The sequence below is a fragment of the Hypanus sabinus genome, chromosome 11, assembly GCF_030144855.1.
Source record: "Hypanus sabinus isolate sHypSab1 chromosome 11, sHypSab1.hap1, whole genome shotgun sequence".
Lineage (NCBI taxonomy): Eukaryota > Metazoa > Chordata > Chondrichthyes > Myliobatiformes > Dasyatidae > Hypanus > Hypanus sabinus.
This window is the reverse complement of record NC_082716.1, coordinates 112,943,834-113,193,040: the sequence shown is the minus strand read 5'-3', so window position 1 is coordinate 113,193,040 and position 249,207 is coordinate 112,943,834. Positions and strand designations below refer to the sequence as shown.

The window sequence follows — 249,207 nt, the reverse complement described above, 5'->3', positions numbered from 1 at the left end:
CATTTCTAATGCCGCCACAATCTCTAACGCTACCTCTTTCAGAACCCTAGGGTGCAGTTCATCTGGTCTTGGTGATTCATGTACCTTGAGGTCTTTCAGCTTTTTGAGCACCTTCTCCCTTGTAATAGTAACTGCACTCACTTCTTTTCCCTCACACCCCTCAACATCTGGCACACTGCTAGTGTCTTCCACAGTGAAGACTGATGCAAGATATTCATTTAATTCACCTGCCATCTCCTTGTCCCTCGTTATTATTTCTCCGGCCTCATTTTCTAGCGGTCCTGTATCCACTCTTATCTTTCTTTTATTTTTTACATACTTGAAAAAGCTTTTTCTATCCACCTTGATATTGTTTGCTAGCTTGCTTTCATATTTCATCTTTTCCTTTCTAACGATTCTTTTAGTTGCTCTCTGTAAGTTATTGATAACTTCCCAATCCTCTAACTTCCCACTAATTTTTGCATTGTTGTATGCCCTCTCTTGTTTTTCCATTAACTTTCACTTCCATTGTCAGCCACAGTTGTACTATTGGATTTTGCCATTTAAATATTTCTTTGCTTTGGGATATATCAATCTTGCACCTTCCTCATTTTTCCCAGAAATTCACACCATTGCTGCTCTGCCAGCAGCTCCTTCCAATGTACTTTGCTAACTCCTCTCTCATACCACTGTAACTTCCTTTACTCCACAGAAACACTGCTGTAGCAGACTTTACTTTCTCCCTATCAAATTTCAAGTTGAACTCAATCATATTCTGATCACTGTCTCCTAAGGGTTCCTTTGCCTTAAGCTCCCCAGTCAGCTCCGGTTCATCACATAACACCCAATCCAGTGTAGCTGATCCCCTAGTAGCCTCAACAACAAACTGCTCTAAAAAGCCATCTCGTAGGCATTCAACAAACTCACTCTCCTGAGATTCATTACCAACCTGATTTTTCCAATCAACCTGCATGTTAAAATCTCCCATGACTATTATAACATTGTCCTTTTGACACACCTTTTCTATTTCCTGTTGTAGTCTGTGGTCCACCTTCCAGCCACTGTTTGGAGACCTGTATATAACTGCCATCAGGGTCCTTTTACCCTTGCAGTTTCTTAAATCAACCCACAAGAATTCAACATCTTCCGATCCTATGTCACATCTTTCTACTGACTTGATGCCTTTCTTCACCAGCAAAGCCATCCCCCCCGCCTACCTTCCTATCCCTCCAATACAATGTGTAACCCTGGACATTCAGCTCCCAACTACAACCATTCTTCACCCACAATTCAGTGATGGTCACAACATCATACCTGACAATCTGTAATAGTGCAACAAGATCATCCACCTTATTTCTTATACTCTGTGCATTGGGATATAACACCGGGTACTGTATTTGCTATCCTTTTTGATTTTGCATCCCTAATGCACTGAGACTCCTCATGCTGGCGGCAATTATGCCCTATTATCTACCTGCCCTTCCTGACAGTCTGACTGCATGCTATCTTTGCTTTTTTTTAACCATCTATCCTATCCTGAGTCCCTTTACTCCGATTCCCACCACACCTACCAAATTAGTTTAAACTCTCCCCATCAAATCTGCCCGCGAAAATATTGGTCCCCCTCGGGTTCAGGTGCAACCTGTCCCTTTTGTACAGTTCATACCTTCCCCAGAAGAGATCCCAATGATCCAAGAACCTGAAGCGCTGCCCCCTGCACCAGCTTCTCAGCACACATCAATCTACCAAACCATCTCTGTTCCTACTCTCACTAGAATGTGACATAGGTAGCAATCTAGAAATTACTACCCAGGAGGTCCTGCTTTTCAGCTTTCTGCCTAGCTCTCTAAACTCTCTTTTCAGGACCTCTTTGCTTTTCCTTCCTATGTCATTGGTACCAATACGTGCCAAGAATTCTGGCTGCTCCCCCTCACCCTCCAAAATGAACCACCTCACACTTATCTGGGTTGAACTCCATCTGCCACTTCTCAGCCCAGTTTTGCATCCTATCAATGTCCCGCTGTAACCTCTGACAGCCCTCCACACTATCCATAACACCCCCAACCTTTGTATCATCAGCAAAGTTACCAACCCATTCCTCCACTTCCTCATCCAGGTCATTTATAAAAATCACGAAGAGTAAGGGTCCCAGAACAGATCCCTGAGGCACTCCACTGGTCACCGATGTCCATGCAGAATATGACCCGTCTACAACCACTCTTTGCTTTCTGTGGGCAAGCCAGTTCTCGATCCAAAAAGCAATGTTCCCTTGGATCCCATGCCTTCTTACTTTCTCAATAAGCCTTGCATGGGGTACCTTGTCAAATGCCTTACTGAAATCCATATACACTACATCTACTGCTCTACCTTCATCAATGTGTTTAGTCACATCCTCAGAAAATTCATTCAAGATCATAAAGCTCGACCTGCCTTTGACAAATCCATGCTGACTATTCCTAATCATATTATGCCTCTCCAAATGTTCATAAATCCTGCCTCTCAGGATCTTCTCCATCAACTCACCAACCACTGAAGTAAGACTCACTAGCCTATAATTACCTGGGCTATTTCTACTCCCTTTCTTGAATAAGGGAACAATATCTGCAACCCTCCAATCCTCCGGAACCTCTCCCATCCCCATTGATGATGCAAAGATCATCCCCAGAGGCTCAGCAATCTTCTCCCTCACCTCCCACAGTAGCCTGGGGTACATCTCATCCGGTCCCGGTGATTTATCCAACTTGATGCTTTCCAAAAGCTCCAGCACATCCTCTTTTTTAATGTCCATCTGCTCAAGCTTTTCAATCCACTGCAAGTCATCCCTACAATCACCAAGATCCTTTTCCATAGTGAATACTGAAGCAAAGTATTCATTAATTACCTCCGCTATCTCCTCTGGTTCCATACACACTTTCCCACTGTCACACTTGATTGGTCCTATTCTTTCACATCTTATCGTCTTGCTCTTCACATACTTGTAGAATGCCTTGGGGTCTCCTTAATCCTGCCCGCCAAGGCCTTCTCATGGCCCCTTCTGGCTCTCCTAATTTCATTCTTAAGCTCCTTCCTGCTAGCCTTATCATCTTCTAGACCTCCTTCATTACCTAGTTTTTTTGAACCTTTCGTAAGCTCTTCTTTTCTTCTTGACTAGATTTTCAACAGCCTTTGTACACCATGGTTCCTGTACCCTATCATCCTTTCCCTGTTTCATTGGAACGTACCTATGCAGAACGCCACACAAATATCCCCTGAGCATTTGCCACATTTCTGCCGTACATTTCCCTGAGAACATCTGTTCCCAATTTATGCTTCCAAGTTCCTGCCTGATAACTTCATTTGCCCCTTACTCCAATTAAACGTTTTCCTAACTTGCCTGTTCCTATCCCTCTCATTCAGCTCCATCATGGGCACTAAACTCCCCAGCATCCTGGACACCTCCAAAAGGCGGTACCTCAAAAAGGATCCATCATTAAGGACCTCAAACTCAGGATTTGCCCTCGTCTCATTGCTACCATGCAGTGGGTACAGGAGCCTTAAGACACACAGTCAGCGATTCAAGAACAGCTTCTTCCCTCTGCCATCCGATTTCTGAACGGACATTCATCCCATGAACACTACCTCACTACGTTTTTGCACTACTCATTTTAATTTAACTTTTATATATCCTTCCTTCTGTGATTTATTATTGTGTATTGCATTTTACTGCTGCCACAAAGACAACAAATTTCACGACATATTCCGGTGACATTAAATCTGGTTCTGATTCTGGACCTGGCTGGTTGAAAGAGGCGGCTCAAGTGGAATTAATGCGCCACCCGGTGTTTGCATATGGTAATGCAACCGATATCAGAAACAAAATCGAGTTCATTATCGTTCAGGTGTACAATCTGACCTCAGTTGCTTTACGCCAGCGGTACCATATGACGGATTAAAATTATAGTAAATTTCAAAATAAATAAACAGCACAAAAAAGATTACCAGTAAGTATTCATGGGTCCATAGACTGTTAAGAAGTCTGATGTGGGGGGAAAGAAAAAGGGTTTAATATCACTGATAATATGTCATGAAATATGTTTTGGGGCAGCAGTACAACTTAATACATAAAAATAGAAACTATATATTACAATAAATATCTACTATTGTTGTCTAATGCCCTTCCCTTGGACAACATTGGTGGCGTGGAGAGGGGAGACTTGCAGCTTGGGCAACTGCCGGTCTTCCATACAAAAAACCCTGCCCAGGCCTGCACCCTGGAAACTTTCCAAGGTGCAAATCCATGGTATATCGAGACTAACAGAGGCCTACACACAATAGAGTAGTGCAAAAGGAGAGGGAAAAGTAGTGAGGTAGTGTTCATGGATTCATTCAACACACACAAAATGCTGGTGGAACGCAGCAGGCCAGGCAGCATCTGTAGGAAGAAGTAGTCGAAGTTTCGAGCCGAGACCTTTCCTCAGGATTAACTGAAAGAAGAGATAGTAAGAGATTTGAAAATAGGAGGGGGAGGGGGAAATGTGAAATGATAGGAGAAGACCGGAGCTAAGAGCTGGAAAGGTGACTGGCAAAAGGGATACAGAGCTGGAGAAGGGAAAGGAACATGGGATGGGAGGCTTAGGGAGAAAGAAAGGGGGAGGGGAGCACCAGAGGGAGATGGAGAGCAGGCAAGGAGTGGTTGTAAGAGGGGCAGAGAGAGAAAAGAGAAAAAAGAAAAAAAAGGGAGAAAAATAATTAATAGATAGATAGAAAAGGGATGGGGTAAGAAGAGGAGGGGGCATTAATGTAAGTTAGAGAAACCAATCAAGCGAAACGGTCTCCCAGTCTGCGTCGGGTCTCACCAATATATAAAAGGCCACACCGGGAGCACCAGACGCAGTTTACCACACCAGCCGACTCACAGGTGGAGTGTTGCCTCACCTGGAAGGACTGTCTGGGGCTCTGAATGGTGGTGAGGGAGGAAGTGTAAGGGCAGGTGTAGCACTTGTTCCGCTTACAATGGTAAGTGCCAGGAGGGAGATCGGTGGGAAGGGATGGTGGGGGACAAATGGATAAGGGAGTCACTTAGAAAGAGATCCCTGCGGAAAGCAGAAAGAGGGGGGAGGGAAAGATGTGCTTGGTGGTGTGATCCCGTTGGAGGTGGCGTAAGTTACGGAGAATTATACGTTGGACCTAGACGCTGGTGGGGTGGTAGGTGAGGACAAGGGGAACCCTATCCCGAGTGGAGTGGCGGGCGGATGGGGTGAGGGCAGATGTGCGAGAAATGGGAGAGATGCATTTGAGAGCAGAGTTGATGGTGGAAGAAGGGAAGCCCCTTTGTTTAAAAAAGGAAGACATCTCCTTTGTCCTGGAATGAAAAGCCTCATCCTGAGAGCAGATGCAGTGGAGACGGAGGAATTGTGAGAAGGGGATGGCATTTTGCAAGAGACAGGGTGGGAAAAGGAATAGTCCAGGTAGCTGTGAGAGTCCATAGGCTTATAGTAGACATCAGTAGATAAGCTGTCTCCAGAGATGGAGACAGAAAGATCAAGAAAGGGGAGGGAGGTGTCAGAAATGGACCAGGTAAATTAGAGGGCAGGGTGAAAGTTGGAGGCAAAGTTAATGAAGTCAACGAGCTCAGCATGCGTGCAGGAGGCAGCACCAATGCAGTCATTGATGTAGCGAAGGAAAAGAGGGGGACGGATACCTGTATAGATTTGGAACATGGACTGTTCCACAAAGCCAACAAAAAGGCAGGCATAACTGGGACCCATACGGGTGCCCATGGCTACATCTTTAGTTTGGAGGAAGTGGGAGGAGCGAAGGGAGAAATTATTAAGAGTAAGGACTAATTCCACTAGATGGAGGAGAGTGGTGTTAGAGGAGAACTAGTTAGGTCTGGAATCCAAAAAGAAGCGGAGAGCTTTGAGAGCTTTCTGGTGGGGAATGGAGGTATATAGGGACTGGATGTCCATGGTGAAAATAAGGCAGTAGAGGCCAGGGAACTTAAAAATCATTGAAAAATACAGAACGTGAGAAGTGTCACGAACATAGGTGGGAACGATTTGAACAAGGGGGGGATAAAACAGTGTCAAAGTATGCAGAAATGAGTTCAGTGAGGCAGGAGCAAGCTGAGACAATGGGTCTACCTGGACAGGCAGGTTTATGGATCTTGGGTAGGAGGTAAAAATCAGAAGTGTGGGCTGTGGGAACTATGAGGTTGGTGGCAGTGGATGGGAGATCCCCAGAGCTGATAAGGTCGGCCATGGTATAGGAGACAGTGGCCTGGTGCTCCTTAGTGGGGTAATGATCAAGGGGTAAATAAGAGGAGGTATCAGAGAGTTGTTGCTTTGCCTTGGCCAGGTAGAGGTCAGTACACCAGACTACAACAGCTCTCCCCTTATCAGCAGGTTTTATAGTGAGGTTGGGATTGGTGCGGAGGGAGCGGAGAGCACAGTGTTTGGAAGAGGTGAGGTTGGAATTGGAACAGGGTGTGGTGAGGTCGAGATGGTTAATGACCCATCAGCAGTTAGCAATAAAGAGATCCAGAAGACTAGAGCGGGGTATCCATGAAGAGGAGGAGGTTTGAAGATGGGAGAAGGGGTCATCGGTGGGGGTGGGAGAGCCCTTGTGAAGAATTAGGCTCGAAGACAGAGCCAGCGGAAGAGTTCGGTGTCATGGCGCACGTAGAACTCGCGGAGGTGTTGGCTCCGGGGGACAAAGGTGAAGCCTTTACTGAGGACAGAGCGCTCTGCCTCAGAGAGTTTAAGGTCTGAGGGAATGGTAAAGACCTGGCACAGATGAGAGATAGGATCAGTGGGGGGAGAGAGGCTGGTAGTGTCAGTGTGTAGTAAACTTCTTTCGATCTACCCGATGCAAAGACACCATGTACTACAGTGAAAGTAACTTTAACTCTTTATTAGCAAGTTACTCGAGCGAACCCTCCTTAAGCACTCTCTCTTGGAGGCTGCTTCGAGGGTCTCTGCCTCCTGAAGCAAATACAGCTCTTTCTATATACATGCAGTCACGTACACAGATACATGTGGGTTCACCCCCTTAGTTTCTGTACAGATGAGTATTGTTAACTTTATCAGTCATAAATTGTTCATATAACAGTTTTAATTGCTACTATGTCTGGATGCAGACAGGCACAGGCTTACCATCCAAAGCCTCCTGCCCTTGGAAACAGCCACTCTTTTTTATGCTCATCTTGCAGGTGCCATAGGAATACAAGGCAAAATAGGTTTCTCACAGCAACGAATCAAGCAATGATACAAGTTACTCTAAGCAAAACCAAAGTCAAGCGCAGATCGCATACCAAGGATGATGTCATCTGCTCATCTTACCTGATAGCATTTGGGATTCTATAGTTTTTTTTCTCAAGCTCTTAGCTGCTATGACCCTTACAAAAAATAGCCAGGGTTACAAGCGGCCTATGAGATGCTAACTTCTTAATATTACATTCCCTCCTTTTATCATTCTATGATATGATTTGGAACAAGAAGGCAGTGGGAGAGCACCTAAGGATTTCCAGCTGGAAGACATTTTGAGTTCTTGGGTGAAGAGAGAGGCCAGACTGCGCAGGCGCGTTACGTCAGCCAGTTGAGTGCAGTTTAAAAAGAAGGCAGCCATATCCAGTGGGCAGCAGTGAAAGGGCTTTGGCTCCATGGGCTTCAACAGTAACGGGATGAGGTGAGGTAGTTGTTGATTGAAAAAGGAGGTAGTATGTGTGTGAGGCCAGTTTTCTGTGGTTGGTGTCAGATGTGGGAAGTCCTGGAGTCTCCCAGCATCCCAGACGGCCACATCTCCACCCGGTGCATCGAGATGCAACTCCTAAGGGACCATGTTAGGGAACTGGAGCTGCAGCTCAATGACCTTCGTCTGGTCAGGGAGAGTGAGGAGGTGATAGAGAGGAGTTTCGGACAGGTGTTCACTCTGGGGCCACAGGAGACAGAGAAATGGGTCACAGTCAGGAGAGGGAAGGGGAAGAATCAGGTACTAGAGAGTACCCCTGTGGTTGTACCCCTTGACAATAAGTACTCCTGTTTGAGTACTGTTGGGGGGGACAGCCTACCTGGGGGAAGCAACAGTGGCCGTGCCTCTGGCACAGAGTCTGGCCCTGTGGCTCAGAAGGGTAGGGAAGGAAGAGGAAGGCAGTAGTGATAGGGGACTCTATAGTCAGGAGTTCAGACAGGCGATTCTGTGGATGCAGGAGAGAAACTCGGATGGTAGTTTGTCTCCCGGTTGCCAGGGTCTGGGATGTTTTCTGATCGTGTCCAAGATATCCTGCGGTGGGAGGGAGAACAGTCAGAGGTCATGGTACATATTGGTACCAATGACATAGGTAGGAAAAGGGAAGAGGTCCTGAAAGAAGACTACAGGGAGTTAGGAAGGAAGTTGAAAAGCAGGACCTCAAAGGTAGTAATCTCAGGATTACTGCCTGTGCCACGCGACAGTGAGAGTAGGAATGGAATGAGGTGGAGGATAAATGCGTGGCTGAGGGATTGGAGCAGGGGTCAGATTTCTGGATCATTGGGACCTATTTTGGGGCGGATGTGACCTGTACAAAAAGGACAGGTTGCACTTGAATCCCAGGGGGACCAATATCCTGGCGGGCAGGTTTGATAGAGCTGTTGGGGAGGGTATAAACTAGTTTGGCAGGGGGGTGGGAATCAGAATGTGAGTGCAGGGATTAAGGTAGAAGGACAAGGGCATGATGCTAAGAGTTCTGAGTTGATGAGGAAGGACAGGCAGGGGACAGAACATAATTGCAGCCAGTTAAAGGGGTTGAAATGTGTCTATTTCAATGCTAGGAGTATCAGGAACAAGGAGGATGAACTTAGAGCATGGATTAGTACGTGGAACTACGATGTTGTGGCCGTTACTGAAACTTGGTTGGAGGAAGGGCAGGATTGGATGATGCAGGTCCCGGGGTTCAGGTGTTTTAAAAGGAACAGGATGGGAGGTAGAAAAGGGGGGGAGTGGCATTGCTGGTCAGGAATAGTATCACAGCTATAGAAAGGGAGGACGCTGCAGAAGGAGTGTCTACGGAGTCAGTCTGGGTGGAAGTCAGAAATAGGAAGGGATCAATCACTGTGCTGAGAGTAGTCTATAGGCCTCCAAATAGCCCTCGGGACACCGAGGAGCAGATAAGCAGGCAGATTTTAGAATGGTGCAGGAAATACAGGGTTGTAGTTATGGGTGATTTTAACTTCCCTCATATTGACTGGCACCTCCTGAGTGCAAGGGGGATAGATGGGGCTGAATTTGTCAGGTGTGTTCAAGAAGGATTCCTGACACAGTATGTGGACCGGCCGATGAGAGGAGAGGCTATACTGGATCTAGTTCTGGGTAATGAACCTGGTCAGGTGACAGACCTCTTGGTGGGGGAGCATTTTGGTGAGAGTGACCACAACTCCCTTAGCTTCAGCATAGCTATGGAAAGGGATAAAGTCAGATGAAATGGTAAAGTGCTTAACTGGGGAAAGGCTAATTTTGAAGGGATGAGGCAGGAACTAGCGAGAGTAAATTGAAAACAGATGTTCAAAGGGGAAAGTACAGAAGTAATGTGGGAGCAGTTTAGGGACCACTGGAGCTGGGTTCAGGATAGGTTTGTCCCACTGAGGCAAGGAAAAAATGGTAGGAAAAGGAACCGTAGCTGACGAAACATGTGAGGCAACTCGTCAAGAGGAAAAAGGAAGCATATGTTAGATATAAGCAGGAAGTAGGAGGCACTTATGGGAAATATAGGGTAGCCAGGAAGGAGCTAAAGAAAGGACTTAGGAGAGCTCAAAGGGGGCAAGAGAAGGCCTTGGCATGTAGCATTAAGGAGAACCCCAAGGCATTCTATGCGTATGTGAAGAATAGGAGGATGACGAGAACGAAGGTGGGACCGCTAAAGGATAAAGAGGGCAACATGTGCCTGGAGGCAGAGGAGGTTCGGGAGGTCCTAAATGAATACTTTGCTTCAGTATTCACAAGTGAAAAGGATCTTGATCAGGATGAGGTCGAAGAAGAGTGGGCCTATGTACTGGACAATGTGGAGATTAAGGAAGAAGTAGTGCTGGATCTTCTTAAAAACATTAAGATTGATAAATCCCCAGGGCCGGATATGATACACCCCAGGTTGTCGTGGAAATTGAGAGAAGAGATTGCAGGAGCATTAGCTACGATCTTTGAATCCTCTTTGGCTGCAGGGGAAGTGCCGGAGGACTGGAGAATGACAAATGTAGTTCCCTTGTTTAAAAAAGGTAATAGAAAGAAACCTGGAAACTATAGACCGATGAGTCTTATGTCGGTGGTATGCAAACAACTGGAAAGGATTCTTAAGGATAGGATTTTCAAGCATTTGGAGAAGTACAGTCTACTCATGGATAGTCAACATGGCTTTGTGAAGGGAAGCTCGTGCCTCACGAGCCTGATTGAGTTTTTTGAAGAAGTAACAAAATAAATTGATCAGGGTAGGGCAGTGGATGTGGTCTACATGGACCTTAGCAAGGCAGTTGACAAGGTCCCTCATAAGAGACTCATCCTGAAAGTCATGAGGCATGAGATCAATGGAACCATAGCTTTTGGATAAAAAAATTGGCTTAAAGGAAGAAAGCAGAGGGTAGCTGTGGAATGAAAGTATTCTGCCTGGAGGTCAGTGACTAGTGGAGTGCCGCAGGGATCTGTACTGGGACCCCTGCTATTTGTGATTTTTATAAATGACCTGGATGTAGAGGCAGGAGGATGGGTGAGTAAGTTTGCGGATGACATGAAGATTGGAGGAGTTATGGATGGAGCTGTAGGTGGTCAAAGATTACAAGAGGATATAGACAGGCTGCAGAGTTGGGCAGAAAAATGGCAGATGGAGTTCAATCCGGACAAGTGTGAGGTGATGCATTTTGGAAGGACAAACCAGAAGACTGAGTACAGGATTAATGGTCAGTTACTTAAGAGTGTGGATGAACAAAGGGACCTTGAGGTTTAAATCCATACATCCCTCAAGGTCGCTGCACAGGTTGATAGGGTGGTTAAGAAGGCTTATGGGATGCTAGGCTTCATTAACAGGGGGATTGAGTTCAAGAGTAGACAGGTCATGCTGCAACTCTACAAATCTCTGGTGAGACCCCACTTAGAGTATTGTGTTCAGTTCTGGTCACCTCATTATAGGAAGCATGTGGAAGCTATGGAGAGGGTGCAGTGGAGACTTACCAGGACATTGCCTGGTTTGGAGAACAAGTCATGTGAAGCAAGGTTAGCAGAGCTGGGACTTTTCTCTTTGGAGTGTAGAAGGATGAGAGGGGACTTGATAGAGGTCTACAAGATTATGAGAGGCATAGCTAGGGTGGATAGTCAGCTCCTGTTTCCCAGGGCACCAATAGCAAACACCAGAGGGCATATATACAAAATTAAGGGAGGGAAGTTTAGGGGAGACATCAAAGGTAAGTCGAATGGGGAGTGATCCTTATGTGGTACAGTGCCAATGGGAGAAACTTTAGCCAATTGAGGCCAGTTTCAGACATCAGTTTGGCCAATTTGTTTTTCAAGCTCCAGTTAGGGCAAAAAGTTCCACTTTTTGGGCTGATACAGGGGGCTGCAAGGATGCAGACTCAAGCACAGCTGAGTCATTTACAACCGCATAGCCGCCGAGGCAGCTGCCCTGCTCAGAGACAGAGGAACTACCGTTGACGTAAAGGATTAAATCTGCAGACGGGAAAGCTTTATCTCAGAGGGGCCAGTCAGAAAGTGGTTCCTCATTAAACAGTCGTGGGGTTGGTTCCGTGAGGTCCTCAGGTGGGCTTTCTGAAAAGGTGGCGGGGTTGATGGTAGTACAGTAGGCAAAGGTGAAAAGTGGGTAATTAAAGAGTGCTACCCCGTATCTGTTCAATCTAGTCTGGGTGAGGTGCTGGGTTTGATGGGAGGTCAAAAGTGCAGTTACAGTGTGTGAGGAATAAACAACTACAGGCTGCTGCAGAGTTATGTTGGAGGCTGCTGTTACAAGAGAGTAAGTGGCTGGGGGCATCTGTGAACATGGTGGGAGACCCCTTGCCACTGGGTCTAAGCGGGTGGAGAAATATGCCACCGGTCTTTTCCTATCTCCATGGGTCTGAGTGAGGACTGCTGTAGCGCAGTCTTCCAGGACTTTAACGAATAACTTGAAGGGGTGGTCATAGAGTGGCCGGAGCATAGGCCAGCGGCTGTTTGAGTTGGTCAAAAGTAACCCTTTGTTCTTGTGAAAGTTTGAAAGGGCCTGCCATCTGGATGGACACCAGGGGTGAGAGGTGCCCAGTTGGGAGGGCAATGTTGGGTAACCACTGTCTGCAAAAGTTCACTAGACCCAACAAACAGACAGACAGACATACTTTATTGATCCCGAGGGAAATTGGGTTTTGTTACAGTCGCACCAACCAAGAATAGTGAAGAAATATAGCAATATAAAATCATAAATAATTAAATAAGAAGTAAATTTATACCAAGTGGAAATATGTCCAGGACCAGCCTATTGGCTCAGGGTGTCTGACACTCCGAGGGAGGAGTTATAAAGTTTGATGGCCACAGGCAGGAATGACTTCCTATGACGCTCAGTGTTGCATCTCGGTGGAATGAGTCTCTGGCTGAACATACTCCTGTGCCTAACCAGTACATTATGGAGTGGATGGGAGACATTGTCCAAGATGGCATGCAACTTGGACAGCATCCTCTTTTCAGACACCACCTTCAGAGAGTCCAGTTCCACCCCCACATCATCACTGGCCTTACGAATGAGTTTGTTGATTGTTGGTGTCTGCTACCCTCAGCCTGCTGCCCCAGCACACAACAGCAAACATGATAGCACTGGCCACCACAGACTCGTAGAACATCCTCAGCATCGTCCGGCAGATGTTAAAGGACCTCAGTCTTCTCGGGAAGTAGAGACGGCTCTGCCCCTTCTTGTAGACAGCCTCAGTGTTCTTTGACCAGTCCAGTTTATTGTCCATTCGTATCCCCAGGTACTTGTAATCCTCCACCATGTTCACACTGACCCCTTGGATGGAAACAGGGGTCACCGGTGCCTTAGCCCTCCTCAGGTCCACCACCAGCTCCTTAATCTTTTTCACATTAAGCTGCAGATGATTCTGCTCACACCATGTGACAAAGTTACCCACCGTAGCCCTGTACTCAGCCTCATCTCCCTTGCTGATGCATCCAACTATGGCAGAGTCATCAGAAAATTTCTGAAGATGGCAAGACTCTCTGCAGTAGTTGAAGTCCGTGGTGTAGATGGTGGAGAAAGGGAGACAGGACCGTCTCCCCTGTCCAAGAAGGCCCTCATACTCTTCAGTGTGGTTGGTGGTGGGGTAGAAATGATGGGTGTTACTCATTAAGGGGTGAGCTTTCTCTCATATGCACTCAATAGGGTGCCCAGGAATTTCACCTAACGTTCACCACGTTTTACCTTATGAGGGGGTCTTACATATCCCCAGGAGTGGAGGGCATTAAGGAGCCTGTTAGTGTTTTGTTCATTGGCGGGTTCAGAGGGGCTGGTTAGCAACAGGTCATCTATGTATTGGATAATGGATGACCTCCCTGGGAGCTACAAGTCCTTAAGTTGGTTATGTCGGATTTGAGAGAAAGTGGTCGGGGAGTGGACAAATCCTTGTGGAAGGCGTGTCCAAGTGTATTGATGGCCTTGGAAAATAAAGGCAAACAAATACAGGGATCCTGGGATCAGGGGAATTGCAAAAAACACATGCTGCAGGTTAATGATAGTGAAAATACATGAGTACATGAGACAGGATGTAAAGGTTCAACTATTTCATTTATCTTTCATAAATCTTTTTATTTATTTATTACATTTTAAGAGGATTATGCAGAATTAATGGAATATAGAATAGTAAAAAAAATTAATATTGACCTTCCCCCCTCCCCTTAACCCTCCCCCCCTTAACCCGTATCTAAAAAAAAGCAAGGAAAGAAAGAAAGATTGCCTGAATATCGGAGGTTCCCCACATGCTCCATGGAGTTCAAAATAATTTTAATTTTTATTTTTATTTTCTCCATTACTTTGTAATTTTATCTTCAAAGGACCTGTGTATTTAATCCTTTCTTTTGTAGATATGGGTGCCAAATTTTCAAAAATATATCATATTCATTTCTTAGATTATAAGTAATTTTTTCAAGTGGAATGCAGCTATATCTTTCATTATTCCAACGATCCATAGTTAAATATAAGTCTGATTTTCAAGTAACTGCAATAACTTTTTTGGCTACTGCCAATGCAATTTTTATAAATTTTTTCTGATACTTATTCAATTCAATTTAAGTTTCGGTATTGTCTCCTAATAAAAATAATATTGGGCTATGTGGGAGTTGTACTCCAGTAATTTGTTCCAATAAAAGTCTTAAATTTATCCAAAATGGTTGAATTTTAAAACAAGACCAAGTAGAATGTAAAAAAGTACCAATTTCTTGATTACATCGAAAACATTGGTCAGATAGATTTGAATTTAATCTATTTATTTTCTGTGGTGTTATATATAATTGATGTAAAAAATTATATTGTACTAATCTAAGTCGGACATTTATTCTATTGATCATACTATCAAAACATAATCTTGGCCAATTTTTTTCCATCAATTTTAATATTCAAATCAGATTCCAATTTTTGTCTTGATTTATGAATTCCTGGTTTAATTGCCTGTTTTTGAATCAAATTATAAATACAAGATGTAAATTTTTTTAATTTTTCCTTTTTGAATTAATATTTCTATTTCATTAGATTTTGGCATTAACATTGTTTGACCGTTTATCTCGTAAATAGGCCTTTAATTGAAAATAACAGAAAAGGGAGTTATTTGATATTTGATATTTATTTTTTAATTGATCAAATGACATCAAAACACCTCCTTCAAAACAGTCACCTATATAGTTAATCCTCTTTTGAAACCAGTTATGTAAAAGTTTATTATCCATTGTAAAAGGAATAAGCCTATTTTGAATTAAGGTTCTTCTTGCTAATAAAGATTTCTTTATCTCGTTGTCCATATTTACCGTATTCCATAAATCAATCAAATGTCTTAATATAAGAGATTCTTTCTTTACCTGTATCCATTTGGATTCCCATTTATATTGTTACAACTGTGCCCCAACTCTGAGGGGCCGAAGGGTACAAAGTAACCCCCTCCTTTTTGAGAATCGTAAGATTGCTATTAATTCAGGTCTGAGACCCAGGAAATGAGAGAGAGACATGCAGAATCCACAAGGGGTTTGGAATGTCCTGGCCCCTCAGCGATACAAAGCCACGGAAAACGGCCATTGTCTCTTGGAGATGGAATTGTGTATTGAGTACTGTACTATTTATTTGAAGCCCTCAGGGAATGACCAAAGTGAGCTGGTTGAGGGATGGCACCATCCCAACCTGATTGACATCTGAGACCCTGTGAGTCAGGATAAAAGAGGGTCTGGGGAACAACCCCTTTAGACACACCAGGAGAAACGCTAGAAATCCCGTGACGGCGTTTAATAGCGACAGCCGGTGGAAGGCCCACGTGTGTCCTTTCCCGTTGCCCCGGGATTGAGGCCTTACCACGGAAGACGGCTTAGCTAAAGAAGAGATCACCACTGATGACATTTCGGAGGATCGACATCATAAAAAGGAAAACGGGCAAGTTCTAAAAATCTGTCTCTCTCTCCAACCAAAAGCTGCAGCCTGAATGAACTGAAGTGACTTTTATATTTCCATTGGACAATACATTATCCCCTAGACAATGATAGAGCTATTTCTTATTGATTATTATTATACCCACACTTTTAGATTTAGTATTGACGACGCATATTATCTGTATATTTGCATTGATATTATTTTTGTGTATTTTTATCAATAAATACTGTTAAAAATAGTACCATCAGACTTCATCGGACCTCTCTATCTTTGCTGGTAAGTGACCCAGTTACGGGGTACGTAACAATATATAAAGTCTTCTGGTATATTTTCTCCTATCTTATCGAGTTCTATTCTAACCCATGCCGGTTTTTCTTCATCAAAAAAAGATGCAATAAATCTAAGTTGATTTGCTTTATAATAATTCTTAAAATTTGGAAGTTGTAACCCTCCTAAATCAAATTTACATGTCAATTTTTCCAATGATATTCTTGATATCTTTCCTTTCCAAAGAAACTTCCTCACATATGTATTCAATACTTGAAAAAAATTCTGCAGCAGTTGTATTGGTAAAGTTTGGAATAAATATTGCAATCTAGGAAATATATTCATCTTTACAGCGTTAACTTTACCTATTAATGTTATTGGTAACATCATCCATTTATCAACATCTTCTTTTATTTTTTTAAATAATGGCAAATAGTTTTGTTTATATAAATTCTTTACATCATTATCGACTCTTACACCTAAATGTTTTATCCCATTTATTGGCCATCGAAATTGAGTTACTAATTGACATTGACTATAATCTCCTTTGGTAAGGGGTAAGATTTCTCTTTTATCCCAGTTTACTTTATACCCCGATATTTTCCCATTTTCTTCCAATCTGAAAGATAGTTTTTGCAGCGACTGCAATGGGTTTGTTAAATAAATCAGAACATCATCAGCAAATAAATTAATCTTATATTCTTCTTGGTTAACTCTAAAACCCATAATATCTGAATCTGTTCTAATTATTTCAGCTAATGGTTCTATCGCCAATACAAATAGGGCAGGTGATAATGGGCAACCTTGTCTAGTTGACCATCTTTCATAAATCTTGTACCAGGCGCCACTCTGTCTGTCCAGGTTTGGGGACGGGTAGAATAGGGGTGTTACATGGTGATTGGCAAGGGACCAAGATGCCGTGTTTGCAAAAGGAGTCCACCAGGGAAGTGACACTGTCAACAGCATCCTTCCAAAGGGGGTATTGTGGAATGGAGGGCAGCTGTACCCCGTTTCACCCGAATTTGCACTGGGGTCACAAAGGTTAGTCCTACCTCAACCTTTGATGCAGCCCATAAGTCAGGGGTTGGCTCATCTGAGACGAGGCGGTGAGACTGGTGACAATGGACACAGCCTGTTGCCGAAAAAGGGGTAAGGTAATAAGTCAAAATTCCGTCTGGTAACATCTGGGAAGTTCCGAGGAGGCTCGGGTCTGCCTGTTCCCACAGTCGGCAGACTAGAAACCGTAAACTCCTTTGGCTTGTGTCCCGCAGCCACTGACTAGGTGATGTGGGGGGACACAAGACCCAACTGGCTCCATAGCTCAGTCGGCACCTGAACTAATAATGCTGCTCCCTCCTTACCCTTTACGTCTCCCAGAACAGTAATGCTGACCATGCTGCCCTCAAAGCGGGCATACTGGGTTTCTAATTCCAGTGAGACCCCTGAGGGGTCATATGCCAGTGTTACATGTAGGTCGGGCACCTGCAGGGGTGGGTCGAAATCTCCGGGCCGAAGGTCTGCAGCCCACCACTGAGGATTGTACACCCAAAAATTCCTTTTGGAGTCGGGACCACTAATAGTAATTCCAGCATCAAGACATTTTATTTTAAGCCGGAGGGAGCACAGCAGGTCTCTCCCTGCTAGTTTAACTCTGAGGTCCGGGGTTTGGGCAAACTGGATTGTTCTCTTATGGTCCCCAAATTGGACTTGCAGGGGTTTAGTCAGTGGGTAGGATTTTTCTTGTCCCATTAAACCACTCTGAGTCACTGAGGTGTCTGACATTCTGAAACCACGTTGATTGATTCAAGTGTTGACGTAGTTGCTCCAGTATCGAGCATAAAGGGGACACTGTTGCCTTCCACTAATAGGTTAATGGGCTCTTCTTCAGGGTTATCAGTGAGGACAGGAAACATCAAGTCAATATCCACTGGTCAGGCAGAAAACGGGTTATGGGTGGTGAATGGTTGCCGCCGATCCGGGGGCCTGGACTGTCATTGGCGATTGGGACAGTCCCTTTGCCAATGATCAGAGGTTACATCCTGTAACCCTAGCGCTTGCTAAGGGTGGTTGTTGGGGCCCAGATGGCAGAAGTCCATAGTTAGGGTTACCCTTAGGCATAGGTTGGCCGTGGTGCATACGGGGATCCATATGTTGGGGCTCTGGGACCGTTGGGATGCGTGAGGTACCGGGATTGATCAACCCATCCGGGGACACAAAACTGAGGTTCCGTCTGATACCCGTGGGTGCGGGCAGCAGAGTGGGAGTAAGGCGAGCTCGTGATCGACACACGACTGGAGACCCTCAGACCTACCTGGAGAGTACCTGAGGAGGAAGGTAAAGCTGCGCAAGCGCGGGTGACGTCAACGGCGAGCGTGGGCTTTAAAAAGCGACCCACTTTCAGGAGTGGGCAGCGGAGTGCTGGGCTTTGGCGCAAGAAGCCTGCTTGTCATTTATTCTGACTAATCTGGGATCAGGTGATGGGGGAGACAGTCAGAGCAGTGGGGTGCTCCGTATGCAGTATGTGGGAGGTCAGGGTCAACACAGTTGTTCCTGATGACCACACCTGCAAAAGGTGCGTCCAGCTGCAGCTCCTATCAGACCGAGTTAGGGAGTTGGAGCAGGAGCTGGATGAACTACGGATCATTCGGGAGGCAGAGGCAGAGATAGATAGGAGTTATCGGGAGGCAGTCACACCGAAAAGACAGGAGATAGGTAAATGGGTGACAGTCAAGAGAGGCAGGGGGAGCAGACAGAGAGAGCAGAGCACCCCTGTGGCCGTTCCCATCAAAAATAAGTGTACCGTTTTGGATACTGTTGGTGGGGATGACCTACCAGGAACAAGCTACAGTGGTCCTGTCTCTGGCACTGAGGTTGGACCCTTGACTAGAAAGGGGAGGAGGGAAGAGAAGAGAGCGGTATTGATAGGGGATTCTATAGTCAGGGGAGTGGATAGGAGATTTTGTGGGGAAGATCGGGAGTCTCGGATGGTATGTTGCTTCCCTGGTGCCGGGGTCCAAGACATCTCAGATCGGGTGCAGGTTATTCTCGAGAGGGAGGGCAAGAATCCAGATGTGGTGGTCCATGTAGGGACCAATGACGTGGGTAGGATGAGTGAGGGGGTCCTGCGTAGGGAGTTCAGGGAGTTAGGTGCGAAGCTGAAGAGCAGGACCTCCAGGGTAACAATCTCAGGATTGCTACCTGTGCCACGTGTGAGTGAGGCAGGGAACAGAAGGATTATACAGATTAATACGTGGCTGAGAGGATGGTGCAGGAGGGAGGGCTTCAGGTTTGTAGATAATTGGGCTTTGTTCCAGGGAAGGTGGGATCTGTTCCGAAGGGACGGTTTACACCTGAACTGAAGCGGTACTAGCATTCTTGCAGGGAAGTTTGCTAGTGCTTCTTGGGTGGGGGGGGAGGGGTTTAAACTAAATTTGCAGGGGGGCGGGGATCCAGAATGTGAAGGTGGATAGCAAGAGGAAGAATAAAGGACAGGTGGGGACTACACGGTTCCGGAATATTAAGTGTGTAGTAGAGGAAGGTGGGGCGGAACAAGTGATAAGGAGGACTCATGTACAGAGGAATGGTCTGATAGAACATGGAGTTAAATGTGTTGAAAGAATAAGTAAATTTAGGAAGGACAACAAAATTCTAGGGGCGTATAGCCCGATGGGAGTTCGGGCAGCTGGGTTAAGCACAATAGGCAGCGATTCAAACAGAGAGAGGAGAAATGGGCTAAAAATTCTATATCTGAATGCACTAAGTGTCAGAAATAAGGTGGATGAGCTTGAAGCCCAGGTGCGAATGGGTAACTATGATGTTGGGATAACGGAGACATGGCTGCAGGGAGATCAGACCTGGAAAATGAATGTCCAAGGGTATACGTGCTATTGTAGGGACAGAAATGTGGGCAGAGGAGGTGGGGTGGCCCTGTTGGCGAGGAATGAGATTCAGTCCTTTGCAAGGGGGGACATAGGGTCAGGAGAAGTAGAGTCTGTGTGGATAGAACTGAGGAACAGTAAGGGCAAAAGGACCCTAATGGGTGTTGTCTACAGGCCACCAAACAGAAGCATGGATATTGGGTGCAAGTTGAATAGGGAGTTTACATTGGCATGTGGCAAAAGTAATGTCGCAGTAGTTATGGGGGATTTCAACATGCAGGTGAACTGGGAGAATCAGGTTGGTGCTGGACCACAGGATAGGGAGTTTGTAGAGTGCCTACGGGATGCATTCTTGGAACAGCTTGTACGAGAGACGACCAGGGACAAGACTATTCTGGATTTAGTGTTATGTGATGAACAGGATTTGATAAGTGATCTCGCAGTAAAGGAGATAGAAAGCAAAGGGTAGCGGTGAATGGGTGTTTCTCGGACTGGCAGGTGGTGACTAATGGGGTGCCACAGGGCTCGGTACTGGGACCACAGCTGTTTACCATTTACGTTAACAATTTGGATGAAGGCATAAAAAAATAACATCAGCAAATTTGCTGATGATACTAAGCTGGGTGGCAGTGTGACATGTGATGAGGATGTTAGGAGAATTCAGGGTGACTTGGATAGGCTGGGTGAGTGGGCAGATACTTGGCAGATGGCGTTTAATGTGAATAAGTGTGAGGTTATCCACTTTGGGAGTAAGAACAGGAAGGCAGATTATTATCTGAACGGTGTAGAGTTGGGTAAGGGAGAAATACAAAGAGATCTCGGAGTCCTTGTTCATCAGTCACTGAAGATGAATGAGCAAGTGCAGCAGGCAGTGAAGAAGGCTAATGGAATGTTGGCCTTTATTACAAAGGGAATTGAGTACAAGAGCAAGGAAATCCTCTTGCATTTGTACAGAGCCCTGGTGAGACCACATCTGGAGTATTGTGTACAGTTTTGGTCTCCAGGGTTAAGGAAGGACATCCTGGCAGTACAGGGAGTGCAGCGTAGATTCACGAGGTTAACTCCTGGGATGTCTGGACTGTCTTACACAGAGAGGTTAGAGAGACTGGGCTTGTACATGCTGGAATTAAGGAGATTAAGAGGGGATCTGATTGAAACATATAAGATTATTAAGGGATTGGACAAGATAGAGGCAGGAAATATGTTCCAGATGCTGGGAGAGTCCAGTACCAGAGGGCATGGTTTGAGAATAAGGGGTAGGTTATTTAGGACAGAGTTAAGGAAAAACTTCTTCTCCCAGAGAGTTGTGGGGGTCTGGAATGCATTGCCTCGGAAGGCAGTGGAGGCCAATTCTTTGGATGCTTTCAAGAAGGAGCTGGGTAGGTATCTTATGGATAGGGGAATCAAGGGATATGGGGACAAGGCAGGAACCGGGTATTGATAGTAGATGATCAGCCATGAGCTCAAAATGGTGGTGCAGGCTCGAAGGGCCGAATGGTCTACTTCTGCACCTATTGTTTATTATAAGGACAGGGACGTTGGGGCTGGGAAGGCCTCTGGACTATCTCCTGTTTTACTTTGGTAGACTTTGATTCCTTAATGGCATTCCAATAATAAGTGAGTGCCCTTTTCATCTGGGGACGAGTGTTATCAGGCCAATGCATATTGTTTGTTCTAATGGCTGTAGCAACACCTACAGGGACACATTGCAAAAGGAGAGCATTAAACAGGGGCGAGGAGCTTCCAGCGTTATAGGTGGCATCTCCTGCATATGTAGCGTAAGTAGAACAGAAGTGGTCCCAGAAATCAGGGCCGTCCTCCTTCTCCTTCGGTCTGCACTCTAACACTTTGGCCACATCTACCGGCTGCTGTAGAGTTCCTAAGAGCCTGCTTGATTTGGTCAATCTGATCAGCTGACTCTGGGACTGCTGCTGCAAAGTCCTGCCAGTTAGAGTGCCGCATGTGCTCTCTCCACCTATTCTGCTCATCTTGGGTAAGGGCCATACAGCAAAGGCTAAAAAGGTCTGGGGGGGGGGGGTGGCCTGATATATCTGAATAGTTCTGATTATGTATTCTATAAAACCTTCGGGATTAGTCTTGCGTTTAGGCACCCGGTTCATAATTAGACACATCTCCTGAGGTTTCCAAGGAGTATACACCTGAATGGTAGATCTAGCATCCTGCCCTTGTCCTGCATTGGGGTTGGGAACTGTTCTGCTGGGAAATTGTCTCCGTACCCCATTTGCTTGGGGACCTATCTCTGGGTCATCAACATCAGTGTCCATATTGGGGTCAACCAAGGGTCCATCACCCACCAAGAAGTTCTGTCGCTTGCTCAAACTCTTGGTAGTTTGTTTATGGGGAGGCTTTTTCTGTTTCGATTGACTCCTGGTCCGTGTTGCAACAGGGTCCTTTTGAGAGGTACGTGGGATCGGGGGGTATATGGGAGCAGTGGGGCGAATCATCCAATCCTCCTCAGTTTCATCCGTATCATCATTTTGAAACAACAGGGGCAAACCAGACATGTCAGGAGGTACCTCTGCTTTACCTTTGTGATCACCATTTTTATTTCCCCACTTCTCTTTCCTTTCATGTCTTTCTCCCTTTCTCTCTCCCCTACTCTGGTCAACATCGTAATCCTCACATTGATACTTCAAAACCTCCCAACAGTTAGGATTACCCTGCTTGTCGCATACACTAATCCCTCTTCTATGTGCATTATGTTCCCAACTGCTCTGTCTAGACTTGGTGTTTAATTCCTTGGCTGTCTTTCTCCATGTCGACATTAGTATTTTCCACCTTTCTGCAGACCCCTGTTTCCGCAGCACCTCCTCTGCTTTGACACATTTATCCAAATCCCAGCTGCCACCTAGTGGCCATCTCTCATTCCCTAGTGTTTTATTTAATGACGCCGACAGTCTGCGGAAATCATTTTCATCCCCCGGGTTGTCTTTGGAAATTTTAAATAAAGGCGTATTAGGTCCCGATTTATCAAGGATCTGATCCATTTCAGAATTCAAATTATTCACCCTTTTTAACCTAGTGCCGCGTCTCTCTGCACCCACTTCAATGTCCTGAACTTCACGTGGGGGATTTCCCCTCTTAACAACCAGTCTAAGGCAGGGTGTCCAAGACAGGCACTTTCAAACAATATTATCCACTATACTTCAAAGTCTTGAGGACTCTAACCCTAGATACCTTAATCTTGAGGACTCTAATGCCTTAAGTTTGAGTACTCGAACCTCACCCTCATAGTACTCGGGCAGTTTAACTGTGGTTCTTCAGGAGCCCGTCAGAGGGTCACCTGTCAGACAAAAGGGTCACCAGAGTGGTCAACTAATGAGGGATCGAGGTAAATCGTACCTCGTGGGCCCATCCTCCTCAGGTCGTTGCCACAGAGTCAACCACTGACACCGTCTTTACGGAGATACCTCGTCTTGAGCTCCTGGCTGGCTTGCCAAATTGTTGTAAACTTCTTTCAACCTACCCGATGCAAAGACACCACGTACTACGGTGAAAATAACTTTTAACTCTTCATTAGCAAGTTACTCGAGAGAACCCTCCTTAAGAACTCTCTCTCTCGGAGGCTGCTCCCTCCTGAAGCAAATACAGTTCTTTCTATATACATGCAGTCACATACACAGATACAAGTGGGTTCACCCCCTTAGTTTCTGTACAGATGAGTATTGTTAACTTTATCAGTCATAAATTGTTCATATAACAGTTTTAATTGCTACTATGTCTGGATGCAGACAGGCACAGGCTTACCATCCAAAGCCTCCTGCCCTTGGAAAGAGCCACTCTTTTTTATGCTCATCTTGCAGGTGCCATAGGAATACAAGGATACAAGTTACTCTAAGCAAAACCGAAGTTAAGCACAGATCGCATACCAAGGATGATGTCACCCGCTCAGCTTATCTTATAGAACATAGAATAGTATAGCACATTACAGGCCCTTCGGCCCACAATGTTGTGCCAACCCTCAAACCCTGTCTCCCATGTAACACCCCACCTTAAATTCCTCCATATACCTGGAGGTATATGAGAAAGCAATTGTGCATCTATACTCTTTTTCTCAAGCTCAGCCTATCTTATGAGAAAGCATTTGGGCTTCTATAGCTTTTTTTCTCAAGCTCTTAGCTGCAGAAAATAGCCAGGGTCACAAGCGGCCTACGAGGTGCTAAGTTCTTAATATTACAAAGCCAGATTGAGTGGTCCACCGATCCTCCAGGTTTGGGGGTTCAGCTCAGGACCAACAACCCTGACTGGTCAAACAGAAACAGCAATGAAGAATCCTTTTACATCTGAATGTGACAGTATACTTGAGTCTCCACCCGGGACTTGCATGGCTGACAGAAGTGAAACCTGGGAGGAAGCTACTGGCATGTTGAAGGAAGCACTGTGGCCAAGGACAGACAGAGATGGGTGACCTTCATTGCTGCCCTAAACACCAGCAGCGTAATGGGCAGCGAGTAGATAGCCACGTGAATGAGAGAGGCGGAAGGTTCTGTGGGATGGAAAGGTTAGATTGATTTTAGAGCAGGTTGAAAGTTTGACTAACACCATGGGCTGAAGGGCCTGTACTGTACTATATTCTATGCTCCTATAATTGAGGACAGGTACAAACGTCGACCTCAGCAGTAATGACAGAGCCTGGAAAAAAATAGCAAATAAAAATACAACCAATGGAAAGAGGATAGTGTCCAAAACATTTAATTCTGGTGTTTATGCTGCCGGCATTTATTGTATATTAATTATGATCTCCCTCGAAAAAGAGGGGCATTGCTCAGTCGCCTTGATCAACCGTAACGGTTCCTTCCTGCGGAGATGTTTTGCAATGCAAAGAGATCAGAGGCCATGGAAACAGCAGACTGTCAGAAACATTCTAGTCCGATGTCGGCACCAGAGATATCCACTAGCACTAAAAATCCAAGAAAATCCCATTCAGGACAATGGCAAGTTTTTCTTTTGTGCCTGAGTGCTGGAGGGCTGGAGGAGGGGAAAGAAGACAAATAGTGTGGCAGCATCCTCTGAGGTTGGACAAAGATTCCCAAAGGCATGTGGTTCTCCTGGTGGCAAATCGAGCTCTGCTCATCTGGGTTCAGTGGGCTTCCGTGGAACACCAGCCGCTGGAGCACCTGCCTCCGACCTCTTAATAGTAGCTCAGCTGAGAAACGTTTCAAAACAAGCACAACAATTAGACTAGACACGATCAGTGAAATGTTACGCGACCCCAAAGCACACGTGATGACACACCACTCTCCCCACCTGCAAATGCAGAGGCAAGAAATATTTAGGTACAGGGCGCAGGCACACATGTACAAGCGGGACTTTGTCAAGGTGTGGACAGGCATTTAAAAGGTAAATCACAACTTTGGGGCAGCAATTTCTCAGAATCCTTCACCATAACTTACACGTGTCACTTGGCTTTAACCCATGAGGCAGTTCTCCCTCTGTGCCCATCAATGGGTTGTTTCCTCTTGAGTCCAAAGATCATTTTGTGGGCTTGGCAGGAAGTGACAAAACAAGCCGATTGGTTTCGCGAATGCGTGTGTCCAGTTCCTCAACTGTCAATGCGAGGTGCGCCACCTGCTGCTCTAAGCCCCTCAGGGTGCACTGTAGTTCCTGCTCCTTCTTGGCGCTGTTGGACGACTGCCTCATGTACTCAGCCAAGATGCAAGCACCTCCGATGAAAAAGACTATGGCCTCTCCCAGGAGCTCTGAACCCAGTTCTGCCGCTGTGTCCTCGTTCAAGCGCTGCACTTGGGCACCTTTAAACCCCATCATCCTCATCTTCATCTTCATCTCGAACCAGTGATAGGCTGAAATAGAACAACCAATGGGTGAGGCCACAGGCTGACATGGAAATCATCAGGCGCAACACTGGAGGCTATTTGGCCCATCATGGCTGTGCACATTCTTCAAAACTCACTGAAACTTATCTACGGGGAGAAGGCAGGAGATTGCGGCTGAGAGGAAATTCGGATCAGCCATGATGAAATGGCGGAGCAGGCTCGATGGGCCAAATGGCTTAATTATGAGGGTCCAGTGGTTCACAAGAATGATCCTGGCAATGAAAGGGTTAACATACGAGGAGCATTTGATAGCTCTGAGCCTGTTCTCACTGGAGTTTAGATGGGCGGGGGGGGGGGGGGGGGGGAGGTTGGGGGGAGATCTCATTAAAACCTAACAAATATAAAAGGCCCAGAGAGAGGTGACTGGAGAGTCTGGGACTGGAGGGCACAGCCTCAGAATAGAGGGACAGAGATGAAGAGGAATTTCTTTAATCAGGAGAGTGGTGGACTGAAGCTGTGGTCTGCAACTAGTGGAGTTCTGGGTCAGCTGCAGTGATGCCTGGCATTGTGAACTTCCATTCTGAATGCCGATTGCTTGTTCATTGTTTGCAGGCTTTGTATTTTTTCCTCACTCTGCACACTGGGGTTTGACGTTTTGTTTTTAAACGGGTTTTTAAGAGCTCTCCCATATATACCAGTTCCTCCAATTCTTTTCTCATGGTTACAAGTAAATGAAAACACATCATTTTGCGTTAATGAACACCACAATCCTGGGTAAGGCCACAAGTGTCGCCACACATCGCTGCCAATGTAGTAGACCCACAACTCAACTCTAACCTGCATGTCTGTGGAAACCCACAGGGTCCCAGTGAGAACATACAGACTTCGTAAAGACGGTGGCAGGAATTGAACCCCAATCGGTGATCAGTGGTGGTATAAAACAACTAAACTACTACGCCGTTCATTCTGATCTCAATGGATTTCATGTGGTTCTCCTCATCTCTCACTGGCTCTTTTCACAATGGGGGGGGGGGGGAGATGAGGAGAAGACACGAATGGAGAGTGGGTAGACCGCTGAACAGAGTGGACTTGGAGCAAGGGTCCGAAGGTCAGCGACCATCAGTGGAGGTCAATGGTGGACAAACGGCCTTGTCAGTGAGCTCCAACATTTGTGCATCAGACTGTTTCATAAGAATGGACCTTTTTTTGTTTCTTTACCTAGCCATATAGTCAAATTAAGAGTTATAAAACTCAATCATTTAATCACATATTGTGTACTGTTTGTTATTTCCGGGTACTAATTTGTAACAGGGGACACATCGCACAGTATCCACCCAAATGAGATTTCTTAAGTTTGGCCGGGGGGGGGGGGGGGTGGGCACTATCATCCACTAGATTAAGCCACTAGCTGAACTGAGAGTAACATACAAAAGCAAGGATTTAATGTTGAGACTTTATAAAGTGCCAATAATACCTCATTTGGAGTATTGTAAGCAGTTTTGGGCCCCTTATCTCTGAAAGAACATGCTGAAACTGTAGATGATTCAAAAGAGGTTCAGGAAAATGATCCCAGGATTGAACAGCTTGTCATATGAAGTGTGTTTGGCTGGCTGCCAGTTACCAGTGGAGTTCCACAGGGGTCAGTGTTGGGACCGTTGCATTTTTACTATGTATGTCAATGATTTGGACTTTGGGATTAATGAATTTGTGGCTAAATTTGCCAATGATACAAAGATAGGCGGAGCAACGAGTAGTGTTGAGAAAACAGAGTCTGCAAAGAGACTTAGATAGTTTAGGGGAATAGGCAAAAAAGTGGTAAATGAAACACAAAGTTGGAAAGTGTATGGTCACATGCTTTGGAGGAAGAAATAAATGGGCAGAATATTATTTAGATGGGGAGAGAATTCAAAATGCAGAGATGCAAAGGGACTTGGGAGTCCTTGTGCAGGACATCCTAAAGGATACCCTCCAGGTTGAGTCGGTGGTGAAAAGTTTAATAGAATGTTGGCATTCATTTCCAGAGGAATAGAATATAAGAGCAGGGATGTGATGTTGAGGCTCTATAAGGCACTCGTGAGACCACACAGAGAATTGTGTGCAGTTTTGGGCTCCTTATTTTATAAGGGATATACTGACATTGGAGAGGATTCAGAGAAGATTCACAAGAATGATTCCAGGAATGAGAGGGTTACCGTATCAAGAATGTCTGGCAGCTCTTGGGCTGTATTCCCTGGAGTTCAGGAGAATGGGGGGGGGGAGATCTCATAGAAACATTCCGAATGTTAAACGGCCTGAACAGATTAGATATGGTAAAGTTAATTTCCCATGGTAGGGGAGTCTAGGACAAGAGGGTACGTCTTCAGGATTGAAGGACGTCCATTTAGAACAGAGATGCAGAGAAATTACTTTAGTCAAAAGGTGGTAAATCTGTGGAATTTGTTGCCACGTACGACTGTGGAGGCCAAGTCATTGGGCATTTAAGGCAGAGATAGCTGGGTTCTTGATTACCATCAAAGGGTATGGGGAGAAGGCAGGGGAATGGGGGTGACTGGAAGAATTGGATCAGCCCATGATTGAGTGGTGGGGCAGACTCGATGGGCTGAACGGTTCCAATATCTTATGGAATGTCTGATGGCTCTGAGCCCATATTCCCCGGAATTCAGAAGAATGAAGGATGACCTATCAGATAGTGAAAGGCCTTGATACAGAGGATAGGGAGAGGAGGTTTCCTATGATGGGAGAGTCTAAGACCAGCAGACACAGCCTCAGAATACAGGGACATCCTTTTACAAAATTAATGAGAAGGAATTTCTTTAGCCAAAGAGTGCTGTATCTGTGGAATTCTTTGCCACAGGCATTTGTGGAGTCTAAGTCTTTATGTGCATTTGATAGATTCTTGATTAATCAGAGCATGAAGGGACAAGGGGAGAGGCAGGAGACTGGGGCTGAGAGGGAAAATTGGATCAGCCATGATGAAACGGCAGAGAAGCCTTGATGGGTCAAATGGACTAATTCTGCTCCTACATTTCATGGTCTTGACTGGATGCCCTCAGTACATACTGTACAACACACCGTAGCATAGCATCAGATTCCCACTGCCATCTGCAAAGAAGTTGTACATTCTCCCTGTGATCACATGGGTTTCCTCTGGGTGCTTCGATTTCCTGCCACATTTCAAAGACCTATGGGTTAGGGTTAGTGAGTTGTGGGCATGCTACGTAGGCGCCAGAAACACGGCGACTCTTCTGGGCTGCCCTCATCACCTGCTCATCCTCAAACAGTTGATCATTAACACAACGACACATTTCACTGTATGTTTTGATGCACATATGGTTCCTTAAGGTTGTTATAGCTGGGGATGGTAATGGAAATAAGCTACCACTACCTGATTAAATGCTCCCAATGGTGGTCATCTCAAATAGCCCCTGACAACCAAGTCCAGTTCCTGGCCTTCACGTGTGGCTTAGCCACTAAGCCTGGCGGAATCGTTTCTACTGACAGGAGAAGAGGCAAAGGTGAGTTAATGGCACCTTAAAAACAGACACTTTGGGCAGAAAGGGCTTGTCTGCCATGTTTGGCAGCTCAACTAAGAGAAAGAAAGATCTGATCTCAAACCTCTGCTGCCTTGCGGCTAAACCCACTCATGGGGAAGGCTTCAAGAGTAAACCACCCAGGGAAATATCTGCAGCTGGAGTCCCTAAGGTAGTCTGATATTCTCTTATCCCAGATTTGATTGGGAGGAGTGTGCAGACGCAGTAGCTCATCATCGAACAAGGCTGCTGAGAAGATTTAAAGAGCCAGGAGTGTCCTCCTTACATTTGATTTACATTTACGATACAGTTGTGTACTGTGGGTTGGGGGGGGGGGGGTGAAAAATGACCTACCTGGGGGAAACAACAGTGGCCATGCCTCTGGCACCGAGTCTGGCCCTGGGGCTCGGAAGGGTAGGGAACTGAAGAGGATTGCAGCAGTTATAGCAGACTATATATTCAGTGGGACAGATATGCAATTCTGTGGGCGCAAAAAGGAAGCACAAATAGTAGTTTGCCGCCCAGGTGCCAGGGTTCCTGATGTTTCTGAACACATCCACAATATCTTGAAATGGAAGGGAGGGCAGCCGGAGGTTGATGGACAAATTGGTACCAACAGTATGAGTAGAAAAAGGGAGGAGGTGCTGAAAGCAGACGACAGAGACCGGAAGCTGAGAAGCAGGACCTCAAGGGCAGTAATCTCAAGATTGCTGTATGTACCACGTGGGAGTCAGGATAGGAACAGAATGAAGTGGGAGAAAAATAAGTGGCTGAAAGATTGGAACAGAGGGCAGGGATTCAGATTTCTAGATCATTGGGACCACTTCTGGGGCAGGCATGACCCGTACAATAAGGATGGGTTGCACTTGAATCAAAAGGGTCTAATATCCTGACAGGGAGGTTTGCTGAGGCTGTTGGGGAGGGTTTAATCTAGATTTGCAACCTGAAGTGAAGAGGCAGAGGATGTGGGGGTTGGCGGATAAGTGGGGACAGCTTGTAGGGAGTTTGTGCAAAAGGATAAGAGTTGATATAGCAAAGATGCACTCAGCCTGATGGTTTGAGTATCATAAACAAGGCGGATGAACTTAGAGCGTGGATCAATACGTCGAACTATGATGTTATGGCCATTATGAAGACTTGCATGTCTCAGGGGCAGGAATGGCTACTGTGTGTTCCAGGCTTTAGAGGTTTCAAACAGATAGGGAAGGAGGCAAAAGAGGTGGGGGTGTGGCATTGCTAATCAGGGATAGTGTCGTGGCTGCAGAAAAGGAGGAAGTCATGGACGGATTATCTATTGAGTCATTGTGGGTGGAAGTCAGAAAAAAGAAGGGGCCAATAACTCTACTGGGTGTTTTTTATAGTCTCCCAAAAGTAACAGGGACCAAGGAGCAGAGGGGGAGGCAGGTTCTGGAACAGTGTAATAATAATAGGGTTGTTGGGATAGTTGATTTTAATTTTCCTAATATTGACTGGCATCTCCTTGGAGCAAGGGGTTTAGATGGGGTGGAGTTTATTAGGTGTGTTCAGGAAGGCTTCCTAACACAGTATGTAGATAAGCCTAAAAGAGGAGAGGCTGTTCTTGATCTGGTATTGGAAAATAAACTTGGACAGGTGTCAGATCTCTCTCAGTGGGAGAGCACTTTGGGGGTAGTGATCTGAGCTCCTTTACTTCCGCGCTGGAGAGGGATAGTGATGAAGGGAAAGGTAAACTGAGGTAGAGGGATAGATAGATGGGGGAATGGATTAAAGGGTATGATTACCTTATGATCAATTGTCTTATAGATACCCTATGTTACTGAGCAGTCAGAAAGAAACTCTACCTGGCAACAGGTGATGCAATAGGCATTGTTCTCTAAAAGTGCTAAGCATAACTAAATATGGGTATAGAATGATTGAAGGGGCAGCTCAAGGTGTAACTAAATTTGGGACAGAACGCTCGAGAGAAGGGGGAAGTGTCGGGGGCAGGTGCCAATATGAGGAAGTTAAGTTGTATCCAGGCTAGTCTTGGCAGAAGTAATTATAACTAACCAATAATGATTTTACATCTAATTGTATCTTAGCATGTGATTGAAACTATTCTAAAACTGTATTAACTCACGTAATTATAATATTTCCTGTAATGATCAATGTAATAAATTGTGTGGAATTGTGTTTGGGGGGGTGGGCAGTGTCCGGACTGTCTCTTTAGGAGATCAGTCTGTAATTCCCCCATAGCACGCTATGAATAAAAGTGAAGTTTGACAAAGTATCGCTTGTTTTATGGTTTTATTGAATTTGCGGTACCCTGCATTAATGCATCGAGTCGATCCGCCTTTGATAATTTGGCGAGCCAGCCAGGAGTACAAGACGAGGTATTCCCAAGAGACGGTGTTAGTGATTGTCTTGGTGGCCATGACTTGAGATAGATGGGCCACAAGGTAAGATTTACCTTGATCTGTCTCATTAACTGTACACCTTGATGACCCACTCGTCTGCCAGGTAACACTCTAACGGACTCCTTCCAAAACCTGAGTTGAGGATCGCCAGAGTACCACAGGTCAATAGGGTAACAGAGGACCCGACGAGGTATTGTGAGTATTAAAGTTCATGAGGTATTGTGAGTTTTAAAGTTTATGAGGTATCGGGGTATCAGAGGACCCAATGAGGTATTGTGAGTATTAAAGTTTATGATGTATCGGGGTAACAGAGGACCCGACGAGGTATTGTGAGTATTAAAGTTTATGAGGTATCGGGGTATCAGAGGACCCAATGAGGTATTGTGAGTATTAAAGTTTATGATGTATCGGGGTAACAGAGGACCCGACGAGGTATTGTGAGTATTAAAGTTTGAGGTATCGGGGTATCAGAGGACCCGACGAGGTATTGTGAGTATTAAAGTTTATGAGATATCGGGGTAACAGAGGACCCGACGAGGTATTGTATTAAAGTTTATGAGGTATTGGGGTAACAGAGGACCCGACGAGGTATTGTATTAAAGTTTATGAGGTATTGGGGTAACAGAGGACCCGACGAGGTATTGTATTAAAGTTTATGAGGTATTGGGGTAACAGAGGACCCGACGAGGTATTGTATTAAAGTTTATGAGGTATTGGGGTAACAGAGGACCCGACGAGGTATTGTGAGTATTAAAGTTTATGAGGTATCGGGGTAACAGAGGACCCGATGAGGTATTGTGAGTATTAAAGTTTATGAGGTATCGGGGTAACAGAGGACCCGATGAGGTATTGTGAGTATTAAAGTTTATGAGGTATTGGGGTAACAGAGGACCCGACGAGGTATTGTGAGTATTAAAGTTTATGAGGTATTGGGGTAACAGAGGACCCGATGAGGTATTGTGAGTATTAAAGTTTATGAGGTATTGGGGTAACAGAGGACCCGATGAGGTATTGTGAGTATTAAAGTTTATGAGGTATTGGGGTAACAGAGGACCCGACGAGGTATTGTGAGTATTAAAGTTTATGAGGTATTGGGGTAACAGAGGACCCGACGAGGTATTGTATTAAAGTTTATGAGGTATTGGGGTAACAGAGGACCCGATGAGGTATTGTGAGTATTAAAGTTTATGAGGTATTGGGGTAACAGAGGACCCGACGAGGTATTGTGAGTATTAAAGTTTATGAGGTATCGGGGTAACAGAGGACCCGACGAGGTATTGTGAGTATTAAAGTTTATGAGGTATCGGGGTAACAGAGGACCCGACGAGGTATTGTGAGTATTAAAGTTTATGAGGTATCGGGGTATCAGAGGACCCGACGAGGTATTGTATTAAAGTTTATGAGGTATTGGGGTAACAGAGGACCCGACGAGGTATTGTGAGTATTAAAGTTTATGAGGTATTGGGGTAACAGAGGACCCGACGAGGTATTGTGAGTATTAAAGTTTATGAGGTATTGGGGTAACAGAGGACCCGACGAGGTATTGTATTAAAGTTTATGAGGTATCGAGGTAACAGAGGACCCGATGAGGTATTGTGAGTATTAAAGTTTATGAGGTATTGGGGTAACAGAGGACCCGACGAGGTATTGTGAGTATTAAAGTTTATGAGGTATTGGGGTAACAGAGGACCCGATGAGGTATTGTGAGTATTAAAGTTTATGAGGTATTGGGGTAACAGAGGACCCGACGAGGTATTGTGAGTATTAAAGTTTATGAGGTATTGGGGTAACAGAGGACCCGACAAGGTATTGTGAGTATTAAAGTTTATGAGGTATTGGGGTAACAGAGGACCCGATGAGGTATTGTGAGTATTAAAGTTTATGAGGTATTGGGGTAACAGAGGACCCGACGAGGTATTGTGAGTATTAAAGTTTATGAGGTATCGGGGTAACAGAGGACCCGATGAGGTATTGTGAGTATTAAAGTTTATGAGGTATTGGGGTAACAGAGGACCCGACGAGGTATTGTGAGTATTAAAGTTTATGAGGTATTGGGGTAACAGAGGACCCGACGAGGTATTGTGAGTATTAAAGTTTATGAGGTATTGGGGTAACAGAGGACCCGACGAGGTATTGTGAGTATTAAAGTTTATGAGGTATTGGGGTAACAGAGGACCCGACGAGGTATTGTATTAAAGTTTATGAGGTATTGGGGTAACAGAGGACCCGACGAGGTATTGTGAGTATTAAAGTTTATGAGGTATCGGGGTAACAGAGGACCCGACGAGGTATTGTGAGTATTAAAGTTTATGAGGTATTGGGGTAACAGAGGACCCGACGAGGTATTGTATTAAAGTTTATGAGGTATTGGGGTAACAGAGGACCCGATGAGGTATTGTGAGTATTAAAGTTTATGAGGTATTGGGGTAACAGAGGACCCGACGAGGTATTGTGAGTATTAAAGTTTATGAGGTATTGGGGTAACAGAGGACCCGACGAGGTATTGTGAGTATTAAAGTTTATGAGGTATTGGGGTAACAGAGGACCCGACGAGGTATTGTGAGTATTAAAGTTTATGAGGTATTGGGGTAACAGAGGACCCGACGAGGTATTGTGAGTATTAAAGTTTATGAGGTATCGGGGTAACAGAGGACCCGATGAGGTATTGTGAGTATTAAAGTTTATGAGGTATCGGGGTAACAGAGGACCCGACGAGGTATTGTGAGTATTAAAGTTTATGAGGTATTGGGGTAACAGAGGACCCGATGAGGTATTGTGAGTATTAAAGTTTATGAGGTATCGGGGTAACAGAGGACCCGACGAGGTATTGTGAGTATTAAAGTTTATGAGGTATTGGGGTAACAGAGGACCCGATGAGGTATTGTGAGTATTAAAGTTTATGAGGTATCGGGGTAACAGAGGACCCGACGAGGTATTGTATTAAAGTTTATGCGATATCGAGGTAACAGAGGACCCGACGAGGTATTGTATTAAAGTTTATGAGGTATCGGGGTAACAGAGGACCCGACGAGGTATTGTGAGTATTAATGAGGTATCGGGGTATCAGAGGACCCGACGAGGTATTGTGAGTATTAAAGTTTATGAGCTATTGTGAGAATTAAAGCTTGTGCATGCTGAAGAATTGGGCAGCGGATCATTAAGTGATCTATTACATTCTTCTTTGGGTGCGTCATGTGAATTGGGCAGTGGGTTAGTGGCAGTAACCTATTACATTTGTAGCTGGCAAGCACCTTAATTGGCGGGGGGGGCGGGGTGCGTAGCGCGGTAAACTGACTAGCATGGGACAGAACGAAAGCTTGGCAAAACACAGGGGAAATGGCTCTCTCCTGCAGTCTATCCGGATGTTGTAAATACGCTTATGATAATTTGCCTGTCTCAGCATCCTGCTTAGACTGGTTGTTAAGAGGGGAAATCCTCCACGTGAAGGTCAGGACCCTGAAGTCGATATTCTAATGGGATTCATGTGTCAGCTGGTTCAGGGACTTTTGAATACCCCTCCCTATATCCCGAGGAGTACTTATGGTATGATACAATAGTACTTCATAAGAATTCTTGCTATCGGACCAAACACAGATACGTGTTCCTGTTTAACGGCACCTGTCCTACAGCCACCACCAATATGCCTACCCTCTTTGCGGTAGGAACCATTGAACCACTCTCTGTTACCTGCCCCCAGAAAGCTCACATCTGGCGACAACTGATAGCTCAAGCCGTGAGTAAGGAATTCTGTGCTGACTGGAGGAATCCTGTTACTCTTCTTTGGGCTATGGGTTCCTGAGCACTCTCTCTCTAGGGGTTCAGCAGGAACCATAGCTGCAAAGAACCTCATTTGTGGGCTAGCGACATTGGGAAACAGTAGGTGGAAGGCCTGGAGGCTGTTAACAGGGAATCAGTGGAGTTACGACTCTGCGCACAGCAAACCAGGTATGCTGTGGATTATCAGCTGGCCCAGCAGGGAGGGGATAGTCAGAGACAAATGCATCACCCGTGTTACTGATGAGTCCTACAATGTAACCCACGCTATTAGGAAACAACTGGATGACTTCAGGCAAGGTTCCAAGGAAGGAGAGGGCTGGATAGGGTGGCTGCTGGGAGGATCTTGGGGGGCTTATTTACTGCACGGGCTGATTGTTCTCATTGTAATAACTATTCTGTGTTGTGTGATAATGACCTGCCTAAATACTGGCTGTAGAATTGTCACGGAGTGGCTGATGATGATGTCCTTTTCAACCCCCGTGTAGTTGGTTATCTTGGTAGATAAAAGGGGGGGGGGGGGGGGGGAATGATGAAGGGAAAGGTAAACTGAGGTAGAGGGATAGGTAGATGGGGAATGGATTAAAGGGTATGATTAGCTTATGATCAATTGACTTACAGGTACCTTATGTTATTGAACAGTCAGAAAGAAACTCTACACGGCAACAGGTGATGCAATAGGCATTGTTCTCTAAAGTGTTAAGCATAACTAAAACACACACAAAATGCTGGTAGAACACAGCAGGCCAGGCTGCATCTATAGGGAGAAGCGCTGTCGACGTTTCGGGCCAAGACCCTTTGTCAGGACTAACCGAAAGGAAAGATAATAAGCATAACTAAATATGGATATAGAATGATTGAAGGGGCAGCTCAAGGTGTAACTAAATTTGGGACAGAACGTTCGAGAGAAGGGGGAAGTGTCAAGGGCAGGTGCCAATATGAGGAAGTTAAGTTGTATCCAGGCTAGTCTTGGCAGAAGTAATTATAACTAACCAATAATGATTTTACATCTAATTGTATCTTAGCATGTGATCGAAACAATTCTAAAACTGTATTTAACTCACATAATTATAATATTTCCTGTAATGATTGCTGTTATAAATTGTGTGGAATTGTGTTCGGGAGTGGGCAGTGTCCGGACTGTCTCTTTGGGAGATCAGTCTGTAATTCCCCCATAGCATGCTATGAATAAAAGTGAAGTTTGACAAAGTATTGCTTGTTTTATGGCTTTATTGAATTCGTGGTACCTTGTGTTATTGCATCGGGTCGATCCGCCTTTGACAATAGTAGCAGACAATTTGGTAATATGACGCTATTAGGCAGCAACTTGGGAGCATAAGTTGGAAGATATTCTCAGGAAAATGCATGACAGAAATGTGGCAAATGCTCAGGGTACATTTGCATGTGTATGATAGCCAGTTGGAAGCTTTTCCCCATTTCAACTGTCCAAACTCAGGACAGGAAGACCAAAGAACTGATTGTGCACTTCAGAAAGAGCAAGGCAAGGATTCAGAAGTTAAAAGGGACAGCAACTTAAAGTTCCTGGGTGACAATCTATCCTGGGCCCAACATATCAATGCAGCTACAAAAAAGGCACCACAGCAGCTATTATTTCATTAGGAATTTGAGGAGATTTGCCATCTCAGAAAAGACGTGCAAATTTCTACAGATGTATGGCGGAGAGCATTCTAACTGGCTACATCACCGTCTGGCATTGGGGGGAGGGCACTGCACAGGATCAGAGAAAGCTGGAGAGAGTTGTAAACTCAGTCAGCTTCATCATGGGCACAAGCCTCTGTAGTATCCAGGACATCCTAAAGGAGCGATGCTTAGAAAGGTGAGGAAATGAGTATATAAAAAAATCATTTTGAACCTATGAAATCTCTGGCTAAAAGAATAATTGGGACTAAATAGGAATTTTTGAACTGAAGTCAATTCTGTCTACAGCGGTTGCTAAGACAGGCTCATCACCAGTTCTCCTCAGCTTGCACAGAGACATTGAGAGTTTGATAACATTGTACATTGTACCCTCATTTGACTAGGGGAGGAGGACTAGCACAGGAATGAACATCTATCTGTAATTAAGTCAGGGCCCAGCAAAGGGAATAACTGATAAGGACCGGAAAGCACATCCATCTGTAATTAGCCTTGATCTAGCAGACTCTCTTATCTGTAACTAAGTTTTGCACCAACAGACTTGGTGGGTGTACCAGTTCAAATAACACCTTGCAGCAGTAACGTACGGAGTTAACTATGTATAAATATACGGCTGTAACCGGAGAGAGGGGGCCCACTTGTCGGATGGTGGCAGTACTTACGTGTCTTCCCTCTGACAACTGGGTCTCAAACTCCTGCAGGAGGGTGCACAACAAACTCTTGTAACTATAAGAAGCTGGTCTCCCGAGTTTTATTTTATTTAACAAAGGTGGTGTCCATCATTAAAGACCCCTATCACCTAGGCATGCCTTGTTCTCATTGCTGCCATCAGGGAGGTGGCACAGATGTCTGAAAGCACACACTCAATGATTCAGAAATAGCTTCTTCCTCTCTGCCATCTGATTTTCAAATGGATATTGAACCCATGAACTCTGCCTCACTAGATTTTTGCACAATTTATTGAATTTAATATATAGTTACAATAATTCACAGTTTTTAATATGTAATAGTAAATTATGTATTGCATTGTACTACTGTTACACAGCAACAAATTTCACAACATACACCGGTGATGTCAAACCTGATTCTGATGTACATTTAAAACAGAGCAAACCCAAGAAAGATTTTTCTTTCACTTAAACGGCGGCTGGAATTTGAAATACTTTTTTTGGACACAACTGTGTACCATTCTGGTCACCTGCCTATAGGAATCACAAGATCATAGTTATAGGAACAGAATTAGGCCACGACGTGGAATGACATGTGTGTGGAACGGGCTGCCGGTGGAGGCAGAAACCATAGGGTCTTTCAAGAGACTCCTGGATGGTTACATGGAGCTTAAGAAAATAGAGGGCTATGGGCAAAGCCTAGGTATTTCTAAGGTAGGGGCATGTTCGGCACAGCTTTGTGGGCCGAAGGGCCTGTATTGCGTTGTAGGTTTTTTATGTTTCTACGACCCATCGAGTCTGCTCCGTCAGGGATGATCCATTTGCCCTCTCAGCTCCAACCTCCCTGTAATTCCTTCATACCCTGACTAATCAGGAATCTTATCAACTTCTGCCATGAAATATACTCAATGACTTGGCCTTCTCAACCCCTCTGGCAATGAATCCTACAGATTCACCCCCCTCCGGCTAAAAAAATTCCTCCCCACCTCAGTTCTAAATGAATAGTCCTCTATTCTGAGGCTGTGTTCTCTGGTCTTAAGACTCCCCAGCCATAGGAAGTATCCTTTCCACATCCCCTCTTTCAAGGCCTTTCAACATTTGATAGGGCTATTCCACAGGGGGTAAGGTGAGACTGGAATTAGAGGTCATCATAGGTTAAGGGCAAAAGGTGAAATGTTTAAGGGGAAGATGGGAGGAGGGAAGAATTTCTTCACTCAGACAGCACACTGAGCTGCCAGCAGAAGTCGTGAACGTGGGTTTGATTTCAACAGTTAAGAGAAATTTGGATAGGTACATGGATGGGAGGGGTATGGTCAGGAAACACGTTGATGGGACTGGGCAGATTAATAGTTTAGCATGGACTAGCTGAGCCAAAAGGCTTATTTCTTGCAGGACTGTTCTGTGACTGCCCAATTTGGTGAAGATAGCAGAGAGTTTCAGAACTTTTAAATATCTACACACATTTCAATAGCCAAGCTAAACAAGTTTGAGTGTAGGAAATGGGAAAAGGTTAGTGTGATCTAATGTTAATTTGAGCTGTTGTTTTCCAGCACAAGCCAGTTGGACCAGAATCTCAGTGATCACTACTCGGTGAAAACAGTCAATATTGGTATTTGAGTCAAAACAGAAAGTAGGATTTTAGTTCATATCCCTCTCTGTTATTCGCCAGCCCCTTATTCGTGTAACCCACCAGCAATTATGGTGCAGACAGAGCACAGTTCAAACATTTACGGATGTCCGAACCCTTCCCCAACCTCCCTACCCCACCTCCTTCCTCCCACTGCACTCCCCCCTTACCCTCCACCCCTCACCTCGCCTCTTGCCTGCCCTCACAACGCCCCAACCCCCCCAACATTTCTAACCCAATGTCACTTTCTGCCTCTCAAACAAACTCTACCGACACCCGCCCCCTTACAACTGCCGTCTCCTCATTGGATATTAATTCTCCGCCCTTCTACTCCCATTGCTTAAGGTGTCCGTCAATCAAGCCCAGCCCAGCGGGTTAGGTTGCGGCTGCCGGCCTGGGACAAGGGGCCTGGGCCTCGCGTACTCACCCTGTGCCGGCGGCTGGCAGATGTAAGTCTTGAAGAACTGGCTTCGGCGGGCGTTGGCCTTGATGCTGTTGGCCAGCGGCCGACTAATCTGCCGCACGCCCAACATCACTAACTTCGCAATGGGAAAGGCACCGATCACCATGCCGCTGCTCTGATGTCACTTCCCGTGCCAAGGTGCCGCCCACCCAGTGACGTCACAGGAAGTATTTGGGGCCCGCCCGGGTGTCAGGGAGTCTTTCCGGTGCAACATGGCGGCGGAGTGGCTCTGTCAGCTCTTTGTAAGCGGCCTCAGCTTTGAAACGGTGTGAGGGGACCTCAGAACCCATTTCGGGCAATGGGGCCGGATAACCGACGGCGTCGTGGATTGATTACATCTACTATTATTTCTCTTATCATTTCGCATTTCCCCTCCTCTTCCCACTACTTTCAAATCTCTTACTATCTTTCCTTTCGGTTAGTCCTGACAAAGGGTCTCGGCCCGAAACGTCAACAGCGCTTCTCCTTACAGATGCTGCCTGGCCTGCTGTGTTCCACCAGCATTTTGTGTGTGTTGTGATGTGATTACCAGGCGCACCCGAGGCTTCGGCTTTGTTACCTATTCTCCGCTGAGCGAGGCGGATGCCGCAACGGCCGCCAGGCCTCATCCGTTACATGGTCGATGTCAGACGATTCGTGCCGAAGGAAGACTCGAACAAGCCGGGCTTCAACATCAAAGTGAAGAAGCTCTTCATGGTCGGCATCAGAGAATACCTCAACGAAGGCGATTTACGGAGTTACTTCTCCGATTATGGGTTGATTGAAAATGTGGATGTGGCCTGTGACCACAACACTGTCAAGAAAAGAGGCTTTGCCTCTGTGCACTTCCAGGGCTATGATTCTGTGGATAAAGCTGTTATCCAGAGGCACCACACGATTAAAGCTTCAAAACTTCCACAATCATCCCTGTAACAAAGAAATCAGTTGTAGCCTGTCTGAATGATTACCGTCCCGTTGCCCTGACCCCCATAGTGATGAAATGTTTTGAACGGATTGTCAAGCCTCATATCACAGCCAGCCTCCCCTCATTGCTGGATCCTCTACAGTTTGCTTATCGTCCAAATCGCTCTACGGAGGATACAATATCCACCACACTGCACACAGTTCTCTCTCACTTGGACAACAAAGACACATGCCAGAATCCTGTACATTGATTTCAGTTCAGCGTTCAATACCATCATCCTGCAGAGACTAGTGGAGAAACTGTCGCTGCTTGGCCTTAACACTGCCATGTGTCGCTAGATTCTGGATTTCTTGACAGAGAGACCACAGTCAGTCCATGTTGGCAGGAACATCTCTGACTCCATCACACTGAGCACTGGATCCCCACAAGGCTGTGTGCTCAGCCCACTGCTGTTTACACTGCTAACACATGACTGCGGCCAGATTCAAGGAGAGCCTGATCATTAAATTTGCTGATGATACCACAGTGGTGGGGCTCATCAGCAAAAATGATGAAACAATGTACAAGGAGGAGGTCAAACACCTAGAGAGCTGGTGCAGTGACAACAACTTGATGCTTAATGTCACCAAGACCAAGGAGATGATCGTCGATGTCAGACGGTCTCAGCCTGAGCACACACCCCTCAGCATCAGCGGCTCCACAGAAGAGAGTGGAAAACATCAAGTTCCTTGGGGTGCAGATCTTGGACAATCTCACCTGGTTCAGAAACACCACTGGGATTGTGAATCGAGCCCAGCAGAGATTGCACTTCTTGAGGAAGCTTAAACAAGCATCGATCCCCACTAACATCTTAACTAAATTCTACAGAGGAGGGGTTGAGAGTGTGCTGACCTTTTGCATCACAACCTGGTACTCCAGCTGCAGTGCTGCTGACAAAAAAGCCTTGCAGAGGGTGGTTAGGGGAGCAGAGAAGGTTATTGGGGTCTCCCTACCTTTTGTCCAAGACCTCTTTCAGAGTCGATGCCTCCAGAAGACACGGTACATTATTAAAGACCCCTCACACCCTCTCCATGAACTATTTGTTCTGCCATCAGGTAAACGTTACAGAGCATCAAAACTAAAACCACAAGACTATTAAACAGCTTCCTCCCACAGGCAATCAGACTGCTAAATAGCTGCTCTACCTGACTCTGCTTTGGACACTTTTAACTTGCACTGGACACTCATAACTTGTTTTTAACTGACATGTGGCTGTTGTGTTTTACTATTTATTATTATGTTTATTATTTAGTGTTGCATTTGTTATGTTATGATTGCACTGCTCCTGGGAAACGCTGTCTCATTCTGCCCTACAGAGCTGATGTACGGTTAGAATGACAATAAAAGTTTTTGAATCTTGAATCTTAGAGGCTACCGGTGTGAAGTCAAGAAGAGGCTGTCGAACGAAGAGAGGCAGAGCGGAAGTACATCTCACGGTCGAACTGGCAGCTTTCCCCAAAGAGATGGTTGGAGTGATGGCAGTTTTGGGAATTCTGCCGGGTACACTAATACAAGGTGGCGGCTGTGGCTACGGTGATTGAGGAGGCTGCTTTGGTAGCTATGGCAATGTTGGCCATCCCCGACGTGATTGTTCCTTCTCTGGAGGATGTTGTTGTCCTCACATTGGGAGCAATAGAGGCGGTGGTGGATGCGATCATGGTAATTTCCCATTTAGCCATGATAACTTCGGAAGCTATTCCCCTGAGCCGTCCCATGAGAGGTAGGGGCGGTATGGACCCTACAGAGGAGATTAATGTGTCTGTTGAAGCAGTACAGAGATTATGGTGGCTATGCCCTTCATTTTGTTTGTGAGGGGTGGCTGGGGGGAGGAAAACTCTGTTCAAGAAAACTGCACAAATTTTAGTCAACTTATGTTCACAATTAACTGCATTGAATAAAAAAAGGTTTAAAGGAGTCAGATCAAAGACAAAGACCAGTTTGTTGTCAATGTAGCAATCTATATATGTACAAAAACTCACTTGAAGCAGCATCAAAGCAGAACAAAAGAGCTGGCCATTGGCCTCGGATGGATGTGGGGCACATTGTTGTCAGTGGTGCTGAGAATCAGATTTGGGGTTAACAGCACTGTCATATGTCGTGAAATTTGTTAACTTTGCGGCAGCAGTGCATTGAAACACAATAATAAAGATAATAAACGTGAATTAATGTATGAGAATATATATGTAAATTAAACAGTACAAAGATAGAAATAAAAAGTAGTGCAGTCGTGTTCATGGGTTAAATATCCATTCAGTAATTGCATGGCAGAGGAAACAAGCTGTTCCTGAATCATTGAGTGCGTGCCTTCAGTTTTCTGTACCTGCTTCCTGATGGTAACAATGAGAAGAGGGCATGTCCTAGGTGGTGGGGATTCTTATTGATGGATGCCACATGTTTGAGGCATCACACCTTGAAGATGTCCTGTGTACTATGGAGTCTGGTGCCCATGATGGAGCTTGCAGAGTTTTCAATTCTGCAGCTTATTTCAATCCTGTGCAGTAGCCACCCCCCACATTCCACCATACCTGACAGTGATGTAGCCTGTTAGAAATCTCTTCATGGTAGAACTGTATAAATTTGTGAGTATGCTGGGTGACATGCCAATTCTCAAACTCCTAAAGAAATATAGCCACTGTTGTGCCACCTTTGTAGCTTTATAGAAAGATAGAAAACCTGCAGCACAATACAGGCCCTTTGGCCCACAAAATTGAGCCGAACATGTCCCTACCTTAGAAATTATTAGGCATACCTATAGCCCTCTATTTTACTAAGCTCCATGTACCTTTCGAAAAGCCTGTTAAAAGACCCTGTCGTATCTGTCTCCACCACAGTTGCTGGCAGCCCATTCCACGCACTCACCACTCTCTGAGTAAAAAACTTGCCCCTGACATCTCCTGTGTACCTGCTCCCCAGCACCTTACACCCGTGTCCTGAGTGGCAACCATTTCAGCCCTGGGAAAAAGCCTCCGACTATCCACACGATCCAATGCTTTTCATCATCTTGTACACCTCTATCAGGTCACCTCTCATCCTCCATCACTCCAAGGAGAAAAGGCCAAGTTCACTCAACCTATTCTCATAAGGCATGCTCTCCAATCCAGGCAACATCCTTGTAAATCTCCTCTACACCCTTTCTATGACTTCCACATCCTTCCTGTAGTGAGGCGACCAGAACTGAGCACTACTCCAAATGGGGTCCTATATAGCTGCAACGTTACCTCTCGGCTCCTAAATTAAATTCCATGATTGATGAAGGCCAGTACACCATACACCTTAACCACAGAATATAGCAGGCCTACAGCAGATGCCATCTTGTTGGCTCTTCATACAACCCTGGAAAATCCAGACAGCAAAGATGCATACATCAGGAAACTCTATTGATTATAGCTCAGAATTTAACCATCATTCCTTCAAAACTAATCAGTAAACTCCAAGTCCTGAGCCTCAATACCCCCTGTGTAATTGGATCCTGGATTTTCTCACTTGTTGACTCCAGTCAGTTCAGATTGGCAAAAACATCTCCACAACCTCCATGAGCACAGGAGCACGACGGGGATGTGTACTTAGCCCCCTGTTCTACGCACAGTCACACCTATGACTGTGTGGCTTAGTAAAGCACCAACACCACGTGTTAATGGCACTACTGTTGTGGGCTGTATCAAAGGGGGTGATGAATCAGCATACAGAAGGAAGACTGAAAGTTTAGTAAACACAAAGTACACTGCAGATGCTGTGCTCAAATCAAGGGGTACAAAAAAGCAGTTCGGTTGGAGGAACAACATCTCATATACTGTCTGGGTAGTCTCCAGCCCCTTGGTATGAACATTGAATTCTCCAACTCCTGGTAATTCCCTCCCTCTCCCTTACCCCACCCCACCTTCACTCTGTCTCCTCTTCTAGCTGCCTATCACCACTCATGACTCTGCCTTCTTCTACCCATACTGCTTTCCCCTTAGATTCCTTCTTCACCTCTCCTGCCTATCCTCTCCCCCACCCCTTGATCTTTCCTCTGATTGGTTTTCCACCCTCACCCCACCTTCTTTATAGGGCCCCTGCCCCCTCCTCCTTTAGTCCTGACGAAGGGTCTCGACCCGAAACGTTGACTGCTTCCTTCAACAGATGCTGCCCGACCTGCTGAGTTCATCCAGCTTTTTTGTACGACTTGAGATTGAAAGTTTGGCTGAGTGATGTAATAACAACACCCTCTCACTCAATGTCAATGAGACCAAGGAATTACTTGGCTACAGGCTACAGAAGGATTTAGACAGATTAGGAGAATGGGCAAAGAAATGGCAGATGGAATACAATGTTGGGAAGTGTATGGTCATGCACTTGGGCAGAATAAATGAAAGGGTTGACTATTTACAAAATGGAGAGAAAATACAAAAATCGGAGGTACAAAGGAACTTGGGAGTCCTTATGCAGAATTCTCCAAAGGTTAATTTGCAGGTTGAGTCTGTGGTGAGGAAGGCAAATTTATTTAGAGAATACTGGAGTATAAAAGCAAGGGTGTAATGTTGAGACCTATTGTGGGCAGTTTTGGGCCCCTTAGAAAGGATGTGATGAAACTGGAGAGGGATAAAGGAGGTTCACAAAAATGATTCCAGACCTGAACGGTTTCTCATATGAAGTGCGTTTGATGGCTCTGGGCCTGTATTCACTAGAATCCTGAAGAATGAGGGCTGAGCACATTGAAACCTATTGAAAGGTGAAAGGGCTTCATAGAGTGGACATGGAGAGGATGGTTCCTGTGGTGGGAATGTCTAAGACCCAACGACACAGACTCAGAATATAGAGGTGTCCTGTCAGAACGGAGATAAGAAGGTATTTCTTTAGCCAGAGGATGGCGAATCTGTGGAATTCTTTGCTACAGACAGCGTGGAGACCAAGCCTTTGTATTTAAGACAGAGACTGATAAATTCTTGATTGGTCAGGGCATAAAGAGATACAAGGAGAAGGCAGGGGATTGGGGCTGAAAGGAAAATTGTATCAGCCATGATGAAATGGCAGGTCAGACTCGATGGGCCAAATGGCCTAATTCTGTTCTTATTACCCATTCCTCTGGAAGCAGACAGATGTTTGAAAGATCAGGGTTTAAGGGATCAATAGGGATCTGACACTAAGGAGATGTTGCCTGGGGCAGGTCAGCCATGATGATAATAGAGGAGCAGGCTTGACTGACCTCCTCCAGACCCTATTTTCTTGTATTTCTTGCATGCATTGTGAACGTGAGCATGGATATTGTACGGTCAAGTCTCAGGAGAGGGATCTAGCCCACCTGAGGGCTCTGAGCAACCTGCGGTCCATTTCTGCATTGACTCTTGCAACCACAATCTCTCGTGCAGCTTGAGGAAAATCCACAGGAAAATGAACGGCCTGGCCAGCAACGAGCGAGGACGCACAAAGTCCCGGAACTGCTCGCGGGATGGCAGCACCAGCAGGATGCGAGTGGGTAGTGGAGTCCACACTCGTAGCTCCTCAGGTATGGAAGACCTCATGAAGTGAATGGGTGGGGAAGCAGAGGTCTGAATTGCACTGGGAAGAACATCTGGGTAGTTGCACTATGCCAGCTGGGAAGAACTTATCCCCAATGAGAACAATTAGAGATGGTTGGTATGACGTTGTGGCCGTCACTGAGTCATGGCTGAAAGAAGGCCGTAGTTGGGAGCTTAACATCAAAGGATATACTTTGTATTGAAAGGACATGCAGGAAGGCATAGGCAGTGGTGTGGCTCTGTTGGTAAGAGATGGAATTACGTCTTCAGAAAGAGGTGACGGTCAGAGAATGCTGAATCTTTGTAGGTGGAGTTTAGAAACTGTAAGGGTTAAAACACCATTATGGGAATCATATAAAGGCCTCCAAACAGCAGCCAAGATGTGGGGTTGAGATTGCAAAGGGAGCTGGAAAAGTACAAAGTAAGTTCAGGACTGCATAAAAGCCAAGGAAAGGGCATATAAAATCGCAAATGTGAGTGGGTTGTTGGATGATTGGGAAGCTTTTAAAATTTAACATAAGGCTATAAGAAGGGAAAAGATAAAATATGAGGGTAGACCAGCTAATAATATAAAGCACGATATCAAGTTTTTTCAGTTACGTAAAGAGTAAAATGGAGGTGAGAGCTGATATTGGACCACTGGAAAATGATGCTGTTGAAAGTTTCCTAATAGGCCAGGGCATCAAAGGATATGGCGGGAAGGCAGGTGTATGGGGTTGAGTGGGATCCCAGATCAGCCATGATGGAATGGCATAGCAGACTCGATGGTCTAATTCTGATCTTATGTCTTATGATCTCGTGGTCTTCAAGTGCAGTGGGTGGGGGGGGGGGGGAGGTACAGGGCGAGAAGAGTCTTTTTTTTCTTAGGTGTGTTCAGGAAGGTTTCTTGACACAATATGTAGATAAGCCTACAAGAGGAGAGGCTGTACTTGATCTGGTATTGGGAAATGAACCTGGTCAGGTGTCAGGTCTCTCACTGGGAGAGCATTTTGGAGATAGTGATCACAATTCCATCTCCTTTACTACAGCATTGGAGAGGGACAGGATCAGACAAGTTAGGGAAACGTTTAATTGGAGTAAGGGGAAATATGAGACTATCAGGCAGGAACTTGGAAGCATAAATTGGAAACAGATGTTCTCAGGGAAAAGTACAGAAGAAATGTGGCAGGTGTTCAGGGGATTTTTGTGTGGCTTTCTTAGCAGGTACGTTCCAATGAGACATAGAAAGGATGGTAGGGTACAAGATCCACGGTGTAGAAAGGCTGTTGTAAATGTAGTCGAGAAGAAAAGAGCTTATGAAAGGTTCAAAAAGCGAGGTAGTGATAGGAATCTATAAGGCTAGAAGGAAGGAGCTTAATAATGAAATTAGGAGAGCCAGAAGGTGCCGGATGGATTGCTGTATTACTCATGTTGTTCCATTGTTTAAAAAGGGTTCTAAGAGTAAACCTAACAATGATAGGCCTGTAAGTTTGACATCAGTGGTGGGTAAATTAATGGAAAGTATTCTTAGAGATGGTATACATAATTATTTAGATAGACAGGGTCTTATTAGGAACAGTTAACATGGATTTGTGCATGGAAGGTCATGTTTGACAAATCTTAGTGAATTTTTTGAAGAGGTTACTAGGAAAGTTGACAAGGGTAAAGCAGTGGATGTTGTCTATATGGACTTCAGTAAGACCTTTGACAAGGTTCCACACGGGAGGTTAGTTAGGAAGGTTCAATCGTTAGGTATTAATATTGAAGTAGTAAAATGGATTCAACAGTGGCTGGATGGGAGATGCCAGAGAGTAGTGGTGGATAACTGTTTGTCAGGTTGAAGGCTAGTGGTGTGCATCAGGGATCTGTACTGGGTCCAATGTTGTTTGCCATATACATTAAAGATCTGGATGATGGGGTGGTAAATTGGATTAGTAAGTATGCAGATGATACTAAGTTAGGTGGCGTTGTGGATAATGAAGTAGGTTTTCAAAGCTTGCAGAGAGATTTAGGCCAGTTAGAAGAGTGGACTGAAACATGGCAGATGGAGTTTAATGCTGATAAGTGTGAGGTGCTACATTTTGGTAGGACTAATCAAAATAGGACATACATGGTAAATGGGAGGGCATTGAAGAATGCAGTAGAACAGAGTGATCTAGGAATAATGGTGCATAATTCCCTGAGGGTGGAATCTCATGTGGATAGGGTGGTGAAGAAAGCTTTTGGTATGCTGGCCTTTATAAATCATAGCATTGAGTATAGGAGTTGGGATGTAATGTTAAAATTGTACAAGGCATTGGTAAGGCCAAATTTGGAGTATTGTGTACAGTTTTGGTCACCAAATTATAGAAAAGATGTCAACAAAATAGAGAGAGTACAGAGAAGATTTACTAGACTGTTACCTGGGTTTCAGCACCTAAGTTACAGGGAAAAGTTGAACAAGTTAGGTCTTTATTCTTTGGAGCGTAGAAGGTTGTGAGGGGACTTGATAGTGATATTTAAAATTACGAGGGGGATAGATAGAGTTGACGTGGATAGACTTTTTCCATTGAGAGCAGGGGAGATTCAAACAAGAGGACATGAGTTGAGAGTTGGAGGGCAAAAGTTTAAGGGTAACACGAGGGGGAACTTATTTACTCAGGGAGTGGCAGCTCTGTGGAACGAGCTTTCAATAGAAGTGGTAGAGGCGGGTTTGATATTGTCATTTAAAGTAAAATTGTATAGGTATATGGACAGGAAAGGAATGGAGGGTTATGGGCTGAGTGCGGGTCAGTGGGACTAGGTGAGAGTAAGCGTTCGGCACAGACTAGAAGGGCTGAGATGGCCTGTTTCCGTGCTGTAATGGTTATATGGTTATAAGGGACCATGAGAAGGCCTTGACGGACAGGATTAAGGTAAACCCCAAGGCATTCCACAAGTATGTGAAGAGCAAGAGGATAAGATGTGAGAGAATAGGACCAATCAAGTGTGACAGTGGAAAAGTGTATATGGAACCAGAGGAAATAGCGGAGGTACTTAATGAATACTTTGCTTCAGTATTCATTACAGAAAAGGATCTTGGTATTTGTAGGGATGACTTGCAGTGGACTGAAAAGCTTGAGCATATAGACATTAAGAAAGAGGATGTGGTAGTGCTTTTGGAAAGCATCAAGTTGTATAAGTCACCGGGGCCAGATGGGATGTACCCCAGGCTACTGTGGGAAGTGAGGGAGGAGATTGCTGAGCCTCTGGCAATGATCTTTGCATCATCAGTGAGGACGGGAGAGGTTCTGGAGGATTGGAGGGTTGCGGATGTTGTTCCCTTATTCATAAAAGGGAGTAGGGATAGCCCAGGAAATTATAGGCCAGTGAGTCTTACTTCAGTGGTTGTTAAGTTGATGGAGAAAACCCTGAAAGGCAGGATTTATGAAAATTTGGAGAGGCATAATATGATTAGGAATAATCAGCATGATTTTTGTCAAAGGGAGATTGATTTTTTTGAGGTTGTGACTAAACACATTGATGAAGGTAGAGCCGTAGATATAGTGTGTATGGATTTTAGCAAGGCATTTGATAAGGTACCCCATGCAAAGCTTATTGAGAAAGTAAGGAGGCATGGGATCCAAGGGGTCCTTGTTTTGTGGATCCAGAACCGGCTTGCCAGCAAAAGGCAAAGAGTGGTTGTAGATTGGTCATATTCTGCATGGAGGCCGATGACCTGTGGTGTGCCTCGGGGATCTGTTCTGGGACCCCTGCTCTTTGTGATTTTTATAAGTGACCTGAAAGAGGAAGTGGAGGGATCGGTTAGTAAATTTGCTGATTACACAAAGGTTGGGGGTGTTGTGGATAGTGTGGAGGGCTGTCAGAGGTTACAGCGGGACATTGAAAGGATGCAAAACTGGGCTGAGAAGTGGCAGGTGGAATTCAACCCAGATACGTGTGAGGTGGTTCATCTTGGTAGGTCAAATATGATGGCAGAATATAGCATTAATGTTAAGACTCTTGGAAGTGTGGAGGATCAGAGGGATCTTGGGTTCCAAGTCCATAGGACACTCAAAGCTGCTGTGCAGCTTGACTCTGTGGTTAAGAAGGCATATGGTGCATTGGCCTTCATCAGTTGTGGGATTGAGTTTAAGAGCTGAGAGGTAATGTTGCAGCTATATAGGACTCTGGTCAGACCCTACCTGGAGTACTGTGTTCATTTCTGGTTGCCTCACTATAGGAAGGACGTGGAAACCTTAGAAAGGGTGCAGAGGAGATTTACAAAGATGTTGCCTGATTGGGGAGCATGCCTTATGAGAATAGGTTGAGTGAACTTGGCCTTTTCTCCTTGGAGTGACGGGGGATGAGAGATGACCTGCTATACAAGATAATGAGAGGCATTGATCGTATAGAAAGTCAGAGGCTTTTCCCCAGGGCTGAAATGGCTAACATGAGAGGGCACAGTTTTAAGGTGCTTGGAAGTAGGTACAGAGATGTCGGGTAAGTTTTTTACGCAGGGAGTGGTGAGTACGTGGAATGGGCTGCCTGCTGCGGTGGTGGAGGTGGATACGATAGGGTCTTTTAAGAGACTCCTGGATGGCTACATGCAGCTTAGAAAACTAGAGGATCTATGCGTAACCCTAGGTAGTTCTAAGGTAGGGACATGTTTGGCACAGCTTTGTGTGCCAAAGGGCCTGTATTGTGCTGCAGTTGTCTGTTTTCCTATCTCCAGTTGTGGTCGCACCCAAACTCAGTGGAAAAAGACTTCTTGCATTTACCATATCCAAACCCCTCATAATTTTGTATACCTCTATCAAATCTCCTCTTAGTCTTCTACATTCTAAGTCCTAACCTTTCCAATCTTTCCTTTTAACTCAGGTCCTCCGGACTTTACAACATCCTTGCACATTTTCTCTGCACTCTTTCAACCTTATTTACAGCTTTCCTGTAGGTTGGTGACCAAAACTGCACACAACACTCCAAGTTAGGCCACACCAATGTCTTGTACAGCTTCAACATAACATCCCATCTCCTCTACTCAGTACTTTGACTTATGAAGGCCAAAAGCTTTCATTACAATCCTAACTACCTGTGACACCAACGTCAATGAATTATGGACCTGTAATCCCAGATCCCTTTGTTCTACAGCACTCCTCAGTGCCCGACCTTTCACTGTGTAAAATCTAATGAGTGAAATTCTGAGAATGAAAAGGTTAATGTATGAGAGTGATGGCTCTGGGCCATCATTTACTCCCTGTATACCCATGACTGTGTCGCCACCCACAGCTTTAATCAGCTCATTGGATTTACCCAAGACACTACATTGATTGGCCTAATCTCAAACAATAACAGCATTCAGCTGCATATAGCCATCAGCAATCTGATAGTTGTAGCAATAGGTGTTTATCTAATCTGTGGAGAATGGTGTCATGGACCCTGTGCAATACACACTTGAAGATTGTAGTGCCTGCAGGGTCGGGACTATGGAAAGTTACCCTTCAGTGGGATCTTGCTCACATTGTTGTATCTCTTGCAGCAGAAAATGTTCGAAGCAGATTCTCCTCAGCGAGCTCAGTCAGTAACTTCGAGGACAACGGGTCAGCAGGCAATTCCAGGTATGGTGGTGACTGAGGTGGGCAGAGCTCCCACTGAGTTGTGACTCCAGTGTTGTGAGGGTAGGGAAAGCTTCTGTGCCTTAAAGTTCTCATATGTGATATTCCTTTATTCATCTGAAATTGTGCTCAGTAGTAATAACGGGTTATCAAGCAATCCCTTAGTCTATTGAAATTCAATGTTAAGAGGGCTTACAGTGGTGCTAGAAAGTTTGTGAACCCTGTGGAATTTTTTCTATTTCTGCATAAATATCACCTAAAATATGATCAGGTCTTGTACAAAGTTAACATTTCAGTTCAAAGTTTTAGAATCAGAATTGAAAAAATGAGGACTTAAGTTAGTTTCAAACTGAAAAGATGGTGGTAGATATTTTACAGAGTGTGGTGTTTGAGGGAAAAACTGGAGGGCTATGAGGGAGAGAATCTGGGTTCCTAACCTGGGGTCCATGGATCCCTCGCTTAATGGTGTTGGTCCATGGCATAATAAAGGTTGGGAACCCGTGGACTGATCTTGGAGTGGGGTTTAAAGGTTGGCATAACGTTACGGGCCAAAGGGCCTGTACTGTTCTATGTTTTAGTTTATAGTTCCTTTAAAGAGTATGATTGTGCCCCTGTGCCCAAATAACCTCCTCAGCTGTAGGTGCCTTGTATTAAGCTTTGTCCGATTCACTTGGCGGCTTAGGCCCAAGGTGCCCGCTGTGTCACTTCCTTACTGATTCAGAAACTTGCTGAGAAATGATGATGAGGGTCTGGGCCCAAAACATTGACTCTTTATTCCACGCCATAGGTGCTGCCTGACCTGCTGAGTTCCTCCAGCATGTTTGTGTGTTATTGTGGATTTCCAGCATCTGCAGAATCTCTTGTGTTTCTGAGTAATGATGCTGATTGCTGGTAATTCTGATTTAGCCTGTATTACAGCTTCTTCCTTTCCCTCTCTTCCAACAGATTGCAAAGAGTCAGAAAACCATTGGCATCAGCTTCCTGGACCAGTCCCAACTTGGTAAGTCCCTGGAAAAAATAAGCTTCACCACTAATGTTCTTTGTGCCAAGTTCTACTGTACTCATATCAGTGATACCTGCATCCCAAATATATTTATTACAAGCTCCTAATTGTCTCTGTGACAGTGGTAGTGATGATAAGTTGCCTCCCTTAAGTGCTGATGCCCTTGTAAAGATGCTCCCACATTGTCTGGGAATGGGACCCTGCAACAATGAGAGAATGGCAACACATTTCCAATGGTTTGTGGAATACGAGGCAAACCGGTTAATATTCGGAGGTCCTTCCTTCGAGGCTGTGAGCTTGGGAAGGGTTGTTGGCTGGTCTGCTGTAGTGTACTTGACTTTGAAGACACAGCAGCCCAGGTAGAATGAGAGTGGAAGGAGTCAGTGTTCAGACACTTCAAATGGGCAAGTTACCATTTGCCACCAAGCAAGGCTTCCTGATGCTCAAAGATTTCAATTTCAATTCCAATTCCCATTCCTATTGTTCCCACATGTTGGTCCATGACCTCCTCTTGTGCCAAGGTGAAGCCACCTTAAATTCCCCTGGGTCTGCTCCATGAATATTAATTTCTCCTTCTGGTAAACTAGTTCCCGCCCCCCTCTATTCCCCACTTTGACCTTTTACCTCTTCTCAACTACCTATCATTTACCCCTGGTTCCTGTTCTCCTCCTATTGTCCACTCTCTTCTCCAGCCTTTGACCTTTCCTACCCAACTAGCTTCACTTCTCACCTTCTTGCTAGCCTCCTCCCCCTCCCCCCACCTTTTTACTCTGGTGTCTTCCCCATTCCTTTCCAGTCCTGAAGAAGTGTCTCAGCTCAAACTGTCGACTGTTTATTCATTTCCATAGATGCTACCTGACCTGCTGAGCTCCTCCAGCATTTTGTGTGTGTTGTTTTAGTCAAGCCAAATGATTTGTCCTGGATGGTGCTGAGCAGCTGGAGTTCTTGCAGAGCCTCCGTCTGTGCAATAAACAGGAATCTCATCACACTGTTGGCCTCGATTGGTTTAAGCCTTGTCCTCTGATGATAGTGTTGATCTCTCTCTCAATACTCCTTCTCAACATGGGATTAGTTTGGGTTGGCTTCGTGGTCAGTGCAAGCATGGTTGGGCGGGCCAAAAGGTCTGTCGTCTGTTGTTCTATGTAGTGTGAGCATTGAGGAATTTCTGCATGATGGAAAGCTCCTCCAAACAATGTATACTTTAGTAAGTATTTTAAGTTGTTAAAGTAAATTTATTATCGTACATATGTGTCACCATGAGATTAATTTTCTTGCAGGCATACTCAATGTCCATAATAGAATAATAACCATATTAGACCATATCAACCAGTGTGCAAAAGACAATGAACTGTACAAATACAAAATGAAAGAGACAATAATAAATACATAGCAATAGATATTAAGAACATGAAATGAAGAGATCTTGAAAGTGACTTCATGGGTTGTGGGAACATTTAAATGATGGGGCAAATGAAATGGAGTTAAGTCCCCTCTGGTTCAAGAGCTTGATAGTTCAGGGGTAATCCCTGTTGCTGTGAGTCCTGCACTCCTATGCGTTCGTCCCAATGGCAGCAGTGAGAAGAGAGCATGCCCTGGGTGGTGGGCATTCCTTATGATGTATGCTGCTATGTGTGACTATGTTTCATGTAGGTGTGTTCAATGGTAGGGAGGGCTTTACCCATGATGGATACAACAACTTTTCCCTCAGGTCCTCAATTTTGTTCTCCATCGACTGCACATATGCTAACAAAATGCTGGGTAGAGGAGGTCTCATTCCTACCCCTCTGCCTTGCTTGCAGCCATGGCGATTAATCTTCATCCACTTAAAGATACCTGCTTGCTTGAAAGTTAAGTCTGCTGAGTCCTCAGAAGATTGTGAAATCTGAGGGATATTTAAAAATACATTGCTTAAATTAAATGCTGCAGATTGCAGTTAGAGTAATTCAACAGTAGTATACTTAAAAGTATTGCACGCAGCCTGCAGAACATTGCCATGGTTCTAGCCATCATTTTGTGCATTTAAAAAACAGAAGAGAGACTTGCATTTTTAAGACCTTTCATGACATCCTGATTTCCCAAAATGACCAATGCTTGTATGACATGTGACAACCCATTTATGCTTCCAACAGCAGCAATGTGATGCTTCATTTTGTGATGTCGATTGAGGCTTAGTCTTGGAGTAGGTTTATGGGGAGCATGATTACTAATTTCATCTTATCTTAAATTACAAGTTCGAAAGTGCTTGGCAATGTATGGTACGGCAGATTTGACTGCAGCGTTTCATGGGAGATTTGGACAGTCTTATAAGGACATTTGTCATACTCTTGAGGAAAGGGCAGGATGTGGAATTAGCTGAAGGGCTTGTCTAAAGAGCTAGCAAAGATAGGATGGGCTGAATGGATTCATTTGCTGCAGCTTTCCAAGAAATAAGAGCAGCTTCATATTCTGTTTTCTCAGCCTCGGAGGAAGCCCAAACAGAAGCGTTTGGCCAGCACCCCCACAAAATCAAACAAGATGTCTGACAAAGGTAAGAAGGTGCTATAGACTGGACACTGCTCACACCTGTCCAGTCTAGATGAAGACAGACTGGATGAAGTCTAGATGAAGCGTACTTTGTAAAAAAAGTTGTTATTAACTGCTGTATAATCAGCAGTCCTGCTGAAGGGGCACTGTACAAACTGTTGGCTGTTTGTTCCCCTCCATAGATGCTGAGTTCCTTATTCCCTGTCCGCGGTGTCCTATGGGTTATTCCAATGGGAACTGTTGGAATACAGACCATACAAAATTTGTAAAACTGCCCAAGTGTTACTGGGGAAGATTATTCCTGATGGGTGGAAAGTAGTTCAGGCAATGGTACAATGGGGTCTGTAACTGGAAGATGATGACAAGGGAAATGTTTCAGAGTCAGGTTTATTTTCACTGATACGTGATGAAAGTTGTTTTGAGGCAGCAGTATACATAATATATACCATAAATTACAATAAGATACGTATTATATATAGAGTGCCTATAAGTAGTATTCACCCCCTCCCCCTGTACATATTTTACACAAAGTTTTCATATTTTATTGTTTTACAACATTGAATCACAGTGGATTGAACTAATCAACAGAAAAAGACACTGGTGTCAAAGTAAAAACAGATCTCTACCAAGGGATCTAAATTAATTACAAATATAAAACACACCAAATCATTATTGGTGCAGCCAGTTGGTTTCAGAAGTCATATAATTAGTTAATGGAGATCTGTTTTTGGAGACCTGTCTGCAGTCAAGGTGTTTCAATTGATTGTAGTAAAAATATACCTGTATCTGGTGGGGTAATATGCTGTCAACAATTACACCATGAAGACAAAAAAACACACCAAGTGACTTTGCAAAAAGGTTATTGAAAAGCTTAAGTCAGGAGGAGTTACAAGCTTCAGGGTGAGATGGGAGAGACTGCACATCTGTAGCCCTCTGCTAAGCCTCAGGCTCCCTCAGCTCGCTTCCATTTAGGGGGAGCAGCCTTCGACCCCACCAAACTGGGTAATCAGATTGTGTAGGTGCTGTGTGATGTCCCCACCATGCCAAATAACATACAGTATACCATAAACAATTAAATGATTACACACCATAGATCTTACTGAACTATGTACTTAATAGAGATACAATATAAAAGGAAAAAGTAAAAGGCGCCAAACTTATCAAAGTTCAACCACTGGCGGTGGGGGGGGAGAAAGTCTTGGTTCTCACAGACATTTCTTTGCAGAAAACTACCTGGACTCCTGCGACCTTTCTGAAATCGATGCCAGGCTGAACGCTCTGCAGGAGTACATGAAGAAACTGGGAGCGCGGACTGAGTGAGGTGGGTCCCAGACCCTTTGGACGATCACGAATATGAGAAACGTACCAAGGGCAGGGGTGCTGCGTGAGACTGGGGGTGGGAAATGGGACAACAACCTTCACACAGCATCTGCCTGATCCAGGACGTGTCGTGAAGCAACAAGAACTTCATTGTCCAGAACTGTATGTCTGTTGGTTTATTGTAAATAGGAATGTATAAAAATGGGGAAAAGAGTACGCGTTGGAAATCAATTGAGTGCTTTGTGTCGTTTCTGAGTATTTTTATTTTGTCTATTGAACAAATGATTACCCAACAATTATTGGCTACAATGCCACCTGGATAGCACAGTCACTAACTAGAGCAAGAATAGAGTGTCAGACACCTTAATGACTCGTAGCTTGAGAAGTTGAATCCACAGGGCGATTGTGTTTGTTTCAAAGTTATCTAGCGTCTCCCCAAATTTGCATCGATTGCTCATTCCTTTTCTGCTGTGTCTACGTGTTATTCCAATAGGAATTGTCAGAATACAGACCATATTAAATAAGCAAAGGTGTTCAAGCCTTACTGGGGAAGAAGGGAGTACTCCTGTTGGGGGAAGAGTGAACCCCAAGGTAGATGTACAATCTCAATTCGGTGTTTCTGGTTAAAGTACCAGTATCTACCATTCCACACTATTCCAGCTAAGTTTGCTCCTGATTAACTCCAAGAACCTTTTGACAAACTTAGATTTAAGAAGCCTTTCAAGCTTGTGTGGTGTCTAGCCTGATTTCAATGAGCTCAGTAGGCTTTAACTGGTTTATTTTGAGGTAATATTACTCTTGTCTAGATTGGTGAGCACATAATATTGTAAAATACTTCGGACACCTACATTGGAACATAGTACACAGGGCAAAGAATAAATAATTCCAATGTGCCTTTCAGTGATACCCAACCTTTTTATGCCATTATACATGTTGGGAAACCCTTTTACATCATCTGCCTGTTCCCATGCAATCTATCAGGAAGTTCAATCCATCATTCTCCCATTCTGAAGATCCCCTCATTCTCCAATCTGAAATCTGCACTCATTCCACCCTGTTTCCCCACTCCAACAACTCTGGCTTACTTATTACCCATTCCATTTTAACTTTCCTATCATCAACTGCAACCTTGTTTTACTGGTCAGGAACATATCTCCTGGCGCTGGCTTCAAATCTGGATGAATTATGCCAAAGGCCATCTTTCACTGTCTTTCTTAAATATTCCTTGAATGAATTTTGTGATGAACGTGATGATGGCTGATCAGTACCAACTCATGGGATGACCTGTAAAGTTTAATTCTGCCCTGCCTGAGTTTAACCTAAAGTGGCCAGGCCAGATGTGAGTGAACCCCAGGGGTCCAATGAAGTCATAAGGTGTAAGATTTCCACTCAGTGTTTCTGCTGAATGTACATTCACCAATCTAACATTCCACATGAGCCTAGCTGTTTGCTCCTGATTAACTCAAAGAACCTTTTGCCAAACTTAGATCTTAAGAAACCATCCAAGCTTGTGTGCTGTCTAGCTTTCAAATGAGCTCATCTTGCAGAAACTGGTTGGTCGAGCTAATATCCAGATTGCTGAACATCTAATGCTGTGAACTACCTGCGGCTCTCCTGTCTGAATAGTACCACATAGTACTTCAGAAGAGTTGAACACCAAAGGTTTCCATTTTGGAAAGGGTACATTTATCTCATCGGGATTTGTGGATCCAGTAATCTGAATCCTGAGGCTCTCTAACCTTCATGTTGTGACTCTCAACACTCAGATTTAATAGCATCAATTTTCCTGATGTCTCAGATACCAAGGTTGTTGTGACTGGCCACTGAGAGCAGAGTTATTTATTTGCAGTTAGACTTGCTTACTGAATAGTGTCCATTTTCCTTGTCAAATCCTTGATTGCACCTTTAAGTATAACAAGGAAACCCCAAGTGGAGTGAGTCTACTACAAAGATATGTGAAGTATATACTGCGTGATATAATTGTGCAGTCTATCTGAGGTAAGAGTTCTTCCAGTATTGGACTCAGCCACTGTTCAAGGGAGTATTCTTATATCTATACTGATTCCACCATCGGGAGTGCATGTGGATGATTGAGAACAGTAATCTGCCCCAACGACTGGGGTCATGCCATGGACCCAAGGGATCTGTGGGGCCCCAGGTAGGGAACACCTGCCCTGCTATAATAGCCCAGACTATAGTGTGTTGTATTTGGGTGGGGAAGGGAGACAGTACACATCCATACTTGATGGAATTTATTTGTACTGATTTTTCTACAATTTTTGTAAATAAATCTTTTATTCTAATGAAATGTGTGTTGGTCATTTGGCAAAAACCACATCCCAGATACAACAGGTCTATCTCTACACTCACATCTCCCACTGCCTTGTATCACCCCACAGGGGTATATATGGGGTAGATGGGCCAGGCTAACCAATTCAATTCAAGGTTAATTGTCATTCAGCCATACATGAATACAGCCAAACTCAACAGCGTTACTCCAGGGTGAAGGTAGAAGCCTTCTGACGGAACACACCACCATCTTACCAGAAAACAAATTTCACTGCATGCAGAAAAGATTTTCTTTTAATCAGAACAGACACTACAACGCCATGACACATCTGACCTACAGGGTTTTTGTTTTTGTTGGGAAATCTCAGCAACAGTGGAAATCTTTGCAGCAATATATTTATCCTACATATATTCTACATCTGCAAACGTTACAACAGTGGAGTGCAGAACAACACCTTGGAAGCCTAGCCTAGCTGTTAGCACAATGCTTTACAGTACCAGCGACCCAGGTTCAATTCCCACTACTGCCGGCAAGTTTCTACGTTCTCCCACTGGGTGTTCGGTTGGTAGGTTAATTGGTCGTTGTAACTTATCCCAGAATTATGCTGGGATTAAATCAGCTTGAAGGGCCTACTCCACACTGCATTATACATACATATGTACATAAATAAATAAAAGGAAAGCATGAAGTTGCTGCAGCAGATCACAGCTGGTTCCATTCCTGTACCTAATAAAGTCACCACTGACTGTAGGAGGATAAGCTTGCAAGAAGGAAAGAGAAGAGTGTTCCCGAGCTCCAAGCACAAACAAGATGGACGTAAGGGAGCCTGAAGATCCACACCCAAGTTTTCAGGAACAGCTTCTTCCCCTCTGCCATCAGGGAGGAGGTACAGGAGCCTGAAGATCCACACTCAACGAATCAGGAACAGCTTCTTCCCCTCTGCCATCAGGGAGGAGGTACAGGAGCCTGAAGATCCACACCCAAGTTTTCAGGAACAGCTTCTTCCCCTCTGCCATCAGGGAGGAGGTACAGGAGCCTGAAGACCCAAACTCAGCGATTCAGGAACAGCTTCTTCCCCTCTGCCATCAGGGAGGAGATACAGGAGCCTGAAGACCCACACTCAACGAATCAGGAACAGCTTCTTCCCCTCTGCCATCAGGGAGGAGGTACAGGAGCCTGAAGATCCACATCCAAGTTTTCAGGAACAGCTTCTTCCCCTCTGCCATCAGGGAGGAGGTACAGGAGCCTGAAGATCCACACCCAAGTTTTCAGGAACAGCTTCTTCCCCTCTGCCATCAGGGAGGAGGTACAGGAGCCTGAAGACCCAAACTCAGCGATTCAGGAACAGCTTCTTCCCCTCTGCCATCAGGGAGGAGGTACAGGAGCCTGAAGACCCACGCTCAACGAATCAGGAACAGCTTCTTCCCCTCTGCCATCAGGGAGGAGGTACAGGAGCCTGAAGATCCACACCCAAGTTTTCAGGAACAGCTTCTTCCCCTCTGCCATCAGATTTCTAAGTGGACAATGAACCCCTTTTTTATTTCTAAAATAAAGTTAAATAAGTAGTGCAAGAAGAAAAAAAAGTACACACATATAGTATATAATAAAGTACAGTGCCTATAGAAAGTATTCACCCCTCCATGGAAGTTTTCCTGTTGTATTGTTTTACAACATAAAATCAGTGTTTATTTTTTATTTTGACACTGATCAACAGGAAAAGACTCTTTCATGACAAAGTGAAAACATCTGTACAAAGTGATCTAAATTAATTACAAATACAAAATTTGACTGCATAAGTGTTCACCCCCTTAAAGTCGGTACTGTATTCAGTAGATGCACCCTTGGCAGCAATTACAGCCTTGAATCTGTGTGGATGGGTCTCTATCAGCTTTGCACATCTGGACCTTACGATGTTTCCCCTTCTTTAGAAAACTGCTCAAGCTCTGTCAGATTGTATGGGATCATGAGTGAACAGCCCTTTCCAAGTCCAGCCACATATTCCCAAATGAGATGTGTTCTGGACTTTGCCACTCCAGGGCATTAACTTGGTTGTTTTTAAGCTATTCTTGTGAAGTTCTGGCTTTATTCTTGGGGTCACTGTCCTGCTGGGAAACAAGTCGCAGTTCTCTTGCAGATTGCATCACAGTTTCCTCCAGGATTTCCCAGTATTTTGCCCTCGACCTTCACAAGCCTTCCAAGTCCCACTGCAGCACCACCAGGCTTCACGGTAGGGATGGTGTGTTTTCGATGATGAGCGATGTTACAGTTTAGTTTAATGGGCAAAAAAGCTCAATTTTGGTTTCATCAGATGTTAGAACCTTCTTCCCGCTGACTACAGAGTCTCCCACATGCCTTCTGGCAAACTCCAGCCAAGATTTCAGATGAGGAGTTTTTTCAACAGTGGCTTTCTCTTTGCCATTCTCCCATAAAGCTGTGACTGGTGAAGCACCCGGGCAACAGTTGTTATGTTAACTTATCTCTCTCTCGCAGCTTGTTTGGGTTATAATTATGGATTATATTTGAGTTATATTACTGATTATTATAATTACTGATAATGAGAATTGTATTCATTTGCTAACCAATTAGGATAGATGTTATTCTTTCTTGTGTGTCTGTAAGCTATTGTTACGCGGGCTTTGGGGAGAAGGCGCGGTGGGGACAGAGAGAGGAGATGCGATACTGTAAGCTGGGCGACGGGTCGGACCCCGAGCGGGAGTCTGAGACCCAGGGTCTTCGGCGAGGAGAGGAGACAAGGATAGATTCATGTGGAGCGTCTGGTGAACCACCATGGTTTGTCTCAGGCAGTGGGTCGAGGAGGTCGGAGGGGATCGAATGGTGGAAAGAAGACTCTGTTAATTGAGCTCCAACTGTTGTGCACGAAGAGGTTGAACTTTGATAAGTTTGGTGCCTTTTACTTTTTCCTTTTATATTGTATCTCATTAAGTACATAGTTCCAGTAAGATCTATGGAGTGTAATCATTTAATCGCTTATGGTGTACTGTCTGTTATTTGGTCTGGTGGGGATCTACAGCATCTACACAAACTGATTACCCAGACTGGCGGGGCGGAAGGCTGCTCCCCTGAGACGGAAGCGAGCTGAGGGTTACCGGGGGGTTACTCGTCCGGCATTTGATTTTTGTAGGAAGATGTGTGACTGCCCTCTGTGAATTATGCATGCTGCGGGGATGGAAAGCTGGTGTGCCTCTGTGGGATGTCTGGTTATTACTGCATGTGTGTTGATACCGCATGTGGCTCTTGGTACTCCAGAGGTCGTTGTTCGAGTTCAGACTAGCGCTGACGAAATGGTGGTGGGACTGCCAGTGTCTATTGGTGCCCCAGGTGAGGCGGGACCATGGGCTGTCCATACTGTTATGAGAGAGAGGAAAGACTGGTCGGAATGTTCCAGCTATGGCAGGCTCCTGCCAGTTGTTGGAATAATGTCCAGCCCTAAAGGGACGGAGGGATAGGTGAAGCGGACCTCTCAGCTGTTAGGTGACTGGCAGTGCTCGGCTGAGGGAATGCGTCAGGGATTGGTTGAAAGTTTGAGTAGGCGGGCTGGGGACATTATCAGAACTGTCTGGTTCAGTTACCTCGAAGTGACAGCTGCCAGTTATCCGAAAGCGGGGGAAAATGCGTCTGATTCGACTGGAAGTAAAATGCAGCAGCTGGGGGGCTTTCCATATCTGTAGCAGGAGATTGGTGGGAAGTTTTCAGAGTATCTTCTCTGGCTAGGGAGCAGATAAATTACTTGCGGTACCAGGGGGATCAGTTAAGGGGAGCAGCCCGTCCCTCAGTTGTTCAGCTGATCCGAGAGGTGTGGGGAATCTTAGTGGAGGCCCAGTGGGGGAAGGGCTTGGGGTCTCTGGGGGAGCACGTTCCCAGCAACGTACCAAGGAATTCCCAAAAGGAACAAACCCTATTCCGGAAGTCTTAGAGGGACCACGCACTCGGGCGTCGTTACAGATAGTAGGAAGTTATGTTGAAGTCATCCTCGACACCGGGGCACAAGTCATGTTGCTGTACAGTTTGTTTTACAACCGGTGTTTGAAGCTTGACAACATTAAGGGCACTGGAGATTTGGGGTACCAGTGCCGGTGACTATCCAGACGATGGTTATTGGTCAGTGAAGCTGGAGTTCTTGGAGGCCAATGTGGGGGTGAGTGAGGTTGGTGAATTGTTAGTGCTGATGTGTCCGGAACCGTTTCGGTTCTGGAGGGGACCAACACCCTGCTGGTGAGGAAGAGCATGGGGGCCTGTCAGGAGGAGGCGGGTGAGAGCTGTTTGGGGGCATTGTCTGTGCACCCAGTGTTTCAAGCTGCTTGTGAGGACATGTGTAGCAGCATTGGGTCGGTACCGAATTTGCTGCAGGGTCTTGCGATCTGAGATGGTGCAATTTCTGAACCAGGCAGTGATGCAGCTGCTCAGGATGCTCTCAGTATAACCCCTGTAGAATGTGATGAGGATGGGGGGTGGGAGATGGACTTTCCTCAGCCTTTGCAGAAAGTAGAGATGCTGCTGGGCTTCCTTTGCTATGGAGCTGGTGCTGAGGGACCAGGTGAGATTCTCCACCAGGTGAACACCAAGAAATTTGGTGCTCTTAACGATCTCTACCGAGGAGCCATCAATGTTCAGCGGGGAGTGATCGCTCCGTGCCCTCCTGAAGTCAACAACCATCTCTTGTTTTGTTCACATTCTGAGACAGGTTGTTGACTCTGCACCAGTCCGTTAGTCGCTGCACCTCCTCTCTGTAAGCTGACTCGTCATTCTTGCTGATGAGACCCACCATGGTCATGTCATCAGCGAACTTGATGATGTGGTTCGAGCTGTGTGTTGCAGCACAGTCATGGGTCAGCAGAGTGAACAGCAGTGGACTGAGCACACAGCCCTGGGGAGCCCCCGTGCTCAGTGTGATGGAGTTGGAGATGCTGCTCCCGATCCGGACTGACTGAGGTCTCCCAGTCTGGAAGTCTAGGATCCATTTGCAGAGGGAGGTGTTCAGGCCCAGTAGGCTCAGCTTTCCAATCAGTTTCTGAGGGATGATTGTGTTGAATGCTGAACTGACGTCTATGAACAGCATCCGAACGTTTGTGTCTTTTTTGTCCAGGTGGGTTAGGGCCAGGTGGAGGATGATGGCAATGGTGTCGTCTGTTGAGCGGTTGGGACAGTACACAAACTGCAGGGGGTCCAGTGAGGGGGGCAGCAGGGTCTTGATATGCCTCATGACGAGCCTCTTGAAACACTTCATGATGATGGATGTAAGTGCAATGGGACGGTAGTCATTGAGGCAGGACACTGAAGACTTCTTCGGCACGGGGACGATGGTGGTGGCCTTGAAGCACGTTGGAATGGTGGCGCTGCTCAGGGAGATGTTGAAGATGTCAGTGAGAACATCTGCTAGCTGGTCTGCCCATCCTCTGAGCACTCTACCAGGGATGTTGTCTGGTCCAGCAGCCTTCCATGGGTTGACCCTGCACAGGGTTCTTCTCACGTCGGCCACGGAGAGACACAGCACCTGGTCATTTGTAGGAGGGGTGGACTTCCTCGCCACCACGTTATTTTCTGCCTCAAACTGGGCGTAGAAGTTATTCAGTGCATCTGGGAGGGAGGCATCACCCGCACAGTCAGGTGATGTTGTCCTGTAGTTGGTGATGTCCTGGATGCCCTTCCACATGTGCCGCGTGTCACCGCTGTCCTGGAAGTGGCTGTGGATTCGTTGGGCGTTTGCACGCTTTGCCCCTCTGATGGCTCGGGACAGTTTGGCCCTCGCTGTTGTTAGGGCTGCCTTGTCGTCTGCTCTGCCATAGTTGGATGCATCAGCAAGGGAGATGAGGCGGAGTACAGGGCTATGGTGGGAAACTTTGTCACATGGTGTAAGCAGAATCATCTGCAGCTTAACGTGAAGAAGACTAAGGAGCTGGTGGTGGACCTGAGGAGGGCTAAGGCACCGGACACCCCTGTTACCATCCAAGGGGTCAGTGTGGACATGGTGGAGGATTACAAATACTGGGGATACGAATTGACAATAAACTGGACTGGTCAAAGAACACTGAGGCTGTCTACAAGAAGGGTCAGAGCCATCTCTACTTCCTGAGGAGACTGAAGTCCTTTAACATCTGTCAGACGATGCTGAGGATGTTCTACGAGTCTGTGGTGGCCAGTGCTATCATGCTTGCTGTTGTGTGCTGGGGCAGCAGGCTGAGGGTAGCAGACACCAACAGAATCAATAAACTCATTTGTAAGGCCAGTGATGTTTTTGGGTGGAACTGGACTCTCTGGCGGTGGTGTATGAAAAGAGGATGCTGTCCAAGTTGCATGCCATCTTGGACAATGTCTCCCATCCACTCCATAATGTACTGGTTAGGCACAGGAGTACATTCAGCCAGAGACTCATTCCACCGAGATGCAACACTGAGCGTCATAGGAAGTCATTCCTGCCTGTGGCCATCAAACTTTACAACCCCTCCCTCGGAGTGTCAGACACCCTGAGCCAATAGGCTGGTCCTGGACTTATTTCCACTTGGCATGATTAACTTATTATTTAATTATTTAAGGTTTAATATTGCTGTATTTCTTCACTATTCTTGGTTGGTGCGACTGTAACAAAACCCAGTTTCCCTCGGGATCAATAAAGTATGTCTGTCTGTCACCTGCTCTGAAGGTGGAGTCACGGGTCCTCAGCAGCGCACGCACCTCTGTGGTCATCCATGGCTTCTGGTGAGCGCGTGTAGTGATGGTCTTGGACAGAGTAACATCATCAATGCACTTGCTGATGTAGCTGGTCACTGATGCCATGTACTCCTCTAAGCTGGTAGAGTCACCATCGGTTGCAGCCTCCCTGGACATGTGCCAGTCAGTGTGCTGTTACGATTCAGCAACAACGAGTACAGAATTACGACAGGTTTTTTTTAAAACAAATAAAACTTTTATTCAACACTGCTCAAAAAAACCAAAAGTAAACAAACGTCTAACTTAACCGGAAGTTAACTGCTCTACGGAGCTCGAACTGTCCTTAAACGAGAAATGCGAACACAGTTCTTAAAAGTAGTAAATGCAAAAGTCCTAATGATTTACACAGTCAATTATGAGAGATTTTCCTAGAAGTAACGAATTCCTCGACATCACGACGTTACTGCTGATTCCAGCTGAAATATGCCTTGCCTAAAGGATTTACGATGAAGGAAATAAAACAGCTTAAAGGCGCTGACCTTTCCCTGGTGAAACCCTGCTCCAGTCCTTTCTGCTCTTTCAGCAGGGACCATCTCGGATGCAGATGACTAATTCCTTCCGAATGAGAATCAGATAAGGTCGAACCTGTTTCACTGCCGACAACACCAACTTTTCTTGACCCTTCAGCTTCCTGAACTTCAATAATCCTTCACTCTCCAACTGGATTTTAACTGGCAGCGATTTTCAGAAATGCCGGCACAATGATTCTTACAGTAGAAATTAAAACTCCACTTTAAAACAAAACTGCGTCATGAAGTCAAAAACGCAGCAGAATGGAGTCACTAATGAATTACACAGCGTCACAGCTCCTTTTATTCCTGTTGAAACAGGCCATCTCATGACCTCTCACTGGGTGGGAACACTACGTCACTCCACCATCAGAAGACCATTACATGATGGTCATGTGACAGTCACAAGATACCTACAGGGTATGTAACAGTGCTCAAAGCAGTCTTGAAGAGCAGAGATGGCTCCTGCTGGCCAGGTTTTCACCTGCTTCTGAACTGGTCTGGAGCGCCTGATATGCTGGGATTAGCATAACAGAGATGCGGTCTGAGTAACTGAGCTGGGGGCAGGGCTCTGCTTGATGCGCACCAGGAATGCCACCTAAAGGGCATAGCCACCATAATTGTTTCTGCTTTGACAGACACAATAATCTCCCCTGTAGGGTCCATACCGCCCCTACCTCTCATGGGGCCACAGTGGGACGGCTCAGGGGAATAGCTTCCAAAGTTATCATGGCTATCCGGGAAATTACCACAATCGTATCCACCACCGCCTCTATTGCTCCCAATTTGAGGACAACAACATCCTCCCTAAAAGGAATGATCACGTCAGGGATGGGCTGTTGCAAGGACGTGGCGGTGGAACAAACCCAAGTGCAGAACGCGGGCATGAAGGCAGAGTCGGGAGGTGTTATTAACATAGCGAGCGTGGAGCTGGGATCCAGGAGCGATGCTTGACCTAGAACTGGTAGTCCTAAGAACCATGAAACAAGATTACTCACACCGGAGTCGACCAACGGACTGGCAACTCCTTGTTGTGGTCACAGGGTTTTTATCCGGCATTGGCTGATGGAAAGCAGGTGTTTGTAGTTAGTGGAACCTGGGAAAGATTGGAAACTAAACGAGGTGATTCAGGCCCAATTCCTGAGGTAAATAGCCAGGTGGGCGATTTCCAGAAGGAACCATGACAGTTGCCTTTGACCTGACTCCTTTAAATAATTTTTTTTAATTCAATGCAGTTTAGTATGAAAAAAGGCTAACAAAAGTATGCAGGTTTCTTAGTGTGCAGTTTTCTTGAAAACAGTTTTCCTCCCCCCCCCCCCCAGCCACCCCTCAGAAACAAATTAAAGGGCATAGCCACCATAAACTCTGTTTCTGCTTCGACAGACACAATAATCTCTCCTGTAGGGTCCAGCAGCAGAATTCTCCATACCGCCCCTACCTCTCATGGGGCCATAGTGGGACGGCTCAGGGGAATAGCTTCCAAAGTTATCATGGCTATCCGGGAAATTACCACGATCGTATCTATAGCTCCCAATTTGATGACAGCAACATCCTCCAGAAAAGGAACGATCACGTCGGGGGTGGCCAACATCACCATAGCTACCAAAGCGGCCTCCTCGATCACCGTAGCAGCCGCCGCCGCCTTGCGGCCCGTGCCCAGCAGAATTCCCAAATCTGCCATCACTCCGACCTTCTCTATTAGGGACCGCAAGATGTACTTTTGCTCGGCCTCTCTTCCTTCAATAGCCCCCTCCAGACTCCACACCGGTAGCAGTTAATGGTGTGGTACCTCTGGATAACACCTTTATCCACAGAATCATAGTCCCGGAAGTGTACAGAGGCAAAGCCTCTTTTCTTGCCAGTGCAGTCAGAGGCCACATCCACCTTTTCAATCGGAGAAATCAGAGAAATAACATCCGCAAATCATCTTCGTTGAGGTTTTCTCTGATGCCGACCACGAAGAGCTTCTTTACCTTGATGTTGAAGCCCGGCTTGTTCGAGTCTTCCCTCGGCACGGTCCGTTTGACATCGACCGTGTGGCCATCTAACGCATGAGGCTTGGCGGCCACTGCAGCATCCACCTCGCTCAGCGGAGAATAACTAACAAACCTGAAGCCTCGGGAGCACCTGGTGATCGCATCCCAAACCACGACGCCGTCGGTTATCCGGCCCCATTGCCTGAAATGGGTTCTGAGATCCCCTCACACCGTTTCAAACCTGAGGCTGCCAACAAAGAGCTGACAGAGTTGTTCCGTCGACACGTAGTACAGCAGGAGAAACTGACTGACTGACTCCCTGACATCCAGGGGCTGAAAATAGTCCCCAGTGATGTCTCAGTAGGGGAAGTGATGTCAGAGCAACAGCATGGTGGTAGGGGCCTTTCCCATTGCGACATTGAGTCATTGAGTTATTGAGTTGTGGGTCTGCTACATTGGCAGTGGACGTGTGGTGATACTTGTGGCCTTACCCAGGATTGTGGTGTTCATTAACACAAAATGATGTGTTTTCATTTACTTGTAACCATGAGAAAAGAATTGGAGGAACTGGTATATATGGGAGAGCTCTTCTGGACTGTAAGATTATAACACATCGGAGCAGAATTAGACAATTCCAATCAAGTGTCCTCTCAGCCCCATTCCCCTGCCCGCTCACTGTAACTTTCGACACCCTGACTAATCAAGAACCGATCAACCTTCCTTTTTCAATGACTTTGTTGCAAGGACATGGCGGTGGAACGAACCCAAGTGTAGAACACAGGCGCGAAGGCAAAGTCGGGAGGCATTACGGTCATAGTGAGCGTGGAATGGGTGCCAAGGGAGTCTTTACCTGGAGTCTTGGTTCTAGTAGAGAATTCAGGAACAATGCTAGACTTAGAACTGATAGTCCTAAGAACCATGGAACAAGATTACTTGTACACGAGTCAAGCAATGAACTGGCACCTCCTAGTTGTGGTCACAGGGTTTTTATACGGCATTGGCTGGTGGAAAGCAGGTGTTTGTAGTTAGTGGAACCTGGGGATAACTGGGAACTAAATGAGGTGATTGAGGCCCAATTCCTGAGGAAGATAGCCAAGTGTCAGAAGGGACCATGACAGACTTGGCCTTCACAGCCGCCTGCAGCAATAAATTCCACAGATTCACCAAAGTCCAACGTATCCTGGATCTTGGAGATGGTGGCGCGACGCAGCTTGCAGCGGCCACTCCGGAGCTGATTATCTGTTACTTGTGAAGCGGGGTGCCGTGCGCAAACATAATCAATTGAAAACGGATGTGGGAGCACGGAGGAACATCAGGAAATCTCCAGGAAGGCCTTCTTCATTGCTGCTGCTGCTGTGAGGTCCGGGACTCTGCTGGGAAGAACAGACTCCCAGTCCTCGGGGTCGCGTTGCCAATGGCCGTTGGCGGGGCGTCTTAATACGCTCGGCAGAGGATGGTGCTCAGAGAAGCTGTGCTGGAGGGAATGGTCGGAGGCTCGGAGGTTTGACGGACTCGGAGTCCGCTGCGGTCAGGTCGCTTTCATTGTGTGCTGCGTCTGTGAGGCTGAGTCGGGCGGCGTAGAAGTCCATAACAGGGGTGTTTCCTTCTGCTGCCTGCATGGGATGATGAGTCTGTCGGGACCCTGAGGACTTGTGGAAACTGTGTGGTAATTTCTTTTGAACTTATAATCCTTTAACATCTTTGGACTATTTTTACTGTGCCCATGGTCTGTTTTTTTTTATCAATTATGTTATTGTTTACACTGTTGTAACTATATGTTGTAACTATGTGGTTTTGTGCAGGTCTTGGAGCTTTAGTTTTTGGTCTTGTTTTGTCTGGTGGATTTGGAGCTCCTTTCTGGGGAACGCGCTAAGACGGTAGCGTGATATTAATACGCAGCAGCCTCTCCAGTCTCTGGATTTGGGGATTGCCAAAGGTTATGCAGATTTTCTGGTGTAGTCTGTTTTGTCGTGTGCTTTTGTGATATCATTCTGGGGAACGTTGTCTCATTTTTAAACTGCATTGCATTTGTGGTTTCTAAATGACCATAAACTGAATCTGAATCTGTATGTACACTTTATACAACCTCAAGTCAAGTCAAGTCACTTTTATTGTCATTTCGACCACAACTGCTGGTACCGTACACAGCAAAAATGAGACAACGTTTGTCAGGACCATGGTGTTACATGACACAGTACAAAACCTAGACTGAACTACGTAAAAAACAACACAGAGAAAAAACTACACTAGACTACAGTCCTATCCAGGACTGCATAAAGTGCACAAAACAGTGCAGACATTACAGTAAATAGTAAACAAGACAGTAGGGCAGTAAGGTGTCAGTCCAGGCTCTGGGTATTGAGGAGTCTGATAGCTTGGGGGAAGAAACTGTTACATAGTCTGGTCGTGAGAGCCCGAATGCTTCGGTGCCTTTTCCCAGATGGCAGGAGGGAGAAGAGTTTGTAAGAGGGGTGCGTGGGGCCCTTCATAATGCTGTTTGCTTTGCGGATGCAGTGTAAATGTAAATGAGATCCTTGAGATTCATTTCCTTACAGACAGCCGCAAAACAAAGTAACCCAATAGAACCCGTTAAAAACAAAATGTCAAACCCCAGTGTGCAGAGTGAGGAAAAAATACAAAGCCTGTAAACAATGAACAAGCAATCGGCATTCAGAACGGCTTCTTTCTTCTGTCATGCGATTACTGAATGGACACTTAACCCATGAACACTACCTCACTACTTTCTATTTCTATGTTTGCACTGTTTAATTAATATATATATATTATATGATGTATTAATATATATACTTATATACAGTAATTCACATTTATTATCTTTATTATTATGTACACAATGCACTGCTGCTGCAAAGTTAACAAATTTCACAACATACGACGATGCTTTTAACCCCGAATCTGATTCTCAGCACCACTGACAACAATTTGCCCCACGTCCATCCCTGAGGCCAATGGCCAGATCTTTTGTTCTGCTTTGTGCCAGTGATGCTGCTTCAAGTGAGTTTCTGTACATACATAGATTTATACGTTGACAATAAAATGGTCTTTGCCTTTGACCTGACTCCTTTAAACCATTTTTTATTCAATGCACTTAATTACGAAAATAAGTTAACAAAAATTTGTGCAGTTTTCTTGAATACAGTTTTCCTCCGCCCCCCCCCCCAGCCACCCCTCAGAAACAAATTAAAGGGCATAGCCACCATAATCTCTGTTTCTGCTTCGACAGACACAATAATCTCTCCTGTAGGGTCCAGCAGCAGAATTCTCCATACCGCCCCTACCTCTCATGGGGCCATAGTGGGACGGCTCAGGGGAATAGCTTCCGAAGTTATCATGGCTATCCGGGAAATTACCACGATCGTATCTATAGCTCCCAATTTGATGACAACAACATCCTCCAGAGAAGGAACAATCACGTCGGGGATGGCCAACATCGCCATAGCTACCAAAGCGGCCTCCTCGATCACCGTAGCAGCCGCCGCCGCCTTGCGGCCCGTGCCCAGCAGAATTCCCAAATCTGCCATCACTCCGATCTGTTGTAGCCCGGGGAAAAGGTACACACTCAGGACAACAACTACTTTTTCAGGTTTTAATTCTTTTATCTGTTTTAGATGTTTAAGAGCCAGAAGAGGGTCTTAAAACAAAACGAATAACTTTACAATCAGTTCCTGCCATTAATCTCCATTTAACCTTTCGATCCACACACTGGTGTCTCAACCAATTGCATATGCAGAATAAAAAATATAAAGAAAATCGCACAAAACTGATATAGTACTAATATGGAACTGATACAGTACTAATACAGTACTAACACGGTATCAATATGGAACTGATACAGTACTAATACAGTACTAACATGGTACTAACACGGTACTGATACAGTACTAATACAGTACTAACATGGTACTAACACGGTACTGATACAGTACTAATACGGTAGTGGCGATTCTACTTGGCCAGTGAGGAACTTTGCAAGGCACGTTGTCCAGTGTTGAGTTCTTTACTCGTGAAAATCTTTCCTCACCATGCCTAGCATCCCTGGGGGACCTTGATTCCAAAGCCCCAACAGCTCCTGCAGCAGAAAACAAAATGGTCTCCCCATTATCCCGTGCATGCGTAATGATGTCGCCATCTCCACTTAAAGGCACAGACAACTGTTCTAGCATTACCCGGATGGATGCTTGAGTACACTTTTAACGATACTGAATAGTATTCAGTGGTCACCCGGTTACGTTCTCCCCTGCATTCAAGAAATCGTCCTCGATTACTCGCCCACTACCAGGGTACTTTTAAGTTCCCTAAGTGCTTCTTTAAAGAGAACTGTACTGAGACTAGCCAGTATCTCAGACAGTGCTGCCGGACTTATGGAGGCCTCAGCAAGGACTAACCTTAGTTCGCGATGTGGGGTAAGGTGCTGTCTGGCACTTATTCATTTACTCCTGCGGGGTGCTGCCCCAGGAGGGCTATCGACCTCTGCCCCTGGGTTAGCAGTCGTCGACTCCCCAGTCTCAGTCCCAGAAGGTCTCACGTTTTCAGAAGATATGCTGTTTAGACTAGGGTCAAGGCTCTGTACACCCTGTTCTGACATATCTTCTACCACTATCACACTATCCTCCGAATCTGATCCCTACCCCAGGGGTAAGCTGACCTGAGTTACTGCAGTCTCCTTTGGGAGGTGGATTGGGATGGTTCTCACAGGGCCTGATGTCTAGGCCCACCCTCCCACGGTTCCACAGCGTGTGTGTGGCCCAGTACCTCTACCACCCTGTAGACAGTTGGGTTCCAAGCATCCTGGATCTTATTACGGCCTAATGGTCTGTTCCTCAGGTAAACCAGTGCATTCACATCAACTTTGGGACAGTAAACTTCGTCCTCCTGCCAGGCAGTGCATACTGCTGGCTTCTGTTCAGAGTATTCTTTTGCTTTGGCATGCGCATCCATCAGTCAGCTCTGGGGTACAGCTAGCGATACAGTTCCCTTGCATTAGACTACTTACATCACTAGTACCAGCTTCCCACGCTCAAATCTGCTTAACCCTACAGCCGTTGAGACCAGTGGTATCCAGTGGCGGGTCAAGAGCAGTGCCGCGACTGATCAAACGACAGATCGCTACAGACCCATCAAACTCCGTACCCTCTGAGACAGGCTCAGGCTTCTCTGCAAATGGCTGCCTAGCCGGTGCATCAGCCGCAGTATTGCTCCGACCTTCCGCCTCTCTCTCATTCATGTGGCTATCTACTCGCTGCCCATTACGCTGCTGGTGTTTAGGGCAGCAATGAAGGTCACCCATCTCTGTCTGTCCTTGGCCACAGTGCTTCCTTCAACATGCCAGTAGCTTCCTCCCAGGTTTCACTTCTGTCAGCCATGCAAGTCCTGGGTGGAGACTCAAGTATACCGTCACATTCAGATGTAAAAGGATTCTTCATTGCTGTTTCTGTTTGACCAGTCAGGGTTGTTGGTCCTGAGCTGAACCCCCAAACCCAGAGGACCGGTGGACCACTCAGTTTGGCTTCTACCCCTTGACCTGGGTGACCCTCCCGAGAGTCAAAGCATAAAGCCCTCACTCCAGCAGCATGGCTCTCTGAGTTATTACGGCTCAAACCATGACAAGGACATGGTCCTTTTGGAGGCTCTGCCTATCTAAGAGACTCTTAAATGTCCCTAATGTATCTGACTCTACCAGCATGCTGGCAGCACGAACCACCCACCCACTGCTCTGTGTGTAAATTGTCCTGGGATTTATTTAGGATTAAACTGGGGGATTGCTGGACAGCATGGTTCGAAGGGCTGGAAGATCCTATTGTGCACTGTCGCTCAATAAAATAAAATAATCTCTGATATGCCTCTATACCTTGCTCCAACAACCTTAAAAGTATGTGCCCTCATTAGCTATTTCCCTGCCCTGGCTGTCTATGACACCACTATCAGTCACTTCATCTTCCTTTGCTCCAAAGAAGAAACTCCCTAGCTCAATCAGCCTACCCTAAGACATGCTCTCCAATCCAGGTGGCACCCTAGTAAATCTCTGCTCCCTCTCTAAAAGTTTCCACATTAAGTAGAGAGTGTGACTTGGATGTGGGAATCTCTGATAACGGATACTGCTTTCCTACAACAGCATTTATACCTAAATGTAAAAAGCTTATTCCTCTCCATAGATGCTGCCTGACCTGCTGAGTTCCTCCAGTATTTTGGTTGTTTTATTCTGGATTTCCAGCATCTGCACAATCTTTTGTGTTTGTAATCTGAAGGGAAGCAGGACAAACTACCAGTGTGCAAGGGTAGTTTTCAGGTGTTGATCCAGTCAAAGTGGATGTTTCTGGAGACATTTGCAAGTTTCCTATTTGTCTTTGACTGAAATTCAGTAAATTGCTTGTTCACCTTGATATCGTTTCATGTTGGCGAGGGAAGGCCTTCGATGGATTTGTTCAGTGAAGTGTACCACATAGTATTCTGCAGAGTGACTTGATGCAAGTTTGTTGTTTGCAGTTAAGTACATACTTGTATAACTGTGAAGGACTGAACTAGTATATGAACACAGAAGATTCTGGAAATCCAGAGTAACACGAACAAAATGCGGGGTAATTCAGCAGGTCAGGCAGCGTTTATGGAAAGGAGTGACAAGTCGATGTTTCGGGTCAAGACCCTTCATCAGTGAATGTTTGAAAACTACTTGGCAAGAGGTCCAAAGCACTAATATCTACTCAGCTCTACACCCGGGAAAGATAAGTTGAACTCTCATAAGTGATTCAAAGAATGTGCCAAGATTAGTGTTTTATGCTTGGCAAATACAAATAAACACACACATAATGGCTTCGTCTCCAATTAAATGACCAAAAACAAATCCAAGGATACCAACCTGAGTTAGCAACCTTCTAAAACAGGGTTCCTGACCTGGGGTCCATGGAATTAAAAAAAAGATGGGAACTTCTGTTCTAAACTGAAATAGGTGGACAAAGAGGTGGAGTTTTACATTCATAAACTTCAAATAAAAGGTAAGGAATTTGAACTTGGATCTGAAATGATTTTATATTTATATAGTCATAGAGAAGTACAACACAAACAGGCTCTTCAGCCCATCTAGTAAGTGTTGAGCCATCTAAACTGCCTGCTCCCTGATATTCTGTTTGCGTGTGTTGAGGTTAGAGGAACAACACCTTTGTATTCCATTTGGATAGACTCCGACCTGATGGCATGAACATCGATTTCTCAAACTTCTGGTAATATCCCCGCCCCCTTCACCATTTCCCATCCCCCTTATTTCTTTGCCTGCCATCGCCTCTTTCTGGTGCTTCTTCAACCTTTACTTGCTTCCTTGGCCTTCTGTTTCTTTCACCAATCAACTTCCCAGCTCTTTACTTCATCCGTCCCCCTCCAGGTTTCACCTGGTGTTTCTCTCTCCAGTCCTGCTGAAGAGTTTTGGCCCAAAACATCGACTGTACTCTTTCCCAGAGACGATGCCTGGCCTGCTGAGTTCCTCTAGCATTTTGTGTGTGTTACTCTGTCCATAGACACTGTCTGACCTGCTGAGTTCTTCCAGCATTTTGTGTGTGTTACTCTGTCCATAGACACTGTCTGACCTGCTGAGTTCCTCCAGCATTTTGTGTGTTACTCTGTCCATAGACACTGTATGACCTGCTGAGTTCCTCTAGCATTTTGTGTGTGTTACTCTGACCATAGACACTGTCTGACCTGCTGAGTTCCTCCAGCATTGTGTGTGTGTTACTCTGTCCACAGACACTGTCTGACCTGCTGAGTTCCTCCAGAATTTTGTGTGTGTTACTCTGTCCATAGACACTGTCTGACCTGCTGAGTTCCTCCAGCATTTTGTGTGTGTTACTCTGTCCATAGACACTGTCTGACCTGCTGAGTTCCTCCAGCATTTTGTGTGTGTTGCTCAGATTTCCAGCAGCTGCAGATTGTTTGTTTGTGCTTGGAGCTCGGGAACACTCTTCTCTTTCCTTCTTGCAAGCTTATCCTCCTACAGTCAGTGGCGACTTTATTAGGTACAAGAATGGAACCAGCTGTGATCTGCTGCAGCAACTTCATGCTTTCCTTTTATTTATTTATGTACATATGTATGTATAATGCAGTGTGGAGTAGGCCCTTCAAGCTGATTTAATCCCAGCATAATTCTGGGATAAGTTACAACGACCAATTAACCTACCAACCGAACACCCAGTGGGAGAACGTAGAAACTTGCCGGCAGTAGTGGGAATTGAACCTGGGTCGCTGGTACTGTAAAGCATTGTGCTAACAGCTAGGCTAGGCTTCCAAGGTGTTGTTCTGCACTCCACTGTTGTAACGTTTGCAGATGTAGAATATATGTAGGATAAATATATTGCTGCAAAGATTTCCACTGTTGCTGAGATTTCCCAACAAAAACAAAAACCCTGTAGGTCAGATGTGTCATGGCGTTGTAGTGTCTGTTCTGATTAAAAGAAAATCTTTTCTGCATGCAGTGAAATTTGTTTTCTGGTAAGATGGTGGTGTGTTCCGTCAGAAGGCTTCTACCTTCACCCTGGAGTAACGCTGTTGAGTTTGGCTGTATTCATGTATGGCTGAATGACAATTAACCTTGAATTGAATTGGTTAGCCTGGCCCATCTACCCCATATATACCCCTGTGGGGTGATACAAGGCAGTGGGAGATGTGAGTGTAGAGATAGACCTGTTGTATCTGGGATGTGGTTTTTGCCAAATGACCAACACACATTTCATTAGAATAAAAGATTTATTTACAAAAATTGTAGAAAAATCAGTACAAATAAATTCCATCAAGTATGGATGTGTACTGTCTCCCTTCCCCACCCAAATACAACACACTATAGTCTGGGCTATTATAGCAGGGCAGGTGTTCCCTACCTGGGGCCCCACAGATCCCTTGGGTCCATGGCATGACCCCAGTCGTTGGGGCAGATTACTGTTCTCAATCATCCACATGCACTCCCGATGGTGGAATCAGTATAGATATAAGAATACTCCCTTGAACAGTGGCTGAGTCCAATACTGGAAGAACTCTTACCTCAGATAGACTGCACAATTATATCACACAGTATATACTTCACATATCTTTGTAGTAGACTCACTCCACTTGGGGTTTCCTTGTTATACTTAAAGGTGCAATCAAGGGTTTGACAAGGAAAATGGACACTATTCAGTAGGCAAGTCTAACTGCAAACAAATAACTCTGCTCTCAGTGGCCAGTCACAACAACCTTGGTATCTGAGACATCAGGAAAATTGATGCTATTAAATCTGAGTGTTGAGAGTCACAACATGAAGGTTAGAGAGCCTCAGGATTCAGATTACTGGATCCACAAATCCCGATGAGATAAATGTACCCTTTCCAAAATGGAAACCTTTGGTGTTCAACTCTTCTGAAGTACTATGTGGTACTATTCAGACAGGAGAGCCGCAGGTAGTTCACAGCATTAGATGTTCAGCAATCTGGATATTAGCTCGACCAACCAGTTTCTGCAAGATGAGCTCATTTGAAAGCTAGACAGCACACAAGCTTGGATGGTTTCTTAAGATCTAAGTTTGGCAAAAGGTTCTTTGAGTTAATCAGGAGCAAACAGCTAGGCTCATGTGGAATGTTAGATTGGTGAATGTACATTCAGCAGAAACACTGAGTGGAAATCTTACACCTTATGACTTCATTGGACCCCTGGGGTTCACTCACATCTGGCCTGGCCACTTTAGGTTAAACTCAGGCAGGGCAGAATTAAACTTTACAGGTCATCCCATGAGTTGGTACTGATCAGCCATCATCACGTTCATCACAAAATTCATTCAAGGAATATTTAAGAAAGACAGTGAAAGATGGCCTTTGGCATAATTCATCCAGATTTGAAGCCAGCGCCAGGAGATATGTTCCTGACCAGTAAAACAAGGTTGCAGTTGATGATAGGAAAGTTAAAATGGAATGGGTAATAAGTAAGCCAGAGTTGTTGGAGTGGGGAAACAGGGTGGAATGAGTGCAGATTTCAGATTGGAGAATGAGGGGATCTTCAGAATGGGAGAATGATGGATTGAACTTCCTGATAGATTGCATGGGAACAGGCAGATGATGTAAAAGGGTTTCCCAACATGGACCCCTTGTATAATGGCATAAAAAGGTTGGGTATCACTGAAAGGCACATTGGAATTATTTATTCTTTGCCCTGTGTACTATGTTCCAATGTAGGTGTCCGAAGTATTTTACAATATTATGTGCTCACCAATCTAGACAAGAGTAATATTACCTCAAAATAAACCAGTTAAAGCCTACTGAGCTCATTGAAATCAGGCTAGACACCACACAAGCTTGAAAGGCTTCTTAAATCTAAGTTTGTCAAAAGGTTCTTGGAGTTAATCAGGAGCAAACTTAGCTGGAATAGTGTGGAATGGTAGATACTGGTACTTTAACCAGAAACACCGAATTGAGATTGTACATCTACCTTGGGGTTCACTCTTCCCCCAACAGGAGTACTCCCTTCTTCCCCAGTAAGGCTTGAACACCTTTGCTTATTTAATATGGTCTGTATTCTGACAATTCCTATTGGAATAACACGTAGACACAGCAGAAAGGGAATGAGCAATCGATGCAAATTTGGGGAGACGCTAGATAACTTTGAAACAAACACAATCGCCCTGTGGATTCAACTTCTCAAGCTACGAGTCATTAAGGTGTCTGACACTCTATTCTTGCTCTAGTTAGTGACTGTGCTATCCAGGTGGCATTGTAGCCAATAATTGTTGGGTAATCATTTGTTCAATAGACAAAATAAAAATACTCAGAAACGACACAAAGCACTCAATTGATTTCCAACGCGTACTCTTTTCCCCATTTTTATACATTCCTATTTACAATAAACCAACAGACATACAGTTCTAGACAATGAAGTTCTTGTTGCTTCACGACATGTCCTGGATCAGGCAGATGCTGTGTGAAGGTTGTTGTCCCATTTCCCACCCCCAGTCTCACGCAGCACCCCTGCCCTTGGTACGTTTCTCATATTCGTGATCGTCCAAAGGGTCTGGGACCCACCTCACTCAGTCCGCGCTCCCAGTTTCTTCATGTACTCCTGCAGAGCGTTCAGCCTGGCATCGATTTCAGAAAGGTCGCAGGAGTCCAGGTAGTTTTCTGCAAAGAAATGTCTGTGAGAACCAGGACTTTCTCCCCCCCACCGCCGGTGGTTGAACTTTGATAAGTTTGGCGCCTTTTACTTTTTCCTTTTATATTGTATCTCTATTAAGTACATAGTTCAGTAAGATCTATGGAGTGTAATCATTTAATCGTTTATGGTATACTGTATGTTATTTGGCGTGGTGGGGTCATCACACAGCACCTACACAATCTGATTACCCAGTTTGGTGGGGTCGAAGGCTGCTCCCCCTAAATGGAAGCGAGCTGAGGGAGCCTGAGGCTTAGCAGAGGGCTACAGATGTGCAGTCTCTCCCATCTCACCCTGAAGCTTGTAACTCCTCCTGACTTAAGCTTTTCAATAACCTTTTTGCAAAGTCACGTGGTGTGTTTTTTTGTCTTCATGGTGTAATTGTTGACAGCATATTACCCCACCAGATACAGGTGTATTTTTACTACAATCAATTGAAACACCTTGACTGCAGACAGGTCTCCAAAAACAGATCTCCATTAACTAATTATATGACTTCTGAAACCAACTGGCTGCACCAATGATGATTTGGTGTGTTTTATATTTGTAATTAATTTAGATCCCTTGGTAGAGATCTGTTTTTACTTTGACACCAGTGTCTTTTTCTGTTGATTAGTTCAATCCACTGTGATTCAATGTTGTAAAACAATAAAATATGAAAACTTTATGTAAAATATGTACAGGGGGAGGGGGTGAATACTACTTATAGGCGCTCTATATATAATACGTATCTTATTGTAATTTATGGTATATATTATGTATACTGCTGCCTCAAAACAACTTTCATCACGTATCAGTGAAAATAAACCTGACTCTGAAACATTTCCCTTGTCATCATCTTCCAGTTACAGACCCCATTGTACCATTGCCTGAACTACTTTCCACCCATCAGGAATAATCTTCCCCAGTAATACTTGGGCAGTTTTACAAATTTTGTATGGTCTGTATTCCAACAGTTCCCATTGGAATAACCCATAGGACACCGTGGACAGGGAATAAGGAACTCAGCATCTATGGAGGGGAACAAACAGCCAACAGTTTGTACCGTGCCCCTTCAGCAGGACTGCTGATTATACAACAGTTAATAACAACTTTTTTTACAAAGTACGCTTCATCTAGACTTCATCCAGTCTGTCTTCATCTAGACTGGACAGGTGTGAGCAGTGTCCAGTCTATAGCACCTTCTTACCTTTGTCAGACATCTTGTTTGATTTTGTGGGGGTGCTGGCCAAACGCTTCTGTTTGGGCTTCCTCCGAGGCTGAGAAAACAGAATATAAAGCTGCTCTTATTTCTTGGAAAGCTGCAGCAAATGAATCCATTCAGTCCATCCTATCTTTGCTAGCTCTTTATTCAAGCCCTTCAGCTAATTCCACATCCTGCCCTTTCCTCAAGAGTATGACAAATGTCCTTATAAGACTGTCCAAATCTCCCATGAAACGCTGCAGTCAAATCTGCCGTAGCATACATTGCCAAGCACTTTCGAACTTGTAATTTAAGATAAGATGAAATTAGTAATCATGCTCCCCATAAACCTACTCCAAGACTAAGCCTCAATCGACATCACAAAATGAAGCATCACATTGCTGCTGTTGGAAGCATAAATGGGTTGTCACATGTCATACAAGCATTGGTCATTTTGGGAAATCAGGATGTCATGAAAGGTCTTAAAAATGCAAGTCTCTCTTCTGTTTTTTAAATGCACAAAATGATGGCTAGAACCATGGCAATGTTCTGCAGGCTGCGTGCAATACTTTTAAGTATACTACTGTTGAATTACTCTAACTGCAATCTGCAGCATTTAATTTAAGCAATGTATTTTTAAATATCCCTCAGATTTCACAATCTTCTGAGGACTCAGCAGACTTAACTTTCAAGCAAGCAGGTATCTTTAAGTGGATGAAGATTAATCGCCATGGCTGCAAGCAAGGCAGAGGGGTAGGAATGAGACCTCCTCTACCCAGCATTTTGTTAGCATATGTGCAGTCGATGGAGAACAAAATTGAGGACCTGAGGGAAAAGTTGTTGTATCCATCATGGGTAAAGCCCTCCCTACCATTGAACACACCTACATGAAACACAGTCACACATAGCAGCATACATCATAAGGAATGCCCACCACCCAGGGCATGCTCTCTTCTCACTGCTGCCATTGGGACGAACGCATAGGAGTGCAGGACTCACAGCAACAGGGATTACCCCTGAACTATCAAGCTCTTGAACCAGAGGGGACTTAACTCCATTTCATTTGCCCCATCATTTAAATGTTCCCACAACCCATGAACTCACTTTCAAGATCTCTTCATTTCATGTTCTTAATTATCTATTGCTATGTATTTATTATTGTCTCTTTCATTTTGTATTTGCACAGTTCATTGTCTTTTGCACACTGGTTGATATGGTCTAATATGGTTATTATTCTATTATGGACTTACTGAGTATGCCTGCAAGAAAATTAATCTTTAACAACTTAAAATACTTACTAAAGTATACATTGTTTGGAGGAGCTTTCCATCATGCAGAAATTCCTCAATGCTCACACTACATAGAACAACAGACGAGACCTTTCGGCCCGCCCAACCATGCTTGCACTGACCACGAAGCCAACCCAAACTAATCCCATGTTGAGAAGGAGTATTGAGAGAGAGATCAACACTATCATCAGAGGACAAGGCTTAAACCAATCGAGGCCAACAGTGTGATGAGATTCCTGTTTATTGCACAGACGGAGGCTCTGCAAGAACTCCAGCTGCTCAGCACCATCCAGGACAAATCATTTGGCTTGACTAAAACAACACACACAAAATGCTGGAGGAGCTCAGCAGGTCAGGTAGCATCTATGGAAATGAATAAACAGTCGACAGTTTGAGCTGAGACACTTCTTCAGGACTGGAAAGGAATGGGGAAGACACCAGAATAAAAAGGTGGGGGGAGGGGGAGGAGGCTAGCAAGAAGGTGAGAAGTGAAGCTAGTTGGGTAGGAAAGGTCAAAGGCTGGAGAAGAGAGTGGACAATAGGAGGAGAACAGGAACCAGGGGTAAATGATAGGTAGTTGAGAAGAGGTAAAAGGTCAAAGTGGGGAATAGAGGGGGGCGGGAACTAGTTTACCAGAAGGAGAAATTAATATTCATGGAGCAGACCCAGGGGAATTTAAGGTGGCTTCATCTTGGCACAAGAGGAGGTCATGGACCAACATGTGGGAACAATAGGAATGGGAATTGGAATTGAAATTGAAATCTTTGAGCATCAGGAAGCCTTGCTTGGTGGCAAATGGTAACTTGCCCATTTGAAGTGTCTGAACACTGACTCCTTCCACTCTCATTCTACCTAGGCTGCTGTGTCTTCAAAGTCAAGTACACTACAGCAGACCAGCCAACAACCCTTCCCAAGCTCACAGCCTCGAAGGAAGGACCTCCGAATATTAACCGGTTTGCCTCGTATTCCACAAACCATTGGAAATGTGTTGCCATTCTCTCATCGTTGCAGGGTCCCATTCCCAGACAATGTGGGAGCATCTTTACAAGGGCTTCAGCACTTAAGGGAGGCAACTTATCATCACTACCACTGTCACAGAGACAATTAGGAGCTTGTAATAAATATATTTGGGATTCAGGTATCACTGATATGAGTACAGTAGAACTTGGCACAAAGAACATTAGTGGTGAAGCTTATTTTTTCCAGGGACTTACCAAGTTGGGACTGGTCCAGGAAGCTGATGCCAATGGTTTTCTGACTCTTTGCAATCTGTTGGAAGAGAGGGAAAGGAAGAAGCTGTAATACAGGCTAAATCAGAATTACCAGCAATCAGCATCATTACTCAGAAACACAAGAGATTCTGCAGATGCTGGAAATCCACAATAACACACAAACATGCTGGAGGAACTCAGCAGGTCAGGCAGCACCTATGGCGTGGAATAAAGAGTCAATGTTTTGGGCCCAGACCCTCATCATCATTTCTCAGCAAGTTTCTGAATCAGTAAGGAAGTGACACAGCGGGCACCTTGGGCCTAAGCCGCCAAGTGAATCGGACAAAGCTTAATACAAGGCACCTACAGCTGAGGAGGTTATTTGGGCACAGGGGCACAATCATACTCTTTAAAGGAACTATAAACTAAAACATAGAACAGTACAGGCCCTTTGGCCCGTAACGTTATGCCAACCTTTAAACCCCACTCCAAGATCAGTCCACGGGTTCCCAACCTTTATTATGCCATGGACCAATACCATTAAGCGAGGGATCCATGGACCCCAGGTTAGGAACCCAGATTCTCTCCCTCATAGCCCTCCAGTTTTTCCCTCAAACACCACACTCTGTAAAATATCTACCACCATCTTTTCAGTTTGAAACTAACTTAAGTCCTCATTTTTTCAATTCTGATTCTAAAACTTTGAACTGAAATGTTAACTTTGTACAAGACCTGATCATATTTTAGGTGATATTTATGCAGAAATAGAAAAAATTCCACAGGGTTCACAAACTTTCTAGCACCACTGTAAGCCCTCTTAACATTGAATTTCAATAGACTAAGGGATTGCTTGATAACCCGTTATTACTACTGAGCACAATTTCAGATGAATAAAGGAATATCACATATGAGAACTTTAAGGCACAGAGGCTTTCCCTACCCTCACAACACTGGAGTCACAACTCAGTGGGAGCTCTGCCCACCTCAGTCACCACCATACCTGGAATTGCCTGCTGACCCGTTGTCCTCGAAGTCACTGACTGAGCTCGCTGAGGAGAATCTGCTTCGAACATTTTCTGCTGCAAGAGATACAACAATGTGAGCAAGATCCCACTGAAGGGTAACTTTCCATAGTCCCGACCCTGCAGGCACTACAATCTTCAAGTGTGTATTGCACAGGGTCCGTGACACCATTCTCCACAGATTAGATAAACACCTTTTGCTACAACTATCAGATTGCTGATGGTTATATGCAGCTGTATGTTGCATTCCAGACTTGTCAAATATTTTCTCAGCTTCAATCAATTCCCTTCAATGCCCTTCTCTCACAAGTGTTAACACTGAACTTCCCTAGCTCTGCCACTCTGCTTGGTGGTGTATATCGGAAATTTTGACTGGTTGAATTGGTTTAAGGCAATAAGAACTGAACTTTCAGGCCATTTGGCCCATCAATTCTGTTCTGTCACTCAATCGTAGCTGATTTATGTTTCAACTCCATTTATTTGACTTCCTGTAAACTTTGATGCCCTTACTAATTAAGATCCTATCAAACTCTGAATGGAATTGAATTGACTTTCTTTCTTACATCCTTCACACATGAGTAAAAATCTTTATGTTACGTCTCTGTCTAAATGCGCAATGTGCAATCATAGTAATTTATCGTAAGTTAATGTAACATAGAAATACGCTCAAATCAGCATGAGTTAATCAGTCTGATGGCCTGATGGAAGAAGCTGTCCCAGAGCCTGTTGGTCCTGGCTTTTATGCTGCAGTATCATTTCCCAGTTGGTAGTAACTGGAACTAATGTGTGGTTGGGATGACTCAAGTCCCTAATGATCCTTCGGGCCCTTTTTACACACCTGTCTTTGTAATTGTCCTGAATCATGGGAAGTTCACAACTACAGAGGTGCTGGGCTGTCCACACCACTCTCTGCAGAGTCCTGCGACTGAGGGAAGTACAGTTCCCATATCAGGCAGTGATGCAGCCAGTCAGGATGCTCTCAATTGTGCCCCTGGAGAAAGTTCTTAGGATTTGGGGGCCCATACCAAACTTCCTCAACCGTCTGAGATGAAATAGTCAACAACATAATAGTTGTTATGCCTTTTTAACTACACAGCTGGTGTGTATAGCCCACATGAGGTCCTCGGTGATGTGGATACCAAGGAACTTAAAGTTGTTTATCCTCTCAATCCCAGATCCATTGATGTCAATAGGGGTTAGTCCGTCTCCATTCCTCCTGTAATGCACAACCAGCTCATTTGTTTTTGCGACATTGAGGGAGAGTTTCTTTTCTTGACACCACTGTGTCAGAGAGATGATTTCTTTCCTGTAGGCCACATTGTTATTGTTTGAGATTAGGCCAATCAATGTAGTGTCTTTGGTAAATTTAATTAGCAGATTAGAGCTGTGGGTGGCGACACAGTTGTGGGTATACAGGGAGTAAAGGATGGCCCAGAGCCATCAAACACTGTCATACATTAACCTTTTCATTCCCAGAATTTCATTCAGAAATTGTGTTTCCAAGTATGAAGTTCCTGCATGGAGCAAGCTCTAAGTGAGAAGGTGACTAGTGGAGTGCCACAGGGATCAGTGCTGGCTCTGTGGTTGGTTGTCATCTATGTCAATGTTCTGGATGATAATGTGATCAGCAAATTTGCAGATGACATCAAGATCGGGGAGCAGTGGACAGCAATGAAGGTTGTCATGGCTTGGAACGGGATCTAGACCAGCTGCAAAAATGGGCTGAAAAATGGCAGATGGAATTTAATGCAGACAAGGGCGAGGTTTTGCACTTAGGTAGGACCAACCACGGTAGATTTTACACAGTGAACGGTCGGGCACTGAGAAGTGCTGTAGAACAAAGGGATCTGGGATTACAGGTCCATAATTCATTGACGTTGGTGTCACAGGTAGTTAGGATTGTAATGAAAGCTTTTGGCCTTCATAAGTCAAAGTACTGAGTAGAGGAGATGGGATGTTATGTTGAAGCTGTACAAGACATTGGTGTGGCCTAACTTGGAGTGTTGTGTGCAGTTTTGGTCACCTACCTACAGGAAAGCTGTAAATAAGGTTGAAAGAGTACAGAAAAAATGTGCAAGGATGTTGTAAAGTCCGGAGGACCTGAGTTAAAAGGAAAGATTGGAAAGGTTAGGACTTAGAATGTAGAAGACTAAGAGGAGATTTGATAGAGGTATACAAAATTATGAGGGGTTTGGATATGGTAAATGCAAGAAGTCTTTTTCCACTGAGTTTGGGTGCAACCACAACTGGAGATAGAAAAACAGACAACTGCAGCACAATACAGGCCCTTTGGCACACAAAGCTGTGCCAAACATGTCCCTACCTTAGAACTACCTAGGGTTACGCACAGATCCTCTAGTTTTCTAAGCTGCATGTAGCCATCCAGGAGTCTCTTAAAAGACCCTATCGTATCCGCCTCCACCACCGCAGCAGGCAGCCCATTCCACGTACTCACCACTCTCTGCGTAAAAAACTTACCCGACATCTCTGTACCTACTTCCAAGCACCTTAAAACTGTGCCCTCTCATGTTAGCCATTTCAGCCCTGGGGAATAGCCTCTGACTATCCAAACGATCAATGCCTCTCATTATCTTGTACACCTCTATCAGGTCACCTTTCATCCTCCGTTGCTCCAAGGAGAAAAAGTTCACTCAACCTATTCTCATAAGGCATGCTTCCCAGTCCAGGCAACATCCTTGTAAATCTCCTCTGCACCTTTTCTATGGTTTCCATGTCCTTCCTGTAATGAGGCGACCAGAAGTGAGCACAGTACTCCAAGTGGGATCTGACCAGGGCCGTATATAACTGCAACATTATCTCTCGGCTCTTAAACTCAGTCCAATGATTGAAGGCCAATGCACCGTATGCCTTCTTAACCACAGAATCAAACTGCATAGCAGCTTTGAGTATTCTATGGACTCAGAACCCAAGATCCCTCTGACCCTCCACACTGTCAAGAGTCTTACCATTAATACTATATTCTGCCATCATATTTGACCTACCAAAATGAACCACCTCACACTTATCTGGGTAGAACTCCATCTGCCACTTCTCAGCCCATTTTTGCATCCTATCAATGTCCCGCTGTAACCTCTGACAACCCTCCACAGTATCCACAACATGCCCAACCTTTGTGTCATCAGAAAATTTACTAACCCATCCCTCCACTTCCTCATCCAGGTCATTTATAAAAATCACAGAGTAGGGGTCCCAAAACAGATCCCTGAGGCACACCACTGGTCACCGGCCTCCAAGCAGAATATGACCCATCTACAACCACTGTTTGCCTTCTGTGGGCAAGCCAGTTCTGGATCCACAAAGCAATGTCCCCTTGGATCCATGCCTCCTTACTTTCTCAATAAGCCTTTCATGGGGTACCTTATCAAATGCCTTGCTAAAATTCATATACACTATATCTACGGCCCTACCTTCATCAATGTGTTTAGTCACATCCTCAAAAAAATCAATCTGCCTTTGACAAAATCATGCTGACTATTCCTAATCATATTATGCCTCTCCAAATGTTTATAAATCCTGTCTTTCAGGATTTTCTCCATCAACCTACCAACCACTGAGGTAAGACTCACTGGTCTATAATTTCCTGGGCTATCTCTACTCCCTTTCATGAATAAGGGAACAACATCCACAACCCTCCAATCCTCCAGAACCTCTCGTCCTCATTGGTGATGCAAAGATCATCGCCATAGGCTCAGCAATCTCCTCCCTCGCTTCGCACAGTAGCCTGGGGTACATCCCGTCCCATCCTGGTGACTTATCCAACTTGATGCTTTCCAAAAGTTCCAGCACATCCTCTTTCTAAATATCTATATGCTCAAGCTTTTCAGTCCACTGCAAGTCATCCCTACAATCACCAAGATCCTTTTCTGTAATGAATACTGAAGCAAAGTATTCATTAAGTACCTCCGCTATTTCCTCTGGTTCCATACACACTTTTCTACTGTCACACTTGATTGGTCCTATTCTCTCACGTCTTTATCCTCTTGCTCTTCACATACTTGTGGAATGCCTTGGGGTTTACCTCAATCCTGTCCACCAAGGCCGTCTCATTGTCCCTTATAGCCATATAACAATTACAGCACAGAAACAGGCCATCTTGGCCCTTCAGTCCTTGCCAAACGCTTACTCTCACCTAGTCCCACCGATTTGCACTCAGCCCATAACCCTCCATTCCTTTCCTGTCCATATACCTATCCAATTTTACTTTAAATGACAATATCGAACCTGCCTCTACCACTTCTACTGGAAGCTCGTTCCACACAGCTACCACTCTCCGAGTAAAGAAATTCCCCCTCGTGTTACCCTTAAACTTTTGCTCCCTAACTCTCAACTCATGTCCTCTTGTTTGAATCTCCCCTACTCTCAATGGAAAAAGCCTATCCACGTCAACTCTATCTATCCCCCTCATAATTTTAAATACTTCTATCAAGTTCCCCCTCAACCTTCTACGCTCCAAAGAATAAAGACCTAACTTGTTCAACCTTTCTCTGTAACTTGGGTGCTGAAATCCTGTTAACAGTCTAGTAAATCTCCTCTGTACTCGCTCTATTTTGTTGACATTTTTCCTATAATTTGGTGACCAGAACTGTACACAATACTCCAAATTTGGCCTCACCAATGCCTTGTACAATTTTAACATTACATCCCAACTCCTGTACTCAATGCTCTGATTTATAAAGGCCAGCATACCAAAAGCTTTCTTTACCACCTTATCCACATGAGATTCCACGTTCAGGGAACTATGCACCATTATTCCTAGATCACTCTGTTCTACTACATTCTTCAATGCCCTACCATTTACCATGTATGTCCTATTTTGATTAGTCCTACCAAAATGTAGCACCTCACACTTATCAGCCATCTTTCAGTTCACTCTTCTAACTGGCCTAAATCTCTCTGCAAGCTTTGAAAAGCTACTTCATTATCTACAACACCACCTACCTTAGTATCATCTACATACTTACTAATCCAATTTACCACCCCATCATCCAGATCACTAATGTATATGTCAAACATTGGACCCAGTACAGATCCCTGAGGCACAGCACTAGTCACCGGCCTCCAACCTGACAACCAGTTATCCACCACTACTCTCTGGCATCTCCCATCCAGCCACTGTTGAATCCATTTTACTACTTCAATATTAATACCAAATGATTGAACCTTCCTAACTAACCTTCCGTGTGGAACCTTGTCAAAGGCCTTACTGAAGTCCATATAGACAACATCCACTGCTTTACCCTTATCAACTTTCCTAGTAACCTCTTCAAAAAATTCAATAAGATTTGTCAAACATGACCTTCCACGCACAAATCCATGTTGACTGTTCCTAATCAGACCATCTATCCAGATAATTAATTATATATACCATCTCTAAGAATACTTTCCATTAATTTATCCACCACTGATGTCAAACTTACAGGCCTATCATTGTTAGGTTTACTCTTAGAACCCTTTTTAAACAATGGAACAACATGAGTAATACAGCAATCCATCCGGCACCTTCTGGCTCTCCTAATTTCATTATTAAGCTCCTTCCTTCTAGCCTTATAGATTCCTAGATTCCTATCACTACCTCGCTTTTTGAACCTTTCATAAGCTCTTTTCTTCTTGACTACATTTTCAACAGCCTTTGTACACCATGGATCTTGTACTCTACCATCCTTTTTATGTCTCATTGGAACATACCTACTCAGAACCCCACGCAAAAATCCCCTGAACATTTGCCACATTTCTTCAGTACATTTCCCTGAGAACATCTGTTTCCAATTTATGCTTCCAAAGTTCCTGACTGACAGCCTCATATTTCCCCTTACTCTGATTAAATGTTTTCCTAACTTGTCTGTTCCTATCCCTCTCCAATGCTATGGTAAAGGAGAGATGGAATTGTGATCACAATCTCCAAGATGCTCTCCCACTGAGAGACCTGACACCTGACCAGGTTCATTTTCCAATACTAGATCAAGTACAGCCTCTCTCCTCTTGTAGGCTTATCTACATATTGTGTCAAGAAAGCTTTCTGAACACACCTAAGAAAGTCTACCTCATCTAAACCCCTCACTCTAGAGAGATGCCAATCAATAATTGGGAAATTAAAATCTCCCACCACGACAACCCTGTTATTATTACTCCTTTCCAGAATCTGTCTTCCTACCTGGCCCCTGATGTCCCTGTTACTATTGGGTGGTCTATAAAAAAATACCCAGTAGAGTTATTGACCCCTTCCTATTCCTAACTTCCACCCACAGAGACTCCACAGACAATCCCTCCATGACATCCTCCTTTTCTGCAGCCATGACACTATCTCTGATCAATAGTGGTCATGGGTCAAGCGTGAAAGATGAAAATTTTAAGGGAAACATGAGGGGAAACATTTCCACTTAGAGGATGGTGAGTGTGTGGATCGAGCTACCAGCACAAGTGGTGCATGTGAGCTCAATTTCAATGCTTAAGGCAAGTTTGGATAGGTACATTGATAGTAGGGATATGGAGGGCTATGGTCCCGGTGCAGATTAATGGGAGCAGGCAGATTAAATGGTATTGGCATCGACTGGATTGGCTGTTTCTGTGCTGTACTTTTCTGTGAGTCTAAGGTTTCTCAGGAGAGATGTGTTTAACATCCGTTTGCACCTTAAATCTGCAGTAGCAAATTCCTGTACTCCAAATGTACCTTCTTGCCCTTGCATTAGGTGTTTAACATTTTATTCTCATTCTCCTCTTGATTAATTTGAGGCCATCTGTTCACATATTAAAACTAAGACCCAAGGACTGCATCAGAGGTGAGTTGGGCAAAAAAGACTCCTCCCGACCTGTACCCCACCCCCCCTCAACTGCACTTGAAGACCATGAGATCATAAGACACAGGGGCAGAATTAAGACCATTCAGCCCATCGAGTCTGCTATGCCATTCCATCATGGCTGATCTGGGATCCCACTCAACCCCATACACCTGCCTTCCCGCCATATCCTTTGATGCCCTGGCCTATTAGGAAACTTTCAACAGCATCATTTTCCAGTGGTCCAATATCAGCTCTCACCTCCATTTTACTCTTTACGTAACTGAAAAAACTTGATATTGTGCTTTATATTATTAGCTAGTCTACCCTCATATTTTATCTTTTCCCTTCTTATAGCCTTACGTTAAATTTTAAAAGCTTCCCAATCATCCAACAACCCACTCACATTTGCGATTTTATATGCCCTTTCCTTGGCTTTTATGCAGTCCTGAACTTACTTTGTACTTTTCCAGCTCCCTTTGCAATCTCAACCCCACATCTTGGCTGCTGTTTGGAGGCCTTTATATGATTCCCATAATGGTGTTTTAACCCTTACAGTTTCTAAACTCCACCTACAAAGATTCAGCATTCTCTGACCATCACCTCTTTCTGAAGACGTAATTCCATCTCTTACCAACAGAGCCACACCACCGCCTATGCCTTCCTGCCTGTCCTTTCAATACAAAGTATATCCTTTGATGTTAAGCTCCCAACTACGGCCTTCTTTCAGCCATGACTCAGTGACGGCCACAACGTCATACCAACCATCTCTAATTGTTCTCATCGGGGATAAGTTCTCCCCAGCTGGCATAGTGCAACTACCCAGATGTTCTTCCCAGTGCAATTCAGACCTCTGCTTCCCCACCCATTCACTTCATGAGGTCTTCCATACCTGAGGAGCTACGAGTGCGGACTCCACTACCCACTCGCATCCTGCTGGTGCTGCCATCCCGCGAGCAGTTCCGGGACTTTGTGCGTCCTCGCTCGTTGCTGGCCAGGCCGTTCATGTTCCTGTGGATTTTCCTCAAGCTGCACGAGAGATTGTGGTTGCAAGAGTCAATGCAGAAATGGACCGCAGGTTGCTCAGAGCCCTCAGGTGGGCTAGATCCCTCTCCTGAGACTTGACCGTACAATATCCATGCTCACGTTCACAATGCATGCAAGAAATACAAGAAAGTAGGGTCTGGAGGAGGTCAGTCAAGCCTGCTCCTCTATTACCATCATGGCTGACCTGCCCCAGGCAACATCTCCTTAGTGTCAGATCCCTATTGATCCCTTAAACCCTGATCTTTCAAACATCTGTCTGCTTTCAGAGGAATGGGTAATAAGAACAGAATTAGGCCATTTGGCCCATCGAGTCTGACCTGCCATTTCATCATGGCTGATACAATTTTCCTTTCAGCCCCAATCCCCTGCCTTCTCCTTGTATCTCTTTATGCCCTGACCAATCAAGAATTTATCAGTCTCTGTCTTAAATATAAAGGCTTGGTCTCCACGCTGTCTGTAGCAAAGAATTCCACAGATTCGCCATCCTCTGGCTAAAGAAATACCTTCTTATCTCCGTTCTGACAGGACACCTCTATATTCTGAGTCTGTGTCATCGGGTCTTAGACATTCCCACCACAGGAACCATCCTCTCCATGTCCGCTCTATGAAGCCCTTTCACCATTCAATAGGTTTCAATGTGATCAGCCGTCATTCTTCAGGATTCTAGTGAATACAGGCCCAGAGCCATCAAACGCACTTCATATGAGAAACCGTTCAGGTCTGGAATCATTTTTGTGAACCTCCTTTATCCCTCTCCAGTTTCATCACATCCTTTCTAAGATAAGGGGCCCAAAACTGCCCACAATAGGTCTCAACATTACACCCTTGCTTTTATACTCCAGTATTCTCTAAATAAATTTGCCTTCCTCACCACAGACTCAACCTGCAAATTAACCTTTGGAGAATTCTGGATAAGGACTCCCAAGTTCCTTTGTACCTCAGATTTTTGTATTTTCTCTGCATTTTGTAAATAGTCAACCCTTTCATTTATTCTGCCCAAGTGCATGACCATACACTTCCCAACATTGTATTCCATCTGCCATTTCTTTGCCCATCCTCCTAATCTGTCTAAATCCTTCTGTAGCCTCTCTGCTTCATCAAAATTACCTGCCGCTCCACCCATCTTCATATCATCTGCAAACTTTGCAACAAAGCCATCAGTTCCATCAATCCAAATCATTAACATATAACAAAACGATTGGTCCCGACAGACCCCTGTGGAACACCACTAGTCACTGGCAGCCAACCAGAAAAGGTTCCCTCTTTGCCTTCTGCCAATCAGCCTCTGCTTTATCCATGCTAGAATCTTTCCTGTAATACCACGGGCTCATAGCTTGTTAAGTAGCCTCGTGTGGCACTTTGTCAAAGGCTCTCTGAAAATCGAAGTACACAACATCAACCAATTCTCCTTTGTCCAGCTTGCTTGCTTCAAAGAATTCCAACAGATTTATCAGGCAAGATCTTCCCTTGAGGAAACCTTGCTGACTACGGCCTATTTTATCATGTGCCCTGAGACCTCATCCTTAATAATTGACTCCAACATCTTCCCAACCACTGAGCTCAGACTAACTGGCCTGGAGTTTCCTTTTTCTGCCTGTCTCTCTGTAAAGTTCAAAGTAAAATATATTATCAGAGTACATGCATGTCACTACACACAACCTTGAGTTTCTTTTTCTGCAGGCATACTTAGCAAATCCGTAGAACAGTAACTCTAAACTAAATATCAGGAACTGTAAACTAAACAAACTGTGCAAATGCAGATATAAATAAATAGCAATAAATAATGAACATGAAATAACAGTTCTTAAATGAGTATGGCTAACCCCCCTTTTCAAGAGCCTAATGGTTGAGGGGTAGTAACTGCTCTCAAAGCTGGTGGAGTGAGTCTGGGGCTCTTGTACCTTCTACCTGATGGCAGCAGAGAGAAAAGAGCATGGCCTGAATGGTGAGGATCTTTGACGATGGATGCTGCTTTTCTACAGCAACATTTCATGTAGACGTGCTGAATGGTCAGGAAGGTTTTATCTGTGTTGTATTGGGCCCCGACCAACTACCAGTTGTAGGATTTTCTGCTCAAAGGCATTGCTGTTCCCAGTCAAGTCTAATGCAGCCAGTCAGCACACTTTCTATCACACATTAATAGAAATTTGCCAAGGTTCTTGACGACATGCTGAATCTCTACAGACTCCTTAGAAAGGAGTGATGTGCTTTCTTTGCAATTATATTTATATAATGAGTCCAGGACAGATCCTCTGAGATCGTGACACCCAGGATTTTAAAGTTACTGACCCTCTGATGATTACTGGCTCACAGACCTCTTGTTTCCCTCTCCTGAAGTCTACAATCAATTCCTTGGTCTCATTGACATTGAGTGAGAGGGTGTTGTTATTACAACACTCAGCCAAACTTTCAATCTTCCTTCTGTGTGCTGATTCATCACCCCCTATGATACAGCCCACAACAGTAGTGCCATTAACACGTGGTGTTGGTGCTTTACTAAGCCACACAGTCATAGGTGTGACTGTGCGTAGAGCAGGGGGCTAAGTACACATCCCTGTCGTGCTCCTGTGTTCATGGAGGTTGTGGAGATGTTTTTGCCAATCTGAACTGACTGGAGTCAACAAGTGAGAAAATCCAGGATCCAATTACACAGGGGGTATTGAGGCTCAGGACTTGGAGTTTACTGATTAGTTTTGAAGGAATGATGGTTAAATTCTGAGCTATAATCAATAAAGAGCATCTTGATGTATGCATCTTTGCTCTCCGGATGTTCCAGGGATGTGTGAAGAGTCAACAAGATAGCATCTGCTATAGCTCTGCTATTTCAGTATCGAATTGAAGTGGATGCAAGTCACCAGACAGGAGTGGATGTGCATCAACACCAGCTTTTCAAAACACTTCATCACTGTGGATGTCAGTGCCACTGGGCAGCAGTCATTTAGACAGGGTACCATGCTCTTCTTGGGCACTGATACGATCGAAGCTTGCTTGAAGCAGGTGGGTACCATACACTGCTAGAGCAAGAAGTTGAAGATATCTGTGAATATACCAGCCTGTTGATCGGCACAGGGCTCCAGTACTCGGCCACATACTCCACCCAGATCAGATGCTTTCCTCGGATTCACTCTCTTAAAGGCAGCCCATATGTCATCTTCCAATACTGAGACCGAAGGATCATTGGGAGACGTGGGGATGTGCAATGGTTTCTTCCTGCTCTGGTGTTCAAAACGAGCATAGAAGGCACTGAGCTCATCTGGAAGTGAAGCTCCGCTGTCCCCTATGTCACAAGATTTAGTTAGTAGGAGGTTATAGCATTCAAACCCTGCCTCAGCTGGGAAGCATCCCTCATTGATTCCGGTCTAGTCCGGAATCTCCACTTGGCCTAGAGGTGGCTTTCCAGAGATCATACTGCACCTCTCGTAGCATTCTTGATCTTCAGACTTGAATGCCTCCGATCTGGTTCTCATTATTCATCCACGGCTTCTGATTGCGGAAAACCCTGAATGATTTTGTGGGGACACACTCATCCACGGCTGTTTTAATACAGTCTGTAACAACCTTGGTGTAGTCATTCAGGTCCTCAGATGAGTTCTTGAACATGGCCCAATTTGCCGACTCAAGGAAATCCCATAACCATTCCTCTGCCTCCTGTGACCACCTCTTGGTTGTCCTGATCTCTGGAGCCTTGCTCTCTAGGCTCTCTATGTATACAGCTAGCAGGAGTACAGCCTAATGATCCGACTTGTCAAAATGCAGTCTCGGGAAGGAATGCTAGGTATTCCCTATCGTAGTGTAGCAGTGGTCTAGTGTGATCTCTGTTGCAACAGGTTAAAGTCTGGTGATAATTGCGTAGGGTTTTCTTCAAACAGGCTTTGTTAATGTTGTCAACTATAATTTGAAATGTGTCAGGATGGGCTGTTTCTTTTTTACAGACAGCATCATGCAGTTTTGCAAGTGCTTGCTTATAGTCAGCCGCTAGTAGTATGTATACTGTGGTTAGGATCACGGGTCAGAACTCCGAGGCAAGTAGAAGGATCTGCATTTAATCATTAGTGGTTCTAATGATTAACTATTGCTACTGGGCAGAGGCCTGGTCCCTTCCCCCTTCCCCCCTCCCCCCCCCCCCCCCCCCCATGGCCTGGTACAACTTACTTCCTCTGGTCTGCCTCCTTGCGTTTGCATTCCTTGTTGTGCACATACGCAGTGGGGTCGAAGCGTGGCTGTCGGCCCCCTGAGGAAAGTAAAAACAAGTGAGAGCTTTGACAAGTTGCATTTCATGCCCTGTTGCACACAAATATAGAGCACATCATACATCAACATCTAGTGAGGAGTTCTACAAGATTCCTATTGGCTGTCCATGTATCTATCCAAAGTTCTCTTTGAAATTGAAATTGAGCTCACATGGACCACTCATGCTGGCAGCTCAGTCCACACTTTCACGACCCCCCATGTGAATAAGTTTTCCCTCGTGTTTCCCTTAAACTTCACACCTTTCACCCTTAAAGTCGTGACCTCTGGTTGTAGTTGCACCCACCCACAGTGGGAAAAGCCTGCTTGCATTTACCTATCTAGACCCCTCATAATTTTGTACACCTCTATCAAATCTCCTCTCAGCCTTCTACATTCCAGGTCCTAACCTACTCAACCTTTACTTATAATTCAGGTCCTCCAGACCCAGCAACGTCCTTGTAAACTTTCACTGCACTCTTTCAACATTATTTACATTTTCCCTGTAGATAAGTAACCAAAACTGCACACAGTGCTCCAAATTAAGCCTCACCAACATCTTATACATAAACATAATATCCCATCTTCTGTACTAAGTACATTGATTTATGAAGGTCAATGCGCCAGAAGCTTTCCTTATGATCCTATCTATCTGTGACACCACTGTAAATGAGTTACAGACCTGAATTCCCAGATCCCTTTGTTCTACCACACTTCTCAGTGCCCTACCGTTCACTGTTAAGACCTATCTTGGTTGGTCCTAGCTAAGTGCAAAACCTCACACTTGTCTGTATTAAAGTCTATCTGCCATTTTTCAGCTCATTTTTCCATCTGATGCAAATCCCTCTGCAAGTCATGATTTTCTTCTTCACTGTCCACTACACCCTCAATCTTGGTGTCATCCACAAATCTGTTGATCCAGTATACTACATTATCATCCAGATCATTGATACAGACGACAAACAACACCGATCCCTGTGGCACTGGACTAGTCACAGGCCTCCAGTCAGTGAGGCAACCCTCTACAACCGCTCTCTGGCTTCTCCCACAAAGCCCATATCTAATCCAGTTTACTACCTCATCTTGAATGACGAGTGACTGAACCTTCTAGACCAGTATCCCATGTGCGACCCTGTCAAATGCCTTACTAAAATCCATGTAGACAACATCCATACCTTGCTTTCATCTAGTTTCCTGGTAACTTCCTTGAAAAACTGTTTTTGTCAATGTAAAGTATATAAGCTAATCTTATATATTTATTTTAATTTTGTGTTTTTGTTGGTTCCTTAAGGTTGTCATAGCCGGGGGTAGTACTGGGGATAAGTTCCCAATATCTATCAAATGGTCCCAGTGGCCTGTGACTCATATAGCCTCTGTCAACCAATTCTAGCTCAATAGAACAATAGACAATAGGTGCAGGAGTAGGCCATTCGGTCCTTCAAGCCAGCACCACCATTCAATGTGATCATGGCTGATCATCCACAATCAGTACCCCATTCCTGCCTTCTCCCTTGACTCTGCTATCTTTAAGAACTCTATCTACCTCTTTCTTGAAAGCATCCAGAGAATTGGCCTCCACTGCCTTCTGAGGCAGAGCATTCCATAGATCCACAACTCTCTGGTGAAAAAGTTTTTCCTGAACTCCATTCTAAATGGCCTACCCCTTATTCTTAAACTGTGGCCTCTGGTCCTGGACTCCCCCAACATCGGGAACATGTTTCCTGCCTCTAGCGTGTCCAATTCCTTAATAATCTTATATGTTTCAATCAGATCCCTTCTCATCCTTCTAAATCCCAGTGTATACAAGCCCAGTCGCTCCAATCTTTCAACATATGACAGTCGCGCCATCCCGGGAATTAACCTCGTGAACCTACGCTGCACTCCCTCAATAGCAAGAATGTCCTTCCTCAAAGTTGGAGACCAAAATTGAACACAATACTCCAGGTGTGGTCTCACCAGGACCCTGTACAACTGCAGAAGGGCCTCTTTGCTCCTATACTCAACTCCACTTGTTATGAATGCCAACATAACATTAGCTTTCTTCACTGCCTGCTATACCTGCATGCTTACTTTCAGTGACTGATGTACAAGAACACCTAGATCTCATTGTACTTCCCCTTTTCCTAACTTGACACCATTCAGATAGTAATCTGCCTTCCTGTTCCTGCCACCAAAGTGGATAGCCTCACATTTATCCACATTAAACTGCATCTGCCCACTCGCCCAACCTGTCCAAGTCACCCTGCATTCTACTAACATCCTCCTCATAGTTCACACTGCCACCCAGCTTTGTGTCATCTACAAATTTGCTAATGTTACTTTTAATCCCTTCATCTAAGATGTTAATGTATATTGTAAATAGCTGTGGTCCCAGCACCGAGCCTTGCGGTACCCCACTAGTCACTGCCTGCCATTCTGAAAAGGACCCGTTAATCCCTACTCTTTGTTTCCTGTCTGCCAACCAATTTTCTATCCATGTTAGTACCCCACCCCCAATACCATGTGCTCTAATTTTGCCCACTAATCTCATATGTGGGACTTTATCAAAGACTTTCTGAAAGTCCAGGTACACTACATCCACTGGCTCTCCCTTGTCCATTTTCATAGTTACATCCTCAAAAAATTCCAGAAGATTAGTCAAGCATGATTTCTTCTTCGTAAATCCATGCTACTTGGACCAATCCTCTTACTGTTATCCATTACTGATTACTGTTACTTCCTGAGGAGACTGAGGTCCTTTAACATCTGCCAGATGATGCTGAGGATGTTCTACGAGTCTGTGGTGGTCAGTGCTATCATGTTTGCTGTTGTGTGCTGGGGCAGCAGGCTGAGGGTAGCAGATACCAACAGAATCACCAAACTCAATCGTAAGGCCAGTGATGTCTTGGGGGTGGAACTGAACTCTCTGTCGGTGGTGTTGGAAAAGAGGTTGCTGTCCAAGTTGCATGCCATCTTGGACAACGTCTTCCATCCACTCCATAATGTACTGGTTCGGCACAGGAGTACATTCAGCCAGAGAGTTATTCCACCAAGATGCAACACTGAGCGTCATAGGAAGTCATTCTTGCCTGTGGCCATCAAACTTTACAACTCCTCCCTCAGAGTGTCAGACACTCTGAGCCAATAGGCTGGTCCTGGACTTATTTCCACTTGTCATAATTTACTTATTATCATTTTAATCATTATTTAATTATTTATGCTTTTATATTGCTATATCTCCATACTATTCTTGGTTGGTGCGACTGTAACAAAACCCAGTTTCCCTTGGGATCAATAAAGTATTTGTCTGTCAAATGTGCCGCTATTTCATCTTTCATAATTGACTCCAGCATCTTCTCCACCACTGATGTCAGGCTAACTGGTCTATAATTTCCTGTTTTCTCTCTCCCTCCTTTCTTAAAAAGTGGGATAACATTAGCTACCCTCCAATCCTCAGGAACTGATCCTGAATCTATAGAACATTGGAAAATGATTACCAATGCATCCACGATTTCTAGAGCCACCTCCTTAAGTACCCTGGGATGCAGACCATCAGGCCCTGGGGATTTATCAGCCTTCAGTCCCATCAGTCCACCCAACACCATTTTCTGCCTAATGTGAATCTCCTTCAGTTCCTCCGTTACCCTAAGTCCTCTGGCCACTATTACATCTGGGAGATTGCCTGTGTCTTCCCTAGCGAAGACAGATCCAAAGTACCTGTTCAATTCATCTGCCATTTCCTTGTTCCCCATAATAAATTCACCCGTTTCTGCCTTCAAGGGCCCAACTTTGGTCTCAACTAATTTCTTCCTCTTCACATACCTAAAGAAGCTTTTACTATCTTCCTTTATAATCTTGTCTAGCCTACCTTCCTACCTCATCTTTTCTCCTCGTATTGCCTTTTTAGTTATCTTCCATTGCTCTTTAAAAGTTTCCCAACCCTCTGGCTTCCCGCTCATCTTTGCTATGTTATACTTCTCTTTTATTTTTATACTGCCCTTGTTAGCCAAGGAGCCCCCTACTCCCCTTAGGATCTTTCTTCCTCTTTGGAATGAACTATTCCTGCACCTTCTGTATTATTCCCAGAAATACCTGCCTTTGTTTTACCACTGTCATCCCTGCTAGGGTATCCTTCCAGTCAACTTTGGCTAGTTCCTCCGTCATGGCTCCATAGTCCCCTTTGTTCAACTGTAATACTGATTTTCCCTACTCCCTCTCAAATTGTAGATTAAAACATCATATTATGGTCACTACCTCCTAATGGCTCTTTTACCTCGAGTTCCCTTATCAAATCCAGTTCATTACACAACACTAGATCCAGAATTGCCTTCTCCCTGGTAGGCTCCAGTACAAGCTGCTCTAAGAATCCATCTCAGAGGCACTCCACAAACTCCCTTTCTTTGGGATCCAGTACCAACCTGATTTTCCCAGTCTACCTGCATGTTGAAATCCCCCATTACAACCGTAGCATTACCTTTGCAACATGCTAATTTTAGCTCTTGATTCACTTGCTCCCTATATCCAGGCTACTATTTGGGGGCCTGTAGATAACTCCCATTAGGGTCTTTTTGCCCTTACAATTTTTCAGTTCTGTTCATACTGACTCTACATCTCCTGATTCTATGTCACCCCTCGTAAGGGACTGAATTTCATTCCTCACCAGTAGAGCCACCCCACCCCCTCTGCCCACCTGTCTGTCCTTTTGATAGAATGTATACCCTTGAATATTCATTTCCCAGCCCTGGTCCTCTTGCAGTCATGATGTTGCAGCTCCTGATCTTCACAAATTGCCTATCTACTAGGTCCGTCGGAACCATTTCTACTGACAGGAGAAGGGGCAAAGGCAGGTTACTGGTGCCTTAAAAGCCAGTTTTTTCGAGCAGGTGGGGTGAGCAGCTCATCTAAGAGAAGGAAAACTGTGATCTCAAACCTCTGCTGCCTTGTGGCTATACCCATTCACAGAGAAAGCTACAGGAGTAAACCTTGAGGGCAAAATCCAGAGCTGGTGTCCCTAAGGCAGTCCTACTTTGAGTTCAATGCTGACTGGCAACTCCTGGTGCCAAACTGCATCAGTCTTTGCTGTTGGATTCATCAGATGTGTGGAGAAGGGGAGTTTGCTACGTGGGCAACAGCTTGCTCTCCATGTTCTACTGCCCTGGCTTGTGTATCTAAACAGCTGGGATGCAACATCTGTGGTTGACCCAGACCAATGAAGACCTTTCTTGTGTTCTTTATGCTGCATCTGATCCGAAGTAACAATCATTTCACCCTCCTTTACGCTTGTATACTGAAAAATTAGAGCAATCTTGAATTGTGAAACAAGAGTCAGGGGTTTAGAGCACGAAGACAAGAAAATCTACAAATGTTGGAAATCCAAGCAACTCACACAAAAAGCTGGAAGAACTCAGCAGGCCAGGCAACATCAATGAAAACGAATAAACAAGTCGACATTTCAGGATGAGACCCTTCTTCAGGATTGAGAAGGAAGGGGGAAGACGCCTAAATTAAAAGGTTGGGGGAGAAAAAGGAGGCTAGCTGAAAGTGATAGGTGAAACCAGGAGGGTAAGAAAGGTCATAGGTTGGAGAAGAAAGAATCTGATAGGAAAGTAGACAATAGACCAGATGGAGCTGGTACACAATTCGGTCCTGGGTGCAAGCTCAAATTACAAAAAAGTTAGCATGGGATGGTGCAGGTTGAATTACTAGACCAGAGACCTAGAGGCCAGAGTTCAAATCCCACTCCTGTAGCAGTGGAAATTAAATTTAGATTAATAATCTTGAAGTTGGAGGAGAAAGTCTAGAATTAGTAATAATACACACACAATGCTGGAGGAACTCAGCAGGCTAGGCAGTATCTATGGAAAAAAGTACATTTGATGTTTCAATCCCAAACCCTTCGACAGTCCTTCAAAATTCACCCAGGAACAAGAAGATAGTGTTATTAACAAAACATTTAACACAATGGTTCCAGGAGCAAAAGAAATGAGTAATGTAGCTAGACTGCGAAATCTGGCATTCTTCTTACATTAAGAAGACGAAGAGACTTGAGTTTAGAAGAATTGGAGGAAAGGGATAGTGGAAATCTTATTGAAACCTATCAAATATTGAAAGGCCTAGATAGCGTGGAGTGTTTCCTACAGTTAGGGAGTCTAGGACCAGAGAGCACAGCCTTAGAATGCAAGGACATCCCTTTAGAACGTAATAAGGAAGAATTTATTCAGCTAGAGGGTGGTTAATCTGTTGCACTCATTGCTACAGAAGGTTGAAGGCCAAGTCATTGGGTGTATTTAAACTGGAGGTTGATAGGTTATTCAATAGTGAGGACATCAAAGGTAACAGGACAAAGGCAGGAGAATGGGGTTGAATGGCAGAGCAGACTCGATGGGCTGAATGGCTTAATTCTGCTCCTTTGTCTTACTGTCTTATAGATATCATATTCACAATTATGAAGGGCTTTTCTGAAATAAAGAGAAATCATTTCCAATAACCACAGGGCCCAGTATTCTGTGAGGATTTAATTAAATTGGCAAAACAGAGCTCAAAGATGAAGTGTGATGAATACTCTCATTTACTGCTACAGTATACTGTTAAGAGTCATGGAAAACTACAGCTACAGAAAAAGGCCCTTTGGCCCATCTAGTACATTCCAAACCATTTTAACTGCCTATTCCCATTGATCTGCACTGGGACCATAGCCCTCCATCTCCCTACCACCCATGCATCTATCCAAACTTCTCTTAAACATTGAAATCAAGTTTGCATGCACTACTTGTGCTGGCAGCTCATTTTACACTCTCACCAACTTCTGAGTGAAGAAGTTCCCCTTCATGTTCCCCTTAAACTTCTCACCTTTCACCCTTAACCCATGACCTCTGATTGTAGTCCCACCCAACCTCAGTGGAAAAAGCTTGCTTGCATTTGCCCTACAAGTTACCCTTCATAATTTTGTATTCCTCTATCAAATCTCCTCTCAATCTTCTACGTTCCAAGGAGTAAAGTCCTAACCTATTCAACCTTTCCTTATAACTCAGGTCCTCCCGACCCAGCAACATCCTTGTATAATTTCTCTGTCTTCTTTACACCTTAATTACATCTTTCTTGTAGACAGATAACCAAAACTGCACACAATACTCCAAATTAGGCCTCACCAACACCTTACACAACTTCACTATGACATCCCATCTCCTGTACTCAATACTTTGATTTATGAAGGTCAATGTGCCAAAAGTCTTTTTTACACCCTATGTCACTTGCAATGATTTATGGACCTGTATCCCAGATCCCTTTGTTCTACTGCACTCCTCAGTGCCCTGCAGTTCACTGTGTAATACCTATCCTGGCTGGTCCTACCGAAGTACAAAACCTTGCATTAGTTTGCATTAAATTCCATCTGCCATTTTTCAACCCATTTTTCCAGCTGGTCCAAATTTTAACTTAGATTTATAGATTTGCTGTGTGTAGGTCATGCTTTGACACATCCTGTACCTGTTGGAGAGGGAGTCACCTTGTGCACGTGGCATCGATTTCCTCTCTGACTCTCCCGGGAAGATGATCGCTCCCTACCACGAAAGGATGGCTGCCCGCCGCTCCTCTCTCTGGATGTGGATCCTGACCACTGCCTGCTCCGGTCCCTTGAGGCAGAACGGCTGTCCTCTCGAAGCCTGTGGGCTGAGTTCGTCCTGTTCTGAGAGTGCCGTTCAGAACTTGGGCTAAGATTCGACCGGCTCTGGGGGGAGGGTCCTGCTGGAGTGAGTCGACTGGAAGGGCAGAGGATGAAGGGAAAGGGTAGAGGAGGAAAAGGGTGAGAAAAAAATTCAAAACCTGCATGCAAATATCAGTGGGACTCAGTGGACTGAGTTTCTTAGTTTACCACAATATAGATGATGACCAAACGAACCCCATTACGTCCAGAGGAATGGCCTTTTTGATTCCTGTGGTCCTAAGACTTCAGTGGCTATCAACAGGAAAGGTCACCAGTAGGAAATCCTATAAGCCAGTTGTGGGGGCAGAGGAGCACAAAAAGGATTGAGAGAAAGATATAGAGCGATGCTGGAGGTGTTTTAAATTATGAATGAATGGTGTGGAGTAAACATTAAAAGTGATTGTCTACCTGCTGTACACTTTCTCTGTAACCGTTACATTATATACTGCATTCAGTTTTTCTTTTTATACTACCTTGACATATGGAACAATCAGTCTGGATCGTTAGCCATGAAGGAATTAATATAGAAAACAACATTGAACTCAAATGGATCAAGGACAGTGGAAGTAGACAGACCAATTGTCTTGGTTCTTGCCATGAGGGCAAAGGAATGGAGGTTGTCATTTTGTGAGCTGTTTGAAACTGTCCTTTCAGCTCCACATTTTGTGAACTCTGAACTGATTCATGCCCTGAGATAATCTAATCAGAGCAATTGTACGCGGACACAAGGAGTTTCTGCCATTGATCTGCTAAACCTGAGATCATTCTCAGATAAGCTGTGTATTGTGTACAAACATTTTAATTTCAATTCCCATTCCTGTTCTGACATGTCAATCCATGACCTCCTTTCATGCAAAGGTAAGGCCACTCTCAGGGTAGAGGAGCAACACCTTATATTCAGTGTGGGTACCCTTCAACCTGATAGCTTGAATATTGATTCCTCTTTCTGGTGAACAAACTCCCCCCTTCCCCACTCTTGATCTTTTACTTCTTCTCACCTAGCTATTACATCACCCTGGTTCCCCTCCTCCTTCTCTTTCACCCGTGGTCCACTCTCCTCCCCTATCAGATTGCTCACTCTCCAGCTATTGGCTTTTTCCACCCACCTATCACCTTCCAGCAAGCTTCTTTCCCCTCTCCCCCACCTTTTTATTCTGGTATCTTCCCCCGTCCTTATCAGTCCGTAAGAAAGTTCTCAGCTTGAAATGTTGACTGTTTCCTCTCTTCCATAGCTGCTGCCTGGCCTGCTGAGTCTCTCCAGTGTTTTCTATGTGTTGCTACTGTGTACAGTGGCAGGTTTGCAGAAGTAATCTCATTGTTTCCCAGTGTCCGGGTGACTCAGTTTTGTCTGGTTTGAACCAGAATCAAAGAGAACAAAAGAAGTCACTAAGACATGTAGTTGTGTAGACTTTGGACTACATCCAATGGGAACCTTTATAGGTCAGTCAGGTGACCTAGAGCCAACAAGATTGAAGTGTAATATTTGAACTGATGAGGAAGACTGTAAGAATCAGAAGTTTCAAATTCCAAGGGGTGAGAACTTTGGAGACTAACTAGCACAAGGAAGAACCCCTATGCCAGAAGCTGGGAGAAGATAGGATTGATTTTCTGATCCACTACATCAGTGTTATAAATTGGAGAAGTAGTCTGAGTGAGTATTGGTACTGAGGAAATAGTAGAATTCATGTTTTAAGTTGTTGGCCTGGGGTTAACATATTTATGTTGTTGCCTATGCAGAGACAATAAAGCTCGAGCTTTGATTAGTTAAGAGTTGCATAATGAATTGCCCAACCTAGATCAGTTGACGAACAGTCAACAAGGTGGCATGTATCAGTAGGAAAGCAGCATTCATCAGCAGAGAGCCCCACCACCCAGGCCATCGCTCCTGCCTTCAGGAAGAGCTCAGGACTCGCACCACCAGGTTCAAGAATAGTTAGTACCCCCTCAATCATCGAGCACTTGATTAAAAGGGGATAACTGCACTTACTTGCTCAATCGCTGAAATGTTCCTACAACCTATAATCCCATTTTAAGGACTCTTTATTTCATTATCTCATATTCTTATAATGTATTGATATTTGCATTTGCACAGTTTGTCATCTTCTGCACTCTGGTTGATCTTTCATTGATCCTATTATAGCTACTATTCTATTGATTTGTTGAGTATGCCTGCAGGAAAATGAATCTCAGAGTTGTATGTATATGGTGAAATATACTGTATGTACTTTGGTAATAAAGTTTACTTTGAACTTTAATAAATCAATTAAGAAGCATTTCTTTCTGTCAAAAACTAGGGACTAAGATATACAAGTCATCACCTCATAAAACAATAGAGAGCTTTATTAGAATGTGGAAAATGCTATGGCAAGAAGTTGAGGCAGGTGACTGACATACTTTCAAAGGGAAAGCAAACAAGAACAGGAATGGAAGTAGAGAGGTGAACGAAAGGAGATTTGTGTGATATAAAATTGCCGGGAGGGCTATTTAGCTAAACGAACGTTTCTGTTTCTAGTATTCCTTGTGGGGGAAACGCTCATGAATGCTTGATTCATCTGTGCATGTTATCCAAGTGACCACTCCTCATATAGGACTAGTCTCAGGCATAGGCTGCCCATATGCAAGCATCAACCTCTCACTCAATTTCCATTTCCATTGTGTGGTTTGGTGAACTGTTGTCTAATAAGCCCTCTGTGTAGCTGGAGGTTATACTACCCTAAAGGAGCTATATAATTCCAAGAATTTTTTTAATATACAATGGATTTCAGTTAAATAGGACACACCAGGAACAGTACATTTTGGCCCAATTTAACAGCTGCCTTAATTAGCCAAAGTTTCATGGAAACAGTTAAAAGGTATAGTATAAAAATAAGTATTAAACTTTTAGCTGAAATTAAATTATGTATTTAAATGAACTTTTAATGAATTATGTATGTAAATGAAATACAAAACAAATTACAACACTATCAACACTACAACAATACTATAAAACTGTACTAGATCCTAATAGTTATCAACAGAGGAATTGTGAGCTGACCGAGTTGTGAACTCAGTCAGCATCAGGGTACTACCCTCCCCAGCATCCAGGACATCTTCAAGGTGCAATGCCTCAAAAAGGTGGCATCCATCATTAAGGACCCCATTACCAAGATCATGCCCTCCTCGTTGCTGCCATTAGGGAGGACGTATAGGAGCCTGAAGGGACCCACTCAATGATTTTGAAACATCTTCCTCCCTGCCATCAGATTTCTGAACCCATGAACACTACCTCATGACACAGATTTAGATATAGACACAGACACAGTTGCAAGAAAACATTTGTGAACCCTTTGCAATTACCTGGTTTTCTGCACTAATTCCTCAAAAAATGTGGTCTGATCTTCATCTAAGTCACAATAATAGACAAACACAATCTACCTAATCTAACAACACACAAACAATTGTATTTTTCATGTCTTTATTGAACACATTGTTAGACCATTCACAGTCCAGGCTGGAAAAAGTATGTGAATTCTTGTACTTAATAAATGGTAGAACCTCCTTTAGCATCAATAACCTCCACGAAACGTTTCCTGTAGCTGTTGATCAGACTTGCACAACGGTGAGGAGAAATTTTAGACCATTCCTCCATATAAAACTGTTTCAGTTCATCAGTATTTTTAGGATACCTTGCATGAACAGCCCTCTTCTGGTCATGCAATGGGTTAAGGTCCACACTCTGACTAAACCATTCCAAAATACTAATTTTCTTCTTTTTTAAAATTATTGTTGTTGATTTACTTGTGTTTCAGGTCATTGTCTTGTTGCATTATCCAACTTCTATTAAGCTTCAGGTTACAGACCGCGACCCTGATGTTCTCCTGTAAAATGTCTTGAAAAAATTTTTAATTCATTGTTTCTTCACCTATTACAAGCTGGCCAGGCCCTGAGGCAGCAAAGCAGCCCAAATCTTCCCCCATACTTAAGAGCTGGGACGAGATTTTGGTTTTGGTGTACAATGCTCTTTTCCCTGCAAACACAGCGGTGTGCATTTCTGCAAAAACTTCAGCTTCTATCTCAGCTGTCCACAAAACATCATCCCAGAAGTGTTTTCGAACATCCAGATGGTCTTTTGCAAACTTGAGACATACAACAATATTTATTTTTGGAGTGCAGTAGCTTCCTCCGTGGTGTCCTTTTATGAACACCATTCCTGTTCAGTGTTTTTCTTATAGGGAACACATGAACAGAGACAGAAGCAAGTTCTATAGATTTCTGCAAGTCTTTTGCTATTACCCTTGCTTTCTTTTTCATCTCCTTCAGCATTGCACATTGTGCTCTAGTTGTGATCTTTGCAGGATGTCCTCTTCTAGGCAGAGTAGGAACAGTACTGAATTTCCTCCATTTGTAGATAATTTCTCTTACTGTGGACTAATGTGGTCTTTAAAAATGTTTTCTTAGCCTTTTCCAGAGGTCCTCTGAAAGTTGTTTTGATCGAGGCACAGTGCATATTGTTGAGTTCTGTTTATTTGGACTAGTTAAGTATTTAGTAGGCATGCACACTTTTCCTGTGAACATTTTAGATAAAGACATTACTGAAAATTAGTGTGAGAATGAAGTACTAACTGTCACACAAAACATGACATGGATGAGAAATGCAAAGAGTTGCTGAAACTTCACAAGCAGTTTGGACACACTTCAACTGATAAGACTTAAAAAACTGCTCAGGAGTTCAGGAAGCAAAGATGCAGATTATTTTTCCATTCTACAGCAGATAAATGACAGATGTGAGACGTGCCAAAAGTTTGGAAAGCCCAAGCCTGTGGTTGGTCTGCCACTAGCATCTGAATATGTTGAATATATTGAAACTCATAGCACTGTAAATACAAAGAGACCCCTAGAGAAAGTAAAAACTTTCATCCATTTCTGGCCCACCTTGGAAAGAATTCAGTGATAATGGTGGTGAATTTAATAATGATGAATTCAGAGATATGGCAGAGAACTTTAACATTGAAACAGAGACAACAGCTGCATATAGTCCTTGGAGTAAGGTACTTACTGAAATAATGTTGAAGGTAAAGGAAAGCAATGGCTGTGATTGGAATGCAGCCCTGGACTGGCCCCTTACGGCAAAGAATAGCATGCACAATGTACATGGCTATAGCATGTATGAATTGGTGTTCAGTCAGAATCCAAACCTCCCCTCTGTACTGGTTGACAGACCACCTGCTCTGGTGGGCACGGCAAGCAGTGAATGGCTTGGGAAACATATTTTAGCACTGCGTGCATCAAGCAAGGCTGTCTCTCTGAACAGAGCGTTCAGAGAGAATTCAAAGACCACAGAGGGCACAGGTCCATCCTACAAATGACAAATACGACATGGGACAATATTATAAAAGAGCAGACTGGACAGAATAGAAAGATTCTGGAGTTGTCATATGGTCAGGATGGAATTGTAGTATTTGTGAGAGAGATGTGAGAGTGCATCATTCCAGACTACGTAAAGCACAAACTGAAGACCATCAGAACTCCTTGGAGAATGACACAAAAAATGAAAAGCACTAACCTGGTACACCGTCGCATAGCACAGACGGGGATGAGGAGAGGGCAGCTAAGGACCCAACAGAGTTGCTCGACAGTGGCACAGACAATGCAGATGGGGACTCAACAGACTTCCTTGAACAGAAATGATCACAAGTGCAAAGACAACGTGGAAGCATCTATCACAGGGCAAACTGTGAGATTTGTAGACCAAGACACTGGTATCTCATACAAAGCTGAAGGATGAGCCGGCAAAGCCACCTGGAGAAGCGACAGTTGGTACAACTTAAAATACCTCGAACCAGTCACAGTCGCAGGCACCACAAGGTCAGTAGACATGTCATGTGTAGATAGACTTCATAGCGAATCAAGCATAGATCAGGCTAGACTATCTGAGAATGGCAAGATGAAGATGTTCTAGCAGCTAAAGAGATGTCATTTGAATCTGAAAATCAGGATGAAATTAGAAGCTGGAGCCAGAGACTTTGGCCAAAAGACAGTGCTTACAAAATGGGTGTGCACTCTGAAAGAAACCCCGACAGGAATTATACCAAAAGCATGTCTAATGGCTGTTCAGTTTTGAGGAACTGAACATAAAAGAACTCCAAAAAGACTCACCAATATGTGCATCAGAGTCTCTCTGACTACTTCTCTCAGTGATACGTCAAAAGCATTGGCAACCCCATTCCATGGACATAAAATCCACATTCTTACAGGGAGTGGAGTTGGCATGTGACACTTACATTAAACCCTCCCCCCCCAAAGCCAGAATTGAAGGACCACTGTGAAAACGCAAAAAGTGTGTGTATGGTCTAGCAGATACATCAGTTTACTGGCATAAAATGGTCAAGGAAATAATGTTGAAAACAGGTGGAAAGGTGTCATGTGGATCCAGTTGTTTTTACTGGTAAGATTCAGGATATCATTAGATTGGAGTATTTGCCTGTCAGGTAGATCACTTCATATCAGGTAGCTCACAAAACTTTGCCACAACAGTTATCTCTCAGCCAAAGTCAACCTTTCAGGTTGGACAGGTAGAACATGACAGATTCTCTGTAGGGATAGACATCCTTGCTGTTGACAGAACATACAACTATACCAAAAAAGTTATATCAGGGATCTTCAGACAATGCCACATAATGGGGTGCAGGCCATAGTGAAGCTAAAGCTGAGCAACGTCGGTCAAAGGTAGGTCAGATTCAACTGGTGCCAAGGCACCCTGTCATCATGTTTGATGCCTGCAACTTGGCAGACAGTCAAAAAAAGCCATAATACAAACTTTACATGAGGCAAATAAGATAGTGAGCAGGATTCAATCTGAAAAAAGTAGTCTTTAAGTTTCAACAGCTGGAAAAGATAGCTCAGAGGCTTGTTGTCTTCAGTGATGCCTCACTTGGAAATCTTCCTGATAGAGGTACTCAAAGGGGGCATTTTATTTTACTGATGGGAGACGAGGGAAGATTTTCACCTCTCTACTGGCAATCAAAAAGGATGCAAAGAGTTGTACAGAGTACAATGGCAGGAGAAAACTTTGCATTGTCTGAAGGTAGTGACAATGCTGTTTTTCTGACCACACCTTGAGCTTTTCCCAAGGTGACATAAAGAAGAACAGTCTATAAATAACTTGCATCGCAGACATCTACTCTTTGGTTGATGCCATCAAATCCACCAAGTCAGTTGCAGAGCAGAGGCTTTGTCTAGAGACGAGCAACATCAAAGAACTTGTCCAAGCCCAGAAAACTCACCACACGCTATGGTCACTACAAAGGAACAACTAGCTGATTGTCTCACAGGAAGGGAGCACCAGCTCTTGTGCTGTTAAAGGCACTTAGTGAAGGCACTTGGTACCTTAAGAATTGTATTAAACATCAAGGGTTAGAACTAATTGTCATATCCGAATGGACATATGAATTTTCTTAATTTTTTAAATTTATTGTTTTAATATATACATGAAATGGGAGATTATTGAATTCAGTTCATTCAAACTAAGTAACGTTTTAGTAGGCATGCACACTTTCCCTGTTATATCCGAGTGCACTGGAGGAAAAGGGGGATTTCTGGGATGATAAAGTGGCGGCCCTCATGCATTGAACTGAGAGGTGTTTAAAGTAAATTTGTTTAAACAAAAGTAAAATGAGACTGTTGTTTGAGCATTAACACACATAAACAAATCTTTCTTGAGGAGAACAACAGGCTCTGTCAGTAACGTGACTTTTTATAGGGCAGGGCACCTGAACAACCCACACCTCCAATCTCATCTTATTGATTGGAGTACCTGACTCCAAATAGCTTTTGTAGAAGGCATTACCCCAGAGGTTCCCATACTCTTTTGAACCTAGACCGTCTTTAAATGGTGGACTCAGTATTGACGAGAAGTACAATTGTTTGTATGTTATTTGTTTAGACAGATTGTGTTTGCCTATTATGTGACTTAGATGAAGATCAGACGACATTTTTAGTAATTAATGCAGAAAAGTAGGTAATTGCAAAGGGTTCACAAACTTTCTTGAAAGAGAATGTGTGCGTGTGTGTGTGTGTGTGTGTGAGAGAGAGAGAGAGAGAGAGAGAGAGAGAGAGAGAGAGAGAGAGAGAGAGAGAGAGAGAGAGAGAGAGAGAGAGAGAGAGAGAGAGAGAGAGTGAGAGAGAGAGCACGAGAGAGAGACTGACTGAGACTCCACTTGCCTAAGAACAACGTAAACTGCCTTAGTGACTATTGCCCGGTAGCCCTCAGATCTAAAGTGATGAAATGCTTTGAGAGGCTGGTCACGACTAGACTGACCTTCTGCCTCAGCAATTTGCCTATTGCCACAATAAGTCAGTGGCAGATACAATCTCAAAGGCTCTTCTCACAGCTTTAGACCACCTGGACAACACAAACACCCATGTCAGGATGCTGTTCATCAACTATAGCTCAGCATTTAATACCATTCCCACAATCCTAATTGAGAGGTTACAGAACCTGGGCCTTTGTACTTCCCACTGCAATTGAATCCTCAACTTCCTAACTGGAAGATCACAATCTGTGCAGATTGGTGATAACATTTCCTCCTTGCTGACGATTAACACTGGTGTACCTCAGGGGTGTGTGCTTAGCCCACTGCTCTATTCTCTCTATACCCATCACTGTGTGGCTAGACATAGCTCAAATACCATCTATAAATCTGCTGATGACACAACTATTGTTGGTAGAATCTCAGATGGTGACGAGAGGGCGTACAGGAGTGAGATATGCCAACTTGTGGAATGGTGCCGCAGCAACAACCTGGCAATCAATGTCATTAAGACGAAAGAGCTGATTGTGGACTTCAGGAAGAGTAAGACAAAAGAAAACACACCAATCCTCATAGAGTGATCAGTAGTGAGCAGTTTCAAGTTCCTGGGTGCCAAGATCTTTGAGGACCTAACCCGGTCCCAACATACCAATGCAGTCTTAAAGGCGACAAGAGACCAATGGAACTTCGTTAGGAGTTTGAAGACATTTGGTATGTCAACAAATACACTCAAAAACTTCTACAGATGTACCATGGAGAGCATTCTGACAGGCTGCATCACTGTCTGGTATGGTGGAGGGAGGGGGCTATTGCACAGAACTGAAAGAAGCTGCAGAGGGTTTGTAAATCTAGTCAGTTTCATCTTGGGTACTAGCCTACAGAGTACCCAGGACATCTTCAAGGAGCAGTGTCTCAGAACAGCAGCGTCTATTATTAAGGACCTCCAGCACCCAGGGCATGCCCTTTTCTCACTGTTACCATCAGGTAGGAGATACAGAAGCCTGAAGACACACACACTCAGCGATTCAGGAACAGCTTCTTCCCCTCTGCCATCGATTCCTGAATGGACATTGAACCTGTGAACACTACCTCACTTTTAAAAATTTTTTTTTGCACGATTTTTAATCTATTCAAAATATGTATACTGTAATTGATTTATTTATTATTATTTTATGTTTTTCTTCCTCTTCTTCTGTATTATGTATTGCATTGAACTGTTGCTGCTAAGTTAACAAATTTCACGACATATGCCAGTGATAACAAACCTGATTCTGATTCTAAAACACATGCCAACATTGGATTTGCCTTCATTACCACAGACTCAACCTGTAGATTAACCTTCTGGGAGTCTTGCGAGGACTCCTAAGTCCCTCTGCACCTCTGATGTTTGAACTTTTTCCCTATTTAGATTATAGTCCACACTATTGTTCCTTTTACCAAAAGGCATTCTGTACATTTCCCCACACTGTATTCCATCTGCCACTTTTTGCCCATTATTCCAATTTGTCTAAGTCCTGCTGCAATCACATTGCTTTTTCAGCACTACCTACCCCTCCACCTATCTTCACATCATCTACAAACTTTGCCACAAAGCCGCGATGATCCAAATCACTGACAAAGAATGTGAAAAGTAGCGGTTCCAATACTGACCCTGACCACTATCACCAGCAGCCAACCAGAAAATGCCCCTTTTATTCCCACACTACCTCACTTTTTAAATATATATTATTTCTGTTTTTGCACAATTTTAATCTATTCAATATACATATACTGTAATTGATTGATTTATTTATTATTTTATTTTGTTCTTCTGTATTATGTATTGCAATGTACTGTTGCCAAATAACAACACTTCACGCCAGTGATATTAAAGCGGATATTGATTCATCCAGTGTACATTGCCATGCTCTTTTGATTGACTGTACATGAACAAAATAAGCACAGACACACAGTACAGATAATGGGCTATCTCCATACAATGCTATTAATGATTGCATCCATCAAATCTTCATTTTCATTATAACATTCAAGATGCCTGTAGATACCTTCACTCTTCATAGCTCCTAACCTGAAGAAGAGAAATCCTTTTATTTTCACCCCCTGCCATTTCTGATATATCCAAGTCTGAATACTTGAAACCGCAGTGAGCAAAACAGTTCTGAATTGTCTTACTGCTTATTTCTTAGAAACCATCAGTGACAAAAATCACTGCTTTTTGAACACAAACTCATGCAACTGACTCTGTTTAAAAACTATTATTTAAATTGCTATTTAAAAAAATGTTCGTTCTGAGTACAGTGTAGTGTCTAACAGCCACAAAAGTGCATATGATTCACGCTAGCCAGACAGGATGGTTTGAGTACCTCAGAAGCTGCTGATTTCCTGGGATGTTCATGCACAACAGTCTCTCAGAGTTTACAGGAATGGTGCGAAAACACTTTGTTAATGAGAGAGCTCAGAGAATGGCCAGACTGGTTCAAGCTAACAGGGAGGCGACAGTAACTCAAATAAGACCATAAAATCATAAGACAAAGGAGCAGAAATAGGCCATTTGGCCCATCAAGTCTGCTCATCCATTTCATCATGGCTGATCCATTTCCCTTTCAGCCCCAATCTCCTGCCTTCTCCCCACATCTCTTCAAGCCCTGTTGATCAAGAATCTAACTGCCTTAAAAATACCCAATGACTTGGTCTCCGTGACTGCCCATGGCATCATAAAGGACCAGGCATTACAACAGTGATGTGCACAAAAGCAACTCTGACCATACAACACATCGAACGCTGAAGATCACACCAGGTTCCACTCCTGGCCACTGAGTGCTTACGGTGAATAAAGCTGATCTGTGATGAAGAACAAACAATGCTGGAAACTCAGCTGTTGAGCAACATCAGTGGAAAGAAGCAGTCTTGGACTTGAAACCAACTCTTATTTCTCTTTCCACAGATACTGACTGTCCTGCTGAGGATTTCTAGAATTTTCTGTTTTCATTTCAGATTTCCAGCATCCACAGTTTTTGAACTTTATACTTTGTTGCTTGACAACCAGATGAGTTCCAACCAACCTCCCACCCCCAGCTCCCGAGATCAAGGGCAGAAAGGGTAATCATAACCATACAGACAGAAGTCAGCTCACTCAGCACAGATTGTGCAGCCACTGTGAATAAAGCTTTGGTGCTCATACAATTCCGGTCACAAACTCACCCCCTCTTGTATAAACCCAGCTCAACAGTTAAGTTCTTCACTCGTAGCTTCAACTTCCGCTCTGAGGCCTTTACCTCTTCAAGCTAAGGGCAGAAACAGAAAGAAAACGAACATTAATTCTACAATGTCAACAAAGGTGCTACTGTTCTTTTTAAACATTTTTATAATCACAAGATCCTGCCAGACATTAAGAACCTGAAGTACTGCAGGCCTACCCCCATCAGTGAGTTGCTCTTTGGCAGAGAAGCTTCAGGAACTGGACTTGGTGTGGAATGTGCTGTGTCAGAGAGGAGTCGGTATATGAAGGAGATGTGAGGAGGAGTGACTGACTTAGTCACTTTCCTTGTGATCGCAAGACCCTTTTTGACATTGTTAACGTGGAATTCACTGATCTATTGGCGGACAGCAGGGGTGGATGGCAAGGGAGCAGCGTAGCCTCGGTCACAGCAAGAACTATGCTTCTAGCCGTGGTCACCTGTTTACAAGCGCCAGGAGAGAGGAATTGCAGCCAGTGTGCTTGACTAGGGGCAGAGTGGCGTGGCGTCCAAGCTGGAGTTGGTGCTGCCCCTCCACCCCCATCCCAGTACTCACTCGGCAGAAGACAACTATATTGTGGTCAACTGCAGATTTCTGCTGGATTCATGGACTCATGGTCTGGACTACTTGTTTTTGCGTGGTTGCATTTTACTGGTATGCTACATGTGCTTGCTATCTTATGTGTGCATTGTGTGTTGGTACTGTGTTCTGCATCTTGACCCTGGAGTTACACTGTCTTGTATTCATAAGTTTTCATGTATGGTTGAATGACAATTAAACTTGAATTGAATTGAATTTTGTGCTGAGAACCTGGGCTCTTTGAGCAGAGTAGATTTGACAGCGGTGTTCAAAATCATGGCCAGTTTGGAATAAATAAGACAACTGTTTCCAGTGGCAGAAGGGATAGAGACCAGAGGACATGGGTTTAAGAGGATGGGCAAAAGAAAACGTCATTACATTGATATATTTTAAAAGTCTGTCGCGATTTTCTTCAGATTTCTAGCCTCCAAACTATTTCCGTTGGCATGATCCTAATTGTGATCCAGAATGAACTGTATCAAACAGATCAGATAAATAAAGTAGGAGACATGAGACCACAGTGGCTGGAATACTGGATTGATGGCAGCCTCATATTCTGTCTGGTTAGACTCCATCCCGACAGCAAGAATATCAATTTCTCTAACCTTGTAATTCCTCCCCCCTCCTCTCTTTTCCTACTCCCCATTCTGTCTCCCCTCTTGCCATTCACCTTTCTCCAATTGTATGTGGCCTATCAGCGGTGTCAACGGAGCTTTACCAGGAGATTTCTCACAGGTTGGCAGCAGTTTTTTAAAAAGGGAGCTTTGAGAGTGTTTGTCCATTGTATGTGGCCTATCAGCAGCATCAAACGAAATAAAAGTACAGAAGGGATAAGCAGAGCGGCCATTGTATGGGAGTAGGCCAGTGGCGAGAGTAGAAGTGACAGGCTTCGGCTCAGAAGAGGTGTCGGCTCTGTGTAAAGCGTCTGTTAAGGTTTCCTTTCTGTGTTTTTTTCCCCTCTCTTACTATACCATTTAAATGGCTCTGGTGTGCTCTTTGTGCCAGATGTTGGAGAACTGGGTGACCCAGAATCTCCTGGGGAACTACATCTGCGTGAAGTGCACCCAGCCACAGCTCTTTGAAGACTGTGTTAGGGATCCAGAGCAGCAACTGGATGACCATCAGCTTGTATGGGAGAGTGAGGAGATGGCTGATCCTGTCAGGAGAAATGGAAATAGGCAGTTAGAGCAGAGCACCCCATGGCCATTCTCCTCAAAAACAAGTAAACAGCTTTGGATACTTTTGTTGGGGGATGTCTTCCCAGGAGAATGCCACGGTAACCGAGCATGGGTCCGTGGTGCCAAAGGGAAAGAAAGAGAAGAAGGGTGTGGTAGTGATAAGGGACTCAGTAGTGAGGGGAACAGGCCCAAGAGATGTCTCAAATTGTGTCCAAAACATTTTGGAGAAGGAGGGAGACCAGCCAGATTTGTTAGTACATATTGGTACCAATGACATAGGAAGGAAAAGCAAAGAGGTCCTGAAAGGAGAATTTAGAGAGCTAGGTAGAAAGATGAGGAGCAGGACCTCCCGGGTAGTAATTTCAGTATTGCTACCCATGCCACACGCCAGTGAGGGTAGAAACAGGATGATTTGGCAAATAATTGTGTGTCTGAGAAGTTGGTGTGGGAGGCAGGGCTTCAGGTTCTTGGATCATTGGGATCTCTTCTGGGGAAGGTATGACTTGTTCAAAAGTGACAGGTTGCACCTGAAACGAAGGGGAACCAATATTGTCGTGGGCAGGTTTGTTAAGAGCTGTTGGGGAGGGTTTAAACTAAATTGGCAGGGGGGTGGGAACAGGAGTGAAGGGACAATACCTGTGGAGGAGGGGGAACTGCGCAGGCGCGAGTGACGTCAGCGTCGAGCGCGCACTTTAAAAGGCAGGACTTCTTTTCAGAGCGGGCAGCGGAGTCCGTGGAAGCAGAGTCCTGGGCTTTGGCTAAGTGGGCTTCGGTAAGCTTGTGTGATTGCTCGCTGAGGGGAAGAAGGTAAGGTCGCTAGGTGCTTTTTAGACATTCTATTAATCCAGTTCAGGTATGGGGGAGACAGTCAGAGCAGTGGTGTGCTCCATATGCAGTATGTGGGAGGTCAGGGTCAACACAGTTGTTCCTGATGACCACACCTGCAAAAGGTGCGTCCAGCTGCAGCTCCTATCAGACCGAGTTAGGGAGTTGGAGCAGGAGCTGGATGAACTACGGATCATTCGGGAGGTGGAGGCAGAGATAGATAGGAGTTATCAGGAGGTAGTCACACCAAAAAACCAAGAAGTAGGCAGATGGGTGACGGTCCAGAGAGGCAGGGGGAGCAGGCAGAGAGAGCAGAGCACCCCTGCGGCCATTCCCATTAACAATAAGTATACCGTACTGGATACTGTTGATGGGGATGACCTACCAGGAATGAGTTGTAGTGGTCCTGCCTCTGGCACAGAGGTTGAACCCTCAACTAGAAAGGGGAGGAGGGAAGAGAAGAGAGCGATAGTTTTAGGGGACTCTATAGTTAGGGGGGCAGATAGGAGATTTTGTGGGGCAGATCGGGAGTCTCAGATGGTATGTTGCCTCCCTGGTGCCAGGGTCTGGGACATCTCAGATCGGGTGCAGGCTATTCTTGAGAGTGAGGGCATGAACCCAGATGTAGTGGTCCATGTAGGGACCAATGATGTAGGTAAGGTGAGTGAGGGGGTCCTGCTTAGAGAGTTCAGGGAGTTAGGAGTGAAGCTGAAAGGCAGGACCTCAAGGGTGACAATCTCGGGATTGCTACCTGTGCCACGTGCGAGTGAGGCGAAGAATAGAATGATTATGCACATTAATACGAGGCTGAGAGCATGGTGCAGGAAGGAAGGGTTCAGGTTTTTGGATAATTGGTCTTTGTTCCAGGGACATTGGGATCTGTTTCGAAGGGATGGTCTACATCTGAACCGGAGGGGTACTAACATTCTCGCAGGAGTGTTTGCCAGTGCTGCTCGGGGGGGTTTAAACTAGATGTGCAGGGGGCAGGGATCCAGATCCAGAGGGTTGGTCAGAAGGTGCATGGGGTTAAATGTGTACAAGGTTTGGGTGATCTTGAGAAGGTCATCAAAATTCAGGGTGCAATTTGCCCGATGGAAGTTCAAGGAGCTGGGTTAGGTATAGTAGACAGTGTTTTAAGCAAAGAGAGGAGGAATGGGCTAAGAATTCTATACTTGAATGCACGTAGTGTCAGAAATAAGACAGATGAGCTTGAAGCTCAGATGAAAATGGGGAACTACGATATTGTTGGGATAACGGAGACATGGCTGCAAGGGGATCAGGCCTGGGAATTGAGTGTACCAGGGTATACGTGCTATCATAGAGACAGAAATATGGGAAGAGGGGGTGGGGTGGCCCTGTTGGTGAGGAATGAGATTCAGTCCTTAGCAAGAGGTGACTTGGGAACAGGGGAAGTAGAGTCTGTGTGGATTGAGCTGAGGAACAGTAAGGGTAAAAAGACCCTAATGGGTGTTGTGTACAGGTCCCCAAACAGTAGCGTGGATATTGGGTACAAGTTGATTAGGGAGTTAACATTGGCATGTGCTAAAGGTAATGCAGTCGTTATGGGAGATTTCAACATGCAGGTGGACTGGGAGAATCAGGTAGGTGCTGGACCCCAGGATAGGGAGTTTGTGGAGTGTCTAAGGGATGTATTTTTGGAACAGCTTGTGCTTGAGCCAACCAGGAACGAGGCTATTTTGGACTTGGTGATGTGTAATGAACAGGAATTGATAAGTGATCTTGAAGTAAAGGAGCCATTAGGAAGTAGTGATCATAACATGATAAGTTTTTATCTACAATTTGAGAGGGATAGGGGCAGATCAGAGGTGTCAGTGTTGCAATTAAATAAAGGAGACTACGGAGCCATGAGGGATGAGCTGGCCAAAGTTAAATGGGCGGATGCCCTGTCAGGAAAGACAGTGGATCAGCAGTGGCAGATATTCTTGGGCATAATACAAAAGATGCAAATGCAGTTCATTCCAATGAGAAGGAAGGATTCAAAGAGGGGGAAGGGGCCACAGTGGTTGACAAAGGAAGTCAGAGATTGTATAGCATTAAAGAAAAAGAAGTATGACAGGGCTAAGATGAGTGGGAATACAGATGATTGGGAAAGTTTTAAGGAACAGCAGATCTTAACTAAAAAAGCAATACGGAGAGAAAAAATCAGGTATGAGCTCAGTCTAGCCAGGAATATAAAAGGGGATAGCAAAAGCTTTTTTAGCTATGTGAAGAGAAAGAAGATAGTTAAGAACAATGTTGGCCCCTTGAAGAATGAATTGGGAGAAATTGTTATGGGAAACAGGGAAATGGCAACAGAATTTAATGAATACTTTAGATCTGTCTTCACCAGGGAGGACACAAGCAATCTCCCAGATGTATGGATGGGCCAGGGTCATAAGATATCAGAGGAATTGAGACAGATTGACATTAGGAAAGAAACTGTGATGAGTAGACTGGTAGGACTGAAGGCTAATAAATCCCCGGGTCCAGATGGTCTGCATCCGAGGGTTCTAAAAGAGGTGGCTCAGGAAATTGTGGATGCATTGGTAATCATTTTCCAATGTTCCTTAGATTCAGGATCAGTTCCTGAAGATTGGAGAGTGGCTAATGTTGTCCCACTTTTCAAGAAGGGAGGGAAGGAGAAAATGGAGAACTATCGCCCTGTTAGCCTAACGTCAGTCGTGGGGAAGATGCTTGAGTCCATTATTAAGGACGAAATAGTGGCATATCTAGATGGCAGAAATAGGATTAGGCTGAGCCAGCATGGATTTACCAAGGGCAAAACATGCTTGACTAATCTGTTGGAGTTTTTTGAGGGTGTAACAAGGATGTTAGATGAGGGTAAGCCAGTGGATGTTGTGTACCTAGATTTTCAGAAGGCATTCGATAAGGTGCCACATAGGAGATTGGTGAGTAAAATCAGAGCTCATGGCATTGGGGGCAGGGTTTCAACATGGATAGAAAACTGGTTGGCAGATAGAAAGCAAAGGGTAGCAGTGAATGGGTGTTTCTCAGACTGGCTGGAGGTGACTAGTGGGGTACCACAGGGCTCTGTATTGGGACCACAGCTCTTTACGATTTATGTCAATGATTTAGATGAGGGCATTGAAAACTATATCAGCAAGTTTGCTGACGATACTAAACTGGGTGGCAGTGTGACATGCGAAGAGGACGTTAGGAGAATACAGGGAGACTTGGATAGGCTGAGTGAGTGGGCAGATACTTGGCAGATGTCATTCAACGTGAATAAATGTGAAGTTATCCACTTTGGAAGCAGGAACAAGAGGGCAGAGTATTGTCTGAACGGTGTCGAGTTAGGTAAGGGAGAAATGCAAAGAGATCTAGGAGTCCTAGTTCACCAGTCAATGAAGGTGAATGAGCAAGTGCAACAGGCAGTGAAGAGGGCAAATGGAATGTTAGCCTTTGTTACAAGGGGAATTGAATACAAGAGCAAGGATGTTCTTTTGCATTTGTACAGGGCCCTGGTGAGACCACACCTGGAATATTGTGTACAGTTTTGGTCTCCAGGTTTAAGGAAGGACATTCTGGCAGTTGAGGAAGTGCAGCGTAGATTCACTAGGTTGATTCCTGGGATGGCAGGGCTGTCTTACGCAGAGAGATTGGAGAGATTGGGCTTGTACACGCTGGAATTGAGGAGATTGAGAGGGGATCTGATTGAAACGTTTAAGATAATTAAAGGATTTGATAGGATTGAGGCAGGAAATATGTTCCAGATGTTGGGAGAGTCCAGTACCAGAGGGCATGGATTGAGAATAAGAGGTCAGTTATTAAAACAGAGTTGAGGAAGAGCTTCTTCTCCCAGCGAGCTGTGCAGGTGTGGAATGCACTACCTCGGAAGACGGTGGAGGCCAATTTTCTGGATGCTTTCAAGAAGGAGCTGGATAGATATCTGATGGATAGGGGAATCAAGGGATATGGGGACAAGGCAGGGACTGGGTATTGATAGTGAATGATCAGCCATGATCTCAGAATGGCGGTGCAGACTCGAGGGGCCAAATGGTCTACTTCTGCATCTATTGTCTATTGTCTATTGACTCAGGAAAGGACAGATGATAAAAAAGTAGATCGTCTGCAGACAGATTGTCAGGGAGGACGGGCAGGTGATGGGACTTAGTTGCAGCCAACAGGCTGAGTATCAAATCATTAGGGATGCAGAATCAGAAAGGACAGCAAATACGGCACTCAAGGTGTTGTATCTAAATGCATGTACTATAAGAAATAAGGTGGATGATCTTGTTGCAATATTACAGATTGTCAGGTATGATGTTGTGGCCATCACTAAATCGTGGCTGAAGGATGGTTGTAGCTGGGAGCTGAATATCCAAGGTTACATGTTATATCAGAGGGATAGGAAGGTAGTGTGGCTCTGCTGGTAAGGAATGGCATCAAATCAGTAGAAAGATGTGACATGGAATCCTTGTGGGTTGAGTTGAGAAACTGCAAGGGTAAAAGGACGTTGATGGCAGTTATATACAGGCCTCCCAACAGTGGCTGGGATGTGGACCACAGATTACAACAGGAAATAGAAAAGGCATGTCAGAAGGGAAATGTTATGGTAGTCATGGGAGATTTTAACATGCAGGTCAATTGGGAAAATCAGGTTGGTAATGGATCTCAAGAGGGTGAGTTTGTTCAATGCCTAAGAGATAGCTTTTTAGAGCAGTTTGTCGTTGAGCCTACTAGGGGATCAGCTATACTGGATTGGGTGTTGTGTAATGAACCAGAGGTGACTAGGGAGCTTAAGGTACAAGAACCGTTAGGAACCAGTGATGACAATTTGATAGAGCGACAGTAAAGTCTGATATAGCAGATTGGGAAGTTTTTAAAAACCTACAGAGAGCAACTAAAAAAAATCACTAGAAGGGAAATGAAATATGAAAGCAAGCTGGCAAATAACATCTAAGTGGACAGTACAAGTTTTTTGAAGTATGTTAAAAATAAGAGAGAGTGGATATAGGACTGCTAGAAAATGAGACAGGAGAAATAATAACGGGGCCAAGGAGATGGCGGCTGAGTTAAATTAGTATTTTGTGTCAGTCTTCACTGTGGAAGACACTAACAGTAAGCCTGATGTTGTAGTGTGTGAAGGGAGAGAAGTAGATGCAGTCTCTGTTACAAGAGAGGAGGTGCTCAAAAAGTTGAAAGACCTAAAGTTAGATAAGACACCCAGACCAGAGGAACTGCACCCTAGGGTTCTGAAAGACGTTGCATTAGAAATGATCTTTCAAAACTCATTGGACTCTGGCAGCAGAAAGGAAATTATAGACCAGTTAGCCTGACCTCAGTGTTTAGGAAGATGGTCCAGTCAACTGTTAATGAGGTGATGGAGTACTTGGTGACACAAGACAAAATAGTGCAAAGTCAGCATGGTTTCCTTCAGGGAAAATCCTGCCTGAAGAACCTAATAGAAATCTTTGAGGAGATTACGAGTAGGATAGGGATGCAGTGGAAGTTGTGTATTTGGACTTGCAGAAGCCTTTGACAAGGTGCCACACGAGGCTGCTTACCAAGTTAAGAGCCCAAGGAATTACAGGAGATTTAATAACATGATTACAGCATTGGCTGATTGGTAGAAGGCAGAGAGTGGGAATAAAAGGATCCTTTTCTGGTTGGCTGCCAGTGACTAGTAGCGTTCCGCAGGGGTTGGTGTTGGGACCACTTCCTTTTATGCTGTATATAAATTATTTAGATGATGGAATAGATGGCTTTGTTGCCAAGTTTGCAGATGATACAAAGATCAGTGGAGGGGCAGGTAGTGTTGAGGAAAGAGGTCGGATGCAGAAGGACTTGGACAGATTAAAAGAATGGGCAAAAAAGTGGTAAATCAAACACAATGTTGGAAAATGCATGGTTATGTACTTTGGTAGTAGAAATAAATGTGTGGACTATTTTCTAAATGAGGAGAAAATACAGGAATCAGAGATGCAAAGGGACTTGGGAGTCCTTGTGCAGAACACCCTGAAGGTTAACTTGCAGGCTGAGTCGGTGGTGAGGAAGGCAAATGATAAGTTAACATTCATTTCAAGAAGTTTAGAATTCAAGAGCAAGGAGGTGATGCTGAGGCTTTATAAGAAACTGATGAGGCCTCACCTTGAGTATTGTGAACAATTTGGGCCCCTCATCTTAGAAAAGATGTGCTGGCATTGGAGAGGGTCCAGAAGTTCACAAGGATGATTCCAGGAATGAAAGGGTTATCATACGAGGAACATTTGATGGCTCTGGGTCTGTACAGAAGGATGGAGGAGGGGAATCTCATTGAAACCTTTCAAATGTTAAAAGGCTTAGACAGAGTAGGTCTGGAAAGGATGTTTCCCATGGTGAGGGTGTCTAGGACAAGAGGGTACAGCCTCAGGATAGAGGGACATCCATTCAAAACAGAGATGCAGAGAAATTTCTTTAGCCAAAGGGTGGTGAATATGTGGAATTTGTTGCCACATACAGGTGTGGAGGCCAGGTCATTAGGTGTATTTAAGGCAGAGATTGATAGGTTCTTGATTGGACATGGCACCAAAGGTTACGGAGAAAAAGCTGGGAACTGTGGTTGAGGAGGAGATAGAAAAAAGGATCAGTCGTGATGGAATGGGCCAGATGGCCTAATTCTGCTCCTATGTCTTATGATTCTCCACCTCATTCCCTTTCTTAATTGGTTCACTCTCTTCTCTGATCAGATTCCTTCTTGTTCAGCTCTTTGCCTCTTCCAACTATCACCTGCCAGCTTTATCCATCTCCCCCAGCTTTTCCCTTTACCTATCACCTCCAGCTTGTACACCTTTCCATTCCTCGTTCCCCACCTCTCACCACCTTCTTATTCTAGCTTCTTCCCTCTTCTTTACAATCCCGATGAAAGTTCTCGGCCTGAACGTTGACTGCATTTTCCTTTCCATTGATGTTGCCTGCCCAGCTGAGTTCCTCCAGCATTTTGTGATAACGAAGTAGTTTGCAAGTTCAAGATGGTGCCGAGCTGAGAACTCCGTTCCCAGGGAATTAATTTAAGGGAAAAACTGTAAATAGATCTTCTATCTTTTATTCCCAGAACAGTGAACAATGGTGAGTGGCATCACAAACATAATAGCTTTAGGGTTAGATAAAGTAGAGCAGGGGTTCCCAAACTGGGGTGCACAGACCCCTTGCTTAATGGTATTGGACCATGGGGTTAAAAAGGTTGGGAATCCCTAAAACAGTGGGAGAAAAGGCTTAAGAGAAACTTTCATGCAGCATATGGCCTTTCTATTTTTTGCAAGATGTGAGACTGTGAAAAAATCTGTTGACCAGGTAACAACCAAAGGGGAAAATTGAGGAGTGTTTAATGGCTCTGGGCTCGTACTCGCTGTAATGCAGAACAGTAGGGGAGGTGGTTTCATTGAAACCTATCAAATATTGAAAGGCCATGATAAAGTGGACATTGAGGATGTTTCCAATATTGGGACAATTTAGCACTAGAGGAATCAGCCTATGAATACAAGGATGTCCCTTTAGAAATGCGATGAGGAGGAATTTCTTTAGCTGGGGATGGTGAATTTGTGAAATTCCTTGCCACAGACACCTGTGGAGGCCAAATTATTGGGTGTACTTAAAGCAGACATTCTTGATTAGTCAGGGTGCCAAAGCTTACAAGGATAAGGCGGGAGAATGGGGTTGAGAGGGAAAATAAATCAGCCATGATGTAATGGCACAGCAGACTCAATGGGCCAAATAGACTCAGTTCTTCTTCTTTGTTTTTTGGTCTAAATAGGATACAGTGCAGAGGCCAAAAAGGGTGGATAGAGTAGGGAAGAGAGGGTCATTTCCTTTCCAGTGCAGTGGATTCCGGTTAACTGGGCCATCAGTTAACTGGAGCCGCTGCTTATTTGGAACAACTCCTAAAGAACAAAAACTAACCGAGAAAATAGCTGGGACTCCCTTTGCTTATTTGGGACATTATGCCGCTTAATTGGGGCAGGAGACTGTTTCTAACTAGCATCAAACAAGTGAAATCTGTGGTAGTTAGACACTACACCATGCTTAGAGCAAACACTTTTTAAATAGTGTTAGTTGTGTGTGCTTCTGCTTAAAAAAAAATCAGTGATTTTTGTCAATGATAGTTGGCGAGAAATAAGCAGTAAAACAATTCAGAACCGTTTTGCTCCCAACAGTTTCAAGCATTCTGGCTTGCAGATGCCAGAAACGGCTCCGAGTGAAAATGAAACAACTTCACTACTTCAATAAGTTAGAAGCTATGAAGAATTAAGATATCGACAATTATCTTGAATGTTACAATGTAAATGAAAATTTGGAGGATGCAATCACTGAAAATTGTAGGCTGATAGTCCATTATCTACACTAGGTGCCTGCGCCAATTTTGTTCATTTAGTCAATCAAAAGAACACAGCAGTGTACACTCAGCTCTCACCTGTGATTCCAAGGAGTTGTTTGCATGCAACAGCAGGCACACCCCCATACACTGCTTCAACAGGTGAGCTAAAGCAGGCAAGGGTAGCTGGCGGGCTTCATACCCTGGTGGGGTAGGGACATGCCTGCCCTAGCATGCGGTCAGCTCCAGCCATCAGGTGGGTGAGATCCAATGGCCAGGAAAGTGATTCTGCAGTGTTACATGGAGAGTGAAGGACATAACAAGGCACAGAAGTAGTCATGGTCATCCACAGCAACCAGTGAAGAACCTTGTGACGTTTACTCATACCACTGGACCTGGACTTCCAAGGTCGAGAGAGTGGAACTGCCCCAGTGTAACAGCTTTTCTACTTGCAAAACTTTCCCACACAGGTTTCCTGTCATCATCGGACACAATGGACAACCACAAGTAGTACTGGTGTTCTAGTTTGTTCTGTATTTCACTTAAATAATTTGTTACTCAGTTAAATGGTAGTTTATCTTTTTTATTCTTTAAATATTTCCATGAAACTTCAGCTAATTGAGGTAGCTGCTTAGTTGGGCCAAAATGTACTGGTGGTCCTGATGTGTCCCATTTAACCGCATATGATACTTAACTTTAAGTAAACAAAATTCACAGGTAGAAGACGCACTAGACAATTGTGATTATTTCACAGACTCAAGATGACAGTACGTAAACACTGCTGTATTTGCACAGTTATTCCATGACTCACCTCATCAAGGACCTGGTTGTACTCCTGGTTTCTCTTGCTTGCCGCTCTCTGGTTTTTTGTCCGCTCCTTCATCAACTCCTGTTCCAGGCCTTGGATGACTTTCTTCAGGATTTTAATGTCCTTGGCGACAGTTGCTGTGCTCGAAAGCTTCACCTGCTCCTGGAGCTGCAGTATCATCACCTCCAGCTCCTGCTTCTCCTGCAATAGCTTGTCAAACCTGAGGAGCACACAGAGAAAGAAAGACAGTTAATCCTACCCTGCTTGGATCCTTCCCAGTCAAGGACAGTGTGGGAGTCTAATAAAAGATTAAAGATCTTAGTTTAGTTGCTCAAATTTAATTGTCATTCATCCATGCAGTTCTGGTCACCCCACTATAGGAAGGACGTTGAGGATTTGGAGAGGGTGCAGAAGAGGTTTACCAAGATGCTGCCTAGTTTAGAGGCTTGGCAAACTTGGGTTTTCTCTGGAGCAGTGGAAGCTGAGGGGATATCTCATAGAAGTTCATAAGATTATGAGAGGCATAGATAGAGTGGACAGAGAGTATCTGTTTCCCAGAGTAGGAATGTGTAACATCAGACGGTATGCATTGAAGGAGAGATGGAGTAGTTTCAAGGGGGATGTGAGGGGTAAGTTTTTTACTCAGAGAGTGGTGGATGCCTGGAATGCGCTGCCTGGTACGATGGTAGAGGCAAATACATTAGAGGCTTTTAAGAGATGTTTAGATAGGCATATGGATGTGAGGAAGGTGGAGAGATATGGACCTTGTGTAGGTAGGAGGGATTAGAGTTGTTTTTTTGTTAATTTACTTTTTAGCTGGTTTGGCACAACATTGTGGGCCGAATTCGGGCCACAATGTACCCCTGAATACAGCCAAATGAAACAGCATTATTTCAGGACCAAGGTGCAACACACATTACCAACAGTCATACACAGCACAAAACACTTACAGGATATCAGTAAATTCATCATCATTATGTGCCATGTTGTATGACGTGGGCAATCATGGTCCCCATGACCATGATCATTCTTGGCAAAGTTTTCTACAGCAGTAGATTTCCATTTCTTCTTCTGGGCAGTGTCTTTACAAGATGGGTGACCCTAGTCATTATTAATACTCTTCAGAGATGTCTGCCTGGTGTCAGTGGTCGCATAACCAGGACTTGTGATATGCACCAGCTGCTCAAACGACCATCCACCACCTGCTCCCCTGGCTTCATGTGACCCTGATCGGTGGGGGGGGGGGGGGTAGGGGAGGGGGCTAAGCAGGTACTACACCTTGCTCAAGGGTGACCTGCAGGCTAGCGGAGAGAAGGAGCACCTACACCTCCTTTGGTAGGGACGCATCTCCATCCCGCCACTATATCAGTAAAATACAGTCACAAAAAATATTTAGTCCAAGACCCTGAGTCCATGAACGAATAAGAACAGTGTGAAAGCCACTGGTAGCTCTTTTGGAAAATGCATAATGTTTTACAGCACAGGAGGCCATTCATTCCTCCACCTCTACGCTTCCATAAAGAGAGAATGTTTGTCTTATACTAGAAATATCCCAACTGAGACGGTTGATGAAGAAATTCAATTGTGACAACTGACTGTTGTGCCATCTATTACATCCCACAGGGACAGACATGGACAGGGTCCTCCTCAGATGCCCATAAAGCTGCTCCGTTAATTACAGTGCAGACCCCATCCACTTAGATATGCTGTCAACACCAAGTGCGAAGTAGAACATCTGCCATTATGTGCAAAGATTTTTGACCTCAAAATAGCTTTTGAACCCAACAATCAAGAATATTATCATAATTGGCTGCCAACTGAAATTGGCATATTCCGTCTTCTCCACAATGGTATCAAGCTTTGATCTCTACCATAATCTCAGACAAAGTTGCATCATCGTCCTAACGTTTTCCCCATTCTTTCTCTACCTAACTGCAGTGCCTTACCCCCAGACTGCTTCCCACTGATGTGGTGGGGATCTACAAGAAAAATGGGAAACTGTTCCACCTATGTCACCCTTCCTTCCCCCCACCACCCCATTCTAAGTCCAAGGTCTTCCCAATATCAGTTACCGAGCTGCAGTTTGCAGATGACACTTACATACGTGCTTACTTGCTAGCCGAGCTCCAAGTTCACTGTCTACAGTTAATTGGGCAGGAAAGCAAAGGTCTTTTAACAACCTATAACCTCACCCGGTAAAGATGCGATTCCCTTCATTTGTGTGGGATACTCTGTCACTTAATTGGGACAGGAGACTGTTGATGAACAGTTTCTAACTAGTATTAGACATGTGAATTCTATTACACTACATAGCGCTTTGAGTGAACAGTTTTTAAACAGCATGGGTTGCGTGTGCTTCTGTTCAAAAAGCTGTGACTTATGTCACTGATGGTTGGCAAAAATTAAGCAGTAAGACAACATATCTAAGGCAAAATGCTGGGAAACATAGATCGGTTGCTCACCGTCTGGTATGGAGGGGCTAGTGCACAGGATCAGGAAAAAGGTTAAAGAGGGTTATAAACTTAGATAGCTCCAACATGGGCACTAGCCTCTCCATAGGACATCTTTGAAAGCTGATGCCTCAAAAAGGCAGCATCCATTATTAAGAATCCTCACCACCCAGGACATGCCCTATTTTCATTGCTACCAGAGAGGAAGTACAAAAGCCTGAAGACACACACTTAATGTTTTAGGAACATCATCTTCCCCTTCACCATCAGATTTCTGAATGGTCCATGAACACTAACTCACTATTTTGTTCTCTTTTAGCTCTATTTATTTATTTTTATATTTCTCATTGTAACTTACTATATAACTCTTTCTTGTGTATTGTGTACTGCCGAAAAACACCAAATTTCACAATATATGACAATAATAATAAACCAGATAATAGACATCATTCCTTATCTCAGAAGCCATGATAGAATCAAGGAAAATCAGAATCAGTTTTAATATCGTGAAATGTGTTGTTTTGTGGCAGCAGTACATTGCAATACACAATATTTAAAAATATATAAATTCTAATAAGAAATACTTATTTAAAAACTTTAGCGCAAAAAGAGAGCAAAAAAGTGAAAAGATAGTGAGGAAGGATACATGGATTCATTGTCTATTCAGAAATCTGATGGCAGAGGGGAAGAAGCTGAGTGTGTGCCTTCAGATAGCATGGAGAAGAAGGCAAGTAATGGGTGACACTTGCAATCTTGAAGAAAGAGGAATAACGCATCAGTATCTTGGGCTGAGACTATTCCTCTCCATAGATGCTGCCCAACCTGTGAGTTCCTCTAGCATTTTGTGTGTATTCACTTAAGTTCACCAGTCCTGCAGTCTCTGTCCATTTAAGGATAAGCGTGCTTGAAGATCAAGACCTTAAACATTCCACATTTTATTACACAGTAGCAGTAATCAGATACACCTCCAAGACATTGCATATCGGATCAGCTTCTAGAGTGGTTAAGGCAGGTACAGTACTGTGTAGCTATGCAAAAGTTTTAGGCACATATATAGAGCTGAGGTACCTCAGGCATTTGTACTATAGTATTGCACTATTTCGCTACTGCAAAAAATATCATGACATATGTGACTGACGATAAGCCTGATTCTGATATGGGTCTCTATTGTGGACTGAGAGTGGGAATTGGACCGGAAGAAAGGAATCATGGTTCGGGAATAGGGGAAGGGAGAAGGAAGCACCAGAGAGACTTCTGTAATGATCAATAAACCAATTGTTTGTAATCACTAACCTTGCCTGGTGCCTCATAGCTGGGTGTGTCTGCACCTCTGCCACCTGCCCCACACCCTACCCACGGCACTCCGCCTTCACCATTCACAATACCCACCAGATTTACAAATTTGCTCTCTGCTCCACGTTGACAAATACAGTACTGTGCAAAAGTCTTAAGACACTCTGATGTGCCTAAGACTTTTGCACAGCACTATCCAACATTTAAATGGAAATGGACGAGTACATGGATAGGAAAGGTGAGAGAGATATGGGCCAAACAGGCAAATGGGACCAGCTTGGATGGGAATCTTGATTGGCAAGGACCAGTTGGATCGATGGGCCTTCAGTTGTACTGTATGGCGCTATGATTTAAAAGTTTGATCAGAGAGTGCTGTAGAAAATCCCACAATATGGTAGAAAAAGGAAGTCAAGGTCAGTGGCTCATAGGCTGACATCCCAGCCATCAGTTCCTTTACTGGGAAGGTCACACTGTTGACATGCCTAGCACCAGACTCCTAAACAGCACTGCTTCATAGCAAGAGATTACCAGTTGAAAAGAAGTACAAACGGTTCAAGGATGTTCTCAAAGCTTCTTTGGAAAAGTGCAACACCCACCAAACTGTGTGAGAATTCTTGGCCCATGACCACTTAAAAACAGACGATTATACGTTCATGCTTATTTGGTTGTACACCTCAAGGAAATAGTAGAAGCTCATCATTCATCAATTACCCTCTATCCCTGCTCGGTAACATATGCAGGTCTTTTACTGGGCCTATCAGCCAGCTGTTTGAAATCACTGTTCGTTTAAATACTTTTTATAAGATGAATAAATGTTAGACTGAAGTTGTAGATTAAGAATTTGTACCTTCTAACAAACTCATACATCTTTCATAGTACGTGGCTGCTCATCCCCACCACTGGCAGAAAGCAGTATAGCTGTTAAATTAATGGCTTGTCACCTTTCTCCTCTTTCATTGGTATTAGCACATAGCCCACGTGATGTAATTCTGCAACCACTGATTAGTTTATTCTTATCTAAGGAATTTCGGTTATCTACATTACAAAAGGTGATGAATTTTTCAGAGGTGCCACCTTCATCTTTATTCCCTTGCATTCTTTGTTGTTCATTCACCTCTTAGCTTCTTTACTCAGCTCTTTACTTAGTTTGCTTAGTATTTGTATGTTTGTACTTTAAAATAAACTATTAGAATCAAGACTGCTCGTCATTCCTGACTCCCGGAAAAACCCTAATGATCAGAAGATAAACACAGATTCCAACACTGCTGAAGTTAGGTTTCACCCTGCACCACCAGGTTCAGGAACAATTACTAGCTACAACCATCAGGAACCTGAACGAGTGTGGATGACTTCACTCACTTCAACTCTGATCTGTTCTCTGCCATTCTGACATCTGATTTCTAAATGGACATTGAACCCATGAACACTACACACAATTTTTAAAATTTCTATTTCTGTTTTTGCATTACTTATCTTACACACATACACATATATACTTAGTGATTCAGTTTTTAAAAATATTTATCATGTATTGCATTGTATTACTGCCACAAAGTTAACACATTTCACAGCATATGCCAGTGATATTAAACCTGATTCTGAGTCTACAAACTACATAGAGACCCTTCAGCACAATACAGGCCCTTCAGCCTATAAAGCTGTGCCGAATATGTCCTTACCTTAGAACTACCTAAGCTTACCCATAGCCCTCTATTTTTCTGGGCTTCATGTATCCATCTAGGAGTCTCTTAAAAGACCATATCGTTTCTGGCTCCACCTCTGCTGCTGACAGCCCGTTCCACACACTCACCACTCTCTGTATATAAAAAAAACTTACCCCTGAGATCTCCTCTGTACCTACTTCCAAGAACCTATCAACGTCTACTTTGACTATATGTAAAGAACTGGCCTCCACAGCCACCTGTAGCAACGAATTCCACAGATTCATCCCTCTGCCTAAAGAAATTCCTCCTCAACTCTGTTCAAAATGGACATCCCTCTATTCTGAGGCTGTGTCCTCCGCTCTTAGATTTTTCCACCTTCAATCCTGGAATCATTTCTGTGAACCTCCTTTGAACCCTCTCTAATGTCAGCACATACTTTCTTAGATAAGGGACCCAAAACTGCTCTTAATACTCCATGAGGCCTCACCAGTGCTTTATAAGGTCTCAATATTACATCAATGTAACAGACCAATGGTGACCCCCACCAATTGTTATCCTTGTATAACGCACCCTCTGATCAATTCAACAACAATGTTCCAAAAGTTGAAGAAATATATTCGATCCTTTATTATCAACTAGCAAAACAAACAATCGTGAAGCAATGGGACTTATGAAACTAAGACTAGCGATATGAAACATTCTTAGACGGACTTAATCAAAGTTAACTAGAGTTAAGCGATTTCAAATGTAATTAAACAAAGTTAAGCAGAAATTAAGCAGTCAACAAAAGATACGACATTCATCAGTGCCCAGTATTAAACTAAAACTGTTGAGAACATAGCACAAATATGTAAGTGAATGTAACACTTCTACCAAACCCACACCCACATGACTAACCACCATAATAAACAAAACAGGGGGAGACGGGCTAAGGGGAAAATGGATCAGCCATGATGAGATGGCAGAGCAGACTCATTGGCCTAATCCTGTACCTATATTTAATGGTCTTATGATATTCTTGTCAAGACCATCATCAGCATTAACTGTCCAATTCCATCAATAGATAGCCTGGTGTCTACATTGAAGAGAGTGGGAGTTTGAGTAGAATTTGCTGAGACTTACTCTGCTCTCAAACGCCTGAGCTCTGAGTCCCGGTAATTCATGCCCTGCTTTGATCTCATCACGGCCAGCTCCTCCTTCAAACCCCGGATTACTTTCTGGAGAACTACTGGATCAGGCTTCCCAGTATATGGTAGTGGCAATGGGTAGTGTATCCTGCAGACATTAAAAAAAAATGACAATCAACCTTTATTTTGAGAAAATTCTGAGGTAGTTATTTTTTTCCCAAGGGAATGGAAAGAGGTTCCAGTTATATATTTTGAGATGCTGTTAAGATGACCTATTCAAGAACTTTTCATTCTGACTGTTGCATAGTTATATCTAAATTACCGCACACAAGTCATGCTCCAATGATCCAAGTTCAATCATGATCTCTGATGGTTACAGGGAGCAGAATGGGGACAGATGTGAATACTCTAAAAGCCAGCTTAGACTCTGAGGGTGTAACAGCTTCCTACTTTATTGTGAGAAAATATAACACATCCTCTACCTCTGTCAGGCCCTGAACTTGAAAACATTAAAGCAAGAAATGGACATCTTTCTGATGAAATAGATGTAACTTCTGTACCTATTACAAAAGTGCTCTGAATGGTCCTTTAGAGGTCATAAAGCTTTCATTCCCTTTGACATCACTGACAAGTCCAGTTAATTTCACTATCTACTCTTTTTACATTACGCTGCTGGCGTTTAGGGCAGTAACCAGAAGTTCCAGAAGAAAGCTTGCATCAGTGACGAGCTGCTAACCAATTGCTGCACATTAAAAGGTCTTTGAAGAAGACCTGTAGGACACCAAGGTTGGCATCCTGATAATTAATTCCCAATATAGTGCTGGATCTAATCAAATTAATTCAGAGCTGCTCCTGAACTAGAGGTCAGAAAAAGAATCTCATGGCATACATACTTTGATAATGAATGTACTTTGAACTTTGAATAAGTTGAAGGTGAAAGGTAAAATATTTAAGGTGAATCTAAGGTGGAACATGTTCACTTACAGCGGGTAGTGAGAGTATGGAATGAGCTGCCAGCAGAAGAGGTGGATGCAGTTTAACTGCAACATTCAAGAGAAGTTTGTATAAGTACTAATCTGTTGGAGTTTTTTGAGGGTGTAACAAGGATGTTAGACGAGGGTAAGCCAGTGGATGTTGTATACCTAGATTTTCAGAAGGCATTCGATAAGGTGCCACATAGGAGATTGGTGAGTAAATTCAGAGCTCATGGCATTGGGGGCAGGGTTTCAACATGGATAGAAAACTGGTTGGCAGATAGAAAGCAAAGGGTAGCAGTGAATGGGTGTTTCTCGGACTGGCTGGAGGTGACTAGTGGGGTACCACAGGGCTCTGTATTGGGACCACAGCTCTTTACGATTTATGTCAATGATTTAGATGAGGGCATTGAAAACTATATCAGCAAGTTTGCTGACGATACTAAACTGGGTGGCAGTGTGACATGCGAAGAGGAAGTTAGGAGAATACAGGGAGACTTGGATAGGCTGGGTGAGTGGGCAGATACTTGGCAGATGTCATTCAATGTGAATAAATGTGAAGTTATCCACTTTGGAAGCAGGAACAAGAGGGCAGAGTATTGTCTGAACGGTGTAGAGTTAGGTAAGGGAGAAATGCAAAGGGACCTAGGAGTCCTAGTTCACCAGTCAATGAAGGTGAATGAGCAAGTGCAACAGGCAGTGAAGAGGGCAAATGGAATGTTGGCCTTTGTTACAAGGGGAATTGAATACAACAGCAAGAATGTCCTTTTGCATTTGTACAGGGCCCTGGTGAGACCACACCTGGAATATTGTGTACAGTTTTGGTCTCCAGGTTTAAGGAAGGACATTCTGGCAGTTGAGGAAGTGCAGCGTAGATTCACTAGGTTGATTCCTGGGATGGCAGGGCTGTCTTACGCAGAGAGATTGGAGAGATTGGGCTTGTACACGCTGGAATTGAGGAGATTGAGAGGTGATCTGATTGAAACGTTTAAGATAATTAAAGGATTTGATAGGATTGAGGCAGGAAATATGTTCCAGATGTTGGGAGAGTCCAGTACCAGAGGGCATGGATTGAGAATAAGAGGTCAGTTATTAAAACAGAGTTGAGGAAGAGCTTCTTCTCCCAGCGAGTTGTTTAGGTGTGGAATGCACTACCTCGGAAGACGGTGGAGGCCAATTCTCTGGATGCTTTCAAGAAGGAGCTAGATAGATATCTGATGGATAGGGGAATCAAGGGATATGGGGACAAGGCAGGGACTGGGTATTGATAGTGAATGATCAGCCATGATCTCAGAATGGCGGTGCAGACTCGAGGGGCCGAATGGTCTACTTCTGCACCTATTGTCTATTGTCTATTGTCTACATTGATGAGAGGGGGTGGAGGGCTATGGTCCAGATGCTGGGTCAATGAGAATAGGCAGAGTAACAGTTCAATGCTTAATGGTATTGTTAGGAACCCCTGTTATGAAGTATCAGATACTTTTACAACTGCTTTTGACAAATAATTTAACTGTGACTTGACGTAATTAAGGATATATTGATATGGCAAACATAGTGGTTAGCGTCGCCAATTACTGATGAGGGCTCGATAGTTGCCACTGTCTATAAGGAGTTTCTACTTCCCCCCATCACCACATGGGTTTCCTCCGGGTGCTCCAGTTTCCTCCCACATTCTAAAAATGTACTGTTAGGATTAGGATCGTGACTTATGGGCGTGCTACTTTGGTGCCAGAAGCATGGTGATACTTGCGGACTGCCCCCTACACATCCTCGGACTGTGTTGGTCGTTGATGCAAAACAACACAGTTTACTGTATGTTTTGATGTGTACGTGACAAATAAAGCTAATCTTTAATCTTTACGCAACACATACAAAATCCAGGTCATGTTGCATTTTTCAAGTCTGTTAACTTGTGCACACATAATAATTGCCTTCAAGTTCAGCCCTACATCCCAATTGGGAGAGGTGGAAACGGGCAGGCCAGCCAAGAGGGCTCAAGTGAAGCTGTGTAGGCCAATCCCCTGTACAGTGGATACAATGGCTTACGGAAACATTGATGAACTCCAACCATCCCATCGAGTTCAGAAGACGATGGAGACCGGAGGTCATCAATGGCCTATGCTCCACTGGATGCCAAGGGCCAAAGAAGATGACAAAGACACATAATATGCCTGCAACACACAAAGTGCTGCAGGAACTCAAATTAGGCAGCATCTATGGAGAAGAATAAACAGTCAACATCTCGGCCAAGGCCCTTTATCAGGGCAGGAAAGAGAGAAGAAGCAGAATAAGATGGTGAGGGAGGGGAAGGAGGATAGCTGGAAGGTGATATATGAGATCAGGTGAGGGGGAAGGTTTAGTCTGGAGTGATTTTGGAGATTTTCACAGGTCTCCCCATAACCTGTGAACATATTTTAATCAGTTGGTTTCAGTCAACTGAAGGCGGCATGCAACTTGAATGTAAAGTTCTTCTGAGGTTCTTCTAACCTACCTGTCAAACTCCACGGAGTAGATGAGGATAAGGTAGCGTTTACAGCTGAGTGTCCCCGATTTTGGTGGTGGCACTTGCCTCATTCCAACTCCTGTTTTGCGGTTTCTTAGCAGCTCCAGGTCAGAGTAAGTCAACAGATCGAGGGTCACTGATTCACTGCTCTGAAGGAAGATAAAGCCCAAAATCAGTGTGAATAGCATCCCAACCTGCAGCAGGCACCAGAAATCAGATTTGACAAATTACTCACCGATGCAGCACCAGAGGCCTGGGTTTGATCCTGACCTCTGCTGCTTTCTCTGTGGAGTCTGCACGTTCTCCATATGGTTGTGCGTGTTTCCTTCCACTGTCCAAAGATATGCGGGTCGATGGGTTAACTGCCTAACTTAGACTTCCCCTGGCCAGTTAACCCAACAACCCGCATGTCTTTGGGCAGTGGGAGGAAACACACACAGCCATACCCCTAGTGTATGGGTACATGGTAGATTGCGGTGGGAGCTGACAGAACATCGGGAGGATGTAGGATCTGTGTCATTGGTTGGTAAAGGGCCCTTCTCTGTGCAGTATTTCTACAATGCTGTTTCCCATTTTAAAAAGGAATGGAAATCTTCAAAGTCACAAAGATGTTCAAAGCCATGACTTCTAATAAATGTGCTACATTTTTAACCATGCTGTTTGTCTTTAATAAGAACAAACATAACAAGGTACTCAGTGGCACGTCATAAAGTAGGCTGTAGTCAGCATAAGGGAAATTATTGCCTGACAAACATGTTGGAATTCTTTGAAGAAATAACAAGCAAGATAGATAAAAAGTCAATGGATGTTGTTTACTTGGACTTTAAAAAAGCCTTTGACAAGCTGCCAACGAGGCTGTTAAACAAGAGCCCACAGTATTATAGGAAAGATTCTAGCTTGGATAGGGCAGTGGCTGATTGGCAGGAGATAAAGACTGGGAATAAAGGGAACTTTTTCCGGTTGGCTGCCGGTGACCAGTGGTGCTCCACTGGGGTCTGTGTTGGGACCCCATTCTTTTTATGTTATTTGTCAATGATTTGGATGACACAATTGATGGCTTTGTGGCCAAGTTTGAAAACAACACAAAAATAGGTGGAGGGGCAGATAGTGTTGAGGAAGCAGAGACTACAGAAGGACTTAGACAGATTAGGAGAATGGGTAAAGAGAAGGCAGACGGTATGCAGATGGACAAAATTCAAAAATCAGAGGTGCAAAAAGGGACTTGGATTCCCTAAAGGTTAATTTGGGTGGACTTAAGGCAGAGGTTGATAGGTCCTTGATTAGTCAGGGCATGAAAGAATATAGGGAGAAGGCAGGAGAATGGGGTTGAGTGGAAACGGATTAGCCATGATGAAATGGTGGAAAAGACTCGATGGGCTGAATGACCTTATTCTGTTTCTATGTCTTATGATTAAAGATTAACTTTCTTTGTCACACGTACATCAAAGCAAACATTGAACTGCCTTGTTTTGTGTCAACGACCGAGGATTGTGCTGGGGGCAGGCCCACAAGTGTGGGCATGCATCTGGTGCTAACATGCTTTCTGCAACTCACTAATCTTAACTGTACGTCTTTGGAAAGTGGGAGGGAACCGGAGCCCCTAGGGCGGGGGTCGGCAACCTGCAGCTCCCGAGCCATTTGTGGCTCTTTCACCTCTGTGCTGCGGCTCCCTGTGGCTTTGGGAAATAATTGGTCAGTATTTAATTAAAATGTATTTTATGTTAGTTTGTTAGCTTTTGAAATGTAATTCTAAATTTGAAGATTATGGTGATCTTGTACAATGTAAGTGTGGCGACACATTTCCTGACACATCCGAAACGGCTCTCAATTAGCCAGCATTCCGGCTAAGGGAGATTGCCTACGGGGGTTTGTGAGTACGTGTCTTTTGCAGCATCTGCGTCCATGGGGGCTGGGTTGAGGGAGGCTTAAAAGCAAGGCTGTTTAGTTCGAATAAAGTTATTCGACTGCAGTTTACTGACTGCGTGAGCACACCGCTGCAACGTGTTTTTATCGCTATTAATATACGTCACCACTGCCAATACCTGACACCCGCCAGTGCGCGATTTCTTTAATTTTTCGATCCAAGGTAAGCCAACTATGGAGAATTCTAAAAAAAGAAAAGTGACTGAAGAAAACAGAACGTTTAATGATACGTGGACAGATTCATTTGCTTTCACTGTTGACGAGACTGGTTTACCGGTATGCTTAATATGCAATGAGAAACTAGCAAACAACAAAAAGTCAAATGTCGCAAGGCATTTCCAGAGTAAACACGCAGCCTTTGCTCAAAAATATCCGGATGGAGATGAGAGAAAAAAAGCCGTTTCGGAACTGATGCGGAAGGTTGATCTGAGCAAAAATCATTTCCAGAAATGGATGAAGTCTGGAAAATCAACGACATACGCCAGTTATATTGCCGCTCAGGAAATAGTCAGGCACGGGAAGCAGTTTACAGATGGTGAATATATAAAAGAATCTTTCATTAAGATTTCAGAACATCTATTCACGGACTTTAAAAACAAGAGTGAAATTGTGCAGAAAATCAGGGATATGCCCCTCTCTGCAAAGACTGTCAAAGACAGAACCATAAAAATGGCAGAAGACATCACAAGACAGCAAATTAAAGACATCAATTCAGCTGTGGCCTACTCGATTGCCTGTGACGAGTCTAAAGACAAAGGTGATATTGAACAAATAGCGTTGTTCTGCCGGTATGTAAACTCTGCCGGGCCACAGGAAGAACTGATTGAGTTGATACCTCTAAAAGACCAAACACGGGGGGAGGACATCTGTGAGGCTGTCTTGAATTGTTTAAGAGCCAAAGGAATAAAGACCACCCATCTGGTGTCAGTAGCTACTGATGGGGCTCCGAATATGACGGGAACGCACAAGGGATTTGTGGCTTTACTGCAGAAGTCGCTGGACAGAAAGCTGCTGACTTTTCACTGCATCTTGCACCAAGAGGCACTGTGCGCTCAAACATTTCCTCCGGAATGCACAGAAGTAATGGATGTTGTCATTCAGATTGTCAATAAAATAATGGCAAAAAGTTTAAATCACCGTCAATTCCGTTTGTTACTGGACGAGATGGAAAGCGCATATTCTGATCTCCTGCTGCACAACAAAGTCCGGTGGCTGTCCAAAGGGGAGGTGCTGAAACGCTTTGTCACGTGTCTGGAAGAAGTGAAAACTTTCCTGGGCAGCAAAGGGCTCACCTTTCCTGAGCTGGAACAGCCAGAGTGGCTGGAAAAGCTACACTTCATGGTAGACATGACAGCGCACCTGAACACGCTGAACACAGCTCTTCAGGGGAAAGGACGCACAGCCCTGCACATGTTGGAGGATGTCTTGGCATTCGAGCGCAAGTTGACAGTGCTTGCCAGAGATTTACAGAAAGGCACTTTGTCTCACTTCCCCAATTTGAGAGAGTTCAAACAAGGTCACGACATGATAATTTCGGAGTATTTACATTCTGCAATCATCGCAATGCAAACATCGTTTGGGAAACGCTTCTGTGAGTTCAGAGAGGAAAAAAACACATTATCCTTCCCGGTCACTCCCTTAAGCATCGATCCTTCCCTACTGAATACGACTGCATTGGCAGGTGTGAGTCAACCTGATCTTGAGATGGAACTGGCCGACATAGCCGACAAAGACATATGGGTGTCCAAGTTTAGACGCTTGACAGCAGACCTTGAAGATGTTGCCCGTCAGAAGGCCGTTCTTGCTCAGAATCACAAATGGAGTGATATTGAAAACCTTCCAAATCCGGACAAACTTGTGTTTGAAACATGGAATGCTGTGCCCGACATTTATGTAAACATGAAAAAGTATGCGCTTGGAGTCCTGTCGATCTTTGGATCCACATATGTATGTGAGCAGGTGTTCTCCAACATGAACTTTATTAAAAACAAACATCGCGCACGCCTCACAGATGACAGCTTGCGATCCTGTGTAAAGATGAAGGTGACGTCATACAGCCCTGATGTGCAGACGCTGTGCGCTGAGGTCCAGGAGCAGAAATCCCATTAACCAAGTATGATAAATATTTTAATTGCCTATTATTTTATGTATATTCATATTTTTTCATTGTTCAGTGAAATAGTCCTTTTATTTTTCAGGCTGACAGCTGGCTGATGTTATTTTTGGTTTGCTGCTGGCGGAAAATTTAAGTTCGGCGTTTTTCATAAATACAAGAAGGACTCAAATAGACATTGAGTATTTTACTTAAAAGTAACTTTCAACCCAACGTCTTTTTTTCGGAGTTCAAAATGTTTTTGTTGCATGCAGAAATGTAATTTCGTTTTCTCTGCAGGAGTTCATCAATTTCATAAATGCAACACATTATAGTTTGTTTATACATAGCATAAAGGCAAAAAAAACGTTGTATGCAGTGTTATTTCATTTTAAATGTCAAACGGGTTTTGCGGCTCCCAGTGTTTTCTTTTCTGTGGGAAACGGGTCCAAGTGGCTCTTTCAGTGGTAAAGGTTGCTGACCCCTGCCCTAGGGAAACCCATGCGGCCACAGGGAGAACACACAAACTCCTTGCAGAGTAAAGCAACTGTGCTAACCACCTCGCTATTGTGCCATGAGGAATATTAGAACCAATTGTTAAGGAAGTAATAGCAGCTACAAACAACCTGCTGGAAGAACACAGCAGATCGAGCAGCGTCTGTGCAGGATGGGGGAAGGAACTGTTGATGTTTTGGTTTGAAACCCTGTATCAGGATTGAGCATGGAGAGCTGAGGAAACCCAACTATAGGAAAACTTTTGTTAAAAGTTAATCGTGGCACGGCAGCACAGCGGTTAGTATGACACTTTACAATGCCAGTGACCCCAGTTCTAATCCCACCATTGCCTGTAAGGAATTTGTACATTCTCCCTGTAACCAAGTGGGTTTCCTCTGGGTGCTCCGATTTCCTTCCACAATCCGAAGCCGTACCGGTTAGTAGGTTAACTGGTCAATGTAAATTGTCCGGTGATTAGGTTAGAGTTAAATTGGGGTTTGCTGGGCAGTATGGCCAGAAAGGCCTACTCCACACTATATCTCAACAAATAAATAAATGGAAAGCAGTCAGCTTCATTAAGAGGAAATTGTGTCTAACAACACACACACTGAATGCTGGAGCAACTCAGCAGGCCAGACAGAATTTTGTGTGTGTCACTTTGCATTTTCAGCATCAGCATTCTTGTGTTTGTATCTAACAAATATATTTTTAAGTTTTTGAGTTATTTTCTTTCAGAAGTTTTGACCAAAATAGAGAAAAAAACCAGCAAATGTATTGTTTTTGAACTTCCAGAATGCATTCAGTAAGTGTCCTTCGTAAGTCATGAAATAAAAGCCCAAATTATTGGAGGAAACATTCTGACTATCAGTGGGAAGTAGTGAGCAGCGATAAGGGGGCCTTTTTCAGCTTGCCAACCTGTGACCTAAGGGGTACCACACAGAATCACTTATGAAACCATAACTGTTTCAGCATGTTATGTGCAGAAACCAAGTTTGCAAATACTACAAAAATAAATGGAAGTTGAGAGAAGAATATAGTTCATAGACTGTATTGATAAGTTAGATGAGTGGGTAAAAAGTTAGAAAATGGAAAGGGGATATAGAATATGAAGTTCATTTGGGAAGAAACTACAGAACAAAATATTCCTTTGAACTTTTTCCAGTGACATGGGAGTCTAGAACTAGAGGGCACAGATTTAAGGTGAGAATAGGGAAATGCAAATGAATTTCGAGGTCATAGGTTTTCCCCATACATAAAGCTCAGAGTTCAAAGTCAATTTTATTATCAAAGTAATACATGTCACTATATACAACCCATAGATTCATTTTCCTGCAGGCACACTCAGTAAATTTTTAGAATAGTAACTATAACAGGATCAATGAAAGATCAACCAGAGTGCAAAAGTCAACAAACTGTGTAGATGCAAATATAAATAGATAACAATAAATAACAAGAACATGAGTTAGAGAGTCCTTGAAACTGAGGTAATTGGTTGTCACTTCAATGATAGGGTGAATGTAGTTATCCCCTTCTATTCAAGAGCCTGATGGTTGAAGGGTAGTAACTGTTCCTGAACCTGGTGGTTCAAGTCCCAAGGCTCCTGTACCTTCTCCTAATGGCAGAAGAGAACATGAATTGGGCAGTGGGTTGCTGATGATGATTTTCCTATGATAGCATTTCATATCGTGGTGGTTATCTGGAAAGAACTGTCAGAGGAAGTGGTAGAGGCCAATGCTGCATTTAAAAGATATTTGGACAGGTACTTAGATAGGAACGGCATAGAAGGATGAGGGACTATCGCAAGCAAAAGAGATTGGTATCAATAGCCATTACAGTCAGTACAGATGAGGTGGGTCAACTTCTGAGCTGTACAATTCAGATTCAATGAATCTATGGAGGGTCCATCTGGGAAGGAAAGTTTAACAGCTTCTAAGCTGGAGTCTAGAAGAATGAGGCACTCTTATTGAAACATGATTTTTAGGGGACTCAGGCAGTGTTATTACTGAGAGGGTGTTTCCTCAAATGGGAGAATCCAGAACTAAAGAAATGGTGACTGAGATGAGGAAGTAGGTTCTTTCTCAGATGGTTGAGAGTCTATGAAACAGAGGATTTTTTGGCAGAGCCTTTGCGTCTACTTCAAAGGTTTCAAAGGTACATTTCGTGTCAGGGAAATGTATATAATATACATCCTGAAATGCTTTTTTTTTGCAACCAAGCAACCATCCACGAAAACAGAGGAGTGCCCCAAAGAATGAACAGTTAAATATTAGAACCCCAAAGATCCCCCCCAGCTCCCCTCCCTCCCGTGCATAAGCGGCAGCAAGCAACAATCCCCCCTCCCCTCACCGGCAAAAAAAAAGCATCGGCACCTGCCACCAATCACTCAAGTGTGAGCAAAGCCACAGTAAAGACACAGACTTGCATTACTGCAAAGACTTCATTGTTCACCCAGTATTCAACATACCTCCCTAATAAGGGAGAAAGAGATGTCTCCGTTTCACTTAAGACCAAGATACATAATTTTCTTTTTGAGATGGATATTTTCAGATCAGAGAATTGATGATTTTGGGTGAAGGGCAGGAAAATAAACTTGAGGAATGCAAATGGAGCATGCTCAATGTCTGAACAGCCTAATCCTACTTATAAACACAAAAGATTCTGCAGATGCTGGAAATCTTGAGCAATGCACGCACACACAGTGCTGGAGGAACTCATCAGCTCAGACAGCATCTGTGGAGATGAATAACACTGGGCAACAAAGATCTTGCTTCCTGAATACTTCTGAGTGTATTTTATAGAATTTGGACTTCTGATCATGAAAAAAAATGTCCCTATCATGCACCATTCTTTTGAAATTTCCTTTATTTGTTATTTCAATTATCTCATAATTCAAGTCAGAACTGATGCCAAGATTAAGGAAGGCATTTTTGTTGGTTAAAAAAAATCAAACAGGTTATCAGTATGATCCAAGAAGAGAGACAATAGAGGAATTTTTTACAGAATTAACTTCTAAGAAGACCCATGATGGGCAATCTTTACGATAAATATAATAGGACCAGAAAGTAATATTCCTTATATTGGCAGCTCAATAGTAAAACCTAAAATTGGGTAGGGCCAATCCACCCATCTCTTTATTTCTTTGTAGGTAAACTTTACTTAAACGAGCTTGTTTATTATTCCAAATATAAGATGTTAAAATTGAATCTAAAGAATCAAAGTAGGTCTTAAGAATAAAAATAGGTAAGGCCTGGAAAAAGATATAAAAATTTAGGAAGAATCATTTTAATCGAATTAATTCGGTTAATTAGGGATAAAGAAAGAGGAGACCATTTAGAAAGCGTCTTTTTTACATACTTCAATAAGGGGTTTAAGTTTTCTTTAAATAAATTCTTGGAGGTTTTAGTAACTGTTACACCTAAATATGTAAATTGACTTGTAACAACTTGGAACAGAAATTTGGCATTTGATGATATTAGGTCATTTAAAGGAAATAGCTCACTTTTATGTAGGTTCAGCTTATATCCTGAAAAAAAAACTAAACTGGGAAATTAAAGAAAGAACCGAACTCCTCTTTTTCAGCAAATAAAATAACAGATAACATAATTGTTAAGCAAACTTTAAGGATTTGGTCTCAATTTAGGAAATTTTTTGGTTTAGCGAATTTTTCATTATCATCTCCCATTCTCCTTAATTTTTTTTTATCCCTTCCATGACTGATAAAGTCTTTAAGGATTGGGATGAATTAGGTATTAAGTATTTTTGGGACCTGTTTATCTCAAGATCCCTTGCTTCATTTGACCGAATGTCAACTAAATTTGCACTCCCAAAAACACATTTTTACAGATACCTTCAAATTAGAGATTTCTTACATTTCCAATTAACTACTTTTCCTATAGGTCCTGATAAAAATTTACTGGACGATCTTTTAAATTTAAAACCTTTTGTTAATGGTTCTATTACCAGTATCTATAACTTGTTGACTGATTCTAGACAAGACTTTTTAGATAAAATAAAAAAAGCTTGGGAGGATGACCTAAATTGTCAGATTTCTGATGATAGATGGAATAAAATTCATAAACGGGTTAATAAATCATCTTTCTGTGCTCGTCATTCTCTTCTATAATTTAAAATGGTTCATAGAACTTAAATTTCTAAACAGAAACTGTCCAGTTTTTATCTGAATGTTTCTCCACTTTGTAATAAATGCAACTCTGCTGATGCCTCTTTAATTCATATGTTTTGGTTTTGCCCTAAAATTGAAAAGTTTTGGCGGGAAGTATTCCATACCTTCTCACAACTTTTTAGGGTCCAATTTGACCCAAATCCCCTTACTGCCTTGCTTGGTATTATTGCAAATGAAGATATAACTTTAAATACTCCTAAACTACAGGTTTTAGTTTTTACCTCTCTTTTAGCAAGGAGAGCAATCTTGCTTAAATGGAAGGAGTCTACCCCTCCTACACATCTTCAATGGCTACATAATTGTATGTCTTATTTAAATTTAGAAAAGATTCGCTGCTCAGTCTTAAATTCGAAACAATCTTTTTATGATATCTGGGGACCTTTCCTAAATTACTTTTCCAATTTATAAAGTTTAACAGTGCACAGACTTTTAGGTATTTTTATCTTCTCTTCTTAAGTGAATATGTTTTTTTTTCCTAATTATCCATCATCATCCATCAGCTTTTTTCTTTGGTAGTTGGTAGGGGGTTGACTTTTTTTATATAAAAAATTTCTTTTATGATGTATGACCTATCTTTAAATTTTTGATTCCAGAGTGGTATACCTTTATGTCTTATGCTATAACATTTTGATCAATTTTTTTTTACAATATATGAATGTACAGAAATTATGTTGAGATGTATCTATGTGTTGCACTCTGTAAATGTTTTTTTTTCTTCTGAATAAAAATATTGTAAAAAAAAACAGGTTATCAGTGACAGGCAATTCAAAAAACTTCTAGCGGGACAGCAAAAAAGAAAACCGCATGGAAAGCATTCAGGGATGTTGTTGAAATTTTTCTTAGCAACTACAGGACACCAGACTACGTGCAGCTGATTGACAACATGTTTCAAGCATACAAAACCATTAAGTATAACATGTCACTAAAGATTCATTTTCTGCATTCCCATTTGGACTTGTTCCCTGCAAATCTTGGTGTTGTCAGTGACAAGCACGGTGAGAGGTTTCACCAGAACATTGTGGTCATGGAGAAATGGTATCAGGGAAATTGAAGTGCATCAATGCTGGCTGATTATTGTTGGACACTTAAGCGAGAACACTGAGCATGCATGAAAATCATCAATAAAACTTCTTTAGCTTAGTTGAACTATTGCAAAGTGTCAGCACCGTTATGTAATTAAATGCATTATATTGTTACTCCAAATTCCTACATGATACACATAGTCTGAAATTATATGTGTTTAGCTTCATGAGGTTTATCATAAACAAAAATAAAAATGCTGAGGAAGCAACAGTTTCAAAAAACTTGGTTGCCTGTGTAATTAGTTGACATTTCAGGCATCAAGTTGGATAAGTCACCGGGACCGGAGGGGATGTACCCCCAGGCTACTGTGGGAAGTGAGGGAGGTGACTGCTGAGCCTCTGGCGATAATCTTTGCATCATCAATGAGGATGGGAGAGGTTCCGGAAGATTGGATGGTTGTGGATGTTGTTCCCTTATTTAAGAAAGGGAATAGGGATAGCCCAGGAAATTATAGACCATTGAGTCTTACTTCAGTGGTTGGTAAGTTGATGGAGAAGATCCTGAGAGGCAGGATTTATGAACATTTGGAGAGGCATAATATGATTAGGAATAGTCAGCATGACTTTGTCAAAGGCAGGTCGTGCCTTACTAGCCTGATTGAATTTTTTGATTAAACACATTGATGAAGGTAGAGCCGTACATGTAGTGTAAATGGATTTTCAACAAGGCTTTTGATAAGGTACCACATGCAAGGCTTATTGAGAAATTAAGGAGGCATGGGATCAAAAGGGACCTTGCTTTGTAGATCCAGAACTGGCTTGCCCACAGAAGACAAAGAGTGGTTGTAGACGGGTCATATTCAGCATGCTGAGAAAGTCGTGAATAGCACGTTTAGTGAGTTGGCCACACCGCAGGTAAAGGCTACACAGGCAGAAAGGGAAGGGATGGCCACTAGACAGCGTAGCAGTAGGCAGGTAGTGCAAGAGTCTCCTGAGGTCATCTCCCTCCTAAACAGATATACTATTTTGGATACTGTTGGGGGAGATGTCTCATCAGGGGAAGGCAGCAGCAGCCGAGTTCATTGCACCATGGGTGGCTCTGCGGCACAGGAGGGAAGGAAAGGGAGTGGGAGAGCTCTTGTGATAGGGGATTCGATCGTAAGGGGAATAGATAGGCGTTTCTGCGGCTGCAAACGAGACTCCAGGATGGTATGTTCCTCCTTGGTGCAAGGGTCAAGGATGTCTCTGAGCGGCTGCAGGACATTCTGGAGTGGGAGGGTGAACAGCCAGTGGTCGTGGTGCACATAGGTACCAACGATATAGGTAGAAAATGGGATGAGGTCATACAAGGTGAATTTAGGGAGTTAGGAGATAAACTAAAAAGTAGAACCACAAAGGTAATAATCTCTGGATTACTACCAGTGCCACGTGCTAGTCAGAGTAGAAATAGGAGGATATTTCAGATGAATACATGGCTTGAAAAATGGTGCAAGGGGCAGGGATTCAAATTTCTGGGGCATTGGAACCAGTTCTGGGAGAGGTGGAACTGGTATAAACAGGACGGTTTATACCTGGGCTGGACTGGAACCAATGTCCCAGGGGGAGCGTTTGCTACTGCTGTTCAGGAGGATTTAAACTAATGTGGCAGGGGGATGGAAACAAGTGCAGAGAGACAGAGGGGTGTAAAATGAGGGTAGAAGCAAAAAGTAGTAAGGTGAAAAGTAAAAGTGGCATGCAGGCAAATCCAGGGCAAAAAGCAAAAAGGGCAACTTTTCAACGTAATTGTATAAGGGCTAAGAGTGTTGTTAAAACAAGCCTGAAGGCTTTGTGTGTCAATGCGAGGTGCATTCGTAATAAGATGGATGAACTGAATGTGCAGATAGTTATTAATGAATATGATATAGTTGGGATCACAGAGACATGGCTCCAGGGTGACCAAGGATGGGAGCTCAACATCCAGGGATATTCAATACTCAGGAAGGATAGACAGGAAAGAAAAGGAGGTGGGGTAGCATTGCTGGTTAGAGAGGAGATTAACACAATAGAAAGGAAGGACATTAGCCTGGAGGATGTGGAATCGATATGGGTAGAGCTGCATAACACTGGGGCAGAAAACGCCGGTGGGAGTTGTGTACAGGCCATCTAACAGTAGGAGTGAGGTTGGGGATGGCATTAAACAGGAAATTAGAAATGCATGCAATAAAGGAACAGTAGTTATAATGGGTGACTTCAATCTACATATAGATTGGGTGAACCAAATTGGTAAGGGTGCTGAGGAAGAGGATTTCTTGGAATGAATGCGGGATGGTTTTCTGAACCAACATGTCGAGGAACCAACTAGACAGCAGGCCATTCTAGATTGGGTATTGAGCAATGAGGAAGGGTTAGTTAGCAATCTTGTCGTGCGAGGCCCGTTGGGTAAGAGTGATCATAATATGGTGGAATTCTTCATTAAGATGAGAGTGACATAGTTAATTCAGAAACAAAGGTTCTGAACTTAAAGAAGGGTAACTTTGAAGGTATGAGACGTGAATTAGCTAAGATAGACTGGCAAATGAAACTTAAAGGGTTGACAGTGGATATGCAATGGCAAGTATTTAAAGATCGCATGGATAAACTACAACAATTGTTCATCCCAGTTTGGCAAAAGAATAAACCAGGGAGGTAGTGCACCCGTGGCTGACAAGGGAAATTAGGGATAGTATCAAGTCCAAAGAAGAAACATATAAATTAGCAAAAAAAAAGCGGCACACCTGAGGACTGGGAGAAATTCAGAGACCAGCAGAGGAGGACAAAGGGCTTAATTAGGAAAGGGAAAAAAGATTATGAGAAAAAGCTGGCAGGGAACATAAAAACTGACTGTAAAAACTTTTATAGATATGTGAAAAGAAAAAGATTGGTCAAGACAAATGAAGGTCCCTTACAGTCAGAAACAGGTGAATTGATCACAGGGAACAAAGACATGGCAGACCAATTGAATAACTACTTTGGTTCTGACTTCACTAAGGAGGACATAAATAATCTTCCGGAAATAGTAGGGGACCAAGGGTCTAGTGAGATGGAGGGAAATACATGTTAGTAGGGAAGTGGTGTTAGGTAAATTGAAGGGATTAAAGGCAGATAAATCCCCAGGGCCAGATGGTCTGCATCCCAGAGTGCTTACGGAAGTAGCCCAAGAAATAGTGAATGCATTAGTGATAATTTTTCAAAACTCCTTAGATTCTGGATTAGTTCCTGAGGATTGGAGGCTGGCTAATGTAACCCCACTTTTTAAAAAAGGAGGGAGAGAGAAACCGGGGAATTATAGACCGGTTAGTCTGACATCGGTGGTGGGGAAAATGCTAGAGTCAGTTATCAAAGATGTGATAACAGCACATTTGGAAAGAGGTGAAATCATTGGACAAAGTCAGCATGGATTTGTGAAAGGAAAATCATGTCTGACAAATCTTATAGAATTTTTTGAAGATGTAACTAGTAGAGTGGATAGGAGAGTGCCAGTGGATGTGGTATATTTAGATTTTCAAAAGGCTTTTGACAAGGTCCCACACAGGAGATTAGTGTGCAAACTTAAAGCACACCGTATTGGGGGTATGGTATTGATGTGGATAGAGAATTGGTTGGCAGACAGGAAGCAAAGAGTGGGAGTAAACGGGACCTTTTCAGAATGGCAGGCAGTGACTAGTGGGGTACCGCAAGGCTCAGTGCTGGGACCCCAGTTGTTTACAATATATATTAATGATTTAGACGAGGGAATTAAAGGCAGCATCTCCAAGTTTGCGGATAACACAAAGCTGGGCGGCGGTGTCAGCTGTGAGGAGGATGCAGGGTGACTTGGATAGGTTAGGTGAGTGGGCAAATTCATGGCAGATGCAATTTAATGAGGATAAATGTGAGGTTATCCACTTTGGTTGCAAGAACAGGAAAACAGATTATTATCTGAACGGTGGCCGATTAGGAAAAGGGGAGGTGCAATGAGACCTGGGTGTCATTGTACACCAGTCATTGAAGGTGGGGATGCAGGTACAGCAGGCAGTGAAAAAGGCAAATGGTATGTTGGCATTCATAGCAAAAGGATTTGAGTACAGGAGCAGGGAGGTTCTACTGCAGTTGTACAAGGCCTTGGTGAGACCGCACTTGGTGAGTACTGTGTGTAGTTTTGGTCCCCTAATCTGAGGAAAGACATTCTTGCCATAGAGGGAGTACAAAAAAGGTTCACTAGATTGATTCCTGGGATGGCAGGACTTTCATATGAAGAAAGACTGGATCGACTAGGCTTATACTCACTAGAATTTAGAAGGTTGAGGGGGGATCTTATTGAAATGTATAGAATTCTAAAAGGATTGGACAGGCTAGATGCAGGAAGATTGCTTCCAATGTTGGGGAAGTCCAGAACGAGGGGTCACAGTTTAAGGATAAAGGGGAAGCCTTTTAGGACCAAGATGAGGAAAAACTTCTTCACACAGAGAGTGGTAAATCTGTGGAATTCTCTGCCACAGGAAACAGTTGAGGCCGGTTCATTGGCTATATTTAAAAGGGAGTTAGATATGGCCCTTGTGGCTAAAGGGATCAGGCGGTATGGAGAGAAAGCAGGTACAGGGTTCTGAGTTGGATGATCAGCCATGATCATACTGAATGGCGGTGCAGGCTCGAAGGGCCGAATGGCCTACTCCTGCACCTATTTTCTATGTTTCGATGTTTCTATGGAGGTCGGTGACCTGTCACAGATCTGTTCTGAGACCTCTTCTGTTCGTGATAGTGTGGAGGGCTGTCAGAGGTTACAACGGGACATCGATACGATGCAAAACTGAGCTGAGAAGTGGCAGATGGGAGTTCAACCCAGATAAGTGTGAGGTGATTCATTTTGGTAGGTCAAATATGATGGCAGAATACAGGTGTCCCCCGCTTTATGGATGTTTGCTTTATGTAGGTCTTTTACAAAAGACCTACATTAGTAACCTGTTTTCTCATTACAAAGAGGATTTTTGCTTTTACGAAAATTTTTCCCATATAAATTAATGGTTCTTTGCTTTACACCATTTCAGCTTATGAAAAGTTTCATAGAATGCTCTACCTTTGTAAAGTGGGGGAGGGGAAGACACCTGTATAGTATTAATGGTAAGACTCTTGGCAGTGTGGAGGATCAGAGGGATCTTGGGTTCTGAGTTCACAGGACACTCAAAGCTGCTATGCAGGTTGACTCTGGTTAAGGCAGCATACGGTGCAATGGCCTTCATCAACCATGGGATTGAGTTTAAGAGCTGAGAGGTAATGTTACAGCTATATACACTCTGGTCTCACCCCACTTGGAGTACTGTGCTCAGTTCTGTTCACCTACCTACAGGAATGATGTGGAAACCATAGAAAGGGTGCAGAGGAGATTTACAAGGATGTTGCCTGGTTTGTGGAGCATGTCTTATGAGAATAGGCTCATTGAGCTCGGCCTTTACTCCTTGGAGCGACGGAGGATGAGAGGCAACTTGATAGAGGTGTACAAGATGATGAGAGGCATTGATTGTGTGGATAGTCAGAGGCTTTTTCCCAGGGCTGAAATGGCTAGCACGAGAGGGCACAGCTTTAAGGTGCTTGGAAGTAGGCACAGAGGAGATGTCAGGGGTAAGTTTTATTTTTTTACGCAGAGAATGGTGAGTGTGTGGAATGGGCTGCTGGCGATAGTGGTGGAGGCGAATACAATACGATCTTTTAAGAGACTCCTGGATAGGCTCGTGGAGCTTAGAAAAATAGAGGGCTATGGGTAACCCTAGGTAATTTCTAAATTAAGTACATGTTTGGCACAGCATTGTGGGCCAAAGGGCCTCTATTGTGCTGTTGGTTTTCTATGTTTCTACAAATACAAATATTTTATTGTCACCAAACAATTGATACTAGAGCATACAATCATCACAGTGATATTTGTTTCCGCACTTTGCACTCCCTGAAGTACAAATCAAAGTAAATATAATAAAAATTTAAATTATAAATCATAATTAGAAAATAGAAAAGGGAAAGTAAGGTAGTGCAAGTCAGGTCCGGGTATTTGGAAGGTACGGCCCAGATCCGGGTCAGGATCCGTTCAGCAGTCTTATCACAGTTGGAAAGCTGTTCCCAAATCTGGCCGTACATATCTTCATGCTCCTGAACCTTCTCCAGGAGGGAAGTGGGACAAAAAGTGTGTTGGCTGGGTGGGTCATGTCCTTGATTACCCTGGTAGCACTGCTCCAACAGCGTGTGGTGTAAAGTGAGTCCAAGGATGGAAGATTGGTTTGTGTGATGTGCTGGGATAGGTTCACGATCTTCTGCAGCTTCTTCCAGTCTTGGACAGGACAACTTCCATACCAGGTCGTGATGCACCCTAGAAGAATGCTTTCTACGGTGCATCTATAAAAATTAGTGAGGGTTTTAGGGAACAGGCCAAATTTCTTCAGCTTTCTCAGGAAGTAAAGGCGCTGGTGGGCCTTCTTGGCAGCGGACTCTACTTGGTTAGACCAAGTCAGGTCATTTGTGATATTCACCCCGAGGAACTTAAAGCTTTTGACTTGTTCCACCTGTGCACCACCGATGTAGATGGGGGTCGTGCAGGTCCACTACTCCTTCTGAAGTCAACAACCAATTCCTTCATCTTGCTGACATTGAGGGATAGGTTATTGTCTTCGCACCATGCCACCAGGTTCTTAATTTCCTCTCTGTACTCAGACTCATCATTACCCAAGATACAGCGTATAAGTTTGTGTCATCAGCAAACTTATATATTGAGTTTGATGGAAACTTGGCTACACAATCATGGGTGTACAGTGAGTACAGCGGGGGGCTGAGTACACAGCCTTGTGGGGCACCTGTGCTCAGAGTGACTGTAGAGGAGAGCTTGTCCCCTATCTTTACAGCCTGGGTCCTGACTGTGAGGAAGTTGAAGATCCAGCTGCAGATCTGAGAGCTAAGACCCAGGTTCCGTAGCTTAGGAATCAGTTTATTTGGAATGATGGTATTAAAGGCAGAGCTGTAGTTGATGAAAAGGAGCCTTACATATGCGCCTTTATTCTCCAGGTGTTCTAAAAAGGAAAGTAGTGCCAGAGAGATGGCATCTGCCGTTGACCTGTTGCTCTGGTAGGCGAACTGCAACGCGTCGAGGTTGACCGATAGGTTATGGTTGATGTGTGCCATACCCAATCACTCAAAGCACTTCATAGCAATTGATGTTAGAGCCACAGGTCGGTAGTCATTCAGGCATGCCACCTTGCTTTTCTTCAGCACCGGGATTATCGTTGCCTTCTTAAAACACAAGGGGATCTTAGACTGAAGCAGGGAGCAGTTGAAGATGTCAGCAAACATTCCAGCTAGCTCGCTTGCACAGGCCCAGAGAACCCGTCCCAGGACGCCATCTGGGACCGTCGCCTTCCTTGGATTTATCTTCAGGAAGGCTCTTCTAACATCTTCCTCGGTGACGATGAATCTTGATGCCACCAGGTCCAGTTCATCCAGAGGGGGTGGGACGCTCCTCTTCTGTTCGAATCTTGCGTAGAATACGTTAAGTTCGTCAGGAAGAGAAGCGCTACAGTTATTGATATTCCCAGCCTTTGCGCCCAGTGATCTCATTTAGACCCTGCCATAGTCGACTGGCATCCCTCTGGTTAGCCTGGGCTTCCAACTTGGCTTGATATTGCCTCTTGGCACCCTTAATGGATTTCTGGAGTTCACGCCTAGATTCCATGTAGCGACTGGTATCTCCGGACCTAAAAGCCGCAGCTCTAGCCTTCAAAAAGGACTGGACCTCATAATTCATCCAAGGCTTCTGGTTAGGGAATACTCAGATCATCTTGCAAGATACACGGTCCTCTGTGCATTTCCAGATAAAGTTCATGACAGCTGAGGCATACTCATCCAGGTTAGCTGCCGAGTCCTTGAATACTAACCAGTCCATCGATTCAAAGCAGTCACGGAGGACCTCATCTGTTTCCTCTGTCCAACGCAACACCACTTTTGACACCGTGACCTCCCGCCTCAGTTTCTGTTTGTAAGCCGGGAGGAGGAGTACGCCCTGATGGTCCGATTTTCCGAAGTGAGGTCATTGGACGGAACGGTAGGCATCTTTGACTGCTGTGTAGCAGTGGTCAAGTACATTCGGGCCTCTAGTGGAGCAGGAGACATGTTGGTATAACTTTGGCAGTGCTTTTCTGAGGTTGGCCTGGTTAAAGTCCCCGGCTGTAATGAGCAAAGCCTCCGGATACCTGGTCTCAAGTTCATTGATGTTGGCATACAGTGTATTCACAGCACACTCCACGTCCGCCTGGGGGGGGAGGGAATGTAGACCGCTGTCAGTATAACCGAGGTGAATTCCCGTGGCAGATAATAAAGACGACTCTTCACCGACAGATGTTCCAGGTCCTGACTGCAGGAGTTTGTCAGTGCCGCTGTGTCTGAGCACCACGCAGTGTTGATCAGTAGGCAGACTCCACCTCCCTTCGTCTTGCCCGAAGATGCTGTGCGGTCCATCCGATGGATCGAAAATCCCTCTAGTCTGACGGCACAGTCGGGGGTGGCAGGGGAGAGCCAGGTCTCTGTGGAACAGAATACACAGCAGTTCTGCATCTCCCTGCAGTAGGTGAGTCTCCCTTTAAGATCATCCACCTTGTTCTCTATGGCTTGCACATTTAGCTAGTAGGATGGTGGGCAGAAGGATCCTAAAGCCCCTCTGCTTCAATCTGACCAGCAGCCCAGCTCTTTTCCCACACTTCCTTGGTAATTTGTGCATCTTTCCAGATTTCCATCGATGCAGAATGTTGTTGGCAGCTCTTTGAGGTTGGTGGACACGTCCCGCAGGGATCCATCGGCGGGTTGTGTCGTCGGGCGCTCCAGGTCGGGCCGAGTGACAGGGGAGGCTCCGCTGCCACTTCCAACTGTCAGGGGCCCGGGCTGTCGATCGGGTCGGGCCCCGAAGCCGACACTTAATCCCGGAGGGCCAGGCTGCCGGCTGAAACAAGTCCATGAACTGTGTCACGGTTGCGGAGGCCTCCGCTCCAGCCGAGCCTGGGGCTCGATTTCCGAGGTCGGCGGTGGAGGCCTCACTTCTGGCAACTGTGGATAGCCACCAACGAGGCTCTACGGTGGTTGCACCAGGGAAGTGTCTGGGGTATCTTGAGGTCTCCAACATCACTTCTGTCTGCTCGTTTGCTTCGGAGAGGTGCTGGTCGGAATGGGCCATGTCTCCGGGCGCTCTGACTCGGTAGCAGGCCACGGGTCTCCGGGAACGTGGTGGACCTCGGACCAGGCCTCGATGATCGGGTCCAGATACGGTCTGGAGTTGAAGCAATTCTGGCATGTCAATGATCTCCAGCTGGGTCAGTAACTTTGCAGGGTGTTGTTGATCTTGCTAGATGTAGCAAATTGGAGGTTTAGAAGGGTTTCTCGGCTACAGGATAGTGTAGAGGGCAGTTTGCTCGGGAGACCACGTGCAGAGTCGCCAGTTACCGGCGCCATCTTAAACATCATGAATATCAATAGAACCAGAGCGAATTGCCTCAGAATAGAAGGACATCCCTGTAGAAGAGAGATGAGGAGGAATTTCTTTAGCCAGAGGTGGTAAATCTAGAATTCATCGCCACAGATGTCATTAGATATATTTAAAGTGAAGATTGATAGGTTCTTGATTAGTCAGGACATCAAAGGTTTTGGGGAGACGGCAGGAGAATGGAGATGAGAGGGTTAATAAATTAGCCACGTCAGAATAGTGGAGCAGACCCAATGGCCAAATGGGTTCATTCTGCTCCTATGTCTTATTGATTTCTTTCCCTTAAAAAGGTTAACAGTACAGGTTTGTTCATTTAATCTTTGTGATTTGAAAACAAAAACACTAGAAAAAAAGTGAAATAAAAACAGAAAATTCTGGAAATAGGCACCAGTTTAGGACAGAGAAGCAATGGATGTTTTGTCTACCTTTGTGATGGCTGACTCCAACATGTTGCAGAAAATGGAGAACTGCTTGAAATTCCCGGTTTTGTGTGTGACATCCTCAATATCTACGACAGAGCAATAAGACACACCTTCAGTTAGGTAGTAGTAAATTCGCCCCACAAGAGGTTTAACCTCCTACCCCTTTTCCCAATAACGGTTTGTTTGTTATGTGCTGTGTTGCGTGACATTGTCAATCACAGTCTTTCCATGACCATAATTGGTCTTGACAAATTTTTCTACACAAGTTGTTTGCCATTGCCCTCTATCTTTACAAGACAGGCGACCCCAGCCACTATCAATACTCTTCAGACTTGTGAAATGCACCAGCTGCCCATACGACCATCTACCACTTGCTCACATGGCTTCATATGACCTTGATCGGGGGAGGAGGGCACTAAGCAGGTATTAGACCTTGCTCAAGGGTGACCTGCAGATTAGCATAGGGAAAGAGAGCCTTACACCTTTTTTGGTAGAGATGTATCTCTACCCCACCACCTTTTCCCAATAACAGTTGCCCTGTTCTCTATAACAATGATTTGAGAGGTGCTCCAACATGGAGAGAGAAGGGACAGGAAAAAGAACTGCAGATTTGACATGGAGAGCATCTTCAGATTTAGAAGTATTCAGGTCTAGGGAGGATTTAGGCTAAAGTACCACAGGATAGATGCTTCAGGCATCTGTCCTGATTACAGAAAATACTGCAGGGGAGGAGAAAGTGAGTAGTAGAGTTGGATAAACTGGGTTGTTAATCAAAAAGGTTGGAATTGATCTAATGAGTCAAGAGGCCACATTCTATGGTAAGTGGAGTTGAAGGAAGTAAAGATGGCGCCAGAGATTTTTGGGGACCTGGGCGACTTCTTCCAGTTCGTGCACGAAACAATTTAAAATCTCATATCTTTTTTTTCCTTTTCAAAATGACTGAAGTTCTGTTGGAGTCCATGGAATACAGTTGCATTCAAACTATGCTCTTCACAGGCAGTGAGTTCTCACTCTCGGAACTCGCCAAGCGGCCTGGTGTTTTGGGACATGCGCCTTTGGGATGCAGCCCCATTTAAAAGCTGAGTCCTCGCTGATGTTGCTGAATGAAGCGTCACAGGAGATTGAAACATTGACATAGCAGGTGATGTGTGGTGCTATTGAAAGAAGGCCCCTGCACTGAATCGAAGGAGCAATCCATCTCTCTCTCTCGTGAGTCTGTTGGTCATCGAAGTGTGGGGCTCAAACAAGTGAAGCAGCAGATTGTAACATCGAAACAAGATGTTGGCCTCCCCCCCCCCCACCCCACTGTGGTGGGAGAGATGATATCTTTTTCTCCCTCACTAGTGAGAGAGGGCCTGTCTGAGGTGTTGGGATGGACAGTAGTTGTTGATGGACTCTTGATCACGGTCTCTGGGTTTTGCTATTTGCTTGCTTGGTGGGTGGTGGGGGGGGCTTGATGCTTTAACTGGAGCAAGAGGGGGAAGAGTTGATGCTTTACTGTTGCCTGTGCGCGTGAGGGGAGGGACTTTGGGATTCTAATGTTTTTCTGTTACTCATTTTTTTCCTCACTTTGTTTCGTGGATGTCTGTGAAGAGCAAGGATTTCAGATTGTATACATTCTCCAATATTAATGGAATCATTGAATCATTGATACAGTTCTATATGAGCGGCACAGTGACGTAGCAGTTAGCATAATACTTTACAACACGAGGAATTAAGTTTCAGTTCCTGCCGTGATTGTGCGGGATTCCTCCAGGTGCTCCGTCACCTCCTGCGTTTCAAAGACGTACGGGTCAGGGTTAATAAGCTGTGGTCGTGCTACGCTGATGCCAGAAGAACGACGACACTTGCAGGTTGCTCCCAGCACATCCTCAGACTGTTTGGTCTTTGACGCAAAACAACGTATTTCACTTTCCTTTCGGTTAGTCCTGACGAAGGGTCTCGGCCCGAAACGTCGACTGCGCTTCTCCCGATAGATGCTGCCTGGCCTGCTGTGTTCCACCAGCATTTTTTGTGTGTGTTGTTGTTTGAATTTCCAGTATTTGCAGATTTCCTCGTGTTTGAACGTATTTCACTGTATGGTTTGAGTTCTATGTGAGCGAATCTTTAATCTCGATGACTGTGTCAGGAATTTCAGCTGACATTTGATAAACCAGCCTTTCATGGATTCTTTCCTCCAGTTCATCCTCAAAGTTCAAAATTTGATGAAACTCTTTACCAGAGGATGATAAGCAGTGAAATTCCCTGCCTTGGCATGAAATATATTCAAAGGATTCAAAATACATAGCCTCAGGCTCAGTTCATCACATACTAAGGTAAGTTGCCTCAAAACTTGTAGATACAAAGCGCATAGCAGCCAAAGCAGTCTCACATCCTCAGCGCCGCAGAGAGAGGAGTGAACATTGTGGAAGAGCCAGGGAATTGGCCCAACTCTCGCCTGGAAGCAGGTATATTTTTTAAAAAGCCAAAGCTTTCGAGTGACATGGGGAGAAGCCAAGAACAGGGTACAAAGTGGCCAATCAGTCTTTAACATAATCAGTGGTGGAACAGACCTGAAAGACTAAATGGCCTACACCTTTTATTTTGTACAGTATATTCAAACAGTCTTTTAGAACAGTGGTCCCCAACCGCCGGGCTGCAAAGCATGTGCTAATGGGCTGTGAGGAAATGATATGATTTGGCGATATGAGTGAGCTGCACCTTTCCTCATTCCCTGTCATGCCCACTGTTGAACTTGAACACACGTGAGGTCATTACCCACGCGAGGTCATCAGTCACCTAAACGCAGTGATACCCTCGCGCCAGGGACTACTGGTTGGCCTCGGTTAACCGTCTGCCACGTGCGGCCGGCAGGAAATGATGATGCTACTGGTTCAGGGCACGGACAGATTGGTGCCGCCTCTAAACCTGTTTACCACACCAAATGTTCGTGGGGAACCCGGGGCTAAAATATTCGCAGACGACCTAATTTGAGCTCAGGGTTTCGTAAGTAGCAGAGCAGCTACCTCGCTGTGATCTACTGGAAGTCATCCCTCGAGCCAAACTTTTGTCGGCCAATAGATCCTACAAGGTGGGGGCAGGCGCGTGCCCTGTCGCACTCCTCACTCGGTTGGCCGCTCTCTCTGGACTGCGACCGCTGCGGCCCCGGTACGGGGACTTCTGGCCCTTACCTTGTCCTCTCACTGGTGTGTTGCAATGATTTTATATGTTCACACAAGGAAAATATGCACTGTGTTTAATATTAAATTCGTTAGATAAATCCTTTGAGAAATGAAATTGAGTGTATTAGCCATTTATAAGTGACTTATCATTTATATTCCGGATGTGATTAACACCAACCCCGCCCACCCACTGGTCAGCTGGTCCGTAAGAATATTGTTAATATTAAACCAGTCTGTGGTGCAAAAAAGGTTGGTGACCCCTGTTGTAGAAGCAAGGACATGAGCATCAGCATGTTTAACCAGTAGAGATGGGTTGCATGTTCATTCTTCTGGAGATTCACTCAAGCTGAAGAATGCTAACAAGACTAAAAACTTAAACACAAGAAAGGGCACTGTTTTAAGGTGCTTGTAAGTGGGTACAGGGGAGATGTCAGGGGTAAGTTTTTTTTTATTACATAGAGAGTGGTGAGTGCGTGGAATGGGCTGCCAGCGACGGTGGTGGAGGTGGATACGATATGGTCTTTTAAGAGATTCCTGGATAGGTACACGAAGCTTAGAAAAATAGAGGGCTGAGGTTAACCCTAGGTAATTTCTAAAGTAAGTACATGTTTAGCACAGCATTGTGGGCCGAAGGGCTTGTATTGTGCTGTAGGTTTTCTATATAAGAGCTTCTGGAAACCTTGAGCAACACACACAAAATGTTGGAGGAACTCAGCTGGTCAGGCAGTATCTGTAGAAGGGAATAAAGAGTTAGCATTTCATGCCAAGACCCTTTGACACACTGAAAAGAAATGGGGAAGCCAGAATAAGAAGTTGGGGGCAGGGAAAAGAGTCCAATCTGGCAGGTGAATAAAAATTTTCCTGATAGTCCAGGAACTGAAAGCACACACCAGTCCCTTATTGACCATTTTGACTGAGATTACCTCTACAAAGATCTCAGTACAATAAAAGAGTATTTCCCACTGAAATATCAGGAGAGCTTAGAGAAATAGTTTTTGACCTTTCTACAAATTTATAATGCCAGTATTAGAAATGAATAAATAAAGCTAATGTTTAGTATTTATATATTGAGACACAGTGCAGAATAGGCCCTTCCGGCTCTTTGAACCACATTGCCCAGTAATCCCAATTTAATCCTAGCCTAATCATGGGACAATTTACAATGAACTATTAGCCTACTAACCTTTGGACCATGGGAGGAAACCAGAGCACCTGGAGGAAATGCGCGTGGTCATGGGGAGAAAGTAGAAACAGCTTACAGGCAGCGGTGGGACACAACGCCTGCACTGTAAAGTGCTGTGCTAATCACTGCGCTACCGTCCCACCCTTTTATGCATGTTGATGGCCGAAGAATCAGAATCTGAATCAGGTTTAATATCACTGGCATGTGTTGCGAAATTTGTTGTTATCTGTCTGAAGGATAAATATTGAGGAGCGTATTGAGGATAATCTGGACATTGTATGCAGTTCTGGTTGCCTCCCCAAAGTTCTGAGGCTTTGAGGAGGGTTCAGAAGAGGTTTACCAGGATGCTGCCTGGTTTGGAGGGAATGTGCTATTATGAATGGCTGGATTAACTTGAGTTGTTTTCTCCGGACTGTCGGAGGCTGAGGAGAGATCTGATTGAGGTTTACAAGATTATGAGAGGCAGATCGAGTGGACAAAGAGGTTCTGTTTCCCAGGGTTGAAATGAAAACCCCTAGAGGGCATGATTGAAGGTGAGACGGGTAGGTTCAAGGGGGATGTGAGGGGCAAGTTTTTTTTTTACTCAGAGAGGGGTGGATGCCTGGAATGTGCTGCCTGGGACGGTGGTAGAGGCAAATACATTAGAGGCTTTTCAGAGACGTTTGAATAGGCACATGGATGTGAGGAAGATGGAGGGATACGGACACGGTGTAGGGAGGAGGGATTAGCGTTTGGGTGTTTTTTGATTTGCTCTTTAGCTCGTTCAGCACAATATTGTGGGCTGAATGGCCTATTCCTGTGCTGCACTTTTCTATGTTCTAATTAATTTACTCTTTGTGGTCAAATTTGAAGGCTGAATGCAGGGTTAATGGCAGGAGTCTTCACAGTGTGGGGGGACAGAAGGATTTTGGGAGTCACGCCCATTGATCCGTCAAAGTGGCCACACGATTTGATAGGGTGGTTAAGTAGGCTTTCAGTGTGCTGGCTTTCATTAGTCAGGAAAGAATGAGTTCAAGAGCTTTGAGGTAATGTTGCAACTCTATAAAACTTTGGTTAGACCACAGTTGGAATACTGTGTTCAGTGCTCGGGGCCTCATTATAAAAGGAATGTAAAAGCTTTAGAGAAGGAGCAGAGATTTACTCGGATGCTGCCTGGATTAGACAGCATGTCTTAGGAAGGTAAGTTGAGTGGGCTAGGGCTTTTCCCTTTGGAGCAAAGGATGATAAGAAGTGACGAGGGGCAGAGCGAAGTGACAATGGTGCTGAATGGCGACTCCTTTGCTTGCATCCTCGGAAACAACTCTATTTCCATCTTTAATATCTCTATTTTTTTCCCTTTTTTTTAAGACCCTGACCTGGAGTTACACGCTGAATAAGGGCCTTTGCGGAAATGGGACCTGCTCTCGGGGTTTCACAACTGGCTGTTGAGCTGCACGCCAAGGGCTCAGCCTAAGAGTCTGGCTTGCCTTTGGAGACCTAGTATCTCGGGGCTCTGGAGACGGGCAGATCGAAGGTCGATGTCACAGCAGATCTATGTGTCGTCGGGGGATCTACAGCTGTGTGCCCAGAGCTCGAGAAAAGCGATGTATCGAACTTTTAACATCATAACCCAGTGTATTGTTTGTTATGTCTCCCCTCTCACTGTGAAACGGAGACACCCCTTTCTCCCTTATTAGGGAGAGAGAGAGAGCCTGTGGTATGTCGAATGTCAGGTGAATTTAGTCTTTGGGGTAACTGCAAGTCTGTGACTTTACTGTCGCTTTGCACACGCTTGAATGCTTGGTGGTGGGTGCTGATGTTCATTTATTGCCGGTGGGGTGGGGGGGGGGGGGGAAATTGCTGCTCGCTGCCACTTTCGCCAGGGAGGGAGGTGAGCTGGGGGGGGTGGACTTTGGGGTTCTAACATTTAACTGTCATTCATTCTTTTGGGCACTCCTCTGTTTTCGTGGATGGTTACGAAGAAAAAGCATTTCAGGATGTATATATTTCTCTGACATTAAATATATCTTTGAAACCTTTATAGCGGCGTACAAGATGATAAGAGACACAGATTGGGTGGACAGCCACAGACTTTGTTCCAGGGTAGAAATGGTTAATACACAGGGCATAATTTTAAAGTAATTGGAGGAAAGTATACAGAGGATGTCAGAGGTAAGCTTTTATTGTTTTTTTTTAAAGCACAAAGAATGGTGAGTACATGGAACTCACTGTCTGGGGTAGTGATAGAGACAGACACATTGAGTCTCTTAGATGAAAGAAATGGATGAAAGAAAACTGGAGGGCTATATGGGAGGAAAGGGTTAGATCGGGGGTCGGCAACCCGCGGCTCCGGAGCCACATGTGGCTCTTTTACGTCTGTGCTGCGGCTCCCTGTTGCTTTGGGAAATAATTGGTTGTGGTGACCCTTTTCCTGGCACATCTGAACCGACTCACAATTAGATAGCCTACGGGGGTTTGCGAGCACAGAGCTTTGGAGCCTCTGCGCCATGGGGGGCAGGTTGAGGGAGGCTTAAAAGTGAGGCTGAAGATTTCGAATAAAGTTTTTTCCTTCGACTGCAGTTACCGACTCCCTGTCGTAATTTTAGCGCTGCGTGTAGCACACCGCTACATGGTCAGTATTTAATTAAAATGTATTTTATGTTAGTTTGTTAGTTTTTGAAATGTAAATCTAAATTTGAAGATTATGGTGATCTTGTACAATCTAAATAAGACGTTGTGGCGACCCATTTCCTGACACATCCGAACCGGCTCACAATTAGCCAGCGTTCAGGCTAAGGGAGATAGCCTACGGGGGTTTGTGAGTACGTGTCTTTTGCAGCATCCGCGCCCATGGGGGGCAGGTTGAGGGAGGCTTAAAAGCAAGGCTGTTTAGTTCGAATAAAGCTATCTTTGACTGCAGTTTACTGACTGCGTGTAGCACACCGCTACAGCGTGTTTTTATCGCTGGCTGTCCAGAGGGGAGGTGCTGAAACGCTTTGTCGCATGTCTGGAAGAAGTGAAAACTTTCCTGGGCAGCAAAGGGCTCAACTTTCCTGAGCTGGAACAGCCAGAGTGGCTGGAAAAGCTACACTTCATGGTAGACATGACAGCGCACCTGAACACGCTGAACACAGCTCTTCAACGGGGTAAGGACGTACAGCCCTGCACATGTTGGAGGATGTTTTGGCATTCGAGCGCAAGTTGACGTTGCATGCCAGAGATTTACAGAAAGGCACATTGTCTCACTTCCCCAATTTGAGAGAGTTCAAACAAGGTCACGACATGATAAATTCGGAGTATTTACATTCTGCAATCATCGCAATGCAAACATCGTTTGGGAAACGCTTCTGTGAGTTCAGAGAGGAAAAAAACACATTATCCTTCCCGGTCACTCCCCTAAGCATCGATCCATCCCTACTGAATACGACTGCATTGTCAGGTGTGAGTCAACCTGAACAAGTATGATAAATATTTTAATTGCCTATTATTTTACGTATATTCATATGTTTTCATTGTTCAGTGAAATAGTCCTTTTATTTTTCAGGTTGACAGCTGGCTGACGTTATTTTTGGTTTGCTGCTGGCGGCAAATTTAAGTTTGGCGTTTTTCATAAATACAAGAAGGACTCAAATAGACGTTGAGTATTTTACTTAAAAGTAACCTTCAACCCAACGTCTTTTTTTTCGGAGTTCAAAATGTTTTTGTTGCATGCAGAAATGTAATTTCGTTTTCTCTGCAGGAGTTCATCAATTTCATAAATGCAACACATTATAGTTTGTTTATACATAGCATAAAGGCAAAACAAAACGTTGTATGCAGTGTTATTTCATTTTAAATGTCAAACGGGTTTTGCGGCTCCCAGTGTTTTCTTTTCTGTGGGAAACGGGTCCAAGTGGCTCTTTCAGTGGTAAAGGTTGCTGACCCCTGGGTTAGATTGATCTTGGAGTAGGTTAACAGGTTGGTACAACGTTGTGGGCCAAAGGGCTTGTACTGTGCTATACTGGTTTATGTGCAAAAAAAAACAGAAATAAAAAAGTAGTGAGGCAGTGTTCATGGTTTCTTTATCCCTTCAAAAATCGATGGCAGAGGGGAAGCAGTTGTTTCTGAATGGTTGAGTGTGTGCCTTCAGGTTCCTGTGCCTCGTCCCTGAAAGTACTATTTGTTGTCACATCGGTACCGTACATCTAAGAATACAGCACTGCAGTGGATTGTTAACTTAGATCATTAGGTTTCCTTAAATCATTTAACTGAAGGACCGCCAATCGAAACATGGCTGGAAAATGCAACAGGACAGATAGATGATACTATTATTTGAGAAAGGGCAGCCTTGTACTTACAAACGGCCTCGAATTCTCCTCTCCACTGCTCAGAGGTCAAGCTGTCCTCAACTTGCACCTCCAACACATCCCCAGTCACCATCATGGTGATTATATACTCAATCCCTCGGAATACATAATTTGCTTGTACAGGACCCCCTTCCAAGGTGCAGGACATTATTGGTAGTTGACAAAATTGAGTGAGTCCTCAATAATAATTCTAAGAAAAAGAAAGACAATAAAAATGCTTAGAAACAGCATTAAAATTATGTTAAACATAGTGAATATTCAAATATTCTGGAAATAATTTATAATTAAACACCTTTATTTAAAGAAACCCCGCTCTTCCTCACTGTACCTCAAGGTGATATTGATTTTAGGACGAAACACTTTCTTTACAGGAACTTTCAAATCTCTGGGCGATTTACAAACCACACCACTCCTCCCGAGATCAAGATCAGACCAGGCCCTTGAAACTACGAGGCACCAACACTACCTGCTGTGCCACTACTCTGTCCTGGTTGGCAGGGGAGTAAACTAGTCCTGACCACTGCCCTTCAGGCCACAGACCAACAATTCTGAGTTTGATCAATCGAGAGTTTACTCATTTCAGCTCTTAAGTATTGTGATCTCTTGCTTTTATAACTCATCCAACACATCTCTGCACCCCAATTTATTGCCCCTATCATCCATTCCCTTTGCACGTTGACTCAAGATGTTTCAATTTAAGCAATACCTTAACTTTAAATTCTCATATCTTGTCTCAGTAAGCTCCTCCGATTCTGAGACGTGTAGAGATTATGGTTGAAGATGTAGGGGTCAAAAGCAGATATAATGGGGGTCACAACCAGAGCTGTGAACTATCTCATAATTTTCTTACAAAAACTGAGACATACCACCCAGCTTCAAGGACAGCTCCAATCCCATTAATATAAGTCAAGTCAAGTCTATTGTCATTTCCACCATAAACTGCTGGTGCAGTACACAGTAAAAACGAAACAACGTTCTTCTGGGTATTGAGGAGTCTGATGGCTTGGGGGAAGAAACTGTTTCATAGTCTGGTCGTGAGAGCCCGAATGCTTCAGTGCCTTTTCCCAGATGGCAGGAGGGAGAAGAGATTGTGTGAGGGGTGCGTGGGGTCCTTCAAAATGCTGTTTGCTTTGCGGGTGCAGTGTGTGATGTAAATGTCTGTAATAGCGGGAAGAGAGACCCTAATGATCTTCTCAGCTGACCTCACTACCCGCTGCAGGGTCTTGTGTTAAAACTTTTGAACAGACCTCTTATACAATAAAAAATAACTATTGATCTCACTATCTTCCTCATGACCTTTGGATTTTATCTGTCAACGTGCTTTGCACTTTCTCTGTAACTGTAAACAGTTATTACCCCTCAAAGGGAATAACACTGAAATATTCCCACAACCTATGGACTCGAGGACTCTTCATCTAACATTAATGATATTTATTGTTTATTTATTTATTATTGTTTCTTATTTTTGTACCTGCACTGTGATTGAAAACTCTAGTTGGGTTATTTTTCGACTCTGTTATGGTTATTATTCTATAGACATGCTGAGTATGCCCACAGGAAAATGAATCTCAGAGTTATATATGGTGACATATATGTACTCTGATAATAAGATTGACTTTGTACTTTATTTTGCAGTGTTTTTTCATGCTTGTACTGTCTCAGTGTTCAGATCATTCCTTATGTACAGACACAACCCACCCAGAAAACTGCCTTTTCCAAAAACTCCCATTCCGAAGCGCCTTAGGGCTATTAAAACAAAAACTTCACACATTCTTAAAAATTTCTTCCCTCAGGCTGTTACTCTGATCAACCATTCTAGCTAGCCACCCCACCCCCTCTATTACCCCACTCACTGCACTGTAAACATTTTACAAACAAGAGAAAATCTGCTGATGCTGGGGTTCCAAGCAACACACACAAAATGCTGGAGGAAGTCAGCAGGCCAGGCAGCATCTATGGAAAAGAGTACAGTCAACGTTTCGGGCCGAGACCCTTCAGCAGGGTATCTATAGATGCTACCTGCCCCGCTGAGTTCCTCAGCGTTTTGTTAGTACTGCTTGTAACCATTTTAAACCACTTTTTATGTGGGTATTTGTGCACATTTTATTCCATATCCATACTTGAACCTCTGTTTATTTTTAGATAATTCTTTATATAATTATTGAATATTGTTTTTGTTTCCTCGTATGTCGATGAAATGTTTACAAATGTATTGCCAAGATCGGAGAACAATTTAATCATTTGAATTGGGAGCAAGTTACAACTTGTGATTCAGCTGGGAGCTCAGAGAATTCGACCGTGTAGGTAGGATTTAAGCCTACCTGGTCAATACCTGTGGAGGAGGGGGAACTGCGCAGGCGCGAGTGACGTCAGCGTCGAGCGCGCACTTTAAAAGGCAGGACTTCTTTTCAGAGCGGGCAGCGGAGTCCGTGGAAGCAGAGTCCTGGGCTTTGGCTAAGTGGGCTTCGGCGTAAGGGGACTGTGTGATTGCTCGCTGAGGGGAAGAAGGTAAGGTCGCTAGGTGCTTTTTAGACTTATTCTATTAATCCAGTTCAGGTATGGGGGAGACAGTCAGAGCAGTGGTGTGCTCCATATGCAGTATGTGGGAGGTCAGGGTCAACACAGTTGTTCCTGATGACCACACCTGCAAAAGGTGCGTCCAGCTGCAGCTCCTATCAGACCGAATTAGGGAGTTGGAGCAGGAGCTGGATGAACTACGGATCATTCGGAAGGCAGAGGCAGAGATAGATAGGAGTTATCAGGAGGTAGTCACACCAAAAAACCAAGAAGTAGGCAGATGGGTGATGGTCCAGAGAGGCAGGGGGAGCAGGCAGAGAGAGCAGAGCACCCCTGCGGCCATTCCCATTAACAATAAGTATACCGTACTGGATACTGTTGATGGGGATGACCTACCAGGAATGAGTTGTAGTGGTCCTGCCTCTGGCACAGAGGTTGAACCCTCAACTAGAAAGGGGAGGAGGGAAGAGAAGAGAGCGATAGTTTTAGGGGATTCTATAGTCAGGGGGGCAGATAGGAGATTTTGTGGGGCAGATCAGGAGTCTCGGATGGTATGTTGCCTCCCTGGTGCCAGGGTCTGGGATATCTCAGATCGGGTGCAGGCTATTCTTGAGAATGAGGGCATGGACCCAGATGCAGTGGTCCATGTAGGGACCAACGATGTAGGTAAGGTGAGTGAGGGGGTCCTGATTAGAGAGTTCAGGGAGTTAGGAGTGAAGCTGAAAGGCAGGACCTCCAGGGTGACAATCTCGGGATTGCTACCTGTGCCACGTGCGAGTGAGGCGAAGAATAGAATGATTATGCACATCAATACGAGGCTGAGAGCATGGTGCAGGAAGGAAGGGTTCAGGTTTTTGGATAATTGGTCTTTGTTCCAGGGACATTGGGATCTGTTTCGAAGGGACGGTCTACATCTGAACCGGAGGGGTACTAACATTCTCGCAGGAGTGTTTGCCAGTGCTGCTCGGGGGGGGTTTAAACTAGATGTGCAGGGGGCAGGGATCCAGATCCAGAGGGTTGGTCAGAAAGAGCATGGGGTTAAATGTGTAGAAGGTTTGGGTGAATTTGAGAAGGTCATCAAAATTCAGGGTGCAATTAGCCCGATGGAAGTTCAAGGAGCTGGGTTAGGTACAGTAGACAGTGTTTTAAGCAAAGAGCGGAGGAATGGGCTCAGAATTCTATACTTGAATGCTCGTAGTGTCAGAAATAAGACAGATGAGCTTGAAGCTCAGATGAAAATGGGGAACTACGATATTGTTGGGATAACGGAGACATGGCTGCAAGGGGATCAGGCCTGGGAATTGAGTGTACCAGGGTATACGTGCTAGCGTAGAGACAGAAATATGGGAAGAGGGGGTGGGGTGGCCCTGTTGGTGAGGAATGAGATTCAGTCCTTAGCAAGAGGTGACTTGGGAACAGGGGAAGTAGAGTCTGTGTGGATTGAGCTGAGGAACAGTAAGGGTAAAAAGACCCTAATGGGTGTTGTGTACAGGCCCCCAAACAGTAGTGTGGATATTGGGTACAAGTTGATTAGAGAGTTAACATTGGCATGTGCTAAAGGTAATGCAGTCGTTATGGGAGATTTCAACATGCAGGTGAACTTGGAGAATCAGGTAGGTGCTGGACCCCAGGATAGGGAGTTTGTGGAGTGTCTAAGGGATGTATTTTTGGAACAGCTTGTGCTTGAGCCAACCAGGAACGAGGCTATTTTGGACTTGGTGATGTGTAATGCACAGGAATTGATAAGTGATCTTGAAGTAAAGGAGCCATTAGGAAGTAGTGATCATAACATGATAAGTTTTTATCTACAATTTGAGAGGGATAGGGGCAGATCAGAGGTGTCAGTGTTGCAATTAAATAAAGGAGACTACGGAGCCATGAGGGAAGAGCTGGCCAAAGTTAAATGGGCGGATGCCCTGGCAGGAAAGACAGTGGATCAGCAGTGGCAGATATTCTTGGGCATAATACAAAAGATGCAAATGCAGTTCATTCCAATGAGAAGGAAGGATTCAAAGAGGGGGAAGGGGCCACAGTGGTTGACAAAGGAAGTCAGAGATTGTATAGCATTAAAGAAAAAGAAGTATGACAGGGCTAAGATGAGTGGGAATACAGATGATTGGGAAAGTTTTAAGGAACAGCAGATCTTAACTAAAAAAGCAATACGGAGAGAAAAAATCAGGTATGAGCTCAGTCTAGCCAGGAATATAAAAAGGGATAGCAAAAGCTTTTTTAGCTATGTGAAGAGAAAGAAGATAGTTAAGAACAATGTTGGCCCCTTGAAGAATGTATTGGGAGAAATTGTTATGGAAACAGGGAAATGGCAACAGAATTTAATACGTACTTTAGATCTGTCTTCACCAGGGAGGACACAAGCAATCTCCCAGATGTATGGATGGGCCAGGGTCATAAGATATCAGAGGAATTGAGACAGATTGACATTAGGAAAGAAACTGTGATGAGTAGACTGATAGGACTGAAGGCTAATAAATCCCCGGGTCCAGATGGTCTGCATCCAAGGGTTCTAAAAGAGGTGGCTCAGGAAATTGCGGATGCATTGGTAATCATTTTCCAATGTTCCTTAGATTCAGGAGATTGGAGAGTGGAGATTGGAGATTGGAGAGTGGCTAATGTTATCCCACTTTTCAAGAAGGGAGGGAAGGAGAAAACTAAGAACTATCGCCCTGTTAGCCTAACGTCAGTCGTGGGGAAGATGCTTGAGTCCATTATTAAGGACGAAATAGTGGCACATCTTGATGGCAGAAATAGGATTAGGCCGAGCCAGCATGGATTTACCAAGGGCAAATCATGCTTGACTAATCTGTTGGAGTTTTTTGAGGGTGTAACAAGGATGTTAGATGAGGGTAAGCCAGTGGATGTTGTGTACCTAGATTTTCAGAAGGCATTCGATAAGGTGCCACATAGGAGATTGGTGAGTAAAATCAGAGCTCATGGCATTGGGGGCAGGGTTTCAACATGGATAGAAAACTGGTTGGCAGATAGAAAGCAAAGGGTAGCAGTGAATGGGTGTTTCTCGGACTGGCTGGAGGTGACTAGTGGGGTACCACAGGGCTCTGTATTGGGACCACAGCTCTTTACGATTTATGTCAACGATTTAGATGAGGGCATTGAAAACTATATCAGCAAGTTTGCTGACGATACTAAACTGGGTGGCAGTGTGACATGCGAAGAGGACGTTAGGAGAATACAGGGAGACTTGGATAGGCTAGGTGAGTGGGCAGATGCTTGGCAGATGTCATTCAATGTGAATAAATGTGAAGTTATCCACTTTGGAAGCAGGAACAAGGGGGCAGAGTATTGTCTGAACGGTGTAGAGTTAGGTAAGGGAGAAATGCAAAGAGACCTAGGAGTCCTAGTTCACCAGTCAATGAAGGTGAATGAGCAAGTGCAACAGGCAGTGAAGAGGGCAAATGGAATGTTGGTCTTTGTTACAAGGGGAATTGAGTACAAGAGCAAGGATGTCCTTTTGCATTTGTACCGGGCCCTGGTGAGACCACACCTGGAATATTGTGTACAGTTTTGGTCTCCAGGTTTAAGGAAGGACATTCTGGCAATTGAGGAAGTGCAGCGTAGATTCACTAGGTTGATTCCTGGGATGGCAGGGCTGTCTTACGCAGAGAGATTGGAGAGATTGGGCTTGTACACGCTGGAATTGAGATTGAGAGGGGATCTGATTGAAATGTTTAAGATAATTAAAGGATTTGATAGGATTGAGGCAGGAAATATGTTCCAGATGTTGGGAGAGTCCAGTACCAGAGGGCATGGATTGAGAATAAGAGGTCAGTTATTTAAAACAGAGTTGAGGAAGAGCTTCTTCTCCCAGAGAGTTGTGGAGGTGTGGAATGCACTGCCTCGGAAGACGGTGGAGGCCAATTTTCTGGATGCTTTCAAGAAGGAGCTAGATAGATATCTGATGGATAGGGGAATCAAGGGATATGGGGACAAGGCAGGGACTGGGTATTGATAGCGAATGATCAGCCATGATCTCAGAATGGCGGTGCAGACTCAAGGGGCCGAATGGTCTACTTCTGCACCTATTGTCTATAATACAATCATCAGCCACCAGGGCTATGTTTTTCCGTGTTTTGCTTCTGCTCCTTATCACACCAAAATTGGGGCAGCACAGCACAATGCTTTACGGTCCCCTGCTTCAATTGTGAGTCTTACTGATGGAGAAGATCCAGAGAGGCAGGATTTCTGAACATTTGGCGAGGCATAATATGATTAGGAATAGTCAACATGACTTTGTCAAAGGCAGGTTGTGCCTTATGATCCTGACTGAATTTTCTGAGGATATGACTACACACATTGATGAAAGTAGAACCATAGATGTAGTGTATATGGATTTCAGCAAGGCATTTGATAAGGTACTCCATGAAAGGCTTATTGAGAAAGGAGGCATGGGATCCAAAGGGACATTGCTTTGTGGATCCAGAACTGGTTTGCCCACAGAGGGCAAAGAGTGGTTGTAGACGATATGACCGGTGTTGTGCCTCAGGGATTTGTTCTGAGACCCCTTCTTAGATAGGCACACAACAAATTCGTAACATATACTTTACACTGTATAGTGAATAAAGTTGATCCTTGAATGATCTATCCGGATGGCACACAAAGCTTTACACTGCATCTTAGCACATGAGACAATAATAAACTAATTACCAATGCTGAATGCCAGTGTGTGCAACAACTACTCCATGTATTGCTCTACTCCTCGCTCCCCTGGAATCCCCTCCAACCACACGAAACCACCAGTCTCCACACAAGGGCAGATCCTGAGGTCGGGAGCGAACCCGGGGGTCTGCGAATTTATGAGACACTTTGCTGCATCCCCCTGAGCTCTGGCTGGGAGGGAAGAACGCGTAAATTAGCTGGGAAACCATCCAACCCAAGCCAGACCATGGTAAAAGCCTCACACAGTCGAACAGCTTCCCTTTAAGCCGACCCACAACCACTCACCTCGCTCCCCTCAGCCGCCACTACCGCCTCCCGGCCCGCGTTCCCACTCAGGCCAAGCGTCCGCTTCCCGCTCACCTGAACATAGCAACGCACGCCGACCCCGCCCCTCTCCTTTCTCTATTCGCCAGAATCCGACAAGCTCTCGATTCTACGGGCTAACTCGCCCTGCCAATCAAGCAGGACGCCGCATCACGTTTGGTTGACGCGTGGACGGCAACGGAACCTTCCACACCGAAGATAAATCGAGGGACCGAAAAATAATATAAACAACTATAATTCAACTATTATCTTTCATTAAATTAAATAATTACAAAGAGAGTGGTTACTAAATTAATTATTAACTTTTTTTATTAATTTAATTAAGTGTTCTCGACTATTGCTATTCTAAAATAATTATTGTAAAATATTTTCCCCCGATTCTGGAATGCAATCATTTTGTAGAACGAAGGTGGCCGTTGATGTCGTCATTTTTCTGCGACCGCAAGGTGTTGTCAATCACAGTGGCGACACGGGTGCGGAGGTGGTCGGTTGCTCTTGGCAACGGGAGACTCCTACCTGGTCAAGGTGAGGAGTTGGTCCGCATGCTCATGGTGACATGAAGGGGTTCCAAAACACACAACATCTCATCATTTCCAGTTATTGTAATTGGCAAACGTGTCGAAATTCCATCTACCTTACGTACATACAATCAGTGTCTCATCCCATCTTGCAAAAACTACATTTCAAGGAGGTAGCAACCCCATATTCTTCCCCCGCCCCCGGTCGACCTCCAGGGGTGTATGTAATACTTTGTTTAGCTTTTCTATTTCTTTTGCAAACTTTCCTTGTACTGTGATGTGGCTCGCTTGGCAGATTTGAGCATTTTGCCAGAGGTCTCAACCTCATAGCAGTCTGTGTCAATGAATTTGTTAATTTTGGAAGACATCAGATTCACAATTATTATCATAGAGTCGTTTTTTATTCAATTCCAACTTTAAGCAAGTCTACAGGGAGCTTGGCCTCATCACGTAGGACACACGTTAGACTGTGTGGGTGACACCATTATCAGTGTGAATGACGCTGTGATCAGTGTGGGCCACACTGTGATCTGTCTGGGGACACTGTTACCTGTGTGTGTCACACTGTGATCTGTGTGTGTCACACTGTGATCTGTCTGGGCCACACTGTGATCTGTCTGGGGACACTGTTACCTGTGTGTGTCACACTGTGATCTGTCTGGGCCACACTGTGATCTGTGTGTGTCACACTGTGATCTGTCTGGGCCACACTGTGATCTGTCTGGGGACACTGTTACCTGTGTGTGTCACACTGTGATCTGTGTGTGTCACACTGTGATCTGTCTGGGCCACACTGTGATCTGTCTGGGGACACTGTTACCTGTGTGTGTCACACTGTGATCTGTCTGGGCCACACTGTGATCTGTGTGTGTCACACTGTGATCTGTCTGGGCCACACTGTGATCTGTCTGGGTGACACTGTGATCTTTGTGTGTCACACTGTGATCTGTGTGTGTCACACTGTGATCTGTCTGGGCCACACTGTGATCTGTCTGGGTGACACTGTGATCTTTGTGTGTCACACTGTGATCTGTCTGGGTGACACTGTTACCTGTGTGGACGACACTGTGATCAGTGTGTGTCACACTGTGATCTGTGTGGGTGACATCATGATCAGTGTGAATGACGCTGTGATCAGTGTGGGCCACACTGTGATCTGTGTGGGTGACACTGTGATCTGTGTGTGTCACACTGTGATCTGTGTGGGTGACATCATGATCAGTGTGAATGACGCTGTGATCTGTCTGGGCCACACTGTGATCTGTGTGTGTCACACTGTGATCTGTGTGGGTGACATCATGATCAGTGTGAATGACGCTGTGATCTGTCTGGGCCACACTGTGATCTGTGTGTGTCACACTGTGATCTGTGTGGGTGACATCATGATCAGTGTGAATGACGCTGTGATCAGTGTGGGCCACACTGTGATCTGTGTGGGTGACACTGTGATCTGTGTGTGTCACACTGTGATCTGTGTGGGTGACATCATGATCAGTGTGAATGACGCTGTGATCTGTCTGGGCCACACTGTGATCTGTGTGGGTGACACTGTGATCTGTGTGTGTCACACTGTGATCTGTCTGGGTGACACTGTGATCTGTGTGGGTGACACTGTTACCTGTGTGTGTCACACTGTTACCTGTGTGGACGACACTGTGATCAGTGTGTGTCACACTGTGATCTGTGTGGGTGACACTGTGATCTGTCTGGGTGACACTGTGATCTGTCTGGGTCACACTGTGATCTGTGTGTGTCACATTGTTACCTGTGTGGGTGACGCTGTGATCTGTGTGGGCGACACTGTGATCTGTGTGGGTGACACTGTGATCTGTGTGTGTCACACTGTTACCTGTGTGGGTGATGCTGTGATCTGTCTGGGTGACACAGTTACCTGTGTGGGTGACACCGTGATCAGTGTGGGTGACGTCGTGATCAGTGTGGGTGACGCCGTGATCTGTGTGGGTGACACTGTGATCTGTGTGGGTGACGCTGTGATCTGTGTGGGTGACACTGTGATCTGTGTGGGTGACACTGTGATCTGTCTGGGTCACACTGTGATCTGTGTGAATTACGCTGTGATCAGTGTGAATGACTGTGATCAGTGTGGGTGATACCGTGATCAGTGTGGGTGATACCGTGATCAGTGTGGGTGATACCGTGATCAGTGTGGGTGACGCTGTGATCAGTGTGAGTGACACTGTGATCTGTCTGGGTGACACCGTGATCAGTCTGGGTGACACTGTGATCTGTCTGGGTGACACTGTTACCTGTGTGGGTGATGCTGTGATCTGTGTGGGTGACGCTGTGATCAGTGTGGGTGACACTGTGATCTGTGTGGGTGACACTGTGATCTGTGTGAATTACGCTGTGATCAGTGTGAATGACTGTGATCAGTGTGGGTGATACCGTGATCAGTGTGGGTGACGCTGTGATCAGTGTGAGTGACACTGTGATCTGTCTGGGTGACACCGTGATCAGTCTGGGTGACACTGTGATCTGTCTGGGTGACACTGTTACCTGTGTGGGTGATGCTGTGATCTGTGTGGGTGACGCTGTGATCAGTGTGGGTGACACTGTGATCTGTGTGGGTGACACTGTGATCTGTGTGAATTACGCTGTGATCAGTGTGAATGACTGTGATCAGTGTGGGTGATACCGTGATCAGTGTGGGTGACGCTGTGATCAGTGTGAGTGACACTGTGATCTGTCTGGGTGACACCGTGATCTGTGTGGGTAACACTGTGATCTGTCTGGGTGACACAGTTACCTGTGTGGGTGACGCTGTGATCTGTGTGGGCGACACTGTGATCTGTCTGGGTGACACTGGGATCAGTGTGGGTGACACAGTTACCTGTGTGGGTGACGCTGTGATCTGTGTGGGTGACACTGTGATCTGTCTGGGTCACACTGTGATCAGTGTGGGTGACACCGTGATCAGTGTGAATGACTGTGATCAGTGTGGGTGACACCGTGATCAGTGTGGGTGACGCTGTGATCTGTGTGGGTGACACTGTGGTCTGTCTGGGTCATACTGTGATCAGTGTGAGTGACACTGTGATTAGTGTGGGTAACACCGTGATCAGTGTGAATGATGCTGTGATCAGTGTGGGTCACACTTATCAGTATGGATGGTTCTGTTATCTGCGTGGGTGATTCTGTTTTCTTTGTGGGTGACATTGTGATTTGTGTGGGCGACACTGTTACCTGTGTGGGTGACACCGTGATCAGTGTTGGTGACACTGTGATCAGTGTGGGTGACACTTATCAGTATGGATGGTTCTGTTATCTGTGTGAATGATTCTGTTTTCTTTGTGGGTGCCAAGGTGATCTGTATCAGTGACACGATGCTCTATGTGAATGACACAGTGCTTGGTACTGATTTCACCATGATCTGCATGGATGACACAGTGATCTATGTGGATGATTTGATGATCTGTATGAAGGACACTGTGAGATCTATGGATATCACAATGATTTGTATCAATGTCAGGGTGATCTGAATGGACGACACATTGATTTCTAAGGATGTCTCATTGATCTGTAGCGGTGTCGCAACGATTACCTGTATGGGTGACAAAGTGATCTGTATCAATAACACAATGATCTATAACTGTGACACAATAATCTCTGTGGATGTCACTTTGATGTATACTGGTCACACAATATTCATTATCAGAATCAGAATCAGGGTTATTATCACCAACATGTGACGTGAAATTTGTTAACTTAGCAGCAGCAGTTCATTGCAATACGTAATCTAGCAGAGAGAGAAAAATAATAATAATAAATAAAATAAAACAAAAATAAATAAAGAAGTAAATCAATTACACATATTAAATAGATTATTTAAAAATGTGCAATAACAGAAATATTGTGCATTTAAAAAAGTGAGGTAGTGTCAAAAGCTTCAATGTCCATTTAGGAATTGGATGGCAGAGGGGAAGAAGCTGTTCCTGAATCGCTGAGTGTTTGCCTTTAGGCTTCTGTATCTCCTACCTGATGGTAACAGTGAGGAAAGGGCATGCCCTTTAATAATGGACGCTGCCTTTCTAAGACACCACTCCTGAAAGATGTCCTGGGTACTTTGTAGGCTAGTGCCCAAGATGGAGCTGACTAGATTTACAAACTTCTGCAGCTTCTTTCGATCCTGTGCAGTAGTCCCTCCATATCAGACAGTGATACAGCCTTTCAGAATGCTCTCCACGGTGCAGCAATAGAAGTTTTATACTTGTTGACATGCCAAATCGCTTCAAACTCCTAATAAAGTATAGCCGCTGTCTTGCCTTCTTTATGACTACATCAGTGTGTTGGGACCTGCTTAGATCCTCAGAGATCTTGACACCTAGGAACTTAAAACTGCTCACTCTCACCACTTCCGATCCCTCTATGAGGATTGGTATGTGTTCCTTCATCTTACCCTTCCTGAAGTCCACAATCTGCTCTTTTGTCTTACTCATGTTGAATGTCAGGCTGTTGCTGCGGCACCATTCAACTAGTTGGCATATCTCACTCCTATATGCCCTCTCATTACCACCTGAGATTCTACCAACAATGTTTGTATCATCAGCAAATTTATAGGTGGTATTTGAGCTATGCCTAGCCACACAGTCATGGGTATACAGAGAGTAGAGCAGTGAGCTAAGCACACACCCCTGAGGTGCACCAGTGTTGATCATCAGCGAGGAGGATATGTTATCACCAATAGGCACAGATTGTAGTCTTCCGGTTAGGAAGTCGAGGATCCAATTACAGAGGGAGGTACAGAGGCCCAGGTTCTGCAACTTCTCAATCAGGATTGTGGGAATGATGGTATTAAATGCTGAACTATAGTCGATGAACAGCATCCTGACATAGGTGTTTGTGTTGTCTAGGTGGTCTAAAGCCATGTGAAGAGCCATAGAGACTGCCTCTGCCGTTGACCTATTGTGACAATAGACAAGTTGCAATGGGTCCACGTCCTTACTGAGGAAGGAGTTCAGTCTAGTCATAACCAACCTCTCAAAGCATTTCATCTCTGTTGATGTGAGTGCTACTGGGAATAGTCATTAAGGCAGCCCACATTATTCTTTTTTGGCACTGGGATAATTGTTGCCTTTTTGAGGCAAGTTGGAACTTTTGCCTGTAGCACTGAGAGGTTGAAAATATCCTTGAAGACTCCCACTAGTTGGTTGGCACAGGTTTTCAGAGCCTTACCAGGTACTCCATCGATCAGGTGCTTCTGCCTTGTGAGGGTTCACTCTCTTTAAAGACAGTCTAACATTGGCCTGTGAGACAGAGATAACAGGGTCATCAGGTGCAGCAGGGATCTTCCCAGCTGTAGTTGTGTTCTCCCTTTCAAAGCGGGCATAGAAGGCATTGAGTTCATCTGGTAGTGAAGCATCACTGCCATTCATGCTATTGGGTTTCGCTTTGTAGAAAGTAATGTCTTGCAGCCCCTGCCAGAGTTGTCATGCATCTGATATCGCCTCCAACCTAATTCAAAATTGTCTCTTCGCCCTTAGAATAGCCCTCCACAAATCATATCTGCTTTTCTGGTACAGGCCTGGGTCACCAGACTTGAATGCCACAGATCTAGCCTTTAAAAGACGATGTACTTGCTGGTTCATCCATGGCTTTTGGTTTGGGAATGTACAGTGATCTACATGGATTTCACAATGATCTGATTGGACAACACATTGACCCGAATATACAACATGATGATATATTTGGATAGCACGTGATCTGTGTAGATGAGGCAATGATCTGTACGGGTGACACAAAGATGTGTATGGGTGACGTGATGATCTGTATGAGTAATAAGGTGATCTGATATGGGCCACACATTGATCTGTATGGATGTCGCAATGATCTGTATGGGTGACACCATAATCTGTCGGGGTAACACTGATCTTTCTGGGTGATATAATGATCTGCGAAGGTGACAATCTTCTATGTATATGACTCAGATCTGTATTGATTACATGATGATCAGTATGGATGGCATGTTGATCTGTATGAATCATCTCAATGAATGACACAATGTGGGGTTGAGATTACAAAGGCAGCTGGAAAGGGAGTGTAATGTCACAATTGTAAAGGGGCACTTCAATATGCAAGGGGATTGGGAAAATCATGTTGGTATTGGTTTGCAAGAGAGGGAATTTGTTGAATGCCTATGAGATGGCTTTTTAAGAGCAGCTTGTGCTTGAGCCTACTAGGCTATGTCAGATTGGATGTTATATAATAACCCTGATCTTATTAGGAAGCTTAATGTAAAGGAACACTGAGGAGGCAGTGATCATAATGTGATTGAATTCAAACTGCAATTTGAGAGGGAGAAGCATAAGTCACATTTTCTTGTGAAGCAGTCTTACCGTTGGCACCTTATCAAATGCCTTCTGAAAATACAAGGAATTGGAATCCACTGCCTCTCCTTGGTCCACCCTGCTTGTTACTTCCTCGAAGAACTCACACAGATTTGTCAGGCAAGATCTCCCTGTACAGGAGCCATGCTGACTTTGACTCATTTTACCATTAGTCTTTAAGTACCCTAAAACCTCATCCTTTCTTTCACCTTCTTCCCTTCTTAAAGAAATTTTCCAGTGCTCTGGGACCATGCTAGAATCAAGTGATTCTTGAAAGATCATGATCAATGCCTCTATTATCTCTTCAGCAACCTCTCTCAAGACTCTGCGATGTAGTCCATCTGGTCCAGGTGACTTAAACACCTTAAGACCTTTGAGTTTGCCTAGCATTTTTTCCTTTGTAATAGCAATGGCACTCACTCCTGCTCCCTGACACGGACCTCTAGCATACAGCGAGTGTCTTCCACAGTAAAGAATGAAGCAAAGCACTTAGCAAGTTCATCTGCCATTTCTGTGTTCCCCATTACTACCTCACCAGCATCAATTTCTAGTGATCCAATATTAACGCTCACCTCCCTTTTACTCTTTATATAACTGAAAAGACTTTTGGTATCCTGCTTTGTACTATTGGCTAGTTTGCCCTCATATTTCATCTTTTCTCTTCTTATAGCTTTTTTAGTTGCCTTTTGTTGGTTTTAAAAGCTTCCCAATCATCCAACTTCCCACTCACTTTTGCTACCTTATATTCTCTTTCTTTGGCTTTTATGCAGTTACGGTTGCCTACGCCTGCCAATTCTTCTTCTGTGGCCCATTTCTATCCTGCACCTTGTGAACTATTCCCAGAAACTTCAGCCATGTCTGCTCTGTGTCATCCCCACCAGTATTATCCAATCCACCTGGGTAAGCTCCTCTATCACGCCTTTGTAATTCCCTTTATCCCAATGTGATACTGATACATGTGATTTATGCTTCTCCCTCTCAAACTGCCCTGATCTGTGTGGATGACACAGTGGTCTGCATGGATGACACAATGATGTGTACTGTCCATTGCATACCTATAGAAGTTGTCAAAGTTTTAGATGTTTTTACCATATCTTCTCAATTTCTTCTTTTGAAAGCAGGCAAAATCAGTAATAGTCATCCCTTCAGTGAATAAACTTTGTGGGAAAGTTGTACTCATCTGCTTAACATTAAGTGACAAATTATTAAGTGTCCATGAAGCTTTTAAATGTCAAAGGTGCTATATTAGGACATTAATTTTCTTTTAAAAACAGACCTTTGGGTTAAGTCGCAATGAACAATTATCAATACCTCCTGTACCTAATAAAATGACCACTGAATGTATGTTTATGGTCTTCTGCTGCTGTGGCCCATCCATTTCAAGGTTCAAAATGCTGTGCATTCAAAGTTGTTATTTTGCTCACCACTGTAGTAGCTTGTGGTTATTTGAGTTACTGTCACCCTCCTGTTGGTTTAAACCAGGCTGGCCATTCTCCTCTGACCTCTCTCGGTAACAAGGTGTTTTCACCCACAGAACTTCTGCTCACTGTATTTTTTGCACCATTCTCTGTAAACTCAAGATATTGTTGTGCATGAAAACCCCAGGAGATTAGCAGTTTCTAAGATGTTCAAGCTACCCTGTCTGGCACCAATAATCATTCCACCGTCAAAATCACTTAGATCACATTTCTTCCCCATTCTGATATTTGGTCTAAATAATAATTGAACGGTTTGATCATGCTTTTATGCATTGAGTTGCTGCCAGATGATTGGTTGATTAGATGTATGCATTAAAAAGCAGGTGTCTCTAATAAAGTGGCCACAGAGTGTATTTCCATAATTCATGTTCTGATTAGCATAGCATGCAAGAAAACTGCAGGAAACAAGGTTCATTTCTAGTTAGTAAATCCTTGGAATTTTTTTTTCTTTAGGATCTGGAATTCCCTGCCCAGGAGGACTGTCAAGGTTCAGTGATCAAATATAGCCAACAGCGATCGCTAGAGTTTCTAGATCTTGGGGAAATCAAGAAGTATATGGATAGGACAGGAAAGGGGTATTCAGAGAGATGATTAACCATGATCTTACTGAACATGGCAGCTGGGAAGCTAAATGCCCGATGCTGCTCCTATCTTGTTATGAAGTTCCAGCTTTGTCTAAAAATTTAAAAAAAACTGCAGATGTTGCAAGCAACACACACCAAATGCTAGAAGAACTCAGTAAGCTAGGGAGCATCTATGGAAAAGAGTAAACAGTCAACATTTTGAACCAAGACTCTTCTTTGGGACTGGAAAGGAAGGGGAGGAGAGAAAGAAGCACAAGGTGGTAAGTGATAGGTGAAACAGGTAGGGGGAGAGATGTAGCAAAGAGCTGGGAAGTTGATTGGTGAAAGAAATAAAGAACTAGAGAAGGGGGATTCTGATAGAAGAGGGCAGAAAACCATGGAAGAAAGAGAAGGGGGAGGAGCACCAGAGGGAGGTGATGGGCAGGTAAAGAAATAAGGTGAGAGAGGGAAATGGGAATGGGGAATGGTGAAAGAGGGAGACGGGGGCAAATACTGGAAGTTTGGGAGGTAGATGTTCATGTCATCAGGTTGGAGACTACCCAGACAGAATATATAGTGTTGCTGCTCCAACCTGAGTGTGACCTCATCACAGTAGTAGAGGCAATGGACTGACATGTTGGAATAGGAATGAGAAGTAGAATTGAAATGGGTGACCACCGGGAGATCGTGCTTTTTTCTGGCAGATGGAGCGAAAGTACCTGGCTGATGATAACCATCAGATGTTGAAAATCTGAAATTAAAACAAGAAATTCTCAGAAAATCTCAGCAAGTCGGGCAATATCTGGTCTGTGAAACATCGGTTGCTTCCAATGAAGTCACAGATCCAAAAACATTGAGTGTTTCCCATTCAATACATGCTAAACTTTTCCCTCATTTTCCTTCTTTACCCCTGCTTTGTATAGTTGGTCCCCTCCCTGTGACAACCTTTCTATCAAAAGTTTGAAAATTATACTGTAGTATTTCACATGAAGCCCTTTCAAAGTGTTTTGCAGCCAGATGGCAGTTTCTAAAAGCTCTAAGGATATTAACGATGGGATTAAAGAGAAGCACATCGCCATCCTCAATCAGGGACAATGTTAAATGGGAGTGGAGGTTGTCTCACTCTCACTCCTTCGGAACAATTCTCCATCTGGGCACAAATCCAAACACTCTGCTTAAAGCTCATCGACCATCAGTGTAAAGAAAAAACAGTGCGCTTCATTCATGTCTTTCTCAATGTAATTAATTTCAAAAGTAACTGAAAATCAACAAATTGCAGATGCTAAAAGCCTGAAATAAAATCTGAAATCATGAAACACTCAGTGGGTCAGGCAGCACTGACAGAGAGTGGAAAACCTGAAATTTTAACCATGTTTCTCCTTCCATAAGAACACAAGATATAGGAGCAGAATTAGGCCATTTCACCCATCAAGTCTGCTCCACCATTCAATTATGGCTGATTTATTATCCCTCTCAGCCCCATTCTCCTGCCTTCTTCCCATAACCTTTGACACCCTATACCCAATCAACCTTCACAATGACTTGGCCTACTCAGCCACCCGTAGCAATGAATTCCACAGATTCACCATCCTCTGGCTGAAGAAATTCCTTCCTTATCTCTGTTCTATAGGGGAATCCTTCCATTCTGAGAACATGCCCAATGGTCCTTGATTCTCTCACTAATGGAAACATCCTCTCCACATCCACTCTTTCAGAGCCTTTCAATATTTGATAAGTTTCAGTAAGTTCCACCAGATTCTTCAAAACTCCAGCAAGAATGCAGGCCCAAAGCTTCTCAAACATTAATCCTTTCATTCCCAGGATCCTTCTTGTGAACCTTTGGTCACCTACCTACAGGGAAGATAGAAGATTGAAAGAGTACAGAGAAACTTTACAAGGATGTTGCCAGCTCAGGAGGACCTGAGTTAGAAGGAAAGATTGAATGGGTTAGGAATTTATTTCTTAGAACATAGAAGATTGAGAGGAGATTTGATAAGGTATACAAAATTATGTAGGGTATAGATAGGGTAAGTACAAGCAGGCTTTTTCCACTGAGGAATTTAGAGAAATCAATGTACATGCTATCAGGTTGGAGTCTACCCAGGTGGAATATGAGGTGTTACTCCCCCACCTGAGAGTGTCTTCATTAGACAGTAGAGGAGGCCATGGACTCACATGTCAGATTCGGAATGGGGAGTGGAATTAAAATGGTGGCCACCAGGAAATCCTGCCAGTTGTGTCAGGTGGGTCGAAGGCTGGATTTTTTGTACTTAAGATCCTGCAGAAGAGGCTAAAGGAGGCCAGCCTTTTGTTGCAATGGGTCTTGCACAGACACAATCAGTTAACTGATATCGACTATACAGTGACAGGCTATTTAACCTCAAGGGCCATTATAATTGTACTGCAGGAATAAGGCTCCCATCATTGGTGGAGGAGTTAGGATATAGAAAACAGGTTACAACAACATTAGTAGAGTGCTATAGCAATGTACAATTAATATAGAATATTTCATTACATCAGAAAATGTTGACACAGAGAGGATTTACATGCATAAAGTTTTTAATATTATTCACAAATTATCATAATACAAAATAAATACCTTGTGGCATCTCATCCACTTTACACAGAACATACACGTACAACTGTGGCTTCAGATAATTTCCATAAAACCCAACGCTTAAATCTGTTAAAATTGGTACAAAGATAGAGGACACATCTAGCACCAATAAACCAAGGAGATTAAAGTAGAAGCCAGTATCAGGCAGGCTCTGACTACAATCCTTCCGTGGGCTTCTGTCCAAATAGGCATCTTAAAGCTTATTAATCTACTAAAGACTCAAGGGATCACTGGATCAGAAATCTCTCGTACGTCACACCAATAATGTTCTCTTTTTGTATGTCTCTCTCTCCCTATCTTTTTGCCTCTCACCCTTCTGTCCCCCCAACTCTTCACTCCCTTTCTCCTACCTCTATCTCCAACTCTCTGCCCCCCTCTACCCCCTCATCTCCCCTCCCTCCTTAATTCCTTTATCCCCCTCCCTCTGGCTCCTCTCCCCCCTCTCCTTCTCTCTCTCTTGACCTCTATCTCTATCTCTCCATCTCTCTTATCATTCCAAGTATACAGTGATATAAATGGCGTCCAGTGATCATTAATGAGCCATTCAGTTTTCACCCCAGTCCCTGGTTTTATCATCACCATACTGATTCTATCTTTTTAATAACAGGTTATGTAATTAAACAAATTTAAATTTCCTATCTGGTGTTGTGGGATTTAAACTTGCAGATCATATGACTAGGAATTTAAAATAAGCGTCTCAAAGACACAAATACTCTCTTACAGTTCGTCTGTTCAGTAAACCAACTCCTTTTATCTTAAACCTCTTAATTACAACATCCTTTAACCTTCTATTATCGTGGTCATTCACCTGGTCTAGTCAATCTGTCCACATAATTTAACTGAGATTTCCTTCTCCATGCCCTTGGTAAAACTGTGGTTGGGAACGGCTACCTTGGCGTAGATGGGGAGTTATTTGTGTTCAGAACAGTTCAGTAACAAACTTCAGTAGAAAACAGACTTATTTACTAGATTATTTGAGGGAATCAATGAGGCTTGATTTTTCAATGTAACGCAGAGACAAAAAATCGAACTGTTTTCAGGGACCGCGCTGTTTTTTTTATATATAGAAGGATCCTCTTACAGGTAGCGTTGAGGAAGTCAGCAGTCTTCAGGGGGACTTGGACAGATATGGTGGATGGACTACAGTGTAATGATGTGTAAAGTCATGGATTTTGGTAGAAAGAATAAAGGCATAGATTTTTGTCAAAACAGGGAGTGAATTCTGAAATCAATCATGCAAAGTGACTTGGGAGTCCTCGTGCAGGATTCCCTAAAGGTTAATTGCAGGTTGAGTCAGTGGTAAGGAAGGCAAATCCAATGTTAGTGTTCATTTCAAGAAGACTAGAATATAAAAGCAAGGATGTAATGTTGAGGCTTTATAAGGCACTGGTCAGACCACATTTGGAGCATTGTGAACAGTTTTGGGACAATTAATTAAAAAAGAATAATCTGGCATTGTAGATGGTCCAGAGGAGGTTTGTGAGAATAATTCTAGAAATGAAAAGGTTAGTGTATGAAGAGCATTTGATGGCTCAAGGCCTGTACTCAGTGGAGTTTGTAAGAATGATGGGGAATCTCATTGAAACCTATTGAATACTGAAAGGCCTAGATTGTGGAAAGGATGTGTCCTGTAGCAGGGGAGTCTAGGACCAGAGAACACAGCCTCAGAATTGAGGGAAGCCAATTTACAACAAAGATGAGGAAAAATGTCCTCAGCCAGAGGGTGGTGAATCTGTGGAATTCATTGCCACAGGCGGCTGTAGAGGCCGAGTCATGGGGTTTACTTAAGCAGAAGTTGATAGGTTCTTGATTTGTCAGCGCATCAAAAGTTACGTGGAGAAGGCAATAGAATGGGGTTGAGAGGGAAAATGAATCTGCCAAGCTGAATGCTAATTGGCCAAATGGGTTAACTCTGCTCCTATGCCCTATGGTCCACATTTATCTATTCTGTGTGATATTATGCCCAACTGAAAAGTAAAGGCAGCAAATGTGGATGTTGAGTTTGTTGAGCTGTTCGGGTCTAGTTAGTTCTGATTCTAAATGCAGTCAAGGAAACAAGGTTGGAAATCTGGTTAAATGCATTTAAGACCATGCAAGAGCAATGATGGGTACGGTTTCCCCTCATGCTGTTGGCATTCCCCCAAGAGGACCACAACCTTGGTGTAAGGTTTGGAGGTTTGTGTGCCTCAATGACCTGGAGAACTATGGTGGCTGGAGTGATCATCCATGCCAAACACGTCATAGAGTAGAGGACAGACTATGAGTGGTCCACTGGCCCACCAGGTTCGGGGAGGGCTCATCTCAGGGCTAACAACCCTGACTGGTAAAACAAACTTGTTACGGAAACAGCAATGAAGAATCCTTCTACATCTGAGTGCGACGGTATTCCCGAGTCTCCACCCGGGACTCGCATGACTGACGGGAGTGAAAACCGAGCTACTGAAGCTGAATACCGCCAGAGATGGAAGACACTCATTGCTGCCCTAAATGCCAGTTGCATAAAAGTCAGTAGGTGTTTGGCCCTCTTATTTTACTGGAAAGACACTCTTTGCTAAGCCATAGGGAAATCAAAAAAACTTCAGAGGCTCAGGAATCTGAAATAAAAGTAGAAAGTGCTAGAAAAATGTGGCAGGTCAGGCAGCATCTGAGGGGAGAGAAGCAGACAATTCATTGTCAGAACTGGGCAAGAAAGAGATACAAGGAGAGAAGATGGAGGAAGGGTGTGCAGAGCAAAGGAAATGTGCAATAGGATAGGTCAAGATGACTTAATAGGAGCAGTTAGCAACACGTTAAATTCTTTGTTTGTAGAATCAGAATTAGAAACAGGTTTATTATCACCAGCATATGTCATGAAAGCTGCATGCCACAGTTGTGGACTGAACACAGATCTCTTTCCATAATGTAAAGTATTCGCGCTTAGCTGAGGACATGTTACTTAGACATATGCAGATTCATTGGATTGGGTCCTCCCTTGGCCATTGAAAAATGGGGGGTCCTTCTTCCTAACCTCGACTGCAGATTTTCTCTTGGCTTGCACTCCTTTGATGGCTGCCTTAATCTTCCTCCAGCCCAGGTGGTTGAGCTCAGCCAGGTTGAGAACCACACAGATGCCACTGACCGCAAACATGAAGATCAAGAACACCGTCTTCTCTGTCGGCCTGGACACATAACACTCCACCTCCTTGACGCAAGGGTACCTATCACACTCAAAGATTGCAGGAACATTAAACCCATAAAGAAAATATTGTCCCACCAAGAAGCCAATCTCCAAAACATTTCTGAAGACCACTTGGATAATATAGAATCTTGATATCCCCTCTTGCCGCTGAACTTTTACGCTTTTGCTATGGATCCATCCTGATGTATTAGGATTTTTTTTATTCTCCAAATAGTCTGATTCCACTGCCTTTCCAGACCTTTCAGTATTCTGCCCCAGAGTCCCATTGAGGAGACTGCTTTTTGACTTTTTATTCTCCCTACAGCCTGTGGAGGTTTTGGTGACTTCCCGGTCCAGAGGAGGACCAAGCACAGCGGAGTGTTTGTCCTTCTGTTTGGATGATTGGTGGACCGAATAGGTGATGAAGCAAAGACTCGGCGTGCACACCAGAATGATCTGGAAGACCCAGTACCTGATGTGGGAGATGGGAAATGCCTTATCGTAGCAGGCCTGGTTACAGCCTGGCTGGAGGGTGTTGCACATGAACATGGTCTGCTCGTCCTCATAGACAGTCTCCCCGACAATGGCGACAATCAGAATTCGGAAGATCACAACCACGGTGAGGAGTATCCTGGAGATAAAATGAGAAATTCTTGAAAACAATCGTACAAAAGAATATACAAAAAAACATACAATAAGGGGGGAGCTGTTGTAGTCTGGCGGACTGACCTCTACCTGGCCGAGGCACAGCGACAACTCTCTGATACCTCCTCTTATTTACCCCTTGATCATGACCCCACTAAGGAGCACCAGGCCACTGTCTCCTATACCATCACCAATTTTATTAGCTCTGGGGATCTCCCATCCACTGCCACCAACCTCATCGTTCCCACACCCCGCACTTCACGTTTCTACCTCCTACCCAAGATCCACAAACCTGCCTGTCCAGGTAGACCCATTGTCTCAGCTTGTTCCTGCCCCACCGAACTCATTTCTGCATGCCTTGACACTGTTTTATCCCCCCTTGTTCAATCCCTTCCCACCTATGTTCGTGACACTTCTCACACTTAGAATTTTATCAATGATTTTAAGTCCCTGGCCCCCACTGCCTTATTTTCATCATGGACATCCATTCCCTATATACCTCCATCCACCACCAGGAAGGTCTCAAAGCTCTCTGCTTCTTTTTGGATTCCAGACCTAACCAATTCCCCTCTACCACCACTCTCCTCCGTCTAGCAGAATTAGTTCTTACTCTCAATAATTTCTCCTTTGGCTCCTCCCACTTCCTCCAAACCAAAGGTGTAGCCATGGGCACCCACATGGGTCCCAGTTATGCCTGCCTTTTTGTTGGCTTTGTGGAACAGTCCATGTTCCAAGTCTATACGGGTATCCATCCCCCTCTTTTCCTTTGCTACATTGATGACTGCATTGGCACTGCCTCCTGCACGCATGCTGAGCTCATTGACTTCATAAACTTTGCCTCCAACTTTCACCCTGCCCTCTAATTTACCTGGTCTATTTCTGACACCTCCCTCCCTTTTCTTGATCTTTCTGTCTCCATCTCTGGAGACGGCCTATCTACTGATATCTACTATAAGCCTACAGACTCTTCCAGCTACCTGGACTATTCCTCTTCCCACCCTGTCTTTTGCAAAAATGCTATCCCCTTCTCACAATTCCTCCGTCTCCACTGCATCTGCTCTCAGGATGAGGCTTTTCATTCCATGATGAAGGAGATGTCTTCCTTTTTTAAACAAAGGGGCTTCCCTTCTTCCACCATCAACTCTGCTCTCAAACGCATCTCTCCCATTTCCCGCACATCTACCTTCACCCCATCCGCCGACCACCCCACTCGGGATAGGGTCCCCCTTGTCCTCACCTACCACCCCTCCAGCCTCCGGATCCAATGTATAATTCTCCGTAACTTCCGCCACCTCCAACGGGATCCCACTACCAAGCACATCTTTCCCTCCCCCCCTTCTGCTATCCGTAGGGATTGCTCCCTACGTGACTCCCTTGTCCATTCATCCCCCCCCCCATCCCTTCCCACCGATCTCCCTCCTGGCACTTATCCTTGCAAGCAGAACAAGTGCTACACCTGCCCTTACACTTCCTCCCTCACCACCATTCAGGGCCCCAGACAGTCCTTCCAGGTGAAGCGACACTTCACCTGTGAGTCGGCTGGTGTGGTATACTGCGTCTGGTGCTCCTGATGTGGCCTTTTATATGTTGGTGAGATCTGACGCAGATTGGGAGACCATTTCGCTGAACTCCTACTCTCTGTCCGCCAGAGAAAGCAGGATCTCCCAGTGGCCACATGTTTTAATTCCACATCCCATTCCCATTCTGATATGTCTCTCCATGGCCTCCTCTACTGTCAAGATGAAGCCACACTCAGGTTGGAGGAACAACACCTTATATACCGGCTGGGTAGCCTCCAACCTGATGGCATGAACACTGACTTCTCTAACTTCTGTTAATGCCCCCTTTCCCCTTCTTACCCCATCCCTGATATATTTAGTTTTTCTCCCCCTCCTTTTTTTTTCTTTCTCTCTCTGCCCATCACTCTGCCTGTTCTCCATCTCCCTCTGGTACTCCCCTCCTCCTTTCTTTCTCTCTAGGTCACCCGTCCCATGCTCCTTTCCCTTCTCTAGCTCTGTGTCCCTTTTTCCACTTACCTTTCCAGCTCTCAGCTTCATCCCACCCCCTCCGGTCTTCTCCTACCATTTCGCATTTTCCCCTCCCCCTCCTACTTTCAAATCTCTTACTATCTTTCCTTTCAGTTAGTCCTGACGAAGCGTCTCGGCCTGAAACGTCGATAGTGCTTCTTTCTGTAGATGCTGCCTGACCTGCTGAGTTCCTCCAGCATTTTGTGTGAGTTGCTTTGGATTTCCAGCATCTGCTGATTTTCTCAAGTTTACAAAAGAAAAGAGTTTGTTTTCTTCGACAAAATGCCCCTTAGAACTTTGTGGCTAACTAAATTCTTTTGAAGTGTAGATCTTGGGACATCAAGTTCTACAACACTGACTTTCTCGTCCTTGCTATCCAACTTGCCTGTGTTTGGCCCAAATCCCTCTAAACCTTTTAATGACGTTTACTACTTCTGCTGAAGGGGCTTGTTGTGTCCATTCCGGGGCAGTTTATTCACCTTTGGTCCTCACTGGACACTCAGCTCTCACCTGTGGCTCCACGCAGCCACTTGCATGCCACCACAGGCATACCACTGCCACCCACCCCCCCCCCCCCCCACCCCGTTAGTACACCATTTCGACAAGCGGGCTAAACCATGCAGGCCTCGTACTCCAGAGAGAAAGGGATATGTCTACTGTAGCCTGTGAAGTCAGCTCTAGTGGGCTGGGCTGATGAGATCTACAGTGAGATCCAACGGCCAGGAAGGTGGTACTGCAACACTCCTTGGAGAGCTTAACGGTCATTCACTGCAACCAAGGAAGACACCAGCTGGTGATGCGTGTTTGTACCACTGGACCTGGACTTCTGAGGTCGAGAGAGTGGAACTGTCCCAGTGCAACTGCTTTTCCACTTTAAAGGCTCTCCGCACAAGGTTCCTGTTAATGTCAGATATGATGGACAACCAATCATCATTGCCTTTTAAATTTTGTAATTGTACCTGCTTCTGCAACCTCTTCTGGTATATATACACCACCCTTTGTTTGAAGAGGCATTCCTTTCAGATTTCACATTAGAACTCTGCCCTGTAAGCTTGGACTAACCTATCCTGGGATAAACCCCTTGGCTATTCACCTTATCGTTGCCCCTCATGGTTTTATGAACCTCTGCAATCTCTCCCCTCAGCCTCTTGCTCCAGGGAAAACAGTCCCAGCTTGTCCAGTCTCTCCCTATAACCCAAGCAATATCCTCAAAAGGACAGCATGGTAGCATAATGGTTAGCACGATGCTCTAAGGTACCATTGACCCGCGTTCAATTCCTGCCGCTGCCTATAAGGAGTTTTTACGTTCTCCCCATGACTGTGTGGATTTCTTCCGGGAGCTCCGGTTTCTTCCCACAATTCAAAGATGTACAGGTTCGTAGGTTAATTGGTCATTATGAATTGTCCTGTGGTTAGGCTAGGGTTGAATCAGGAGTTGCTGGGCTTGTTGGGCCGGAAAGGCCTACTCCTCACTGTATCTCAACCAATAAATAAATAAAGTTGGGTTTTTTGCACCTTCTCAAGTTTAATGACATCCTTCATGAACTTCATGCAGTACTTGGAATGTGGCCTTACCAGTGTTTTGTATGGCTGTAACATGATCTCCCAACTCCTGCGCTCACTATTCTGACCAATGAAGTCAAGTGTATCAAGTGCTGAAGGAACTCAGCAAGTCAGACCCAAAACATCTATTGAGGGGAATAAACAGTTGATTGTACAGGCCAAGGTCTTTCTCAGGACTGGAAATAAAGGGAAAAGAAAGAAAGAAGTACAAGGTAGTAGGTGGTAGGTGAAACCAGCAGAGGTGGAGGGGTAAAGTAAAGAGCTGAGAAGTCGATTGGTGAAAGAGGTAAAGGGCTGGAGAAGGGCGTATTTGATGGGAGAAGACAGAAGGTTTTGGAGATGACCCCCTTTTTCACCATTCCTCATTCCTCTTTCCCTCTCTAACGTTATCTCCTTACCTGCCCATCACTTCTCTCTGGTGATGTTTTTCTTTGAACTGGTTCCATGCTTTTAGTGGCTCTCTGCAGCAAGATGAATCTCAGGGTTGCATACTTCTTACATACTTTGATAAAAAAATGTACTCTGACTTAGAATCTTTGTGAGAGAGAAGTGGGGGAGAATATGCTGAAAGCTTTGTCATGGAGCTCAATTTTACAGAGGGTCTTTAACAACGGACAAGGGAGAGTTAGGTTCAAAGTTTAAAGTTATTATCAAAGTACTTATATGTCACCATACTCAACCCTGAGATTCATTTTCTTGTGGGCATACTCAATAAGATCTATAGAATAGTAACCATAACAGAATCAAAGAAGACCACCCAACCAGGGTGTTCAATCAGAGTGCAGAAGACAACAATCTGTGCAAATATAAAAAGAAAGAAAGAATAATAATAAATAAATAAGCAATATGTATTGAGAACATGAGACGAAAAGTCCTTGAAAATGAGTCCATAGGTTGTGGGAACATTTCAAAGATGGGGCGAGTGAAGTTATTCTCTTTGGTTCAAGAGCCTGATGGTTGAGGGGTAGTAACTGTTCCCGAACCTGGTGGTGTGAGACCTGAGGCTCCTGTACCTTCTCCCTGATGGCGGCAATGAGAAGAGAGCATGGCCTGGGTGGTGGGCTGTACCTAGTGATGGATGCTGCTTTCCTGTGACAACACTTTGTCAAGAATAGCTGAAGTTCAAAGTAAATTTATTATCAAAGTAATAACAAAGAAACAACAAAATCAAGCAAAATAATAATAAACAAGCAATAACTATTGATCACATGAGATGAAGAGTCCTTGAAAGTGACTCCATTGGTTGTGGGAACATTTCATTGATGGGGCAAGTGAAGCTATCCCCTTTGGTTTAAGAGCCTGATGGTTGAGGGGTAATTGCTGTTCCTGAACATGAATTACAGGGTTTAGGATCCAAAGTAATGGTTGCCAATGTTGGAGAAATTATAGCAAGAAAGTGCAAGATCCAGAGATCGAGGAACAGAGAGATATCGGAGCAATTCCAGCAATAAAGTCCACAGATAGATGAAAATTTTAGAACAGAGTGTTGAATAATATCCAAGTAACATCTTGTAATTCACTCATCCGGGAAAATAGCTTCTGTGCTTTGACCTTGAATCAGTGAACCACGCGGCTCACCTCTGCCCATTTCCTTTGTTTCATGAGCACCATGTGTTCAAAGCTCCACAGTCCCAGATTACTGTTTGAGTTGAATGCTGTAACTGCATCACATCATGTTCTGCAGGTGGCCTTGCGTTATACATCATTGTTCATTGAAATGCTGCCAGATGATCCTCAGCGTATCTTCCCTCTGTCAGAACGTCATGAATTTGTCCATCTTCATGAACAGGAGAAATCTGGAAAGGTCTTCAGTGAGATACTGAGGGAGTGCCACACTGCCAATGATGCCATCATCTTTCTCATGAGATAGCAATGGTTCAATTTAACATCAGAGAATGTATACAGTATACAACATGAAATTCTTACTCTTCACAGCCATCCATAAAACAGAAGAAAACTCCAAAGAATGAATGACAGAAACCCAAAGACCCCTCTCCCCTTCTTGGGCACAAGCAGCAGCAAGACGATCAACCCTCTCCCTACTTGCTCCAGCAGAAGTACCGAGACCTTGAGACCTTGATCAGAATCCATTAAAACTACAGTTCCATCCCAAAACTTCAGTATATCAGTCAGGCTCTCTCTCTTTCTCAACAACAAGGAAGAGAGAGGTTGCTCTTGCAAGGCTCTGTCTGCTCCAAAACAGGCACCGTTTTTAGAATTAAAGTAGTGAGTTCTTCTCAATGTTCAGATCTAAGTTTATCCCTCAATTAATGGCACCAAATGAAAGACTATTAGCATCATAGCCGTCGTTGTTTTTGGCCAATTTTTCTACAGAAGTGGTTTGACATTGCCTTCTTCTGGTGTTTACATGACAGGTGATCCCACCCCTCCAGCCACTATTAATACCAGAACGTAATTTGCACCGGCTGCTCATACGACCATCCACCACTTGCTCCCATGGCTTCACGTGACCCTGATCAGGAGTGGGGGCGTGAGGCAGTTGGCTAAGCAGGTGCTGCACCTTGCCCAAGGGTGACCTTACACCTCCCTTGGTAGAGATGTATCTCCGCCCTACCCCCCTTAACGTACACAAGATTGTCACAGCCGAGGGGTGGGGGTGAGGGGGTTAATACAGATAAGCTCCCAGTCGTGTGGTGCACCCCAAATAGTCTCTGACAATCAAGTCCAGCTCCTGGCCTTCACAGTTGACTTAGCTACTTGGCCCAGCAGAACTGTTTCTACTGACAGGAGAAAGGGCAAAGGCAGATTACTGGCACCTTAAAACTAGTCACTTCGGGCAGCTCTTTCTCAAACCTCCACTAGCTTGTGGCTATACCTACTCATGGGGAAGGCTTTGGAAGTAAACCCAGAACAAAACTCCGGGGCTGCCATTCCTTTGGATTCCTCAGATGTGTGGAGAGGGGATCTTGCTATATGGGAACAACTTGCTCTCCCTATTGTACTCCTGGCTTGAGTCTAGATAGAATGTAACGTCCATAGTTGAATTCAACCAACAGAGAGCCTCACAACACACGACTGAGGAGCTCAGCAGGTCAGGTGATTGGTGGAAGAGTGATAGGAGAGGAGAGTGGGTCATGTGATAAAGGGAAAGAGGAGAGACGTCAAAGCGAAGTGACAGCAGGTGAGGGGAAGAGAGGGGGTGAGAAGGGAGCCAGATTCGGGAAAGGGAAAGGGGGAGAAATTACGGGAATTTGGAGAAATTGATTTTCATGACATCAGGTTGAAGACTACCCAGACGAAATATGGCATGTTGCTCCTCCAACCTGAGAGTGGCCACATCCAGATTGTAGAGGAGGCCATGGACTGACATTTCAGAAAGCAGAAGGGGAGTGGAATTAGAATGATTGGAACCCAACTTGCCATCGATACATTGTTGTTCGTGGGATCCTGTATTGCTCATGTTGTTTACCAAGAGTAACTACACTCCATTGACCATAACACTCGTTGGGATGCTCTGATGTATGAATCTACATGCCTGAGATGCTGCTGCAAATATTTTCTTGGACCTGTACCTCGCTGTCCTTGACGATAAACTCAACTTGATGTGAATTTATTGCAAAAGGTACTACAGAAATACGAGATATCTCATTCTCTGTAGTATAGATAAGGAAAGGATTAAATTTGATTCCTCTTTGGTATACTGTATGCTAAAAAGTTTAACACAAAATGGAAGTTTGTAAGACAAAATGGTGTTAGTCTGGGATGTGTGAATACTTGAGAAACTGCAAGGGAACCAATCCAGAGCCAAGTTTTGAGAACTTAGTGTGAGTACCAGAATTCAGTCGTGAGAGTAGGTAATGGTAACAGTCTGTTTTTAGAGCAGCTTGTGCTTGAGCCTACTCGGGGAAAGGCTGTCTTAGATCGGGTGTCGTGTAATCATCTAGATCTTATTAGGGAGCTTAATGTAAAGGAACTCTTAGAAGGCAGTGATCATAACATGACTGAATTTACACTGCAGTTTGAGAGGGAGATGTATTAGTATCGCAATGGAATAAAGGAAATTCCTACCTAAAGGGAACTGAGTGTGTATTTTGCATCAGTCTTCACAGTGGAAGATGTCTATAGTACTCCGGACATTCAGGAGTGTCAGGGAAGTGAAGTTTGTGCAGTGAAAATTATAACTGAGAAGGTGCTCAGGAAGCTTAATGGTCTGAGGGTGGATAAATCTCCTGGACCTGATGGAATGCACCCTCGGGTTCTGAAGGAAGTAGCTGGAGAAATCACAGAGGCATTAACAGTGATTTTTCAATAATTGATAGATTCTGGCATTGTACTGGATTACTGGAAAATTACAAATGTTACTCCACTATTTAAGAAGGGTGGGAGGCAGCAGAGAGGAAACTAGAGACCTGTTAGCCTGACATCAGTGGTTGGGAAGTTGTTGGAATTGATTGTTAGAGATGAGATTAGGGAACACCTGGAGGCACAGGACAAGATAGGCCAAAGCCAGCATGGTTTCCTAAAAGGAAAATCCTGCCTGACAAACTTACTGAAATTTTTTGAGGAAATTACAAAGGAGATACAGTGGATGTGGTGTACTTGAATTTTCAGAAGGCCTTTGACAAGGTGCCGCATATGAGGCTGCTTAGCAATATAAGAGCCCATGAAATTACAGGGAAGTTACTAGCACGGGTGGAGCATTGGCTGATCAGCAGAAAACAGAGAGTGGGAATAAAGGGATCCTATTCTGGCTGGCTGCCGGTTACCACTGGAGTTCCACAGGGGTCAGTGTTCGGACTGCTACTTTTTACAATGTATGTCAATGATTTGGACTATGGGATTAATGGATTTGTGGCTAAATTTGCTGATGATATAAAGATAGCTGGAGGAGCGGGTAGTGTTGAGGAAACAGAGGGCCTGCAGAGACACTTAGATAGTTTAGCGGAATGGGCAAAGAAGTGGCAAATAAAATACAATGTTGGAAAGTATGGTCATGCACTTTGGTGGAAGAAATAAATCGGCAGACTATTATATAGATGGGGAGAGAATTCAAAATGCAGAGATGCAAATGGACTTGGGAGTCCTTGTGCAAGATGTCCTAAATGTTAACACTCCGGGTTGAGTCAGTGGTGAAGAAGGCAAATGCAATGTTGGCATTCATTTCTAGAGGTATAGAATATGACAGCAGGAATGTGATGTTGAGGCTCGATAAGGCACTCGTGAGACCACACTTGGAGTATTGGGTGCAGTTTCTGGCTCCTTATTATAGAATGAATATACTGACATTGGAGAGGGTTCAGAAAAGATTCACAAGAATGATTCCAGGAATGAGAGGGTTACCATATGAGGAACATCTGGCAGCTCTTGGGCTGTATTCCCTGGAGTTCAGGAGAATGAGGGGGGGATCTCATAGAAACATTCCGAATGTTAAAAGGCCTGAACAGATTAGATATGGCAAAGTTACTTCCCATGGTAGGGAAGTCTAGGACAAGAGGGCACGACTTCAGGATTGAAGGACATCCATTTACAACAGAGATGTGGAGAAATTACTTCAGTCAGAGGGTGGTAAATCTGTGGAATTTGTTGCCACAAGTGTCTGTGGAAGCCAAGTCATTGGGTGCATTTAAGGCGATAGCTAGGTTCGTGATTAGCATCAAAGAGTATGGGGAGAAGGCAAGGGAGTGGGGATGACTGGAAGAATTGGATCAGCTCATGATTGAATGGCGGAGCAGACTCGATGGGCTGAAGGGTTCCTATATCTTATGGTCTTATAGTGCTGAGGAAGCAATGCGGTTGCAGCAGAACTTAGACAGATTGGAAGAATGGGCAAAAGAAGTGGGATATGGAATGAGGTGTTGGGAAATGTATGATTATGCATTTTAGTAAAAGGAACAATAGTGCGCACTGTTATCTAAATGGGAGCAGGTTCAAACATCAGAGAGACTTAGGAATCCTCGTGCAAGACTCCCAGAAGATTAATTTACAGGTTGAGTCTGTGGTAAAGAAGGCAAGTGCAATGTTGACATTTATTTCAAGGGGATGGAACATAAAAGCAAGGAGATAATGCTGAGTTTTTATAAGACACTAGTCAGGCTGCACTTGGAGTATTGTGAATTTTTTGGGCTCCATATCTCAGAAAGGATATGTTGTCATTGGAGAGAGTCCGGAGGAGGTTCACAATGATTATTCTGGGAATGAAGGAGTTAACATAAGAGGAGTGTTTGGAGCTTTGGACCTGTACTCACTGGAATTTCGAAGAATATAGAGGGATCTCATTGAAACCTACCGAATGTTGAAAGGACCAGCCAGGGTGGATTTGGAGAGGATGATTCCTATGGAGGGGGTATCCAGAACTAGAGGGCACAGCCTCAAAAGTGAGGGGCAACCTTTTTGAACAGAGGTAAGAAGGAAATTTTTTAGCCAGAGAGATGTGAATATGTGGAATGCTCTGCCACAGAGGCCAAGTCCGTGGATATATTTAAGGCAGAAGTTGATCATTTTCTGATTGGTCAGAGCATGAAAGGATATGGTGAGAAGGCAGGTGTATGGATTTGAGTTGGATCCAGGATCAGTCATGATGAAATGGCAGAGCAGACCTGATGGGCTGAATGGCCTAATTTTGCTCCTATGTCTTATGGTCTGTATTTTTGTCTGGGCAAGTACAGTATTTAAGAAAAGAAAGGGTTGCCAATCTGGCATCCATGGACTCCTTCCTTAATGGTAGGTGTCCATGCATAAAAAAAAGGGCAAATTTCTTTGTGCAAGGCGAATCTCTTAGGCGAGAGAGACAGGGAGGGGAGAGAGGAGAATGGTAAAAGAGGGAGAGGGAAGGAGAAAGTAAGGAAGGGAGAGAGAGTGAGGGGAGGGGTAAGAAGAAAGAAAGAGAGGGAGAAGGAAGGAGAGGGAGGGAGAAAGAGAGGGGGAAGAGAAGGAGAGAAAGAGAGGGAGAAGAAAGGAAAGTGTGAGAAAGGGAGGGAGAGTGAGGGAGGGGATGGAGGGGGAAGAGAGAGAGATGACGGAGAGAGACAGAGTGAGAGAGAGAAAGAGAGAGTGACTCTAGAGAGGCTGTCAGTCACTTGCCATTCCCTCCGGAAGTAGATTGTGTAGCAAGGCACAGTGATGGGTTGATAATTATTATTTTGGCTCTTTTACTGGTAATTATAGACCAGTGAGCCTTACGTCTGTGGTGGGAAAGCTGTTGGAAGAGATTCTTAGAGATAGAATCTATGGGCATTTAGAGAATCATGGTCTGATCAGGGACAGCCAACATGGCTTTGTGAAGGGCAGATCGTGTCTAACAAGCCTGATAGAGTTCTTTGAGGAGGTGACGAGGCATATAGATGAGGGTAGTGTAGTGGATGTGATCTACATGGATCTTAGTAAGGCATTTGACAAGGTTCCACACGGTTGGCTTATTCAGAAAGTCAGAAGGCATGGGATCCAGGGAAGTTTGGCCAGGTGGATTCAGAATTGGCTTGCCTGCAGAAAGCAGAGGGTCGTGGTGGAGGGAATACATTCAGATTGGAGGGTTGTGACTAGTGGTGTCTCACAAGAATCTGTTCTGGGACCTTTACTTTTCGTGATTTTTATTAACGACCTGGATGTGGGGGTAGAAGGGTGGGTTGGCAAGTTTGCAGACGACACAAAGGTTGGTGATGTTGTAGATAGTGTAGAGGACTGTTGAAAACTGCAGAGAGACATTGATAGGATGCAGAAGTGGGCTGAAAAGTGGCAGATGGAGATCAATCCAGAGAAGTGTGAGATGGTACACTTTGGAAGGACAAACTCCAAGGCAGAGTACAAAGTAAATGACAGGATACGTGGTAGTGTGGAGGAGCAGAGGGATCTGGGGGTACATGTCCACAGATCCCTAAAAGTTGCCTCACAGGTAGATAGGGTAGTTAAGAAAGCTTATGGGGTGTTAGCTTTCATAAGTCGAGGGATAGAGTTTAAGAGATGCGATGTAATAATGCAGCTCTATAAAACTCTAGTTGGGCCACACTTGAAGTACTGTGCCCAGTTCTGGATGCCTCACTATAGGAAGGATGTGGAAGCATTGGAAAGGGTACAGAGGAGATTTACCAGGATGCTGCCTGGTTTAGAGAATATGGATTATGATCAGAAATTAAGGGAGCTAGGGCTTTACTCTTTGGAGAGAAGGAGGATGAGAGGAGACGTGATAGAGGTATACAAGATATTAAGAGGAATAGATAGAGTGGACAGCCAGTGCCTCTTCCCCAGGGCACCACTGCTCAATACAAGAGGACATGGCTTTAAGGTAAGGGGAGGGAAGTTCAAGGGGAATACTAGAGGAAGGTTTTTTACTCAGAGAGTGGTTGGTGCGTGGAATGCACTGCCTGAGTCAGTGGTGGAGGCAGATACACTCGTGAAGTTTAAGAGACAATTAGACAGGTATATGGAGGAATTTAAGGTGGTGGGGGGGTTATATGGGAGGCAGGGTTTGAGGGTCGGCACAACATTGTGGGGCGAAGGGTCTGTAATGTGCTGTACTGTTCTATGTTCTATGTTTTACTACTTCATTAACCATTCCTTTCCGTATTTTATTCTGAATAATCATATGAACTATTAAAGTAATTTCTTATAACATTTACCACATGTACAGTGCCTCCTTTGTATATGTTTGTTGCTGATGAATTAGAAAAGAACAAGGAATGAATGTAACAATATCTTTGTTATAGTACAGCATGCAATGTAAGAGTGGGGTAATTTGACATATTATGGTACATTCTTTGTTTGTGACCAGGATATGAATTGAGGAGTGATTGCACAAATTGAAACTTTAGAGTTTAATTGAAAATTTAATGGCAGAAGTGGAATTTCCCAGTTGGCAAACATTTCAATGCTGATTCCCATTCCTGTTCTAAAATGTCAGTCCGTGGCCTTCTTTTGTGCCACAATGAGGCTGCCCTTAGGGTGAGGAAGCAACACCTTATATTCCATCTAGATAGCTTCCAACCTGATGGCATGAATATCAATTCCTAATTCCAGTTCAAAAAAACTACCCTCCCACTTCCCTTTTCTTCTATTCCCCACTGGCCTCTTATATCTTCTCACTTGCCTATCACCTCCCCCCGGTGCCCCTCCTTCCCTTTGCCCCAGGTCCAACCTCCTCTCCTATCAGATTCCTTCATTTCCAGCCCTTTACCTTTCCTACTCACCTGGCTTCACCCACCTCCTTCCAGCTATCCTTCTTCACCTCTACCTACTTTTTATTCTAGCATCTTCCCCTTTCCTTTCTAGTTCTAATGAAAGGTCTTGGCCCAAAATACAACAGTTTATTTATTTAACCAACACACACAAAATGCTGGTAGAACACATCTGACCAGGCAGCATCTATAAGGAGAAGCACTGTCGACGTTTCGGGCCGAGACCCTTCGTCAGGACTAACTGAAGGGAAAGATACTAAGAGATTTGAAAGTAGTGGGGGGGAGGGGGAAATGCGAAATGATAGAAGACAGGAGGGGGTGGGATGAAGCTAAGAGCTGGAAAGGTGATTGGCGAAAGTGATACAGAGCTGGAGAAGGGAAAGGATCATGGGACAGGAGGCCTCAGGAGAAAGAAAGTTGGGGGGGGGGAGGCACCAGAGGGAGATGGAGATCAGGGAAACAACTAAATATGTCAGGGATTGGGTGAGAAGGGGAGGAGGGGCATTAAAGGAAGTTAGAGAAGTCAATGTTCATGCCATCAGGTTGGAGGCTACCCAGCCGGTATATAAGGTGTTGTTCCTCCAACCTGAGTGTGGCTTCATCTTGATAGTAGAGGAGGCCATGGATAGACATATCAGAATGGGAATGGGACGTGGAATTAAAATGTGTGGTCTTTATATATATTGATGAGACCTGACACAGACTGGGAGACTGTTTCGCTGAACACCTATGCTCGGGCCGCCGGAGAAAGCGGGATCTCCCAGTGGCCACACATTTTAATTCCACGTCGCATTCCCATTCCGATAGACTCCAAGAGTCTGGAACCAGAGAACAGTGACTAAATATTTGAAGCAGGATTTCTTGAATGAAATTTGGAATTATGTATTTATGGAGTTAAGTCACAGATCAGTCAAGATCTCAATGATTCTTAAGACAAAAGAAACAGCAGTTGTTGGAATATAGAGCATCAATCAATCGATCAGCATCTGTGGAAGGAAAGGAATTGTCAGCATTTTGAGTATGATCCTGATGCTGTTGAACCTGCTGAGTTTCTCTGGCAGATTGTTTGCTACAACAGGTTGAAAGTCCTTATTGTTTATTATGAAGTGGATGATAGGGATACAGACCAAACTATGGGAAGACTAGGTTCTGATGAGACCTCATATGGAGGAGGGGAGGAAGCTGTTCTTAAACCATTGAGTGTGTGCCTTCAGGCTCCTGTACCTCTTCCATGAGAAGACTGCATGTCCTGGTTGATGGGGGTCCTTAGCCCTCCACTTTTCTAGAGACATTGGCTTTTGAAGGTGTCCTTGATTCTGGGGAGCCGCCAGCTGAGTTTGCAGCTTTTTCTGATCCTGTGCAGTGGCCCCTCCATGCCAGCCGGTGATGCAACCAGCCAGAATGGTCTCCAGGTTCACGTGATGAGGAAGTCAAGGATCCAGTTGCGGAGGACGGTATGGAGGTTTTGAAGCTTGTTGATTCATTCTGAGAGTGTAATTGTGTTAAACACTGAGCAGTAATAGGCAAACTGCAGTGGGTCCAGGCCCTTGCTGAGGCAGGAGTTAATTCTGGCCATGACCAACCTCTCAAAGTACTTCTTCACAGCAGATATGAATGCAACTGGGTGCTAGTCATTGAGGCAGTTCACCCTGTTCTTCTTGGGCACTCGTATAATTGTCACCCTTTTGAAGTAGGCGGAAACCTTAGATTGCAACAGTGAGAGACTGAAGATGTCCTTGAACAGTCCCACCAGTTGATTGGCACAGGTTTTCAGAGCCTTACCAGGTACACTTCTAGGGCCTGACAACTTGCGAGTGTTCACTCCCTTGAAAGATGTTCTGACCGGTCTCTGAGACTGAGGTCACAGGGTCACCCGATGCTGCAGGGATTCGCACAGTGTAGTTTTGTTCTCCCTTTCAAAGTGTGCATAAAAGGCATTGAGCTCTTCTGGGAGGGAAGCATCACAGCCATTTATGTTAGATTTTGCCTTGTAGAAAGTAATGGCCTGCAAATCCTGCCTGAGCTGATGTGCGTCTCTAGCTTCAATCGGAAATGTTTTCTTGCTCTTAAAGTAGCCTTCTGTAGGTTGTACCTGGATGTTTTGTGTAGTTCTTGATCACTGGTCTTGAATTCCATAGATCTAGCCCTCAGCAGACTACAAATATCCTGGTTCATCCACAGCTTTTGCTTTGGGTATATCCTCAAAGGCACATACTAATCTACACTGGTCTTGATGTAGTTGTTGACAACTGTGGCACATTCACTCAGACTCAGAGATGAATCCCTGAATATTGTCCAGTCAACTGACTCAAAACAGTGGGGGAGTCCGGGACCAGAGGCAGAGCCCAAGAATACAAGGACATCCCTTTAGAAAGGAGATGAGGAGGAATTTCAGCTGTGGAAGCCAAGTCATCGAGTATTTTTAAAGCAGAGGTTGATAAGTTCTTGATTAATAAGGGTGTGGAAATTTACAGGGAGAAGGCAGGACAATGGGATTGAGAGAATAAGTTCGCCATGATGGAATGGCGGAGCAGACTCGATGGGCCACAAAGCCTAATAATTTTGCTCTATGTCTTATGTTCTTATGGACTCTCCCTGACCTTGCCTGTTTAAGTATTTCCTTTTCAGATATTTAATATTTCCCTTTTAAAAGTTAAGTGGTTTCTATTTCTGACACACTTTTACAATCGGTGCCCTAGCAACCTTATAAATAAAATAAATTCCTCTTAGCTCTGTTTTGATGCTAATCTGAACTTCCTCAGTTTCTTGTTACCGCTTCATTAGCGGTGGGAGGGATTCTTCCCATTTATCAGGATCACTTCAAACACCTTTGACAGGTCTCTGAAACATCTGTGTTCCCGTAAAGATAACCTGTAGTTAGAACCATAGAACATACATTTCACTCCATTGTTAAGATAATGGAAAGCTTCAGAATAATCACATAAAAATTTCTTTGTCGGCTTTGGAAAGGTGAAAGATGAAATGTTTGCAGAGGTTCACAAACTAGGGTCCACAGACCCCTTGCTTAATGGTGTTGCTCCACAGCAGAAAAAAGTTGGGAATCCCTGGTTTAAGGGGAACATGGAGGGGAAACATCTTCACTCAGAGGGTGGTGACAGTGTGGGATGAACTGTCAGTGTAACTAGTGGATGTGATTTCAATTTCACCTTCAAAGAGAGCTTTGGATAGGTACGTGGAAGGAAGGGCTATGGAGGGCTATGGTCCTGGTGCAGTTCGATGAGACCGGTCAGTTTAAATAGTTCAGCACAGACTGCATGGGCCAAAGAGCCTGTTTCTGCACTGTAGTTTTCTATGATTCTATAACATCCTTACTAATCAAGGACTTATGAACCTCTGCTTTAAACGTACCCATGACTCAGCCATCACAGATTGTTTTAGCTGACTGGTCAGTCTAGAACATAAGTTCCCACACTGGGGTCCATGGTTCCCCGATTAATGGTATTGGTCCGTGGCATAGAAAAGGTTGTCTTTCAAAAGTTTACCTTCTCCAGTAGAGAAAGCCCATCAGTCCCATTCCTTCATTCGTTCCCCCGCCCAGAAAACTATTTTCTATCTGATTCTCTCTTGAAAATAGAGTAACTTGCCTATTCCATTTCTGATTGCACCCCTATGTGGTAAGCTCAGGAATACCAGTGGAAATAAAAGAGACTGCAGATCCTGGAATCTTGGAGCACACACAGTCTCTCCACTCTCAGACCTGATGCAGAAAGTCTTGGCCCAAAATGTCGACAACTTCGCAACTCCCAGCGATGCTCCTTGGCCGCTGAGTCCTTCCAGCACATTACATGTTTCTCAGGAATAATGTTATTAAAACTACCAATGGGGAACATTTCTTTGCCTCTGAGTCAAAATTGTGGATCCAGTTCCCCTCTAGGTGTCTGTGGTGGAAATTACCACAGTGATTGATGAAAGGAGGCCTGCACTGTTCAAAGGCTTATCTTTTAGATGGGACTTTAACAAAGACCATTGACTGCCTTCTTTAGCCAAAATGGTGCCACTTAACTTCACGGGTCAAGCATCCTGGGCTAATTCTTCACCCAACAACACAGAAGGTAATAGATAATGTGGTCCAGAGCGTGGCCATTATTGAGAGTTTGCTATATGCAAATTGGCTGCCAGATTTCCTACACTACAGCAATGACCATACAAAAATACTTAACGTAATTAGCTGTAACATACCTAGGGACATTCTGAAAGGGATGCCAAAAGCACCATAGAAATATACATCTTTACTTTATCAAAGGTATCTCTCTCATTATTATTGACAGTAATTCCAGATAGGGTAAATGCAAGCAGGTTTTTTCCACTAAGGTTTGGTGAGATGACAACTAGACATCTTGGGTTAAGGGTGAAAGGTGAAAAGTTTAGGGGGAACATGAGGGGAAACTTTCACTCAGAGGGTTGTGAGCGAGTGGAACGAGCTGCCAGTGCAAGTGGTGTACACAAGCTTAATTTCAATGTTTAAGAGAAGTTTAGAGAGGTGTTTGGGTGGTAGGGCTATGGTCCTGGTGCAGGTGGATGGGAGTCAGCAGTTCAATTGGTTTGGTATGGACTAGATGGACTGAAGGGCCTGTTCTGCGCTGCACTTTTCTAAGAGTCTATAACTCTATTGCAGAACTCTGGTCTGAATTAATTTTGGTTTCAGATTTACTAGGTTTCTTGTTGCTGGCATTGTAGTTTTATTAGATGGCTCTGGGTCATCAAAAATAAAAAATGCATGCACACACAGACACACACCTAGCAACAAGCACACATACAGACCAGAAGCACAACCAGACAGACCAACAAACACAAGCATACGTACATAGTCAAACACATCCTCAACACACACACACCCAGAAGCACAATCAGACACCTACACACACTAACATAAACACAAATATTAACACAGACACCTCCAAGAGGACCACAACCTTGTCGTACGGCTTGGAGGCTTGCATGGCTCGACCCGGAGAGCTATGTTAGCTAGAGTTTGGGCTTTATGCTTTGGCTCTTGGTGGGGTCACCCATGTCAAACAGGTCAAAGGGTAGTGGCCAGACTACGAGTGGCCCACCGGTCCTCCAGGTTCGGGGGTTCAGCTCAGGGCTAACAACCCTGACTGGTCAAACAAAATTTTTACAAAAACGTCAAAGAAGAATCCTTCCACATTGGAGTGTGATGGTATTCCTGAGTCTCCACCCGGGACTTGCATGACTGACAGGAGTGAAAACCGAGAGGAAGCTACTGGCATGATGAAGGAAATCCTGAATATCTCCAAGACCAAGGTGCACTGAAGAGGCAGAAATGAGGATCCTGACCCACACCTGGGGCACAATAGAGAAGATGGCCAAGGACAGACAGAGATAGAGGACCTTCATCACTACCCGAAACAGCAGTGTCGTGACTGGCAGTAACTAACTAACTAACATAGACAGGCAAACGCTCAGCACAAGCATGTATGTGAACACACACTCACACAAAATATATATACAGTGTATTTGCATAAAATGTTAATTGCACATTTTCTAGCAAAAAAAAAAGAATTAATTTAGAAATCAACACAAAAATATTGAAAAGTTAGTTTGTGCCTGTACGTTTTACAAAAGGGCAGGGCTGCACTTTGCAGAAAGGGCTATCCCACTCAGTGGGGACAGGCTTTGCCTGAGAGGCTGCCCACTCACCCCTCCCCTCTTACCTGCCAATCATGGTGGAATGCTGCTGCACGGCTGCCTCCAGGAGCCGCTCCAGAATGGTCCACTCACCCATGTCCAAAAGTGCTTCAGAATCAAAGGGGAGAATAAAACAAAGGCGTCTGTTCTTCCTCTCGATACCTTTTCAAGAGGCTGCTGCACAGCTTAAGGGGTGTGGGAGATCTCTCCTTGGTTTTAAACAACCGCTGTTGTTAAGTCACATTCCCTCACTCTCCCGGCGCCGCCTGCAGAGATCCACACATTTGAGAGATTATCACTGGAGTTTCCTTCAATAATCAGGTTCAGAGGCCAACGCAAGAGGGCTTTTCAGTTTCGTGCCTTTTTTTAATCTTCCCTTAACTGGATTTCAATTCCCCCAAAGCCAGGAGAGGTCCAACACAGAAGCAGCTCAGCTGTGCTCGTGTTGAAGTGCATTCTGAAATGAGTCTCTCACTAGCAAACTCAAATGAATAAAAACAGCGCTGTGCAAAAGGCTGGGCTTCCATCCATCAGTAATTGTTCCCAAAAAAAGCCCAAAGGCTTGACTTCCTAGTCTAAATTAACACTGATGGCTTCTCTCCCTTAGGTTCTGGAGTCATGTGACCCTCTCCTAGAGTAAGATGCCAACAATTTGAAATGACTGTTTTAAAAGGCTTGCATTTGCAATATGTCTATGAAATTGTGAGGGGCACAGATAGGGTGAATGCACGCAGCCTTTTCCCCAGAGCCAAAGAATTAAGAACTGGAGAGCAGAGGTTTATTTAAAGCATGATAACATAGTGGTCAGCACATCACTTTACCGTACCAGTGCCCAGGGTTCAATTCCCACCGCTGCCTGTAAGGAGCTTGTACGTTCTCCCTGTGACTGTGTGGGTCTCCTCACACAGCCCAAAGACGTACTGCTTGGCAGGTTAATTGGTCATTGTAAATTGTCCAGTGATTAGGCTCAGGTTAAATCAGGGGCTGCTGGGCTGGCACGGCTCGAAGGGCCAGAAGGTCCTATTCCGCATTGTATCTCAATAATAAATAAATGAAGTGGAGCTTGTTTAGTCAGAGGTTACAGGGTGAATGGGGCAGAGAGGGATAATAGAGCAGTCATGATGGAGTGGCAAAGCAGACTCTGAAGTCTCACTGAAACCTACTGAATTTTGAAAGGCCACAAGAAAGTGGACACAGAGAGGATGTTCCCTATCGTGGAGTAGTTTGGGATCAGAGGGCACCACCTCAGAATAGAAGGACGTCCCTTTAGAACAGGAGGGCTTCCTGTAGCCAGAGGGGTAAATATTTGAATTCATTGCCACAGGCAGCTGTAGAGGCCAAGTCATTGGGTGTATTTAAAGCAGAAGTTGTGATTATTAGGGGTATCAAAGGTTATGGGGAAGGCAGGGGGGTGGGTTGAGAGGAATGATAAATCAGCTGTGATGGAGCAGACTTGAATGTCCAAGTGGCCTGATTCCACTTCTACATCCTATGGTCTTTAAAGTGAGAGGGGAGAGATTTAGTCAGAACCTGAGGAGGTGTAAAGCATATGGCTTTAGCTCCTAGACGAAATGGCTGAGGCAGGTACATTAACAACATTTAATAGGCACTTAGATGGGTACGTGGACAGGAAAGGTTTACAGCAGGGGTTCCTAACCTGGAGACCTGGACCTCTTTGGGGTCCGTGAACTTAAATGGGAAATGATTTACATCTTCACTTTCACTGATATTTAGCATTTCCTTCAATTATGAATGTAGACAACAAACCACAGTAGTATTAGCTGTCCCTGTAGAAATCACATCACATTACAGTTGTTAAAAATATCAAAATATCACATGTCAGGCTCAAGACTACTTTGAAATTACAGTACTTCTGGGCAGTGCCTTGAAAGGGTCCATGGCATGGAAAGGCTGGGAACCCCTGGTTTTAGGCCAAACATGGGAAGCTTGGTCAGCATAGGCGAGTTGGACTGAAGGCCCTGCTTCCAAACTGTATGAGTCTACAGTACCTCTCACCAATCGGTCAGTGATAGAGGGAAGTCAGCAGACAATTCACACACAGCACACTCCCACACATCACATTCGGCACGCATACACTTAGGATGCTGGAGCCACGTCACCCTGGGAAAAATTCCCTGGCTATCCACAAAATGCTGGAGGAACTCCGCAGGTCAGGCAGCGTCTGTGGAGAGGAATAAACCCTTGATGAGGACTGGAAAGGAAGGGGGTAGAAGCCAGAGTAAAAAGGTGGGGGAGGGGATACATGAAGGTAATGATCTTTCATGAATCACTAGATTTGTGATGGTTCCAGAATACTGGAAAATTGCAACTGTCACTCCAATCTTCAAGAAGGGAGAGAGGCAGAAGAAAGGAAATCATAGGCCAGTTAGTCTGAGCTCAGTGGTTGGGAAGATGTTGGAGAATAGTTCTCAGGGTACTTGAAGGCATATAATAAAATAGGCCGTGGTCAGCATGGTTTCCTCAAGAGAAAATCTTGCCTGACAGATATGTGGAAATTCTTTCAAGAAGTAACAAGCAGGATAGACAAAAGACAATCGGTGGACGTTGCGTACTTGGATTTTCAGAAGGCCTTTGACAAGGTGCCACACATGCGGCTGCTTAACAAGCTGTGACCCCATGGAATTACAGGAAAGATTCCAGCCTGGATAAAGGAGTAACTGATTGGCAGGAGGCAAAGAGAGGGATTAAAGGGAATCTTTTCTGACCAGCTGCCAGTGACTAGTGGTGTTCCACAGGGGTCTGAGTTGGGGCCGATTCTTTTTACAATATATGTCAACGATTAGGACGATGGAATTTCTGGCTTTGTTGCAAAACTTGCAGATGATATGAAGATAGTTGGAGGGGCAGGTAGACTTGAGGAAGTGGAGCAGGACTTAGACAGATTAGGAGAATGTGCAAAGAACTGGCAATGTCAGGAAATGTATGGCCATGCATTTTGGTGGAAGAAATAAAATGATTCCCTAAAGGTTAAATTGCAGGGTAAGGAAGGCAATGCAATGTTACATTCATTTCGAGAGGACTGAAATATAAAAGCAAGGAGTAATGTTGAGGCTTTATAAGGCACTGATGAGGCCTCACTTAGAGTATTGTGAACAGTTTTGGGCCCCTTATCGAAGAAAAGATGTGCTGATACTGGAGAGGGTCCAGAGGAGGTTCACGAAAATGATTCTGGGATTGAAAGGCTTATCATATGAGGAGTGTTTGATGGCTCTGGGCCTGTACACACTGCTTAGGCGAATGAGGGGGGTGGTCTCAATAGAGTGGATGTGGAGAGGATGTTTCTTATGGTGGGGGATTCGAAGACCTGAGGGGACAGCCTCAGAATAGAGGGACATCCATTTGGAACAGAGATGAGGAGGAATTTCTTTAGCCAGAAAGTGGTGAATCTGTGGAATTTGTTGCCACAGGCAGCTGTGGGGGCCAAGTCACTGGGTGTCCTTAAGGCACAGGTTGATAGACTCCTGTTTGGTCAGGGTGTGAAGGGTTATGGGGAGAAGTTTGGATTCCGGAAAAATGCTTCAGTCATGATAAAATGGTGGAGCAGACTTGATGGGCTGAATGGCCTAATTCTGCTGCTATATCTTATGGTCTTATGAACAATCAAACACATGAATATATAATATAATAAACTGCTGCTGGGAATCCAGGCAACAGTGCTGAGTGTAACAGCAAGATGGTGCATCAGGCAGACTGACACAGGTAAGACTGGAGGCTGCGCGGCTTCACGCTCACGCTGAAATCTAGCACACAACTTAACATCTTTGGTGTTAGAAACACAGGATATAAATTGCAATTCAGAGGCAAGAGAGCGCTCACTGTGTCTCGTTCATTCACTCATTCTGTGCTGTGTCTATGACGTGGGTGATCATGGTCTTTCCACGACCATGATTGTTCTTGGAAAGTTCTTCTACAGAAATTCTTCTGGGTAGTGCCTTTACAAGGCAGGTGACCGAGGCCATTATCAATGCTTTTCAGAGATTGCCTGCCTGGCGTCCATGGTCACATAACCAGGACTTGTGATATTACTTACTGAGATTCAGTGTGAAATTGGCCTTTCCAGCCCTTCGAATCACACTACCCAGCAACCCCCCCAATTTAATCCCGGCCTAATCACAGGACAATTTATAATGAACAATTAATCTACCAATCTGTAGGTCTTTGAACTGCGGGAAGAAACCAGGGAACCCAGAGGAACCCCATGTGGTCACGAGGAGAACGTACAGTCAGCAGCAGGAACTGAGCCTTGGTCATCTGTACAGACTCTTAGTGTGTCTAATGAAATAAATAATATGGGGGAGTGCTGAGACAATACAGATTCACACCAGTTTATCTGATCCTGATGAACTGTTTCCTTTGTCCTCACTCTGATGACCAAGCCTCCTTAAAGGACAATGCACACAGTAGAGGAGGCAATGGACTGACACGTGGGAAAAACACGTCAGTCCATGTTAAAGAGCAGGTCCAATTTACTGTTAGAATGTTGCATTCAAAATGGTTTCTCATCTGTAGCAGATACTGGAAAACAAACCAACCCACTGAGAGGCTGCACAAACAACAGACACAAAATGCTGGTGGAACGCAGCAGGCCAGGCAGCATCTATAAGGAGAAGCACTGTCGACGCTTTGGGCCAAGACCCTTCGTCTGGACAGAGGCTGCACAAGAACATTTTGAGTGTAGTCTTAAAAGAACTGTGTCTATTGCTAAAGCTTTGTGTCCTTGAGGACATCCTGTGTTTCTCCAACTAAAATTCCTAGTCTGCATAACTAAGATTTATAGCTCTGGGCAGAATCCCTCATTAAAGTGAAAACACAGGTGCACAAATGGGATGAGTATAGACAGATGAGCCACAAATCAAGAAAAAAAATCTTGAACTAACTCCTTTGTTCTGCTAAGGTCATACAAGCTGCTACGAGATATAAAGACAAGCTTTTCCCTTGTACCTCAGAGTTCCAGACTCGTGGACTCTCTGTGATATCTTGGTAAAATAAAAGATTCACCGCTTGCAGTCTGGTATCGAGCTTCATTTTAAAATCCCTGACAGTGAGACCCGACACTCTTTGACGTGTTTCCAAATAATACCGTAACTTTCCAGACTGAAAAAGGTTCGATCCTTTATTACAAAAACAGTAAAGACAAACAATCTTGTAGCGATGAAAAAACTAATGAAACTAAATTAGCGATATAATGCTCTAATATTAGTTTGAACAGCATAACTAGGCCTTCTAATAGCATTACAACTAGCGATCTAATTAATGTTCCAATTAATTCCCAATTAGCGATCAACAAAAAATGATCATTTCCCTGACTCACCCCCCCCAACTAGACTAACCGATTAACTAAGTATGAAAGCATAATTACTGTGTTCTCATTTGCTTCTTCCACACCCCAACCCACGTGACAGTTTACATAATAAATGCACCACAAACTACAACACAGACAGAAAATAGACATATGGTCCTACATTGTCATTCATCAGTAGACAAGTGTAACGGAGAATGAAATGATTGTTACTCTGGATCTGATACACCATAAAGAAACACAATAAGATAAAGAAAATAGTAAAAAAAACACAATAAATGTAAGTACATAACATTATCTTGCATGCATAGACTGACAGTATGTCCATAAAGTGACACTGGGCACAGGAGTCTCTCTACATAAGGTGACTCTGACAGGAAATGAAAAAGTAGTGGTGGTTGGGAGTTGGACAGGTGGGTTAGTGTGTGGAGGTGTTGAACAGCCTTACTACTTGATGAAAATCATTGTTTTTGAGGCTGGTGGTCTGGCCCTATTGGGAGTGGGACAAATAGTCTGTGAGCAGATGGGTGGGCATCCTTCATGATATTGCTGGCTTTTTTCTGGCACCTTTCTGAATGTATGTCCTTGATAACAGGGAGGCTGGGGCCAGTGATGCATTGGGTAGCTTTAACTCTCTGTTGTAGAGCCCTCCTGTCCGCAGTATTGCAGCTTCTGTACCACGCAGCGATGCAGCTTGCTAGGATGTTCTCAACTGCGTATCTGTAGAAGGTCAATGGTTCAATGATTCCATTTAATATCAGAGACTGTATACAGTATACAGCCTGAAATTCATACTCCTCACAGACAATTTAATATCAGAGACTGTATACAGTATACAGCCTGAAATTCATACTCCTCACAGACAATTTAATATCAGAGACTGTATACAGTATACAGCCTGAAATTCATACTCCTCACAGACAATTTAATATCAGAGACTGTATACGGTATACAGCCTGAAATTCGTACTCCTCACAGACAATTTAATATCAGAGACTGTGTACAGTATACAGCCTGAAATTCTTACTCCTCACAGACAATTTAATATCAGAGACTGTATACAGTATACAGCCTGAAATTCTTACTCCTCACAGACAATTTAATATCAGAGACTGTATACAGTATACAGCCTGAAATTCATACTCCTCACAGACAATTTAATATCAGAGACTGTATACAGTATACAGCCTGAAATTCATACTCCACACAGACAATTTAATATCAGAGACTGTATACAGTATACAGCCTGAAATTCATACTCCTCACAGACAATTTAATATCAGAGACTGTATACAGTATACAGCCTGAAATTCATACTCCTCACAGACAATTTAATATCAGAGACTGTATACAGTATACAGCCTGAAATTCATACTCCTCACAGACAATTTAATATCAGAGACTGTATACAGTATACAGCCTGAAATTCATACTCCTCACAGACAATTTAATATCAGAGACTGTATACAGTATACAGCCTGAAATTCATACTCCTCACAGACAATTTAATATCAGAGACTGTATACAGTATACAGCCTGAAATTCATACTCCTCACAGACAATTTAATATCAGAGACTGTATACAGTATACAGCCTGAAATTCATACTCCACACAGACAATTTAATATCAGAGACTGTATACAGTATACAGCCTGAAATTCGTACTCAAAGACAATTTAATGTCAGAGACTGTGTACGGTATACAGCCTGAAATTCGTACTCCTCACAGACAATTTAATATCAGAGACTGTGTACAGTATACAGCCTGAAATTCATACTCCTCAGACAATTTAATATCAGAGACTGTATACAGTATACAGCCTGAAATTCGTACTCCTCACAGACAATTTGATATCAGAGACTGCTTACAGTATACAGCCTGAAATTCGTACTCCTCACAGACAATTTAATATCAGAGACTGTGTACGGTATACAGCCTGAAATTCGTACTCCTCACAGACAATTTGATATCAGAGACTGCTTACAGTATACAGCCTGAAATTCGTACTCCTCACAGACAATTTGATATCAGAGACTGCTTACAGTATACAGCCTGAAATTCGTACTCCTCACAGACAATTTAATATCAGAGACTGTATACAGTATACAGCCTGAAATTCATACTCCTCACAGACAATTTAATATCAGAGACTGTATACGGTATACAGCCTGAAATTCGTACTCCTCAGACAATTTAATATCAGAGACTGTATACGGTATACAGCCTGAAATTTGTACTCCTCACAGACAATTTAATATCAGAGACTGTGTACAGTATACAGCCTGAAATCCGTACTCCTCACAGACAATTTAATATCAGAGACTGTGTACAGTATACAGCCTGAAATTCTTACTCTTCTCAGACATCCACAAAACAGAAAAAAAAACAAAAAATGAATGACAGAAAATGTTAGAACTACAAAGCCCCCTCCCTCCTCCAATGCACAAGCAGAAGCACTGACCTTACCCCCTCCTCCTTCCCCACTTGCTCCAGCAAAATCATCAGCCCCCCCCACCACCCACCACACAAACAACAGCAAAGCCCCCCGAGACCATGATCTTGAGTCCATCAAAAACTACTGTCCATCCAACACTTCGACATCACAGACAGGCTCTCTCTCTCTCTCTCTCTCTCTCTCTCTCTCTCTCTCTCTCTTATTAACGAGGGAAAAAGAGAACACTCCTGTAACAGCGAGTAGGGAGACCAACAGCTCGCTGTTTCTGTGTTACAATCTGCCATGCCACTGCTCCGAGTCCCCAGACTCGAGGACCGACAGGCTCTCACTCACCATCAAGAGCAAGGGAAGGAGACAGAGATCGCTCCAGTGAGGGCTTTCCTACAGCTGTGGACCCCGCCTGCTATCTCAATCTCCCGCAATGCTTCAGTCAGCTACATCAGCGAGGAACTGAATCATCCACTGGGCTGCACCCCAAAGGCGCACGTCGCCCGACTGCACCTGGATGTACCAAAACGCCAGGCCGCTCGGAGAGTCCGAGAGCCGGAACCATGTTGGAGCTGAGCTGTAGATCATTGAGTCTGACAGGACCCCAGCCACTTGAAAGCAAAAGAGAGACGCAGGAAGAGAAGAATTAGCTGTTTCACAGACAAATGGAAAAAACTCGTCTGGGTCCCTAAAAACTTCTAGTGCCATCTTTAGCTCCTCCCATTCCTCCAATATTCCACTCATGAGTATTGATGTGTTAGCTGAGCTCCCTTTAACCTCCTCAGATACTGAAGCCATTGGTGAGACGATAAAAAAATCTTTCATTTGTACAGTACATTTCATGAAACCTCAAAATCCTGATGTGAGTATTTTCATACAGACTGTGAATTTCTTCAAGGTGCCCACTGTCTCTGTGTTTAAACTGGATGGTGAGCTCCCAATGTAGAAATCTGATTATCAGGGTGATACTAGCCATGTTATCTGTTACGGTTACTAGCTGAGGGCCCAGAGCTTCCCCTCAAAGTATGAGGATAGGTTGATCGAGCAAGGGCTTTTTTCTTTGGAGTGGAGGAGGATGAGAGGAAACTTGATCGAGGTGTACAAGAGGACAAGAGGCATAGATCGAGTGGATAGCCAGAGATATTTTCTCAGGGTGCAAATAGCTAATATTATGTTAAGTAACTGCTAAAGATCAAACTAATTCCAACAAAGACAGAGGAGTATGAAATGCAGGTCTAACTTCATGTTTACTTTAAGCAAGGCACACACGTATCACATGGTAGCATAATGACGTTTGCAGCTAACATATTTATACATATAACCCGCAACGAACAAGAATGGTCAGACAACTAATATATATACAAAATTCCTCAAATATTACAGAAATAATCTCTCACAGCTAATATGAGGGGTGATAATTATAAGGTGATTGGTGGAAAGTGCAGGGGGATGTCAGAAATAGTTTTTTTACACTGGTGAGTGTGTGGAACGCACTGACAGGGTGGAGGTAGAGCCAGATACATTAGGGACATTTAAGAGACTCTTAGATAGGCAAGTGGATGATAGAAAATGAAGGGCTATATGGAAAGGAAGGGTTAGATTGATGTGAGTGTAGGTTATAAGGTCAGCACCACATCATGGGCTGAATGGCCTGTACTGCACCTTAGTGATCTATGTTCTGTGTTTTACATAACAGTGCTAATTTCATCCTTTACATAAACACAAGAGATTCTGCAGGGAGTGGAAAACATACAAAGTGCTGGAGGAATTCAGCAAGCGAGACAGCATCCACGGAGATGCAAAAGAGTTGATGTTTTGGACCAAGACACTTCATCAGGATTGGAAAGGAAGGGGTCACAAGTTGTAGATTTGCCACTAAGAGTGCTACGTCATTTACATATATGGGAAATACTCTCACACTCCCTTCAATGCCCATCAACTTCTTCCCCATCTCTATTGGCTGCTGCCACCCCTCCTACAAACCAGCCAACAATCTATGCTACCCTTTTCTGTCAGATTCCATTGTCTGTGGCCCCCTGTTACATCCACCCATCACCTCTCAGAATCTGTAACTAGTCCCACTCTCCCTTCTCCATCAGTCTGTCATTCCTCCTCACCTGGATCCACCCATCTCCCAGCCTCTGTCAATATTCCCACTCTCCCTTCTCCATGTCCATCACTCACCCTCACCTGGATCCACCCATCTCCCAGCCTCTGTCAATATTCCCACTCTCCCTTCTCCATGTCCGTCACTCACCCTCACCTGGATCCACCCATCTCCCAGCCTCTGTCAATATTCCAACTCTCCCATCTCCATGTCTGTCACTCACCCTCACCTGGATCCACCCATCTCCCAGCCTCTGTCAATATTCCCACTCTCCCTTCTCCATGTCCGTCACTCACCCTCACCTGGATCAACCCATCTCCCAGCCTCTGTCAATATTCCAACTCTCCCATCTCCATGTCTGTCACTCACTCTCACCTGGATCCACCCATTTCCCAGCCTCTGTCAATATTCCAACTCTCCCATCTCCATGTCCGTCACTCACTCTCACCTGGATCAACCCATCTCCCAGCCTCTGTCAATATTCCAACTCTCCCATCTCCATGTCCGTCACTCACTCTCACCTGGATCCACCCATTTCCCAGCCTCTGTCAATATTCCAACTCTCCCATCTCCATGTCCGTCACTCACTCTCACCTGGATCAACCCATCTCCCAGCCTCTGTCAATATTCCAACTCTCCCATCTCCATGTCTGTCACTCACCCTCACCTGGATCAACCCATCTCCCAGCCTCTGTCAATATTCCAACTCTCCCATCTCCATGTCCGTCACTCACTCTCACCTGGATCCACCCATTTCCTCCTACGTGTTGGCCTACTCCTTCTCTTTACTCCCTTATACGAGCTATCTCCCCTCTAGTTCTTCAATGTTCAAAGTATATTTATTATCACTGTATACAAACTTGAGATTCGGCTCCTTACAGGCATCCTCTAAACATAGAAACACCATAGAACCCGCTTGCAGGGATAAGTGCCAGGAGAGAGATCGGTGGGGAGGGATGAACAGACAAGGGAATTACAAGGAGCAATCCCTGTGGAAAGCAGAAGGGGGCAGGTAAAGATATGTTTAGCAGTAGGATCCCTTTGCAGATGGTAGAAGTTGTGAGCGATAGTGTGCTGGATGTGGAGGCTCTTGGGGTGGTAGGTAAGGACAAGAGGGACTCTATCACTATTATGGCGGCGGGAAGAAGGGGAGAGCATGGATGTACGCGAAATGGAGGTGATGTGGTGAGGGCAGCATCAATAGCAGAGGGAGGGAATTATTTCCCAGAAATTTACTTTATTCGTAATATATAATGTAAATACTGTCTCGGCACGTCTTTCTGTAAGGAGACATGAGAGACTATAACGCCAAAATCTGAATAAACTCAAAATCTGCTGGAAGAACACACAGCAACAACCTTGCACCCAACGTCAATAAAGCAAAAGAGCTGATTGTGGACTTCAGGAAGGGTGAGACATGGGAAGACACACCAGTCCTCATAGAGGGATCAGAAGTGGAGCGAGTGAGCAGCTTCAAGTTCCTGGGTGTCAACATCTCTGAAGATCTATCCTGAGCCCAACATATTGATGGATGCAGCTACAAAGAAGACAACTACATTTCATCAGAAGTTTGAAGAGATTTGGTTTATCGAAAGCTTCTATGGATGTACTGTGGAGAGCGTTTTCACTGGCTGCATTACCATTTGGTAAGAGGTGGGGAGGTGCACTGCACATCATGGGCACTAGCCTCCCCAGCGTCCAGGACATCTTTAAGGAGCGATGCCTCAGAGAGGTGGTATCCATCATTAAGGACCCCCATCACCCAGTACGTGCCCTCTTCTCATTGCTACCACCAGGGAGGAGCCTGAAGACACACACGCAACAATTCAGTAACAGCTGAGTCTGGTTTTCCTCGTTGCCTTGACCCTGTTAAGGTTAAAGAGCCCTCTCCCCCGACAACTTCCTACAGAGAATCTGGACTCCTTGTGGGAGGTCTTGCTTGTTGCAATGGAAGTGGCAGTCAAACATCAACCCTCTGTCGTCCGATTTATGAATGGACATTGAACCCATGAACACTACCTCACTACTTTTTTATTTCTATTTTTGCACTGCTTATTTAACTACATATATTTAATTTTTATTTATACTTACTCTAAATCACAGTTTCTATTATTATGTATTGCATTGTAATGCTGATGCTATATTAAAAGTTTTCACAACATATGCAGGTGATATTAAACCTGATTCTGATTCGGCTTCTGTTCAGAGCAATAATTAAAATACTGCAGAATTCTTTATTGTCCTGTGGTGGCGCTACTGTCACATATTGTCTCCATTCCTTTAAAGGAGTTGGTGCGTCATTGCCCCAATTTTATTTGCCATTTTCATGGCAACCATTCCTCACTTCACAGGCCAAGGCCTCCAACGAGGAGTCCAAATTCTCTGTATGACAAATGAGGTGGAAGCCGTTTCAAGGGTAGATGGGACAATGTAGAAGGGATGTTCGGACAGGAGCATGCTGGAAGCGGTTTGGAGGGGAGATGGGACAATGAAGAAGGGATGTTTGGACAGAAGCGTGCTGGCAGCAGTTTGGAGGGTTTGGGATAATGCAGAAGGGATGTTTGGACAGGAGCGTGCTCGAAGCAGTTTGGAGGGTTTGGAAGAATGCAGAAGGGATGTTTGGACAGGAGCGTGCTCGAAGCAGTTTGGAGGGTTTGGAAGAATGCAGAAGGGATGTTTGGACAGGAGCATGCTGGAAGCAGTTTGTAGGGTTCGGGATAATGCAGAAGGGAAGTTTGGACAACAGCGTGCTGGAAGCAGTTTGGAGGGTAGATGGGACAATGCAGAAGGGATGTTTGGACAGGAGCGTGCTCGAAGCAGTTTGGAGGGTTTGGAACAATGCAGAAGGGATGTTTGGACAGGAGCATGCTGGAAGCAGTTTGTAGGGTTTGGGATAATGCAGAAGGGATGTTTGGACAGCAGCGTGCTGGAAGCAGTTTGGAGGGTAGATGGGACAATGCAGAAGGGATGTTTGGACAGGAGCGTGCTCGAAGCAGTTTGGAGGGTTTGGAACAATGCAGAAGGGATGTTTGGACAGGAGCATGCTGGAAGCAGTTTGTAGGGTTTGGGATAATGCAGAAGGGATGTTTGGACAGCAGCGTGCTGGAAGCAGTTTGGAGGGATTGGGACAATGCAGAAGGGATGTTCGGACAGGAGCATGGTGGAAGCGGTTTGGAGGGTAGATGGGACAATGAAGAAGGGATGTTTGGACAGAAGCGTGCTGGCAGCAGTTTGGAGGGTTTGGGATAATGCAGAAGGGATGTTTGGACAGGAGCGTGCTGGCAGCAGTTTGGAGGGTTTGGGATAATGCAGAAGGGATGTTTGGACAGGAGGGTGCTCGAAGCAGTTTGGAGGGTTTGGAAGAATGCAGAAGGGATGTTTGGACAGGAGCATGCTGGAAGCAGTTTGTAGGGTTCGGGATAATGCAGAAGGGATGTTTGGACAACAGCGTGCTGGAAGCAGTTTGGAGGGTAGATGGGACAATGAAGAAGGGATGTTTGGACAGAAGCGTGCTGGCAGCAGTTTGGAGGGTTTGGGATAATGCAGAAGGGATGTTTGGACAGGAGCGTGCTCGAAGCAGTTTGGAGGGTTTGGAAGAATGCAGAAGGGATGTTTGGACAGGAGCATGCTGGAAGCAGTTTGTAGGGTTCGGGATAATGCAGAAGGGATGTTTGGACAACAGCGTGCTCGAAGCAGTTTGGAGGGTACATGGGACAATGCAGAAGGGATGTTTGGACAGGAGCGTGCTCGAAGCAGTTTGGAGGGTTTGGAACAATGCAGAAGGGATGTTTGGACAGGAGCATGCTGGAAGCAGTTTGTAGGGTTTGGGATAATGCAGAAGGGATGTTTGGACAGCAGCGTGCTGGAAGCAGTTTGGAGGGTAGATGGGACAATGCAGAAGGGATGTTTGGCCAGGAGCGTGCTCGAAGCAGTTTGGAGGGTTTGGAACAATGCAGAAGGGATGTTTGGACAGGAGCATGCTGGAAGCAGTTTGTAGGGTTTGGGATAATGCAGAAGGGATGTTTGGACAGCAGCGTGCTGGAAGCAGTTTGGAGGGATTGGGACAATGCAGAAGCGATGTTTGGACAGGAGCGTGCTGGAAGCAGTTTGGAGGGATTGGGACAATGCAGAAGGGATGTTTGGACAGGAGCGTGCTGGAAGCAGTTTGGAGTGATTGGGAAAATGTAGAAGGAATGTTTGGACAGGAGCATGCCGAAAGCAGTTTGGAGGGTTTGGGACAATACAGAAGGGATGTTTGGACAGGAGCGTGCTGGAAGCAGTTTGGAGGGAAGATGGGACAATGCAGAAGGGATGTTTGGACAGGAGCGTGCTGGAAGCAGTTTGGAGGGTTTGGGACAATGTAGAAGGGATATTTGGACAGGAGCATGCTGGAAGCAGTTTGGAGGGTAGATGGGACAATGCAGAAGGGATGTTTGGACAGGAGCGTGCTGGAAGCAGTTTGGAGGGATTGGGACAATGCAGAAGGGATGTTTGGACAGGAGCGTGCTGGAAGCAGTTTGGAGGGTAGATGGGACAATGTAGAAGGAAGTTTGGACAGGAGCGTGCTGGAAGCAGTTTCGAGGGTTTGGGACAATGTAGAAGGGATGTTTGGACAGGTGCATACAGGAAGCAGTTTGGAGGGTAGATGGGTCAATGCAGAAGGGATGTTTGGACAGGAGCATGCTGGAAGCAGTTTGGAGGGATTGGGACAATGCAGAAGGGATGTTTGGACAGGAGTGTGCTGGAAGCACTTTGGAGTGATTGGGACAATGTAGAAGGGATGTTTGGACAGGAGCATGCCGAAAGCAGTTTGGAGGGTCTGGGACAATGCAGAAGGGATGTTTGGACAGGAGCGTGCTGGAAGCAGTTTGGAGGGTAGATGGGACAATGCAGAAGGGATGTTTGGAGAGGAGCGTGCTGGAAGCAGTTTGGAGGGTTTGGGACAATGTAGAAGGGATGTTTGGACAGGAGCATGCTGGAAGCAGTTTAGAGGGTAGATGGGACAATGCAGAAGGGATATTTGGACTGGAGCATGCTGGAAGCAGTTTGGAGGGTTTGGGACAATGTAGAAGGGATGTTTGGACAGGAGCATGCAGGAAGCAGTTTGGAGGGTAGATGGGTCAATGCAGAAGGGATGCTTGGACAGGAGCATGCTGGAAGCAGTTTGGAGGATAGATGGGACAATGCAGAAGGGATGTTTGGACAGGAGCGTGCTGGAAGCAGTTTAGAGGGTAGATGGGACAATGCAGAAGGGATATTTGGACTGGAGCGTGCTGGAAGCAGTTTGGAGGGTTTGGGACAATGTAGAAGGGATGTTTGGACAGGAGCATGCAGGAAGCAGTTTGGAGGGTAGATGGGACAATGCAGAAGGGATGTTTGGACAGGAGCGTGCTGGAAGCAATTTGGACGGAAGATGGGACAGTGCAGAAGGGATTTTCGGAGAGGAGCGTGCTGGAAGCAGTTTGGAGGGTAGATGGGACAATGCAGAAGGGATGTTTGGACAGGAGCATGCTGGAAGCAGTTTGTAGGGTTTGGGATAATGCAGAAGGGATGTTTGGACAGGAGCGTGCTGGAAGCAGTTTGGAGGGTTTGGGACAATGCAGAAGGGATGTTTGGACAAGAGCGTTCTGGAAGCCGTTTGGAGGGAAGATGGGACAATGCTGAAGGGATGTTCGGACAGGAGCGTGCTGGAAGCAGTTTGGAGGGTTTGGGATAATGCAGAAGGGATGTTTAGACAGGAGCGTGCTGGAAGCAGTTTGGAGGGTAGATGGGATAATGCAGAAGGGATGTTTGGACAGGAGCATTCTGGAAGCGGTTTGGAGGGTAGATGGGACAATGCAGAAGGGATGTTTTGGACAGGAGCGTGCTGGAAGCAGTTTGGAGGGTAGATGGGACAGTGCAGAAGGGATGTTTAGGCAGGAGCATGCTGGAAGCAGTTTGGAGGGTAGATGGGACAATGCAGAAGGGATGATTGGACAGGAGCGTGCTGGAAGCAGTTTGGAGAGATTGGGACAAAGCAGAAGGGATGTTTGGACAGGAGCGTGCTTGAAGCCATTGCGAGCGTAGATGGGACAATGCAGAAGGGATATTTGGACAGGAGCGTGCTGGAATCTGTTTGGAGGGTAGATGGGACAATTCAGAAGGGATATTTGGACAGGAGCGAGCTGGAAGCAGTTTGGAGGGATTGGGACAATGTAGAAGGGATGTTTTGGACAGGAGCGTGCTGGAAGCAGTTTGGAGGGTAGATGGGACAATGCAGAAGGGATGTTTGGACAGGAGCGTGCTGGAAGCAGTTTGGAGGATTTGGGACAATGCTGAAGGGATGTTTGGACAGGAGCGTGCTGAATGCAGTTTGGAAAGTAGATGGGATATTGCAGAAGGCATGATTGGACAGGAGCGTTCTGGAAGCCGTTTGGAGGGAAGATGGGACAATGCTGAAGGGATGTTCGGACAGGAGCGTGCTGGAAGCAGTTTGGAGGGTTTGGGATAATGCAGAAGGGATGTTTAGACAGGAGCGTGCTGGAAGCAGTTTGGAGGGTAGATGGGATAATGCAGAAGGGATGTTTGGACAGGAGCATTCCGGAAGCGGTTTGGAGGGTAGATGGGACAATGCAGAAGGGATGTTTTGGACAGGAGCGTGCTGGAAGCAGTTTGGAGTGATTGGGACAATGTAGAAGGGATGTTTGGACAGGAGCATGCCGAAAGCAGTTTGGAGGGTTTGGGACAATGCAGAAGGGATGTTTGGACAGGAGCGTGCTGGAAGCAGTTTGGAGGGTAGATGGGACAATGCAGAAGGGATGTTTGGAGAGGAGTGTGCTGGAAGCAGTTTGGAGGGTTTGGGACAATGTAGAAGGGATGTTTGGACAGGAGCATGCTGGAAGCAGTTTGGAGGGTAGATGGGACAATGCAGAAGGGATGTTTGGACAGGAGCGTGCTGGAAGCAGTTTAGAGGGTAGATGGGACAATGCAGAAGGGATATTTGGACTGGAGCGTGCTGGAAGCTGTTTGGAGGGTTTGGGATAATGCAGAAGGGATGTTTAGACAGGAGCGTGCTGGAAGCAGTTTGGAGGGTAGATGGGATAATGCAGAAGGGATGTTTGGACAGGAGCATTCTGGAAGCGGTTTGGAGGGTAGATGGGACAATGCAGAAGGGATGTTTTGGACAGGAGCGTGCTGGAAGCAGTTTGGAGGGTAGATGGGACAATGCTGAAGGGATGTTCGGACAGGCGCGTGCTGGAAGCAGTTTGGAGGGTTTGGGATAATGCAGAAGGGATGTTTAGACAGGAGCGTGCTGGAAGCAGTTTGGAGGGTAGATGGGATAATGCAGAAGGGATGTTTGGACAGGAGCATTCCGGAAGCGGTTTGGAGGGTAGATGGGACAATGCAGAAGGGATGTTTTGGACAGGAGCGTGCTGGAAGCAGTTTGGAGAGTAGATGGGACAACGCAGAAGGGTTGTTTGGACAGGAGCATGCTGGAAGCAGTTTGTAGGGTTTGGGATAATGCAGAGGGGATGTTTGGACAGGAGCGTTCTGGAAGCTGTTTGGAGGGTAGATGGGACAATGCAGAAGGAATGTTTGTACAGGAGCATACTGGATGCAGTTTGGAGGGATTGGGACAATGTAGAAGGGATGTTTGGACAGGAGCATGCTGGAAGCAGTTTAGAGGGTAGATGGGACAATGCAGAAGGGATATTTGGACTGGAGCATGCTGGAAGCAGTTTGGAGGGTTTGGGACAATGTAGAAGGGATGTTTGGACAGGAGCATGCAGGAAGCAGTTTGGAGGGTAGATGGGTCAATGCAGAAGGGATGCTTGGACAGGAGCATGCTGGAAGCAGTTTGGAGGATAGATGGGACAATGCAGAAGGGATGTTTGGACAGGAGCGTGCTGGAAGCAGTTTAGAGGGTAGATGGGACAATGCAGAAGGGATATTTGGACTGGAGCGTGCTGGAAGCAGTTTGGAGGGTTTGGGACAATGTAGAAGGGATGTTTGGACAGGAGCATGCAGGAAGCAGTTTGGAGGGTAGATGGGACAATGCAGAAGGGATGTTTGGACAGGAGCGTGCTGGAAGCAATTTGGACGGAAGATGGGACAGTGCAGAAGGGATTTTCGGAGAGGAGCGTGCTGGAAGCAGTTTGGAGGGTAGATGGGACAATGCAGAAGGGATGTTTGGACAGGAGCATGCTGGAAGCAGTTTGTAGGGTTTGGGATAATGCAGAAGGGATGTTTGGACAGGAGCGTGCTGGAAGCAGTTTGGAGGGTTTGGGACAATGCAGAAGGGATGTTTGGACAAGAGCGTTCTGGAAGCCGTTTGGAGGGAAGATGGGACAATGCTGAAGGGATGTTCGGACAGGGGCGTGCTGGAAGCAGTTTGGAGGGTTTGGGATAATGCAGAAGGGATGTTTAGACAGGAGCGTGCTGGAAGCAGTTTGGAGGGTAGATGGGATAATGCAGAAGGGATGTTTGGACAGGAGCATTCTGGAAGCGGTTTGGAGGGTAGATGGGACAATGCAGAAGGGATGTTTTGGACAGGAGCGTGCTGGAAGCAGTTTGGAGGGTAGATGGGACAGTGCAGAAGGGATGTTTAGGCAGGAGCATGCTGGAAGCAGTTTGGAGGGTAGATGGGACAATGCAGAAGGGATGATTGGACAGGAGCGTGCTGGAAGCAGTTTGGAGAGATTGGGACAAAGCAGAAGGGATGTTTGGACAGGAGCGTGCTTGAAGCCATTGCGAGCGTAGATGGGACAATGCAGAAGGGATATTTGGACAGGAGCGTGCTGGAATCTGTTTGGAGGGTAGATGGGACAATTCAGAAGGGATATTTGGACAGGAGCGAGCTGGAAGCAGTTTGGAGGGATTGGGACAATGTAGAAGGGATGTTTTGGACAGGAGCGTGCTGGAAGCAGTTTGGAGGGTAGATGGGACAATGCAGAAGGGATGTTTGGACAGGAGCGTGCTGGAAGCAGTTTGGAGGATTTGGGACAATGCTGAAGGGATGTTTGGACAGGAGCGTGCTGAATGCAGTTTGGAAAGTAGATGGGATATTGCAGAAGGCATGATTGGACAGGAGCGTTCTGGAAGCCGTTTGGAGGGAAGATGGGACAATGCTGAAGGGATGTTCGGACAGGAGCGTGCTGGAAGCAGTTTGGAGGGTTTGGGATAATGCAGAAGGGATGTTTAGACAGGAGCGTGCTGGAAGCAGTTTGGAGGGTAGATGGGATAATGCAGAAGGGATGTTTGGACAGGAGCATTCCGGAAGCGGTTTGGAGGGTAGATGGGACAATGCAGAAGGGATGTTTTGGACAGGAGCGTGCTGGAAGCAGTTTGGAGTGATTGGGACAATGTAGAAGGGATGTTTGGACAGGAGCATGCCGAAAGCAGTTTGGAGGGTTTGGGACAATGCAGAAGGGATGTTTGGACAGGAGCGTGCTGGAAGCAGTTTGGAGGGTAGATGGGACAATGCAGAAGGGATGTTTGGAGAGGAGTGTGCTGGAAGCAGTTTGGAGGGTTTGGGACAATGTAGAAGGGATGTTTGGACAGGAGCATGCTGGAAGCAGTTTGGAGGGTAGATGGGACAATGCAGAAGGGATGTTTGGACAGGAGCGTGCTGGAAGCAGTTTAGAGGGTAGATGGGACAATGCAGAAGGGATATTTGGACTGGAGCGTGCTGGAAGCTGTTTGGAGGGTTTGGGATAATGCAGAAGGGATGTTTAGACAGGAGCGTGCTGGAAGCAGTTTGGAGGGTAGATGGGATAATGCAGAAGGGATGTTTGGACAGGAGCATTCTGGAAGCGGTTTGGAGGGTAGATGGGACAATGCAGAAGGGATGTTTTGGACAGGAGCGTGCTGGAAGCAGTTTGGAGGGTAGATGGGACAATGCTGAAGGGATGTTCGGACAGGCGCGTGCTGGAAGCAGTTTGGAGGGTTTGGGATAATGCAGAAGGGATGTTTAGACAGGAGCGTGCTGGAAGCAGTTTGGAGGGTAGATGGGATAATGCAGAAGGGATGTTTGGACAGGAGCATTCCGGAAGCGGTTTGGAGGGTAGATGGGACAATGCAGAAGGGATGTTTTGGACAGGAGCGTGCTGGAAGCAGTTTGGAGAGTAGATGGGACAAAGCAGAAGGGTTGTTTGGACAGGAGCATGCTGGAAGCAGTTTGTAGGGTTTGGGATAATGCAGAGGGGATGTTTGGACAGGAGCGTTCTGGAAGCTGTTTGGAGGGTAGATGGGACAATGCAGAAGGAATGTTTGTACAGGAGCATACTGGATGCAGTTTGGAGGGATTGGGACAATGCAGAAGGGATGTTTGGACAGGAGCGTGCTGGAAGCACTTTGGAGTGATTGGGACAATGTAGAAGGGATGTTTGGACAGGAGCATGCCGAAAGCAGTTTGGAGGGTTTATGACAATGCAGAAGGGATGTTTGGACAGGAGCGTGCTGGAAGCAGTTTGGAGGGTAGATGGGACAATGCAGAAGGGATGTTTGGAGAGGAGTGTGCTGGAAGCAGTTTGGAGGGTTTGGGACAATGTAGAAGGGATGTTTGGACAGGAGCATGCTGGAAGCAGTTTGGAGGGTAGATGGGACAATGCAGAAGGGATGTTTGGACAGGAGCGTGCTGGAAGCAGTTTAGAGGGTAGATGGGACAATGCAGAAGGGATATTTGGACTGGAGCGTGCTGGAAGCTGTTTGGAGGGTTTGGGATAATGCAGAAGGGATGTTTAGACAGGAGCGTGCTGGAAGCAGTTTGGAGGGTAGATGGGATAATGCAGAAGGGATGTTTGGACAGGAGCATTCTGGAAGCGGTTTGGAGGGTAGATGGGACAATGCAGAAGGGATGTTTTGGACAGGAGCGTGCTGGAAGCAGTTTGGAGGGTAGATGGGACAGTGCAGAAGGGATGTTTAGGCAGGAGCATGCTGGAAGCAGTTTGGAGGGTAGATGGGACAATGCAGAAGGGATGATTGGACAGGAGCGTGCTGGAAGCAGTTTGGAGAGATTGGGACAAAGCAGAAGGGATGTTTGGACAGGAGCGTGCTTGAAGCCATTGCGAGCGTAGATGGGACAATGCAGAAGGGATATTTGGACAGGAGCGTGCTGGAATCTGTTTGGAGGGTAGATGGGACAATTCAGAAGGGATATTTGGACAGGAGCGTGCTGGAAGCAGTTTGGAGGGATTGGGACAATGTAGACGGGATGTTTTGGACAGGAGCGTGCTGGAAGCAGTTTGCAGGGTAGATGGGACAATGCAGAAGGGATGTTTGGACAGGAGCGTGCTGGAAGCAGTTTGGAGGATTTGGGACAATGCTGAAGGGATGTTTGGACAGGAGCGTGCTGAATGCAGTTTGGAAAGTAGATGGGATAATGCAGAAGGCATGTTTGGACAGGAGCGTTCTGGAAGCCGTTTGGAGGGAAGATGGGACAATGCTGAAGGGATGTTCGGACAGGAGCGTGCTGGAAGCTGTTTGGAGGGTTTGGGATAATGCAGAAGGGATGTTTAGACAGGAGCGTGCTGGAAGCAGTTTGGAGGGTAGATGGGATAATGCAGAAGGGATGTTTGGACAGGAGCATTCCGGAAGCGGTTTGGAGGGTAGATGGGACAATGCAGAAGGGATGTTTTGGACAGGAGCGTGCTGGAAGCAGTTTGGAGAGTAGATGGGACAATGCAGAAGGGTTGTTTGGACAGGAGCATGCTGGAAGCAGTTTGTAGGGTTTGGGATAATGCAGAGGGGATGTTTGGACAGGAGCGTTCTGGAAGCTGTTTGGAGGGTAGATGGGACAATGCAGAAGGAATGTTTGTACAGGAGCATACTGGACGCAGTTTGGAGGGATTGGGACAATGCAGAAGGGATGTTTGGACAGGAGCGTGCTGGAAGCACTTTGGAGTGATTGGGACAATGTAGAAGGGATGTTTGGACAGGAGCATGCCGAAAGCAGTTTGGAGGGTTTGGGACAATGCAGAAGGGATGTTTGGACAGGAGCGTGCTGGAAGCAGTTTGGAGGGTAGATGGGACAATGCAGAAGGGATGTTTGGAGAGGAGTGTGCTGGAAGCAGTTTGGAGGGTTTGGGACAATGCAGAAGGGATGTTTGGACAAGAGCGTACTGGAAGCAGTTTGGAGGGTAGATGGGACAATGCAGAAGGGATGTTTGGACAGGAGCGTGCTGGAAGCAGTTTGGAGGGATTGGGACAATGCAGAAGGGATGTTTGGACAGGAGCGTTCTGGAAGCCGTTTGGAGGGAAGATGGGACAATGCTGAAGGGATGTTCGGACAGGAGCGTGCTGGAAGCAGTTTGGAGGGTTTGGGATAATGCAGAAGGGATGTTTAGACAGGAGCGTGCTGGAAGCAGTTTGGAGGGTAGATGGGATAATGCAGAAGGGATGTTTGGACAGGAGCATTCTGGAAGCGGTTTGGAGGGTAGATGGGACAATGCAGAAGGGATGTTTTGGACAGGAGCGTGCTGGAAGCAGTTTGGAGGGTAGATGGGACAGTGCAGAAGGGATGTTTAGGCAGGAGCATGCTGGAAGCAGTTTGGAGGGTAGATGGGACAATGCAGAAGGGATGATTGGACAGGAGCGTGCTGGAAGCAGTTTGGAGAGATTGGGACAAAGCAGAAGGGATGTTTGGACAGGAGCGTGCTTGAAGCCATTGCGAGCGTAGATGGGACAATGCAGAAGGGATATTTGGACAGGAGCGTGCTGGAATCTGTTTGGAGGGTAGATGGGACAATTCAGAAGGGATATTTGGACAGGAGCGAGCTGGAAGCAGTTTGGAGGGATTGGGACAATGTAGAAGGGATGTTTTGGACAGGAGCGTGCTGGAAGCAGTTTGGAGGGTTTGGGATAATGCAGAAGGGATGTTTGGACAGGAGCATTCCGGAAGCGGTTTGGAGGGTAGATGGGACAATGCAGAAGGGATGTTTTGGACAGGAGCGTGCTGGAAGCAGTTTGGAGAGTAGATGGGACAACGCAGAAGGGTTGTTTGGACAGGAGCATGCTGGAAGCAGTTTGTAGGGTTTGGGATAATGCAGAGGGGATGTTTGGACAGGAGCGTTCTGGAAGCTGTTTGGAGGGTAGATGGGACAATGCAGAAGGAATGTTTGTACAGGAGCATACTGGATGCAGTTTGGAGGGATTGGGACAATGCAGAAGGGATGTTTGGACAGGAGCGTGCTGGAAGCACTTTGGAGTGATTGGGACAATGTAGAAGGGATGTTTGGACAGGAGCATGCCGAAAGCAGTTTGGAGGGTTTGGGACAATGCAGAAGGGATGTTTGGACAGGAGCGTGCTGGAAGCAGTTTGGAGGGTAGATGGGACAATGCAGAAGGGATGTTTGGAGAGGAGTGTGCTGGAAGCAGTTTGGAGGGTTTGGGACAATGTAGAAGGGATGTTTGGACAGGAGCATGCTGGAAGCAGTTTGGAGGGTAGATGGGACAATGCAGAAGGGATGTTTGGACAGGAGCGTGCTGGAAGCAGTTTAGAGGGTAGATGGGACAATGCAGAAGGGATATTTGGACTGGAGCGTGCTGGAAGCTGTTTGGAGGGTTTGGGATAATGCAGAAGGGATGTTTAGACAGGAGCGTGCTGGAAGCAGTTTGGAGGGTAGATGGGATAATGCAGAAGGGATGTTTGGACAGGAGCATTCTGGAAGCGGTTTGGAGGGTAGATGGGACAATGCAGAAGGGATGTTTTGGACAGGAGCGTGCTGGAAGCAGTTTGGAGGGTAGATGGGACAGTGCAGAAGGGATGTTTAGGCAGGAGCATGCTGGAAGCAGTTTGGAGGGTAGATGGGACAATGCAGAAGGGATGATTGGACAGGAGCGTGCTGGAAGCAGTTTGGAGAGATTGGGACAAAGCAGAAGGGATGTTTGGACAGGAGCGTGCTTGAAGCCATTGCGAGCGTAGATGGGACAATGCAGAAGGGATATTTGGACAGGAGCGTGCTGGAATCTGTTTGGAGGGTAGATGGGACAATTCAGAAGGGATATTTGGACAGGAGCGTGCTGGAAGCAGTTTGGAGGGATTGGGACAATGTAGACGGGATGTTTTGGACAGGAGCGTGCTGGAAGCAGTTTGCAGGGTAGATGGGACAATGCAGAAGGGATGTTTGGACAGGAGCGTGCTGGAAGCAGTTTGGAGGATTTGGGACAATGCTGAAGGGATGTTTGGACAGGAGCGTGCTGAATGCAGTTTGGAAACTGGATGGGATAATGCAGAAGGCATGTTTGGACAGGAGCGTTCTGGAAGCCGTTTGGAGGGAAGATGGGACAATGCTGAAGGGATGTTCGGACAGGAGCGTGCTGGAAGCTGTTTGGAGGGTTTGGGATAATGCAGAAGGGATGTTTAGACAGGAGCGTGCTGGAAGCTGTTTGGAGGGTAGATGGGATAATGCAGAAGGGATGTTTGGACAGGAGCATTCCGGAAGCGGTTTGGAGGGTAGATGGGACAATGCAGAAGGGATGTTTTGGACAGGAGCGTGCTGGAAGCAGTTTGGAGGGTAGATGGGACAGTGCAGAAGGGATGTTTAGGCAGGAGCATGCTGGAAGCAGTTTGGAGGGTAGATGGGACAATGCAGAAGGGATGATTGGACAGGAGCGTGCTGGAAGCAGTTTGGAGAGATTGGGACAAAGCAGAAGGGATGTTTGGACAGGAGCGTGCTTGAAGCCATTGCGAGCGTAGATGGGACAATGCAGAAGGGATATTTGGACAGGAGCGTGCTGGAATCTGTTTGGAGGGTAGATGGGACAATTCAGAAGGGATATTTGGACAGGAGCGTGCTGGAAGCAGTTTGGAGGGATTGGGACAATGTAGACGGGATGTTTTGGACAGGAGCGTGCTGGAAGCAGTTTGCAGGGTAGATGGGACAATGCAGAAGGGATGTTTGGACAGGAGCGTGCTGGAAGCAGTTTGGAGGATTTGGGACAATGCTGAAGGGATGTTTGGACAGGAGCGTGCTGAATGCAGTTTGGAAAGTAGATGGGATAATGCAGAAGGCATGTTTGGTCAGGAGCGTTCTGGAAGCCGTTTGGAGGGAAGATGGGACAATGCTGAAGGGATGTTCGGACAGGATCGTGCTGGAAGCTGTTTGGAGGGTTTGGGATAATGCAGAAGGGATGTTTAGACAGGAGCGTGCTGGAAGCAGTTTGGAGGGTAGATGGGATAAGGCAGAAGGGATGTTTGGACAGGAGCATTCCGGAAGCGGTTTGGAGGGTAGATGGGACAATGCAGAAGGGATGTTTTGGACAGGAGCGTGCTGGAAGCAGTTTGGAGAGTAGATGGGACAATGCAGAAGGGTTGTTTGGACAGGAGCATGCTGGAAGCAGTTTGTAGGGTTTGGGATAATGCAGAGGGGATGTTTGGACAGGAGCGTTCTGGAAGCTGTTTGGAGGGTAGATGGGACAATGCAGAAGGAATGTTTGTACAGGAGCATACTGGACGCAGTTTGGAGGGATTGGGACAATGCAGAAGGGATGTTTGGACAGGAGCGTGCTGGAAGCACTTTGGAGTGATTGGGACAATGTAGAAGGGATGTTTGGACAGGAGCATGCCGAAAGCAGTTTGGAGGGTTTGGGACAATGCAGAAGGGATGTTTGGACAGGAGCGTGCTTGAAGCCATTGCGAGCGTAGATGGGACAATGCTGAAGGGATATTTGGACAGGAGCGTGCTGGAATCTGTTTGGAGGGTAGATGGGACAATTCAGAAGGGATATTTGGACAGGAGCGTGCTGGAAGCAGTTTGGAGGGATTGGGACAATGTAGAAGGGATGTTTTGGACAGGAGCGTGCTGGAAGCAGTTTGCAGGGTAGATGGGACAATGCAGAAGGGATGTTTGGACAGGAGCGTGCTGGAAGCAGTTTGGAGGATTTGGGACAATGCTGAAGGGATGTTTGGACAGGAGCGTGCTTGAAGCCATTGCGAGCGTAGATGGGACAATGCAGAAGGGATATTTGGACAGGAGCGTGCTGGAATCTGTTTGGAGGGTAGATGGGACAATTCAGAAGGGATATTTGGACAGGAGCGTGCTGGAATCTGTTTGGAGGGTAGATGGGACAATTCAGAAGGGATATTTGGACAGGAGCGTGCTGGAAGCAGTTTGGAGGGATTGGGACAATGTAGAAGGGATGTTTTGGACAGGAGCGTGCTGGAAGCAGTTTGGAGGGTAGATGGGACAATGCAGAAGGGATGTTTTGACAGGAGCGTGCTGGAAGCAGTTTGGAGGATTTGGGACAATGCTGAAGGGATGTTTGTTCAGGAGCGTGCTGAATGCAGTTTGGAAAGTAGATGGGATAATGCAGAAGGCATGTTTGGACAGGAGCGTTCTGGAAGCCGTTTGGAGGGAAGATGGGACAATGCTGAAGGGATGTTCGGACAGGAGCGTGCTGGAAGCAGTTTGGAGGGTTCGGGATAATGCAGAAGGGATGTTTAGACAGGAGCGTGCTGGAAGCAGTTTGGAGGGTAGATGGGATAATGCAGAAGGGATGTTTGGACAGTAGCATTCTGGAAGCGGTTTGGAGGGTAGATGGGACAATGCAGAAGGGATGTTTTGGACAGGAGCATGCTGGAAGCAGTTTGGAGAGTAGATGGGACAATGCAGAAGGGATATTTGGACTGGAGCGTGCTGGAAGCAGTTTGGAGGGTTTGGGACAATATAGAAGGGATGTTTGGACAGGAGCATGCAGGAAGCAGTTTGGAGGGTAGATGGGATAATGCAGAAGGGATGTTTGGACAGGAGCGTGCTGGAAGCAGTTTGGAGGGTTTGGGATAATGCAGAAGGGATGTTTAGACAGGAGCGTGCTGGAAGCAGTTTGGAGTGTAGATGGGATAATGCAGAAGGGATGTTTGGACAGGAGCATTCTGGAAGCGGTTTGGAGGGTAGATGGGACAATGCAGAAGGGATGTTTTGGACAGGAGCGTGCTGAAAGCAGTTTGGAGGGTAGATGGGACAGTGCAGAAGGGATGTTTAGGCAGGAGCATGCTGGAAGCAGTTTGGAGGGTAGATGGGACAATGCAGAAGGGATGATTGGACAGGAGCGTGCTGGAAGCAGTTTGGAGAGATTGGGACAAAGCAGAAGGGATGTTTGGACAGGAGCGTGCTTGAAGCCATTGCGAGCGTAGATGGGACAATGCTGAAGGGATATTTGGACAGGAGCGTGCTGGAATCTGTTTGGAGGGTAGATGGGACAATTCAGAAGGGATATTTGGACAGGAGCATTCTGGAAGCAGTTTGGACGGTAGATGGGACAATGCAGAAGGGTTGTTTGGACAGGAGCATGCTGGAAGCAGTTTGTAGGGTTTGGGATAATGCAGAAGGGATGTTTGGACAGGAGCGTTCTGGAAGCTGTTTGGAGGGTAGATGGGACAATGCAGAAGGAATGTTTGTACAGGAGCATACTGGATGCAGTTTGGAGGGATTGGGACAATGCAGAAGGGATGTTTGGACAGGAGCGTGCTGGAAGCACTTTGGAGTGATTGGGACAATGTAGAAGGGATGGTTGGACAGGAGCATGCCGAAAGCAGTTTGGAGGGTTTGGGACAATGCAGAAGGGATGTTTGGACAGGAGCATGCTGGAAGCAGTTTGGAGGGTAGATGGGACAATGCAGAAGGGATGTTTGGAGAGGAGTGTGCTGGAAGCAGTTTGGAGGGTTTGGGACAATGTAGAAGGGATGTTTGGACAGGAGCATGCTGGAAGCAGTTTGGAGGGTAGATGGGACAATGCAGAAGGGATGTTTGGACAGGAGCGTGCTGGAAGCAGTTTAGAGGGTAGATGGGACAATGCAGAAGGGATATTTGGACTGGAGCGTGCTGGAAGCAGTTTGGAGGGTTTGGGACAATATAGAAGGGATGTTTGGACAGGAGCATGCAGGAAGCAGTTTGGAGGGTAGATGGGACAATGCAGAAGGGATGTTTGGACAGGAGCGTGCTGGAAGCAATTTGGAGGGTAGATGGGACAGTGCAGAAGGGATGTTTGGACAGGAGCGTGCTGGAAGCAGTTTGGAGGGTAGATGGGACAATGCGGATGGGATGTTTGGACAGGAGCGTGCTGGATGCAGTTTGGAGGGTTTGGGACAATGCAGAAGTGATGTTCTGGACAGGAGCGTGCTGGAAGCAGTTTGGAGGGTAGATGGGACAGTGCAGAAGGGATGTTTAGGCAGGAGCATGCTGGAAGCAGTTTGGAGGGTAGATGGGACAATGCAGAAGGGATGATTGGACAGGAGCGTGCTGGAAGCAGTTTGGAGAGATTGGGACAAAGCAGAAGGGATGTTTGGACAGGAGCGTGCTTGAAGCCATTGCGAGCGTAGAAGGAACAATGCAGAAGGGATATTTGGACAGGAGCGTGCTGGAATCTGTTTGGAGGGTAGATGGGACAATTCAGAAGGGATATTTGGACAGGAGCGTGCTGGAAGCAGTTTGGAGGGATTGGGACAATGTAGAAGGGATGTTTTGGACAGGAGCGTGCTGGAAGCAGTTTGGAGGGTAGATGGGACAATGCAGAAGGGATGTTTGCACAGGAGCGTGCTGGAAGCAGTTTGGAGGATTTGGGACAATGCAGAAGGGATGTTTAGACAGGAGCGTGCTGGAAGCAGTTTAGAGGGTAGATGGGATAATGCAGAAGGGATGTTTGGACAGGAGCGTTCTGGAGGCGGTTTGGAGGGTAGATGGGACAATGCAGAAGGGATGTTTTGGGCAGGAGCGTGCTGGAAGCAGTTTGGAGAGTGGATGGGACAATGCAGAAGGGTCGTTTGGACAGGAGCATGCTGGAAGCAGTTTGTAGGGTTTGGGATAATGCAGAAGGGATGTTTGGACAGGAGCGTTCTGGAAGCTGTTTGGAGGGTAGATGGGACAATGCAGAAGGAATGTTTGTACAGGAGCATACTGGATGCAGTTTGGAGGGATTGGGACAATGCAGAAGGGATGTTTGGACAGGAGCATGCCGAAAGCAGTTTGGAGGGTTTGGGACAATGCAGAAGGGATGTTTGGACAGGAGCGTGCTGGAAGCAGTTTGGACGGTAGATGGGACAATGCAGAAGGGATGTTTGGAGAGGAGCGTGCTGGAAGCAGTTTGGAGGGTTTGGGACAATGTAGAAGGGATGTTTGGACAGGAGCATGCTGGAAGCAGTTTGGAGGGTAGATGGGACAATGCAGAAGGGATGTTTGGACAGGAGCGTGCTGGAAGCAGTTTAGAGGGTAGATGGGACAATGCAGAAGGGATATTTGGACTGGAGCGTGCTGGAAGCAGTTTGGAGGGTTTGGGACAATGTAGAAGGGATGTTTGGACAGGAGCATGCAGGAAGCTGTTTGGAGGGTAGATGGGACAATGCAGAAGGGATGTTTGGACAGGAGCGTGCTGGAAGCAATTTGGAGGGAAGATGGGACAGTGCAGAAGGGATGTTTGGACAGGAGCGTGCTGAATGCAGTTTGGAAAGTAGATGGGATAATGCAGAAGGCATGTTTGGACAGGAGCGTTCTGGAAGCCGTTTGGAGGGAAGATGGGACAATGCAGAAGGAATGTTTGTACAGGAGCATACTGGATGCAGTTTGGAGGGATTGGGACAATGCAGAAGGGATGTTTGGACAGGAGCGTTCTGGAAGCACTTTGGAGTGAATGGAACAATGTAGAAGGGATGTTTGGACAGGAGCATGCCGAAAGCAGTTTGGAGGGTTTGGGACAATATAGAAGGGATGTTTGGACAGGAGCATGCAGGAAGCAGTTTGGAGGGTAGATGGGACAATGCAGAAGGGATGTTTGGACAGGAGCGTGCTGGAAGCAATTTGGAGGGAAGATGGGACAGTGCAGAAGGGATGTTTGGACAGGAGCGTGCTGGAAGCAGTTTGGAGGGTAGATGGGACAATGCGGATGGGATGTTTGGACAGGAGCGTGCTGGATGCAGTTTGGAGGGTTTGGGACAATGCAGAAGTGATGTTCTGGACAGGAGCGTGCTGGAAGCAGTTTGGAGGGTAGATGGGACAGTGCAGAAGGGATGTTTAGGCAGGAGCATGCTGGAAGCAGTTTGGAGGGTAGATGGGACAATGCAGAAGGGATGATTGGACAGGAGCGTGCTGGAAGCAGTTTGGAGAGATTGGGACAAAGCAGAAGGGATGTTTGGACAGGAGCGTGCTTGAAGCCATTGCGAGCGTAGAAGGAACAATGCAGACGGGATATTTGGACAGGAGCGTGCTGGAATCTGTTTGGAGGGTAGATGGGACAATTCAGAAGGGATATTTGGACAGGAGCGTGCTGGAAGCAGTTTGGAGGGATTGGGACAATGTAGAAGGGATGTTTTGGACAGGAGCGTGCTGGAAGCAGTTTGGAGGGTAGATGGGACAATGCAGAAGGGATGTTTGCACAGGAGCGTGCTGGAAGCAGTTTGGAGGATTTGGGACAATGCTGAAGGGATGTTTGGACAGGAGCGTGCTGAATGCAGTTTGGAAAGTAGATGGGATAATTCAGAAGGCATGTTTGGACAGGAGCGTTCTGGAAGCCGTTTGGAGGGAAGATGGGACAATGCTGAAGGGATGTTCGGACAGGAGCGTGCTGGAAGCAGTTTGGAGGGTAGATGGGACAATGCAGAAGGGATGTTTGGACAGGAGCGTGCTGGAAGCAGTTTAGAGGGTAGATGGGACAATGCAGAAGGGATGTTTGCACAGGAGCGTGCTGGAAGCAGTTTGGAGGGTTTGGGATAATGCAGAAGGGATGTTTAGACAGGAGTGTGCTGGAAGCAGTTTGGAGGGTAGATGGGATAATGCAGAAGGGATGTTTGGACAGGAGCATTCTGGAAGCGGTTTGGAGGGTAGATGGGACAATGCAGAAGGGATGTTTTGGACAGGAGCGTGCTGGAAGCAGTTTGGAGGGTAGATGGGACAGTGCAGAAGGGATGTTTAGGCAGGAGCATGCTGGAAGCAGTTTGGAGGGTAGATGGGACAATGCAGAAGGGATGATTGGACAGGAGCGTGCTGGAAGCAGTTTGGAGAGATTGGGACAAAGCAGAAGGGATGTTTGGACAGGAGCGTGCTTGAAGCCATTGCGAGCGTAGATGGGACAATGCAGAAGGGATATTTGGACAGGAGCGTGCTGGAATCTGTTTGGTGGGTAGATGGGACAATTCAGAAGGGATATTTGGACAGTAGCGTGCTGGAAGCAGTTTGGAGGGATTGGGACAATGTAGAAGGGATGTTTTGGACAGGAGCGTGCTGGAAGCAGTTTGGAGGGTAGATGGGACAATGCAGAAGGGATGTTTGGACAGGAGCGTGCTGGAAGCAGTTTGGAGGATTTGGGACAATGCAGAAGGGATGTTTAGACAGGAGCGTGCTGGAAGCAGTTTAGAGGGTAGATGGGATAATGCAGAAGGGATGTTTGGACAGGAGCGTTTTGGAGGCGGTTTGGAGGGTAGATGGGACAATGCAGAAGGGATGTTTTGGGCAGGAGCGTGCTGGAAGCAGTTTGGAGAGTGGATGGGACAATGCAGAAGGGTCGTTTGGACAGGAGCATGCTGGAAGCAGTTTGTAGGGTTTGGGATAATGCAGAAGGGATGTTTGGACAGGAGCGTTCTGGAAGCTGTTTGGAGGGTAGATGGGACAATGCAGAAGGAATGTTTGTACAGGAGCATACTGGATGCAGTTTGGAGGGATTGGGACAATGCAGAAGGGATGTTTGGACAGGAGCATGCCGAAAGCAGTTTGGAGGGTTTGGGACAATGCAGAAGGGATGTTTGGACAGGAGCGTGCTGGAAGCAGTTTGGACGGTAGATGGGACAATGCAGAAGGGATGTTTGGAGAGGAGCGTGCTGGAAGCAGTTTGGAGGGTTTGGGACAATGTAGAAGGGATGTTTGGACAGGAGCATGCTGGAAGCAGTTTGGAGGGTAGATGGGACAATGCAGAAGGGATGTTTGGACAGGAGCGTGCTGGAAGCAGTTTAGAGGGTAGATGGGACAATGCAGAAGGGATATTTGGACTGGAGCGTACTGGAAGCAGTTTGGAGGGTTTGGGACAATGTAGAAGGGATGTTTGGACAGGAGCATGCAGGAAGCTGTTTGGAGGGTAGATGGGACAATGCAGAAGGGATGTTTGGACAGGAGCGTGCTGGAAGCAATTTGGAGGGAAGATGGGACAGTGCAGAAGGGATGTTTGGACAGGAGCGTGCTGGAAGCAGTTTGGAGGGTAGATGGGACTATGCGGAAGGGATGTTTGGACAGGAGCGTGCTGGAAGCAGTTTGGAGGGTAGATGGGACAATGCGGATGGGATGTTTGGACAGGAGCGTGCTGGAAGCAGTTTCGAGGGTTTGGGACAATGTAGAAGGGTTGTTTGTACAGGAGCCTGCTGGAAGCAGTTTCGAGGGTAGATGGGACAATGCAGATGGGATGTTTTGGACAGGAGTGTGCTGGAAGCAATTTGGAGGGAAGATGGGACAATGCAGAAGGGATGTTTGGACAGGAGCGTGCTGGAAGCAGTTTGGAGTGTTTGGGATAGTGCAGAAGGGATGTTTGGACTGGAGCGTGCCGGAAGCAGTTTGGAGTGTAGATGGGACAGTGCAGAAGGGATGTTTAGACAGGAGCGTGTTGGAAGGAGTTTGGAGGGTAGATGGGACAATGTAGAAGGGATGTTTGGACAGGAGCGTGCTGGAAGCAATTTGGAGAGATTGGGACAAAGCAGAAGGGATGTTTGGACAGGAGCGTGCTTGAAGCCATTGCGAGCGTAGATGGGACAATGCAGAAGGGATATTTGGACAGGAGCGTGCTGGAATCTGTTTGGAGGGTAGATGGGACAATTCAGAAGGGATATTTGGACAGGAGCGTGCTGGAAGCAGTTTGGAGGGATTGGGACAATGTAGAAGGGATGTTTTGGACAGGAGCGTGCTGGAAGCAGTCTGGAGGGTAGATGGGACAATGCAGAAGGGATGTTTGGACAGGAGCGTGCTGGAAGCAGTTTGGAGGATTTGGGACAATGCTGAAGGGATGTTTGGTCAGGAGCGTGCTGAATGCAGTTAGGAAAGTAGATGGGATAATGCAGAAGGCATGTTTGGACAGGAGCGTTCTGGAAGCCGTTTGGAGGGAAGATGGGACAATGCTGAAGGGATGTTCGGACAGGAGCGTGCTGGAAGCAGTTTGGAGGGTTTGGGATAATGCAGAAGGGATGTTTAGACAGGAGCGTGCTGGAAGCAGTTTGGAGGGTAGATGGGATAATGCAGAAGGGATGTTTGGACAGGAGCATTCTGGAAGCGGTTTGGAGGGTAGATGGGACAATGCAGAAGGGATGTTTTGGACAGGAGCATGCTGGAAGCAGTTTGGAGAGTAGATGGGACAATGCAGAAGGGTTGTTTGGACAGGAGCATGCTGGAAGCAGTTTGTTGGGTTTGGTTATAATGCAGAAGGGATGTTTGGACAGGAGCGTTCTGGAAGCTGTTTGGAGGGTAGATGGGACAATGCAGAAAGAATGTTTGTACAGGAGCATACTGGATGCAGTTTGGAGGGATTGGGACAATGCAGAAGGGATGTTTGGACAGGAGCGTGCTGGAAGCACTTTGGAGTGATTGGAACAATGTAGAAGGGATGTTTGGACAGGAGCATGCCGAAAGCAGTTTGGAGGGTTTGGGACAATGCAGAAGGGATGTTTGGACAGGAGCGTGCTGGAAGCAGTTTGGAGGGTAGATGGGACAATGCAGAAGGGATGTTTGGAGAGGAGTGTGCTGGAAGCAGTTTGGAGGGTTTGGGACAATGTAGAAGGGATGTTTGGACAGGAGCATGCTGGAAGCAGTTTGGAGGGTAGATGGGACAATGCAGAAGGAATGTTTGGACAGGAGCGTGCTGGAAGCAGTTTAGAGGGTAGATGGGACAATGCAGAAGGGATATTTGGACTGGAGCGTGCTGGAAGCAGTTTGGAGGGTTTGGGACAATATAGAAGGGATGTTTGGACAGGAGCATGCAGGAAGCAGTTTGGAGGGTAGATGGGACAATGCAGAAGGGATGTTTGGACAGGAGCGTGCTGGAAGCAATTTGGAGGGAAGATGGGACAGTGCAGAAGGGATGTTTGGACAGGAGCGTGCTGGAAGCAGTTTGGAGGGTAGATGGGACAATGCGGATGGGATGTTTGGACAGGAGCGTGCTGGATGCAGTTTGGAGGGTTTGGGACAATGCAGAAGTGATGTTCTGGACAGGAGCGTGCTGGAAGCAGTTTGGAGGGTAGATGGGACAGTGCAGAAGGGATGTTTAGGCAGGAGCATGCTGGAAGCAGTTTGGAGGGTAGATGGGACAATGCAGAAGGGATGATTGGACAGGAGCGTGCTGGAAGCAGTTTGGAGAGATTGGGACAAAGCAGAAGGGATGTTTGGACAGGAGCGTGCTTGAAGCCATTGCGAGCGTAGAAGGAACAATGCAGAAGGGATATTTGGACAGGAGCGTGCTGGAATCTGTTTGGAGGGTAGATGGGACAATTCAGAAGGGATATTTGGACAGGAGCGTGCTGGAAGCAGTTTGGAGGGATTGGGACAATGTAGAAGGGATGTTTTGGACAGGAGCGTGCTGGAAGCAGTTTGTAGGGTAGATGGGACAATGCAGAAGGGATGTTTGGACAGGAGCGTGCTGGAAGCAGTTTGGAGGATTTGGGACAATGCTGAAGGGATGTTTGGACAGGAGCGTGCTGAATGCAGTTTGGAAAGTAGATGGGATAATGCAGAAGGCATGTTTGGACAGGAGCGTTCTGGAAGCCGTTTGGAGGGAAGATGGGACAATGCTGAAGGGATGTTCGGACAGGAGCGTGCTGGAAGCAGTTTGGAGGGATTGGGACAATGTAGAAGGGATGTTTTGGACAGGAGCGTGCTGGAAGCAGTTTGGAGGGTAGATGGGACAATGCAGAAGGGATGTTTGGACAGGAGCGTGCTGAATGCAGTTTGGAAAGTAGATGGGATAATGCAGAAGGCATGTTTGGACTGGAGCGTTCTGGAAGCCGTTTGGAGGGAAGATGGGACAATGCTGAAGGGATGTTCGGACAGGAGCGTGCTGGAAGCTGTTTGGAGGGTTTGGGATAATGCAGAAGGGATGTTTAGACAGGAGTGTGCTGGAAGCAGTTTGGAGGGTAGATGGGATAATGCAGAAGGGATGTTTGGACAGGAGCATTCTGGAAGCGGTTTGGAGGGTAGATGGGACAATGCAGAAGGGATGTTTTGGACAGGAGCGTGCTGGAAGCAGTTTGGAGGGTAGATGGGTCAGTGCAGAAGGGATTTTTAGGCAGGAGCATGCTGGAAGCAGTTTGGAGGGTAGATGGGACAATGCAGAAGGGATGATTGGACAGGAGCGTGCTGGAAGCAGTTTGGAGAGATTGGGACAAAGCAGAAGGGATGTTTGGACAGGAGCGTGCTTGAAGCCATTGCGAGCGTAGATGGGACAATGCAGAAGGGATATTTGGACAGGAGCGTGCTGGAATCTGTTCGGAGGGTAGATGGGACAATTCATAAGGGATATTTGGACAGGAGCGTGCTGGAAGCAGTTTGGAGGGATTGGGACAATGTAGAAGGGATGTTTTGGACAGGAGCGTGCTGGAAGCAGTTTGAAGGGTAGATGGGACAATGCAGAAGGGATGTTTGGACAGGAGCGTGCTGAATGCAGTTTGGAAAGTAGATGGGATAATGCAGAAGGCATGTTTGGACAGGAGCGTTCTGGAAGCCGTTTGGAGGGAAGATGGGACAATGCTGAAGGGATGTTCGGACAGGAACGTGCTGGAAGCAGTTTGGAGGGTTTGGGATAATGCAGAAGGGATGTTTAGACAGGAGCGTTCTGGAAGCAGTTTAGAGGGTAGATGGGATAATGCAGAAGGGATGTTTGGACAGGAGCGTTCTGGAAGCGGTTTGGAGGGTAGATGGGACAATGCAGAAGGGATGTTTTGGGCAGGAGCGTGCTGGAAGCAGTTTGGAGAGTAGATGGGACAATGCAGAAGGGTCGTTTGGACAGGAGCATGCTGGAAGCAGTTTGTAGGGTTTGGGATAATGCAGAAGGGATGTTTGGACAGGAGCGTTCTGGAAGCTGTTTGGAGGGTAGATGGGACAATGCAGAAGGAATGTTTGTACAGGAGCATACTGGATGCAGTTTGGAGGGATTGGGACAATGCAGAAGGGATGTTTGGACAGGAGCATGCCGAAAGCAGTTTGGAGGGTTTGGGACAATGCAGAAGGGATGATTGGACAGGAGCGTGCTGGAAGCAGTTTGGACGGTAGATGGGACAATGCAGAAGGGATGTTTGGAGAGGAGTGTGCTGGAAGCAGTTTGGAGGGTTTGGGACAATGTAGAAGGGATGTTTGGACAGGAGCATGCTGGAAGCAGTTTGGAGGGTAGATGGGACAATGCAGAAGGGATATTTGGACTGGAGCGTGCTGGAAGCAGTTTGGAAGGTTTGGGAGAATGTAGAAGGGATGTTTGGACAGGAGCATGCTGGAAGCTGTTTGGAGGGTAGATGGGACAATGCAGAAGGGATGTTTGGACAGGAGCGTGCTGGAAGCAATTTGGAGGGAAGATGGGACAGTGCAGAAGGGATGTTTGGACAGGAGCGTGCTGGAAGCAGTTTGGAGGTTAGATGGGACTATGCGGAAGGGATGTTTGGACAGGAGCGTGCTGGAAGCAGTTTGGAGGGTAGATGGGACAATGCGGATGGGATGTTTGGACAGGAGCGTGCTGGATGCAGTTTGGAGGGTTTGGGACAATGCAGAAGGGATGTTTGGACAGGAGCGTGCTGGAAGCAGTTTGGAGGGTAGATGGGACAATGCGGAAGGGATGTTTGGACAGGAGCGTGCTGGAAGCAGTTTGGAGGGTTTGGGACAATGTAGAAGGGTTGTTTGTACAGGAGCCTGCTGAAAGCAGTTTCGAGGGTAGATGGGACAATGCAGATGGGATGTTTTGGACAGGAGTGTGCTGGAAGCAATTTGGAGGGAAGATGGGACAGTGCAGAAGGGATGTTTGGACAGGAGCGTGCTGGAAGCAGTTTGGAGTTTTTGGGATAGTGCAGAAGGGATGTTTGGACAGGAGCGTGCTGGAAGCAGTTTGGTGGATTTGGGACAATGCTGAAGGGATGTTTGGACAGGAGCGTGCTGAATGCAGTTTGGAAAGTAGATGGGATAATGCAGAAGGCATGTTTGGACAGGAGCGTTCTGGAAGACGTTTGGAGGGAAGATGGGACAATGCTGAAGGGATGTTCGGACAGGAGCGTGCTGGAAGCAGTTTGGAGGGTTTGGGATAATGCAGAAGGGATGTTTAGACAGGAGTGTGCTGGAAGCAGTTTGGAGGGTTTGGGACAATGCTGAAGGGATGTTTGGACAGGAGCGTGCTGAATGCAGTTTGGAAAGTAGATGGGATAATGCAGAAGGCATGTTTGGACAGGAGCGTTCTGGAAGCCGTTTGGAGGGAAGATGGGACAATGCTGAAGGGACGTTTGGACAGGAGCGTGCTGGAAGCAGTTTGGAGGGTTTGGGACAATGCTGAAGGGATGTTTGGACAGGAGCGTGCTGAATGCAGTTTGGAAAGTAGATGGGATAATGCAGAAGGCATGTTTGGACAGGAGCGTTCTGGAAGCCGTTTGGAGGGAAGATGGGACAATGCTGAAGGGACGTTTGGACAGGAGCGTGCTGGAAGCAGTTTGGAGGGTTTGGGATAATGCAGAAGGGATGTTTAGACAGGAGCGTGCTGGAAGCAGTTTAGAGGGTAGATGGGATAATGCAGAAGGGATGTTTGGACAGGAGCGTTCTGGAAGCAGTTTGGAGGGTAGATGGGACAATGCAGAAGGGATGTTTTGGGCAGGAGCGTGCTGGAAGCAGTTTGGAGGGTAGATGGGATAATGCAGAAGGGATGTTTGGACAGGAGCGTGCTGGAAGCAGTTTGGAGGGTTTGGGACAATGCTGAAGGGATGTTTGGACAGGAGCGTGCTGAATGCAGTTTGGAAAGTAGATGGGATAATGCAGAAGGCATGTTTGGACAGGAGCGTTCTGGAAGCCGTTTGGAGGGAAGATGGGACAATGCTGAAGGGACGTTTGGACAGGAGCGTGCTGGAAGCAGTTTGGAGGGTTTGGGATAATGCAGAAGGGATGTTTAGACAGGAGCGTGCTGGAAGCAGTTTAGAGGGTAGATGGGATAATGCAGAAGGGATGTTTGGACAGGAGCGTTCTGGAAGCAGTTTGGAGGGTAGATGTGACAATGCAGAAGGGATGTTTTGGGCAGGAGCGTGCTGGAAGCAGTTTGGAGAGTAGATGGGACAATGCAGAAGGGTCGTTTGGACAGGAGCATGCTGGAAGCAGTTTGTAGGGTTTGGGATAATGCAGAAGGGATGTTTGGACAGGAGCGATCTGGAAGCTGTTTGGAGGGTAGATGGGACAATGCAGAAGGAATGTTTGTACAGGAGCATACTGGATGCAGTTTGGAGGGATTGGGACAATGCAGAAGGGATGTTTGGACAGGAGCATGCCGAAAGCAGTTTGGAGGGTTTGGGACAATGCAGAAGGGATGTTTGGACAGGAGCGTGCTGGAAGCAGTTTGGACGGTAGATGGGACAATGCAGAAGGGATGTTTGGAGAGGAGCGTGCTGGAAGCAGTTTGGAGGGTTTGGGACAATGTTGTAGGGATGTTTGGACAGGAGCGTGCTGGAAGCAGTTTAGAGGGTAGATGGGACAACGCAGAAGGGATATTTGGACTGGAGCGTGCTGGAAGCAATTTGGAGGGAAGATGGGACAGTGCAGAAGGGATGTTTGGACAGGAGCGTGCTGGAAGCAGTTTGGAGGGTAGATGGGACTATGCGGAAGGGATGTTTGGACAGGAGCGTGCTGGAAGCAGTTTGGAGGGTAGATGGGACAATGCGGATGGGATGTTTGGACAGGAGCGTGCTGGATGCAGTTTGGAGGGTTTGGGACAATGCAGAAGGGATGTTTGGACAGGAGCGTGCTGGAAGCAGTTTGGAGGGTAGATGGGACAATGCGGAAGGGATGTTTGGACAGGAGCGTGCTGGAAGCAGTTTGGAGGGTTTGGGACAATGTAGAAGGGTTGTTTGTACAGGAGCCTGCTGGAAGCAGTTTCGAGGGTAGATGGGACAATGCAGATGGGATGTTTTGCACAGGAGTGTGCTGGAAGCAATTTGGAGGGAAGATGGCACAATGCAGAAGGGATGTTTGGACAGGAGCGTGCTGGAAGCAGTTTGGAGTGTTTGGGATAGTGCAGAAGGGATGATTGGACAGGAGCGTGCCGGAAGCAGTTTGGAGTGTAGATGGGACAGTTCAGAAGGGATGTTTAGACAGGAGCGTGTTGGAAGGAGTTTGGAGGGTAGATGGGACAATGTAGAAGGGATGTTTGGACAGGAGCATGCTGGAAGCTGTTTGGAGAGTTTGGGACAGTGCAGAAGGGATGTTTGGACAGGAGCGTGCTGGAAGCAGTTTGGAGTGTAGATGGGACAGTGCAGAAGGGATGTTTAGACAGGAGCATGATGGAAGCAGTTTGGAGGGTAGATGGGACAATGTAGAAGGGATGTTTGGACAGGAGCGTGCTGGAAGCAGTTTGGAGTGTAGATGGGACAATGCAGAAGGGATGTTTAGACAGGAGTGTGATGGAAGCAGTTTGGAGTGTAGATGGGACAATGCAGAAGGGATGTTTGGACAGGAGCGTGCTGGAAGCAGTTTGGAGTGTAGATGGGACAATGCAGAAGCGACGTTTAGACAGGAGCGTGATGGAAGCAGTTTGGAGGGTAGATGGGACAATGCAGAAGGGATGTTTGGACAGGAGCATGCTGGAAGCAGTTTGTAGGGTTTGGGATAATGCAGAAGGGATGTTTGGACAGGAGCGTGCTGGAAGCAGTTTGGAGGGTTTGGGACAATGCAGAAGGGATGTTTGGACAGGAGCGTACTGGAGGCAATTTGGAGGGTTTGGGACAATGCAGAAGGGATGTTTGGACAGGAGCGTGCTGGAAGCAGTTTGGAGGGTAGACGGGACAATGCAGAAGGGATGTTTGGACAGGAGCGTGCTGGAAGCAGTTTGGAGGGTAGATGGGACAATGCAGAAGGGATGTTTGGACAGGAGCGTGCTGGAAGCAGTTTGGAGGGTAGATGGGATAATGCAGAAGGGATGTTTGGACAGGAGCGTGCTGGAAGCAGTTTGGAGGGTAGATGGGACAATGCAGAAGGGATGTTTGGACAGGAGCGTGCTGGAAGCAATTTGGAGGGAAGATGGGACAATGCAGAAGGGTCGTTTGGACAGGAGCATGCTGGAAGCAGTTTGTAGGGTTTGGGATAATGCAGAAGGGATGTTTGGACAGGAGCGTTCTGGAAGCTGTTTGGAGGGTAGATGGGACAATGCAGAAGGAATGTTTGTACAGGAGCATACTGGATGCAGTTTGGAGGGATTGGGACAATGCAGAAGGGATGTTTGGACAGGAGCATGCCGAAAGCAGTTTGGAGGGTTTGGGACAATGCAGAAGGGATGTTTGGACAGGAGCGTGCTGGAAGCAGTTTGGACGGTAGATGAGACAATGCAGAAGGGATGTTTGGAGAGGAGCGTGCTGGAAGCAGTTTGGAGGGTTTGGGACAATGTAGAAGGGATGTTTGGACAGGAGCATGCTGGAAGCAGTTTGGAGGGTAGATGGGAAAATGCAGAAGGGATGTTTGGACAGGAGCGTGCTGGAAGCAATTTGGAGGGAAGATGGGACAATGCAGAAGGGTCGTTTGGACAGGAGCATGCTGGAAGCAGTTTGTAGGGTTTGGGATAATGCAGAAGGGATGTTTGGACAGGAGCGTTCTGGAAGCTGTTTGGAGGGTAGATGGGACAATGCAGAAGGAATGTTTGTACAGGAGCATACTGGATGCAGTTTGGAGGGATTGGGACAATGCAGAAGGGATGTTTGGACAGGAGCATGCCGAAAGCAGTTTGGAGGGTTTGGGACAATGCAGAAGGGATGTTTGGACAGGAGCGTGCTGCAAGCAGTTTGGACGGTAGATGAGACAATGCAGAAGGGATGTTTGGAGAGGAGCGTGCTGGAAGCAGTTTGGAGGGTTTGGGACAATGTAGAAGGGATGTTTGGACAGGAGCATGCTGGAAGCAGTTTGGAGGGTAGATGGGACAATGCAGAAGGGATGTTTGGACAGGAGCGTGCTGGAAGCAGTTTAGAGGGTAGATGGGACAATGCAGAAGGGATATTTGGACTGGAGCGTGCTGAAAGCAGTTTGGAGGGTTTGGGACAATGTAGAAGGGATGTTTGGACAGGAGCATGCAGGAAGCTGTTTGGAGGGTAGATGGGACAATGCAGAAGGGATGTTTGGACAGGAGCGTGCTGGAAGCAATTTGGAGGGAAGATGGGACAGTGCAGAAGGGATGTTTGGACAGGAGCGTGCTGGAAGCAGTTTGGAGGGTAGATGGGACTATGCGGAAGGGATGTTTGGACAGGAGCGTGCTGGAAGCAGTTTGGAGGGTAGATGGGACAATGCGGATGGGATGTTTGGACAGGAGCGTGCTGGATGCAGTTTGGAGGGTTTGGGACAATGCAGAAGGGATGTTTGGACAGGAGCGTGCTGGAAGCAGTTTGGAGGGTAGATGGGACAATGCGGAAGGGATGTTTGGACAGGAGCGTGCGGGAAACAGTTTGGAGGGTTTGGGACAATGTAGAAGGGTTGTTTGTACAGGAGCCTGCTGGAAGCAGTTTCGAGGGTAGATGGGACAATGCAGATGGGATGTTTTGCACAGGAGTGTGCTGGAAGCAATTTGGAGGGAAGATGGGATAATGCAGAAGGGATGTTTGGACAGGAGCGTGCTGGAAGCAGTTTGGAGTGTTTGGGATAGTGCAGAAGGGATGTTTGGACAGGAGCGTGCTGGAAGCAGTTTGGAGTGTTTGGGATAGTGCAGAAGGGATGTTTGGACAGGAGCGTGCCGGAAGCAGTTTGGAGTGTAGATGGGACAGTGCAGAAGGGATGTTTAGACAGGAGCGTGTTGGAAGGAGTTTGGAGGGTAGATGGGACAATGTAGAAGGGATGTTTGGACAGGAGCGTGCTGGAAGCTGTTTGGAGAGTTTGGGACAGTGCAGAAGGGATGTTTGGACAGGAGCGTGCTGGAAGCAGTTTGGAGTGTAGATGGGACAGTGCAGAAGGGATGTTTAGACAGGAGCATGATGGAAGCAGTTTGGAGTGTAGATGGGACAATGCAGAAGCGACGTTTAGACAGGAGCGTGATGGAAGCAGTTTGGAGGGTAGATGGGACAATGCAGAAGGGATGTTTGGACAGGAGCATGCTGGAAGCAGTTTGTAGGGTTTGGGATAATGCAGAAGGGATGTTTGGACAGGAGCGTGCTGGAAGCAGTTTGGAGGGTTTGGGACAATGCAGAAGGGATGTTTGGACAGGAGCGTACTGGAGGCAATTTGGAGGGTTTGGGACAATGCAGAAGGGATGTTTGGACAGGAGCGTGCTGGAAGCAGTTTGGAGGGTAGATGGGACAATGCAGAAGGGATGTTTGGACAGGAGCGTGCTGGAAGCAGTTTGGAGGGTAGATGGGACAATGCAGAAGGGATGTTTGGACAGGAGCGTGCTGGAAGCAGTTTGGAGGGTAGATGGGATAATGCAGAAGGGATGTTTTGACAGGAGCGTGATGGAAGCAGTTTGGAGGGTAGATGGGACAATGCAGAAGGGATGTTTGGACAGGAGCGTGCTGGAAGCAATTTGGAGGGAAGATGGGACAGTGCAGAAGGGATGTTTGGAAAGGAGCGTGCTGGAAGCAGTTTGGAGGGTAGATGGGACTATGCGGAAGGGATGTTTGGACAGGAGCGTGCTGGAAGCAGTTTGGAGGGTAGATGGGACAATGCAGAAGGGATGTTTGGAGAGGAGCGTGCTGGAAGCAGTTTGGAGGGTAGATGGGACAATGCGGAAGGGATGTTTGGACAGGAGCGTGCTGGAAGCAGTTTGGAGGGTTTGGGACAATGTAGAAGGGTTGTTTGGACAGGAGCGTGCTGGAAGCAGTTTCGAGGGTAGATGGGACAATGCAGAAGGGA

The 249,207-nt window shown here is 45.1% G+C and overlaps 5 protein-coding genes and 1 pseudogene across 7 annotated transcripts; 2 read left to right on the top strand and 4 right to left on the bottom strand.

The window, feature by feature from the left end:
- Window positions 1–23,350: 23,350 nt before the first annotated feature.
- opa3 (outer mitochondrial membrane lipid metabolism regulator OPA3) lies at window positions 23,351–39,717 on the bottom strand. The gene is made up of 2 exons (XM_059985170.1): window positions 39,575–39,717; window positions 23,351–25,544 (listed from the first exon to the last, which is right to left on the bottom strand). The coding sequence occupies exons 1-2, from the start codon at window positions 39,714–39,716 to the stop codon at window positions 25,216–25,218; spliced, it is 471 nt and encodes a 156-aa protein (XP_059841153.1). The 5' UTR covers window position 39,717; the 3' UTR covers window positions 23,351–25,215.
- Window positions 39,718–40,192: 475 nt separating this feature from the next.
- Window positions 40,193–41,915, top strand: LOC132402306 (heterogeneous nuclear ribonucleoprotein A1-like 2). Its single transcript, XM_059985172.1, has one exon. The coding sequence runs from the start codon at window positions 40,193–40,195 to the stop codon at window positions 40,520–40,522; it is 330 nt and encodes a 109-aa protein (XP_059841155.1). The 3' UTR covers window positions 40,523–41,915.
- A 3,990-nt stretch (window positions 41,916–45,905) lies between these two features.
- Window positions 45,906–58,754, top strand: LOC132402305 (centrosomal protein CCDC61-like). The gene is made up of 5 exons (XM_059985171.1): window positions 45,906–46,035; window positions 51,525–51,603; window positions 52,546–52,600; window positions 55,061–55,130; window positions 56,352–58,754. The coding sequence occupies exons 1-5, from the start codon at window positions 45,921–45,923 to the stop codon at window positions 56,444–56,446; spliced, it is 414 nt and encodes a 137-aa protein (XP_059841154.1). The 5' UTR covers window positions 45,906–45,920; the 3' UTR covers window positions 56,447–58,754.
- Window positions 58,755–66,651: 7,897 nt separating this feature from the next.
- Window positions 66,652–72,906, bottom strand: LOC132401519 (heterogeneous nuclear ribonucleoprotein A1-like; annotated as a pseudogene).
- A 3,770-nt stretch (window positions 72,907–76,676) lies between these two features.
- ccdc61 (coiled-coil domain containing 61) lies at window positions 76,677–172,705 on the bottom strand. 3 transcript variants are annotated; one of them, XM_059985167.1, is made up of 14 exons: window positions 172,607–172,705; window positions 165,107–165,305; window positions 156,450–156,532; window positions 136,799–136,959; window positions 133,329–133,481; window positions 126,803–127,019; window positions 115,063–115,145; window positions 103,357–103,628; window positions 95,818–95,896; window positions 91,511–91,647; window positions 83,803–83,881; window positions 82,806–82,860; window positions 80,309–80,378; window positions 76,677–79,088 (listed from the first exon to the last, which is right to left on the bottom strand). In XM_059985167.1, the coding sequence occupies exons 2-14, from the start codon at window positions 165,261–165,263 to the stop codon at window positions 78,994–78,996; spliced, it is 1,641 nt and encodes a 546-aa protein (XP_059841150.1). In that variant the 5' UTR covers window positions 165,264–165,305; window positions 172,607–172,705; the 3' UTR covers window positions 76,677–78,993. The 3 variants fall into 3 exon arrangements, with proteins under 3 accessions (XP_059841150.1, XP_059841151.1, XP_059841152.1); XM_059985168.1 differs by having other exon boundaries at window positions 83,803–83,878; XM_059985169.1 differs by lacking the exons at window positions 156,450–156,532; window positions 172,607–172,705 and having other exon boundaries at window positions 165,107–165,244.
- A 14,395-nt stretch (window positions 172,706–187,100) lies between these two features.
- On the bottom strand, window positions 187,101–206,458 carry LOC132401640 (gap junction delta-2 protein-like). Its single transcript, XM_059983656.1, has 2 exons — window positions 206,382–206,458; window positions 187,101–187,953 (listed from the first exon to the last, which is right to left on the bottom strand). Exons 1-2 carry the CDS (start codon window positions 206,450–206,452, stop codon window positions 187,101–187,103), a joined length of 924 nt encoding a protein of 307 aa, XP_059839639.1. The 5' UTR covers window positions 206,453–206,458.
- Window positions 206,459–249,207: the final 42,749 nt, after the last annotated feature.

Excerpts from the sequence above, each read along its gene's own strand:
- opa3 (XM_059985170.1), bottom strand. The coding sequence starts at position 39,716 with ATGGTGATCGGTGCCTTTCCCATTGCGAAGTTAGTGATGTTGGGCGTG. Across the intron at positions 25,545-39,574 it reads CTGCCAGCCGCCGGCACAGG|CCTATCACTGGTTCGAGATG; the intron begins GTGAGTACGCGA and ends GTTCTATTTCAG.
- LOC132402306 (XM_059985172.1), top strand. The coding sequence starts at position 40,193 with ATGCCGCAACGGCCGCCAGGCCTCATCCGTTACATGGTCGATGTCAGA.
- LOC132402305 (XM_059985171.1), top strand. The coding sequence starts at position 45,921 with ATGAACGGCCTGGCCAGCAACGAGCGAGGACGCACAAAGTCCCGGAAC. Across the intron at positions 52,601-55,060 it reads CCTGGACCAGTCCCAACTTG|CCTCGGAGGAAGCCCAAACA; the intron begins GTAAGTCCCTGG and ends CTGTTTTCTCAG. Across the intron at positions 55,131-56,351 it reads AAACAAGATGTCTGACAAAG|AAAACTACCTGGACTCCTGC; the intron begins GTAAGAAGGTGC and ends ATTTCTTTGCAG.
- ccdc61 (XM_059985167.1), bottom strand. The coding sequence starts at position 165,263 with ATGTCCTGCACCTTGGAAGGGGGTCCTGTACAAGCAAATTATGTATTC. Across the intron at positions 91,648-95,817 it reads AAGGAGGCAGACCAGAGGAA|CTTGAGGAAAATCCACAGGA; the intron begins GTAAGTTGTACC and ends TCTCTCGTGCAG. Across the intron at positions 80,379-82,805 it reads CCTGGACCAGTCCCAACTTG|CCTCGGAGGAAGCCCAAACA; the intron begins GTAAGTCCCTGG and ends CTGTTTTCTCAG.
- LOC132401640 (XM_059983656.1), bottom strand. The coding sequence starts at position 206,452 with ATGGGTGAGTGGACCATTCTGGAGCGGCTCCTGGAGGCAGCCGTGCAG. Across the intron at positions 187,954-206,381 it reads CATTCCACCATGATTGGCAG|GATACTCCTCACCGTGGTTG; the intron begins GTAAGAGGGGAG and ends TTTTATCTCCAG.